This window comes from Excalfactoria chinensis, chromosome 9 (assembly GCF_039878825.1).
Source record: "Excalfactoria chinensis isolate bCotChi1 chromosome 9, bCotChi1.hap2, whole genome shotgun sequence".
Classification (NCBI taxonomy): domain Eukaryota; kingdom Metazoa; phylum Chordata; class Aves; order Galliformes; family Phasianidae; genus Excalfactoria; species Excalfactoria chinensis.
Genome location: NC_092833.1, coordinates 1352122 through 1563977, shown reverse-complemented (window position 1 = coordinate 1563977; position 211856 = coordinate 1352122). Strand labels below are relative to the sequence as shown.

The window sequence follows — 211856 nt, the reverse complement described above, 5'->3', positions numbered from 1 at the left end:
ACGTTCCACTGAACTGACCCAGAGCAGATACTGAGGTTCCTCCCAAGCCATCTGTGAGTCCATGTTCTTACAGATTCATACACCATTTGAAATAACATCTTCTGATGCCACCTACATCCCCTGGGTTGTAGGTATCAATCATTGACATGGATGTTAGTGGTAGGAGGTATTATTTTTCTGACACTCATTTTCCCTTTTACTTGTACTGTCCCGATCCCCTCAGCCCCTTTCATTTGACATCAAACAGAATTTCTCCTTCTTCCCCAGATAACAAATTATGCAAATAATAAACCAAGCCGCCCTCAGTGGCTTTTGTTCTCTGCTGGCTTTTCCTGCTTTGGTTTTCCCTTTTGTATGGTGGTTCTTCTGCAGAGCGAATGCATGGTAGGAAGACCTTAGTGAAACAGCAGTAATAACACTGCTGTGCTCCGTAGCTGGTATTTATTCACTGCTTCTTCATAGCTTGATACCTACTGTAGTTTGCCTTGTTAACAAACTGTATCTTTGCTCTCTCTTACATTAACATCCTAAATATGGTGGGGTTTCTTTTGGAGTTTGAGCTTCCTTCATACAGCCTTTGCAGGAAAAAAACCCACTCTTCCCTTCCTGACAAGCAGTGGCTGTGGCTCTCATTTGGTACTGCTGCTGTTGCACAACTGGCTGATCAGACACCACTGAGCAGCGATGGTGCTGTGGTGTGCAGTGGAACACACGGACAGGTGCCAGCAGGGGAAGCAGGTGCCAGACTACATTAACTGAAGCTAATGAACCTGTTGATCAAAGCTTTCTTGCGAGCCTCTTTATGTACAGGCTTTGGAAATGGAAGGTGACTCAGCGTAACCTACGTCCCAATTCCTTGGTCACAATGATTTCCTTTCTTAAAATATGGAAGGGTTTGTCTTGCATTTTGTCAACTATGACCTCTTGCTCCTTTGAACCCTCTCAGTGCTGAGATATTTCCCCAAATTTGGAAGTTCGTTCCCAATCTCCCATTTACAGCACAACTGCAGCAGAGAACCAGATTTTCCTGTTACCGACGCTCCTGTCAGCACTTTGTGCAGCTACCAGCCCTTGCTGATCAAGCACTTGCACAGAATCCTACAGCAAGCTGCCAGGACCAGAATCTGGCAAGGACAGTGTTCATGACGTGCTGCAGCCCTCTGCTCTGCCCCCTCCCTCTGCAGCAAATAAAGGAGAATCAGAGGATTGTTCATCAACTACCCTCTTCCCACATACACACTGTATTTATTTACATCCTACTACCCGTGAACATTTCCAAAGTAAAGGTTATCTTGCTAACAGACCACAGCATAATCTTGTCTCCTCTCCCCCTGCCCCAGTCCTGTATGCCACTTATCCCCTAACGCAGCGTTAGCACAACCCTTTAAGGACCTGTTTAACGTCTTGCTCAGGGAGCGCAGGGATATGCTGTCTTTAGCCATCGTCCTGGAGAAAAGAAGTCAAGCAGTGGTGGGCTCCAGTCCTCTGCTGAGGCAGCAACACCACGGATGGGGGCTCTGACTCCTGCAGGAGGGTGATTGCAGCGGGCTTTTAATAGACCGTACATCCAAATATAGCTGACAGATGCACAGACACATGCTCCCAAATGTACCACACATCAAATTACACAACTGGACCTCTGCTTCTGACACACTGGTCTCATCTGCTTTCAGACATAAAGGGAATAATGAGAAGGGGAAATCTAGTCTGCCTGTTTGCTGCTCAGGTTTACTTATCTATATTGCCTTCAAGCTCATCTGGACCTGGGTCTCCTGCTTTTAAGGGCTGTACAGATCATTGCTGGGTTGTTCTTTTGATGAAAAGCCGGATTTGAATGAGAACAACTTGTACATGGCTGTAGGGAGCTGCTTCTGAGGGTGAATAGCCACTGAAATCACACCCATAAAGGGTGCAAATATTTGCAGGAGTTGGCTGTGCAAAATCCAAACAGCTCCACTGTTTTTAATGGAAAAAAGAAGCATAAAGGCAAGTAAGGTGCATTTGGCAACACCACAGCCAATGTAACAAGGCAGCACATCACACAAGGAGGTCTGCAGCCAGCAGAAGGCTCCGAGTCTTTGCCTGTGAAAACTTCAGGACAAGCTGAAGAAGAAGAAATGAAAGGTTTTTCTCTTCTTATTTATTTGTCCGTTCCATGGGAAGTCTGGTAGCAATCAAACATCGTTTCTAGCACCTTCAGCATCCTCCCACCATTCAACTTGCAAACTAAGAGATGTTTCTAACAAGCCGTAACCGCCAAGTTTGGCTTGCAGTGTTTTCAGCAGCTTTGGGAAGGCCATGGAAATACTGAGGTTAGGCAGAACAGTGCATTTGTCCCTTTGTATTTACCCCGATGGCCTATAAATACACTTCTTGACAAAATTTTGCACAGCACCTACGTTAGGCAAGATTAGAATGAATATAAACACATGGGAGCAGTGAGAGTGCATTTATTAAGACAAACAGAATAGCAATTTTTCTCTCTGAGAAAAACAACTAAATGCAGACGACAGCTGACCCAGCAGACAGATGCCAACATTTTCCCCATCTTCTTTACTTACTGCTGACAGTGGCTACTAATTCGATTGCTTGCTAGTCAGTTAAGGCTTCTGTAGTCTTATATGCAAAGTAATGAAAACCATATTTCCAAGAGATCCAGCTCAAGTTGGCTGCAGCACAATTTAATAGGGAAAGTAGAACAAAGCACTGAAGTTGTTTGAAGCAGAAGGAACTCAGTTACATCTCTGCTACTGGGCAGCATCCTCATTTAGCGTAGTGGATTTCCCTGTTAAATTCCTGCAGCTTCAGTTCATGACAGTTATGAACTAATGGCCAGCCTACAAGAACAGCTGCAGTGAGCACCAGCAGCTGCTGAAGGTGTAACACCAGGCCAATGTAACACCAGCTGTAACACCAGGCCAATGTAACACCAGCTGTAACACCAGGCCAATGGCATCGTGAGCATCTGTGCGAGAGCACAGCGAATCCCTGAACATTCCCGAGAACGCAGGAGGCCTCGTTGTTCATTTCACTGTCAACAGATTTAACTGGAGTCACATTTCGAATGCAGAGAAATGATTCTTCCCCAGTTTTCTGTTTCAGTGCTTAAGACTCTGGCAGCGGATAAACAGATATCGAGCTACTCTGATCAGCAACTAATACTCTCCTGGAGCCTTTGATCTCTGTGCACGTGATCCAGTTCACCTTTTCTCCATGCTCGATGGTTAGCTTTGGTAGAATTGCAGCACGTTCACTTGAAGCCACTTTGTTGAGCTTCCCATCTTTTCTGGCGGTGGCAGCTGCTTGGCCCTTCCTTTTATGGACTGACTTTGCTGGACTTTTCTGCTGCTTTCCAACGTCGCTGCCGACATCCCAGAGCAACACCTTCCCATCGTTTCCCCCAGTCAACAACCAGTACGACTCTGGCATGAAGAGGACCTGTGATACTCCCAAACTGTGACCTTTAAACTCCAGCTCACGTTCAAATTTGAGACCGGTGACTCGGAATATTCTCACTTTACCATCTTGAGCTCCGCAGCCAAAGACGTTGCCGCACGATGCGACAGACAGGGAATGTGCAAGTGGAGGGTTAAAGAGCTGGCCGGCTGACTGCAGACCGTCTTCCTCTGTTCCACACTCCTGCAGGTTTACGGTCCACAGGGGACGAGCCTTCTGCAGGTTCCACAGCATAACCTTGGAAAAGATCAAAGCAATCCGTCAGTTACCCATCTGACTTCAAAGAACACCAGCTGGAGCGTCTGGTTCTTAAGTAGAACTGGTTCCTTTTACTAACAAAAGTTAAAATAAAGCTTTTTGCTCGGGCAGAGCAGGACTACGGATGAGCAGAAGTGCAACAGACTTAAACTGCACCCTGAAAATAATTCTCTCAACTCTTTCACAGTACGAATAATGACACCTCTGAGATGGAGCTTCTCAAAGGACTTCATTTCAAATCCTGTCTCTGCCTTTACATCAATGGCAACAAAAGCCTGGCAAAGTCAGAACTGGGGAAAGAAGCCTCCACCAATGGACCTTAACCTGAATAAACTGACTGCTGGAATTTTGACAAACGGTGGCTTTAGAATAGAATATAATGGTTTTTAAGAAGACAGTGAAACTGTTTGATGCTGTCAGAGGAAAGTTCCCCTAACAACGCCCGAACCACGGAGACCTTTGTACAAGTGACGGTTTGCATCTCGGGCTAAAACAGGAACGTGGTCAGACCTCAACCACTAAAAGGGAAAGGAAGTGCTGGGTGTGCTCGGCCCGGAGCACAGGAGCTGAGCGGAGGCCTCGCGGCAGCTGCAGCTCCTGGCAGGGAGCAGATGGGCAGCGCTGAGCTCAGCTCTGTGTGACAGCGACAGGGCTGGAGGGAATGGAGCACAGCATGGAGCTGTGCTGGGAGGGGGCAGGGAGAGGTTGTGCCCCCACAGGGCACGGCACAGCTCCGTGGCGGCGGGCACGGCCGGGTTTGGGTGGCGCTGCATGGGGCTGGGGGTTGGTCTCTGTGATCCATGTGAGTCCCTTCCAACTTGGGATGCTCAGTGATTCTGTGGCATGCAAAGTATCAAGGTTCCCCTTGACAAGGCAGAGATGTGTAAAAGGCAAAGAACATTCAACAAGGAATTCCGCAGGGGGCAAACTCAGTAAGATCCTCAGAGCATCCAGCTAGTTCTGTCTCTGCTCTAAGCACTCTGGCTGCTATCTGCTCTGCCTCGGGCACTTTGTTTTCCTAAGGCAGCGCTCTGCCCGCAGCCACCTGCTCAGGGTAACTGCAGGTTCCACACGGTGGGACAGAACTGATGCGGGCACGGCTGCTCCGTGCCGCCCCTCCATTTCCCAGTGCCGACCACATCCACGCTGCAGCTATGAACGAAGCTCGGGGCACGACACCGCACTGCACTGCAGAGAGGCCCCGCGGCCCGGCTCCGGGCGGAGATGCGGCACCCCGGTGCGAGCTGCCCGCGGTACCAAGTCACCTGCATGTCCAGTCCGCACGAGACGAGGCTCCGCGGCCTCTGCGGCCGGAAGGCGACGGAGGAGCAGATGTTGGCGTGCCTCAGGTTGCGGACCACCTTCTTGCTCTCCAGATCCACCACCTTGACGGCCCCGGAGTCGTCCGCCGCGGCCAGGAGGGTCCCGTCGTCGCTGACGGCCAGGCAGTCGATCTCCTCCTCGTTAAAGCGGAGACGCTCCGCGGGCTCCCGCAGCGCCCGCACGTCCAGCAGCGCCACGGCCGCCCCGTGCGCGGCGTACAGGAGGTGCGGGCGGCGCGGGGAGAACGCCAGCGCCGTCACGTCGTCCTCGGCGGGGCTCATCCGCAGCAGCCCCGCGGGGACGCCGTCCCGCCCCCACAGCGCCAGCTCGCCGCGCTCGGCCCCCGAGGCCACGGGCCCGTCGCGGCCGGCGCCGAGGCACAGCACGGAGGCGGAGTGGCCGCCCTCCCACCTGACCGCCATGGCCGTCGGCGCGGGGCCGCTCCTCTCGGCGCGGACGCCCGACTCGGCGCATGCGCGGCGGGCGGCTCGGGGCGGGCGGTGATGGCGGCGCGCGCCCCCTCGCCTTGAGGCCTCGGCCGGGCGGGCGGAGCGCTGGGCCCGGGCCCGCCGCCGCCGCCCGCTGAAGGGAAGGCCGCTCGGGCAACCGCGGCCGCTTCCCGAGGCGCCTTCCTTCCCCCTCCCCCCCGCCCCCCCAGTCCCCTGCGCGGGGGGGGGGGCGATGGCGGCGGGGCCCGGCGGCGGGGCGGCGGGGGGAGCGGGGTGGCGGCTGCCGGGCCGGGTGCTGGAGCTGGTGTTCTCCTACCTGGAGCTGCGCGAGCTGCGGAGCTGCGCGCTGGTGTGCAAGCTGTGGCACCACGTCCTGCACGGCGACGAGAACAGCGAGGTGTGGCGCAGCCTGGCCGCGCGCTGCCTGGCCGAGGAGGCGCTGCGCACCGACATCCTCTGCAACGTGCCCACCTACAAGGGCAAGGTGAGCCCGCCGCGACACCCCCCCCCCCCCCCCGACCCCGCTCGGCGGTGACGCCCCCCGCGGCCTGACCCCCCTCTTGGCCGCCCGCCGTAGGTCCGTGCCTTCCACCACGCCTTCAGCACCAACGACTGCTCCCGGAACGTCTACATCAAGAAGAACGGCTTCACGCTGCACCGCAACCCCATCGCCCAGAGCACCGACGGCGCCAGGACCAAGATCGGCTTCAGCGAGGGCCGCCACGCCTGGGAGGTGTGGTGGGAAGGGCCGCTGGGCACCGTGGCCGTCATCGGCATCGCCACGAAGCGGGCGGCCATGCAGTGCCAGGGCTACGTGGCCCTGCTGGGCAGCGACGACCAGAGCTGGGGCTGGAACCTGGTGGACAATAACTTGCTGCACAACGGGGAGGTCAACGGCAGCTTCCCGCAGTGCAACAACGCGCCCAAGTACCAGGTGAGCGGGCGGCGGGCCTTCCCTGCGCTCCTCCGGTGCCGGCCGGCATCTCCTCGCAGTGGGGAGCAGCTTTATCTTAGCAGGTTTCACGGCCGTTCCGCACAACCCCTGTGCGGTTGGGTCGGAAGGCACAGTACAGCCCACCCGCTCCCACCCCCTGCCGTGGGCTGGCTGCCTCCAGGGTGCAGGAGGATGGGGCGCCCGCACTGTGCATGTTTCCTTTGTTTCTGCCTTCTTTCTCAAATACCGAGTGGCTGTTCATTGGAACACCGCATCCCCCTCTGGAACAAAAGCTGGCACCGCTCTCAGGAGCATTAATGGGCCCGGCAGTGCCTGTTGTCAGTGGGTGTTTCACCCCTGTGCTGTACGCACTGTGGTTGGAGGCCATGCTGACGTAGGGCCTTCCTGTGCCAGGCTCTCTGGGCTCCTTCCCACAGGTGACATCCTTTGGCTGGGCCCTGCCGTGTGGGTGATTTGGGGTTATCAAAGCACAGGTGCTGCTCCGCTGTTCTGTCTCGCTGCGAGTGTTTATCTTTGTTCTCCTGGCCGCCTTTTGACTGATGGTTTTCCTCACGTTGCATCTTCAGCTGTGCTGCAGCACAATCCCCATCTCACGGCGTCGCGGTTTGGGATGAATAATGCCTTGTGCTTCAGCTGCTCGTGAAGATCTTGGCGTTAACTCAAGGCTGATATTTCTACATCCCATATAAAAGCTCACTGCCGAGCACTCGGCTCAGTCTGGAAATGATAACCTGCCATTTTTGCAATTCAGAAGTCAAAGTGGATCAAAGAGAATTGGCTCTTTCCAGCCCTGCCCATTGGCAGCCCCTTCCTGCTGCCCCTGTCTGGGCCTTTCTGTGCAGCAGGATGAAGGGAGGTTTTAAAGGCAGGAGAGCTCCCATGGGGACTGCAGGCTGAGCCGTGCTTGCAGTCAGTGCTTCCTTCTTAAGAATTGGTGAGGGCTTGAATCAGCAATCCTTCAATGCATTTTGGGTGTGCTAAGACGTAGAATCACAGAGCTGTACACATACGGTCACCTGCTCATAGGAAACACAATGAAGGGAAACACTTCAGCACTTGTTAGCATTGGTTAGAAGCAAAATATGTTGGCTGGAAGGAATCCTGGCGCTGCGGTTGTCTGGTGGAGGACCAGAAGTTTGTGCTATCTCATGCTGCATTTGCTGCTGGTGCCTCTCGCTTCTGTTGATATTTGAAAGCAGCAAGCACAGGATAAACGTGGGGAGCATCCCATACACCCTGCCCCAAACCTGCTGCATTTGGTGTTGGTTTTACCCGCACGTGTGTGTCTGTACTGTATGTTTTGTGCACCCATCTTGCCAAAGCTTTGCTCTGAATTCTTTCTACACCTTGCTAAGGGAGCACCCCCATCAGTGACAGAGCTTGTGCCATCAGAAGTGTGTGCTGGGAATATTCCACACCTGGCTTTTCCCTTTCTAAAACAACTCGTCTAACGTTGCTCTTTGTAGGCTCTATTGGTCACTGCTGGCAACAGAGCCCCGCTAACTTGGGCCTATTGGAAATGTTCAGGCTGCTGCTGTGTTCTGGAGCTGAGCTCTTGCTTGTGCTGCTGCTGCAAGATCCACTTTGAAGGGCTGTGTTTGGTGCTGGGAGGGTGCTTAGGCCTGGGCTGCCCGCAGGAGCAGGCAGCAGATGTACTGGGTCCGTACGAGAGGAACGGAGACATCTCTGTTGTGAAAGCACCGAGGAAAGCCTCGCTTTAATCTGATCTGCTGTGTTATCCACGGATTTTGCTTTGTTTTTGGGTTGTTTTTTGTTGGTGGTGTTTCCATCTGAATATATTGACTCTTTCTCCCTTCTTTGTTTCTTCTGCCTCCTCTTCCCATCTCTGTTTCCAGATAGGTGAAAGGATTCGAGTTATCCTGGACATGGAAGACAAAACGTTAGCGTTTGAGAGGGGCTATGAGTTCTTGGGAGTTGCCTTCAGAGGACTGCCCAAAGTTTGCCTGTATCCGGCAGTGTCCGCCGTGTACGGTAACACAGAAGTGACTTTGGTCTACCTGGGAAAACCTTTGGATGGATGACGGATGGTTCCGTTGGGACGTGACGACGCGGATGAGCGGGAGGAGAAACCTGCATGTTGGTTAGAGGGAAAGGTGTATTAGAGAACAAAACTAAGTGTGGGTTTGTGTCTAAGAACCATCGAGGAAAGCAGGCAGCATTCTGACACGGAGGAGCAGCCATACTTCAGGAATTAGCGCATTTCCTCTTTCTACCAGGCCAGAACAAAAAATCCTCAGGGTCGCAGTTGGTTGAGTGGGATGCTGACGCATGCATGTTGCAACAGATTTTCATTGCTAGGATGGCAGCGCCTGACCTCACGTATTTAAAGGAAGGAGTTGATATAAAAACTGCTTGAGGAAATTAAACCCGAGGTTTGTAAGTAGTGTGTTTTGTGAAAGACTCCCGTTTTAAAACTGCTTGTTCCTCCCCTCCCCTCCTCGGGGCCGACGTAGGTACCGGGGAGAGCCGAGCCTGGTTGGGTTTTAGTTACACTTTTTAACATACCAAGAAGAGCGGCCTGACCGGGCTGCCCTCCTCTGGTATAACGATATCAAATGTGTGCAGCTATTTTTAAGTGTATTTTAAGAATTGTATATATGGAACGCGTCGAAAAGAACAGTTACATCAAAAGGAAGGGTTTGCTTTATTCTAACTGGGCTGTGATTTCTTGAAGGGGCTTCAACTCCGAATAACGTTCATGTAAGCGTACTTCTGTTGTGTTGTAGAGCGTTTGGAAGTGCCCTTGTGGAGCACGGTGCTGCGTGGATTCGTTTGCTGTGTAGTCTTTGCATTGCTTTTTTACACAGCAAATAACCAAGTTCTGCACCGGAACAAAGTATGTGCATTATTGCCATTTAAAAGGATTGAAAGCATTTCTTTGTTTGACGTGTTGCTCAGTGCTTCCAGGCGGTCTGGGTATGGAGCTCGGTTTCTCTTGGCTGTGTTAAAGAGACAAAGGATACGGTGAGAGATGATGTACTGATACACTGATCAGTACTGACACTGATACTGAGAGATAATGGTACTGGGAGCAACCGGCTGATGAAGTGGAACCAGCACCAAGTGAGTACCTTGATGGCAAACCAGTTTGGATTGGTTTGATTGAACTGCAGGGCTCGTGTGCGCCTGGCACAATGCATGGCGTGAGGAGGGGAGTGTGGGGAAACAAAATCCTGTCCTGTTTCACAGCGTTGAGGTCTTTGCTGAGGTGTGGGTGTGTTCTCTGTAAGACGTGGCTGCTGTGCTGGGTCGGGAATCCAATTAGATGTAAGTAAACCCTGGGAACTTGGGAGGAGTTTGGTTCACAAACGAAGATTGATTTCCATCCTTCAGACTGCGTCTTACCCTATAAATTATTTCCCTCTCAATTAGGTGTGGTGAAAGCTGAACATTCCTTAAGGGTGGGTTTGGGGGGGGGAGCTCACGTAAAACTATAACTTATTCCTGGAGACCAATGCTGGCTGTACAAAGTATTACAATAAACTCTGCTATAATTCAGAAGGACTCATCTGTGTGTTGTTGCAACCAGAAGGAAGAAACAGAGCAGCGGTTTGGTGTGGCAGAGCAAAACTTCTTATCGTGAGGAGGATGGTGGTGCTGGGGCTGCCTGATTTGCTGTGTGACTGTTCAGGAAGGGAGGACCTGGGGGGTGGTGACGGGGAGCTCCATCGCTGTGCTGGTTCAAATTACACCCTTTTACAGCTGGAGGTCTTCTAGCTTGAACTGCTGGGCAGCAGAGGGGGTGCTGTGCTCAGTGCTGCAGCTGGTGCCTTGGAAGGTGCTTGTTGACTTGTTCACCATCCTTGAAAATTACACAGAGGAGGTAGCAGACCCAGGGATAAGCAATGAGCTCTGGGCACGGGAGGGGACAAGGCAGTGAGGTCTGGCAGGACCTTATCTTGCAGGAGCACAGGGAACGTGGGAGGCAGCTCTCCTCTCCCCTGCACACTGCACCCAGTGCTCTCCTCCCTGCAGCTTTCCTAAGCCTGTCCCCATTCTAGGACTCTTGGTGTGATGAGGATCCAGCAGGCGTAAGATTGAATATGTGTAGTCAGACCCAATGCTGAGGTATTCCTGCTTACCTTTTTTCCTTCTTCCTGTGCAGCTTTCTCAGCCTTAGCTGTAAGGATCGCTGACCCTAAAGCAGGCAGTGCCTCCTGGGATCCGTGTGGTGCTCACACAGATGCTGTGTTGGGTTCTGCTTCGGGCTGTGCTGTTTTGTTCTGGGTAAGTTCTTGGAATGGGCACCCAGTGCATTTCTGCTGCTGCTCTGAGCAGAGTGGTTTCTGTGTGCTGGTTATGGTGGTCTTGCTTTTCATTCCCACCTCCGTACAGAGCAACATGCTCTGCTGTGTGACATGATTTAAATGCACACGGAGCCTGTGTACTTGCTAGGGGACGATGGAAGAGCAATCAAGCCATGCAAATACCCCTTTTCTGCTCTCAGTTCCAATGGCAAGCTTCCTGCCTTTTCCAGGCTCAGCAAAGAGGAATTCCATCTTGCGAGAGGCCTGCAGACCATGCTCTGTAGACATGAACTTCACTCTTGTGATACCAAGTTCTTGCTTTGCCAGAGCGGATCGGTGGCAAATGTAATGTCTGGGCTCCGTGCAGTCTGCGTGTAGCTCACACAAGGAGCGTGTTTTCAGGAGATGGGAGGCAGCAAGCAGAGCTCAGATGTGCTCAGATGTGCATTGTAACTCACAGAGCTTTCCAAGTGATCCATTCCCAAATGCACGGGTATGGCTGAGGTCCAAGCAGAAGAAGTAACTGAAGCTGTGTCAACAGGCTGGGGCAGGATCTCCAACCCAACCGCATATGGCAGATCATGTACAAACTACTACAAGGGGATTGAAACGCTGTGCAAGTCAGAGCAGCTGTGATCAATAACCAGAGGAGGCTGCGTTGTGGCCGGGAGCTCTGCAGCACCTTGCAGAATCACTGAGAATTTGCTTTGAAGTGCTGAGCTTTTGGCCAGTGCCTCCATGAGGGCGTTCAGAAGAGAAGAGCTCTGATGTTGGTTAGCTGAAAATGTGCTGGAAAAAAGAGGTTCTGTGAGTTACTTTGGAGTCAATTGAACAACGGTCTGGAGTATTTTCCCTTCCCCAGTGTGTGACCTGACTGCTTTGGTCAAGAGAAGCATCAGCTGCCCATAGCTGATCAGTCAGCTTACATCCATCAGTCGTGCATAGGCTTCCCTCGTCCTTTAGGCTATCTGCTATTCCTTCATCAGTGGGGAAACAACAACTAGCTCTGATGGGGAGATTTCTCTTACAGCCTATTTTTCCTGCTTCAAATGCAGCGGTGCGTGCTTTTCTGGGAGTCCTGTAGGAGCCTGCAAATGCCTTTTGGTGCTGTAACTTTTGGCCTCGTTTCAGGTGACTAAAGGGGAGCAGATGGCTGTGATCTGGTGGGCTGCGTCCATGTGTCCGTGCACAGGCTGGGCTCCTGTTGCTGCGGATGTAGCCGTGTTCTTCTGCCTCCGAGTCCCGCAGCCAACTGGAACACGTTAGCTTTTCTCTCCCTGTACTGCTGAGCTGCACTTCTGAATTTCCTTGTAACGCGGATGTGTTTCCCAGATGGCTCCCTCTATTTTTTGCTCCTCCACTGTCACAGCGATGGTGACAGCAGCCATGAATTAAAATAACATTCGTCCTGGGAAGAGCTGGGTTGTACCTGGAGAAAAGAGCAGCTGGGTGAGAGGCAGCCAGCCCTCAGCACCTCCTGAGCCCTCACGTTTCCACACTGATGTCTCAGTTTGGGCCAAGTCCTGCTGATCTGACCGCCTCCAAGTCCCGTGTTCCCCTATTCCACAAGGCTGCCATGTTCTAAACAGCCCTGCACATGGTCTGGGCATGGTGGGAACTCAGGGCGAATTCTCACAGCTCCCAGCAGAGGGCGAACAGAGCTGCGGGGGCACCTACTGGGACGGCTGACTGTGTAACGTTAATGCTGCATGCAGAACCTCTGCTGGTAGTCGGTATCCCCTCCTCCTTTTGTTTTGTATCGCTTCTGGTTAGGGTGAAGGTTATGGGGTGAGCTGGGAGCCCGAGGTCGCCTGCAGAGGTAGGGGAGGTTTGGGTGCTGCTGCACAGTGCGGGCATTCCTCCAGTCAGGCCCATACTGCTCTGCTTTGTCCCACACTGCTGTACATCCCTACAGGTGTCTGTCACCGGTCACCCAAAGCAAAGCCATCAATGGAATGTGTTCTATCCAACAGCAGCTGCTGAAAGAGGATTTCCAAATAGGGCTCGCTGTATGTTGTTACCAGCGTTGCTTGTTCTTCTGCAGTTTTGGAAGCCACAAGAACAAGGTGCCTTTCCTGCCATGCCGGTGCTTGCAGATCTGTTGCAAGCGAGCTGGCTTTGTTTTATGTTTGCTTGATTTATTTTGACTTTGAATCCAGCCTGTTCTCCTATTGTGAAAGGCTCTTTGGTTCTGCTTTTACCTGCAGGCAGTGTTTGATTGGAGGAAGGTCCCGAGGTGTAACTCTGTCTGCTCTTGTCTTTTGTGTGATGCTCCTGATCTTCCTGCCAGCTCCCGGCTTCCACAGCTCAGCTTCACCTCGCTTCATCCTGACTGCAGCACTGATGGTGTGTAAGGACCGGCTGCGATGGGACCTCCATGTGCCTGCAGCATTTTGCTGCTCCGTACCTGTGCTGTGTCCCCAGGTGCTTCGCTGTGTGTTTGGCAAAGTGATCTGTTATTTTCTTAATCCTTCCTTGAACTTATGATTTCAGGTCGTGAACCTGTTTCACTGGAGTCTTCACATCCTTAGAGGCGTGTGTTAAAGCTGGAGGCAGATGTGGAAACTTCAGTATCATTCCCTTGCACACAGTCACATTCAGTTAAGGACCTGCAGCAAGGCACGCTGCCAGCCCCAGCACCTGCTATGTCTGTTTGGATCAGCCCATCGGCTCCAGTTTGCAGCTGGTGAGCTGAGAATGGAGGCAAGATAAAGGCTGAGTGGTTTTCTCTGCATCCCATGTGAGATGGGCACCTCAGCCCTTATGGAGGGTCTGCAGAGTAAACAGAGAGATTCATAACTGGGAAATGGACCAACTCACGGTGGAGCATAGGAAAGCAGGGTCTGCTGCGTTCATTGATGCCTCTCCCTGAGCTTCTCCCCCCTTGTGTTCCTGTGCTGAGTCTCTGTGCCTGGAGGAGGAGACAATCTCAAACTGAGACCTGAAAGCCCACCTTGAGCCTTTCCCATCTGTGGCTGCAGGGATGAACCCTGAGGTACGACGGTGTCACTTCAGGTTGGACTTTGTTAAAAGAGCACAGGAGCTCCGACCTGGCAGCTTGCTCTGTTTTCTTACACAAGGAATGTGCCCCAAGGACAAGAGGGTGCTGCAGCCCTGCCACCCCACAGGCTTTGTCCTAAAAGGGCCCTTGGCTCTGTGACCAGCAGGGAGGGGAAATGCTCAGACAAGAGCTGAGATAATTTCACTTCCCTTTGCTTTAATGACACCATTTCTCACTTCTCTTCAGCGGAACAGCAGCTGGAAAGGACTGTGGAGGGGAGCTGGGGTCGTGCCAGTGTGTGCTGCTGGGTGATGTCATGGGGTGCCTCATCGGTACCTCCTCCTTTGGGTCAATTCAGAGCTTCTGGTCATGACAGGTTTATACCAGAACCGTGGGTAAACGTGCTGGGGGAGCGTCACAGAGAGCAGATACAGAGCTGAGATCGGTGTGTCCACATCATGCAGCCCTATGAGGAAGCGTGGGCAACGTGCAAGCAAAGAGCAAACCGTGGGTGTAAGCAGCTCGCTCACAAGGCCTGCAGCTCCTGCAGAGGTCAGGGAGGAAGGGTCAGCAGTTCTGCCTTCTCACTGCTCCTACAGGTGCGTCGCGAGCAGTTCTGCACAGCATCCACACCTCCAGCACTCGGGTTTGCAGTGCTGAGCCCTCGTGCTGACCACTGAGGGAGCATGGGGGAAACGAGGTGGCTTCTGTGGCTCCCTGCTCCCTGTCCCGCTTCCTCCTTGCTTACGTTGATGGAGGTGGGAGGCGGAAGGGCGCAGACCGCAGTGCTGGAGCTGCTCCAGAGATGGGTGTGGGAGCCTGGGAAGTGGATGTGGCCAGGCTGCTGACCAGCACCCCTCTTCCCTTCCTGCCCCCACGCTCCCAGAAATGGCCTTTTGCTTTCTGCTCAGACCTATTTCTGCCTTCCCTCTGGGCCCTGGGTTAAATGAGGGATCCTCTTTCACAGTCACTCTGGATTGGAGGCCACGTCCTCAGCCAAACTGCCTTTGTTTCCCAACCTGAAGGTGTTGTGCTCGCAGCTGCTCACGCTGGCGGCTCACCTGGTTCCCTTTGAGCTGCCGTTTGCTCTGCTGGGCTATTTCCTTCCACCTCCCCGAGGTGGCTGCAGCTGTTGGTGTGAGACTCAATGAAGGCAAATGAGCCAGCAAGGTCCATCCTCCACTCAGAGCAGTCCACCCTGCAACGCAATACTCAGCATTATATGCTTCCCCAGATCCCCTCTTTCCAATGATGGTGCGTATCAAGGACGCTGTGGGACCTCCCAGCCCTGGGGTCACCCCCTGCCTGCCAGCTCCTGCCCTTCTGCAGCTCAGTCGGTGTCCTTGTGTTGGGGTGCAGGAGGGGTGTGCAGCTGCTGGTGACCTTGAGTAACACCCTGGGAATTTTGCCCCGCTGCGGAGTTTCTGCCATCTGCTCTGGTTCGCTTGAACGCCGAGTGCTTCTCTCTTTTCCTTCTTGATTTTTAGACTTCAAACTTCCTTGAAAATGCAGGAAATGAAACCGCGGGGCCTTTTTTTGTGAGCGCTGTGGGAGCTCTGAGCCTCTGAGCAGAGAAGAAATGAAATTCAGGGTAAAAAGCAAAAAAGTAAAAACCTCGCAGGCCGTGTAGACCGGCTGCAGGAGCGGGGGGGGCTGCTGTGAGCAGATGGACACTGGGTTGGGGGCACTCAGACAGCAGGTGGGCAAGAAGGCCAAGGGCATTCTGGCTTGTATCAGAAACAGTGATGCCAGCAGGAGCAGGGCAGTGATTGTCCCCCTGTACTGGGCACTGGTGAGGCTGCACCTTGAGTACTGTGTCCAGTTTTGGGCCCCTCACTGCAAGAAGGACATTGAGGCCCTGGAAGGTGTTCAAAGAAGGGCAACAAAGCTGGTGAGGGGTGTGGAGCACAGGGCTGATGAGGAGAGGCTGAAGGAGCTGGGAATGTTCAGCCTGGAGAAGAGGAGGCTCAGGGGAGACCTCATTGCTGACTATAACTTCCTGAAGGGAGGTTGTTTGAGCTGGTGGTCGACCTCTTCTCTCGTGTAACTGGAGATAGGACCAGAGGGAATGGCTCCAAGCTGTGCCAGGGGAGGTTCAGGCAGGACGTTAGGAAATACTGCTCTGGAAGAGTGGTCAGGCAGTGCAATGGGCTGCCCAGGGAGGTGGTGGAGTCACCAACCCTGGGGGTGTTCAAGGAACATTTGGACACTGTGCTGAGGGATGTGGTTTAGTGAGAACTATTGGTGATGGGTGGATGGTTGGACAGGATGATCTCGTAGGTCTTTTCCAACCTTAGTGATTCTGGGCACAGCGTCAGCCTGGGCCTGGGATGATGCTGAGAAAGACATCGGTCCCTTTCTTCTTCTTCCCCTACAGGAAACGCGTTGAGGTTGAACCCAACCACCACAAGCAGCCTCAGGCTGGTCCCGCTGCACCCTGGGGCCCTGCCCACAGCCCCCACCCCGCGGTTCCTCCTTGCAGCCTGTGGGTGCACGACCTGGGGTGTGAACGCCTCGCCGCGCTCTCTGCCTCCATGTGACTGCAGTTTCCGTTCGCTTCTTCCGCAAAGCCCAAAGCCCATCTCAGCGCTCGGCAGAAAGAGGGTGGGAGAACACCTCGGCCGTTGGCATCCGGCCCCACAGAACCCCCCATCCCCCCCCAGCACAGTGCAGGGGCTGCAGGATGAGCTGCTGCAGGCCCCACGCGCTGCCACGGGTGGTGAGTACCTGCCCCCCAAAAACGTGGGAGGATGGAGAGGGGAGGCCAAAGCTGGACAGCAACGAGGCGGCGGTGGGGGAAAAGAAAAGGGGTTTGGGTGCTGCTGCCAAGCTGGAGCCAAAACCTTCGTGTTTCTAGGGAGCTGTGCTACGGTGGGGGCACCACAAGGGCCTGGCATGGAGACTGAAGGCTCAGAGGGATGCTAGCTTTCACCTAGAGAAAGGGGTCTTCCTCCGGTCCCCCCTGGATTCGGTATCAGCTTCCTTCTTTTGGCTGTCCCAAGGACAGACGTGACCCAGGAGGTGTCCCCAGTTTACCCCCAGCCGTGAGGCTCTGGCTCCCCAGGCTGCCAAAAATAACCTCTGATCGCTTCTTCAAGCACCAGCTCTGAGAAGTCAAAGCCCTCGCTGCTCATTTGCCTGAGCTTCAGCTTTCTCCCCAGATGCAAATACTGGCAGCTCCTGACCCACAAAATAAGCAACAGGGGGCCCTTGTGCTTCCCCAGATAGTGCTGGGGTTGGAGTGTTGGCACTGGGGAGGAGGCTGCAAGCTCCAGGAAGGCTGGCTGTGCTTGGGTGATGTCTGTCCTGTAGAGCAGTGTTGTGTGTGCTGCTCTGCCCCTTGCTTTCTCCTGTCCCATGGGGATCCCTGTGCTGTGGCTGTTAGCTGGGCAGCTTGTGGTGGCTGAGTGCTGCGGGCAGGAAGGTGTGCAAGAGTGACCACTGCTGCCCTGTGTTCCCTGGGGATGCTGTTGAGCTGACTGTGCTGCAGCTCCTGACCTCTCTGTCCCCACAGGATTGCTGCTGCTGAGATGGAGGCCCTGCTGCCTGTTTTCTCCCTGCTCCTGGTCCTTCTGGCAGTAGGATGGGGAGATGGGGCGGGCGCAGCGTGGGCAGTGTCTCCTGGTGGTTGCGAGCACGTAAGTCCTCTCTCTTGCAAATCCTTGCCCTTCCAACCCCTTGATTCTCCCCTACAAGCCCCAGGCACCTCAGCTTCTCCAGGCTTTCCCCTCCCAGCTGCTGGCCTAGCACTGGAGCTAAGGTTTGGAGTGGGACAGTGAGGCTTTACCTGAGGAATCACCTCTGTCTCACTTTTATCCCCAGGCTTATCTTCTCCCCCATCTCATGCCTTGCAGTGAGGTGTTGCATGTCCCCTTCTTGCTGTAGGTGCAGAGCACTGCAGACTGCAGGAGGAAATGGTTGAGCTCTGTCCCTGGGAATCTGCAAGGTGACATTGAAGTGCTGTTGCTGGATGACAACACTATCCGGGTCCTGGGCTGTGCCTCTCTGCTCTCATACCACCAGCTGAAGCATCTCAGCCTGACCAAAAACCGGATGGAGCTCATCAAACCTGGTGCCTTCCTAGGCAGCCAGGGCCTCCACGCTCTGTCCTTGGCAGACAACCTCCTCTTCACCAACTACTCACTGACAGCAGCTGCTCTTTCTGCTTTGCCAGCCTTAAGGACGCTCGATCTAGCTGGAAACCAGCTCACTGAGGACATGGCGTCTGTTTTGCTCAGCAACCTGTCTTCCTTGGAGTCCTTGTCCATGGCTAGGAATGTCATCATGAGACTGGACTCTTCCGTCTTCACCAACCTGACGCAGCTCTTGGAGCTGAACCTGGAGAGGAACTACATCTTTGAGATTGACCAAGCTTTTGAAGGGCTGCAGAGGCTGCAGAGGCTCAACATAGCTTACAACTACATGACGTGCATTGTGGACTTCAACCTGACCCAGCTCCGGGTGCTCAATGTCAGCTACAATATCATCGAGTGGTTTCTGGCCCTGGAAAGCGATGACCTCTTTGAGCTGGAGGTGCTGGACCTGTCCCACAACCAGCTCCTTTTCTTCCCCGTGCTGCCCCGGCAGAGCAAGCTGCACTCTTTGCTGCTGAAGGACAACGAGATGAGCTTTTACCAGCTGCTCCCCAACGGCACGTCCCTGGAGAACGTCACCGTGCAGTTCCTGCTCATCGATGGCAACTCCACCAACGTCACGACGGTCAGGCTGTGGGACGAGGTCTGCTACAGCAACCTCTCCTCCCTGCGCCTCCTGGACATGAGTCAGAACCAGTTCTGGTACCTGCCGGAGGGTTTTCTGGCTAAGATGCCCTCTCTGACCCACCTGAAGCTCAACCAGAACTGCCTGGAGACCTTCCACCTGTCGCAGCGGGACCCCTTGGCCATGCTGACGGAGCTGGACCTCAGCCAGAACCTGCTGACGGAGCTGTGGGAGGACGCGGGCGCCGGGCCTGCCCTGCCCAGCCTGCAGCTCTTCAACCTCAGCACCAACATGCTGCGGGCGCTTCCTGCCGGCATCTTCACTCACACCAAGCAGATCACTACAGTTGACCTCAGCTACAACCGCCTCGACCTGTGTCCCCAGACGGTCGTTTTGGGCCGGAGTGCCCGCTGTGTGGACATCAGGGGCCTCGCCACCCTGACCCGCCTCTCCTTGGCCGGCTGTGGTCTGCGGGACCTGGGCGGACGCCCCTTCCGAGGGACGGCCCTGACTCACCTGGACCTCTCCGACAACCGGCAGGCGCTGTCGGGGGACCTGGGGTGGCTGCGGGACCTGGCTGCGACGCTGCAGGTGCTGTCCCTCCGCAACACCAACCTCTCCTCCACCTCGGTGGACTTCTCTGCCTTCCAGAGCCTGGTGGGCCTGGACCTGTCGGGGAACACCCTGACCGCCCTCCCCGCCTCACTGGGCGCGCTGAAGCTGCTCAACCTCGACCTGCGGGACAACTGCCTGACGGCTCTGCCCGCGGACGTGGCGTGGAGGCCGCTGGGGAGGAGCCTGCAGGAGCTCTACCTCAGCCGTAACCCCTACAACTGCTGCACACTGGGCTGGTGGCAGGCCCTGCATCGCGTGGAGCAGCTGCGTGTCCCCGACGAGCGCGAGGTGACCTGCAACTACGACTCACAGCGGCTGAACGCTTGGGTGCTGCCCGAGCCCGTCCTGCGGGACTGCCGCTGGAGGACGGCCGACATGGCCCTGCTCTACCTGGTGCTCGCACTGCCCACCTGCCTGACGCTGCTGGTGGCCTTCACTGTGCTCTTCCTCGTGCTGAAGCCAAAGCTGCTGAAAATGGTGAAGAGGAGGTATGGGGTGTCCAGCCCGTACTGATGGCTGAGGAGGAGGAAGGGCCCTCTTGGGAGTGGAGGTGAGCGTGCAGGTGGGGGGATTGAGAACTTGCATCCACCTGGTGGCACAGAGCTGGTGTTTTGGGCTGCCTGGGTGCTTGCTTTTATTTATTCACACTGCTGTGGTCACCCTCCATATGTGACCACAGGGACATGCCCAGAGGCCAACACGAAACCGATGCAGGTGTGAACCTCCATGGTGAACGTTTCACATCTGCGTGTTTTGGAGGGTGAGAGCTGCAATCCACACGTGGAAAGGTAAAGTGGAAGAGTGGCAGATCTATTTCTCTCTGGATCTATCAGTGAAGCTTCAGCCTTAGGGTAAACCACTAAAGAACAGAAGGACTGGGACGCTGACCATTCCCCAGCAGCACGGTCCCCGTCCCACACTGCACTGGTGGTGGCACCACTGCTGGCAGTGCCCGCTGTGCCAGTGAGACAGAACCTCAGACCTCAGTGATGTACAATAATGGCCGAAAGAATAAATTATATTTCTGGTAATGTTGTTTCATCTGTTTCTCTCTCCTGGTTGCTGCATGCTTTGTGGGCAATGCGGTGAGCTCCGAGCGTGGCACTGCAGGAGGGGATGCTGCAGAAACAAAGCCAGGCACAGCTATGGAAAGAATTGGAGAAGGTCATCACATCCACCCTTGCACGTGGCCATTTTTTGGCCCTATTTCAGATAGAAATAGCCAAAAGCTATCTACTATCTACCCAGGTGCCCGCTGGGGGATCCTTCAGCCTATTTCAGCTACTCTTCTGCCTGTGAGCAGCTCATGCAAGGGACAGTGGAGACCCACATGACAGCCCTGGGATGTCCTCTGGTTCCAGGCACTACAACCACATTTTGGTGCCTCTCTGCCAGCTCTGGCCTTGTTATGTGGATGCAGATGTGTGCTGTCCTCACCTGTATTCTTGCAGGCAGGCGAGGCTGTCATGGTTTGGATAGTGGGCAAGCAGGACATAAAACAGTGGGATGAGTAGGCACAGAGGGTAGCTGAGATTTGGCAATACTGACACAAAAAGCCACAGCAAAATCTGGTTTTAACAAATCAGCATCCTCGGGACGTGGGAGAAGCCTGCATTGCTCTAGATACAAAACACGGAGGGTTGAGAACATGGGCTTTGCAGCCTTAATAAATGAGTATGCTGGAGGAAGTGTGCGCAGCGAGAGATGGTGTCAGACCATTTGTTTTACCCTAATACCACTCCTAGGCTTGGTGATGTTCTGCTGTACTCTTTATTTATATATATGTTTTAATATATATTTTTATAAATATAAACTCATTTTCTCAGGGCTGAACACCATCCTTGGCAGCGTAAGGAAGGAAAACGTTGCCTTTTGTCCCTTGGAATTCACTGCATCTCCAAAGTGCTTCCAAAACTAACTTGTTTTTGGAATGCTCAGGTTTCTTAATGAAGGATTTAACCTGTGCAACCTGAAATGGCAAACGTGGCCTCTACTGAGGGAAGGCGAGAGTAAGATCCTCAATGAGACACTGATTTATCCAAGCGTATATTTCACATTCCAACAGAGGTGGTGATAAACGCCGCAGGCACCCAATAAAATGTACGACTGCTTCCAAGATGTAAATATTTAACACTTCATTTTCAGACAAAGCTGAAGAGAAATCACAGGAAAACACGGTGAGGTTTTCAGCCAGATTCTCTGTGGCCAGTTTTGAGTGTGTCACCCGCACAGACAGGAGATGCTGCAGCGCAGGAGGCAGGATGACGCTGTTCTCTCCTAGGAACATGGGAGCTGTTTCTGCCCATCCAGCTCCTCTCGGTCCAGAATCAGCCTTCTTCACACGACTCCACATCCCAGCCGCACGACTCCAGCTGCTCATCCTGGGCAAACTCCACCTCGATATCATAGACAAAATCCGGGTCGTCCTTTTTCTTCCTGTTCTTTTCGAAGAGCTCGTCCATGATGCTCTTCCTTCGGGCTAACTCCTGGTCGTCCAGTTTGTTCATGTCCTCCTCGGGGTCGATGGTCTCTTCCTGCTCCATCTCTTCCAGGCTCTCAGCCAGACTCTGTCCCCTCAGGTGAGCTCTCAGCAGGCCGTGCAGCTTCCTGAGCTGCCGCAGCGGGACTCCCTCCAGGTAGGCTTTGTGCCGAGGGTTGTTCTTCAGCTGCTCGGCAGCCATGGCACAATCTAGAAACAAACCCACCCTGAGGAGTCACAAGGGCAGGCGAATCTCTTTAGGTAGAGATATCTCTGCCCGGCCGGTGCATGGCCCCGTGCATGGAGAGGAATGGGGGAACGCTGCAGGGAAACGACAACACACCTGAGAACTGGGAGAAGTTCCGGACGGGCATGACGCGCCGGCGAGTCTTGTCCTTCTCCTTGTAGATCAGGATCACGGATGGAGGCTGGAAGCGGATGCCGCACTTCTGTGCCACACAAGCCATAGCAGCTCTTGCTGCCGGCTCACCATGGCGACACCTCCTCCAGGCAGGGCGGCCTCAGCCGTTGCCGTGGGAACCGAGGGGTCCTCCTGCCAAGCCCTCCTTCGGGCTGCCCGCACTAAGTGCCTGCGGAACGCCACACAAAATGGCCGCCCGAAGCCTCCGATTGAATCAGGCGGTGCTGCGGCGGGGCCGCGCGCGGGGGCTCCAAGATGGCGGCCGTGCGATGGCGGGCGGTGTTGGTCGTGTTGCTCCGCGCCTTCCGTAAGTGCCCGGCGTAGCGCCCGCCTCGCTGCCAGCAGCCGCCTGGTGCTCCCGGTGCCGCCGCTCACCCGTTCTGTGCCGTTTCAGATGCTCAGGCCGCCTGCCTCGGCAGCGCCGTCTCTCAGGAGCTGCTGAAGGAAGGTTTCCACAGGTGAGGCCGCCGGGCGGCGCTGGGGGCTGCGCTGAATGACGGAGCGCTGTGTGGGGCGGGGGAACCTGCAGCCCCAACCCCGGCCCGGGCTGCCTGCCCCACCGTAACAGGATGCGCAGGGCCCCGTCCGAGCCCTCTCGGCTCCTGCAGGGCTGGGGCACCAGCGTGTCTGCGTGCGGTTAAAGTTTGCCTGTTACATGGGGTCATAGAATGGCCTGGGTTGAAAAGGACCGCAATGATCGTCTAGTTCCAACCCCGCTGCTGCGTGCAGGGTCACCAACCAGCAGAGCAGGCTGCCCAGAGCCACATCCAGCCTGGGATCTATCATTTCTCAGACGTGTTTGGGATCTATTGCTTCTTGCTCTGCCTGGACTGCAGTTGCACTGTGCTTTCTGAGGCTGTCAGCAGCACAGAGCAGCTGGCAAAGCCCAGCTCCACTCTTGGGATGGCCTGTGTTGTCCTTGCAGGGCTGCGCTCTCAGTTTGTGGCACATGACACCTGACGTGTTACTCCCATCTCTGAGCATTTGACAGCGTGACACTTGGAGGTTTTTCTGCTGTCTCTCAACACGCAGGTTTCAGCATTGTGCCCCCATGGTTTGCTTTAAGGGAGCTGCTGGTGAAGGCGGAGCTGGGTGGGACGGGGCAGTGGACAGAAGGATGCACGGTGGCTGCTAGAACTCAGCTGCCAACAGGAGTCTACGTGGATCCCGATGAGCTGGCGTCACTGCAGCAGCACAACATAACCAAGGTAAGGAGGCAGGAGCTCAGCCAGCTGGGGGGCTTCTCACATAAAGGCTGAGCCTGTGAGCTGAAGCAGCCAGCAGCTGAAGAACACATTGCTCAGAGAAGTTTTGTATCTGTAGGTTGTGCACGTGTGGTAGGAAACAACCCTAAAACTATACACAGGCGATGGGGCTCCATTCATAGCAGGAGACTTTTGTAATGTAAAACAGTTAATACCAAATGCTAGTTCAAACTTACTTGCAGCATAACTTTGGACTGGGCTTCAGCTTGCTTTATTGTAGATGTTTGTCTTTTAGGTGTATATTAAGTGCAGTTTATTTACAACCAGCTAGAAAGACAGCCATCTCTAGAGCGTGCTTTATCCTGTCCTGAATGTGATGTCTTGGGTGACCACAAGGACATCTTCACTCATTAGAGGGGTTTGTGTGACTGAGCTTTTACGGATGTCTGCTGTGGAGGTCTAAAGTAAGCTCACGTGAAACCCTCCCCATACATGCAGAATAAGCTCCAACAGTAGACTTTCCCTGGTACTCTGAAGGGCATTGTGTCAGTGCAGGGGTTGCGGTTGTCCCTTCTGATGCTGTAGTAGATTACAACAGCAGACTGTGACCTCCTTAATCTCAGACTCATACACAAAACGTTCATACGTTTTGTTTTCCTTGTATCCTTCTGTGTTGATTCCAGTAGCAGCCGTATTTGTTCCTTTATTCCCTTGCAGGCTGTGGTCATTCCTGACGTTGTTGATGTGGAGGCTCCTGAGTACTCAGCTACAGCCCTCACTGTTGTGCTGTACCTGCAGCCCGACCCTCACTGCTGGCACTGTTTCAGAGCAGCACTGCCTGTGCATGGGCGGTACCACCGGCCAGCAGAACACAGTGAGGATGCGTTGGTTGCTCTGAAGAGTCCAGAAATACTGGTCTGCTGCTGTGACGGTGAGCTCCTGCTTTGTTAAAGGTTGACTGCTGGGTCCGTGTGTTCGCACTGTATTTCCCTTGACAGCTGAAGCCACGCAGGGTGCATTTAAGATTATCCACTGTCAGGTACTTGGTCAGATGTTTAATCAAAGTATTCCAAGTGGTTTCCAAGCCTTTCCTCTCGCATTTGAACGGGGCAGAAAAGGGAGAAAGCACGTTTCCTGCTGGTTGTAGTTCTCAGATCTTCTGAAACAAGAAGCTGGTATCCACGGACAATGAGTATCGTATGGGAACTATTGTATCCTCCATTTCCCCCCCAAACTATGTTTGCTTTTGTGAAATCATTCTTGCTGGCTCCCAAGTCAAATGTGCTCGTGAGTTTCAGCTTCTTCATCTTCATTTGGGTGTTATTTGAGCAATGATTTTCTGGGATAAACCTACTTGGTTAGAGGAAGGGAGCGTGGAATCTTTTCATTCTGCTGTATTTAATACTGATGAATAGGAAAACGTTTATTACTGATATCAAAGCACTTAGGGTATCGGAGGGAAATTCTTGTGTGCGACAGCAGGAGATCAACAGGAAGACATGGAACAGTGACTCCTGTGGTCGTGGGGAATCTAGAAGTTGTAACCGCATGGCTAGAGCTGAGGGATCTGCAGGACAACCGTGGATTCTTTATCCTGTTAAAGACAGCCCTTGGGTGAGATTCATCCTTAGTTCTCTACCGTACCTGTCTCCCACAGAGCGCCTGTCACCAGATTGCTGGCAGCCTGCTGAAGTGGAAGCTCCCTGCTCAGGGAATAAGGGCCGCCTCTGTCAGTGGTACGGAGCGACGCACCGACCTGTGAGTTGCTATTTCAGAAGGAAGTTCTTGCCTCTTGCTTCACAACCATTGCCTTTTTCTGAGATAAGCAGCTTCCAGATCACGGGACCTACCTGATAAAAGCCTCATGGTGTGACTTCTTATAGAGGCTCCTTTTGTTTTCTGATCTGGTTTTAATGAGTTGGAATCCTAGAATTGACAGCGCTGTGATTGGCACGACTTGAATTAAGAAAGGCCTCTGCAGTGAAGGTTTCTTCAGATGAGTTGCAAAGTGGGAGAACTCGGCTGCAGTCTGATAGGCAAAAAAAGACATAAAAGGCCAAAAGTTGAAGGAATAGCATCTTAAAAAAGGCCATTGCTGTTTGCCATTGGATGGCTAAGTGTCAGGGTGAACCAAAGCCAGGTAGATTTTTGGTACGGCCAACAGCTGCCTTTGAAACTTGAACAGTTTGTGACAGTACAGAGATTCAGAAACAGGACTAATTCATTTCATAGCAAATCTGTTGTTTCCGTAACGCGTGCTCCTTGCTATTTGTAAGATCCCTTCAGAATACATATAGCTGTCATCCAAAAGTGCTTTGCAGCTTTCTGTGTCACGGAGTTGACGCAGAAAGTTGTTTTGGAGCAAAGGGGCTTGTCAGTGATCTGCAGGATGCTCACTGTGAGAGATCTCTGCTGGTAAACCTGGAGGAAGAGCAAAGCCACGGAACGTACAGATGCCTGCCATTTAAAATGGAGCGGATACGTTTATTGAGCTGTGTACAACAAGAGCAGCTGGCTCTCTGTAAGGGCAGTTAACTGAAAGGCTGTGTCCCATCTCAGCTTTCTGTTGGGATTCAAGATCAAGCCTTAGCAAAGGGCAAGTTAAATAGCAGTCTAGTTACCCATCCCCTGAGTTGCAGATAAAGAAACAACAACAGAAGCTGGTTAAGTGTGTATAACCAATTTACTTTTCCTTGTAGGAGAGTGAAGAACTGATTCTGCAGGTCCCAGTGGGGCTCACACAACACAGTGTCTTAGTGTGTGTCGTGACTCTTCTTGCCACCGTGCTCTGTTCCAGCCTGATTCTTACTGCTGTTTGCAGATACGGAGACTTCTCACTGGTGACCTGCTTGGAATAAAGAAACGCAAAATGACTGAGCTTCGTCCAGCAAAACGTTACTGTTATTCACATCTTGGCAATGCGTGAGGGTGCCCTAATGGGCTGTCGTTCTCTTGTACAAAGGCAGCAGCAGTCAGGAGCAGAATCTGACTCCTATTCCTTACCCTAAGCCTCAGCCTGCTTTGGCTTTGGGCTTTGGCTACAGTGCTTCTCCTCACAGAGGTGTTTGTACTGCTTGAATTTAAATGAACAGACTTGAGAAGTGGGTGTTAAGGGTATGAAAAACATCCTTCAAGCTCCTGAATTGGAGGCTCGTTTATGCTGCCCAGATGGGTTATGGGATTTAGGAAGAGGCATTCTTTGCTTACTTGTCACAGTAGAAGGCTTAAAAACCAATGGGTACGGTCCTGTACTAAGTGGGGGGGATTAGCTGCTCTCGCTTTGAACCGAGTGATTTGAGAGCTAAGAAGATCTGAAGGAGATTTCACCCTAGATGTGAAGCTGAAATAACCCTTGGAAGATGAAAGCTGGTGAAAAGATACAAACTAGAAGCAAATATTTAAAAGGCTTGAGTTCAGCGGTTGGTAAAGACAAGGAAATATGGAGAGGAAATTACTTCATGGAAAAACTGAGTTGCTCTAGATTAACAGCCGCCGTTTTCAGTCGTCAGTAGGTGGCATTGTGACCTTACAGGAGCTCAGGGACTGCCGATGGAGAACACGACATTCCCTATAGGCTCAGTTAGTTAAAAGCGGGTGGTTTGCAGGGTGTGTGTGTGTGAAACGTTGTGCTTTTCCTAATCCTATCTTCCTTTCTACTCATCCAAGGCTGTTCCCCAGCAGAATCAGCCTTTCATCGCTGTCCAGCTGTAGCTTCGGGATCCTCTGGGCATCCTTCCTCTGCTTCTGGGATTCAATACAGCTCGTCTTGTGACTGTGCCCGCCGCAGGTTGGCGAGTGCTCTGACAGCGGGCTCTTGTTTTCCCCTGGCTGTGCTGAATGCTGGTGGCTGCGCCAGAGCTTCATCCACGGCCTCCGAGGCGTCACGCTCTGCATCTGTGTGGGGGAAGGGAGGTATTAAAGAGAACAACCGCAGGGAGCTCCTTAACCTTATGGGTGCCGCAGGGCTGAGGCGCGGTGGATGGGCGCTGTACCACTTGTCTCTCGGTGGCGCTTGTAGCTCTTTACCGTCAGATGGTTGCAGCTGAGCAGCACAGTGTAGCTAGAGCTGCCCGGTGGAAGGAGCCTCGTTTCTCTGGCACAGCCGAGCGCTGTCCGTTCCTTAGGCCGCCTTCCCGCCCGGCGCTGCGCACTGCGCTTCCCGTCGTTCCCCGCGCCGCCGGGCGCTGCTGGGAGCCGTAGTCCCGGCGGCGGCGCCCCGCCCTCGCGGGCTGTGGCCACGCGCGGCGGTTCCGCTTCCCCCTCCGGCTCCTGCCGCCGCCGCCTCGGTGGGTGCCGCCGCCGCCATTGCAGAGGCGCCGTGTGGCGGCCGCGCCCCAGCTGCACGTTCGGCCCGTCCCGGAGGCGGCCGGCGCCGCCCCAGCCCCGGTGAGTGCGCGGTCGCGGCCCGCTCCCACCTGCCGCCCTTTGTGGGCCCTCCCGACCGGGCCTGCGGCGGAGGCGGCGGCCGGGCGGCGCCTGGCGGGGCGGCCCCGAGGGAACGGCGCCGCGGGGAGGGCCGGGGGGGGAGCGGGGCCGCGGCGGGAGGGGCCGGGCCGCTTCGGGGCCGGGCGGGGGCACGGCGGGCGGCAGCGACGCGGAGAGTCGGCCCGGGGTGGGGCGGCTGTGCGGGAAGGCTGCGGGATGCGCCGCGCCCGCTGAGATCGAGCCGTGAGCCCGCAGCCGTGAGCCCGCAGCCGGGCGGCCTTCGAAAACGGGAAGCGTTCCGACGTGCGCTTCCTTTATGGTGCGGGTGGAGGTGGCCCGGCGCTGCGCGGTGAGGGCTGGCCGTGTCGGTGTGACGGTCTGGTAGGCGGAAACGGGCACGGGAGCTAAAAACGCGAAGCCTTTGTGGGCTTTCAAGTGCTCCTGTCGTCCCACTTAAAGAAAAAAGTCAGCGAGAAACGTTTTAGAGGAAGAAGGAGCTTTGATGCGGAGCTCGGTGCTGCAGTGCGTGAAGCCCGGACCCAAGAAGTACTGGGTTAACAGTCGTATCCTCTGTGTGTATAGAATTAGGGCGTGCAAGTGTGGCGATGAAAAACGTTGGGCTACAAAATGGACAAGTAAAGAAACGTCCGAGGCGGGCTTTGAACTGTTCATAGCACGGTGAGGTGGGGGCTGGAGGCTCACGCTGCTCCGGGCCGCTCTGCCGGGCTGGGGTTGGGCTCAGTGCTCACCCAGTGCTCAGCCCATGTGGGCACAGACACCTGCTGTGTGTCCTCCGGGATGGTGCTGTGAATGCTTTGACCATGTATGGCCGGTCTCATCTTGGGCATCTTTTAAAATGTGGCCCTTTAAAAACGCCCGTGTGCTCATTGCATTTAAGCCTTTCAGTTAGGTTGAAAAGAGAAAAGTGTTCCAGCCCGTTTGGTTTCTAAATGATGCTAGGAGAAGTGTTAAGGGTAGCGATGCTTCTGTCTTTGTGCTGATAGGAGAGCTGCAGGGATCAGGAAGAAGGTCAAAGTGTTTTACTACCAAGACTGCTTCTGCTTTAGTGTTCTTGTACCAGTCTTGTACGTTTCACCTTATATCTGTGTTCTGCATTAGGAGGTTTCTGAGGCTCCACGAGACTGTGGCAGCGTTTCCTGTAGCAGTCCCCCTTACTGACATGCCTGTGCGTAGCCACAACAGAGCAAAAGTTACATTGTTTTGAAAACAGGCTGCTTAGGGAGATGCTGCTTTAACTGGCTGGGCCTGGTGGGAAACATAAGCAGCATTAAGGCTCTGGGGGCCAGCAGGTTCAAGTGAGTTGCCTATAGGAGGCGGTGGGAAAGCTTTATCTTCTCTTCTAGAAACTGAGCTACAGGGACCAGCTCTTTACCAAAGCAGAGGCTCTGTCTTGGAGTCTGAAGGGAGATCCAGAAAGATTCAGGAAGATTGGACCTGCTTAACTTATAGTTCCTCAAGGGGGTGTGTTCTTCCTCAGTCTAAATCGAGTTTGGCCCAAAGTTTCAAGAGTTCTGTAGCTCCACAGTATCATCTTGGAGTGACTTCTGTACTTGCTGTAGTAGTTGAACATACATTTGCAGTTAGGTTTTTATGTTGCAGATGCAGGCTTTGTACTGCTCTTTGCCCTGCAAAGTGCAGCGCCGTTACCAAGGGCTGATCAGCTGAGTACCTGCACACCAGGCTGGGTCTCAGAAAGGATGAAGTCCTCTTCATGCAGCTCCTGGCCCAGGGCTGGATTGATTGTGCATCCCAGCAAGGTCAGCCTGAGGGGAAAAAGGTGGTTTCATGTCAATTCGTGCTGTGGTCTAATGGGAAATTAGATGCTTTATTTCTTGCATTCCTATTGACTAGAGGACAGGAGCGTTGCTTTTGTTGTTTGGATCAATTTGGGACGATTGGAGTTGGTATCTGTGAACTAACCAAAGGAATTCCTCACGTGTTTGAGGCATCGATGTTGTGGGATATCAAACAGCTGCAGAAACTGGTGAGGTTTTTTGTTGGTCGAGCAAGACAAACGGATCTTGAAACTCTCAATGAATCAAACTTGTGTTCTTGAATGTTGGAGCGCTTCAGAAAGTTTCTGCTTCAGCTTCTGACGATGTACTGCTGCTCAGAACATGTTCTTTGATGAACACACATTACCAGGGATCACAGTGTGAACCAGCAGCAGGACAGCTGGCAGGTGGGTTAAGGGCTGGGGATACACTGGCAAGTCTTTCCAATTCAGTTTCTACCTTTTTTCCTTGCTGCTTGTTTTGGTGCTGGTGCCAGGTATTTGTTTGACTCATCGTGTGCTCCCAGGAGTTTACAACTGTCAGCATACAAAGACTTTCCATAGCTTCTTTCATGAGTAAAGTCAAAGCTTTGCCCGGTCCTGTGAGGTTTGTTTTGGAAATAAATGTGATGCTTTCTACTCTTAAGTTATGCTCACTGTTCATTTACAGTCTTCGCAGAAGTGCTTTGATCAACAGGGTTATCTTCCAAACAAGAGAGAGAAAAGACTGTTTCTGGCAGATGCTTTATAAATGACTTTACTGTTGAAGCTCCTGCTTCCTGGGGAGGTTTCGGATAGAGTAAGAGCCTGGATGAATGGGAGTGAGAGTATCTTTCATGTAAGCCCATCTCCTGCAAAATGCCATCCTCTCTTCTCACTGAGGATGCTGGAGGAGAAGAGTGAGCACAGTCAGTCAGTCTGTAAGAAATCCCAGCTATGTGTCTGTAAGCTTTTAAGCTGATTCACACACAAACAAGGCAGCTTTCCCACTCGGGTACCGCTATGCTGTGAGTGTGCAGAGATGCTGCTTAGCTCAGCCACAGTGGCACAGAAGAGGTTTGTTTGTTCTTTTAGTTCTGCAGCTCACGTGGTTTTGGAATAGAGAACATAGCAGTAGGGTTAGCTGTCAGACCGGGCAGCCTTGTAACCTTTGCATCTGAGTTCAGCCTTATTCCAAACCTGACTTCCTCAATGATTCAGGATGGCTTTTACAGCGTTTGTTGCTTTTGAGCTAATGCTGATTGCAGTTGATGAAATACCGGTGTTTCATTCTGGTGTTTGGAATTTTTACTAGACCGTTCACTGATTTAGGTGAGGAATGTGCAGATGTAATGGTGATTTCATACCTAGGTCAGTATGGGAAGCAGCTGTTTGGGTTGGAAGGAGGAAGGAGAGGGCCTTGCTTTCTGCTTGCCCCACACGAACTGTTCCTCCCCCCTCCTGCAGGCTGCTCTGTCACTTCCCTCCTTGCATCAGGGAACTAAATCTTTGAAAAAGGAATTGCTGATTTTAGATGTAGCTTGGAAAAGTTGCTCCTTGATCTGACGCAAACAGCCCAGTTCATAAGGGTTAAAAAGGTGTGTGTTGAGCTTTTGGGTCCTTTCAGCTGCTTTCACGGGTGGTTCTGAGCTTCTGGGGGTGTCACATCAGCCACCTGACCTTGGTTTTTAGAGTTGGAAGGTTACCACCAAGTGTGAAATACACTGAGTGAAATCCCTCTGCTCACCCCCTTGCTTTTTTTTCCATTCAAGAGTGCAAGTTAAGCTTGGGATTTGCAAAGATACTTCACAACAAGAGCAGTTAATCCAGTGCTAAGGTGCTGAGGCTCTTTGATGCTGAGGCTCTTTGACACTGATGCCCAGGCTGAGCACCGAGGAGCACAAGTAATTCCATAGGCTCAAGAGTCTGGGATTTGATGTAAGTAGTTCAGTAGTGCTCTGTTTTGTTTTCTCCTTTATTAAGAAGATCAGAGCTGAGATTTTTAGATGCAGGACAGTTAGTGCAGGTAGCTGGTGGAAATGGAAGGCCGACATTCCAACCAGTTTGGTGCGGTTTGCTTTCTTCACATGCCACGCATTTGGGGTGTCTTTCATTTTCTTCTTTAATAACCATTCCACTGTCAAAGACATTTGTGAAGAGCAGCTCTCGCTCTCCTTGGCGTGCTGTACACATGCTGGAAAGCATCGTGTTCTTTTTGCAGCACAAGGAAAAGTCCCGTTGCTTGGTGGAACTTGGGTGAGTGCTGCTCATGTGGAAGTAGTTAAGACATCTGGTAAAGCTGTACGATAGCACTTCCACAGCAGTGTTATTGGAGCTTGGAGCAGCCAGAGTAATAATGCTTTGGTATCTGTAAGGGGAGGACACAAAGAGGGCAATAAACACAAAGCATGGCGAGAAGCAAAAATCATTTACTTTGGGGATTTTTTTCTTTATGAATTTACTTTGATCTCCTGTAGAGATACTTCCCTGATGCTCCCTCCATCCTCTGTGACATAGGGCTCCATTCGTGCTGGGGACTGAGGTGATGCTGTACCACAGGTTTCCAGTCCTTGCGCTGACAGCACAGCACAAGAGATGTCCTTTTGGCTTTTGATAGATTGTTATGCTGTTTCCCTTGCGGTGGCCTTTACATAGGTGGGATAGCACCTTCCTATAGGAGCAAATGTCTTTAATCTCTTCAGTTGGGGTGGGCCATGTGTGTATGGAAAGGTGCATCCCTGTAATAGCAGAAATTGATGATCTCAGGGCTGAGCTCAGTCATCTCATCACAGACATCTCCAGCTGCTTTAGAACTACACAACTGCTGCTGGAGTCAAGATGAAGAGGCAAAATGAGAGTTGAGAACGTTCTCCTTTTCATCCATTAACCCCACAGCTTTTCAAATAGACTAAAAACTGTGAACATTGAGAGGCCTTAATCTGTAAACATGTCAGCAAAACCTTGTTGTTATAAGAATGTAATTCCTTCTTTACTGAGCAGGTATGTAATGATAGAGCTGGTAACTACTTCTAAACTTATCCAAGTCCTGTTATATATTTTAATTTCATACCATTTAGCCTAACAGTGGTTCCCATTGTTCACCTGCCTTTGGCTGTGCTCTTTTCAAGCCTCTTTTCAAATGGACTGCTTCCAACAGAGACACAGGGATCCTTTCGTTCTCGAACGCACGAGGAGTTGTTATAAAACATTTCTTGGTGTAGGTTTGCTCCTCCCTCTAGTTCAGGATAAAAAAGCAAGAATCTCCCAACCCTGATGAGTTTGAGCCTTAGAGCTTAGCTGCCACCTGGGACGTTCGTAGTGCTCTGTACCCCTAGAGAGCACTTGGAATGCTGGGTTGGATAGGGTGATGTTTACCATAGCTTAATGTTAGGCAGCTTGATGCCTAGGTGCCCAAGGTGACCTGTCACCAGCAGCGGGTACCTCACACATGCTATTTATGCCCTCTCTTTTTGATTTGTTTCCTTTTTTAACACAACTTTACCCCTGTTTCTAATATGTTGCTTCTGTGTTAAGCGCTGGGTTCTGTTGTGATCTGCCCAGCGATACGAGTCATTTTTTTGAAGTCTTTTGCAGCTTCCTAAGTTCAGTGTTCTATTTTGTCAACTGTTTAAATATTATTTTAACTTGGCTGCTTCCCTTGGAAACTCTCCTGCTTCACAGCATGCCGGTTATCCTGTTTGGTTGTCTCTTACATGGGACTTTTATCTGGTTGGTTGGTATCTGTGTTCTTCATTTTGTGCTTTTAAAAGATGCTTCATTCTGCATCTGTTTCTGTGGTGCCGGTGCTGCCGTGTCCTATGCAGACAGCTGTAGATGTTGACAGGTAATGGGCTGGTGCTCCCTCAGAAAAACAGGGCAATTGCTGCTGAAGTCCTTGTACGTTTATTTGCATGAGTACGTACTTGCATTTTATTATCAGAAGCACATGTAGTAGTAATAAACACAGAGCAAGGCAGAAGCCAGACTGGGGATGGCTGATGCCATCCTGCAGTGTGGAGCTGCTGCAATAGAAAAAGACCGGGGCAACCCTTCCTGTTTTGCTTTCTTGGGGATTTTTTTTTTGCTAAATTCACAGCCTCGCTCCTAACTCAAGATCTGCATTGGAGCATTGCTAGCTGTTAGCAGGGAAACTCATCTGCTGTTGTTTCCTGTGTGTGCCCACAGCCAGAAACACGCTGTCTACCTTCCTGTTACCAAAGCAGCTCGGTGAGGTGGGCATGGTGCAGCTCTGCTGCTGTGGGCAGCCCTGCCTGGGGCTGAGGCACAGAAACCTTAGCAAGCTGCTGATGGCCGCAGGCTCAGCTGTGACCTTCGATGGGGGGTATTTTGGCACCAATGAAGTCTAGAAGCTGCATGGACAGGTTGTTGCCTCACCCACCTAATGCACGTGACAGCCAGCTTTCCCACCTTGTGGTAAGTGACCTTCCCCCAGTACAGAGGCAGGATGCTTCAGGAAGTGCTTCTTCAGCAGGAGTTTGGCTGCTGGGAGAAGTCGCTGCATCCATCTGTGCTGTAGAGTATGCTCAGAAAATGGGCCGTGTCCACCCAAGGCATCTCTGTTTTGGGATTTAAGGCTGTGTGTAGGTGCTTTTTGTATTTACAGACGTTGCATTCGATGTCTTTGTAGTTGATGCTGTTTCTGGGCGAACGTGTGATCTGTGTTGGTATGAAGAAGGATCCTGGGCTGGGGCCGTCCAGCGGGCTGCTCCATGCAGCTGTAACTGTCTGGGTGTCCCCTGGTGTGCACTGCGGTGGGGAATGGCACTTGGGGAGAGGGGCAGGATTTCCTGCGGGGCATTCTGTGCCAGGCCAGCACCGCTTTCTAGCACTACAAGAAGAGCTGAGGGCTTGGCCATGGGGCTGTTGAACTGAAGTTCCCATTATCTGCTGGCTGTAGCTGTGGTTAAAGTGAGCCTTGTCCAGCTGCTAGACAGAAACAAAAGCTCGATTCTTTGTGTGTGCAAGATGCTATTTCTCTCTCTCTTTTTTTTTTCCCCTTTGTCTTTTCCCTCTTTTGTTCTTTTCCCTTTAGCTGCCATTTGACAGCTCCATCAGCACGGTGGGAGAGTGATGGATCCCTAATGGCTGGATGCTTCTTTGCTTTGCCGTAGTGGCACAACCTGCATGTTCACTATACTGGGGGTTAGAGCCCATTTTGCTTTCTACCAGAGTTGCTGCTGATCTCAGTCCTGACTCTGCTGGGAGGTGTCAGACCAGGTTACAGCAGCTTTGCATGCCATTAGAAATACGAACACAAGCTGAGCTGTATAAATGCCTTGCTCAGGTAACAAACCCTTTATTCAAATAACTTTTGCTCTGGAATGCGCTCCCTGCTTCTAATGCCAGGTTTAATTAAGAGAGGATCTCAGGGATGAGGTACAGACTTCATTTTTCACTTCTTGTCAACTTTCCCTCCTTGCCTTTTTCCCCATTCTCCTTTGATCTTCAGAAAATCTCAGCTCGTGAAAATAAAGGCTCCACAGAGTCTTCAAGGTAAAGGAATATGAGTAAGCACAAGCACAGATTTGCATGCACTGTGCTTGCTGCAGGCTGTCTTTCTTCAGTTGACTCAGGTTTTCACCTCGGTAGAGCAGGGGTGAGGAATTTCCTTGTTGAGCACTGAATAGGCTTTTCAAACACCTTTCAGCCCGCTCTGTCATTATGCAGCCTTGCACAATGGTTCGTTGAAGCCAAACCCTGGCTGTGGGCTGCATGAAACCGAGTATCATGGCCTAAGCTCAGCGGGTGGGTGGCAGCTGGGCCTGCAGCGGGGTGCTGGAACCCCTCCCTTTGGGCTCCTGCTCCGCACGCCTGCAGGGCTTTCTGTGCTAAGGTGGAAATGGGCACCTGCAGATCCATCCTGTTCCTGTTCTCTGCTGTCATCAGCTCGCAGCGATGATGTTGTGGCCTCACCTTGGGAGTCCTCCTGCCGTGCTTGGGGAAGTGGAAGCAAGAAGCAACTCGTCAGCTGCCTTTGGGGCCTGTCAGGTGCTGCTGTCACAGTGCTGGAGACGAAGAAGTAAGAGAAGCAGTTTCTGATTGATTTATGCCAAAATACGCTGCTGCGGTTCAGCAGTGCTGTGTTTCTGCTGTGAGGAGGAAGTGAGAATTCAGGTGGGAGTCAGCTGCTGGTTGTGGCTTACAGAGATGGATCACAAGGCTTACAGATGGCTGCAGCACGCAGGAAAGCGAAGTATTGTTGTTCATTGGCTGAAATTTTCTGTGTGCTGATGGACCTTCAGTGGGATTCCGGCACATCCTGTCTCCGTTCTGTGCCTCTGAATGTTTCCTCACTGATATCTGTTTCAATCACAGAGCAGAGCTGATAGGTCTGAAACCATCTCCCTCCTCCCAGTTCATAAAGTAAAACTTCAGCAGAAAGCATCTATCCTTACCAAAGCTTCTGCTTATCACCGTGTCTTCAGCTCTCTAGGCACAGCATGAACCTGGGCTGGGAGGCTGCCAGGGTTGGAAAAGCAGAGACTGTTTTGCTTACCTTTATGAAGGGGTATCTGGAAGCTGTACAGTCCTGTGCCCGTGCTGAGGGCTGGCTGTGTGTCTGTGGCATTCTCTGCAGGACAGGAGATCTGCCCCCTGAGAAAATGGGTCTGCTTTGATTTCTAAAGTGATGCTCTGGAGTGTGCTCAGAGCAGGGCTTTGTGCACCTGCGGAGTTCCATGTGGGATCACTAGTTGAATTGCTCTGGGTTGTAGCATTCTTTGGCTTAGAAGGATGTTCTCTGGACCCTTAGTGACCCTTTCAAACTATCTCCTTCACTTAGTAGTTATATGGCAGCCATTTCTCTCTGGGCTGTTTTCCCTTCTATGTTTGGGTGAGTCAGCAAAAAACAAAAGGGAATCAAAGAGTCGGAAAAAGATAAAATGGAAAGAATTGAGCTGGTTGTGTTGCAGTGTGGGTGTCATCCCATCTGATCTGCAGGAGGCTGAGGGTCTCCTGTGTTGTTGGTAGAGTGGCAACGTGATGCGTTGCCTCCGTTGCGTGCAGCTGTAAGGGAAGTCAGCAGGAAAAGGCTGTTCATAACGTTCATGGTTGCCTCTTTGGCAGCTAAACTGCTGCACGTGGCAGTTGATATTGCAGAAATGACTGGCGATGTATTAGCACCTTCAGTGCCTTGCCAGGCAGCATGTCATACAGTATGTCCTTGCGTGAATTTTAATGAAGAGTTCATGCTGAATATGCTCAGATAATATATATATGTGTGTGTGTGTGTATATATATATATATATATATGTATATATATATATATATATTAGCAGCTCTCAATTGCATCATCTGAAAGGGTATCTTGCTTGCTTATGCTTGTAATTTAGTGCTTGGCTGGAATATTTCATTTTAGCCTAGTTTCCTCTTCCCTCCCCATAAAGGAAAGTTAAATAAAAATAACTGTTAGCTTTCGCGGGTGTGTGGTTTGGCATAGACCAAATGCTTATTTTATCGGAGGCCTCTGAAGGTGGAAGGAGATGTTTCGACAGGTCCCATGGAGGCTGGCAGAGGTGAAGGGCTGGATTGCTGCGTGCCGTTAGCACATCTGCATGGAGCGTAGGTGGAAGCCATCACCCTGCTGTCTCTCACCGGCCGCTATCAGGGCCGCCCTTGGTCTTACTTTTGCACAAGTCCTCTTTTGGCAAGCAGAAGATCTGAGGCTGCGTTTGCCAAGTGAGTGAGAAAGTAATTCTTGGCCTGCCTCAACTTTTAATACAACTTTTTGAGTTGAGGCGGAGAGAGAAGGATTTTCAGTCACCGAAGGTACTTTATGCTGTTGGAGAAGCTCCTTCTTAGGTCAGATTGAAGAAATCTTTCGCTGTTGGAAAGCAAAACCATGGGGAAGATGGTCTGAGATTTGCTGGTTGTGTGGATTTTTCTGCAGCGCTGCAATCATTTGGGATGGGTGAGCTGCTGAGTGCTGGGGCAGGAAGTGAGCTGCGGCTAAGGTAGCACCGTCTGAATGCACACTTGTCAGAAAGCTGCTTTCAGCTAATCCCTGGGAGGAAGTGAGCTATAATCAGTACTCTGTGAGCTAATCACAGGAAATCTATTGCTCAACAGGAGCCTCGAGGGGGGAAGGGGGGTGTAGAAGGGGGGGAAAAAAAGAGAGGAGTGTTAGAAAAATACCCGTGCAGACATTGCATTCTGCTGTTGTATTCAACAACTCTGTTTGGCCCGAGAAAATGGAATATCTGCTGAAAAGACCAACCCTCCAAAGTGCATTGAAGAGCTGCACAATGCGTCTATCTGTTTTCTTGGAAGGTCTGTTTGCTCCCTTGCTTGGAATAAAGAAGCATCGAGGCTCATCTGCTCCAGGAAGGTGTTCTGCTCAGGAGTGGTGGTGCTGGGAAGGCTGAAGACAAGCTAACAAATTGGGTCAGTGTGCTGGGAATGTCTCTGAACATTTCCACGGGGATTTTCGTATTGCAAACCAGGAGTGAAACGCGGCTCTCAGTCTCCCTCCTCAAATCAGTCTCTTCTTGGAATTAGCACAAATGAGTTCTTTTATTGTGTTTTATTTATTTCTTTGTTTATTTCCACTCAACATCTGCCTTGGAGGTTAAGTTTGTGAGGCATCTACTCTGTTCTTTTCCTCTGTGCTGGACCTGCCTGTCCCGGATGCAGCTCTCTATGCATGACAAGTGTTGCCAGCAGCACCCTATAAGGCTCTACAGGAAGAGAGTAGATGACAGCGCTGCCGTCACTCCGATTGCTGTAAGGATAACTGGCCTTTCTCAGATCTCGTGTCCTGAGCCAGAGCAGGGCTGCAGAGATGCCCTTTTTTCACTCTTTGTGTCTCTTTTCTTTTGCTATTCCCCTTGGATATCTCATGGTTGTGTTGTATTGATTTCAGGTGTTGTGCATGCACCCGTGCCCAAGTGCTCTGCACTTCTTGCAGCAGCCCAGGTGCTGTCCCAGTGGGATTCTGCAGCCACATCAGGCTGTGATTTCAAAAGCAAAATGGTTATGTTTCTTAATGTGATGCTAGACTGAAATGGGTCACTTCTGCTTTTTGGTCAGCCCTTCAGAATAGTCTTGCATTTGATGTTTGTGTTGCTTCTTCGGTGTTACCTTGATGATAGATAAATAAGTTGAGTGATTTTTACCTGTGCAAAGCAAGGCTGAGTTCATTTTGCAGCTCAGTGAGCTTCCCATCAAGGTGCATGCATTGCTGGGGTTAGTTGTGGCTGCTGAGAGGGGCAGCGTAAAGTGAGGCTGTGCTGTGGCAGGGGTAGGCATTCACATCTGTGCTGTCAAACAGCTCCAAGCTCAATATTACATTTTCCAAGCCTTAGGCAGGTTTCTTTTTGCATCACATCCTCAGCATTGAAATACAGGTGAAGTTTGGAGGACACTAATATATTAATTTGAACACTTTACAAAGAAACTCCGACTTCTTGTGGGTGTTACGGATCCCCAAGATTTTTCTCTCTCTTCCTCCCCTGCTCAGGGCTTTGCAGTGAAAACACAGTGGAGTGAGGATGAGGTATGGACGCACATTTGTCCTTTCTTAGTACTGCAAAGAGCTGAAGAGCAGCCCTGGGGCTGAGCATGTTGCCCTGCTGCCCAGTGCAGGACGAGTTCTGATGCTTCCCCAGCAGCAGGGAGGGTGCATTTGCTCTTCTGCTTCTGCAGCTCAATTATGAGGGCACTGAGGACTGCAGAGGATGAGGAGAGTATATCTTTGTCCACAGGGAGTATTGTCATGTGCACACCAAGAATCAGAGCTGTGCGGTCACAAACTGGCCCCTGTGATTATGTTTTGTGGAATAAGTAGCAGAGCTGTTGGGAGGGAAGGTTTCAGCGCTGTGCCTTTTTTTGTGAGTGCGGTGGGTTGCAGTGCTGTTCTGTGGTGGGACCGAATCTGGCTGAAGTCTGTAGTTAAGTGTGGTTTGCAGCCTCACAGCTTGTCTGTGGTTCTTTCCATCGCTTTCTAGGTCTTGTAATTAAATATAGTGCCACTGCTGACCGTGAGGAATGCACGAATCCATCATTATTAGCAGTATTACCTTCACTGGCTAAGGTGAATCTGTTTTCCCAGGTAACATCCTTTTTGCTCTGTTATTTGTACTTGGTTGTTGATGGGACGAGCGGTTGCCCCCTACCTGGTGTCTTTTCCTGTGAGAGAGCAAGAAAGAAGCTCCTGGATGTGTTTGCACTCCTCTTTTTATTTTATTTCTCTATATTTTACCTCTTCCAATCATGGCAACTGAGGCCAAACCTCTACAGCCATTTCAAAAGTGCTTCCCAGGCTGTGGAGGTTTCCCCTGCATGATGGAGATGGGCTTAAGGACAGAGGAGGAGGAAAGTGCTCCTTCTGCTGCTTCAAGCTTTAATGAGCTTGAAAGATTTTAACTGCAAATGTGACAAACATGATTCTTTGGGTATGAAGCTGATCCAGAGCATTCTGCCACTGCCAGTCTGTGCCTTCAGCCCCACAGCTTCTCTACCTGATGGTTCCTGCAGCCCCACGTGGACTTGTTTTCCTCTCTCCTTTTCCTCAGCTCCACTTCACGTAGAGCCAGGGAAGTTCCTGATCACTTTGAACACAAACCAGCCAGTCAGAGTTGCAGCTTGGAGGGTTCAATGCAGATGATGTTACACCAGTGCTTTGAAGTGCCTCGTTTTCTGGCAGAATAGATGGATTTGAAGTTTCCATATACTTGCTTCCAACCTGTTGCTTAACAGTTTTTGTCTCTTGACCATACAGAGTGCTAAGGAGTAGTTGTCTTCAGATCAAGAAGCAGTGATGGTGGACGTGTGATGGTGGATGTGTGGTGAACTTCTTTGTGCTGCTCATATCGCTGAAAATTCAGGATTTTCACTTCAGTGTGAGTTCCGTTTTGGAAACATGTAAAGAAAAGTGGAAAAGTTGGCAACCTGAATCCCATGTTATGGTGTTATTAGGTGTGACTGGGCTATCGATGAAGGGCTGCAGGGACTTAGCTTGGAGGACCAGTCCATTTCAGACACAGACTGGTTGGCTGCCTTTACATTCTGCTATTGCTTATATCAAGCAGCTCAAAGAAATGCATGGATAGATGAGTTTAACCCCCTTGTACTCTGAGTGTGATTTGAGAGCTGTGTTCCAGCTGACGCAGGCCCTCCTTGTTGTACTATCCTACCTCTGCACTCCTATAAGCTGATTATATAGAGCAGGACTCTTCAACTGTGTTTGGTGATTCGTACAAGAAGATTATACGTCTCAAATTGGTGGCACGTGCTTTTGTGAAAGCAATGCTTATTGTTAGGAAAGAGATTGGAATTAGAATCCCTGCGGGTAGGCTGCTCATTCCTGATGCTAAATTCCAGGGTTCTTTTTTCTCATATTGCAGGGTAGGTACTGGAAGATTGAGAATATCCTGCAGGTAACTTGCACCATCTGAAAGAGCAATCAGTAAGCAAAAATGGAAGGCTAGGATCTGATCTATGGCTGCGTCCCCACCAGCTGAGTCCAGTGTTGCAGGCCTATTTATCACTCTGTCGTCAGGAAGAGGGCTTGAAGGCAGACTTGTCTAGGTGGATGTTGCACAGCTTTGACAGCTGTTTCCCATCAATCTGTAAGTCCATGGGGCAACCCACACGTGGTCAGTTCTCACTTAGGCTGCCAGAACTTTGGTTCATGCTGTTTGTGCCTCTGAAGGTATTTGTACAGAAATGATGTGCTTTCATGGGCATTCATGGCAGTAATGCATTTCAATCTCTTTTGAGCTTCACGATGTAAGAAAGCTTGCTGTTGTGCTGCTTGGATTTGGGTTGCTGGCTCGCTTTGCTTTTCCTCGATGGGATTTGGCAGCGTTCTTCTATCCGGTGTATAACAGTGAGGAAGGACAGCCCTCCTATTTGCAGTTCTGTGACAGCCACGCACACAGTGTGCAGTGCAGTGTTTATACTTGGTAAGTAGGGCTGGATAGAGATAGCAGGTTGTACTCACCGTCACAGCCTGGCTCTGAATGGCACTGACAACATCATGAGAAATAGAGGGGGGTGCAGTCTTCTCTTTCAGGGGGCTAGCTCATCTTTTGGGCACATTGAGCAATGAGGGGCTTGTTTATTATTCAACTGTCACAGAGCGATGGTTTCTGTATATCTTCCTGTGTGCTATTTGCAGCAGAGAGGTGATCAGCAAAAACAAATCCACTGTATTATGGGGAGGGAGGGAGGAGGTTTTGCTGTGAGTGAATGTGGAGCACCTCCTGCAGATGCTTTGTTGTGCTGTGTGTTGGCACTGGTAGCTGTTTCTTTGTGCTCTCTCTTGCGTTAAGAACTTGGTTGGATTATGGTGGCAGTGTGTGTATGTAGGTGTCTTTCTCACAAGTGAAGGAAGTGTGGGACAGAGGGGTAAAGCTGTGCATGTCCTTGCTCAGAAGTGGAATACATCTAGTCGATTCTGTATCCGTGCTCTTTTATTTAAGCTGGGCTAGAGAGATTCTTTATTCTGCTTAATGGGGGCGGTGTGTTATGGCTCTAAACATAAGCTGTTCTGCTCTCCACAAGATAAATGATGAGAAAGGACTCTGTAACATGAAGCTCTGAGCTAGAACCGCCCTTAAGTTATGCTGGTGTCCTTATGCGCTTTATCACCTTCTTGTATGTAGCCTTGATGTGAATGGATAGCAAACTAGACTGGGGGATCGATGCACGTTATAACTGTCTCCTCTTTCTGACTGGATCAGTATTATCGCTGGAGAAGCCTGTCACTGTGCCCCATAAGTGCTGCCGCCTGGTGAAGGAATGGCCCAGGCTGGGAGTGGGGATCCAGAAGGGAAGAGGAAAGGTGCTCTTCCTTGGGGGATGTCAGTGCAGAGCAATTCAGTGCTCACTGTACTCTTCAGAGATGAATTTGTACCTCCTTTCCCTGCTGGCCAACCAAAGAAATGCTCAATTTCTGTTTTCCATGCTTGCTTCCTATGGTTTAACTAATATTTCTGTTTCAGAGCTCTCACTAGCCATTCAGAACCATGTCTGACAACGGAGAACTGGAAGACAAGCCACCAGCTCCTCCTGTGCGGATGAGCAGTTATGGGGGAAAGGACCCACTGTCTGCCAACCACAGCTTGAAACCTCTGCCCTCTGTACCGGAAGAGAAGAAACCTAGGAATAAAATCATCTCCATATTCTCTAGCACTGAAAAAGGTAAGATGCCTCAATTCTCTATCTCTGTTTGTTTATATTCTTCTTCCTAGGTTTTGTAGCGTGGTATGCATTTGAGTCCATAATCTGCACCTGAGACTGTGGGATTTCTTTACTGCAGCCTGCCTGAGTGTTAGAGAAAATGCAGGAAGTTTGGTCTGTGTGTTCAGTGAGCTGTTCTTTCCCTTTGCCCTGGGTTGCTTGAAGATGAAGTGCTCAGGAAGAGAAACTGAATGACTCCTCGAGGAAAACCTCGACCTACTACTTGGCATGTTTGCTGTCTGCTTTAAAGGAATGCATTTTTCATCAACCCTAATAAATGTTTCTGATTCCTGCATACCATGTTCCCCGCCATTTGGCCTTGCTAAGCACAGATTTTTAGTTTAAACTGAGCATCCATCAGTTTTGGAAGCTAGTTGAAGTTAATGACCATTAAGGTGGTACTTTTGAGGTAAGAAGTGGGAAAGCACGGGGTGTGTGAAGGAGAACAGGGAAAAATGAAGTCCTTCTACAGAGATCAGATCTGTGTAACTGACTCAGAAGCTGCCAGTTGAGCACACCCTGTCCTGCATTTTGGGTCCAGTTGGGCTGTGTATCTGTTTACAAACACTGGGGAATGGATTACAGCAATGTGGCATGTACTCCCTATGGCGGAGCACATATTTAGGCAGAGGAATGTATTTTATTGTTCTGTCAGTGTAAGGAAAGAGGTTGCTCATTACTGTCTTGGCACAGGGAAGACCTTGATGCTCTCAGTGCTTTCCAGTTCCGCTCTTGGCTTCCTGCATGGGGTTGTCACTGATGTGATAGGTAGGCCTGGTTCAGACCTGCTGACACAGGTTTGACTGCTTAAAGAGACTTTGCTCCTCTGGTAGCTCATTCACTCCACTGAGAGTTTCCCCCAGTGCTGCTGTGTGAGCAGTCCCTCAGCTGCCATGCCTCACCCCGGAAGCAAATGGAAACAAATGCTCACAGCAGGCTTCCTGCTCTCAGCAGATAGCTTGCCACAGTCTGGCAGCAGTGCTGCTGGGGATGGTGGGTGTGTTTTCCTTTACAGAGGATGGAAAGATTTGTCTACTGTGGCTTTTGGAAGCAGAATAGTTATTTCACAACTGACTGTGGCTGTATGACAGTAGTAGAGGTGCTGGTCTTTTAATGTGGTACAGGTAAAAGCCTCAAAGAGGCAAGCCTGTAAAGCATATGTGAGAAGGAAGTGCAGGCTGGTAGCAACACCTTGAGAGCAAGACTTGGGTCTGGGAAGGAAGGGGCTCTGAATTAACTGCTCCGAATTAATAACACTGAGTAAGACTTGAACTACTAATGCAAGCAGGCGCAGTGTGGCTGGAGAGGTTTGTAATGTGTTACAGTGCCTTTACTTCTCCTCAGACATTTCCTCTTTCCATCTTGATGGTGGGTTCATTCATTGCTGGAACGACCATGAGGGAGGCTGTGGCCTTGTCTAAGGCTGTATAGACTCACTTGAAATTGCTTTAAAATGCAAATGCTTCAACTTGTTCTGTAAATACCAATATACCAAATTCTGTGTGCTTGTTTGGCACGTGTGTGGATCTCCTGCCCCAGCTCTGAGCTAGTTCTGTGCTGAAATAATTAGCAAAAGGGGTTATTTAATCACCTCGTCAGGGAGCTTTCCTCCCCCCCCCGCTTCCATTGTTCCAAATAAGTGATGAGATAGTCATCTTTTTTACTAGAGTACTTAATTGCCATGAATTTCCTTAGCCAAGCTTCTGAAGTCAAATGAACCTGTGTGCATTTTTGGAAAGCTTCGAAGCAGTCTCCTCAAGCCAGAAATGTTTATTCTGGAGCAGAACTTACTGAAGGAGTGCTGCAGGGAACAGCCCAGGCCCTGGGATCGTGCATGCAACGTGCTCGGACGGCAGATTCAGAGCAGAGCCCCGTGTTTTCAGCTGTGCTTTGGGGACTTGAAGTTTGCCAGTGCCTCCTGGGCTGCTGAGACCCTGCTGCAGTGCAAGGCCTTGCACGGGGGTCCCTCGTGTTGAGGTTGGTTTGTGTTGCAGGAGGAGCGCATGGCTAATGCATATCAAAGGGCTGAGGCTTCATATGGGGAAAATCTGAAGTTCACTTGTGCTTCAAAATGAGCGTTGCCCTTTATTAAAGGGATTCCCATTTAAACTGAGAGCTGTGGTGTGCAAACATAATTGGAGGTTTAAAAATAGCCTGGCCTCACAGTGGCCTTGTTAACAGACTCAAGTACATCTTGCCAAAGCATGGCTCGCTGGACTTGCCTCTTGACTGGAGTTTGCTGCTTGCGTTTGTTTAAAGTGCCTCTGATCTGCTGTTCCTGCGGGCAGAGCAGTGTTTCGGCTCCAGCCTGGTGTACTCAGGAGTTGTGTATTTGTGGGAGGATGGGGTTTATTTGTGCAGCACATTCTGGACGATGTGAGCACCAACCCACGGTCCCTAGCTGTTAAGTGCCCTGGTACAGTAATCTTCCTGAGGAATATAGCTCTTCTTCCTCCTGCTTTCACGTCAACAACCGCAAGAGGTTGGGTAGGAACATGGCTTTCCTTAAAGATTTTAAATGAGAACATTTGACAGTCTGTTTGCTTTTTGGCTCCGACCTGTGCAGCCATATTAAAGATATCCTGTTTATAATAGCTGTGTCTTTCCACTGCATTGTTCAGCTCACAGCAGCCCACATGGCTTTTCGTTTGTAAGCATTGTCCTGGGTTCCCGTCCTTCCTTTCCTGCCAGCAAGAGGGGATTTCAGACAGTCCCTGGCTCTGGGTGCTGTGACGTCAGCTTGCCCCATCACTTGCCCCAGCAGCATTTAACCACAGAGTCACCAAGCAAGTGCTATTCTATCTGTGCTTTATTCTGTAACAAATCTTCATGGTTTTTCACTTCCTAAAGCAAAACAGTTTTTGTTTGTTTGTTTCATAAATGCTACAAGAAATGCAGCTGATTCAGCTCTGCTCCGTGAGCCTGTGGGCATTCCCAGGAGTAAACATGCTGCTTTCTCAGGATCGAATGGGACACGCTCCACTGCTCACTGCCAGGGCTCTGCCTTGCAGTGTGAAGCCTCAAATGTCAGGTCTCCTGCAGAGCAAACAGCAGCTCCTCTGCCTGGGGGAAGCAAGCAGGGCTCGGCCTTTGTTTCCTGAAGCTTTGCAACTTTGAACCTTTTCTCTATGTAAAGAGAACGTAGTGGTGCCTAACTGGGTTTTGTATTTAGAGTTCAACAGAAACGGAAGACAATTTGCAGGGAATGGGAATGGGGAAAAAAATATCCCCAAACCAAACCTCGTGCATTATAAAATATCTGAATGTAATTCTGTGTGGGTTGGATTGTGCATCTGGTCCCTCTCATTAGCTGCTTCTGCTTCTGGTGTTTCTTCGATTTGCTTTCTTGTCATTGGTCGGTCTGAGGCCATCGGTTTTTATCTTCATTGAGGAAGGTGTAGTTTGCATTAATTACCTTGAATTGCAGCAATGAGACAACCAAGTTTTTAACTGTCTTTCGGGTGAACTTGAGATTGCAGTTTCCTTCAGTGCTGTTTTAAATCCGTGTGAAAATGGTGTTTGTTTCCCTTGTGAATGTTTCACATGTTCCAGAGCTCCTTGTGCTCTGGGGCTCTTAATCCTGCCACAGCACAGTGATTTGACTGAAAGGAGTTGGTGGTTGTTACACGAAGTCTATGCTTGAATATATCAGAGTCCTGTGCTGTGTGTGTAAACTTTGCCATCCAGCAAAAAGAATAACGGTTGCATTCGTCCCAATCGTTTTACTTGGATTTCTTACGTGAAATGGTGACGGTGGGACTTTAAATCATTACTCAATAGATCTCTCCTTGCATTTTCAGGAAGCAAAAAGAAGGAAAAGGAACGACCAGAAATCTCCCCGCCGTCAGACTTTGAGCATACTATCCACGTTGGCTTTGATGCTGTCACTGGAGAGTTCACTGTAAGTCGCTGGGAAAACAACTGTGGGTCAGTGCTCCAGAGAACACAGTGGTATTTTAGAATGAAGAGTTAATCTCTTTGTTCTCATCAAAGAAATAATTACACTGTGTATTTATAAAGCACACAGAATAATGAGACTGTGACCTGTTAGTGTCTCTGCAATGTCAGGATCACATCCAGTGCTTTGTCACCTGGGAGAGCCTTCCTAAGGAAATGCTGCAAGGAGGGAAACCTCCCTCTTCAGCTCACTTTCAATAGTTTGTAGTGCTGGTGCTGTTGAGTGCTTCTGTCTTCCCATTCCTCCTTACAGACTGAATATGTCTGAAAGGCGCAGTGTTAGAAAAGGCACCATGGGCTGGAGCCCCTGAGTGCTTGGGATACTGAGACATCTGGGGGTGCTTCATCTGTGACTCTGTTTCACCACCTTTATAAGTCTCTATCACCCATTTTGGTGTGCTTAAGGCCATACATGTTATGCTTTGCTTAGGGGAAAGAACATAGTTCTGCTTTTTAAATGGCTTTTCATTTCAGGGAATGCCGGAGCAATGGGCTCGGTTGCTACAGACCTCAAATATCACCAAGTTAGAACAGAAGAAAAACCCTCAGGCGGTACTAGATGTGCTGAAATTCTACGACTCCAAAGACACAGCAAAACAGAAATATCTGAGCTTTTCTGCTCCAGGTGAGATGCGAGTGTGCACAAAGCATACTGAAAGGGGAATTGGGTCTTCCTCTTTGTGAACTGAAAGTGAGGTTGAAATGCTGAAAGAGCATCCTACTTTTCAATAAAGAACAAACATTTGAAGATGGATTTAAAACTTACTGGAATCTCTCTTGGTCCAGTAAATTTCCCACTTTAAGTGGAAAGGGAAAGAAATGGAACTGGATAATTCAACATAACAGCCAAAAATAAGCACAGCCCATTAAAAAAGCTGGTGATATGTGACTGATCAGCTGGTTTCATAGTGGAGAACTTGCTCCTCCAGTCTGTGATTGAACTGTGTGTCTAGATCTGTGAACTTGCCTGTTTCTTTTACCCACATGATGACACCAACGATGCAAAATAAGTCATTGCTCTAGGACAGGAGCCACGTGATGGGGCTGGGAGAGCGACTGCCCTACAAATGCACACAGTTCCTTTTATGCAGTTCCCTTCCAAATGACTCGCAGTCTGAAAATAGCTTAGTAATAAAGCTTTGTACTGTCCTCATCCTTGTCTCAAAATACAGCTCATGGAACACATGTATCCATTGAATCATTAATTCACATCTCAGTAAAACAAGGGTGGCGTGAGTGTGATGGGCAGTACTGAGTTTGGAAAGCTGTGCAGGTGAGGTAAAGAGCAAGTGGGGAAACAAACAGTGCTGTCTACTTTGAAAACTTCCTTCTGCATGGAGATAGGGTGCAGCACTGGTTTCTTTCATTTGTTACTGTCTGATTTCTGAGAGATGAGGAAATCTGTGGAGCGATCCCTATTATTTGTGCAGTTTACTTTCTATTATAATAATTTTTTTCTCAGGATTTTGTCTTTTTCATTCTTTTATATTTAGAAAAAGATGGTTTCCCTTCAGGAACACCAACGGTGAGTGAGTTTACTTTACCTCTTTACTTACCTCTTACCTCTTTACTTTACGCTCTTCTTGACCATGTATTATTGCAGGTCACCTGTATTTGCTAAATATCAAATCTTAAATAAATTACAATAGGTTGCTTTTACCAATCAACCTATGCTTTTCTTTTGACATGAGTAAGAATAGTCTTATATTTTTATAGGAGAACAAACAAAATAAAGAAACCCAAACAAAATACAAATATTTAACACTGCAGGGCAAACAATTTTGTTTATATTTGTGTTTTCTTAAACTTTGGGAAAAAAACGTAGACCAATGCCAAAGGTTCAGAGCCATCAACAGCTGTGGCAGATGATGATGACGATGATGAAGAAGCACCTCCTCCTATTATTGCTCCGCGGCCAGATCACACAAAATCGGTGAGAAGCTATAAAGTTTATGGTGTTTAACTTCATATCACAGAACTTTTGTTTTCTTTGGAGTATCTTGAGCCACCTAGCTTGATAAGTCTCAGGATTCCCTGATTCATTTGACCACGGTGGATATACATACAGTTGCTCTGCTGTCTGCTTATTTTCACTCCAGGAGCACAGAAATGTGAATTATCTCTCCTCATCAATTGATACTGATTCTGCTTCACACAGACTGAAGTGACATTTCTAAACTTCCACTATGAGATAAGGCTGCAGTTTGGTAATGCTGCAGTAGTTGTTTGCAGCAGTGAACTTGCGTTGTTTTTCAAATGCTATTGAACAGCTCAGAAGAAAACAGAATAAAGCTCTAAGAAAATCCCTGGGACTGGGGACAACTGAGAAATTCCCAGGCATTAATGATGCTTTTCATGGTGAAGCACAAATCTTTTTTTGTTTTTTTAGGGGTAGTTGTCCTCGCTGTGCAATACTGATTCCTATTCTATCAAAAGTGAAAATTGCAGCAATGAAGTAAAAGGAAGGGCCCTTTCAGCTATTTATCTAGCATGGGTTACAAAGAATAAGCAAGTAGAAAACCTAGAAAATATCTGCCTGTGGCAGTTTATCTCCAAGCATCCGTTCTGGGCAGAAAGAGTTTGCCTCTTTCTTTCAGAGGCCAGTTAGGCTCGTCAGCATCTTGTATTACTGGAATGTAATGCCTAATTTCTGCCTCCAAGCTGTTAGGTAAAAGTGGTGCTTAAAGATCTTAATAAATGTGTGATTGTTTTCTACTGAAGGTCTGTGATTGTAAATGAGATGCGCAATTTCTCTCCTAAAAACAGATTTATACACGGTCTGTAATTGACCCCATCCCTGCACCAGCTGGTGACGCTTCTGTTGATGGTGGGACAAAGTCAAGTGATAAGCAGAAAAAGAAGACCAAAATGTCAGACGAGGAGATCATGGAAAAACTACGTACGTGTTTTTCATTTCAGAAGAGCAAAGACTTCAGGGCTGCTGGGACAGTGGTCATTAAGCTCTTTTCCTGGACCCTTATGTCTATGTAGGGTTGTGTGAAAACTGTGCTTGATTCGTGTTCTGTCAGACAGTAGCTGAGAGGAGCTGCATGCAGAAGTTTTGCTAGTTTCCATGCTTTGGAGCCCTGTTGGGTAAAAAAAAAGATTGTAGAACTTTAAAGGTTGGTCGTAATACTGCTATCAGTGTGTATAATGTATCCATAATACCTCAAAATATTCTTGTTTCTGTTGTAGCTTGTTCCATAATCTTCTTGAAGATAATTTTTAACCACAGTAATGTTCCTGTGCTTTAGTCAGGAACTGACTGGTTTCTGGAGCAAGCTAACCTAGTGGATTTGTCATAATCTCATGTGGGGTTTTGCTATGTAGAAGACTATTATTAACTTGAGATAATGGGAAATGGCATGATCTGTCTTGTTAAGAGTAAGACCTAGCAGAATGATTGTCTGAAGCTGGGCCTTTTGTGACTGGAACTGAACCAGGAGCCTTTGGCTGTTCTGTACTATTAGTGCTGCTCCACTCTTGGAGGTCTCTTGGCCAAGCCAGTCTTGCTAAAGGGGAACAGTGGGATTGATGTGTTTTTTTTTTTATCATGAGCTGGCAGAAACTGGCCGTGCTGTAATAGCAGAGAGTGTTTCCAAAACCCATGGTAAGGTTCTGTGAGGCAACGTTTTTCTTTTCTTTTTTTCAGGTACTATTGTGAGCATAGGTGATCCCAAGAAAAAATACACCAGATATGAAAAAATTGGGCAGGGGTAAGTGTGGGTCCCAACTTTAATTCCCTGTGAGTTGGTCCTAAAGGCAGTGTGCACCGGTCTGTCTGCTGCTGTCAGGTAGTCACCACTTACTGAAGCCCAGCAGAAGTGTTGGCTGTATTAGGCATTGATAAAGAGACGATGAATGCTTTACAATGGTGGAAGTTCTGAATAAGGAAAGTGTAGCCCTGTGACACCTCTCTGGGTATATTTAGTCCTCTTCCAGTAAGGTGCATTCAACCATTATGTAATATGACTACTGAATATCTTGAGGGTACTTCAGAAGGCTTTCTTTGTGCTAAGCTAACAATGTTACCTTGACTGATTTACTGCTCCAGTGTTCCTATGAGTTCTTCTGAGCAAAAAATGTACTGAACTCTAGCTTATCCAGCTTTCATTATACGTAGCTGACTCATGCTGTATGCTTTCTGAGTATCTTTGTGTTTGTGGAAGGGTTTCCCCTGGAGGAAGATGAAAAGTAATACGTGCTACCGAAAGGGTTTCTCAGCTTTTCCACTTGCAGTGAGCAGCACAGATTGTAGGGCCTTAGCCGAGCTCAGGAGGCACAGATTGTCTCATTCACGAGCATACTTCTGATGAATTTGCACCAGCTAACTGACACTTCTGTTATATTGTTTATTTTTAACACCTTTTTTTATGAAGCTCTTAAAACTTGGAAGACTGACACGACTTTGTGTTTGTGAGCATCTGTTCAGGTGCATGCAACGCTTTTGTTTCTCTTCACAGGGCTTCAGGTACAGTTTTTACAGCTATCGATGTGGCTACTGGGCAGGAGGTAAGATTCCTGTGCTTACTGCATTGAAAGTACTTTTCCCATAAATCTGTTGTTTAGTGGCCAAAATAATCTGACTAGATTTCTTTCAGTGGCTCCAATCTCTGTTATTACCTCCCAAAAGAATGTTTGTCATGGTCATTTGTAACAGTGTGTGCCTTGTTCTGTAGCAATCAGATGATGAGAGCTAAAAATAGAGGGTTTTCTTTTCTTTCCAGTGTAGAACAGAGGGAGTGAGGTGTTCACATACGGGCTTTGAAAACAGCTCATCCTTCACATACCAGGGGCAGTAATAATACTCTAGATTTTCAGAAAGAAAGCATCTTGTCTTTCTGTACTTCTTCTCTAGTCCTGTTTTGGTAGAGGTGATTCGATACACCTTATCTGTATGGAAATAGCTTGTTCCCATATTTTTTCTTTCAATGTCCTCTCTTCATTCTGCTCTGTTTTCACTACTTGATGCCTCCAAACTCATCTAGTAAAGCTGATATCAACAGAATTCTGCATCCTTGTCATTCAGGTATCATCTCTATTTTCCCCGGGACTGAAACACTAGGAATTCAGTGCTTTAGTTTTTCCTTAATCTTCCTTGGAAAGTCTGAAAATAACCATTTGTTTTGTTGCTGGTACGTGATTGCCCTTTCATCAGGAACCACATCTACCAGTACTGGGGTGGAATATTACATTGTAATAAATGCATGCCTCTCAGTTGTCTTGGTATGTTGTCTCTTAATGCTTCCTATACCCTGCAGCACTTCATGTCCTCTTAATACAGAGAAAAGGTTTGACCTTACTTCATTTCTTAGAGCTTCTCTGTGTTATTAGGCAGATGGTTTAAGAACTGATTGCTTGTGTTCTCTGTCTTCATGTGTTAAACTGGTGCTGTAGTCTGACTTCCTCAGTGCATAAAGTCTGCGGATGAGAAGGAAGCTCTGAGAGTTCTGTCCGGTGGTGAGAAACTCAAAGAAGGATTTCATTGCTGTTTTCAGTTCCCAAGCAAAGAAAGGTGTAGAAAGTAGAGAGATAGATTTGTCTTAGAGATGCACAGTGACAAGACAAAAGGGAACATGTGCGCTACCTTGAAGAATATTAAAGTTAGGTATTAGAAATTTTTCTTTCTCATGGTCAGTGACCAGACATAGGACAGGGGCCCAAAGAAGTGATGGAATCCTTGCTCACTGAGATCTCCATTCAAAACTCAGTTGGGCAAGGCCCCTCAGCAAGCTGCTCACAGTCAGCCACTACGGGCAGAGAGGTGGTCCTGAAGTCTCTTCCAGTCCCTCTTAGTTTGTGATTCTATGCCACGTGTTCTCATGTTTTGCTGCCCTTAGCTGTGTGCCAGGGGTCATTTCTGCAAGATTGTGTCAGTTCTTGGGTTAACAATTCTTTTAATTCTTGGGTGTTTTTTTTAAGAGTCTGGAATACATAACCTAATGAGCTTATTTCTTGGACAAGGACGTTCTTCTCTTTCTGGAATAGGTTGTTGTCTTAATTGCCTTGGGAGATGTTTCTGGGCTTTCTTTCTTCGTAGAGTGTTATGTCTCATGGCAGCATTTTCCCTATGACAGTCACTACAGACAACTGATGTTTCTTCTTCTCCTACCTTGACTACCCCAGTACCTGCTTACAGCTTCTCGGCAGGTCATTTCAGTTCTGAGTTCTCTCTCAGACTTAAGCTAATTCCTTTGCTTGTACAGTGAGAAACTATTCCTTATCTTGCTGTATATTTGAACATTCTCACTTCCCTGTTTGATAGTTTGCTGTGTCTTGTTTTTCAGTGCTTTCTCTGTTGAATTGTTCTATTGATCTTTTCAGTCCTTGATGATTTTTGCAGCTCCTTTTGACTTCCAGCATTCTCAGACCCAAACACTAAGCTATTCAGAAGAAGATGGAAAAAAGAAATTGCTTGCCTTGCCTTGGATGGCAGCTTTAAGTAGCTACAAGCATCTGTTCTGCTTTAGGCCTGTTATGAATTTAGGCAACTGTCTTTTTATCTCCTGAAAGTTTCCTTTGCTATCTGTTTTGGCTTTTGCTAGATTGAGGGTTTTGGATCATTCCAGCTGCTGGAATATGATGTTGGCTATCAGCTTGAGTTGTATGCTAATAAAGCTGTACTCTTTCAAGTTTTATGCTAATAAGGACACAGCTTGCCAGCTGCCAAACAAGCTGTGCCAAACTCCCTAATTCTGTTGTGGAATCTCTCACCTCTTCTAAGCTTCTGCTGTATTAAGAATGACTGCAAGGTTTTGATACTTGAGTGACTGCCATTTCATTTTGTCCTCATCAGGTTGCTATCAAACAGATAAACTTGCAGAAACAGCCCAAGAAGGAGCTGATTATTAATGAGATCTTGGTAATGAAGGAGCTGAAGAACCCCAACATAGTCAACTTCCTGGACAGGTAAATGAAGACAGCTGGCTCATTCCTTCATTCCTAGGGGTTTCGGAAGTTTTAATTAGATATTCTAGTTCTAGGCCCAGACTTCCTGTTTATCGGGGTCTTAAAAACAAAAGAGTCTATATTTGGACTGTCATCTTTTTTTTTAATTTAATTTTTTTAAATCATCTGTTATAAGGAATGGTCTTAACGATTCAGTATGAAGCTTTCTGTCCCGAACACAGTGCTGCTGTGGATCAGTGGTGGACAAGAGTACAGCAGGAAAATGCTGTGATGTAGGGTGTTATCCTGCCCATTTAGAAAGCAGAGCTGTTTTATTGCCAACATTTACATTTCAAGCTACCTGCCAGAGATCAGCTTTCTTCACATATCCTCTCAAAGTGTTTGTGGATCATTTCCTTGACCAGAAGTCACAGTGCTCTTAGCAGTCATTTCTCAGTTCTCAGTCTCTCCTGATGGCACGTGGGCATGCTTTTCATTCTGTGTTTGCAGTTACCTCGTAGGAGATGAACTGTTTGTGGTGATGGAGTATCTAGCTGGAGGCTCACTAACAGATGTGGTCACGGAAACATGTATGGATGAAGCACAAATTGCTGCTGTTTGCAGAGAGGTGAGCATTGAAATTGATGAGCGGAGGAATGCAAGCGCGTTCTACTCAGAGGTTTTATGGTGCACATATATCACAAGTAATTGCAGCAGTTGCTATTGGAACCATTCAGTTGGGAAGAATGAATGATACTAAAAGCACAATTCAATATTAAAAACAGAGAGGTGCGTGGAAAATAACAAAGTGAGTCCAACTCATTAAGTTGAGTTTGCAACCTGGAACACAGAAGAGTGGTGCCAGTTTTGAGCCGGGTGTTTGGCAGTGTTAAATGTTGGGGGAAAATAAAGATAAACTTGATGCAGACAACAGAAGTAACTGTTTTCATTGTGTGGTGAATCTGTAGTTCTGCTTTCTTCATGGATTTCCTAGGAAAATAATTCTTCAGAGAATTCTAACTGGGAACAATTTTAAATATGATTTTGAGAGTTAAAAATATGTGATGTTGGAAAAGTTATCAGGGATTTCTGACCTAGGTCAGAGTGCCAACATCTAGCTCAGGCTTGATTTATTATGGCAAAGGAAGAAGTAATTGTATTATCTGCTATGCAGAAGAAGCTTAGGCTTTCAGAGCCCCACTTGGCTACATGAACGTGACATCTGCTTTTGATGATTCATCCAAAGGGAGGGGATGGAGAACAAACTTGTACTTTAACTTGTATGGACAGGTAACGATTTCCTGAGAAAGCAGAGCAGGAAACAGAGAAAGACTATTTACAGTAATCTTTTCAGAGGTAAAAGTTGAAATATTGAGCTGTTGTACTTTATGAGAACCCTGCTGCCCAGAATGCCAGATACCTGTCATCCTGTACATCAGTATTGCTTTGTTAAGGCAAGCAAAGGTACAAGCTACCTGCTGGGGATTACAGCCATGCCAAGTGGCAAATGCCAGATCTTTTGCTTATGTTAAAACAGAATATCTTACACTTTTTTTTTTGGCCTTTTTTCAAACTGCAAAAGTCAATTTCATTTCATTTCTAAGAAGAATTTTTACGTGAAAGATTTTAACCTAGAAATAAGCAAAACCAGTTTTGATGGCATTCATAGTGAAGATGTCCCACAGACTTCACTGTCATAGAGATTACTTTCACGTTGAGAATGAAGCATTCTCATGCCAAAGGGCTCATTCAGTCTCTTACAGTTCATCTCCTCCATCTGTGGAAACGTCATGTACCAAAATGAACATCTTTGATGATGATGAGTTGGATTTCTGGGTTTGTTAAGATAGCAGAGAAGCTGTAGTTCAGTTACCTTTGACCTCCAGAGATCTGAAGAATATTTAATTAATTTATGAATTTATTTAGCACAAGAGCTTCCTCTGCTGGTTGTTTGAAATAATAACCAATAGCGTTTTTTCCTCCATGCGTGTTATGGGTTAAAGCAATGTTTTGGGACTAATGTTGAGATTCAGAAACTGTATTTCCATATGCTGATTTTATTAACATTATTATTTTTTATTTCTTTTTTTCCCATCCAGTGCTTGCAAGCACTTGAGTTCCTCCATGCCAACCAGGTCATCCACAGAGATATAAAGAGCGATAATGTGCTGCTAGGAATGGATGGATCAGTTAAACTAAGTGAGTACCAGACAGTTGTTTCAGTGCTTTCACTTTGCTGATAAACTTTGCATTAATGAGCCTACATTGGTAGGAGGAGAGCTGACAGGGAAACCTGAGGGGATTTCTTTTATTGCAGATGAATGATAGAAATTAATTCCTTGATATAAAGTGTATAACTTGCAGGTAGCTGGCATGTGGAAGTGATGAGGGCCCTAATGCTTAAGATTCTGACAGAGTTATTCCAGAAGGGTGCTGAAGCAAGCCTGTTGTCGTGTGAGTGCTTTGGTCAATGAAGTAACTGGCAGCATGCAGTGATGCAAAGATGGAAATGATTGCAAGAGAAGAGTTGCAACAAACTGCAGTTACTGTGTTGGTCTTTTCAGATTGTCATGACTTGCCTTTAATGTTTTGCCCTTTTCATTAGAAGGTCACTAACAAGGAAATTGGATATTATCAGCAGTTTATATTGCAGTTCAGTCTTACACTGCACCTGTACTGGGTCTCCTTTTCTTGGTCTGAAAGTATAATACAGTCTAATTAATAAAATCATGAAATGACTAAAGAAACTGCTTACTTTTCAGGTAATTGTTATGCATGTGTGAGCTTGTCTTTAGTAAGTCAGTTTGTGGTGTGTGTAAATGCAGCAGAAAAAAGAACACTGAAAGTACACGAAGTAGCTGACAGGAATGCTGAGAGGTGCATGATCTGACTTCTTGCTGTACAGGAATATACACAGCATTAAACAACTGACAACTTAAGGGATGGATGTGAGTAAGAATTTGACATGCCATGAAAACACATCACAGCAGTATTCCTTATCTCAGCAGTATTCCTTACTCAGAGGGTTTGCAGTCTCGTGTTGGTCATGAGCTGGAGCGTGAAGGAAGATTACGAGCAGCCTGGCTTGCTTAGCAGTGTTGTTGGATGCTCTGTTCTCTTGTGTAGGAGTTTGTTTGTTTAAAGGAGTTGTGTGTTTGTGAACAAACAGAATGGATTCAGAAACCAAAGTGAATGATCACAGTAGAGTCACCTGGGGAAGGCTCGAAAATAAGAGCTGTCAATTTAAAGGAGTGTGGTGCAAGGGCAGGGCAGCAGCCTGTGGGGGAAAGCACTGCCCCTGGGAGGCTGTGCAAAGATGATGGGGAGAGAGACTGGAGAAAGCAGGAGTTAGCTCTGCAGACGTGCTGTGTGAAGGGGAGGTATGGTACTTGTGCTAAGGCGAGCCCTCTGGCTGTGTTTGTAGAGCTTCTACCAGCTGTTTAGATCGAGGGTGGAAATTGCACCTACTTCAAGCTCTTCCCTTTCTGGAGGAATCTGTAGCAGGAAGAGACAGCAGTCTGCCTGCCTGCCTGCTGCCTGAGCCCTGGAAGGGGTGTCAGCATTTAGGTGATGATGAGATAACATCTTGTGGAAGGAGGCAGCAGCTAGCAGGAGCTTTAAAAGCACACGTCCTGCCCAGAAAAGTGGTAACTGTAAAGCTGCCCTCACTACTAATGCCTGCATACTTACTGGCTAAACTGGGATCTACACCTTGCCTGTCTTTCCTATCCTGGCTGGTTGGGATGGTGCTGAAGGCCCTGCTGATTGCAGAAGGCATAAATTGCTGCTGCTTCTCTGGTGTGTTTGTTGAAATAGGCTGTGTGTTGAATTGGGTACGATAGCTGCCAAGAGGCCTGACTGAAGAAATGCTGGTGAGGAACTCGGTAGCTTCTGTAGCGTTGTTTTTTTTTAGTTTTTTGTGCTTTTTGTGATGTTTTTTTTTCCTCCTTTTTCGGGCAGCACTTTGACGGTGGGTGTGGGATAGTTTGCAATTAACCCATCACAGAATCACAGAATGACCTCTTAGTACAGCTTAGCATTGTCAGAACTGTGGCTCTTTTGTTGGTACTGCTTGGCTTAACACTTCAAAACTGATTCGAAACTTAAAATTCTCTCTCTCTCTTTCTCTTTCTCTCTCTTAAACTTAGTGTCAATAATAAAGTAAAATCTTCTTCCTGCCTTAACTGTGTTCTTATTGATGCTTTACATGCCTGGGAAGTGGGAGTGCTGCAGCTGGATAAAGTAACATGATGGAACATGCATTGCTGCTGCACCTGAAGGCTATAGGAATAGGTGACTTTTCTTGTTTTCTTGAGTGTGGTTGTTCTCTTCAAGTAGTTACCTTGTGGAGAGGTTTGCTTGTCCAGGCTCCTTCCTCTGAGTTTCCATATCTCTGTCAGCTGTAGTACCTGTATTTGTTGACCAAATTGCTGTGAAGCGCTGAACTCAATGGCTGCAGAAACGACATCTGTTGAGCAGAGCAGAATCCATGATTTGTAGATGGTCCTTTTTTAGCTCAGGCAGTACATACCATGCACACAACAGTTGCCTTTGCTGTTCTGCTTCATTTGTTTTTGGGCTGGTACCAGTCTAGGAATATTGAAGGAAGCACTGGGCAAAATACCACTCCTGTACAGGGTAATACTTATGTCCCTCTTTGAGAGGACAGAAAGCCTTACCTTTCCCACATAAGCCTGCCCTGCTTAAACATCTTAAGGTTTTATGCGTGTTTTGCACATTGTAGTTTGTAATATGGAGAATATGGTGGGGAGAGGAAATGTTCCCCTTCCATCAGAAGCCCCTCGAGTGTGGAGGAGTAACGTATGTGTGTAGTAATAGAGAAGACTAAGAAGTCCACTTCCATGGGATGCACCAAGGTAACTTCTTTAAATTCTGTTATCCTACAGCCGACTTTGGTTTCTGTGCTCAGATCACCCCAGAGCAGAGCAAGCGCAGCACTATGGTTGGAACTCCTTACTGGATGGCTCCCGAAGTCGTCACACGGAAAGCCTATGGCCCTAAAGTGGATATCTGGTCTCTAGGCATCATGGCTATTGAGATGGTGGAAGGAGAACCCCCGTACCTCAATGAAAACCCCCTGAGGGTAAGAAATGCAGATATAACCGTTTGTGGGTGTTTATCAGGTGAATGTTCTCAGTGGGTTCAGTGTGATTCTTGATAGCATCTACCTTACAAAGAAAGCCCACAGACAACAAGCTTCAGTAGTGCAAGGAAATGCCATCCAAAAGGATGACAGCTGTCTTGAATTTGCACTCTGTTCAGAATATATGTGCAAATTGTACCTTCATGAAACCTTAGACTTTGAATTCCGTCTTCTACCTTAGTTTAGGAAAGGTAAATCCAGCAGGTTATGAAACATGCTGCTTTGTCAGTCTGGTACTTTCTTTTGGATGCATCTCTTGAGTAACTGTTGCCAAAAGATTTAGAAGGTTATTTTACTAGCAGCAAGAATAAATTGCAACTTCCTTTAAGTGGCATTCTTAGCATTTTTCATCTCATCAAGGAGAAGCAAGGTAGACTGCGGGCTCTTACTCATCTAGACTGAGATATTGTCTCTAGGCCAGTCCGTTGTCATCTTTTAAAGGCTTGATCTGGTTGTACAACATTCCCGTTTTACAGGCGTTATATTTGATAGCAACTAACGGCACACCAGAGCTTCAGAACCCCGAGAAACTATCCCCAATATTCCGGGATTTCTTAAACCGATGTTTGGAGATGGATGTTGAGAAAAGAGGATCAGCCAAAGAATTGCTACAGGTAAGAGTCAGCTTCTCTCAGAGTCTGAGATACAGAGGCCACTTCTAAGGTAAGCGTGTTTTAAAAGGCACTGCAGACTAACACACCCTTCTGTTCTGTGTTTTCCTCTGAGTAAAGGGGAAAGGACTTCAGGGGAGAGTAAGTTGGGAGGAAACACAGTCATCAAGGGTTGTACTGGATGTTCCGAAGTCCTGCTGGCAGTAATCTGCGCCATCATTCTGCCACGTTATCTAACGAGTGGTGATTTACTGTAATAGAGCCTTTAAAGTGAGCAGAATAGGACTGAGAGAAGCCATTTGAGCAGGAAACCTCTTACTGAAAAGCAAAAGGCTGATACTGTTTTGGGAAGAGGAGGGTTGATGAGCAGGCTGTGAGTGCTATGAGCCACTCAGTCTGTTCCTTCAGAAGCACTGATAATATTTGCACTACTTTCTGTATCTCAGGATGGGAAGAGCTGTATGAACATGTGCCTTACACTGGCTTTTTTAAACTGTCTTTCACTAATTTACTGTGTTTCTCTCTTCCTGGCAGCATCCCTTCTTGAAACTGGCCAAACCTTTGTCTAGCTTGACGCCACTGATCCTGGCAGCCAAAGAAGCAATGAAGAGTAACCGCTAACATTAATGCCACGGCCTACATTTGTTTTTGTTATTATTATTATTATTTTTTTTTTTTTACAAATCTTTTTAATATATGAAACTGTTACACTTCTGGTGGGAGGGAAGAGATTTGGGGGCGGGGTGGGGGGAACATCTGCAAAAGGGAAGCAGCTCTCATCCAGAAGACACCTGACATAAATTGTGGCGGATCTAATGATCCCTTTCTGGGGTCCAGAAGGAATTGAGGACTGAAATACTGGCTTTTTTTTCCTTTTTTTTTTCCTATATATATTTTTTTTTCTTCCTCCAGACAGCCCAGAAATGCCACTTAGCATGCCCAGGGTTTTTAAGGGCTTTATTGACTTTACTGTTACAACTCCCATTCACTGTACCCTTGTGGGTGCTTTTAGTACTTGAATGACCGATTCAAGCTTTCAGAGAGCAGCACTAATTTTACCAGCTGATCTCTTTCATTCTCCTCTTCCTCTGTCTGTAAACTGCTCTAGTAAGCTCCCAAATGACAAGATTCATGGCAAGTGTGACAAATGTGAAGGTACATCTTGCCCTTTCTTCCTTATACAGATTAGCTGTCACTCAACTGTTTAATTACCAACGTGGCTACTTAAGAAATCACAATGCGAGAGATTTATTTTGCTTTTTAAGTCATGTATGGAGAGAGGGGGAAGAGAAGTATTCAGATGCTTTTCATATGCCTGTGCTCTGTGGACTATTAATCAAAGATGTGGCTACTCTATAGAAACCTCATCATTGGTCAAGTCTTTGGATGTCAGTGTATGGATATGTAGGTAAGGGTCAGATAGTTTATTTATGATCAAATGATCAGCTATAGTCAGGGCAAGAAAACGATTCCAGCTGTCTTCCTGTGTCTTCTTTTTCCCATTAGACTTGCTGGCCAGAAGCTTAAAGGGGTATTTTGCTTGGTGTGGTGGGTGGTTCAAAAACATGTATTGTATCTGTGCTCTGACTTGGGCTTTGGAAGTTATGCTGGTGCCTTTGACTTTTTATTTTACATTTCCTTTCTTGTATCAAATACGTTTTTTGTATATGTTGTAATTTTTTTTTCCCCAAGCAAGTAATGCATCAACTTATGGAGTTGTCGGAATTTAAGTATTAGAGCTATTTTGTTTTTCCAGTTTTGTATGTGCTCCGTTTGTATTAATGAAACCGAAACAAGTCATCAGATCTGAGGACACTGCAGACGCAGGATTTCTCGAACAGAGGATTATAAACACCTGGATACGCCAGAGTGCTGTTCTGAGAAGAAGGAGGAGGCTGAGAATGGAGAACAGTGCCTTCAGACATCCACGGGGCTTATTTCACTGGCTGGTTGGAAGCTGAAGAGACTTGATGCATCATCACACTGACCCTTTCTCACTGCAGACAACACCAGCCAGAACGGCTGAAGTTGAACATTCAATGCAAGAAAAAGTGCCTCCCTCTGAGGGACAGTGAGCGCCTTCAGCAAATCATTTCTTGGTGTGTTAATGGGGCAAGCGTAAAAGACCCTGTGCCCCGGGCTTCTTTTAGTGCTACAGTCTATGCATTTCAACTTCCCAAACAGTTTAATGAAGAACTAACTGTAGTTACAATGTGCCAAATGATTCTGTGAATGAATAACTGTTACTTTACTGGGGTTTGATCACTTTTGCAGTGGGCAGGACCTGGGATGGATAGGGTTATTGCTGGGTATTAACGGAGGACACACCTTTCCAAGCATTGCTGGCAGAAGATAGAAGTCATTTTCAGCTAATTTGTACAGCGATAGAAAAAATTAAGTCTTGGGGACTGGAAGCCAAGCTATGACAAAACTCAGAGCTGAGAGCAGCCGGCCAGGACTGCTGAGCCTGTGTCAGTTGGTGAGGGAAGGTGAGCAGGTCTGCGATCCCAAAAGGTTGGCTGGGACTCGTCAGCTTTGTGCCAACCAGGTGCCTTACTGTGCAGGGATCTGTAGCGCTGCCGCCACTCGGTTTGTGTTCTGCTCTTGTGTGGTAGGAACCCAAGTACAGTATGTTAACTGCACCATCTGAGGGCAAAACCTCTCTAGCTGTATGTGTGAGAATAGCTGTGGCTTTAAGTTCAAGATAGTGTCTCATTCCAGGCAAATAAATCCAGATGCACTTCCCAGGCAAAGTGTATTGCAGGCCATGGACTCTGTAAACACTAGAATGGCATTGCTCTTGGTTTGAATGTGTCTGGCTTCCTGATCAGTGTGAAGTAGCAAGGAAGCTTGGCTGAGGAAAAAAAACCTGTCTTATTGATGATTCCCTCTTTGTCCATTGCTGGCAATGGACTTTGTGAAACTCCTTGTGCCAGAGTTAAGGTGGGAGCTTTTCTTTTCTTCCTTTTTTTGTTTTCTTTTTTAATCTTTCTTTTATTTGTTTTGATGGCACAGTCTAGACAGTAAGATAAGTATAACTTGTGATAAATTTAGAAGTTTTTAATAGAAAAGAAAAAAAGCAAACCATGAAATCATAAGTAATTTTAACTTATTAGTTCACTTTTATTGATTATGAGAACGGTTTTAAACTTGTTATTATGAAATTGGTCCAATTTAGTCTACTTAGGAGGTGGTTTCCAAGCTTACAGTCATCCTAGCAAACAAGACTTAGCCCCGGAGTTACAAAACATATCTTGATGCTTGCTGGAATGGTGTTAGCTCTGAGTTGAGGAGTGCTGCGAGGTGGGGTCAGAGATGAGCTGGGAGCAGCTGAGCTGGCAGAAGTGGGGAGCCATGAGGGGGTTGCTGTACTCTGTGTCTCTGGGGGTTTCTCTGCCAATGTCAGCTGCATGTCTGCGAAACAAAGATGTGAGCCATGGGTTTGTTTGGTTTTTATCCCTGAATGGAGATGTGCATGTTTAAGACTTGCTGCTGCTCAACTTGGCTAAGGCAGACAAACAGAACGGCCCGAGTTTGGGTAGATGCTGAAAAGGAAGAGTTTGCTTTGGAAAGTGCTGGGCTTCCCACACGTCTCGCTCTCTTGGGTGCCAGTTTAGGATCCCAGATTGGCTCGTCATCCAATCTGCGTGTGATGCGTGTGGGATGCCATGTATATTGGAGTGACTGGCTGGGCGTACAGAGCTGGGCAGCTCGTGGCTGGGATGCACGTGTGCAGGAGATGTGCAACTCTCGGGATCTCTGTTACAGTCGAACAAAGCGGGTTGCTGGTGGGAAGCAGCCATGGTGCTGGGAGCGTGCGCTTTGAACTAAGGCAGCTCCTGTGCTGGAGGGTGGCTGGGGGACCCAGAAAGCTGAGCAAGTCTCTCCAGCTGGATTTGTGTCTCTGGTCCGTTTTCCCTCTGTCCCTCACGCTATCAGTGGAAATGGAAGTGAGTGCAAGCTTTCTCTTTTATTTTTTTAACCGTCTTCAGATTTTAATGTCGCCTTTTGTGTAATTTAATCCCATTATGTTATTTAATTGTTACTGCAATATTAACTACTGTATTTGTTGACTTTGTTTAATAACTGTTCTTTCAGGGCTAGAAATAAACTTCTAAAAAACAAAACAACAGCCATCTTTTTCCTCCCCTTCCCCTTGTCTTCTAACACAAGAATAGCTGGGAGGAGTAAATGTTTGGAGGTCTTAATGAGATGAGCAGAACGTGTTGGTTTGTAACTGAGCTTTAATGGTGGTGGATGTAATTTTATGCTATGCCAGCCTGTTCTGTTTCTTTTTCAATGTTATTACTCACCAGCTTCACATGCACTTGTGTCTGCATGCTGCATGTCTTTGCACCTCCTGCACCATGCTGTGGAGCGGCATATGGGAGCGAGAAGGTCCGGAGCACATGCTTCATCCATCACTGAAGAGAGATCCCGTGCTCTTTTTGCAAGTGGAGCGAAGCAGCGGCTTCTTTCATCATCACTGCATCTTCCACTATTGCAAAGTGCAGTCCGGTTGAAGAAGAGAAGCTCATTTCAATGTCCTCTTGGGTTTAGGATTGGTTCAGTTGAAACCCAGATGATGTTTCTGGCCTGGCTGTGGATCTCAAAGTACCCGTGCTGTGCGTTTCCCGTGTGTTGTTGGGAAATCACCTCCTTCCCTTTCTTGCATGTTATGAACCTTCCTCATACTGTTGACAGAGGAAAGCCAAGAAACAGTGTGACTTTGGAAACGTTTTCAGCCAGACAAAATGTTTTCAGCATAAGAAATGCTCTTAACTGATGTTTGCATGTAACTTATGGTGGAAACAGCTGGCGGGAGGAGAGAGAAGGTGCTTAGTAGAACCAATTCAGCTGGATACGGGCACTGAAGTTGCTTTGAGGTGAGCAGCGCTGGGTTTTGCTGCGATTCATGGGACAAAAGCACAGCGCTCTGCCTGCTCCTGCCTGTCCCAGCGACCTGCACAGCTGCATCTTGTGCAACTTGCACTTTGCTATGGAGATTGTTTGTAGTGGGCATCTCATGCTGTTGTTCCCCCACTGTAGCGGTGGACCAACCAGCCAATGCCTACAGTTACATACTGATGCCGTAGTTACGGACGGTGGATGGGAAATAGGTTTTGAAGCCTTGAGCAGACCTTAAAATGCTAGGATTTTCAGCGAGCCGAGGGGAAAAAAAGTAAGTTTTGAGTCTTTTGAAGCGTGTTTCATCTTCCTGTCTTTGGGCAAGGTGTGTTTGTATTAGGCCAAAGGTGCGCACTTGTCTTCTGTTGGGATAGGTTAAGAGTAGTGAAATGGTGATGGGTTTGGGGGCAGGTTGATCGCAGCCCAGCTGATTTGGTCAGGAGGGTTTGGTGGAGAAGTTGTTGACAGTGGTTTGGGATTGCCGAGGCTCCCAATGCAAGCACCGTGTGCTGCCCTTACCAGGAACCTTCCTAAAACAACCATTGGGTGAGCACCTGGGGGAACAAATGTCCTGAGGAAGGAAAGCAGGGCTGGCTCCCATTGTGTGGGGGATGGTGATCCCTGTGGGATGTGTCAGTGAGGAGTGAGCTGCTGTTCCCACTGTCAGAATGGGAGACGTGGGCAGAACCCAAGAGGTGCTGTCGTTATTTGATGGTGACAGCAGTTCTGCCAGTGCAGCTGGGAGAGATCCCATCCAGCAGAAGGAGCCAAAATGTCCCTGCCACTAAAAACCACACTGTGAGGTCTCACCGGGGACAAGGACAGGGCAGAGTATGCCAGCCAGGCTCCGCTGGAGTGGGAAGCAACAAGTTGGAAGACCAGAGCAGCTCTGGGCAGCATTTGTCCCCGTGTGTCCTGCAGCTCGCATGTGTGGTGTTTCCCAAAGCCTCCTGGCCGCTGGGCAGGTGCCACGTTTGCTTTTGCACAGCCTTATAAAACAGAGGCTTGGAGGCTTTTCTACTCCTCCCCGGGGGCTGAAAGCTGCGTGGCTCTGTCTCTCCCTCGTGCACCTTTTGCCATGTCCGGCCTGAACGTTTCCATCGTCTTTTTCTTCCTGGTGCTTGGCACGTGCGAGGTGTTCAGGCGGCTCTCCAAGAGGCTGCTGGCCCCGGGGCTGCTGCGGTGCCTGGCTGCAGAGCTGGCAGGCTCATTGCAGCTATGCTCTGGCTGTCTGGAGCTGAGGATGCTGCTGGAGATCGGCCCGTGGGGTGGCCTCGGCCCCGATGTGGTCCTGACCCTGTTCTTCCTCCTCTTCGTGGTTCACACCGCCTGCACAAACGGAGCAGCTGCCAACCCCACCATCTCTCTCCAGGAGTTCCTTCTCTTCGAATGTGGCTTCGTGGCCACTGTGGCCAAACTGCTGGTCCAGTGTGTGGGTGCGGGGATGGGCTGGGCCCTCACCAAGCTCTACTGGTCCTGGGAGCTGACGCAGCTCCACCTCATCCAGAACTTGATGGCTTCTGAGTGCAGCTCCTCCATCCGCACGTCCCCCCATCTCGGAGCTCTGGTGGAGGCTGCCTGCTCCTTCTTCTTCCACCTCATCCTCCTCAGGGTGCGCCGCAGCCCTGCTCTGTGCCGGCTGCCTGTCCTGGCAACCACTGTCACCTTCCTGACCTACGTAGGTGAGTGCACCCCTTCCTTCCCCTGCAGCCTGGTTTATGGGGAGGAGCAGCTCCTCTTCCCAGGGCTCCAGCTGAGCGGGGATGACTGCTGCAATGTTTGTTTTCCACTTACCTTGGGGTGGACAGCAGGTAAGGGTGTCTGGGCAGCAGGTGGTGTGTTGGCACAGGGGAGGATGCTGACAGCCCTGTTTTCCTCCCCACGCAGCCACGCCGGCCACAGGAGCCTTCTTCAACCCTGCCCTGGCCACTGCCAGCACCTTCCTGTGCACAGGGAGCAGCCTGCAGGAGTACATCCAGGTGTACTGGTTGGGGCCCCTCGCAGGTGAGCTGTGTAAGGGGCACGTCCCACCATCCAAACGCTTCCCAGCAAAGGGCTGACGGCCCTTCTGGGTCACTGTAAGCCTCGCATAGTGAGGGTGCATGCACACGAGAGAGCACGCTCTTGTTTCAGGTATGCTCGCCGCCCTCTTGCTCTACCAAGGCAACATCCCGAGGTTCTTCCAAAAAAACCTGCTGTACGGCCAGAAGAGCAAATACAAGATTCCCAAGGCCAGGGTGACGCATGTGGAAGATGGAGAGCAGCGGCAGAAGGGGAAAGGGGAGAAGAGCAACCCAGCGCCTCATGCCTGAGCCCCTCTGCTGGGGAGCAGTTCTGGCACGGAGCATTTTGCACGTCCAAGCCTGCAAAGGGGAAACTAATGTGTTTGCAGCAATGACTGGTTGTCTGGCGTACACAGGAAGATTGCAGGAGCTCAGGACCATTGCGTGGGCACGCTTGGGTAACTCCCAGGTGGTTGCATCATGTCATGTTTGAAATCATCTGTCTGTTTCTCTTACAGCCATAAAAACAGTGTAATAAGTCTTGGAGACTTGGGGTGAGGAGGAGGCTATCTGTAAAGTCTGGCATTATTTGAGCTCAGCTGAAGCTTCCAAATCGCACAGCTCAGGGAGAAGGGCACAGCGTGGGCACAGCATGCCCTGCTCCCCCGATGCAGTGCTTAACCTGTGTTTTGCTTGCAGCTGGGGAGCTGCAAGGTGACAATGACGGGTTCATAAAGCACCTTTGATATAATACGTGGCTCTGGTATGCAGTGCAGGTGTTGGGTGGTTGCATGCAGACCCCTGCCAGTCCCAGCCCTGGGCTGCTCTCTGTGACTATGTGAAATGTCCCTGCTAACACAGCGCTCTGATATAAACATTGTTCTGGGTGTGGAATTCCTGGTGTCCTCCATGGGAACCTGAGCATGGCCTGAAGGAGACCAGCTCCTGCCTTCAGCAGCAGGCAGGATCCAGCCCTGATTGGCAGAGTAATGAAGTGGCACCCAACCGCAGTGATGGTGACAGATGTGGGTTTGGTACCCAGGTGTGTGGTGTGCCCTCCCCTCCCCTCCTGGTGGACACAGAGACCCTCAACTCTCCCTTTCCAATGGGTTGTGGGGATCTCAAATCCTCCACTCATGTTTTCTTTTCCCTTTCCTGAATATCTTTTGGGTTGGAAATTGTGCAGAAAATGGGGACATTCGTTCTGGGGTTATTTCAGATCTACACTATGGAGCACAGAGCAAAACCATCAAGGCTCTGGAAAAGCTTTTAGGGTTGGGGTTCATTTCTTGTCCAAACTGCTGTGCTGGTCCTACCTTTTCTTTATGACTGACCTCATCGTGGCTGATGCTTGTATTGTTTTCCCTGGGCAGAGCATGGAACGTTCCCAGAGCTGCTCCAAGCAGAGTGCTGGGATGCCTGGCACAGAGATGCTCAGGAGGTGCCTTTTTGTTGGGCTGCTGAGTTCATCTACCGTAATGAAGGGGAGTTTAATAGGAGTGACGCTGAACACTGTTGGTTTTAATTAAGAGGCTGCTCTCCCAGCACTGAGGCGTTGTGGAGGAGAGAATGCAGCTGGACAGACAGAAGCATTCCTGAGGTGTATATGAAGCCCTGCAGCCCTGATGGACAGCCTGGCCCCTCACCACCTCCAGCTGCAGCCTGTTTTGCCTCCTGGCATCGTGCAGCTTAGTGTCCCGTTCCTGCTGAGTCCTCTCGCTGCGGGACAAGCAGCCCCAGTGCTGCCATCCTCCCCGTCCCCTGCATCCCCTCCTCCTGTGGAGGCTGGGGTTCATCTTTGCTGGCTCAGGAGTGACCCCAGAAGAATCACAGCAAGGTAAGCCCTCAGGGCCCACTGTGGGGCCCGCTCTAAGGGCTCTGGTGGTCAGGGGCGGCAGAGCCTCTGCAGACCTCACATCCCACCCGGGCTGCACCAGGCGAGCAGTGACACCAGACCCTGGGGGTGGGTGGTCGGCTGTCCTCAGCGGAGGGAGCTGGAGAACGAGGCCGGGATGGGGGCTCAGTGCCGGGTGCCCTCCAGCCTGTACCGCAAGGCTTTACTCTTCTGCATGCCCTGCAGTGAGGGAGCGAGCTGAGGGGGCTTTTGGAGGGGCCTCTGGGGGGTGTTCTGTGGGGGGCTCGGGGGGAACTGCTTCTTGTAGAGAGCAGTGCTGTACTGCAGCTCCGGGGTTACCAGGCGCCGGCACATGTGCTCTGTTGCCTCGTCCAAGCCTTGCTTGAGGTTATAGCCCAAGATCCTGGCATTGCCGTACTGCAGCGGCCTCAGGGAGGAGTCCTTGATGTCCTTTGGACTCACGCTGCCCATCCCTTGCAGGCAGGTCCTGGCCAGCTCAGCTTGCCTCTGCCGCAGTGCCCTGACCTCACGCCACATGCGCTCCCTCCCGACGTCCCGCTCGATCCTCTCCCAAAAGGTCCTATTGAAGTGGGTGTAGATTTCCCAGTCTAACCTGTTCCAGGCCTTTATCTTCTCGGCTGTGATGCTGGAGAGTGGGGACCTGGTGCTGCTGTCCCTGCTGTTGAGTGGGAAGGACACAACGCTGTCCAGGTCCCAGCACAGCGTCTCCTTCAGCAGCACCATGGACTCGTCGAAGTACTCTGAGATGAGCAGCAAGTCAAAGGATGCCTCGATGGCCTTCAGCATTAAGTTCACCCTCTTGGCTGTGACCTCCGCGTCGGGATTGAAGCCGAAGTCAAATGTCATGAGGTTCTTGGCGTAATGGCTGTCACCAGCCTTGGGGTTGTAGAAGCGGTAGGGCTGGCTGAGGAACTCCTCCAGGCTGCGGGCGCGGGCGAAGGCCGATGTGCCCTTGTAGTACACGAAGGAGGACTCCATGAGCTGCACAGGGTTCCTCAGGATGGAGAAGTAGACGGCTGTTCTGGGAACCACTTTCTGTACCTGCAGAGGGGAAAAAATGGAGTTTGAAAGGTGAGGCAGGGTGAAGGGACCTGCTTGAGGGAAAAGCAGAAATGGTTTCATCAAGTTTGTCTACAGAAGCCCTTGGGAGATGCACGAGGAGGGCCGTGAAGATGCTCAGAGGGCTGGAGCACCTGTCCTACAAAGACAGGCTGAGGGAGATGCCCTTGTTCAGCCTGGAGAAGAGAAGGCTATAAGGAGACCTCATTATGGCCTTCCATTGTTTAAAGGGAGATTATGAACAGAAGGAAAATCAGCTGTTTGCATGGGTAGATAGTGAAGAATAGGGGGAAATGATTTTTAAACTGAAGGAGGGAAGATTTAGATTAGAGGTCAAGGAGAAGCTGTTAACTGAGAGGGCGGTGAGGCCCTGGCACTGTCTGCCCAGAGGAGCTGTAGATGCCCCATTGCTGTTCAAGACCAGGTTGGATGAGGCCATAAGGAACCTGATCTAGTGCTTGATCTAGCAGTTGATGACTCAGCCCATGGCAGGGGTTGGAACTAGATGATCTCTGAGCCTGACCTAGTGCTTGATCTAGCAGTTGGTGACTCAGCCCATGGCAGGGGTTGGAACTAGATGATCTCTGAGGGTCCCTTCCAACTGAAGCTGTTCTATGACTGTATGATCTTTGAATACCTCCATGCTTTCCTGGTGCCCCCACCTTGCTCCTGCCCCACTCCCAACGCCCAGAGGCCATGCCCCTTACCTCTGGCCTCAGGAAGCGCATGTGGTGGCACAGTATGTTGAACTGAGGAGGCTTCTTGGGGGAGAAGCCCTGCACGAACTTGGCCATGAAGTGGTGCGGGTAGAAGAGCTGGTGGCCGCCCTTGAGCGGGAAGGCGAAGGTGAGGTTGTGCATCTCACCAAAGCGGAAGAGGATGTTCATGACGGTGCTGCTGGCGCTCTTGTGGACCTTCAGGAAAACGATGTTGGTCTTGGGTTTACACGCTTTCTGAAAGAAGACGTCCTCTACCTGCCCGCCATCCCCAGGGGCCGTCTCGTCTGTAGAGATTTCTGTCCAGCTCGGGAGCAGTCCTCTCTCCAGCTCTGTCCTGTAGAAGCCATCTGCCCTCACGACCTGGGCTGTATTGAGCACGGGGTGTTTGACTGAGTCACCCCAAGGTCGGGGTGGCGAACCCATGGCTCGATGCTGAGGTGGGCTCTGCAGTGTCACCTGCTCCATCTGGGGTGACGTTATTTTCTTGTGCTCCTCTGTAACGATGCTGTTTGTGAAGAGGATGCCGTCATCGGTATCTCCCAGAGCTGTGGTGGCACTTTCAGGAATACCTGGAAATATATCCCCTCTGGTTGCTTTTCTGGGTCTGGAGAGCTGGGATTTCAGCTGCGGGGCTGGAAGATGGGCTTCCATCTCATTGCTGCTCTCCACAGGCTGCCAAGCCCAGTGCCCCTCTTGTTTGTCTGGACTGCTCTTTTGTGTTGTCACCTGTCTGTAGTACAGGTGCATCTGGAAACCATCCTGTGTGTTCTCAGCAGGCTCCAGCACAGCCTTCCTTGGCCTGTATGGGTGATCATCCTCCCTTGGCAGGCCGTGGGTCTGGAGGACATAGTCAGGGCTCTCCTGGCTGTGGTCTGTGGTCTGCTGCAGGGCACGCTCCAGCTCACAGCGACAGTTCCTGCAACAGGGTGAAGATGAACAGACAGCAGGAGGTTTGGGATCCCTGCTGGGAGCGCTGAGTGTGCTGTTGGGTTGAGCTGGGGCAATGGCCAGGCTGCTCTAACTGTTTTCTGCTGCCTGGGAATTGCCCTGCCATCCACTGTTCTCCATAAGTGCATGGGGGGGATTCTCCTGCCCGCTGCAGGAAGAACAGCCACCAGTCAAAGGGGCAGGGGAGGGAAGGAGCATGCAAGGAGGGCAGCTCCTCTGCAGCCATCCCCGAGCAGTGCTCCTCTTTCTCTCTATGGGGTGGGCAGCACTGCTGCTGGGTGTAGAGTTGGACCATTAGGTATGACCAGCTTGGCAGGTCGGGTTGGATGCAGGATGGGAAGGACTTTCAACATCAACATTGCCATGCCCTGCTGCAAAGAGGGAAACGAGCAAAGCCTGCATCCTGCAAAGTGCTGAGGCCAGGCAAGACAAAGACTGCAGCAGCCTTGTTTGGCCACAGAAGAGGGCTCAGCTCTGAGCAGGTTGCAGGGGGTGGAGGAGGGTGCCCCAGTGGGGTTGCTTCCCACCCAGATTTTTCTGTGCTCTTGGTTGGGTATGTTTTAACCCCTATCAGCCATCGGTGAAGGGCTGGAGGATGAGTTGCATGTTTGCCCTTCTATCTGGGACATACCTGGTAGGCTGCAGCTTCTCCACCACTTGAAATGAGACCATGAGGAGGATGAGGAGGCTGAAGGAGATCCAGAGCCGACCTGGCTGGCACCTGTATATTGCCTTCAGGTTCCTGCAGGAAACACAGCACTCATTGCAGCATATGGGGGAAGAAATACATTAGGCACAAGGCGGAGGGAAAAGAGACCTCAAGGCTTCCATGCGACACCCACCAGAAATGAGTTGTCTTTTGTTTTCTATTTACTTTTATTGAGCTTTAAGATAAGGTCATTTTTCCGTGGGTGGAAGAGGTGTCGAGACAGCGATAACCGATGAACATCGACAGCTGTGCTTGAGCAGGGGAACCTAGTGGAAATTTCCAGCCAGGATACAGATATCACACCAAAAGGTAAACAGCGATAACCGTAAAGTCGCTTTGCTGCTCGGGGATGCCTTGCCAGCATGATTTTAACAGCGGGAGCAGGCATTGCTCACACTCAGCCCTGCCTGGCTGAGAGGTGTCTGGCCCCTTTCTATAAACAAAGAGGAGAAGCTGTTGCTTCTCTACTGTCTGTTTCTCTCAGCTCCTGCTGAGCTTTACTATGGAGCCACATTGAGCGTGGGCACCTCCAGGTCCTGGAAAACCTTATTTTTTGCTGCTCACAGGGCTTGGTGGAGCTGGATCTCAATGCTAAGCTTACCAATGGGGAATCAGTGGAGCAGCAGGAGGGCTGAGCTTCCCGGAGAAGGAATCGGTTTGCACTGCACTTCTGCTGATGACTACATCTGCTGATGGGAATATGGTGGTGTGTAGTGAGGGCTGGTTTGTGCTGAGGACCTGGTTAAATCCTCTGCTGTGGGTGGGAAAGCTGCTGGAGAGGCGGTGTGCTGCTTTGTGGTCTCTGCTGAGCAGGGAATGGAGGGTTCCAGGGAGGAAAGATGAAGGCAGTCAGAAGTTGCACTCTAATCCTCATTCTTTGACACTGCCCACGTCCTTTATCAGTGGGCAGTTTCAGATGAGGGGCCTGGAACTGCATACAGACCTGCTGGTCCCAGAGCTGCTGGGAGAGGGATGCTGGGTGCCCTCCCTGCCCCAGTGACTGGTGGTGGCAGACACAGAGCCTGAAGTGATCACGTGTATCCCATTGATTTGGGTTTGCCATTAAAACCTGGCTTTATTCCAGAAATATATATATGTACATATACACATATATATATATATGAAGTGTTGTGACTAATTGTAATTTACTTCCAGTGGTTGAGACAAAGGCACGACTTCTGGGATGTTCTCAATATCTAAACATTTAGGACAGTGAAACCTAATAGAAGACACGTGGTTATGAGCCTGGTGAGCAAGCCAGCAGCCACCAACACAGCCTCCCCAGAACCTGGCGACAACCTGCAGGTAGCCATGGCCACCTCATCTGGTGCCACGCAGGAGCCCAGTAAGGGCAGAAACACTTGGCTCAGGTGGTGGGTTTGAGCCCCAGAAATGAAAAGGCAGAAGTCACTGGCCTTGGAATACAGACCAAATCCCAGATGCTTCAACAGGTTTGATGCCATCCGGAACAGCAGGGTTGGTGTTGCTGCAGCAGTGTAGTGCTTCCTTGCAAGCGGTGCTGCTCATGCATGCGTGCTTCATGCAGATTTACTTCTAGGTTTGCTTCCACGGTGCTCCCCAGGTGGTAGCAAACTTTCACCGCAGCTGTGGTCTGGGCCCTGAACCAGCTGCCTTTTTGGAGGTGACTGAGCGAGTGGTCCCAAATGTGCCATGCGTTGTGGCCATTTCCAGTCTGATTGGGCTCGCACAAAGGCAGGGTGCTTCCTCCAGGCTGGCTGCTTGGGATCAAGGAGCGCGCAGTGAGGAAGGAGGAGCTGAGGCAGTGGAGATGCTGAGGAGCTGCACTGAAGGCAGCAAAACCAGGACACGTAGGACTGCAGTGTGTATGTGGTAGGTGCACAGGGAAGGGCTCTCTCTCAGCAGGAGGGCTGCCCATGGGCACTGCATCCAAGTCCAGCCTTATCCAGGCTGCTCCTCACCCATCTCTCCAAAATGGAGCCTCCCCAGGAGCCCACCTTACTCTGGGTGCATCCATTAGGTTTTCTGTTTGCAAACAGCATCACGGGGCCTTCCAGAAGATGCTGCTCCTGCCTAGCACATGGGAGAAATGCTGTGCCTGGGGCTTTGCTGGAAGAGAACGTGTTGTCGCCCCAAACTTCCGCACGTTTAACCATTCCCACCACCACATCCATCTCCAGCCATTCCTCAGCACGGAGGCACCGCAAGGACGTGACCTCTGGGTATAGTACAACCAGTGCCGAAGGAGATAACGCCGTAATTAATAGATAAAATTCCACTTACGTGATCAGGTACCTCCTGAATTTCAGCATGGTGAGCTGCAGCCGTGGCTGAGCAGCGGGTGCTTGCCGTCGGGTTAGCGCGTAGAGTCTGGGAGAGCAAACACGGGGAGCCTGGCTTGTGTGCCTGCATCTGGTGGCCCCTCCCTGGGTGCCGTCCCTCTGGTGCCCTGCTCTGCAGCGCCTGCCCCCAGCTCTGCTCCGGCTGGTGGCAATTTGCTCAGCCAGCCTTGGGGCTGCGGTGACCCTCAGCAATCCTTTGCACCTCGGTGGGCGATGGGCAGGCTGCTTGGGGACGGTAGGGTTGGAGTGGTGGTGCCACCTGTGTTTGTGTCCCTGCTGCCCTCCTTGGTCTCAGCCAGGACCGCTGATGCTCTGTTTTCTCCCATCTCTTTGCAATTGATCTTTGCTCCTTTTTTCCCCATCTCATGTCCTTGCCTTCTTGGCAAAGCTGAGGGCAGACACAGCTTGCTCCTAAGTCCTTGCTGCTGAAAACCGCTGCAGCGATATGATCTCTGTGTCTGTACTGCGGGGAGATCCTGTGCAGACTGGGTTGTGTCTGCATGGCTTGGAGGTCATTCTGCTCATCCCTGCTTCAGCCTGGCCTCCTGTGTTCCTCCTGAGGTCCTTACCCCCCATACCAGGACTGTGCTGTGCCAGAATGACCAACAGCTGAACCCCCCTGCTTGGAAGCCAGTGCTTCCCTGTACCAGTACAGCACTGGGTCAGCTGGCTGGTGAACAATGCAAGACAAAAGAGAACCAGGAGGGTCTCTTCCATGACAAAACTCCAGGTTCTCCTCTCTTTTCAGCAGCTTTTCCTCTGTACCCGTTCCCTTCAAGGCTCACCCTTGTATCCCACACAGCACCAGCAAGGACACGCTGCTTGCATGTGGCCACCCAACACCTGGGGCAGCGGTGGGAGTGGAGAATGTGACATGTGCCACAAGGGCCCTGGTGGTATGTGATATCCCTTCTCCTGTGGCCATACATCTCTGAGAGAGGCAGACAGACCTGAGGTCCCTTCTGACCAACGCCTCGTTCCTTAGGGACAGAGGGGCCCAGCTTGTTCCCTTCCCCCTCCTGTCACCTCTCCCTGGCACAGGCAAGTGCTGCCTCTCCCCATTCACCTCATCGAAACCACAAGTTTGCTGTAGGGCTGCTGCGTTCTCCACCCATCCTGTGCTCCTGCTATCTGACGGCCTGGCAGCTTATCTCAGAGCTTGGGGCCAGGTGAGAGCTGTGCGCTAGCTTGTTGGGTGTGTGGATCAAAGCCTCTACTGCTAATGGGAACCCTGGATAGAGGGATGGAGCTTCTCCCCTCTCCTCATGCGATCTGAGATAGTCGAGCCCATTTAGGGAGCTGTGCTGCTGTAGGGTCTGCAAGCATCCCCAGGCAGGGCTGTGGGAGAGATCTTTTTGCTGCAGGGCATGGGGTACCCGTTCCTGGGAGCACCCATGCAAACACAATGAGAGGAGAAGCTCATGAACATGTGGGTGTCCAGAACTGATCCTGCTCCTGTTGGGGTTTCTTCTTCCTGGATTGTCACTTGTGGGATTTGCTGCTGCTCAGCTTGGCTGTTTCCATAAGGACAAAGCTATCTGTAATGGATGGGGAGTTTCAGTCTGGGGCTGTCATCCTGATCAAGACCTTCTCTATTCCTTTTTGCTGCTGTGCAGCCTCTTTCCTTGTCAAGACTATGCATCTGTGGAACAGAAGCACCAAAGGGAAAGCCATTTGCTCTGCTGGGCTGAGCTACAGGGGATACTGGTGGGTTTCTGCCAGGGTCGTGGGTATGTTGGTATAAAGGGTGTTCAGGCACTGGAATGGACTGCCCAGGGAGGTGGTGGAGTCACCGACCCTGGGGGTGTTCAAGGAAAGACTGGATGTTGTGTTGAGGGACATGGTTTAGTGGGAGCTATTGGTAATAGGTGAACGGTTAGACTGGATGATCTTTTAGGTCTTTTCCAACCTTGGTGATTCTGATTCTATCTTGCACCTTTGTTGGCAAGGCAGGCATCTCTGATAGCCTACACCTGCAGTTTGGGTAAGCAGCATCGTGTGGGAAGGTGACCACTGCTCTGGTGGAGACCAGGGGAGACCCAAGCTGGGATTTCCATCTTATGGAACTGAACCACTCAGCAAGCATTGCAGGACGCTCAGTGAGGGCATCCCCCAAGCCTCCCACCATTCCCTAGAGGGCTGAGGTTCATGACTAATATGTAAGGAGGCCAGACAAGCCTAAGGCACTACTCACATTCTCTTCAAACAAACAGATGAAGTCTGAAAGGACCTTTTCATTTTCCTCAGACCCAGGTTTTATCAAGAGCCGATGACCAATCTTGCTCTCCTTTCCCTTCACAATGAGGCCAATGTGTTCGGAAGGGTGCGGTTTTGAGATACGGTGGAGCAGCTGGCATGGATCTTGCTGCAAAGCTGGAGAGTAAGCAACGGCTTTCCAGGCTCAACAGAAGGAGCAGCAAGGATGGGATGCTGCTGTGGTGCTGTGAAAGCAAGAAGTGGGAGAAAGGCCACCGCTGCTCTCCAGTGCGGTGGTTTTCCTTGTCAGACAAGGACAGGACTGATGTACTTGAATGTGTTGGCAGCAGGGATGGGGATGTAGCCTGGAGAGTGCAGGCAAAAAGGGATGTTGTCTGTAGGAGTAGGCACTGGTGTCCTGGGGCAGATGAGGAAATGTCTTTTGAGACTTTACCTGGTTTCTGGGGGTTCCTGGGGTGGAAGTGGCCCACAGAGTTTTCCTTAGTAGGGAATGGAGAGTGGTGAAGCTCCTGCTGGAAATGGCTTCTTACTTTAAAGTCAAAGCGGAACACATGCAGAATAAATGAAACCTGTTTTTTATTGGAAAGAATTGGTCTGCCCTCTTTAAATGCCCTGAAGAGGGAAAAGCATCATCAGAGGGTCACAGAGAAGCCATGCCCAGGGCCAGACTTCTCTTAGGAAGGGCCAGGAGTAACGTTACTGAAGTGGCTGAAGTTGGAGGTACCTGGCTTGAGGCTGCTGTTCTCTTGCCCCATTCAGGCATTTCAGAGACCTGGAGGTTGCTCCCACAAGGAGGAGTTGCAGAAAACGCATCCGTTATTCAACTGGGACAGCATCTTCACTTGAGATGGCTACACTTGTGCTTCCCATGCTGCGTACCCCAGCAGCCTGTTAGGACAGCCTTAAACTCATTTGTGTCTCTTGGTTTGGGCCATAGTCCTATGGTTTCCAGCTGTTCCGTGCCTCTTCCCACCAGCAAGATGTAACCGAGCTGCGGCATCCTGAAGCTGGTTGGTCTTGGAGGGGGGTACTGGGCAGCACTATGGGTCAGGTGAGCCCCAGAAGCACCACAGAAGGGGGGCACCATGACCTGGGGCTTTCCTAGGTCTGCAATCCATCCTGCAAAAGCCCAGTGGGGGAAACAGCTTTTCCCCGGCCATCTAACAACAAACCCTTTGTGCAACGTTGTTTGCTTTTCAGACCAGTTTCCAGACGGACGTATTCATGAAACAGCTCATGATAATTTTGACGTTACTTTCCTCAGGGAATTCAGTGCGCTGCGTTATCAGCAACGTGTAAGTTTGCTTTCCAAGTCATTTTTAAACCTACCACCCCCAGGGCCTCCCCTTCTGCTTGTGGGCAGCCACCATTAGTGCCTACTTAAGTTAGTATTTATTACATCTGCATCCTTCAGAGTGAGGCACCCTTATTCAATTAGTTCCTATTAACAGCTCTCTTGGGAAAATGGAGTCAGGCCCCTCTGCAGGGAAGTGATCAACACCAGGCACCCCATAAAAGGTACTGAGGGCACCGAAACCAGTGCATCAAGATGGGAAGCCGGGAGCAAAGCGTGGCAATAGCTGTATGGATGCTGGTAGTATGATGGTACAGGGACAGGTTATGCTCTTGTGAGCATCTTCCCAGCTTGCTGTTGGGAAGGACCATGCAGGGGATAAAACAGGGCCTGTGCAACCACCAGCCAGAGCTTCCCTTTGGTGTGATGAAGGAGGCAATGCTGCTGGATGTGCTCAGGTTGTGGTGAGAAGCACGTTCTTGTTCTGGCTTGCACTCTTTGGTTCGCATTAGGACTTTGGCCCTTACCATACACTTATTTGTACTTTAATCTTGGTCACCTTATCAGAAGCCTTTGAACAACAAAATACATCTCTGCTCACCTTGGGAACAGGCTTTGCGATTTCTTTTGGGTTGGTTTTGTTTCCACGCCAGGGACCTCGCAGATAAGTGTGATCCCTCATGAACCCGGACTTTGTCTGGCAGCCTCCCAGGCCTACAGCCTCAGTGGGGTTCCAGCTGTCACTAGGGGTTGGTTTCTGCTTTCCCTGACCAGCTGGGTGCAGCTGGAGGCACAGGGAATGAACTTGCCTTTCCCAGCCCTCTTTGACCATGGAGAGTATGGCAACGTGTCCCTTTTCAGGGCTGGCTGGCTGCATGGGTTCACCTGCCATCTATGATGTGTCCTTGTCATGCTTTTGTCTTGGAAAATATGATTTGTCTTGGAAAGTCGCATTTAACCTGAGAAAGGCCAAAGATGAACAGAGACTGAAAAATGGGTAAAGGAAGGACCAACTGCTGCACGGCAAGGAAAGGGGAACAGAAGAGAGGTAATGCCAGCAAAGCAGGGAAAGCATGGCTCCCCTCTTCATTTGATGTCCTTTCCAAGGCATTCTGAGGTGAAATGTTGGTATTTTTTTGCCTGCTGCCCCAAAATTCTTGTGTGTTTTCAGACATAGGCTGGTCCAGCCTGGCCTGGTGCACGTATCAATATAGTAGAAATGGCTTTCAGATGAAGCTCAGATAAAAGAGCTGCGTTGACTGAGGGAAACCAGGCAGAAGAGGAATTTACACCGAGAATGCCTTAGGAAACAGATCAACGTGCAAACAGGGTGGGGAGCTCATGCTCTGATGTCACCTCCTATTTATTAAAAGCACGAGTGGGAGCCCAGGTAAACACCGGTGTCTCACCTGAGAAAACGAAAACAAAACATCACCGTGTTGAAACGTAGGAGAGAGTGTGTATGACTTCTAGGAAAGCTGCATTGACATGCGGGTGTGAAACGGCTGCCCCACAGGTCCGGGTTTGCACAGTGGTCTGGCATGCGGAGGAGCGGTAGGGACCAGATGCTCACTTTGCTTCCTAAAGCTGCTCCTCCCGACCACGGCTGAGCAGAAAGGCACAGATTGGGAGTGTGGGTCTCAAAAGCAGCGTGTGGGAGAGGTTTCTTGTGGCTGTTTGTATGTTGGTGGGCTCAGACTGCTTGTCTGCAGGTGGCCTTGGGATCAGACAGTGAGCAGGATTGGGAGCACAGGGCTGTGCTGCAAGAATGACATTCAGTTGGGATATTTCACCACCAGGGAGCAGATCGTCCCAGGCTGTGCTTTGTCACCATCATGATATTTAATCACTGTATGTGTGAGTTCAGGCTCTGCTTCCAGCAGGGAGGAGGAGCTGGTTGGCTCGGATAGCTTTTGTAGGCAAGGCACTTAAAGCTTCGCACTGCTTGTCCCTGTAGGGGTCATCGAAGCAGCACAGAAACAGCAGATTGGCTGCCCAGAGAGATCCAGGGGGTGGCTGGGACTGCTTGGAAGCTCCATGCACCAAAGAAGGGCTGTTTCTGCTTTTCCCTTCACCACACTTTCCCCCTTCCCACCCCCAGGTTGATTTCATAGCATCAGCTGGAATGGCTGCAATCAGCAGCACATTCACAAGGAAGGGTTCTTCCTTTTGCCAGCACCTTCAAATTGAAAAGTCTGGGAGTCATCTCCTGCTTTCTTCTTAATAACAAAAGGCCTTTTTTTCCCATTCCAAATGCTTTTTTAAGATGCATTCTCAAAACGTGGGGGTCTGCTGCTTCTCCCTTTGGCCAGAAGGACTCTGGACTTGAAGCTTTCCTATGGGGAGAGCTGCTCCCTCTGAAGTGCCTGCAGAAAAGTCGGTATTTTTTAATGAAGGAATGAATCCATTTTGCTGCTTTTACACAGAATGGTGCTGCTTTGGGCAATCTGTGGCCCATGGTGCAAATGGGGAGTGTCCGCATACAGCAGCAGCTGCAGGTTGACAGTAGGACTGGGTGTTCTTAGAGGCTTTTACCAGCCTTCGTGATTGTGATTCTAGGTCAGGCTCCCGCTGGGCTCCCAGGAGCTCTGTTCAGTTCTGCTGCAGCTCAGCTGGTGGCGGAGCTGCAGGTAAACCTAAATCCCATCACCACTCACGTCCACATTGTTGGTCAGACTAAATGGCATTAGTGGTCTTTTCCTTTTCCAACCTTAATGATTCTGTGACAAGCTGTGGCTAAAGCAGCAGGCCGTGGCGGGCTCGAGGTCATGGCATTTCTTGCAGAGCCATTGTGTTTGAGCACGGGCTGTGCAAACCGCACTACGTGCCGGGCCAAGGCCGCTGCTTCTCACTGGCAGCAGGTCAGGGGTTCAGAGGGACGGGTCTGGGTCCAGAGTCTATGTGTGAGGAGAGCTGGAACCCATGGGACGGGCTGGGAGCTCAAGTGGAGGTGGTGTGGAGGAGTGGGCTGGTGGGCAGCGGGCACACAACACACAGCATTTCCTGCTGTGGCCCCGTGCCATAAATGCGGTCCTACAGATAGCCCAGGAGCTGAGGAAGGTGGGCATGGAGACCCTCGTGTGCTGTGCTTTGGGCACGGATGTTTTCCCTCCTGTTGGGTCCTCTGGTTATGTCTCTTCTGTTGCTGGTTCAACACGGGGGAGGGGGTGATTTGCATGGGAAGGCACCCCAAAGCCACGATTGCTCTTTGCAGATGTTCACACAACCCTCCTCCCGAAGGAGGCAGCTCCAAATAGTTGTCCAGGGTTGGGACAGGTGTGTTTGCTGAGCAAGCACCGCTGTTTGCTCAGAGGGGACCCAAGTTGTGCTGCAGACCTTTGTCCTAAGGTACTACAACCTGCACCCTTCTCCTCTGCTGCCCAGGCTTCAGCTCCTTTCCTCTGCCATGGGCCAAGGGAATGACCTTCCTCTGGGCCATTTATTTTCCTCTCTGTTGCTTTTCAATGGTGTCTGTTGGCAGGGCACCGAGGGATTCCTGGCCCCCTGGGCTCTGTTTGTATTCCCGTGGCCACACTGGGACGAAGGGTTCTGCATTCAGACAAGAAATTGTATAGGGACAATGAGCTTCTTGGTGCCTCTCTATGGGGCTCTGGAGTGCAATGGGCTGCTGAGACAGCTTATTTTGGCTGATGTGCTGAGAAAGCAGGCTGTGCAGAGAGTGACATGGGATCCGAGGAATTTTAGGATGGTTGTGGGCATAGTGCGTTGTGTCTGTGTCAGAAGCACTGTACAGTGTAGCAGGTCAGAGGGATGAGCCATGGGGCAGAGGCAGAAGGGGACTCAGCCCATCAGCTGCTGCCTCACTGCAGTGCAGCAAAAGGCACAGCAAAGGGCAAATTTACCTGCAATTCCCTGGCTCATGTTGCATGCATCTACCCTGGGCAGGACCCTGTATGGTCCTCACATGTAACCCTGTTCAGATCTAAAGACGTGGATGTAAAATGAGGCAGAGAAGATGAGGTAGTGGGGGTGATTTGGGGTCTGGTTTAATAGCTGCATGTCTCCTGAAGACAGTGGGAAAAAAGCAGTGTGAGGTGGAATTCTTCCTTCCCGCAACTCGCATCAAGGAAAAGGAACTGGAAAAGATGGAGAGAAACAAAGCAGGAAGGAACTGCTCGGATTTTGGTGGTGGAAACGCTGATGGCAACCAGAATTCATGGAGCATACTGTGGGTGCCATGCTCCCACAGTGCTGCTCAGTGCATGAGCCAGGCAGGACCCATTGGCAGCCTTGACCTCTCTCCATCAGCATGCCCCAGCAGTGTCCCTCAGGACACGCTTCCTGTACCCTCCAGCCCTGCCTTTCTGCCTCCCCACTTTTATTTTTAAGCGGTCACCTGTGACCAGGAGGAATTACACTGTGGCAGTCGGATCAATGAGCAACCTGTACTTTGGTGCTTGTGAGTACAGTGGACCTAGCCCTGGTTCATGCTGCAATGTGTTAACCTCTGCTGGGTCTGGGCTGAGCTGCTCCTGGTGCCGATGTCTCTCCTTAATACTGGGGCAGCCTGGCTTGTCGTCAGTTAATCCTTTAATTTGGCTTTGATAATGATAAGTGGGAACCACCATGTGCGCCCACCATTGCAGGTTGCTGCAGCAGGCTGGTTGCCCTCTGAAGATAGCCCTTGGATAGCAGAGGAGGGCCAGATCTCACATTAGAGGGCTGAAACTGAGTGAGAGGAACCTGCATTGTTTTGCTTCTCCCCAGATAACACCTTCACATTCTACTGGTCAAATTATTCCATTAAAACAAACCTGATTGCCCTGCCCATGACAGGGAGATTGGAACCAGATGATCTTTGAGGTCCCTTCCAAGCCAAGCCACTCTATGCTTCTATGGAAAAGCCCCACTGCAGTGCCTGCAGCGCTCCTGTTTGTGCTAGCATCCTTTGTATGAGGCAGGAGAAGAGATGGGCTGATGGCTGTGGCTCCCCTGGCATGCACTGCCATTACACAAGCGAGATGTCCTTGATGCAAGGCCAGCCCGGTCTTTTCATGGGGATTTCCCACATCAAGGGGAATGTGCAAGAGGAACAAATGTGTTGTTTGCCATTGGATCTTCACAAAGCTTTTCGTGCTGTTTGTTCATGTTATTTCTCCAAGGCATGTTTATAGCAGGCAGGGTGTTGTCTGCTCAGAGCTGTGAGACTCCTTGAAGAGCCAGCACTCGTTTGGGCTGGTGACAAAATCATCGCTGCCGTGCACAAAACATAACTGCCCAAAATGAAGCAGGCCATAAATGGACCCAGTGTGGTCTCACTGCCCCACTCCAAGGTCAGGACCGCGTTCTCCCTTTTGGTGAGTAACATTTCATGCAGTGCTGCACAGAGAACCACACACACAGCTGCACAGGGAGGTGGGGCAGTCACTGTTCCTGGAGTTGTTCAGAGCCTGGAGATGTGGCACTGAGGGATGTGGGCACGGTGTGATGGGTTGTTGGTGGGTCTGATGATCTTACAAGTCTTTTCCAACCTTAATGATTCTAAGGCTATGGGCACAACCCTTATTTGCTGCCAATTCCCCAAAGGAGTTAATTTTCGTTTCCTTCTGAGATAAGAAGATTGGTGGCATGACGCTATTTCTCCCCATGCAGTGTCCTTTGTCTATAGTATAACCTATCATTAAACTATGGCATGAAACCCCATTACCCAAACCTTACGCAACTTTCAGCAAAGCCACCTCCAGCCACAAGTCTCCTCTTTTCTCCTTCACCGCCATGTCACCAAACTCTGTCCCTGGAGCCACCCCCAGCCAGCCCCCTGCACCTCCCTAGGATTTGTTCTCCTTTATCCCCATAGCTGGAAATGCCCAAGAGGATTAAATTGCCAGGGGAGAAAGGGGGGTGTCTAAATATCTACAGGAGGGGATTTGAAATCTGCTTAGCTTGGCCTTTTGCTTCCCACTCTTTGCTCCTCCCAGGGCTCTTGGTATTTCTAAGAGTTTTATTATTTACCATATTGCAAAACAGCAATTTCTGGAAGGGACAGAGCAGTTTGAGAGCCAGGCGTTGGAACTAGATGATCTTTAAAGATCCCTTCCAACCCAAACCATCCTGTGATCATACGACCGAGGAATGGCATGGTGAGGACGGGAGGAGCTGTTCCCCACATGTGCCAGGGTTTTATCTTGCTGGGAACATCTTGACTGAAGACCAGGAAACTAATTCCTGTGCCACTTGGGAGGGTTGGTTGAAAGGTCAAGCCTGCTTGAGAGCTCCTGAGGCATAATGTGAGTAGGAGAGGTCTTGCTGGTGCTATGGTAGGCATTAGCATTGGTAGGGAAGAGACGTCTTCTCCAGTCCTCTCTGCTGGCTGTGCAAGGAATTCTGGACCCTAACCCATAGTGAGCAGCACACCGTATGAGGTGTTTGCGTGGCTCATGGCTGTTGAATTTCCCTTGCCACGTTCAAGAACCTCAAGCAGAGAGAAAAATTAATTTAACTAGAGGTCGAAAGGTCTCCAATAAAGACTAAGCCTTGCTGTTATTCTGAAGCCCAGTTTCCATTAACTCCTTTCAATGCTGATTTAGAATGACAAAATGGAAGGGAATGCTGGCCAACGTATGTTCTGTTGGTTACAAAATCACTGCTGATCAGCCAGGGGATGGGACTGCCATAAGAGCATTTACTGCTGCCAAGGAAGGTGGCTTTGGCCAGGACACGTGTAATAACGTGTGGTGACGGTGACAGGTTAAAAATGAGCCATTGTGAGGCTTTGCATGAGGATAGGTGTTTGGTATTAATGATTACCGTGAATTAGCTAACTGGAAAGGGGCTGAACAGCTAATGGTAGAGTTCATGCCGACCTATTGGTGACCTGACCCCTTTCCCGCTCACTTGATGCCCAAACCTCGTTTCTGGCTGCAGAGCCATCTTGCAGCTGAACACAATGGGGACTGTGCCAACCCAGCTGGGCTGCCCATGGGCTGTGCAGGGCGATAAGAGACTCAGCTCCTGCTCCTTGGGCCCATTCCAGCAGCGCTGAGCACTGCCAGCCCCGGGATGTCTAAACAGCAGCTGAAGGAGCTCCCAAAACAGAAGACATAGCTGAGTGTCCCCTTGTATAGGTGCTGCACCTTGAGTCTGGCTGTGATGTCCTATGATCCACTCTGCTACCATCTCGCTCCTATCCCCTTCCTGCATGGACGCTGCCAGTGGCCTGGGCTCTGTCACCATGGGGGAATGTCTGTGCTCCTGCTCCTTCTGCCCAGTACCTGGATGTCCTTGTGAGCCCCAGCTCCCCTCTCCACTGCAAACAACGTGGTGTTGGGCACCCTGAGCCGGGTGGCCCTGCTAGAGCAGGGATTGGGCCAGAAAAGCCCAACCACAGCCATTTTGTGCCTCCATGAAATTAGCCACCTTCTCTTGTGTTCTCTTCCTAATTAATATCGATAGTCTTTCTTTCCTGATTATCAATATTTGCTGGTTTGTTCCCATCAATCTTTAGGAAACACCCAGGAAGCAGGCATGAATCCAGCAGCTCCATGAATCCAGCAGGAATCATCAGCCCTCTGTGCCTTCCTGTGCTCCCTTCCCAAAGCCCCCCATGAACATTGCAGTTCCCAGGGCTGCACAGAGCTGCTGGTAACCCTGTTAACCTTTGGGTTAATCAAGCAAACTGGAATCCTTCATTAGAAGGAATGTCACTAATTACATAGCCAAGAGGCTAAGAGAGGTTTGCATTGACCCCTGGCAGCAGAGCACAAATCACTGCTGAGCTCAGCAGTGGGGCTGGGAGATTGCTGGAGGCTTGGTTGAAAGGAGGCAGCTTCTCCATCAGCAAAACCTTTTTTCTCACCAATGCTGGGCATTTGCTGGAAGGAGAGCATGCATAGGGTTGGGGTTAGGGTTATGGGGCTGTGGCACTGTCCTGCAGAGATCCTATGCAAGGCAGAAAGTGTTGAGCTGCTGGGCAGGCCAGCATTAGCACCTAGCCAAAAATGCAAACCTGTAGTGGTATGACATGGTAAGCAGCTCTGGGCAAGAGGCTACAGTCTGCAGCTGGGCTTAGTGCTCTGAGGCATAAAGAACTGCTTAAAATGGACAGAGGGCTCTTTGTTTGCTGTGTGAGGTTTAGAAATTAAGCAATATTTAGAAGTAAATATTGATTCAAGCAACATCTGCTCCTACTCTCCACCGGCCACTTTGGCTCATCCCAGGTAGAAAACAGCATATTGCAACACAGCCCAAACCTGACACCGAGCATTTCTCCTAATCAGTGGGGAAACAGGTTCATGGCATTTCCTGAAAATAAACTAACCACACTGACTCTGGAGCTGAAGCACGGCTTCCAAAGTGGCCTCTGGGTCTAGAGAGGTGTTGGGAACATGCTTCTGGAAAGACTGCAGGATGCTCTTGGGGCATTCGTGAGGCATTGGGATTCCAGGCTGGTCTCAGTCACTGCTGGGCACGGGCACACTGGCAGGGCTGGCACTGCTGCTGGAACACTGTGCTGACTTGGGGGCCAAGCAGGTGCAGTAGGCATGTGTGCCCCATGGGCTACCAGCAGGGAGGGAGGTCTGGAAAAGGAAACAGGAAAGAGGAAAGGAAAGGACTGTGGAGATGTGGCACTGAGGGACGTGGTCAGTGTGTTTGATGGGTTGGTGGTTGGACTTGGGGACCTTAGAGATCTTTTCCAATCGTCTAGAAATTCATTCCCATCAGGCTGCCCTCCTTGCCTTTACCCGCCGTGACATGACCTGCGGACAGCATGGGATGGGAACTGGAGCCCAGCTGTTGGATCTGATCACGTTGGTACCTTTGTCATGGGCAGGTTCCAGCTACAGCTGAGCCATAAACTACATATTCCCGTTTCCAGCGGGAAACAAGCCAAGCCCTACAGATAAACCTGAAGCACTGGTGTATGTTGCCCTCAGCCAATCTCACCGTGCCGGCTCCAGCTTCATCCCAGCCCAGTCACAGCAAGCATTCTTCCTTAGGACGCAGCCAAAACTCCAACCCGGTTTCAACCACAAAATACAGCATATCCATATGGAGTTAGAGGAATAATTCTTTCCACGTGGAGATGTAAAATAAGTGATTTTATTTTGCCATCGTTGTCACCTAGCTTGGGTCCCAGCCCAGCTCTTCTCCTGGAGGTGATGTGTGTTTGTGTATTGCCAGTGGCCTGCAGCTGGCCAGAGGGTGTGTTTGTTGGTATTTCTTCATCCTTCGTGTAATTTTTAGCAGCATCTTCTTACTGAAAACAGAACTGCCAGGATGTGCAGCGTTGCGACAAAACGGATTTGTGATGGGCAATAATATCCCCACGTGTCTCATGAAGACATCCTGGAGAAGACCTGATACTTCCTGAACAACAAGGCTGGAGTCCAAGAAGAAGTGCCTTAGCTCTCCTCCTCCTGATCAAGCAGCTCCTGCTTGCATGAGGCTCAGCACTGACCCCCTACCTTGGAAGACAAGAATTTCCATCGTTAGTAAGGATCAGTTCTTGCTGTTTAATCTCAGCTTAATAGGCCTCGTATGAGACATGGGATGAGCAAGCAGGCAGCAAGGAATGCATATAAGTTTGTCCCTCCTGGAATCCCATGGGAAGGCATTTGGCTCTTTGCATCCTTTGGTGGGAAGTGCTCCTCTGAAAAGGACATCTGAGTCCCTCAAAGACCCCAAAAGGCTGGGAGATGCTGCTTTGTTTCTCTAACCATGAACACAAAGCAAAACGATACAGGCTTCTCCAGCGACTTCTCCTCTGTTGTTTGAAGCGCTCCTTTATGTTTTCCAAGCTTTCCCCTGTGTTGTAACCACTTGGTTTGTGGAATCGAGATCTCCAGCTCAATTGAATAAATAAGGATGGGAGATTCCAGTTTTGAAAAGGGAGGAAGGCTGTTTATGCGTGGCGCTGCCTCGCTGTGGGGGCAAATCTTTTCCCCTCCTGCTTGTGCTGTGTTTGGAGGAGCTCTGGACATGAGAAATGCTGCTCTTCTGGGAAAGCAGGAGATGAAAAGATGCAAAATATGAACCAGCCAGACTGAGAGAACTGCTAAAGATGCTGCTGCCCCAAAGCACCTCCAGCAGCCACAGTGGCATGTAGGGCAGGATCACGGTGCGTGATGGATGGTCATTGACAAAGGTCTACCAGAGCCTTCTTCCCTTCTGGGGACACAGAATCATGCCCTTGACCCAACACTGGGACCAGCTGCCCCAAAGCCACCTGCCCTGCTCCAGTGTGGAGCTGCACCCAGCTCTGTGTGCTGGCAGAATGAGATGGAGAGGGTCTGCAGAAGAAGAGGGCCCTGATCTCAGCATTTCCTTCCAGGTTCATCACGACAGCGTGAGGAAGATGAGATGTAATGGTTCCTGCTGGCTGCAGGCTGCCCTTGAGCTGCCCGGCTGCTCTGCTGGCTTCCTCTGCCTGCACAAGTTGCTCTCCAGCCCATCTGCGAGGGCCATTACTGCCTTTGGACCTCGCTACCATTGCCAAGAGAGTGAAAGGGAGAGCGTGAGCCAAAGGGTGCTGGGCACAGCAGTGAGAGTTACTGGCAAACACGTGAAGCTCAGCTCGGGATTCAGTGGGGACTTTCTGCAATTAGGCTACACGAGGCAGGGGGTGGCCACGACAAAGAAAACAGCCCCTCCCGCAGCACTGCAGCCTGCAGGGGAACTCACATGTCACAGCTTGGGAATTTTCCATTTGAAGCCCCTTGTAAAAACAAAGAGCACCTTGCCTGCCTCCAGCTCCTGGCTGTGAAGGGTTTTGGTGCCAAAGAGTGAAAGGCTTCCTAAAAATGGGCTGAGCCAGGGAGGGGGGCAACTTGGGAGCTATTGAGAAACAAGGAAGGACAAACAGCGTTAGGTCATTGCTTCTGCAAACACGGCCAGGGCTGCTCCTCTATAAAAGGGGAAGAAAGAGGCTCCGGAGCCATCACAGACCCCGAGGGGACGGTCTGTGACCAACACCGCTGCTCCCCCTCCTCAACACCCGCCTCCCTGCCCCAACATGAAGCTCATCCTCTGCACCGTGCTGTCCCTGGGGATAGTGGGTAAGTGCCCATGTAAGGCAGTGCGTGGGGGAATGGAGGGCCTGAGCCTTGCAGGAGGCTCTCCCCTCAGAGCAGCTGCTCTGCAGAGCTGCAGCGTGTGCCAGACCGGGCAGAAGCAATGAGAACCTGCCAGGTGCTTGCATAGGCAGCTCTGGGTATCTGCACATGAGGATGCTGGCCTGAGCCTAAGGAAGCAGCTTGGCAGGGGGTGAGGTGAGCATCTCTGAGTGGGGGGAGAGCCCAGCACAAGACCCCCCCCCTGCCACACCTGCTTGTGAAACCAGGCTCCAGCAGGACCCAGGGCAGCCTCACAAAGCACATTAAGGCAGCTCTGTGCGACCAAAATGTGAAAGCTTGCAGCAGTGGGAATTAGGGCTTAGAATTCCTCTTGTGACCACAGTCAGTGTGGGAGGAAGGGAGGTGTCTGTGGGCAGAATTCTGCTTCCTAAAGCCAGTAATAGAGAATGTTTCAGAGGTGAAAAGGAAAATGCAGACAGCGTGGGTTAATCAGAGGGTGAACAAAATGTGCCAGGAAGTGTCTGGAGAAGGCAAAGTGTGCGTCCAGGAGCTCAGTCAGGAGGGGGCACAGCTGAAGAGAGGCATGCAACACAGGCTACCCACTCTGCTATGAGACCCACTGTGTGTTTTATCTGTGCTTTATCTGCACTTTATCTGCAAGATTCCAGTGTTTCTAGTGCTTGGATTGCTGAAGAAGTCTGCCCTGATGCAGTCTTTCAGAGCAGTTATTACTACTTGGGGGGGCTCTTAGGAGAAGAGTTTGGATGGAGTGAAGGGCATACAGTACTGCTGCCATTGGGTGTGCTGATGGGGATGAGAAGTGCAGAGCTACTGTCTCTCTGGGGCTATCTGCAGACCCACTGCTTCAGTGGGTCTGCCTTTTCTTTCTGCTTTTGCAAGGTGATATCTGCTGGAGCGTGTGGATTTGTCCTCCTGCTCCAGTGGGACTGGATCCCACTGCTGGGACTGCAGTGCTGTGCCACCCGGGGGCAGGGGGTCCTCCTAGGTGCTCCCAAAGGAGCATTCCTTTGGAGGTGTGCAGGGGAGGTCCTGCTGTTCACCCAGGGCCATGACTGCAAGGAGACAGGGATGCAGTTTCTCTTCCCCTTGTGCCTTTCTCCCTCTCTGAGGCTATTTCCTTCTGTTCCTTTTTTTGTTGTTTGTTTGATCGTTTTGGTTTCCCCCACAGCTGTGTGCTTCGCTGCTCCCCCCAAGACAACCATCAGATGGTGCACCATATCGTCTCCAGAAGAGAAGAAATGCAACAACCTCAAGGAGCTCACACAACAAGAGAGGATTACGTTGACCTGTGTGCAGAAAGCAACATATCTTGACTGCATTAAAGCCATTGCGGTGAGTGGGCTGCCAAGACCTCTAAGGTCATCGTGTCCAACCCCAGCCCACCCCATAATGCCCCCTCACTGCCACATCCACAGTTCTTCAGCACCTCCCTGTTCTAATACCTCGCTGCTCTGTCTGAGAAGAAATGTTTCCTAATATCCGACTGATTGAACTCTCTTGTTGTTTAGAATAACGAGGCAGATGCCATTAGCTTGGACGGCGGTCAGGTGTTTGATGCAGGTCTTGCCCCATACAAGCTGAAGCCCATTGCTGCTGAGGTTTACGAACAAACCGAAGGTAGGTTTTCTCATGTGGTTTTTAGGGTTAAATGGTGGTAGCAGGAAATGCACAGGAAGAATATAGAGAGGCATAAAAGTTCTGCCACAAATCTGTCTGGTAAGAATTAGCCCCATTGCTCCATTCCTCCCCTCTCCCTGCACTATTCTTCCTCCCTTCATTGTTTCTCCTGCCAGATGGACACTATTTCTCCATTGCTGCCCTTATTACCTTGAGCAATGCCATGGATCCAGAGCCCCCAATCCCTTTTGACCTCTGTTCTGGAGGTCAGCCTGTTTGTACACAATGCTTGGGATCAAAGCAACACAGCTGAGTCATTCCTGACCATTCCTAAAGCTCAGCCACTTTATTAATGTGTAACGTGATAGAGGCAGTGTCATTTTAAAGGCCAAATATGAAACTTTAGAATCAGCATCGTAGAATCACAGGATGGCCTGGGTTGAAAAGGGCCACAGTGATCATCAGTTCCAACCCCCTGCTGTGTGCAGGGTCACCAACCAGCAGCCCAGGCTGCCCAGAGCCACATCCAGCCTGGCCTTGAATGCCTGCAGGGATGGGGCATCCACAGCCTCCTTGGGCAACCTGTTCCAATGCGTCACCACCCTCTGGGTGAAAAACTTCCTCCTAAGATCCAACTTAAACCTCCCCTGTCTTACTTTAAAACCATCCCCCCTTGTCCTACCACTATAAGGCTTGCATGTTTGCTTTAGTGGGCAGCACTGATTGAGGCAAGACCTACCGAAGAGCTGCCAAAAGAACTGTTGAGGTCTCGCAGCCTAATGTATGTGCAGTGTCACGGCGTTTTGCATGGGACAGCATTTTCAGGCCACTATTTATTACATGTTGCAATATGCAGTGCTGGTTCGATACTGGGATTGCAGCTGGGAACGTGAGCAGACTATGAGCATTACTTGGAAGTGCAGCTCTTAATTCTCTGAACCCAGGGCTTTGCCAGGACTTGAAACGTTCCAAATTCTTGCTTTTTTATCCTTTTCTTCTTGCTTCCTCCCCTGCAGGCTCCACAACCAGCTATTATGCTGTGGCCGTTGTGAAAAAAGGAACCGAATTCACCATAAACGACTTGCAGGGCAAGACCTCCTGCCACACGGGGATGGGCAAGTCTGCAGGCTGGAACATCCCCATCGGGACCCTCATCCGCAGGGGGGACATTGAGTGGGAAGGCATAGACTCAGGCTCGGTGGAGCAAGGTAAAGCAAGAGAAATGGGCTGATGTTGGCCTAGGGGGGGTGGTAAACTGAAAGCAGTGTTGCTGAATCTCCTGCAGAAGTTCAGAGGCAGCTCGCAGAGCAGCCAAGCCATTTATTGGGTGTCTTCCCAACCCAGGTCATTGTGGACGTGAGTTTTAAGATAATTCTTGTGTGTTTCTCATCCACAGCGGTGGCCAAGTTTTTCTCTGCCAGCTGCGTGCCCGGTGCCACCACTGAGCAAAAACTGTGCCGTCAGTGCAAAGGGGACCCCAAAACCAAGTGTGCCCGCAATGCACCTTATTCTGGATATTCTGGAGCTTTCCAGTGAGTGAAGGGGTTGTGTTTTTTTGCCATGATGACAGGCAATGCTGTGTTGTAACCAGGGGCTGAAAACATCTGGGACTGCTGGTAATTAGCAGTCCAATTAGTAATGACTGGCAGGTGTTATGATGTGAGCTCAGCAGTTCTATTTTGCACTGGCTTGGGAGCATGCAGTAAGTCTTGGGAGCACTGCACTAAGTCTAACTCGGTTTCTTTAGGATCACTTCTGTGCCATTATATTTACTTCTCTGCCAGCATAACATTTTGGGGCAGACTGCTCTATGATTGCAGCTCTGGCCAAAGCAATTTGCTGAAACAGGAGCTAAGGAAGCCACAATGTCTGTTTGTTGTTGGGTTTTTTTAACATCTCCTCTGCTTCCTCCACCCACAGTTGTCTGAAAGACGGAAAAGGAGACGTGGCTTTTGTGAAGCACACAACTGTTGAAGGTAGGCCTGCGGATCACTGGTTTCTCTCCTTTCCTGTCTGACCTCTTGCTGCCCCTCCATCCTGGCATTAGTCTGCATTGTGCAAACCTTAGTTGGTCCAAAACCTCCCACCTGTTCATATTTGACCCACTGGATTTGTTACTGGATGAGCTCATCCTAGTTGCTAAAGAACGTGACTGAGGTGGGGTCCATTTCCTTCTCTGCAGAAGGAAAACCTGCTGGATTTAAATCCGAATGTTACTATTGGTGCCATGTTATAGAGATAGCCATAGCACCACCACTGCAAATGCTCTGGGCTCTGTCAGTCTGGAGAAGTCTGTGCAGCCTCCATCCTTGGAGGTTTTTTGCCATAGCAAAGAGCAATGTGCTGCTTGTCTCCCTTGCCTTCAGCAGGAATAAATTTGTTACGATGCTCCCCCAGGCCGGGTTTTTGTGTGTGTATTTATGTATTTTGGTAGAGATGCAACACATGGTTCTTCCCTCCATCTAGAAAACGCCCCAGATCAGAAGGATGAGTACGAGCTGCTGTGCCTGGATGGCACCCGGCAGCCTGTGGACAACTACAAGACCTGTAACTGGGCCAAAGTGGCTGCTCACGCTGTTGTGGCTCGGGATGACAGCAAGGTTGAAGATATCTGGAACTTCCTCGCCAAAGCACAGGTATCCTCCAGCTCTGCTCTCCTTCCCCTGCCACCAGCCTCCCCTGCCCCTTGGTTTTGCTTGCTCTTTCTCACCTTCCAAGTGCTCTGGAATGCTATTGGCTGATTTCTTTTTCTCCCCTGGCAGAATGACTTTGGCGTGGGCACCAAGAATAACTTCCACCTCTTTGGGCCACCTGGGAAGAAGGACCCAGTCCTCAAAGACTTGCTTTTCAAAGACTCTGCCATAATGCTGAAGCGCATCCCCTCGCTGATGGATACCCAGCTCTACCTGGGCTTTGAATACTACAGTGCTATCCAGAGCATGAGGAAAGGTGGGAATGGCCTTTTTCGAGTCTAGAGAGTGTTCTGCATGAAGTATTTCATGTGAAAGGTATTGGCTTGTGTGGGTGGAAGGGAATTGGCACGCTCAGAACTGCTACTCAGAATAGCTGTTTCTGGGATGCAAGAATACAGGATCAGAAGGAACGTGCCAAGATATCAAGCCTAGAACTGACCATATGAGAACAGCAAGGGTGCATTGCTTCCATCTGGACTCATCACACATTTCCAAGCTGGTTTTTTGAGTCAGAGGTCCAGCAAAGGACCTCCAAAATCCACTTAAAATCCATAGTCTGGCAGAGATTGCTGTTATAGGATCAGCCACTTTGGTGTTTGTGGAAGGAGATGCATGGACTTCACGTAGCATCAGAACAGGCTATTGAAGTGCTGCTTCATAGAAATATAGGCTGTGCTGCTTCTGGTCCCCATCTTGAGGCTCTGAGTTCAGATCCTCTTGTTGATGTGCACAAAGGGTTTCATGGCAGAGCCACGATCACCCCCAAACCTACCTGATCTGTGGTTCTGCAGAGCTCTGGACTTATTATTTCTTCCTGGCTGGCCTTACAGATCAGCTGACCCCCAGCCCCAGAGAAAACAGGATCCAGTGGTGCGCAGTAGGCAAGGATGAGAAGAGCAAGTGTGACCGCTGGAGTGTGGTGAGCAACGGGGACGTGGAGTGCACCGTGGTAGACGAGGCAAAGGACTGCATCATTAAGATCATGGTATGGCTTTTTTCCTTTCCTTCAGCCTGGGTTCCTTTCAGATGGAGAGGAGCGTTGCCTTTTTCAGCCTGGGAATAGATGTGGGGCCAGAGTCTGCAAATGTTGAATACATTGTTGAATTGTTGAATGCATGGGGCTGTGGGATTCCAAGAGGGGAACCTCCTGCAGCTAACATGTCCCTTTCCCAGATGATGCTGCCCAGCAGGGCTCTAATGCCTTGTCTCTGCCAAGTGGAGATATGGTCTGACGGGTTGGACCTGCAAGTCCTCCAAAGTTCTCCCTCTCGCCTCATCAGACAGAACTCATCTGTCTATGCAAAGAATGGCTTCTCAAGCCCCTTGCCCCCAGCCTGTTTTCCTCCCACCAACTACTTATTTTGTGATCCAGTTTCTGAAAAGGGCTGCTCTGGGGAAATGCAGTGTCATTTTGGGGAAATAGTGTCGTTTGTGGGGAAACACGGTGTCATTTTGGGGAAACACAGTGTCATTTGGGGGGAAATACGGTGTCATTTCATCACGGTGCGGTTTTTGTTGCAGAAAGGTGAAGCAGATGCTGTTACCCTTGATGGAGGCCTGGTCTACACTGCTGGTGTCTGTGGCCTGGTGCCAGTGATGGCAGAACGATATGACGGTGAGTGCAGCCCTGCAGGGGGGACAGGGCTGAAGCAAAAGCACTGCTTTTAGTCTGAAATCCATAAGGTGGCCTTGGTGCTGCATCCTAACTGCTCTTCATTTTGTTGACACATTTGATGCTACCTTAAAAAAGCCACCTGAGCAATTAGTGAGCTTGATTCAGTTTGGGATTTTATGTTTCTTTTGCCTAATATCTTCTTTTTCCTTCCCACAGATGAAAGCCAATGCGGCAGAGCAGGACAACCAGGTAATTACTCCCAACAGAGGAGCAGCAAACAGTCCTTTTGGATAGAAATACAAAAATACATGTGCAGTCACGAGTCGAGAATACATGGCCAAGTCTCTACGTGGAGTCTTGTAAGACCCACTGTGTGCAGTGTTGATGTTAAAAATCTGGGCGGTAAATTGAACACTCACATGGAAATTCAGGGTCTGCTGATGAGAGCAAAGCATCTGGTAGCTGCAATTTGTGTGGAGTTGTGGCTCTCTGGAGTCACACCATGACGCAGTCAGGGCTGCAAAAGGGAAAGGGGGTCTGTGCTGAAGCCTTAGGGAATTGCTCTTTATAGAAATAGAAACGAAGAAGAGAGAAGATTTCATCCATTGCTAAAGGGCAGATACGAATTTGAGAGGCATGCATGATATATATCTTGCTACAGCCTTCTTGCAGACCCAAGTGCCAGAGTTTTAGTGGGGGAGAAGTGACAGGGATAATTATTTCCCAGGAGTGCTGTGGAAGTAGATGCATCACATCTGCAAACTATTCTCTTTTTGCTGCGCGGCTAATCCTTAATAAGCACAAACTATTTCTGCTATGCTGCACGTAGATGCCCTCTGCTGACGCTCTGCTAAGGGAGAGCGGTGGAACTCTGGGGTCAGGCCTTAATTCTCCTCCATCTTTCTCCCCAAAGCATCATACTTTGCTGTGGCTGTTGTGAAGAAAGGCAGCGACGTCAACTGGAACAATCTGAAGGGCAAGAAGTCGTGCCACACCGCCGTGGGTAGGACTGCTGGCTGGAACATCCCCATGGGCTTGATTCACAACAGAACAGGGAGCTGCAATTTCGGTGAGTCAGGTCGTGCTTCTGCTCATCTGAGGCAGAAATCCATGAGGAAAAGTGTTTGGCCACACATCCTCTGCCTTTCAGAGCTTCTCGTGCCTCAAAGACTCTCACTTGGAGATGGAAAATGAGTCTGTTACTTAAGACTGTACTGAGCAAAGTTTCAGGCTGCTGGGGACTGCTTGCAAGCAGGATACAGCACATCAGCTGACTTGAGGGAGCTTTGCTTTCTTTTCACATCTCTCCCTTTCCCCTTTTGGCAGCCCAAAAAGTGTTTCCCAAGTGGGAGGACAGGCTGCTCCTTCTGCAAAGCACAGCGTGGGGGTGAAGGGTGGATTTATGAGTCCCAGAAGGGCTGGGAGCAGGGGACAGAGGCTGATTTCAGTTCAGGAGTCTTCAGGGGTCTGATCTGACTCCCTTGAGAACAGCGGGTTAAAAGCCTGCAGCTCAACTTCCAATTGGTGAGAACTACAGTCCAACAAAAATAATGTGAAATTATGTACCGAGGAAAAATAAACATACAGTTATTAATGGGAAATGTAACCTCAGGGACCTGCTGGTGTTACTAAGTTTTACACAGCCTCTCCAACCTCCTTTCTGCTTTTTCTGTGGTCCCCTCCTCCCCCTGAGCTCTCATACTCCTGCCATACACAGTTGTACCTGCCCGTAACGTGTTATGAAAACAGACCCTGATTCTTTAGAGTGGGGAGAGTGAATTTCTCATATTCCTGCCCTCAGATGAATACTTCAGCGAGGGCTGCGCTCCCGGCTCCCCTCCTGACTCCCGCCTCTGCCAGCTGTGTGAAGGCTCAGGGGGAATCCCTCCAGAGAAGTGCGTCGCCAGCAGCCATGAGAAATACTATGGATATACCGGAGCTTTACGGTAGGTGGGAGTGATGCTCAAGTAGCGCTCAGCCCCCTAAAAAGACAAGGGTCCAGACATCAGGCCTGGTTCTGTCTCCCCTCTAGTGACACAGTAACAGCTCAAGTCCAGGTAATTCAAACTGGGCGTGAATTTAGAATGGGAATGAATCTTGGTTCAATTGCATCTAATAGCGGAGAGACCCTGCTGCAGGGCTGGAGTCACTTTGATGCAAGTTTGGCACTTACACGGCTACTGACATGTGCACCTCCTCTCTTTTGTACTCTGCAGGTGTCTGGTTGAGAAGGGTGATGTGGCCTTTATTAAGCATTCCATTGTGGAGGAAAACACTGGTGGTACGTGGTGATCCTATTGCATGGGGCTTGGTGGGCTGCCCCCCCAATCTGCATCCTTCCTGTTCCCAAAGCATTCATTTTGAATATACATCTATTGCAGTGCCTTATTAACCACAGCCGCCTGCCTCAGCACCATTGCAGAGTATTCTAGCTGCTTGCTTGCCTGAAGTGGAAAAGTTCAGGTCCCATTTCTGAAAGCAGTGGCTGAAGTTTTCAAAGCTTGGGGGGGGATGGGGATGGAAATGCATGGAAAAAGACGTAACAACCTGCCTGTCTGCTCTGAGAGTCTGATTCAGCCCATTGACTGCACCTGAGTTTTACTTGCATCCCTTTCAGTACATGCAGAGCATTGGTGCACATCAGTGCAGGGACAAACACTTTGCTGGTTGCTGTCAGCGTGACTGTGCTTCTTCTGCACGAGATCTCTGAAGCTCCAAACCAATTCCCTTCACAGGCAGAAACAAAGCTGAGTGGGCCAAGGATCTGCAACTGGATGACTTCGAGTTGCTGTGTACCGACGGGAGACGGGCAAATATCATGGATTACAGGGAATGCAACCTGGCTGAAGTTCCTACCCATGCTGTGGTTGTGCGCCCAGAGAAAGCAGACAAAATCCGGGAGCTGCTGGAGAGGCAGGAGGTTGGTGGTCCTGACAGTGCAAGGAATGTTCGGGGCTGGTTTTTACATGGTGTATTGTTTTTAGAGCAGCGATGCTCTGCATTTCACCAAGTCAGCAAAACGGGGTAGATTTTGACTTGCTGATACAGGGTCAGAGCCTCATCCCTTAAGCTTCCCCTTCCTCCATCCCTACTGTTGCTACAGGCAGGTAGAGCAGTTCCCTAGGATAGTGAGCTCTTTGTGGTGAAGAACTGCTACTGAGAGGCTTGTACAAGCCGAGTCTTGCTTTCTTTCTACTTTTTACATACATGTACCTCCTTGTGACTTTATTTCAGGAACGGTTTGGAGTAAACGGAAGCGAGAAAACCAAGTTCATGATGTTTGAGTCTCAAACCAAAGACCTTCTGTTTAAAGACTTAACCAAGTGCCTGTTTAAACTCCGCCAAGGAACGACATACAAGGAGTTCCTTGGAGAGAAATACTATGCTGTGACTGCCAGCCTCAATACCTGCAACCCATCAGGTAAATGTAACAGCCTCAAAAAACAATGTCAGTTAATTGCAGTCTCAGAGATACGGACAGTCCTTCCTGTTGCTACCCATTTATTTTCTAGGAGAAAAAAGAGGGTAACTCGTGAAGCTCTCTTTAGAGCTCCCAGAGTTTCTTGAGCAAACTGAAGCTGGATTGGAAATATATTGCTGTGGTGTCAATGAGAATCCCCTTTAGAAAGCAGGCAAACTGAGAAGCAGTACAATAACCCCCTGCGTCCCATTAGTGTGCACTCAGTGTCATCTGTGGTTAAGGCTCACTCCTGCTGGGATGCTGGACGATGTTGTTAAGGCTGAGTGCTGCTGGTGGGACAGGATTGTGTTGCCTTTTCTGTTTCAGTGCAAGGTCTGAACTCCTCCCTGTCCTTTTCCTTTTCAGATCTCCTCCAGGTGTGCACCTTCCTTCAGGACAAGTGATGGGAGGGAAGGGCCCTTTTAGAAGGGGGAGGAAACTTCACGCCATGACTCCTCTGGTGCCCTCCGCGCGGAACACAGCTGTGCAGAGGGCCCTCTGCCATTGCTGCTTCCTCTGCCCTTCCTCGTCACTCTGAACGTGGCTTCTTTGCTCCTGCCACAGCAAGAAATAAAAGCTCAACATCTAAATGTGTCTCCTGAGGTTTCTCAAGAGTCATTAAGCGCGTTCCTTCCCCGGCTCCCTTTGATGCAGACCAGTGTCAGGCAGCAATTTGGCTACTGCCATTCCAGCTTCCTGCTGCCCGCGAGAGAAACCCCATTCAATCTGTTTCGAAGCGAAATGGATTGGATACGCCCTAGATCCTAATTAGCAGCTGTTATTGCCACCAAGCAGCACACTTAAAACGCAGTGTATGTGTTATTGAGGAGAGGTATATATAGGATATCCCAAGTCAGACCCATGAGGATCATCAACCCGCAGCGCCACCCAAACCCAACGTGTCAGAGCGGTGTCCCATTAGGGACATTAGGCCGTGCCCGCCGCCATGGCGCTGTGCCGTGCCCTGTGGGGACACAACCCCCCCCTGCCCCCTCCCAGCACAGCTCCATGATGCTCAGCGACGGGGGGGGGAGGAGAGAGAGACCGGAACCGGAAGCAGCGCAGTGGGGACGTGTGCGTGCGGGCCATCATGGCGGGCGGCGTGCAGCCGTATCTGGACTCGCTGCGGCGGGAGCTGCAGTCTCCGGGCCCTGCCGCCCTCTCGGTCCTTCTGGCGCTGCTCGTCGTCGCTCTCACCCTCCGTGAGTCGCGGCCCGGCCGGGGGAAGGCGGCAACGGGAGGCGGCGGGGGCTCAGGCTCTTTATCCTCTCTCCCGCAGTGCTGTGGAGGCTCGCTCAGGGCGCAAGGAGCAGCCGCAGGGCCGTGCTGCTGCTGGGCCTCTGCGACGCGGGGAAGACGCTGCTGTTCGCACGGGTGAGCGCTCAGATCGGCCCCGGGCGCGGTTCGAGACCCGCCGAGCGCAAACGTCTGGCTTTATTGTGCGTCTTGTTCTCCCCCACGCAGCTGCTGACGGGCCGGTACCGAGATACGCAGACCTCCATCACCGACAGCGCTGCTGTGTACAGAGTGAGCAACGACAAGGTGAGCGGGGGGGGGCTGCGCGGGGTGCACGGCGCTTCACGGGGCGGATGAGCTGGCGTTCTGCACTATGGGTTCCCCAAGCTGCACTCGTGCCTCTTTTGCTTTTGTATTGGTTTTAAATGTACAGATGGAAACAAAATGTACAGAAGGTATATAAGTGAATGAGTAAAGGGAAAACTCACCAACGGTGGTGCCTTGACTGAAGCAGCTGAGGCAGTCCTCCCTGGTGAGCGATCTCCAAGAGATACTGCTCCAGTGGGAGTCAGCCCTTAAATGAGGTCTCAGAGGGGATGGAGTCAAGCTCCACCCCTTCCGGGAGCACAGCTACATCACTCTCACCTGTGCTCCCACAGCTGACCCCATACTTGCCTCAGCTGATTAATCAGAGGTTCAGGCTGTGATTACCAATCTCCCATACAGCTTTGCAGGCCCCCAGCTGGGAAGCAGCCTGTACCTTTGATACAGCTTTCAGTTAGCGCACAGGGAGAATGGCTGAGCTGGAGTAGAAAGTAGGTTTGCAGAGGAAAGAGTCTCCAGCAGAGCTTCCTTTGGTCCCCAGGGGGGGTCGGTTACTTTCAGATCCTGGTTGACTTTTGTTTGGTGGTGATCTTTTTAGTTTCGGCAGCATTTCTGTTTCTTGGTGGGCTCACACGTGGCAGTGAAGCACGAGGTGGCAGCATGGCGTCTGCTGGTGACCTGCAAAAGCAGAGGATGCTTTTCTGCCTTTTCTCTGACCGTCTTTATTAAAGATAGTAAAAACAAGTGATTAACAACAGTCAGAAGGACTGCAGAGTTCTTCTTTAGTGTCTCTGGGACTTAGCAGACAGGAGATATTTTGAAGGAGAGGTGCTGGGATGCTGTGACAGGCTGCTGCTTTTCTGGTTGAAAGTTCTCCCCCTTCTCAGTAACAACAGGAGTTATCATGAGAATGCTGATGTGGCCCTCAGTGGCTACATCTTGATTAGAAGCCTGGGAGAGGTATTTGTTCTCTTTCATGTCACTGCTTTGTCTGTCTAATAGCCCGAGGAAAGAGAAACATTCCTGCTTTTGATTCAAAGAGCATCTTGTAAGGCTGATCTTGTGCTATTCTCAGCGGTGTTTTGAGTATTTAGGTTGACTTGCAGCTTAAATTCACATAAATTCACATTCAGAGATGGTGGGGTTATTATTCTGCACCAAGGATGTGCAGAACAGGAGTTTGTGATTTTGCTGTGCCGAGTTATACTTCTAACAGAGACAGAGTGAATCTGCTGGTGTAATGACCAAAGAACTCACAAAGGTTTGTCACTCACGCTGTGATGTGGTTGGTAGTCAGCTCTGTTGCATGGTTTGCTGGTGTTGGCCGTCCTTACAGAGTCCTGTCCATGAATGTTGTTTCTCAGTGATTTCCTTTGCCTGTCAGAATCTTTGGGGTTGGTGGAGAGATTGCAGCCTGGGGTGGATTACACACTTCTGTCCTGCGTGAGGTTCACTCACGTGCTTCTGCCCTGGCACAAGCTAACTGCAATCTGCTCCCAGATTGGTTTTCTGCGGGGTGTGATTGCCATTATTCCTGGTGTAAGCGCTGCTAGCACTTCCTCTCTTTTGTTCCCAGGGCACTAATGTGACTTTAATCGACCTCCCAGGCCACGAAAGCTTGCGACTTCAGTTCTTGGAGAGGTTCAAGGCTGCAGCCAGGTAACGTGGAGATGGACGGGGTGCTGGTGGGGTCAGCTAATGTTTGTACCAGGGATGAGACATGTGAGGGTGCAGTGAGCCAGGTAGGGGTTGTGCTGTGTGTGCCCTGGGAGTCAGAGCACTGCCTTAGGGTGCTTCAGGAGGTAATGCAGTGGGGAGGCTTAGGCCATGTGGTATGTCTTGGGGACACAGGGGGGCAGGTTTTCTGCTGGATATCAATACGAAACATATTTCACTCCCCATGTGCTAACCTGCTTTTTGCGTTACAGAAGTTCATGTCCTACATGTGTTCTTTTTTCTCAGGGCCATTGTGTTTGTGGTAGATAGCGTAGCCTTCCAGCGGGAGGTGAAGGATGTGGCTGAGTTCCTGTACCAGGTCCTGGTTGACAGCACTGTTCTCAAAAATGCGCCTGCACTGCTGATCGCTTGCAATAAACAAGGTATTGGGTGCTGCCCTGTAGGTGGGAGTGGTGATTCCGTCCTCAAATAATTATTAGAGTTAATGCCCTGTGTAGCAGAAATGCTAAGCCATGGCCTGAAGCAGTGATTGAGCACTTGGTGGAAGGCAGGGCCAACCCAGGGCAGCTCAGGTGTCAGCCAGGATGCACCCCTTTCCAGACTTCATTTAAGGGTTGGCAGTGGAGGGGAGGGTATCTTGCTGGAGTGGAGCTCCCTGCCTACCTGAGGCCTGAAGATAAGCAGCTTTTTTTCCTTTGTTTCTGTGTCTATGTCTGCTGCACTTGGGCTTATCTTCACTTGCTGAAGCCTGGGACTCTGTTACCCCACTGTCATTGCTGTGTTTTCTATCACATTATAGTGCTACACCATGCACGGTGAATTTCTTAGGGGTCAGGGTTTCAGCAAAATGAAGGCAGAAATTTAGTTGTAGGCTTGGACTACTCAGCAAGAATGTTTCTTGCAGCCTTTGGAAGAATTCTTAGGGCAGGTATGTCAAATAGCTTTGCAGAAAAGCACCACTTGAAGAACTAGAGATCGTTAGACAGGCTTAAGTGGTCAATCCGTGCAGCTTTTCCTGCAGAGGTGTGGATCCCTGTAGGACAATTTGAAACTTTCTACCAGTGCCAGGTTTGGTTTTCTAGTTTTTTCTTGCAGTATCATAGGAACATCTTGGGGCCTTCAAGTTCTAGAAGGCACTGTGTGCTGAGCTCTGTAATGCCAGGACAGGTGAGCATCCTTGTTTGAAGTGATTTACTGCCCTGTTTCCAGACTGTGAGAAGAAATTGATCCCCTGCCTTAAATTTGGTTCTGGTTTTGCTCTCATTCATGCCCACAGATCTAAAGCTCTTCTGTACCTTATCCAGGCACTTACACCGTTGCTGTTGTCTCATTAAGTCTTATGACAATAAGACTTAATAATAAGATCAAGCTTTGCTGTACCTTTCGGAGCAGGAAGCTAATCTGGACATAATACCAAAGAGCTAATTATTTCCTTTTCTGCTTTCTCTCTAGATGTCACAATGGCAAAGTCTGCAAAACTCATTCAACAGCAGCTGGAGAAAGAGCTGTAAGTGTGAAACTGGGTCTTAAATTCTCTGGGCTTCTTCTGTGTCTTCTCCTTTCTGTCTTTTCTGCCTGTGTTTAGTGAGTCCTTTAAGCACATCTGTGTTCACTGAATAAAAAGAGAAGTCTGTTTTGTGTAGGTGTAATCAGGATGAGAGAAGCACTAAGATCTGGTAATGTTCCTAGCTTGACAAAAAGAAGATGGGTTGTGTATTGCTTCCTTGAAGCTGTGGTGTGGAAAACCAGTGCTCCATGATTCGTTTGTAGCTCTTTGACGTCCAAATGAGTGCTCCTGGGATGCAGTTGTCACTTGCCTCATTGGCCAGTGGGTGGCAGCAGGGTGATTTGTACTGTTGCATTTTCACTGCTGAGTACCTGACCTTCCCTTCTGCAAGGCAAAGTCCATGGTAGAGATTGCTGTTTGCATCCGTGCCTGGTGCAACTTGACTTCCCTAGCTTGGTTTTTGGAACACTAGAAGCAGTCAAACTGCAGTGCCTCAATGCCTCAATGCTGCTTGTTCCAGTGCTGCCTCTAGTTTGTACTTTGTGGGAGCAGGATGTCTGAGTGTGAGCAGTGAGGTTTTTCCTCCCTCCATATGGGTGGCAGGTTGCTGAGATGCTGCCACAAGATGAAGGGCAGAAACAGCAAGTGTTGCAGCCTGGGGTTCTTGGCCAGGCACTGCTCACTGGAGCACTGGGAAGGCTCAATCTACCTCTCAGTCTCCAAAAGTATTTGGCACATTTAGGTGGCTATGGGGTGAAGATCTGCATGATCCCTGATGTCTTGGGTGCCTCTTTTCTCAGATAACCTGTCAGAACAATGCAGATTTGAGCACTGTAGGCTAAACATCCTTTTAGCTTTAGTCGGACAAGCAGCTCTCACAGTCTGGGTTCATTCCCTACCAATGGAAAAGTGCCTTTGTCTCTTCAGAAGTTCTGCTTCTTTCACCAAACCCATGATCTGTCTTTCTCTTGAACCTCTCTCAGTTGTGCCTTGTATCAGCTGTTTACAAGTGGACAAAGCACCTGTCCCTGCCTGTGCCTTGTGGGGAAGGGACATAGGTATGCCTCTGGGGCCTTCTGTCCCTGGTGTTGCTGATGTCCTGCTGACAGCTGAAACCAAAGCATCTCAGTGCTTACGATGTAGGTGTCATTTTGCTATTTCAGAGTTCCTGATCTTCTTCTCCTTTCTCTTTCTGCAGAAACACCTTACGAGTGACCCGCTCTGCAGCCCCCACCAGTCTGGATGCCTCAGCCACTGGGGGACCTGCTCAGCTGGGGAAGAAGGGCAAGGACTTCGACTTCTCTCAGCTGCCCATGAAGGTGGAGTTTGTGGAGTGTAGTGCTCGTGGCAGCAAGGGAGAGGAGGGAGATGCTGACTTTGAGGACCTTGAGAAATGGCTGGCCAAGATCGCCTGATTGGAGAAGGGCAGGGTGAGAGGGAGAGACCTGAGGACATGGGGGGGGGGCACATCTAGGGAGTGAAAGAAAATAGATGGTTTGAAGTACTCGGATCCTACCAAAGCAGAAAGTGTATGCTGGAAAAGCATTGCATTGTCTTCCTCTGTTTGGGAGCATGTAACATTTACTGGTGTGATTTCCTCTCTGTCTCTGTTACACCACCACCTTTTTTTCCCTCTCTCCTCTATGCTTTTTCCTGCGTTACTGACCCAATAGGCTTCTATGTTTCCTTGAAATCTTTTGTATTTCTTTTGTATTAAGAAGGAACACACTGCCAGGTGAGTATAGAAACTGTAATCTGTCCTTTTCTGCTTTGTTTTAGCATTGTATTGCTGTATCTTCACAGAGTGACTGATCTCCCAGTTCTGACTTACTTCTTTCTGCAGCCTCCAGCTGCTTGGGAATGCTGCCCTGGCAAAGTGCACAGATTCTCCCCATTGGGCAGTCACTGGGCTTGTCCTCTTGTCTTCTATCTCCTGACTATACCTGGCCTGGTGTAGTCCAGTTTTTGTGGACCTGGAGTGACTTGTTAAATTTCAAAGGCAAGCTGGTTGATCTGCCCTTGTCACTGTGCAGCGCCTATGTCTGGCTGTGGTGCCCATGTCTCTGGTTGATTCCTTTTGCTGGACAGTTCTTGGGAGTTGTTCTTTCTGTCAGGGCTATGCCTTGAAAGCTCGTTTCACTCTGTTCTTCTTTCTGTACTTCAGGCTCTTCTCCAACAGACTGTAAACGCACTCTGTGAATGGCAGTTACAGAATGGTCCTAGCTGGAACCAATGGAAGTGACATTCATATCTATGTTAGGAGTTAGATCTTCTGTCTCCTGCCTGTCTCCTATCCAGTGTCTACCATTAGGAGCCCTTTTTGTGTTTTTCATCACAGCAGTTGCAGCAAAATGAAGAGAAAGATGAGCCTGATAGCACGTCAGTGTGAGCGTGATTCTTCCTTACGAGGAAGATGCTCAGTGGAGAAGAACATGAGAGCTTTTCCCAGTATTTGTTTGGGGTGGTTGAAGCCAAAGCTGCTGCTGTGTGTGATCTCATCAGTTAACCTTCAGGGACTGCTGCCTGGTGCTGTAGCTCTTCGGGAGGCTCAGCTGGGCTGCTTTGAGGCTTGTTGAGACAGTAGTTGGGTCTGATTCAGTATGCCTTAGACCTGAACTTTCCAAAAGTTCCTTTGCTTTCCCTTTTCTTTGCTGTAGCCAGGAACATTGGTTGTGTTGAGGGAGAAATTGCAGCAGCATCTGTGAGACTCTGTTTCAGTTTGTCCTTTCTGAACTACAGCCTTAAGACACTTGTCAGTTGCCCTGCCCAGCAGCTTGATGCTGTGGTGTGGGATGCTGGCTCTACACAACATCTCTGTGAGGAGGATTACTCTCCAGGATTCGATGCTGGGAACTACAAGGTCCTACTGCATTAAAGTTTTTTCCTCTAGTTTTATTGGTTTTTGTTTAGTTCTAGGCAAGGAGCAAACTTATGGCTCCTCATGCACCTTTTCTGTCCTTTGTGGGTTTCTCTCTGGTTTAGTCCTTGCTTAATGGCTCATCTGATCTGTTATGTTCCTTTCTGGGCATCGTCTGACTCCTTGTTTTACTGCCAAATGTTAGTAGTGCTGGGGGGAATACAAACAGGCTTCAGCAAAGGCCTGTGCTCACAGTGGAGCTCTAAGGATAAGCTGGGAGCTGTGCTGTCCCAAATAGGAAGGTGAGAGGGATTATATTTAGGAAGTATGTTACATTTTGATACTTGCTGCAGCCAAAGCATTGCTGAAGTGTGTTTGTTGTGCTTGAGCTCCCTTTGCTGCAGAATATTGCTGTTCGCTTGAGTGGTAGTTCTGTTTGCTAAGACCTACCTCCTTTGAAAGCAGAGACGGAGCATCGCCATCGGCTGGAATAAAGTAGTATGAGGAAGGCCCTGTTTGGTTTTAAGTTATTCAGTTTGAAAAATATTTCTGTAATAAAGCATTTGACTAAAAGTCCTGGTTTGCTCATTCTCTCTTGACCTCTGCCTTGGCTCTTCTTAGCAGTGTCAGGGTCTACACTGCTCAGGCTGAGCATCCGCTGCATGGTTCCATTCCTCTCCACTCTATCTTGCTGCAGTTTCCTTCCCTCTCTCCATCTCAACTTCATCACCTAGACCCAGTTCACCACCCTCCAGCCCCAGCTCTGCTTCTCCAACTCAGCTCCATCCCATCATATAGCTCCATCATAAGCCCCTTATCCCCCCTTGCCTGCCTAAAGGGTGGAGGTGATCGATGCACCATGTGGAAAATTGACCTTTATTAAAAAAACCACAACAGTAAAACCCATTCCAAAATGTTCTGTACTAAACCACAAGAGACGACTTTTCATGTCCATGCTGACCTGTGCAAGAGGGATGGGCTGGGGCAGACAGGGAAGCCCCCAGGACTTGGCAGCAACCTTGCTTGCTCCTATCCTGCCTGGAAAAATCACTGGTGAGCAGGACTTGCTTGCATCTGTATGTGGGTCCAACTGGAACACAGCCCCCATCTGCCTCCTGCGAGTGCAAAGTGGGTGAGTCTTGGATGACTCGTGGAGGAGCTGGTCCCTGATGTGTCCAAGCCTGCATCCAAAGATGGGACCAGTGGGGATTGTCCTTTGTTGGGAGCACAGAGATGCCCTCTCCCTGGGCTGGGTTGGCACAAGAGGAGGGAGGAGCTGCTATGTTGAAGTTGCTCCATTACAAAAGAAGGAGAAATCAACCAAATTCCCCAGAAGGCAAAGTGCTGGTGGTGGGAAAAGGAAGTGCAGTCATTCCTTGTGCAGTTACACCAGGCCAGCCGCCTTCTCCTGCACATTGTACTCCTTACTCCTCTTCACCTTCCAGCCAATGAGCGCAAGGAGGATGGTGCCCACCACTATGTATCCCACCTGCAGCCCCAAGTATCTGTAAAGAGAAGAGGAGGGAGATGCCCTATCTGGAGGCGGCCCCAGAGGCCAGCTTTGGGGACTGTCCCCATGGCAGCTCCAGGTGCCACAGCTGGAGACAAAGTACCTGTTACGAAGGAAGTCGTTGTTGTAGTAGGCACAGAAGCGGCGCTGTGAGCACTGTTTCTGCCAGTAAATGCAGGAAGAGTCGATGAGGGCACCAAACATGGCCGGAGCTGGCAGCCAGGCTTTAGAGAAGAGAGGATCATGTCAGGCTCTCTGCCTTCCTTGTGCTTCACCTGCTGCTTCCAAGGAGGTCCCAGTGCCTCCAGCAAGCCTCAGAGTGCCCCGTCACCCCCCAAGCCTCATCAGGAGGCAGTCACTCACCCAGCAGCCTCATCAGCAAGAACTGGACCCCGATGGCAAATGACTTCTCATCCTGGTTCACCACCCTGCAAAGGAGAAGCCAGGTGAGGTCACAGCTGATGGCAGCAGTGTTCTTCTGGTTTCAGTGTCAGGTTCATAGCCACAGACCCAGTTTCTCCCCAGTTCTTCCAGTTTGGAATGGAGAACAGAGGTTGAACAACCCCATGGGGCTTAGGAGGTCTGCACCAGGGAGAGCTGCTGAGATCTGGGGTGAAAGTTTGTGGGTATGCTGTGGCATAGGGTTTTGTTCTTAAGTAAGGCTCTGCTCCATTCTCCCTGACATAAAATGAGGGGAAAACCACTGCTGAAATGGGAAACATTCCGCTGTTTAGGGAATTGCCCCACTTCACAGCCAGGCGTGTGGAGGAAGGGGTTGCTTTTCTGCAAGAACACTCAAAGCATTAAAAGAGGGGGGTTCCTTCTTCCCTCCTGTTTCTGATGAAGGAGAAACCTGCAAAGCTTGGTCACTTAGTGAATGACCGTCTGCCTTCTCACATCTTTAATGCAGCTCAAACATGTTGCCCCACAAGCCCCCCTGCCCCACTGCTCACCTTAACACCATCATGTAGAGAGGGTTGTGACACAGGCAGGCCACCAGGGCAGCAAAGGAGATGAGGAAGATGGTGGGGAGGAGCATGTGGGAGCAGCTGAGGGGACAGGAGCCCATCTTGGCAGAGGACAGCCCATTGCCAGCAGAGATCTGGGAACAGTTCCTGTAGATCTATTGGAAACATTTGAAAACAAACAAACATTCAAAGCTCCCCTTGTCATGTTGTGAGAGGGGTGGGATATGACAGAGGCTCCCAAGGGGGTGGTAGAGTCATCATCCCTGGAGGTGTTCAAGCAAAAGGCAGATGTCACACTGAGGGGCACAGTCTGGGTGGTCACAGGCATGGGTTAGACCTGATGTTCTTAGTGGTCTTTCCAACCTTAATGATTCCGCGATTCTATGTGTCAGACCACATCACTTAAAGGAGTGATGAAAGCATCAGCATCGTTGGCATCATGTTGGGTGCCCCGACCCCCTGCAAGGGGATGTGCCACCATTCCCTACTCATCCCAGGGCTTTCTAGCCCACGGCAGGGCCTGCCTACCCTTAAGGTAGACCCAAGCCTCCCTGCTCAAAAGCAATTCTCCCAGGAGACCTTCCTAACTATAGTTTCCTGAGCTGCCTAAAATCTGCTCTCCCACAACCAGGGTCGAGGTTTTTGTAGCAGTATTCTTCCTAAAAACTGACTACTTCATGGTCACTGTGGCCAAAATGGCCACCAATCACCACCTCATGCACAAGACCTTCTCTTGTTCACAAGTGACAGATCTGGAAGGGTTAACACCTGGCAAGCCCATAGAATCAATGAATGGTTTGTGTTGGAAAGGACCTTACAGCACACCCAGCCCCAACCCCTGCTATGGGCTGGTTGCTCCCCACCAGTTCAGGTTGCCCAGGACCCCATCCAGCTTAGCCCTGAGCACCTCCAGACATGGGGCACCCACACTTCTCTGGGCAGCAGTGCCAGGGCCACACTACTCTGAACAAACAATTTCCTCCTCATATCCAACCTAAATTTACCCTCATTTAGTTTAAAGCCATTATTTCTTGTCCTGTCAAGTTGAAGTCAACAAGGGCAGTTGATCTAGGGGTCTTCCCTTAGATCCTTCAAGAATAGCTCCAATAATCCAAATGGCTCTTACCACACTACTACATCCAAACTCCTACAGCACTGCAATAGTCTCCAATGCAACTGACAAGCAAGGTGCAATCTGCAAAACCTCAAACCTTCTGGAAATGCTTTGGACCTTGGCACGGCCACAACAGCTCAGCTTGGAAGTTTCTCCCACTACTCACCACCTGTCTGGGAGCTGAGGAATCAGTGCTGCTGTTGGTGCAGCCGGCGAAGCAGGGTGAGATGTACTCCACGTTGTTTTCTCCGCACACCGGGTGAAAGACGTGCTCGGAGCAGCGGCACCCACTCGGTGCTTTAATTTCTTGCTGGGAACCCAGCATTCTGCCAATGAAGAGAAGATAAACACAATAATAATAATTAAAAGAAGTAGAAATAGGGCAGAAAGGAAAAAAAAACAGTCCTTCTCCCCAGTCCCCTTCCTAGCTAACCTGTTTCCCTGTTTCTATGCACCCAGGAGCAGGCTGGTCCTGTGCCAGACCCCAACCCCCTGCAGGTACCTCTGCAGTGCATGGGGAACTTAGCAGCCCGTAATTATGTTATGTCTGCAAACCAGCACTCACACACTTTTTCTTTTCTCCCCCCCCCTTCCCACCCCAGCTGAAAACTAATCAGCAAATGCCTGGAGAAATGTTATCTGGGCTCCATCCAAAACCGCGCAAACAGATGTGCGAGGAGCCCCAGCTGGAAACGCCACCCAGACGACAACTGGAAGCAGGCTCGCTTCCAGACAAACCTGATGACAGTGTGTAAGGCAAGAGGATAAGCTGCACGATCTGTTCTGTCTTGCCTCGCTACCCAAGGGAGCTCAGCTGCTGGAGCAGCACCCTCTGCCTGCTGCCCTGGGGTGCATCCTTGTGCTGGTGGGCACGGTCCACCTGGCACTCAAGGGGAATGGTGTTTTCTTGTTTCTGAAGGCTATGGCTCATGGCTCAGAGATGAGAAAGAAGGGTCTGTTTGGATGTGACATCCAAGGGGACAGTCCCTTGGGTGGGTTAGGCAATGCTGTCATGTTCCTGCTCCTCTCCAGCCAGCACAAGGCAGCTGCTCCAAGTGGGAGCACTGACAACTCCAGCATGTGCCTTTCCCAAACAGTCCCATCCCTCTCATGGACTCATGTCCCAGCATGCAGACAGCAGTAGCTCTGTGGGCTCCTGAGCTGCTAGAGGTTGAAACATCTACCAAGCTCCCCTGACCTTACAGCTCCACATGGCCCACCTCACATGCTACACTGAACTGCAGAAAAGCTGAAGGTGAGGTAAGGACAGTGGCTGCAAACATGAAATGAATCTCTGCCTTCCTCCAGCCTCCTTTTTGTCATGCAAGTCCACCTACCAGCTTCCCATTCCACCAGCAAAACCCATCAAGTCCACTGAGTCCCAGGACTAATGCAACCAGCAAGAGGTCAGCACCATGAGGCCAAGGTGCCTTCCAAAGTGTAGCACGTGGCATCTAAGCTTGAGCAGAGGGCACAGAGTCTTGCTCTCAAGCAAAGAGTCAATGGGGATGCCAACAGGGATGACAACTGGACTATTGTATGATCCTGAATTAATATTATGTGCCATACAGACCTTATAACAAAATACTAAAATGCTGTCCAGGCATGAGCTTGTTGTTTTGTCTTATTTAACTGGGCATGAAGAGCCCTGTCCCTCACTGTACCATGGGATGGGAGCTTCAGCACTGGCAAAGGGAGATGTTTACGAAGGTGCCTTACAGATATGCTGATGGTGCATATAATCTGTGCGTTATGCACTTGACAGCAAGCCTGGGGTGGAGTCTGAATGTCACTTCAATAACTAAAAAGAAAATCATAGGGTAATAGTCAAAGGTTTCTACCCAGGTGAGCAGAAAGCTGTTGTCCAGCTGGAACAGGAGCAGCACATTCCACATGGACATAGGTACTGACACTACTACTTTCCCCCTAGAAATCTAGGGCTAGAGAGAAAAATACACCCTGAGAAATCAGGAATAAATGTCCTTTCAAGCTTTCTGTGCTGCGTAGTTCTTATCTCTCCTCCAGGACTGACCCCATGGATAATCAAGTCAAGAGTTGGAGAGGGTAGGAACACAAAGCTGGGAACAACCCAAGTGCCTGCGTTACCTGGAGGGGTAGATCCCATCGATGAGCCCTGTGGAGCAGCCCATGAAGAAAATGGGCAAGCAGATGAGGATGGAGAAAACCAGTACCACCACGGAGAACCGGGGGATGGCCCGGAGGGAGAAGGCAAAGCGTTTCATGATGATTCCTCCTAAGAGCATCCCAAGCGCTGCTGCTGGCAGGTTGACGGCTCCTGCAGAGGAACGAAGGCATCAGGCAGGGCTCCTGCCTGCCAGGCACCTTGCTGCTGGCTGGAGGTCGGGGACCTCAGTGTGGCTGGGAGAATCCACAGACTCAAGGCAGAACCAAGACCCAAACAGTTGGCACCTATGAGAACTCTCAGCCGCAGGAGCTTCACTTGGAGATGTAGAAGCAAGCCTTGGTGCGTAACCACTTGTTTTGGCCAACTTCTTTCAGCATCAGAGCTATGCAGACCTGCTTCACCCACGTGCATTTCCAACAAGAGCTGCTCTGGCCCCCAAGAGCAAGTGAACAGATGTGGTCATCCCCAGCTCACCGATGAGAAAGTTGGCATAAGAGGGAGTAGCGCCGTACTGCTTCTCCAGGAACTTGTTGAGGAAGGTGGCAAGACCCGCAATGACAGAGGAGAAGCTGCATTGAGCAAGCACCAGAAGGATAAACAGGGGGTTGAGGAGCAGCTTGAGGAAGATCTTTGGGAATCCTGTGAGGAAACAACAGGAAAAACAAATTTTAGCTACAAGGTCGCGACATGGCTCCCGTGGCTGAGGAAGACAGCATGGTTTCCTGATAGGACATTGATAGCTCCCCTGCCTGGCCAGGACATCCTGGTCTTGAAACTCAGGCAGACTGACTCCAGGCCTCTCAGAAGCAGGTCTGTTTATTTGGCCTCTAATTAGCTTTCCTCTTTCAGTTGAGTGCCAGCATCCATCAAAGTTCAGTGAGATAGAGAAGAAGGGGCTGATGGCCACAGGATGTGACTGCAGTGGATGGGGAGGGAGTGACTTCAACTGGAAGCAAGTCATTATGAGCCTAAGAAAGGTCATCACATGGTCCCTTTCACCAGTGAAATCCCAACAGCTACTCATAAACAAGATGGTGAGCCGAGGTGCAGTGACCTCTAGGCAGTAGCTGGTGGCACCAGCAGCCCCATGGCTTCCTATAGAGTCTCAAAAGTACCATCAGAAACAATTCAAACCTCAGTGCTGGTGACTAAGAGCAGGGGGGAAGCAGCGTCCCTCCTTCAGCAGTCATAGAATCATTTCCAGCCTTAAGCTGGAAAAGACCACTGAAATCATCCAGTTCAACCACCACCTACCCCCAATACTGCCCACTAAGTTCCTCAGTACCATATGTCCACGGTTCTTGAGCACTTCCAGAGATGTTAACTCCACCATTTCCCTGGGCAGCCCATCCCAGTGCATCACCACTCTTTTGGAGAAGTTCCCCCTAATACTGAACCTGGCACAACTTGAGGCCATTCTCTCTCATCCTAATTGTTCTTAAGGAAGGATGGTGCTCACGTGCTATAGCCTTGGAGGGGCCTGACTGGCATCTCCACCCAACGCAGTTGAGGTCAACTTGTAAATGCTGATGTTGTAGAGTCTGCCCAGCCCAGTCTAACACAGGATACAGCACACACCACCTCCCTGCCCTCCTCTCCCCCCATTCACCCTGTAAATGTCAGTTCTTTACTTTTGATAAATTCCAACAGGGAGGTTTCTTCAAATTCCCTCTTCTCCATCTTCCTCAGCATGCTGTCCTCTGAGCTTGGGTCCTGGGGAGGGAGAGAAGATCATCCTGCCATGAGAGGAGTGATGGTGCCTGTTTGGTGCTGTCCTGGGACTCAGTGAGGCCAGGGAGCAGCAGAGCCCATCATGGGCATCTTCAACCCTTGAGTAGAGCCACAAGACTCAATTTAGAGAGGTTTTAAGAGCTTGGAAAGCTTTGAACTTTGACCAAAAGGAAGATATTGCTTAAATTCTGGAAATAAAAAAGGGGAAGTGGAAGTTGGAGACCGCCCAGCTCCAGTCTGGTGGGTCCTTAAACTATAATCCTGAAATATCTAGGGTTTGATTTTGACCTCTAAAGAAGCAACGGTTAAACAAGACCAAAACTCCCCCAAACCTTATTTTTCTTGAAACAAAACCAATGAGGCTTGGCTTTGAAAACACTGACGTGGAATGTTTTGATAGTTCTATGTCTTTTTTTTATTTTTTTATTATTATTTTTTTATTTTTTTAATTTGTTTTAATGGGAAACTTGCCTTGTTTCTTCCCTATTTTTTTTTTCCCAAACAAAAAGCCCATTTTCCACACAGTGACTGTAACCTCATAAAAAGCATTGTGGTAGGGTGTTGAGATACGGTCATTACCATTGACAGGGAATTGGACACTGGCAGGGTGAAGTCACCAAGGAAAGACCTCTACCAAAGAGGAACCCCAAGAAGACCTGCAGCCACCACCCTACCCCGGTAAGGCCTTCCTGAGGAGGAGTCTCACCTTTCCTTTCATCATGTACCGAGGGAAGAAGAAGTAAGGAATGGATGTGAGCACCAAGCAGCCGGAGGAGATCAGCAGCCCCAGCCACCAGGCTCCGATCCACCGCTGGTCCTGCGCGGTCAGGGTCACTGTTGCTGCAAGACACAAAGACCCACCATCAGAGCTCTGCCTCTACAAGTCCAGTGGTAGAAAGGGAAAATATCCACATAAACATGGACAAAGTGGTGTGAGCACGGTCTATGGGTCTCTATGCTGGTGTGGCAAAAGAAGGGAGGTGAGAGCTCCCACCCAGCTTGTATCAAGATGAGCCCTGGCTTCTGGGTATCAGTGAGTTCCTCTGCCCATATATGTGTGTGTGGCTGAACTTTCCTCACTCGTCCCCACCCAAACTGCTGTGAGCCTCAGCAGTACCCATGGGACACATATAATCAATATCACAGCACACTGATAGCATGGGTTGGGTTGTGACCATGCTGTCTTCCCAAGCTGCCCAAGTGAGATGGGGACTGGGAAAAGGCATGGCCACTTTCCTGGAAATGTCTCTTCTCCCACTGATTCCAGGCTGGACAACTCAGCCTCGTGCTGGCAGAAGAACACTTCTAATGAGAATGTCTTCCGAATGGACAAAACTCCGGGTGCTCACACCCTTTGTCCGGAAAAAGGAGGAGAGACAAGCACTGCTCCATCCCAACGTGGACATCCTCCGGCTGCTCACTGGAGGTCAAAGGCTCGCTTGGCTTGGCACAAGTAGCGCATCTCCCCACTGCAGGGAAATTTTGGGTCGGCTTCCTGCCCAGGACATAGAAGCAGTGGCCCCCTCCCCTCTGAACAATCGCCTCACTGCCCCGAAAGCACCGATCCACTGCGGATGTGGACGTCATCATGGAGCGACTGGGCAGGAGATGCTATATCTGTCTGCTGCCACAGGGTGCGAGCCAAGGCTTTTTGCTGTTTCCTGTCTTGGGTTCATTTATTATTCTTATCAGGCACGGGACAAATATGTCATGCAGGCTCTGATCTCTCAAAGGAAACACAGGAAAAGCCACATTATTGATGAAGCCAGGGAGAATTCTTTAGTGATTAAGTTACCGGGAATAATAAGCACACACTGTGGATAGAGGAAACGAGACCTATGGTGGTGCCAGGTTGGTTCCATCCCTGCAGATGCTGGTGAAGGGTGGTGGGAGGGAGGCTGAGTGGAATCAGAAGATCAATAAAGTTGGAAAAGACCTCTAAGGTCATCTAGTCTAAAATTCGCCTATCACCAATATTGCTCACTAAACCACATTCCTCATCAGACAATGATTCCACCTGGGCAGCCTGTTCTAGTGTCTGACCACTGTTTAGGAGAAGATTTTCCTCACATGCAACCTGAATCAAGACTTCCCATGGACATGCAGGACAATGGCTGCCCCGTGGCTGTCTTCTCCCTTCTGGATGCTTTAGGTGACCTCGATCCTCCCTGGCACTGCGCGGTATGGCACCTCCTCAGCATGGGAGCAGCAGGCAGCAATGTCCACCATGCTTGGTGGGACAATGAGATGTCCCTGCTGCAGGGCACTGCTTCCATGGTGACCTCAGGTCCACCTATAGCCTTCCTTGTGGGGAGATGATGGAGAAGTGACCCTGTGATGCTATCCCAGGCCCATTTATTTGGGTCACAAAAGCAAGGTGTGCATTCTACCTTCAGCCCTCTCAGAGCAACCTGCTGATTCACAGAGGGCTTTTAGGAAGCCCACCCCAACTTGGGAAATACTCACCCATGTCAACTCTGCCAATGTCCACGAAGAGCCGCAGCACCACAGAACCCAGCAGGTACCCAAAGGCAGGGCCAAACACCGCGATGGCAAAGAGGATGGCTGGGAAAAGGAGCAGAGTGTGAGTAGGTCACAGCTTCATTCAGACATGGCTTTTGTCTTCCCACATGGAGAAAAAATGATGCTACAGCATGTAAAGGAGAAAAATCATAGGATCATAGAATTGTGTTGGAAGAGACGTTAAAGTTCATTGAGCTACACCTTCACTCCCATCAGCTCAGGCTGCCTAGGGCCCCATCCATCCTGGTCTTGCGCACCTTCATATGTGGGGCACTAACAGTTCTCTGAGCAGCAGTGCCAGGGCATCACCACTCTCTGAGTAAAGAATTTCTTCCTCACATCCAACCTAAGTTTCCCCTCTTTTAGTTTAAAGCCATCCCCCCTTGTTGTCTTTCCTTGTTGTCCTGTGAATGTGCTATACTGACAGCGTTGGTGGTTCTCTGTTACCAAGCAGGGAGCTGCAGGTAGGTAATGAGGTGGCTCTGGGGCTCCTGTGGTGATTGAGACTGTAACCCTCACACAGAAGGCAAAAACAAACAAACAAACACAAAAACAAAACCATCACCTCACTCTTTTAGAGACGAGCAAAAATTGCTTGTTCAAAACATCAGCAGAAATGAAACACGTTCACTCAGGGAGAGCAGAAAGGGCAGCAAATCACCCTTGGTTCTTCTGACCTATTCCTGCCCCAAAAGCAGATAACTCAGACCAAACCCATGAGGTCAAAATGTTTCCTTTTGAATTCCTTGGAATGAGAGGATCTGATTTCTTCCTTGAAGAAACTCCTTTTTTACCCAAAATAGAACAAGACTCAGGCACCAGTGGTATTTATGCTGTATTAAGGCAACCTAGATGCACAGTAGCCATTCCCCTCCTCCAAGACATTCCCATGGCCCTAAAATAACCACCTATGCAGTCAGGAACAGACCAGCCCTCTATAGGAGATGCCAGGTGAGTCTGCAGACCTTACCAAGTCCTCAGGGCTTGTCCAATGTCTATCCTTAGGAGCCCAAGCCCAAAGGCTTCCCCTTCTCCTTAAGTGCCTCTCTTATTTTGGAACATCTGCTTTTATTTCCTAAATCACGCTGACGCCATTGGCTGCTTTGAATACATTGTTTGTCACTCAGGGGGAATCAGGTTTTCAAATAACTTCCAGTATCAGGTTTTCAAATAACCAAACTCGAAGCTCATGCTGGGCTTTGCCATTCACATGGAAAAAGAGCAGTGTAATACAGATGCCAGCTCCTATCCCTTTGAGCTCAGAAGAAGGACTTCCCAAGCCTGGGAGCAAGCACCAGGCAGGGTCAGATAGCCAATTCCATGGCAAAATTGCCAGCTTAGCTGCAAAACCTGCATTAACCAGCTCCTGTAGGTCAACGTACCTCTGGTTAAAGCCCAACCAACTGATGCTCTGTAAGAACAGACAATGACCTCAGGGAAGGCTCCCTTACTACTTCTGCCCACAGATAGTGGAACATCCTCCCAGACATTAACACAAGTGAGAAGCTCCATCTCAGCCATCTCATCCCCTTGCCCTGGTTCTTTAGCTTCCCAACACCCACACCATAAACAAAACCCTACAGAGAACAGCTGTCTAACAGGGGATGGGGCACTGCTATGGAGCTGACCTCACCTGAGTCCCTCTGCATGCTCACCCTATGTCCTGGAGGCCAGGAGCCCCTCTCCAGCTCAGCTAGAACATCTGAAGGAAAAAAAGCGACATAAAGCAATGCTCTTCCCACTCACCAACATACAATGGAGAATTGTTTGCTTCTGCAAAGTCATCCACGTAGGAAATCCCAAAGGGCTGGATGGGAACTGTCCCGATTCCAGCCAACAGCTGAGCGATGACCATAATTGCCCATATACTGCTGGCCTCCTTCTGGGGGTCCTGGGTGGCATTTGGACACATAAACTTGTTCTCTGCATAGCAGAGCTCAGCCTGGACCTGGCTTTTGTTACCTGCAATAGAAAAGAAGAGGCATTACAGAGCTGAGCACACTCCTACCTGCTACCTCAATACTGCCGGGGCATGTAGTGATAAATTGGCTCAGGCTGAACCTAATTCTCACCTCCCAGCTCAGGCTGACCTTAATTCCCACCTCTCCCCTGCACAGCTGCACTAAATCTGCAAACATTAGGTGTCTTCCAAGTCTGTTCCTAGGTGCATGCTGTTGCAGTTGGGATGAATTGTTTGTTTTGTTTAGCACTCCTTATCACCTTTACCCCCCCCCGGGGTACCTCACTCAGCTCAGGGTAGCAAACAGCCCAGCTGTGGGTTTTATCACATTAAAGAAGAAGGAAGCAAAGTAATTTCTGCAACTGCAGAGGAGAAAGGTCAGCCCCGCAGCCCCATTCCACTGAGTCACATTCAGGCTGTCAGCAGAGAATAAAAAGCTCTTCACTGTGGCTGCAGCACTGCTGGGCTCAGCCAAATGACAACAGCCCTTGGACAGACGGTGTCCGAGCCGGTGGGAAAGTGTAAATATTCAGCAAAGGAAGGAAAAACCCGTTTTTCCTGCAAAATGACTGTGTTACTGAGCAAACAAAGTAAGCTCTGGTTTTCTCCTGTCAGCTCTTCCCCTTCTGGCTTTTTTGTTATTATTGCTGTTTGTAATTTTTTGTCGACATTTCGATCGCACCTTCCTCACTCGAATACTAACTGTGGCTTTTCTATGCCTCTGAGCAGACAGAAATGAGAGATCCAAATGCTCGCCTGGTGATTAGGAGCTCTCGTTGGCAGATTGTGGTGGTACATTCCTAATAGTCACCACAAAATTCCTGATGCAAGCTCAGTTTGCACGGCCAGGAGGGTCTGTGCTGCCAGACAGAAGGAGCCTCCTCGGCTAATAAAGGTTTTATGGCAGCAGCAGTGAGAGCCACAGAGGTTAAACAAGGACAATCTAACCCAGGGCAGTTTTTCCTGTACCAACGGTCTTTGTTCACTGGTGAGACCAGGAGCTGGCCCCAGTTGAATGCATCAGCCTTCCCACACCTGGCAGAGCAGAGCTCCTCTGGTCAGGGGGAGCAGGGATGGGAGGAATGTGTGAGCAGAACTCCTTGTGCTTTACTCCCTGCACATGCTTGGAGTCCCATTGTGCCGAGCAGACAGAGCATGAACACCTCCTGAGGTGGCAAACTTACAGCCAAAGACCCATCAGCTCCCTGACAAAGCCACTGCTCCTTCAGCATGGACTTCAAGCCTTTCCAGGAGAAAGCACCTCCTAACCAGAGGTGTGGGGTGACCTCTGCCATCCCCTTGGTGGCACAGCATGGGGACTGCAGCTTGGCTAAGTACTGTGCTCTGAAACAAGAGCTGGCTTCATGCACACCAGTTGGTTCCCAAAGCCTAACCAGTTAAACCAGAATTCCCTTTTTAGGGAAGTACGGTCACCTCTTTGCTGATGGCCTTTCTTTGACTTTTTCAGGCAGGAACAGGTTGAAAGTGGTGTCACCACCCAGAACCGTACAATGGGTTGCTACATCCTGTATTTGTGCTTCGTGCTTGTAGTTTTGCTCTTGTGGGGTGGCTGGCCCTCAACCAATTGTGTGCGCTCTTTCAGATGTCCTACATGACCCTAAAGCATTTTGGGAGGACACAAGGAGGAGAAGACCAGGACATCTGAGTGTCCATAGAGGATGAACTGAGGTTGTTCATCCCTGTGCCAAAACAAGACCTGGTGGAGCACAACACTGATGTGTCCATGGAGGATGAATTCAAGATGCACATATCTACATCAAGAGCCAAGAGTGATGTTAGCCCTTAGCCCTTGGTTTGCTCTTCTCCTGTGCATGGCCACTACACGTGGTCACAACAAGAGACCTTGGGGAAGATCCCTGGCTGTTTTCTCCCACTATCCCCTCCTCAAGAAGGATGTGGGCACTTACCAGCACTCAGTGTGGTGTATTCGTAGGGGTCTGAGAGGAAGTGGGGCAGGGTCACCAGGAAGGCTCCCAGTGCCAGCAGCAGCCCCCCAGCTCCAATCACCCGCGGGCGGTGCACTCGGCTGCCAAAGTAGCTGACAAAGATGATGAGGACCACATTGCCAATCTGGAAAGAGCAAAGTGAAACAGGGAGGACATCAGGAGATGTAACAGAGGAGTCAGGTCCCCCGTGAACATGTCCAAATGAGTAGAGAGCTTGCTTAGTCACTCATGGTTGTTTGACCCTCCTAAGAGCTGGAACAAGACAACCCTCAGCTTCACCCCATGGATTCATAGTAATCACTGCTTCCTTCTTATCAAAAGGCAGCAGGCCTTGGCTCCCTGTGTGCATCCCTTGTCATCACAGCCTGCTTCACAACCTGCCTGGGATCTGGCTGGGGCTCCACTCACCACCCACACATGCTTCCCATTCTGTAAGATGTGGCAAAAACCTCAAATCCAGCAAGAAACTTAGTTTATCACCTTCATTCCCATAATTCCAAGCAAACACAACATAAGGTACAAAGTACAGCTCACTGCAAATGTTTGTGAGACCAAATATTAGCAGCTACAGACATAATCAACAGTCTCATCTTCCTTGATCAGCTGAAAGATGTGTAAACATGCAGCCTATTTAGTATACAAACTATACCTTTCAGGCAACAGGATGAGCATACGAAAATTACCATTACATGTTTTTTTTCTCTACCTGGGACAAGCTATACATTTTAACCCTAGCATGTATATATCCTTATTATGCATGTTTATATGGGCTCCCTTGTTTGTCTCTTTGTGGTTTATGTTCTTGGAATTGCTGCTGACTAGATAAGCGAACATTACAGTGCAAGGGATACTGGATTTTGCTTTGGTACTACATGATCCAGAGAATTTATTCCAGAGGAGTAAGTGAGTAATAGCATAGAGCTCAAAGGGCTGCGTATCGACCCATACTTCCAGAACTGCCTAATGATCTTGTCATTAAGTGGCCATTCATGAAGTGTCAGGTTTAAATCAAGGCTGTTTCCACCCTGAAGCTTCTTAAGTAGCAGAGCTGCACTCTGGACACAGTTTGGACTGAGGTCAGCTCAGTAACTTGGCATCATTGACAGACAGTGCTTTGCCACAGGGCCATCAGGAGCTGGGAGAGATGGGAGAGGGACTGAATCCTGGTGAGACTGCTGGCCAGGGTCTGCTTCTAGAGAACATTTGGACTGATTCAGGCCAGGGCATTCCTCAAGCTGACAGGAAATCCTATGAGAATAGGTATTTTACTGAGAGCAGTTTAGAGAGCTGTAGTCGTATGCGTACTATTCACCATGAAATGCTCTTCCTAGAGCTGTGTGATCAAGGCAGAAGCACACTGAATGCTTTCTGCCTCACAGTCATATCTCTGTTGTATGGCATCCTAGGGTGGGTTGCCTCCTCCAAATCCTCCTGCTTGCTGCTGTCCCCCATAGCCACATCCTCACCCTACAACCCTACCTCAGACTTCCTGTCATGCTCTACAGCAGAAGCAAAGAGGTATCCAGGTGTTGAGTATATGTAGGCATGGCCAAGGAAACACTGGATGGGAACAACCCCAAGACTCTACTTGGGGAAGCTCCCCCTGTTCTGGACGCCCCTTGTGGCCACACACAAGCCATTCACCCAATTACCTCGTGTAAGCTGGAGATGAAACCCGAGGAGAGACTGGAGAGCCCGAAGCGCTTCTCGATGGTGGTGAGGCTGCTCTTGAAGTTGGCGCTGTAGAGGAGCTGGGACAGCTGGAGGAGGCCATGGCACAGCACAAACACCTGTGGGCAATAAAGTGTCATCCAAGTCAGTACCATTGGCTGCCCTGCCAACAGGTAGCTGTTGGGCACCATGCCCTGTGTGAGGGGCTTGAGATATGTATGCACAGGGTCTTGAGGTGGTCAACATGGCTGCACTGCTTTCCATTCCCTGAGACCCACTCCTTCCCACTGGTCCCTTGGGTTCCCTTGGCTGTAAGGCAGATTGGCTGGGGTGCTGGAGGAAAGCATTTTTAAAAGCCTTAAACACCCCAAAGGGAAAGAACAAAACATGCCTAATGCCTTCTTGCTGCTGGAAGACCTCTGTGCTGTTCTAAAAACAGCATCTTTCCTCAGGCTGGTTTTGGAGCCAGGTCAGCAACCCAACCAAATGGACACGGAGCATCCCTGGAGCAGAGGAGGGAATATAGGAGTTGATGGGTCAGGGCAGGAGCACGGTGGGAAGAGTCAGGGTGGCCGGCAAGAGGGAAGCATTCCTGGCTGGGGACGTGGAGGCAGCTCACCAGCATCTTTTGATCTATATTTAGCCAGAACAGTTTTCCTTTATTTTCTTTGGAATGGAATGTGTCCCGTCTGGTGCCAGAAGTATTTTAAAATCAGTTTGTTTTTTGTTTTTTTTTTTTTAAAAAAAAAAGGGGAAAAGGCCTTTTTATTTAAATTCACAGGAAATCAAATATTTGCTGAACACCGGAAGCGTGTCCCATGGAGATAACAGCAGGAAGGCCAGGATGATGGATGGGGGGATCAAAGGTACTGAAGTGCTGACAAATTCCTTATGTCCTGGACAGAGGAACAGCGACGCGCTCCTCAAAGCTATTTATTTGATATGATGTTGGCACCCAGCAGCCTGGGCTCCTTGCATGAAGCCTGGCATGGAAGAAGAATGAAATCAACCTTGTCCTTATGCACAAGGGGGCGGCTTCTTGGGATGCTTCTCCCAGAAGGGAAGATGGCACCAGGCAGTTGGCAGAGCTGAGCATCCAAAAGGGTAACAACCAGAAAGGGAGATGAGAGCAGAGATAATAACCTAGAGACCACAGGGAAATAGAAGATGGATTCAGGAAGAGGAATGAGGGGTCAAAGCAATGACCACGAGCTCCCCATTGGCAGGGTGTGAGCAGACACACGGACACATCATGTGCAGATACATAGAAACACGGACACACCACATGCACAGCTGATACTCTGTCAGCTGAGCAGGTGAGGGCAAGGTCCCAGGCTGGGCCATTACCATAACGAAACGTTCCCGTGACAATGTGGGATGTGACTTGGGAAACGCTGCTGGGTAGGTGACAGAATGGAAAAGAAACAGCTAAACCAGACAGCTCTCTACTCCTGCACCCAAAAACACCTCCAGGCACGCGTCCTTCTGCTGACAGCTGGACCTGCCACCTTTGCTTTCCCAAATCTTGGCTTGGGCTCGTGCGTAATTAATGAACCCAAGTGAGCTGGCCTGATGCAGAGAGGTGACCCTGAGGATGAGAAATGGAGAGGGGATCTTGCTGCCAGAGAACATTAATTTCTGTTCCTGCAGCTCTGGCCAGACCTTACTGAAGTTATTCGAACAAGGAAGCATAAGGGAAAAGGAGGAGAGCTGGGACTGCCCGAGACGTGGAGCAGCTGTGGGAGAGCTCTCCCACCACAGGCATGAGTGGGGTGCTCAGAAGGGAGGAGGGAGGGCCAGGGCAGCTGGGTTCAGCTCAGCAGTGCCAGCCTGCTCTGAGGAGGAGAATTGCAGGGGGTGGCAGAGGAGAGGTTAGAGGGAGGGGGTGAGCCCATCCTTTGGGTGGGCATTTGGGGACTGGAGCAGGCTGTGGCTCCTGGGGCTGGATGTGTGCCCTGGGGCAGCACTGCCCCACACCACCTTTTGCATCTGCCAAGCTGTGCTCACACATCTCCTGCTGCTCTCTCTCCATTATTGCTTACGTAAGATAACACGCTGTCACCACAGTCATTGGTCTTAACTGACAGCTAACTAAAAGTATGCTGAGACTGGACTTTAAAACAGGCTGTAATGAAAAACGAGCTGTTTCGTAAGAGGCTTTTGGGGTTGGCATCATAAATGCAGCCAATAAAATGCTCGGGAAGTTGGGTGAAATGAGAAAAGAACACGAACCTGACATTCGCGTGCTGACATGGGTCAGAGTGAAAGCAAGGTAACGAGATTCAGATCTCTTGTTATTTCAAAGAATGAAGTGTTTCTCTGGATGGGAGCCCAGCACACCTCTGCAGGGACCAAGGCTCAGGAAGATGGTGGCTCAATGATCAGTAGAGTCTTTAAACTTATGGTTGGACATGAAGATCTTAAGGGTTATTTCATAGAATCATTTAGGTTGGAAAAGACCCCTGAGATCCCCAGGTCCAACTGCAGCCAACCCCACCATGCCACTGCCCACATCCCTCAGTGCCAGCATCTCCACGGCTCTAAACACCTCCAGGGATGGTGACTCCACCGTCTCCCTTGGCAGCCCATTCCAGAGCAGCACCACTCTTTCCAAGAAGAATTTTTTCTCAGTAATGAGTCTGACATGATCCTTGAATTCCAAGGTGCTGCCAAGTGCAGCACGGCCACTACCCCTTCCTCTCTACTGCCTGGAGCAGTGAGCCAAGGATCCATTCTTTTCTCTGTTTCCACAACTTCATGCCCTGATAGCAGCACTCCTTTCCAAAGTCATTCCTCACCTCCTTCCTCAGTGTCTTCACCCTGGCAGCTCTGCCTGAAGGGAACATGCTGGAGAAGCAAACAAATGCCAAAGGAAGGGCTTTTCCTTCCAGATGGTGGAATAATTTGGGTAGAAAAAACACAACAAACAGCATTGTTTTGGAATCCACTGCTCCCACTACACCAACTGAGCTACTTTTTACTGCTCTTAAGATGCCTAGAACTGACTGAACCCCCACACTTGTGGACATTAGTGGTTGCCCTTGGAGGCCCTCTGAAGCTGCAGCTCCACGTTCCAGTCTGTGCCACCTCCTTGCCCTGACTCTACTGTGCTCATATCAGTGCTAATGTGGGAGCAGCCCGGTTGCTAATGACTTGGATGGAAAGAGCCAGAGCCTAATTTATTAGATGGACACGACAGCTGCTTGGGGATCTGTAAAAAGAAGCGGAGATCCTTGCATAGCCCATCAAACTGCTCTCTGCTGATTAATGACACCGAGGCATGACGCGGCCAAGAGCAGGGAGACGCACAATGAATCTGGCTGGAGTAAATATTTGGAAAGGACGAGGAGTAAGGACACTCTGTGAGCTCTTTCTGTCCACACAGTACTATTTGGAGGTGTATTTTGGGCTTCTGAGCACCAAACCAAAGCCTTCTGACTTCATTGGTAAGGGTCATCCATTACTGGAGACCAACATGCTTTGGCTGAGTCTGGGAATGTTGGGTCATGAGTTTGCCCTCACTGTACTGAGATTCACCCCCTTCTTCCATTTGGAGGGTTGGAGAAGCTCTGAATTCATCACCCAAAGCAGGAGGCCCCAACCTGCCCATTTCATCTGGGTATACACAGGCACACGGGGGGAGATACCCATCTACAGGCAATGCCTACAGCTCTGTAGAAGAAGAATAAGACAAGCACAAAAAAACCCCACAGTTTCTATGGAGGGAACCAAATACCCTGTCACCGTGTCCCTCAGCACAACGCCTCAGAGCCAGGAGTGTGGTCCAGTGGTAATGCTGGCTCCTAAATCTTATTTCTCTTGCAAAAAATTAAACAAATAAACAAATAAAACAGCTGGGGATTGTCTACAGCATGAGTCTGCCCTGGTCATTAGTTGCAATAACGTCTACTGCCAAGTAATCCAAGCTTTACAACCACCAATTGTCAAGTGCAAAGACAATATTTGCTCTTCTCTCAGCTCAGGCACACGTGGGATTTGCCGAATCCTGAGCTCTGTGCAAACCCTGCCTTGCTCAGCTGCACAGAGAGAGGCTCCAGGGGAAGGCACGTGGCTGCCATGCGGTGCAGGTGCACTGCAGGATGACGGAGGAGTTTGGGTGGGCGTCAGACCACTTCTGCTTGCAATATCTAGTGCGTGCTGCAAGCAGCCATCCTACTCCTGCAGGCAGACAGGCTGCACGGTTGGGTCTTCTCTTTCACTTTCTCTGTGCTCTCCATGAGGCTCTGACCATGATCTCTCAGAGGCAGCTTCAGATTCATTCTGTCTTCCCAGCCCCACAAACATGTGCAAACACTCCTCCCACACACCCACAGCTCCCTATCAGCGACACTCCTCTCCTATTTTTCTTGTGATAATCTTATCTCCTCTGACCACTCCTTCACTGTGTTTGGGCACAGAACCACCTCACCCCTCATAAAATCGACTCATTTTGTGTCTCCTAGACCTTGATCCCACTGAACTTTCCAACCTGTTTTACCCTCTGGCTCTTCCCCGTCTTGCTGCTGATGTTATTCCAGACGCTTCTTCCACATTAGAAGGCAATCCCACCAAACCCAGGTACAACACAGCGTTGGATGCACCAAAGCCCGGAACCACCAGCAGCACCACCATGAGTACTGAGGACCCCACTTGCTCCAGGTGATTCTCCCCACTTGCCCTTCATCCTAGTGCTCCTTTGCCACATACCTCTCCAAGGCACCACCCCACCTTACACAGCACCCACTATTGGAAACACCCCCTGATTTTCTTGGTTGGTCTGGTGGCCCTGACACACCATGACTGCTCAACGCTTCGCTCTCCAGTCTCAAGCCATTCTTCAGGATGAATGCCAATGACTCGATGCACCTTCTATTCCGGCTAACATTTCAAAAGAGACTCCTAATCTCTTCCAACAGGATGCAGGAGCTCAACAACTCCTCTATCTCCAGCCTTCTGAAGTGCACTCCCCTCAACCAATTCCTTCAGTTCCTTTGAAGAACAGGACAACACTTACCCTGGCACTGCTGGGACCTCAGACCCCAAGGCAAGGCTTTATTCCTCTCCTGCAGAAGACCCCCTGGCAGTATAGAGAGGAGAGATCTACCTGCCCTCGGCTTCTTTCAGCTGATACTGCTGACAATAACCCTCTGTTGTCCTCCTGGCTTCTCTCCCACTCAATGCAGGGTCAATGTCTCCTGCTGCTTGCCCCCCAGCTGAAACCAGCACAGCTCATCTAAAGAACAGGATATTCAGGGAGCTCTCCTTCTTGTCGTGCTCCTGGGGACCCAGGACAAGCAATTAGCTGCCAATTAGATTAGTGCAAAACCTCACAAAAGACAACTAGGGCAAAGACCTTGAACCATTTGTAGATGGAAGCAGGCACTGCAAATAGACAGCTCCTCGGAAAGAACCCTAATTTGGGGTGAGGTGGTTGGCATGTTGTTGGAAGGCATTTCACATCCTGTAATCTTTCTTTGAGACGATATGAAGCCAAACTCTAGAGGGCTTCAAGCACCCCCATGTTCTACACAGAGAAACAGGAGCAGAGACCAGGTTGCTTCAGTGAGGGGATACAAAGCAGACACTCCATATGCTGCACCAAGTGATGCTGCTCAATATCAGAGCAGACAGCCGCAGTGCTATTGCAGTCCGGTCAATGATTCCCATGCACAAGACAAAGTAACTTTCACAGTCCCCACGGAGCACTGCGCTCAGCTGGGATTGTGTGCCACAACCCACAGAGCATCTCCATCTGCATCCCAGCAGGGCTCTCACAGAGCTGCCACCCCATCGTGCCCACTGTCTGCTCAAACCCACTGCTTTCCACCAGCATCATTCCCTCTGCATTGACCACAGTGCTGGGAAGTAGCAGGAGGGACCTTGCTGGGACACCCCATGCTTCTGCCCTCCTACACAATCCAGACACAAGCTTTCCCAGCACAATGCCCACAGCACACCAATTATTGTACAGATAGGACATTTATGGCACACTTTGTCCTTCGTTTCAAAACGGCTTCCCAGATCTGAAAGTTCCATTCTGATGCTTTCATTTTCTATCCCTTCTTGGGGAGCTGAGAGCACTGACAGCCTCCACTGGCTTTACTGCCTTGAAGCAGGGTTTGTTTTGTTTTTAAGGCATGCATATTTTTAAAACAAACCTTGCAGTGCAGGAAGAGCGAGCAGCTCAGGAAAGGCATCACCTGTCACTTTGTACACATTTGATCTCAAAAGCAGGAGCCTTTCCCCCAGCGGATGGCTCCATCCAGACCGTGCACATCACCCCTCTGATGAGCAGTGACAAACCCCTGCATGCTAATGGTATGGGAATGCTTTGCAGCTTTACCCACTGGGGCAGCCTGAGGGACATTTGGAAACTTTCTGTCCCCCGTCCCATCACACGTCAGCAGTTCTTCTCTATATTCACTTACATGGATCTTCCTGGCCAGCAAGGGCAATTGTGTCACGTGCTTGGACAGCAGCAGGGACTTAGGGACGCAGGACTGGAAGGATCAGCTCCCTGTGTGCTGCTGGCATGCTTACCTGTGACCCCAAAACATCAGCACCTGACAGCAAACCAAACTCCTCCCCACCCCAGACCTCATGCCTTGGCTTACTGAAGCCACCCTGAGCTGGGAAGTACTGCAGACGTGTGCTCAGTGATGCTGCTGGGGAAGCACACCCCGGGCTGGGTCCCCCACCAGGACCCCAACATTACACCCCGCTTCCTTAAGCACTGCGAAGCAAAATGAGAGAACCCCAACAGCCACCTCCACCACTCTCAAAGCTGCTCCTCTCCCCATTGGGAAAGGATACAGTCCCAGAGCAGAGTTTTGCTTTTGTACCAGGATGTGGTTAATCATTCCCCTGCAGCAGCACACCGTGTACCGGACGCAGCACATCGTGTCGCTTGCATCAAGCCCCGGTGCTCCACAACTTCATCTGGGGCCGGGGTGCAGGATTTGCTCTCTGCCCCTTTTTATCAGCCTCGGTTTCAGCACTGGTACGCACTGGGACTGCATCGGTGCCAGCCTCCTCCTCCCGCATCGCCACTCCTTACCTTGATGTTGCAGAAGATACCACGGGAGCAGGTGCTGGAGCTTTTGGGGACATCCACTGGGGACTTGGCGGCTTCGGGATGGACCCCCATGGTGCACCCCAGCAGATGGGCTGTGTGAGGGCTCTGGCCCGTCCTGCTCCGAAAACGGTGAGCTGATGAGTGAGCCAGGCAGCGTGAGCGCAAAGTTTTTATAAGTCCACGCTCGGGAACGATGATGAAACCCTTTCTCCTCCCTCTTTTCCTTTGGGTGTAGAGGGAACTTTAAAGCTGCAGGAAGCCAGTGCAGGCGTGCGGCGAGCCAGTGGGATCCCATCGGGTCCGGGTGTTTTGGGGATGGGGACTGCAACAAAGATCCCTCCCCTCTGGCAAGGAGTGGCAGAGTGAAAAATAACCCAACCTCCTCCCGCCTTTCTTGAGTGGAAAAATGGTGTTTGTGTGATTCCTGGGCGCTGTTTTAAGGACTACATCTCCAGGGCTTTGTTTATGTGGAGCACTGATTTATTGTCACAAAGGAGAAAAAGTGGCAGAGGGAGAAGGGCCGGGGGAGGGGGGGGGGAAAGCTGGCTTCAGGCAATTCATCAGAATTATTTTCCCTATGTAAAGCAAGGAGAGAGGGAAACAGGTGGGTTGTCCTGAGCCTGGAGACCCCAAATCCCAGCTCCTAGAACAGTGTTGGGGGGGCACGGTGAGTCCTGAGGAGGGGGAGCTCCTGCCCAAGCATGTGTCAATGGCAGAGCAGTGCTAGGGTGGCTGTGACATCTCCACATGGGTACAGGTTCCCCAGACCGGGGCGTTCCTGGCAAAGGAGGGCAGAGAAGGTTGGAGGAGACCCAGAGGCACCCAGTGCCACCCACAGGTGCCCGCTGGCCACGAGAGGGGGCCTGACACCATGGGAGAGGGACCTGCAGGCTGCCCTCAGCTGCGGAGCATCGCTGTGGGGAAATCAGCATTGATAGAACTCTGCAGGGTGCTGCCTTCCCTGTGCCCTGCCAGCACTTATATGCAAGGACACAGGGGTACTTCCAGTCTGCAGCACAACAAGCATCTTGCTTCCCCACCTTGTTTTCTCCCCCCACTGCCACCATTTCCAGACTTACTGGTTCTAAACTCAGCCCCTTTATCCACCTTTTTCCCCCCTCCCCCCAGGCGATGTGATGGCTGTGAAGTTTCAGTATCACAGCAAGGAAAGCCCAGCTCTGTGACCCTCGCAGCCCCCCACTCACCTCCTCATCACCCCACGTGCTGCCATGCCCATTTTCCAAGGGATGCCTCATCTGTTGGCAAACAATTCCAGCACTTCAGTTTGTCCTGCACAGATACGTGATGCTCACTTGACTATAACAACCTCATTTACCATACAGCTGCCACATCCATCTCATGCACATTCCCCTCCAAGCAGAGAGATACTGTCATGTTCATCCCCCTATGATGCCCCCTACGAGCATAGGATGTGGGCTCAGCCCTTGCCCAGCCCACCCAGCACCAAAAGGCACCATCACAGCTCCCAGCCTCTAACCCACTGGAAGGGAAACTCCAGCTGTGATCCCCTTTTAGCTTCCTCTTAGGAGGAAACAGGGCTCGTGCCTCTCTTTGGGGATTCTGCACTGCATTTTATCTCTTCCAGTGTTACAAGCTTTGGCTGCTGCTGAGTGCACAGAAGGACCGTGATTTACGGCGCTGAGAAAGGGAGGGAGCTTGGCTCCAGATACTCATCTTGGTGCTTCATTAGGAGATACTACTGATGTTCAGGGCCTGGCAAAAGCCCTGTGCTAGCAGATTCAGTCCATTTTATGCAGCTCCCAGGGTCAATTTTCTTCCTTGGCCTTTGGGATGGGTTCCCAGGGACAGAGGAGTGCCTGGCCGAGGCATCAACTAGGAGGAAACCTTGTTGCCACTGTGAGGCTTTCATCATTCCCCCTCTCCCCCCATCCCCATGTACACTGTCCACTGGGGGATGCTTGCATCAGAGCCTCCAGAGCTGTGTCCTCTCTGCAGGGAAGATTAGGTTGAACCCTTTCAAACTGACCATGGCTTTTCTCTTTCCCTGCATCAGCCAGCTGATTTCCCTCTATCGAGTGCGGGGTGATGCTTTCATGCAAAGCTCAGAATATCTCTGCTTTTCTACCTGTGTTCCATTTGATATGGACTGACAGCCACACCCCAGTGCTCCCCCATCTATCTACAGCCCATTCTTCTCCATTCGCCCACTGGGCTTTAGGAGGCAGCAGTGCCTTCACACACCAACACATACCTGCCAACACTCAACTTCACAGCTCATCCTGACCCAAAGGGAAACTTGTACTGAAAGCAGAGGTGCTGCTCTTTGTTCAGGTCAGTGGTGCAAGGGGAATATGAGGACAGAGACACTTTGAAAGACGTGCTGTGATGGGATGCCCTTGGAAGGCTCTGCAAGAGAGAGAAGGGAGAAAAGCCCGTGTCCTCCCAGCCATACCTGAGGTTTCACTGGAAATTACAGACCGTGAGAGGCTGGGTTTAATTTCCCAGCAGGTTGTGTTTGATCTGGAGCAGAAAGACCGGTCAGAGGGATGTTCAGCCCCACCAGGTGAGCAGGCTTGGCCAATTCACAGCCCAACCTGCCCTGGGGCTGACAGCATGCCGGCAGCTCTGGGGACAAGGGATGGCCTGGTCCCAGTGCAGGAGGTGACGTTGCACAGCTCACAGCCACCACCCGGGGATTAGGAGTGAGGTCAGGGCTGGGTGAAAGCAGTGATGGAGCCTGCAGGTGCCAGCAGAAGTGTGTGTCAGCACCAAACCAGCCCTCCCGTGGCTGACTCGAAGCAAGCAGATGGCATTTGAATGAATAACGCACATTTAGCAACTCTCTTAGCCCTGCTCTCCATCCTGCACAGCTGGATGTTCCACCTCCCCCTTTGGGGATGCCATCCTTTAGGTGTCATGTTCAGGACACCTTTTTGCTATTTGCTCAGCACATTTCAGAGAAGAAGTATTGATGAGGGACAGACTCTTGTGATAGGGTAAGTGGAGATGGTTTCAAACTAAAAGAGAGGAGATTCAGACTGGATAGAAGGAGGAAGTTTTTCTACAGTAAGAATAGTGAGGCATTGGGACAGGTTGCCCAGAGAGAAGGCGGATGTCCCATTGCTGAAAACACCCAAGGTCGGGCTTGACAGGGCTCTGAACACCTGATAGAGCTGTAGGTGCTCCTGTTCAGTGCATGGGGTTGGACCAGATGGCCTTTAAGGGTCCCTTCCAACTTAGAAAATTCTATGATTCTACAGCTGGTGAAGGAAAGAGGTGAGAGACTGAAATTAAAATCCCCTCTAGATTCTGAATAAACTCACCTTGAATAAACAGGAACAAGTGCAAGCATTGAAGGTGATGTGCGCTGCTCTGAGCAACATGGATGCTGACAATGGCAGGGGCCAGCATGCAGCAGCAAGATCTCCGTGCCCTTGGTTCCCTGCTGGTGCTCTTGAAGTGTGGTTCTTGAAATACCCAGGTGTTTGTAGTTGGGCCAGAGCCTTTGCTGCAGGATGTGTTCTGCAAGCCCAGAACAAAGAGTCCCTGCCACAAAGGATTCACAATCTGAAGCATCAGTATCCTGTAGTAAGAGCAATTAGAGGAGGCAGACAAGGATCTGATGGTGCCATTCAAAGAAGGGCTGTATTTACTTGAAACTGCTTCAAGAGAGCATGATGAGACAGTAATTTAGCTCTGCCTGCTGCCAATGAACTTCACAGTCACTAAAAAGTCGGGAACAGTGCCCCTAAGCAAGGCTAATAAAGGTAGAGAGCCTCATATTTTCATAGCTTTGATAAACCTTGCTTCATCCACAAACCCGCAGACCCAGGGCAACAAGACGCCTGGGTAGGAACGGGCTCAGGAGCCCTCAGCTGCGTCCTGGGAATATTTCAGGCTGTAGAGGAAAGGCACTGAGAAACAGCATCCCAAAGACCTCGGAGAGGAGGATTTTCCTTCATCCTGATGAGAGCCACACGCCCACCCCACCAGGTCCCACTGCAAATCTTAACCTTCTTGAAAGGCCGTTGGGTACATTGACTTGTTACCTTGGGAATGATTCTAATTAGCTGCTCTGCCCCCTCCGAAAGACCTCAGTGCACTCACACAGCCAGCACCATCTGAATGAACATTAATACAAATGCAATGAAAGCTGCAGTGAAAATTTATCCCGTTACCTGAAAGGAGCCATCCAAGCGCTGTGCAACGGCCAGGGCTCTGCTCTGATCCCTCCTGAAGCCGTGGGAAGGACAGTTAAACCACCGATGTTTGTCTGCTTCCCTCTGGATGGGGCTGTATTTAATAAAAAGAGGATAAAGGAGGGTGAATTCCACGCATCCCATTCCTAATATCATACTGATGCTCATACCACTGCGAGTCCTGAAGCTCTTGGCACTGTTAACTACAGAGTCACGTATCAAAGAAATTGCAAACGGTTCAATCCCCACTAATTTACAGCAAAATATTTTCATTACACTACATACCAACTTTTTCTCAATAGCAATGGCAGCCAAGCCAACCGAGTTACATAATCGTCCAACTTTTGCTTTCAGCTACACGGACGTTTCATAAAACCTCCTTGTTTGGTTCAGAACTTTCTGAGCTTCCCTCTGCCAGAGCAATGCTGAGTGAGTGTGCACGCGTTGTTTGGCTGTCACAGTGCTGGGGCCGGTTCGCTGAATAAACCAGCTTGAGTTCCAATAAGCAGCAAACCAAAACAAGGCCAGAAAGACCCCATCCCAAATAAGGCTGCTCAATCCACCCATCACAGTGGCTTTCCTAGGACCAACCACTGCCACCTACCCTTCTCATTCCCAAGGGAAGCATCACACAGGGCTTCTTTTTGCAGCTAAAAGCCCCAGATGACGAGGAATGCTCAGCCACATGTAATGCTGGACACCGGGAGGGCTGGCAGCTCTCAAGCTGGGAATAGGATATGGATGTCATAGAAGCAGGATGAGATCTGCCACGCCTGTGGTACAGAAAGTGCTGTTCAGAGGGGCTGGAATAAAAACAAGAGTGTTTTCCATCACAACAAGGTCCTCTCCTAATGCTGAAGGTGTAGCAGACAGGGCTTTGGTTTGAGTTGGCCATCTCAATGTGAGACATCGCAAGTCAAAGTCTATTTGTTTTCCTTGGAACGTACAAGTCAAACTGGAACAATGGCTGGAACTGACATTTTGCAAGGGAAGATTTTGTTTCATCATGAAAGTCTGAAGCACCTTGAAATACTTTCCGATGGAAACAACGTTTTGTTTCTGCTGAAGCACATCGGAATCACTCTGTCACTGTTTCCATCCTTTCCCAGCTGCTCCCGCTTGGGCAGGGGGGACCTGAGGAGCCCACAGACACCAGCACAGCATGGGGAACGAGGGAACTGTCCCACAGTCATGCCTAGGGTGAGAGTGAGCCGTCCATGCTGGCACCATGGGGATAGAGCATAAAAGCACCTTTTTAGATGGGCAAAACCTAGTAGGTCCCCAGCCCATGGTAGGGGTTGGGATTGGATGGACTGTGAGGTGTCTTCCAACCCAACCATTCTATGACTGCTCAAGGAGCAAGCCACCTGTTGTCCTTCAGAGCAAAAGGGAAGATCTGGGAGATACTGTTGTTCTTCCACGGAGAACCACTGCCATCACAGGGGTGGAACGGCAGAAGTCAAGGCCCTCACAAGGAAGGCTTGGTCAGCATTTTGGATTGTGAATTCTTGCAGTTCCCTTCTTTCTTCAGCTCTCCTCAAGGACCTGGTGCTAAGGAAGAGCAGACTCATCTGACAGGGTTGGTCAGTGCCCAGGAAATCTCTGATAAGGATGATGAAAACCTGCATGGATCATTTAGCACATTTTGAGATCTGGTGTGGAGCCGTCCACAAACTGCTGGTGGCAATTGTGTCAGTGGGGGATGCCAAGTCAACCCTTCTGGAGAGCTGTCCCTCCAACAAGGGTCCTCCTCCATGCAGATCCACTCCTCCAGGACACCAGAGGGATGAGCAGAAGCCCTGCACCCTGGTGCTGTCCTAAGCACAGTGAAAGGAAAAGCTCTGACTCATGCTGAGTGGCACATTACCCTTATCCTTGCAAGGACACTAACTTCAGCCAGGGATCATTTCCTCAGTGCCTGTTCCTGTTGTCTGAACCCCAGCTTTGCTTTTGGTTCAGGTCACACTAATAAGAAACACTAGGCTGCTTCTGGGAACCGCTTCCTGAAGCGAGTCCCTCTGCATTGCCTGCAAGTCAGCACTGTGCTGAGAGGGTGTCCTGACTGGAAACACTCCCTGCAGCTAAATGGGAAGAGGAACAAGTCATGGCTCCTGTGCCATCCCTCTCCTTTGGGAAACCACTGCAGGAGACAAAGCCATCATCCCAACACGGCACCACATAACAGACAACACCTTTCCTCACCCGCCTCCGTGGCTACTTGCTCCTACTTTAAAATAGGACACAATGAGCCAGCAAAGACAAAAATAGCGAGTTAAATTTAGGTGGGATAGACTGAAAGGCACCATGGACACTTTGGCGTCCAGCGGCAGAGCACTGCAGCTGGGAGGAAACAAACAAAGCAGGGAAGCAGCAGCCAGGCCAGATGCGGGATGCAGTTGCTGAGATGGCAGCCAAGGAGAGAAGCTGTTATGATGTCTATCCCTTGGAGACTCTTTGGACAATGACTGACTCACAGCTTATAGGCGGTATCTCTGGGCTTCAAGCATCTCCCCTGCTAGAGTGAGTGCTGAGCAGTGCTAACATAGTTGGGCTAGGTGGAGCCCAGTAACAGTTCCTTTCCATCATGACTCAGACTACAAGGCTATCTCCTCCCATCCCCAGAGCCCTTGTGTTTGGGGTCTTCCAAGGACCCAAGATGCTCTCTTTGGCATTTACAAATGCCAGCAGAGCCATAAGGCACTGGGAAACCCCTCTCCTTTCCTGGGCTTACTAGGAGGTTTGGTGTCCCATGAGCAGCACAGCCTGGATGCAAAGGGAGCAGCAGCAGTAGGAGGGGAAGATAAAGATGCTGTGAGAAGTTGGACTGAGCAATCCCCATCTGCTTCCACAACAGCAGCACGCATCTCACTTGGCCCCTCCAGGTAGCAGGAAGGAAGGGGTTCCTAACTCACCTGGAGAATTAATTCCTGCAGAGGTTGCTGGGGGACAGACGAGGTCACCTCAATGCCCTCCTCCCTGTTTCAGCAGAAACATCAGCTCCTGCAGGTCTGTGGCCTGTCAGATGCTCTCTGTGATTCTCAGGACAGTGCTGGAGCCAAATGGTCAGCGCTGACCCTGACTCACTGCTGGCTTGCTGCACGTCCCACGCCTCTCACACAAACACAGTTCGGCCCTGCAACGCTCTGCATGTATGGCTGAGCCCAGCACAGCCCCCAGTGCTGCCCAGCTGAGCTTTGGGGCTGGTGGGACCCAGGACAAAGAACTGCCTGCAAAGAGCTGCTGGACACGGATGGACAAAGACTGACCTGCCCTGGGAACCATTATTGGTTAGGATTCAGCTGGACTGACACCGCTGCTGTCCCTAAAAGGTATTTTGGGAAGACTCAAGAGCAGCCACATCAGTCAGCCTGTTAATGGCTTTCCTTTTCAGACAGGTAAACTCTCAAGAGAAGATGGAAAGACTTTGCCCCCTGCAACACCAGACCCATTGTTAGTCCTGAGCAGCACTGCCTGGTCCTGCTGCCTGCTCCTTTCTTCCTCCTCTTGCAGAAGACATTACTCCCCAGGCACCTACCCCACAGCCTTTCCCTGCCTCCTCCAACCTGCCCCCAAACCAGCCCTCATCGTATCAGCACAGGCTTGGTTCAGCCAGGATATTTCACAAGAGAGTTCAGCAGCACCGAAAACACAAGAAATCATTCCATAAACAGCTTGCTGTTTTCATACTCAGCTGGAAGTTGGCCCAGGACACCTCGTTCCAAAGTGCAGCCCTCCATCACCCAAGATAAGAGGCAATGCCACTCACCACGTTGCATGCAGCATCTTCCCCAGAGGAATCAGCCATGGGAACCCCATCTTCAGAAGAGAAGAGTTTGGCACAGACACAGCATCACTAGGGTTGCTGCAGAATCCCACGTGTCATTTCCCAGCTCAAGCTTGTAAGTGCTGCTGGGGATAACACAGCAATGCTGCGGGTGTAAGGTGTGGAGACTTCTCTGTGGTCTGCTTTGCTCAAAGCTTGTATGAGATAATGCCCTCGTAAAATGCAATTTCCCATTCACTGAAAAACTCTGGCAAACCCAGTCCTTTTCCATCTCCTTACCCCACTGTTCTGGAGCAGAAGGTATTCCCATTGGGTCTTCCAAGCCACCATTTTCTGCAGCACTTCCATTAGATGCAACACTGATGGAGGGGGCACCTTCTCATGACAAGAGGAAAGCACAGGTCTGAAGAGGAATCCCCTGCCCATGGTTTTATTCCCCAGTTAAATAGGGATGTGATGGGCTCCAATACAACAGGGAAGTGCAGACATCTAAACACAAAGGCAGAACTTAAAGAAACAAATGCAAGCCTGAAGTCTGGAAAGAAGTGCCCTAGTTTCAGTGAGGGAAAGAATGAAACATAAACCAATAGCCCAGAGTTAGAAGAAGTGAGGAATCAGAATTTGCCACCGTGGTTGTGTTCACACTGACTGGGACCTCTGATGACTTCCACAGCCAAAGGGACACCTTGATCCTGGGTAGGTGGAGGTACCTGCCACACCAGCACTTCCTGCTCCTGCTTCCCAGCACTGGCTCCAGCTGGGAACGTGACTCTGGACCCGGTCCGGCCTGGTGCTGCCATACCCTACTCAGCTGGTCCGCGGAGGCGTTCACTCCTGATGGGAGATGGAGCGATAGGGACGTCGCTGTGTGTTTTGGCTGCCTCGCACACCAGGCAATCACACCCCACTGCTCGTTGAGGTTTGCCCAATTTCTGCTTCTGGAAGGAAAATCCTCTAACACCAGGCTGCTCTCTGCACTGTGGGTGGATCACCTCCCCATCCTTCCCCCCCACCCACCAAGCACGCTGGGGCCAGGAGGACACATAGGAACAAGAAACACCCATGTGGTTTCAGTAGGCTCTGGACTCACCTCTACCACCACCAGTGATCACAGTGGCCATAGGCTACATTTGCATCCCGAAGAGCCACCACAGCAAGCGAAGGACTGGAAGCAATCCCAGCCTTCTATTTTTTTTACTTCTACTTATTAACTGAGGGAAAATTGACACGCATCACGGAGACAGATTATTTTAAACACACTGCAGCCTGCCATGCCAAGACAGGAAAGTCACAGCACAGCCCATGCAGTCTGGTGGTCCCTTTCTATTCTGTAGCGGATGGAAGCGAGCATGGTGCCAGTAGGATATTTTCCCTGCCTCATTGTTTTCAAGCTTCTTCAGAAGTTAAGTGAGTTTCCATGCAGCTAATAAAGGGGCAGGTTGGCATCACCTTAATGAAAACTAATTAAATGTAATTTAGCCTGACGAAAATATTTGTGCTCCACAGGGAACACCCTGTAGCTGGCTACTAAGAGGCAGGAAGAAAGTGCTGCTTACAGTAACAGGCTTTCGCATTGGTTACTCCAGAGCTACAGCTTCCCATCAAGGCTTGCCATGGCAAAGAGCCTGCTTAACCAATCTGAACCTTGAATTCCCCCCACCAAGTTTCATGGGCTTTGGAAAGAGGTGTGAGGACACTGGCAAACAAGGAGTGCAGCCTCCATCCGTCCCCCAGGGCTTCAGTGGTGCTGTGTGTTTCCTGACACGTGAGCACCAGGGGATGGGCAGTCAAGTGGAAAGCCAGAGAGGTTATCAGATCCTGGTAGGAAATGCTTCCATGGGGATGAATCCTCTTTAAACAGACAAAACTCAGATAGAAACGTAACGTTTTTCCCGCTCCTGCTTCATCTTCACCTTTTGTTTTGTTCCTGAAAGCTGCTGGATTTGGGGAAGTGTTTTAAGAACAGGGTAATTTGTCCCCAAAAGATGACCCGTGTTTAAAAAGCACTCCAAAAGCATGCAGATGTGCAAACAAGCCACGGTGGAGTCATTTGACTGAATTAATAAGACTAATCAGATGATCTCAGCTTACAGGGAAGGCCATTTCTAAGAAGCAAACTGCCTGCCTGGTGTTAGGAGGGTTAAGCAGCCCTTGGATCCGTATGTTTGTGTATGTTACTCTCCTCCTCTGCTGTCCCCAGCACTGCCCTTGTCTCCCCATTATGCCCAGTAGTGGGGCCAAGCTGGTGCTCCGGGCAGCAAATGGGGCAGATCCTGCTCACCCCACTCTTCTCTATTTGCTTCTTGACCTTGAGTTGGAGCTGAACCATTCCTGAGCTATTCGCAATGCTGTTAAGGGAATCACTGGGGAGGTGGATGGGCTTTTACAGGAAGAATGAAGAGTTTTGATGTCTCATAGCATGAAGTACCAAAGAAATATGAAGGAAAAATGAGGATGCACGTGGCCTTAGGCTGTTTCCCCACAGTCTCCCCCATGATGGCATCTGTATACATGCTAAACCTTGTCTTTCTCAACTGCTGCTTGAAGCAAGAGAAAAACACGCCCCTCTTTTCCTCCTCTTCTTCCTCTCACTAATTACTGCTCCCAGGTCTTTCAAGCTTATTAACATCCGTGCTTATTGACTGCTGGATAAGCTTCTGCAAAACCTTGGAGTTGGCTTGCGACCATGCATTGGGGCTGGAGGTAATACTGAAGGAGGTACCCCCGGGGTGGAAGCAATTTGCATTGCTGAAGGATGAGATGGTCTCCTCCTTGCAAGGCACGTGGCCAGGACCCCCTTGAAGGCACTGTGTGCCCTCCAACCCCCATCACATCACCACTGGATGCAGAAACTACACAGCAGAGTGCCAACCGCTGGGGCACTAATCCAAATGGGGCCCTATCAGGAGGCCATAGCCTCAAAAGGCAAGGGAGTTCTTAAGCTGACACTGAGTTCCTCATTGAGCAAAGAGGAGCTCAGCGCTACCAGCCCCTGGTCACTAGGGAGATGGTGCCTGCCAGCAAAACTCTGAGAGAAAGCCAAGTCCTGCTAAGATCACACTGCTCGATGCCCACTGCTGTAGCCATCTCCAGAATGAGACTGCTCAGCTCAAACCCAGGCTAGGGGGTATTTTGGAGAGGGGATGGCACAGGATCTCCCCAGCCCTGGGGAGCTCCCAGCCATTCAGACCCTACAAGGCAGTATCAGATGACACAAGTAAACAGTCCAAAGATCCCACTTCTTAATGGGATGGAAGGACAACAGAGTTGACAGACCTTCAAGAGGAGACAAGTTAACAGAATAGGACACAAAGACTAAATAAACCAAACCAGAGCAACTGAGTACTAGAGCTGGGGAGAGAACAGGGAGCAGTGCTGCGGCCTCTGGCTTCTTGGGAAGAGCACATTGGAAAGGAGTATAGGACAAGCAGGAGGACCTGGGCTGATCTTTTATGGTTCCCTGCTGGCAGCTTTGTGGTCCCATGAAACTACAGTCAGGAAAAGAGTAGTTTTTCCATCATCACTGTGCCAAGACAACATTTACAGATACCACAAACACGGCCTGAAAATCCAAGAAGAGAGATTAAAACAAACAAACAACCAGACCAACCAATTCTTCACCTGCATGGTTTTGAACCCATCTACCTCACCCTTTCCTGACACCGCACTCCTGTGCCACGATGCTGGCCGTATCTTTTGGATACGGTTGTTCATTTTCCCACACCAACTTTTGCTGACTCTCAGATGAGAGCAAGATTTATCATCTTCCTGCTATCTCACACCAGTTACCAAAACCGCTGTCACTGCAGCACTGAGGTCAGGTCTGCAGAAGAAGGGAACGTTTTTCATTGGCCTTTAGGAAGAAAACATCACCTCTGCTCCAAATCTCTTAACCAACATTAGCAGGCCGGCGTGGTGCTGAAGATGAATAACTGCCAAAGCAATCCTTCCGTTGCAATTTTTGGGAGAGCTTCTGACACACTGACAGTAATTTCCTCTAATCTGCTAATTGGGCTGAAAAGATTCCGAGAAATGTTTTCTGAACAGTCAGAATGGGGGTGGTGGGGTTGGTCAGCTGGAGCGCATCCTACGCACAGCGCTCATCCTCCCCAGCACATGTGGGATCCTGGCACGGGCACAATGGCCGTAGCATGGTTTGGAAGTGGTTGGTTGTGGGCAGGGAATGGGAGAAGTGAAATTCTGACGAATATTAGCTAGGAAATGCTGCTTTTTTGCCACTGACCCCATGAGCGAGAGTCAAGGCATGGGCAAGATGATATCGCAACAACAAGAGGATGCTGTGGGTTCATGTAGCCTTTCCCAGGGTTAGAGACTTAGCACGCTATTCTTTTCTATAATACTAAGAAACAAGTTCAAAGGGCCAAGGCACTTCATTAATGATCAACGCACTTTCTACACCCATGAACAAAAACTGGCATCACAGCTCAAGCCCTCCAGATCAGGATTTCAGGTGAGAGGAACTCCCTGCATGCTTCTGGATGCCTCATCTGTTGGGGGAGGGCTGACGCACGGCCTTTGATTGCACAGAGGAATCCAGCTGTCTCCAGAAAACTCACTGAGGCACAACCTCTCCTGTTTCCCCTCCTCCGAACCAAGAAATAGCTGAAGACTCAAATTCTGTGCTAAAACTCTTCTCCAGGGGACACCATCCAACTTTCAATTTCCAAGACCTCAAAAATATGTGGTCAGGAAGGAACACGGACCAATGCCAGTGGTGCTAACATAACACAGAGGCAACCCATAAAGACATAAAGGAATTTGCTCAAATGGCTACTTGTGTCCCTTCACACAATCGAGGGGTGGAGGCAAAAGAAAAGAAAATTACTCATTTTGTGATTCCACTTCTCTGAACCCTTTTGACCCTCTTTGGCTGTGGGGCTACAGCTCTACACATGGAGCCAAAACAGCTTTAAGGGTTTCCACTTCCTAGGTATGACAAAGGCTGGGCTTTGGGACAGGTTCAGCCAAGCAGCTCATTGAGCCAGGAAAGGAAAAAATTCCCTTCAAAGCTACTTACGGCGGCTCCTAGGTGCCTCCTCCTCTGTCTGCTCGTGGTGTCATGGTTTTGCATTTTTTTTGAATGAGAAATACTGAAGGCCACTAGAGATGGTTGTGCTGAGAATTCACACCCAGGGAGTGAAGTGGATGGTGTCAAAGGAGTCCTTCTGGCCGGCAGCACGAGCAGCCCCTGGTTGGCTGCTGCTGAGCAGAGGGCGAGTGTCATTTCCCTTGCGGGAAACCTCAACTGCGTTGACCAAAGACTGCAAGCCACTTGGGAGCTGAAGTCCCACAGCACAGCAGACAGGATTTCCAGCTCAGGAGAACAATTACCATCAGGATGTGGTTTTTAAGGTCACAAGTCTGTAAGAAGAACCAGTGGCTCAGCCTGGAAGCAGTGATCTCCATGCCAAGAGTCCCCAGAGAGCCCTTTGCAGGCTCCAAAGTCAAGTGGTGCCGCTTCGTGAGATGGACAGAGGAGCTGGACCATTCCTGCATGAAGGACGCCCTGCTTTCTTTGGAGCAGTGTTGGCATTGCAGATCACCATTCACATCCTTTGATGCATGGAAGAGGGGTCAGCCTGCAGGATGGCCAGGGTGGTGCTCCTGTGGCTTGCAGAGCTCATTCTGTGGGAGCAAAGCAGCAGAGCTGGGCACACACTGGCCAACACCAACAGTAACCTGGGCATGGCTTCTAGGGAACATCCTGAACCAGTCCCACGAGGCAGGACAGTGACGTACAGGGCTGGTTCAACCCCCTCTGAGAACAACATTTTCTTTAATAATAAAGGAAGGGATAAAACCGCACCTCTGTCCTGGGCCTCCGGATGTGAACAAGAGGGTAGCATCGAGCTCCCCAAATCAGCAGCCTCAGCTGGTTGGAAGAGACAGAGAGGGAACAGAAAGGCAGGTGAGATGCTGATAGGACACACACACTGACCCTTAGCATAGGCAGAAGGCACCAAGCAGCACTTCCCAGCAAGCCGGAGGTGTACACTGGCATTCTCCATCCCATCAGGGATGCCACCCAGCAGGGTAGGCTTGGCTGTGAGTCAGCCAGCAGCTCACAGGGCAGGGCCCTGCTGTACAGGAGCAGCCCTCGTGCTGCACTCCCCTCTTTGTGTCGTCTTCTTCTTTACCTCCCTCTCCCTCTGTGGTTTCGGTGCTGTTTTTCTGGTATGTCTGCAAGCACGCGTATGCGGAGACTTGCCCATTCCTCCCCAAAAAGCCCCCTGAGCCATGAGATTGACGTCAGCAGCACGCCAGCTGTCAAACAATGGAGATTAAGGCTTGGCAGGCTGTGCAAAGCCATGCGAGTGCCTGTGCCTCCCCAGGCAGGTGAGCAACATTCCCCTCTGAGCAGGAACAGGCACATTGCAGCAACCGGGCCGCCTGCACCTGGACACAAGACCTAACCTGATCCTCTGCAGCGGCCAAGTCATGCCCAGGTGCAGACAGCGGGGCCCTGCGGTCCCTGCACGCACATCCCTGCACGGTGAGGACACTCCAGCCCCCTGCAATGGCAGGTAGGGGCAGAGCAGAGTCCTGGTGCTGGTTGAGTGCAGCTCCAGCCTGTGTGCCAAGAGGTGATTGGTGCTGAGAACAAGCCCAGGGCACCATGCAGAGTGGGACCACAGGATGGGCAAGCATGTGAAGCTTCCCATTCCTGCCAATGGTGTCCTGCTGCCAGGACCTCTCTTTTCCCAAAAAAAACAAAGAGACAGCAAAGCCACAGAGGCAACCCAGCACAGCCTCTGCTAACACCTCACCATAGCCAGGTGCACCCAGCTCCCAAGCTGGGTTTGAATTGCTCCTACCCAGGGCTGGCAGCCCTCAGTCACAGAGGCATGCAGCAATAGCCCCAGAACCAAAGCTGAACCCAAAATAAGAGCAGAGAACCACCGTTTCTCTTGACCGTAGCTCCTACCCAAACAAGAAAACACACAAGGGCACCTGAGGTCATGGAAGAAACATGATCCACTACGCCCAGATATATAACACAAGGATTTGACAGCTCCAGCACAAACTACAAGTCCTGCTGGGCTCATGCCCTTGCTGAACTGGGAAGATCTTTCTGTATCAGGTATCTGCTGCACAGCAGGGATGTCTGTAGGAAAGCACCTGGCTCCTCAGAGACAAACACCCAGCCAGGAGCAAGGGCCCCTCCCAGGCACGCTCTGCCCAGCTCCAGAGATCAAAATGGCTGTGGAGATTCCAGGTCATGGCCGTGTCTGCTGAGCCCCACACTACAGCCCAGTCAGGGTGGGCTTCAGTAGTCCAAGCTGCCCAGGGACAGCAGGCTGGGAGGGTAGCAACTGCCCATGGATTGCACTGACTTCTACACCCTGAGACCAGTCCATGAGCTGATGGGATTTGCAAAGCCCCAACCCAGCCCTCAGCAGCCAAACCTCCTGGCACGCATTGCCCTCACCCAACCTTATCGCAGGGCCTGGCCCAACACAGCCGGATGGGAGGGGAGCAGATGGCCCGATCGAGTCCTTCCCATTTGTTCTCCCTCAAGACACTTTCAAAGGAAAACTCTTGAGGTCATTGTTCTATTTTCAACAAGCAAGGGGACCCACAGCACGACGTGCATTCGGAGGGGGCTGCGCTGGAGGCAGCCACTCAAGGAGAAAGATCTGACCAGTGATGCTTAGATGGAACAAGTCAGCTAAAGATCCCAATAGTGACAGCTCACCTGCTGAAGCACAGTGATGGCAGTTTCAGTTTCGCATTAGGCTTTGTACTCAAGATGCTCCCAAACTGAGCTGAGAAGTTCCTGCTGATGTTTGCTAAGGCATCCAAGTTGAAATAGTCACACTGACTCCCCGTTTTTTGCTCCTTTTGCATTGAGATGCTTCCAGGCTCTCCTAGAATGGAGAATGGGAATATCCAGGGCCACCACCACACTAAAGAGGTGTCCCAATAGCAGGAGGATGAAGCTGCCTACACAGCCATAGCTGCTAGCTCCTCCAGAGATGATGCAAAGAAGCACTATACATCTTGGGTGCTGGCTCACCAGCTGCAGGAGCACACCTACAGGGGGCAGGGAATAGGGACACTATGAACGGTGAGATGTTCAGATTCCAGGGTGGGCTGTGAGAAGTGAGAAAATTCAATGGGGCCATTAGTAAGGGTCCAAGAACAGAGTGGTACTGGACAAAACACGTGGTGGTACCAGCAGGCCAGGACACCTGTAGCTCAGGGAACAGCAGCTGTCACGGGAAGGCCAGGATGAGATATTTCTATCTCATGCAGTGTATGTGCTGACCCACCACCATGGCACAGCTGCAAGTGGGACCTGCTGTAGCTGCAGAGCCCCATGCCAAGCCCAGCTCTGCCCTCCCAGGCTGCAGCCATCTGTGTGCGGTGACTGCAGGGAGGAATGGGGTGAGCCATCCCGACAGTCTCATCCTGTGCTTTGGCAAACACAACGCTCCATCCCAGTGCTGCCAGCTTGGGGTGCGGCGTGGGCAGGTGGCAGATGGTCGCCGAAAGCCCGATGCCATGTCAGCTGCTCCCCAGCCCTCTCCATGCCCTCTGTGCTGTGGTTTCACCCATTGCCCAGCTCCGCACTTCCCACGCAGGTTTCTATCTTGTAAAGACAGACTAACAAAGTGATTGTTGCTTGACTTTCCCTCCATCCCGCTCCTAAGGCTGCAGTTTGCCTGCTGGCCCCAGGAGATGGAGCAGCTCCTGCTCTTGCTCCTATCACCTCCTCCTCCCCCAAAAGAGCCCAAACCTTTGCTGCGTTCGCTGTCCTTCAAGTGCGCAGCTTTCCTGGAAAGAGCTCAGACAAAAGTAACCGCAACACCAACCTCAGCCAGCAAAACAAATCAGCATTTCCCCTGAATGGCGTGGATGAGGATGAAGAAAAGAGGAAGAAATGGAGTTTGTTTTCATGTGTCGGGGCGTTGTGCAACAGTCCAACGTCCCCTGGGCAATTGTAAAAAGCCCACGTGCCCCACGCTGCTGAGCTCACGCCAGACTTATCTCTGTCAGCAAATAAAGCAAAATAGTCACCCGACAATTTAACTGGGAGGACTTTCTGCTGCTCTGCCTTATCTCCGCACGCAGAGTGAAACCATCCCGCTGACGTGAGCCCCGTCTTCCTCAAGGGAGCCGGCACGCAGTGTGCGATGCGTGGTACGGATCTGCCTGAGACCACACTGTTGTGACGCACAAGGGGAGGCCTCCTCAGCCCAGGTTTGCCACCTGGTTGATGTTTACTAGCTGATCATCCCTTGGGCTGCAGCATCCCTCTGCCAGTAGTGAGCCAAGCTCACAACAGCAGTAGGAGCTCACCAGTTGGGTGCCTCATGCTTTGTGTGATCAGGGCACATGGCACCTTACTGTGAGCATGCCAGCTCCTATCTCTCTGCTTACACAAAGGGCATTAAAAAGGCACACATCCCTGCGGGGCCATCAAGCCCTTGGTGGAGGGACCAGAACGCAGCCCCAGGGAGAACAAGGACATAAGCCTGACATAACCCATGAGTCGTAAAGGAGTTTACCTTGAAGATACACTCTGATAATCTCAGGGTGATGGTGGGGGCTGCCCAGAGCCAAGTCCTGCAGGAGGTCCACGTGGTCCTTGAGGAGATGGCACTCGGTGCCCCTCCACCAGCCAGCAGGGTATGTGCCTGGGGCCACGTGCAGCTCCTCACTGTGCTGCCAGTGTCACTGAGCCCCCCCATGGGCACAACCCCAGGACAAGCACCCTGCTGCCTATGCACCCTGGGCAGCATAGGGACTGCTGGGGGGTTCTGCAGCCACCAGAGTGAAGTGAGGGGACAGAGACAGAATGAAAACCTGAGGTTGGGGAATGAAAATGCTCGAGCATATATATAAGCAATTAATCAACGTTTAAAACCCGCTTCCTCCCCCCAAATGGTTTCAAAAGATACGGTATTTTTGTAGCCGAATGCTGAGCAGCAACAATTTCCTGAGTTCCTGTGCTCGCGCCGTCCAAACGACCTGGGCACTGCTGGAGGATTTACGTCTTACTGGTATCTGCTCCTCGCACAACTGAAAAACAGTTTTCTCCTCCAAGAGAATGATCCTTTTTGTTGTTGCTTTGTTTTTTCCCCCCTATACAGAGAATATGGAGTGGATGTAGAAGTGAGACATCTCCAGCACCAAGCATGGCCGTGCGCTGCCCCAAGGGATGCTCACAGCCAGGTTCCTGCCCACCCACTCGCTCCCCACTGAAGTAAATTGGTCCAGGGCCAGAACCTTGGGGGTTCTTGGGTAAGATTCACATCCTGATGTGATTACGAGGCATGGGGGAGTTCTAAGAAAGCAGATGAAGAAAAAAAACGCTACAATGCATCGTTCCTGGAGGTGTTCCAGAGACGTGGCTAGGAGGGATGCGGTCGGTGGGCATGGTGGGATGGGCTGGGGTTGGACTTAATGACTTCAGGGGGTCTTTTCCTACCATAATGGTTTGTCAGTTTGACGAAGGCAGAGTAAAGGGGGAACGTTTGTGCTCCGTGGAGCGAGAGGAAGGCACAAGGCTCGTGCCAATTAATCTCAGATGAACTTTGCCAGAACACAGGAACAAGATAAAAAGAAGTGGCAGCACTTGAGGCTCCCTGGGACTACAGAGCATCTCATCAAGGGCTGCAGAAAGGAAACGCAGCTGTGGGAGGGAAGGCAGCTCAATGCGCTCTCCCACCCACCCCTCCTTCCTATGGCTCCAAATCTGCCTCCTGGGACTCAGCCTCTATTGAGCAGAGACGCTGAAAAATAAGATATTATCCACTAAAAGCTAAATGCTAGCATTCAAACTGCCCCGGTCCGACTCTAGCAGAGATTTAAGGATAATAGCACAAGATTCCTGCAGTGGTCACTGCCCTGGGATGGGAGCCAGGAGAATCTGATGGAAATTTCGCTGTCCTGGAGCCAGCTGCACAGTCTGGTACCACAATAGGAAGGAATATGTGCAAAGAAATGTTTTAATTAACTTGTTTTTTTTTTTTTTTCCTTAAAGCTCATAGATTTCAAGATTAGAGAAACACACCCGGAATGGTTCTCACTATCCAAAGGAACAAAGGAAGTTTGGAAGTGATGTATTTTTATGGAGACTCAGACAATATCCACAAGTCCCTTCTTGTAATGAAACTTGGAGCCTCTCATGCACAGCTACGGTCATTAAGTTTTCTTTAATAATAATAATAAAGAGCGTTTTTAGCTTGTTTGGGAGTCATGTTCAGAGCTGTGGAGATGTGGCACTGAGAGATGTCGGCAGTGGGCAGGGTGGGGAGGGCTGGGATTGGAGCTGGGCATCTCAGGGGGCTTTTCCTACCTCGGTGAGTCCATGAGTCCTTATGTATCTTGCTAGTGCTGTATGGTTTGATGGCTGAAGTAATAAAAACAAGTAATAAAAGGAAGATACTTTAGAATCAAAGGATCTGAGGAGGTGAACTGGGAGCCACTGCAAGGGTGGGAGACACAAAGTCCTAACAGCACTGCTGCTGGACAGAAACCCATCCTCATGCAGCAGGTGCATCAAACAGCTCCAGAGATGGTACACACTTAAACAGGCAAATGTGGAAGACCCAAAACACGTTAACACAAGGGCAGTTTGTTCTGACCCAAAGTCCTCTTACTTCTAGGAAAGAAGCTGCTCCCAAGTGTTCCAGTTGTTCTCCTTTCTGGCTCAGAACTTGCAGAAATTGCAATGAAGAGTCAAGGCTGGAGCTACGAGCGTGGTCAGATGTTGTGCAAAAGTTGGCACCAAGAGAGGAGATTGGGTAAGGGCCAACTCCAACCTGAACTATGCCGGTACACAAGGAGCAGGAGCACACATCATGCAAGATTCCCTGAGGCACAAGAACTCCCTACAGAAACACAACATGACTGTACGTCAGAGCCAGTCTTGTTTTCTCCAAATACTGAGTGGAGTTGGAACTCACAGCTTCTTCCCAGAACTCACATTCTCTGCTATATCCCAACGTGGACGCTGCCAAAACAAAGCCTTTGCAGATAGGGCTGAGACATCCCAACTTAAAATAACATGGAAAGAGAAGGTGACTGACCTGAAGTGGCCTTAGGTTTAACTTAATCCCACAATGAGGGCTGCCTGACAGTGACCATGTTTGGACCCTTCAGCATCCCATTCCTGCCAGTAATCCCTCTCTGCACGCTTATTTCCCCTATGCTATTACCAACTCACTGGCAATACTGCAACACAGGCAGCAGCTTGCCCATCAGCTGCACTCTGTTCTTACTCAAAATCCTCCTCTTCAAAGCAAAACATTTTAAACACAAGCAGGAGCAGAACTGACGCTACTGAACCTGCCCGAGACCCTTCCTCCAGCCCTACAAAGCAGGTGGCACCAGTCTGAGCACGATGAAGAGCACAAAGCACGTTTTGCAAGAGCTGGGCTGACAAACAGGCTGCTGCACAGTTGCAGCACAGTTTGGTCACTGGTACAAAGCAGCTGTTCAGCTTACAAATTGCTCTTCAGCAATTTTATGGCTGGCCCATTACACTGCTCGGGATGAGCAGAACTGATTTTCTGTCCTTGTGCAGGGTCCTGCATCAAAAAAAAACAAACTCTGGACAGTGTTGTGCCGCGACATTTGCCCAATATAGGAGATTGAAGCCTCCTGTCAGGTAACATTCCCGTCACCACCTGCTATTTGCCTATCTCACTGCTTCTGCTGCATTTATCATCATCATACACCCATCAAATCAATACTCGCATTCACAGGTTTCTGCCTCCCCTCCTCTGAGACTTCCAACATTTGTGCAAGGACAAGTTTAGTCAGTCCACTTCCCTGTTCTTTCAAGCCCTGTCTCAGTCAAATACTATTATTCAGTCTGATTTACAGCATTTCCTAGGAAGGTGTTGCCAGCTTCTGTGCCATTTGCATCACCGAGGACAGAAAATTTGTTTGTTTTCCTTCTAGAGCATGAATCATCCCCAGCTTCACTTTCCCATATCTGCAGGTTTCTCTTAGCTCAAAACCAAGGGTTGGAGGACAGAGCTTTACTTTAAGTCTCACCAGCTTAACTCCCTTTTGGTTTAGGGGAAGGGCACCTCCGGAACCAATCTGCTTCCTGGAAGGCAAAGGTATGGGCAAGGGGTTCAGACAATCACAAAGTGCTCACAGCGGTGACAGCAGCACAAGACTGAGAGTGTACGGACAGGGGTGAGAGGTGGAGATGCGTAGCAGGACAGTGCAGCAGGCAGGGCAGCCCCAGACGATCAAGTAAATGCAAAGACAACTAGTAGACAATACATCTGCACAGGGGATTGCATGTCAAGCATCCACAGAAGAGATTCCTACTTGCTTACACCTAAGCTTCACTGCAGAAAAGCAGTTAGCACACAGACCTTCAGCTTCCAGCCTTCCCTAAGCTTATTCCAGAGAAAGAAGCAGGACAAATGTACTGCAACCACTGCCTCATCTTTAATCCCTACTCATTATCCTTAGGGATCAGCTTCTGTCAAGCAAGCAAGCCCAGGATCTGCACAAAACTTGGCTGAAGAAAAAAATAAAAAGACACCACCACCGCCAACACAAAACAAAAACACACCCCTCAAAATCCACTCCAGAATCAAAACCATTGAAAATGCCTTTTTTTCTGTGGCATTGTTGGACAGCTCCACAAGGGCAGCCTCATGCAGACGACCTGGAGCAGATAACCCAGGTCCCTCCTCCTGTTCATCCAGATCACAGCATGCCCCTGTCCCAAGGGGCTGCCAAAATCTAATGAGGCTTCCACTGTACCCTAGAGAAGGGTTCCGAGGTGCAAGGGGAGTTGAGATAAACAACACTGATGGCCTCCACCCACTTGCTAACCAGACAGGATGGAGCCCATAACAGCTCAGCTCAAATACAGCCTGTAGAAGAAGCCTCACCAAGCATGGAGGCCACAAAGTGTTTGCCTTTTGGTCCAAGTCATTTTAATTGCCACTTGCAAGGCAGTCTATCTTGTTTGAGCATGAGGAAGATGTGGAAGCAGAGATTACAGATGAGCCTTCTGAGCTGAAAAGGAGGCTGGGGGGCAGGAGAGGAAAGGACAGGGTTATTTGATGCACCCAGCCTCTCCTACCCCAGGAATGCATGGAAGCAAGATAGCTGAATCAGAAATACACTTGGGGTAGTTGTGAGGTTTAACTTTGCATTTTTCCTGGGTTTCTCAGTGGAAAATGTTTTGGAGCTTTTATAAGCCTGACATGCCCAATTGCTTCAGCAGCCATGCAGCCCTAAAAAGGGTACTTGCTATCTGGAGCAGACTTGGAAGGAGACCTAGCTTAGCGTTAACGAGTCCAAGCTCATTTAGTTACGCAAGAGGGGACAGTTTCTTTGCCATGAAAGGAAGAAGACAGAACTAACATTACTGCCATTTTCAGCTCAGACACTGAACCAAGAGCAAGCAAAAGAGTATCCAACTGGTGCAGCCCTGGTGGGACTATACGCCAGCAGCATCAGACAGCATGTGAGAACACATACCGAGCTCTGCCAGGTCCTAAGCCTAGTATACTCAATGTCAATAAGGCAAAAACTGACCAATAGACCCACTGAGTCTTACAATTAAACCTTGCCTTCTACTTTAGGGCTTGTATTACCATGCAGTAGCTCTTCCATTCCAACAGGCAACATTCAGTAAATGCTTAGCAGTGTTGGACACAAGATACTGTTAATGGCAGGATACAGTTACAGGTATCTTACAGGTATAAGCAAGGTCTGCTCCATGCAGGAACAAAGCTACAATATAGAAGACAGATGAGCCATCAGAAATAAAGTACAGTCCCTCCACCCCCAGAATATATTCTCCCTGCAAGGCCATTTCATTCTGCTATTTGCATGGAAGCACTGCAGAGAGAAGATATGGTTCTCCACATCTTTACCAGGGAGGAGGCAGAAATTACCAAGAGCATCACCACATGAAACACACAAATGGCTGGAGGAATGTCCTTATCTGGTTCTAACTACCTGGACACGCAAGTGTATAGGAGTCTCACTCCCTTAACAGCCACGCTGCAGATTTTTGTTGCCAGATCACTCCTTATCAGATGCTCCGTGGTTCAGGTGAACTATTTGTGCTAAACCTCAATCGCATCAGTTCTCACGTCAAGTGAGAGTTTTAAAGTCAGCACTGGTATTTCTGTGTGGCATGACTTGCCTGCTTTAGCATTCCAGCATGCAGATTTACCTGCAAGGAGCACAAGTAGTACAGATGGCTGCACTCACACCATTCTTCCCATGGCACTTTTCCAATTCCCCCTTTATATTCCTGCTTTCCCCCCTCCCCAGAGTGATTCATACCTGTCAGCTGCTGCAAAAGACCCACAAAACTCATCACCCTTACACAGATTCCACGGTCCCAGCAGTTTTTCTACTTTCTTCTGGAAAGCACAAGCTGACTCAAGCCCTTTCCCATGCACGCAAGTTTAGAGTACACCATGTACATCTTTCCCAGCAAAAGAGCTGAAAACCTATTCACAAATCCTAGGACAAAGGCTGACAGACAAACACGTTGGGGTGGAGTGCTGATGCCCAGTGCCAAATTCAAGAAGAAAATGAAATAAATTTCAATAAAACAAGGTCACATCCAGTAGAAACAAGTGGCAACACCTTCACATGCTCTGTTTGTTTGCCATGTCAGCCTCACCCTTCCCTGAAAACCCAGAAACAGTTGTGGTGGGACCAGAGGACAACGTGAACATGAAGGCTGGCCAAGACAGGTAAGAAGAGCGCTTTGATCCTCTGAGGTCTCTCTTGGTCGAGTTGAGTTGCATGGAAAAACTGTTCATGGAGCAGCCATTCCCTTGGCATTGCTTTCCAGGTCTCTCTCATGTATCACGTACCCTTTTTATGTATCATCTCCATAGCTCTCAACCCACCACTGCTGACAAACTGAATTCTCCTAAGCTTCTCCTTCAGCTTTTTACAAGATAGGAACACTACGGCTTCCAAAACCAATTCATACCACTTAAGTTTACTCATTTGTCCCTAAGGAGCCTCCCCAGCCCTCTGTGTAACACCTCCCATACAATTTCAACACTAACATTTCATTTCAAATGGCTTTTGCAGGCCTCCTGCGATATTGTTTTACAGAAAATCCACATCAAGCAGCTGCTGTGCTCCACAGAGGTGAGCAGAGAGAAACTCTCACAGCCCATCCTGCCTTTCTCTAGAAATCTGATAAGTGTTTTCTCAACTGTTTCCTTCAGCTCCCATCTCCTAGCCCTCCCTCCCACACATCTTTACACTTCTCGTCTAAAGAAGCAGCAGCTCCTAACAATATTCTCCATCCAAAACGCCAGTATTTTCAGTCTTCAACCTAAACAACCTCCTCTTCAGAGTTTCCCTAAAACATCATGGAGCTAAGATTTAACACGTGCAGCAGTGAAGGAAAAATGTTGCTATGAAAGCTATCTGTAATCTTAGTGCTTGCACAACACCTCCTCAAGTCAGTAAAATGCATACCTTAGCTTCAACTCTTGCAGGAGAAGCACATTTGGATGGAAGTTGAGGTTGTTTTGGCAACTCTACGTCATACCAAACACTTCTTTGTCTCTACTGATGTCCACACTCACTTGAGAGAAGAAACTGCCTGCTGACGTAGTTTACCATACCCCCAGCTAGCGCTGAGCAAGTGGAGGAGCTCGAAGTGCAGATCATCCATAACCCATCTTAAGACCACAGCAGTTAATTGTCAGTTCAGGTGCCTATCAGAGGTGAATTCATCTTGCAAGATACACATCTTGCATGTGACCACTGCAGTGCAGTCGGTGAAGCACACGCTGTCCTGCGTAATGCAAACCATCTTCACTTTGAGCTGTTTTCTAATCTCAGGTAAACTTTAGATCCCATCATACCAAAGACCTGGATTCAAATAACTGATAGCTTTAACAACAAAGTCATCATAAGCAAGTACTGACACCGTGACACCGGGGTAGTTTTCCTAGGCCAGAAAGGAGAAAGACCACAGAAGTCCACAAAAACAAACCCTTACGGCTGCCCTCCAAGGCAATGATTCCAAAGCCAACCAAATAAAAGCAGGTACAGTTCACTCAGGTAAACACAGCCACTCACAACACGCCCAAACTCGAGCTACACTAGAGCCAGCAGGAAAACTTCCTTCTAGGATAAAGCAAGACTTGGATCAGTAGGACAAATAGCACCAGATAGGAAAGCTCCTGCATTCTGAAGGACGCTTTAGTTCAGCGAGACAAAAGCCTGTGAGAATGAGAACAGTCTGCGATACTAATTAGAAAGAACTAATTGCCTTCAACTAGGTTCAGCAGTGGGATGGTATATAAAGTCTTAGGAAGTGGTTCTGCAGGGAGAAAGGCAACTCACCTTGTCTTCATGCCAACTTTACCCCAGCACCAACCACCAACCTGCATGCTCAAGAGACAGGGCAATGCAAGGGACCAAGCTTTCACATTAGATGTAATAGAAAAACATTCTTTACTCTGCAAGTGTCTTTACAAATATATATTTATATATTTAAGCCCGTTTCAGGCCATAAAAGCCCATAAAAAACAACCAGTACCTTTTCAACAAGAGAAACTGTGATCCAGAAGTCTGAGGTGAAAGACTCCCAACACAAGGGCTGCTTTGGCACTTCTCTGAAGGCCTCTATTTAGCACATAAAACCATCTTAAAAATGACATCAGCCTTTAATCTGCAAAGGAGGGGCACCATTTTTAACCCCTCCCCCCTCCCCCTTTACTACTCTCTGAATGAGGTAAACTGGAATCACTTTTACATCACCCCTTATTGCCTTAAAAAGGGGATATTGCATCCTGAAGACCAGCTTTATCAAAAAACATTCATGAATGGGTTTGAAAAAACAAAACACAACAAAAAGATGCCGCTTGTGGATCCAACCACAATGTGCTGTTGTCTCAAAGTAGAAGTAGTTGATACTAAAAAGCTATTCCAGATACATACAAAGTACAAACACTAGAGCTGGTCGGAAAGATTCAGTTTCAACATCTTTGAAAAGCAGGGAATTTTTCTTTGTAGTGTTGGGTTGTTTTTTTTTGCATTAGTTCTCCCAGCCTCACTTTTCTACCAGTTTCATATACCCTTCAAAAAGAAAATCACGTGTCTGTCGTAAGAGTGCAAAGTTCATCCAAACCTTGTGTTCAAGTTCACTATCACTACACTTTAAAAATCCTGCTGGCAAATAAAAAGGTCTCGATTTAACTTAGCAAAAGTGATATCTAGAAAATATTCAACATCAAGAGGTCTTACAAAAAAACTTCAGACTACTAAAGCATCCTAAGGCACGGTGTTTTGGAAGAAGTGCTTTCTCCCTTTAGTGTTGCTTTATACACATCACGTGTGTGAGTCCGAGTTGATGCATGGAGCTGCAAATGTATGCCATGCCTTCTTCCCAATTGGTGAGCTGAATCTTTTCCTGCAGTTTCAGACATAGGCTCCCAATGCTGCGTGAAATTCAGTTAGACATTGCACCAGCTGCTGAAACTTGGGTCTTTCTTCAGGATCTAGGGCCCAACAGCAGGCCATCACAGCAAATCTGAAAGACAGAGGTAAAACGGAAGACATGAGTACGTAACTCCTGGCAAACAGTCCCAAGCCTGGAAACTAAAAATGCCGTTTGGCACCAGCAAGCCTGCAGATCAGAAAAAGAATTCTGCCTCTTCTGATATGCTACGCTGACTCACTCCTGCAGAAGACAGACACCATGAACGATCAATAAAAGTACTATGACTGGAGGTATTGGTTTGATTTAGGATACAAGTCAGAGGCAATTCAGGAGGAAGCAATACATAATTCATTGGAAATTGATAAAAGATTGTAGAAACATAGCTCAAAGCATTTCTGTGGTAGGTTTACAGGAAGGGGATTTGGAAGAACATGAGAGGCAGGAGGTGGTGCCTGTGTTCTTGCCTTCCTCCATTACATTAAGATCACGATTAAACATTGCAAGTGTTGCTGTTTGAGCTCCACTACACAGAGCATTTCTCTCTCCAGTCTTGCCAAGAGAAGTGAAACTTCCTTTGCCTATAAAACCAGTGGTTTCTCATTGCAGCCCCCAAAAAAACTAAGCAGAAAGCCTCTAGCCTCTTTACCTCCCTCCTCTCATCTTGCTGATTAACACCATCTCATCAGCATGGCAGAATAAGGAAGAGAGCTGGGTGGGGATTAAGTGAAACTCAACAACAAAAAATTTGAATTTGCATTCCTCAAGGCAGGTCACTGTAGAGCTACACAAATACACAAGGGTCAGCATAAAGTCAGATAAACAGGCAAGGAGGAGGAAGACCCGGTTGCTTCATTGGTAAGGTTGGCTTAAGATGCTGGTTCCAACAGGGACATTTTACCCTCTCTCCAAAGATGTGCACTTACAGTTCATCAGGACAGTTGATTGGCTGAGCTATTCTATAGCCATCCTTTAAATATGCAGCCATCTCAAAGGGGTCGATATCGACATATGGAGTCTGTCCCAGAGTCATCAGTTCCCACAGTGTTACTCCAAAGGCCCACTGAAAAGAGAGCATGCAGAACACTTAACAAATCTAAGGAACATTATCAGTATATTTTGAGCACAGGCTCAGAAGTACAACTCCCGAGAAAAACAAAGATTTTGTTTATCTAAGCAAACTTGGCACCCGGATCAGCATTCAACACACCATTCAGCCTCTCCTACTAAGAGGGGCTTATGAGATAATATGATCAATACAAATAACAGTCAAAACAAATAACAGTATAAGTAAAATGGTTTACAACTTGGTATCCAGAGACCAAATAAAAACAGAATGAAGACTCATAGCTGCACACTGAAGATTCATAGCTGAGATTACAAGTGCCAAGACCACCATGATCTACTTTAAAAGAGGCAGAACTGCCTTTTCTCCCAGTCTTCATTTTAATGAAAAGGATGGCTTCAGTCAGGGGATTTCTAAATTGAGGGATGATGCCAGTGGACACTGATAAGAAGCACTGTGCTAGAGAATGGCAAGTGCACAGATCTGGCCTGGCTCTAAACAGCTATCTATTAGCTGTGGAGGAAGGCATGGGAGGATGCCTCTATTGGCAGTTAAGAAAACTGACAAGCAACAAGTAATGCCGCACCGAGAATCAAAAGGCATCCAAGCAAAACTATGTTGAGAATATAGCTACTTCTCAATCTATAAAGGAAGCACACATGAATGACAACAAAAAGTCAGAGTTTCACGTTTACTAGAGAGAGAAGATTAAAATTCAACAGGAATTCTATTTTGTTTGTATATGCTTTGGCTGACTAGTACGACTGCTGGCACAGGAAGAATGCATTAGAAAGGTTTCAAGCCAGGAGAACTCTTTTAAAGAAATGCATCCAAAAAAGCAAGCCCAGAACACACACTAACTACATCTTAACAGACAACACCTAAAATTGTTTCCAACATCACCAATAAAGTCATGTGAAGTTGATATTTAGAGCTGTTCCAAGTGAGAGGACAAAAAACATCCTATTTTTGAATGTACCTGGATACTTCTACACTCAGAAGAAAAAGTCTGATTTCCCATGCTGTAAAATTCACTAGCTGTGTATGTAAAGCACAAAACCACATATCAGAAGCCAATCTGCCTTTATCTCTGTGTGATACAAATGGGAGCTTTGCGTTAAGATACCGCAGAACACATGCTGAATTGCACTAATTCTTCTGAAGCAGTTATAAGACTGAGATGCCTACTTCCTAGCAAGATTGTACTGGCAGTGCTACACAGACTTATTCCCAAGCCCATTCTTCATGGACAGCAAATGCTTTCAGCGTTCCAGATTTTAAGAAGTGAGTAAGAAGAAATCAATGTTTTTACTGATCTCATTTAGTATTATAAAAGCACGCACTTGTGAGCAATTGCCATTTCCTGGTTTGTTTGGTGTAACAAAACTCCATGAGTACAATGAGTTCACAAGTATTTCTGGAGCACAGCTGACTCCTTTTTCTTTTTCTTTTGTTTGTTTGTAAGGCTTGAGGACAGAGAGAGTGACAAAGAGGAAAAACACAACCATAGCTATGCGGAAGTTTCCTAACCTAGCCGGTTTTAAGTAGATCACAGTCTCTGGATGTAGCCACTGTAAGAAGAGCATCCTTACCAAAGGAAACATCCCCTTAGAAGCAGTTCAGACAATTACTACTCAAATCAACACAGTATGACGATCTTCAAGATGCCTTCTGTGAGCAGAACTGTCTATTCTGACGTGCAGAATGCTGAGCAAGTATAGTACAAGACCTCCATGGATGCAGGGGCAAAGTTCAGGTGCTAAGGAAGGGAAGGAAGGAAAGAGGAGGTAGATGCAAGACAAGGCTGCCTGAGAAATATAGTGAGAATGCCTGGGTATGCAGGGATGGAGTCTGGAAAACCAAAGCTCATAAAATGCATCAACACAAGGCCACTGATTCAGGTGGTCTCATTGTTGCTGAAAGGCCACAAGAGCTGTCGAAGATTGCTGATCACTGGACAAAAGGCAACTTCTTCAGGAGTTAAGGCACTGGGAACTACATGCCAGGCTGTTGAACACCTGCATCTGTGATGGGCAGAGCACAATATGCTGGACACCATTGCACAGGAAGCTTAAAGGCGACTGGGAACAGTCATATGCATTTAGCAAGGGTAAACTGCTAGGTCAAGCTGACTGCTACACAGCTAAAAGCAAAGTAAACATAGGGAGTGAGATGCATGTTCACCTTAACTTCAGCAAGGCCTCTGAAACCATCTTCCACAGCATCTTAAAGATAAATAAAGGAGTTGCACTCATTATTGCGGCTGCACTTCTGGACTCATTTTGCTGTGATTAGTACTAGTCCAACTAGCAGCTGATTAGAAGAATCACTGCTCAGGAATCAATACTATCTCATCTCCATTAACAAGCTGTACTCTCAGGATGTTTGTAGACGATATCGAACTGGGCAGAGTAGCTGAGAGGTTGGAGGTCAAGCCTTCTGCAAAAGAACCTCAAGGAACTGGAGAAACTGACTGAATCACAAGGTTCAAGAAAAGCAAATGCAAAATCTGACTTCTGAGATGAAAAAAACACATGCACCAGGACATGCTTGAAGCTGACTACATGGAAAGTAGCTTTGTAGAAGGTAGTCCTAATAAGTAAGTTGAATGTATCAGCAGTGTGTTCTTGAAGCAAAAAGATACCCAAATTCAAAGTTCTGTTAGCACAAGAGTAATCAGTGGGTCAAGGGAAATTATTTTCCCCATCTTTTCCCTACCTGCCAAGTACTTCATTCAACTTGGCGCTTCCCCAGTGCTAGAGAAAACATTGACAACTTCATCTGTTGATCATAATTTCAAAGCCAGCCTTCCAGAGGGGGAAAGCTTTCAAGAAACAGTTCCTTCAGCCTTCAGCAGACTGTCAATTGTAGCAGACATGAGCCAATACAATTCAATTCTCACTGAATTTAATACTCTTTTCTGCTAACACTTTCAAGTAGGACAGGGTGCAACAGAATTTTTCCATGCAAGAAGCATCTGCTTGGCCTTCAAATGACCTATCCTACACAGCAAATGGAAGAAGCAGGAAAACAGCTGCTGTTCTGGATAAGCCAATGCTATCTTTTCTGATTCTCCAACTGCTGAAAGAAGCTTTACAGGGAAAAACTGTCAAAATAAATATACACATCTAATTCACACACCAAACAAACTCACCACATCACTGGCACTGGAAAATTCATTGTTAACCAGGCTTTCAAGAGCCATCCACCGAACTGGTCTGTTCTCATTATCTCCCAGGCAATGGTAGTCCATAGGAAATAGGTCTCGAGATAGCGCATTGTCCGTGATCTTCACCTGAAGTGCATCATCAATGCTAATTTAAAAGAACAGAAGTATTTAAGCAAACTTGGCACTACAGTTCACAGAAAATACTTATGCCCTACCTTAATTTCACTGAGGAATACTGATCACACTCAATACTGCAGAGAGTAAGTGTTCTTCTGGACTCAGACACATTTACTTTGTGGTTATCAAATGTTACTTAAGGAAGTGTTTATTCTATGCCAGCGGGTAAGCACCAGAAGTTTTAGATTAAATAAAATCAAACATTTACAAATGCAGAAATGTACAGCTAAAGCAAACAAACAACTCCCAGAATTATTACTGCTCCTTTGGAGACCCACAATAGAATTAAATTATTTTAGGTATGATACCTCTGTACAGACGATGAACTAAAGACTCTGGTTAAACAAGATCTAGCAGTATCCCGTCAAAGCAACCACTATCATTTGTGGCCTAAAGTCTTGTCCCTAATCAAGTGATTATTTGCTCTAATAAAATATTTATTCCCACAAACGCTGCCTCAGCAAAAGATATGACTGTTGTCAGAAGCTGAACACTGACTAAGCAAGACTCGTTTGTAATCAACAAGAGATGTCTTAATTAGCACAGAGGAGCCTTTAGCAGGTTTTTAATGGAGTAAAGTTGCCTACCTACTTTTCTGCCCCCCAGGGATGTTAAGAGTGTGAATTAAGCTTTAACAAAAGTCAAAGCTCAGTGTGCTCAAACACCTGTCTTCAGAATACAGGCAAGACATTAATTCTGACATCTTGTGACAAAGTATGAATAATATTGCAGTTATTTTTTATATTTAAACTAGTTTTTATCATCCTTCCGCTTTGGTCTGATATTATTTCCATAAAAAAAAAAATAAATATAAATGCTCATTTTGTGTGTTTGCTGCTTCAGTGTCCCAGGTTCCTTCTTATTTATCTTATATTTATGCACTTTCAGGTCTGCTTGTTGGCTTCAAAATTTACAGACTAGGAAATTTCCATATGTAATCACTCCTAAGAGGTGCAGATGAAGTTCAGAGAAATTCCTAGAAGATCTGCCTATAAACAAGTACAAAGGATACCTTTCCAGTGACTGCTGAGCTCTGACTTGTGTAATCTGTACGTCCATTCCAATTGGGCCCAAGACACTTGAGAAGGAAAGTATTTCACCCCTTCACAAACCAGCCAAGAGCACTGCAATCTTGGCTCCCTTCCCGATATTAGCACAGACACACAGACCCAATACACTTCATACCAACTCCTCCCAGCTTTTTCCCACATGGAGGTACTCTCAGGAATAAACCTTGGAAAGAAAGGAGTGGCACATGACCAAAGCCCTTCATGTAATCCTGGCCACTTGCAATCTCTTTTTCTATGTAAAAGAAACTAAAACTAGTCCAAATGTTCTTGCACTACACAACAGGTCAGTAGCTCAGTTCCTGCCTGCATTTGCCATGGAGAAGGAGTGCCAGATGTACTATGAGTTGAATTATATTGACATCATTCAGGATCACACATATGGCAACTAAAACAAAGCTGAACTTTGCCCTATAAGGGCAGGGAGTAAAGTTGTCAGAATGCTCAACTTTGCCCAGGAAGGGCACAAGTAAATTCATTTGCTGCATTGAAATAAGAGGCTGTCGCAAGGCAGCTTCCCTGGAGCACTGCTTGTGATCTTTGCCTTTGGTGGTATTACTTCTTTAATTCATTCACCACAGAGAAAAAGCAACAAGAACAGATAAAAAGAACCTTCAAGAAACTCTATCAAACGGAGCATCCTTACACACTGCAAGAGCCATAAAGGATTTTGCTAAATGGGCTCAGTGTCATCAATTCAAAAGCACAAGGGATGGCTACAGGGTAGGTTCTTCTGCTTCCTCTGTCATGGTGCAAAATCCGTCCATTAGCAAATTGCCAAAGAAGCTGCAAGTTACCATCGAAGCTTAAAGGAAGACACTTAGGTTAGGTGAGCATTTGCAAAAAATAAGGGAAATCAAAATCTAATACAAATCTTTCAGAATAGAATGTTCTGCACTCTTAAAAACCAAGCATTCTGTTCCACCATACACCTAGAAGAAAATTACACTAAAGGAGCCACTTACACAAAACATAAGGGGGGAAAAAAGGTGGTACTGGTTTTGAAGCAGAGATCAGGTTGGTTAAAGGAAATCCATCTTAGCCTCAGTTATTGACATAACACTGTTTGCACAATGACTCTGTCTTGTTTGGTACTTACACACAGTTTCTAGCAGCAAGGTCTTTGTGAATGACCTCCCGTCTGGCCAAATAACTCATTCCACAGGCAATCTGGATAGCCATATGTACAAGATCCTGCTGGGAAATTGCCTGCAAGAGTACAGAACAACAATCAATATAGAACAGGCTAATTTTTCATTTGTAGCCTATCGGCCCTTCCCTCTCTCTTAACCTTTAGTAGCCGGTGATTTTCTAGCAGCTGAAAATACACTACCATCTTCTGAAAACTTATGGAGATTCCTTATTCTAACTTTTTAGCCTTTTTTTCCTAGTTGACATGGCAGGGGCAGGTATTTGCATTTGCACAGTTTTCTCACTGCTACGTAGCTTTCCCTTGGATTGGCAATGAATGCAGGCAAAAAACAGTCGCTTGTACCTGCTCACCACACTCTCACTTCCTGTTGTTTGGAAACCAGTGTCACAGATACATAAAACTCTTGCCTTACATCTATATCCTGGTTTCTCTCTTCCATTTCTACAGTATATCTGAAGCTTCAGTGTGTAGGTAGATACAACAGGTGCAAGACTGGGGAACAAAATAAAGCAAACACTAAGCTAAATTAAGCCGGCATATTATTGTTAACAGCTTTTTAATAAGAACAATGTATTATCTCAGAGAACTCAAAAGTTTGGTTTTGGTACTTCCATTAATGTTCACCTTCAAATAAGTACAACATCAAACATTCCAGTCTTTGGTACAGTAGGAAGCATGGTGATACCACTGAGAGGCAACTCCTATTTGATGTAACACAGATTACAAATGCCATTTCTGAATTCTTCGAAAATGATATTGGTGTGCTGAATAGAGATTTATAACCCAGATCAAGTAGCAAAGCAGACAAATCAATGTTGGAAGATCCTAGAAGCTTATCATAGTTTATTGACTTTGTAAATTAACAGAGGTAGGTAACCCTGAGAGTTTCAAATTTGGCACATGATGGGCAAATGCTGACCTCAGCAAACCAGAATTCATTTTGAATTTAATTTGAAGACAAGTGACAAACCAAGGTGAAGCTGAAGAGAAGGAAAGATGAGGCAATCCCAGCAAGAAGGATGGTTTTAAAATACAGACAAATCCATGGCCGAATATTTGTCAGATTTCCTTCCAGCTTTCTCCTATTTGTTAACACCATTTTTGCTCTAAGGGCATATTTAAAACTTTATGCTCATCTAAGAATTTTATTCCTTTTCACTTCTTGTGAAACACGTGAAGTTCTATGGAAAACACAGTAAAGAGTTATAAAACCTGAAGAGCACCAACAGCAGGAAAACAAACCAATTCTCAGAAACCAATTCCATCATCAAGGTAAATAAATACAGTTTTACTGTAAAGCAAATCTACAGCAGCACGTCATATATTTAACAGAACTGCTTTATGCTTATTACAAAACAACAAACTACCACGCACTAAGAGATCGTCTACTCTGCAAAAGCATTTCATTTAATCTGACTTCTTTCTGTACAACTTTTCCCCGTGTACTATAACTTGAATCCACTATCATATATCATTTCTTCTGCTTTTTTAGATGTACCAATATATACCAGCTGCTATCCTGACTGAGAGTTTAACTTAGCTGTACGGCCTCTCAACAGAGATGATAAAGGCAGCCAAGAATGTTTTCCTTGTATGAATCAAAATTACTACATCCTAAGGACCTGCTTGTCAGTTCTCTCATTGTCACAGGACAGGATGAATAGTGCAGCTACTCCTTTTAAGGTACACATACAGATGACAAACCGGGGCTTCTGAGTAAAAGCTGAATAGGCAGGAAGTGACAGATTTCAGAGCTTACCTGAGGATTGTTGGCCTCTACCAGCTTGCACTGTCGCAAGAATAGTTTAAGGTTCCCCCAGTTCATATACGGCAGCAGCACCATTGGTTTCTCTCCTTCTTCTATACAAACATGAGTGATAGGCAGCAGATTCCTGGAAGGCAGGGACAGAAATCTCTTGTTTTACGAAGTTGTAATTTGACCAAAATACCTAAACACACTAACTGAAAGTAATTCAACATCAAGTGAAAGCATTAGCTTTGTGTTACACATTGCAGCGCACAAAGACTCCAAGTAGCTGAGGAGATACTGAGGAGGATTTAAGAGGGGAAAAAAAAAGCAGAAGGCGTTATTGTGGCGGCAGTGGCAGGAGGTTTAGGGGCGTACCATTAACGCTGAAATAATTCAGTTCTATCAGGGTATTTCCTCTCCTCCTTCCAGATTGCATAACCTCCCCCTGCACTGTTTATAAACTGTTTACCTTCCTGTAGTGTCAACATAAAAAAACCCCACAGAAACTTGAAACAAACTTTATATGGTTTAAAATTCCCATGAAACATTTTTAAGAAACTGCATTTTCTAGTGAAAGCATAGTTGGAAGTTTTTAGTGAGTTCTGTTGTTGTTTGGAACTTGGAAATTCCACATTTCCATAAGTCTGATAGTCAGGCATTACATCCATAAACTCTATATACCCATTTAGCTTCATCTTCAGTAAGAGATGATAACAACTTTTCTGCAGGATGTTTACCAAGGTGGGACATTTGAGGATGTTTACTTGTAAAAGGATAACAGTCAATTTTGAATGATGGGAGAGGGGTTATTTCACCTTGTTTTCATCTTAAAATATGTTTCCCTGAGACGCTGCTACTCCTTTTAATACAATTCTGTCTTTTAGGCAAGGTCTTAACTATAATAATTCCTAGAGAAGCAGCTTCTAAATCCAGTGTAGCATTAACAGTTCTCTTTTAACTACTTTCACTTCCTTCACAAACTACTACTAGCCACGAGACCTGATGGTGAATGAGGGTTTCTTCTGTCCTGCATCCTTGCCAGCATAAAAATTCTTCAAGGCCAATTTCAGCCTACTGAGCCGTGTAGAAAATTACAAATAATACAAGCCAGAATTAGCAAAATCAACCTGCATGTATACTTACTCTCCTCTTTATCATTGATACATCACATTTAGCAGCCAGCCTGTGCAAAAAGAGCAGTGAGAGCCACTACATTTCTGCAGTAACTGAAAACGAAAGGAATACCTAACCACACGTCATGGCTCAGCCTGGCACACCAAACCAATACAGCTTTAAAAACAGGTACTGTCAGCTCACACAGATGCAGTTTGACTTCCGGACACAGCTTGGCTTACCTGTGATGAAGTCCTCTGAGTTTGCAACTTTCAGTCAGCATCATTGTCACCTGCACCTCTGAGGCTTGATCTAATGAAAGACAAAAAATAAGAACCACAGATGTAGCTTTGGAAACAAACCAATCTATTATCTGAAATGTGGTCCAGATTTATAAGTCAGCTAAGGTCATTTGTGCACTAACACATTTTGTTTACTTACTTCTTTTTTTTAAAGTGGAGTTTAAAAACCCACATAAGCAAGCCAAGTTCTAGGGCATATTTCTGCTTAAACAAATGGGGTGAAGCTGAAAAGGAAAAAAACACTCCAGGTGCTGACAGAATGTACTCTTGCTGCTTCCTGACAGCTTTTGGGCACGCATCAAATGCCTGCACTGGCAGCATAAGCAAAATCCTGCACCCAGGGCCTACACTGCTGAAAGGGGGGGAACACAACAGGCACTTCACAAAAGCACACGAGACACCAATTTGCTACTGAATCACAACATGGGCTTCTGCAGTTTACTTCCATCCACACGGATGGAGACCATTTATTCCTAGAGTCATTCACTCAGTGCTCTCTCTACTTGAAACACTTGACTCTTGGTAACCTTAGAAATGTTTGCAGTTCTCTTCTAGACCTTTCAAAAGAACAACAACAACAACAAAAAATCACTGCTGCCAGTTGGAACCCAAACATCTCTCATAACTCCAACAACCAGAACATCAACTAGACAGCAGCACTGACTGCATCCCCCTTCCCACAAACATCCTGGGGTCTACTTTTCTTTTCTGCTGGCAAGGAGCAGCAGGGAAACCTAAAGCAATGCAAATCAGGGCTCTCACAAACCCACCCCCCCTATATCTGGGTGCACTCTTCTGTCCCTCCTTCATGTTAGAACTAGCATTTGTGTGCCCAGGCAGCAAGCTGGCACAGGAGAAAGCCCAGTGAAAGCCAGTCAGCTCTCTGCCACATTAGGATGAATTTACATATCTCAGATGAGTCAAACCAACATTTTACAGTCCTGAAGTCCTGAGAAAGAGAATAGAGAGGAAGAGAGGGAAGAAGGAACTCATCTACCCTTTTTGGTCTTACCTCCTTCCTCACAACCAGCTCTAACACCTCACTGGACCCTTTCCTAATTGAACTGTAACCCTGCAAAGAACAATGCGACTCTTGTCTGAATGAGGACAAATGGTGCATGCAGGCAGCATAGATGAGCACAAGGTAGAAAAAGAAAGCACAAGGTCTAAGGAGAGTGTGGCCTCCCTGTCAAGAGGATGGCAACCTACTAGATGGACTCTAACTGCAATAAAAAAAAACCAACTTTCCAGATCTGTTGGAAGTGCAGCTTTGGGCACAACACAGCCCTCCTGATGAACCTAGGAAGGGCTCATCAGAAGAGAAATTGTGCAACATGTAAGCTGCAAAATATCAACTGGATTGGGATACTTTGCCTAAGCCAGGGAAAGAAAGGGTATCTTGAGGCAAGACTACGACAAAGCCTTTTCATTGTCTTAGCTCGGGAGGAAATAAAAAGAAGGCATGCCTTCCTAGAAGCACTCCTTCAGTATCTCTGGTCTGAAACCCCTCAACGGTGTGACAAAGAGAAGGCCCTACCTACTGCACAGCAACAGGACTCAACTGAAATTGGTGTTTTATGTGTGACGAATTTCATATGAAGAAGACAGACTTCTGTCCAAGGTTTGTAAACAACTGAGAAAAAAAGCAAGATGCACATTACAATGAGGTTATATAGGCTTGAATGGCTGAACCATCCAGGCATTATAATGGACAAGAAGAACTAAAAATAAAGGCGCATTACAAGAATCTGGAGGAACTGGCAGCAGGCTACTTGGATAAAGCTTTCATTTTAAATGCATGAACCACTCACTTAAAAAGAACATAGCCTCTTCAACTGAGTGTATAATGAAGGGTTGAAAGTGATTAATAGGTGTGAGTTTAGGTTGATGAACATGCTCATATGTTCTATGGCTCAGTGCTTGCTTAACTGGTTTACTTTTAATTGCAAGATCTACCATGTAATAATTTCAAGAGCTAAATCGGAGATTACTTAAAACTGGCTTGGAAAAAAATCTACAGAACAAGTTAATCTGGTTCAGACAACACACCTATTCACCTCTTCACGCTAATGCTGTTACAGGCAATGCTGTCCTATTGATGCCTTTCCCTTTCTATCACCAGGGTGTTATTCAGCAGGTCACTACTAGGCTTCATTGGTGTTTTTCAGCTCAGAGAAACTACGCTAGGGCTGCTGAGCACCCAAAAGATGACTGACTCCAGTTCAAGTACATATGGAAATCTAAATCTTATCTCGTGGAACAGTCCCAGAATCAGCATTGTGTTTTCTTATCAATACTATTTCCTTGTTTTCTGTATGGAAAAAAACTTCCACAACACCAACCAAACCAACACACAAAGAACAAACAATAGCAGTAGAACACGAATCCTTCACTAACTTAGATCCATGCCAATATAGAAGAACCACACAGTTTTATTATTGTGGCTTCATTAGATATAATTCAAAACAGAACATAAATCATCACTTTGAACAGTTCTTTCAGTGGTTCAGTCAAAAGGGGTCAAAAATAGAAAAAAATCAAAGTAATGCTATTCCAACAGTCCGTATAGCAATGAAAATCAGTTTTATGGCCATTTTCTTGGGTTACACAACACAAAGTGCATTTAAACTCTTATTAGATTACACCACTTCAGAACATCCAGCAGACAGGTCTACATAGATTACAAAGGTGAACGCGCTAATAAAACATTTAGCTGTAGAGGTACTGATTGCCTGGGGAGTTTGACCACCCCAGACTGAAAAGCCACACAAGCAATTCAGACAATCAGAGCAATTCTGGCTCTGATATGGGAAACATGCAGTGCCAGGGCAGCATCGATGACAGCCCTGACCTAACGATTCCAGCTAAGTGAGGTGCAAATTTGCTAAGGCAAATTCCACAGATCTCCTTTTCCTGCCTAGGCCAAACTCTACTGAAAGCATCCCTCAAATACATACGCATTACATGTAAGCAGGCATATTTTAGTACTTTACTGTTTGCGTAGCCACACAAAACAAGACCTGTGGAACAATCTCATCAAATGCACAAGAACGCCCTCAGGCTTTTGCGGCTTGTTTTCTTCCTGCATGGGATCTGCAAGGTGACTTGACCTGAACACAGCCACACACAGAACCAAACAGGAGGAGAGCTGGAGAAAAGGAAGGGAAACTTCCCTTGCTGCACTTCAAAGCCTTAGAAAAGCTAAACTATCCTTTGGGATGTTACTGCTACTTGGGATTAGAAATACCTCAGTACTCAGCAGTTCATGCAGCTGCAACCTGCCTAGTTGAATTGCTGCTGCTCAACCCTGACAAATCATCATCTATTCTCCTCCAAGCTGTTACACACCAATAGCTGAGTAATTGAAGAGCAAAACTGTGAGAAGACATGAATTAGAGCACAGATTTAAGAGCCAGGAGCAATGCAGAACTTGAGTTAAGACCAAGAGGGCTCAATTTTTGGAAGGTGCTTAACAGCAAGACTGCAAACTTCAAGACAGATGTAGGAAGATGCTTTTACCCTCCCTGTTACACGACAATGATTCTGACAGTCTACCTTGGGGCACAGAGCAAGAACAGGCTTGGATTTCTGGAAGCTTTGATACGGCTGCAAGTTTATCTCATTATATTATGTTATTTGTAGATAGCCAGGCACAATGGGGCTCTTAGCATTACCACTGCTATCTATGAGGCTAATCTCTGGCAAGTGTTACTTGGATCTGCTGAGGCCCTTCCTGGTTCAAGGCCAGAGAGCAACCATTACCCACTTACAGAAGTTCATCTACTGTGTTTTAAATCCTCATTTACCAGCACTCTTAAGTCATGTGAACCACCGTGACACTCACAAAAACACCTGACGTGTTCAAGAGGAGCTCTGAGATGACACAAAATTGCACTAACTTGCTCATTACGAGACCAGGCACTCTATCAATTGCTGAGCATCATACCCTACATTCACTGGGTGGTAGTACATCAGGAAAGAGTCGTTCCACACCTCAAATTACCTACCAGAGATGAAAAAGCAGCAATTACTTGAATACTGCAGTGGTTATCTGATTAGCTGGATGACTTACAAGAACAACATTATAGGTCAGATCTTCCAGAATCACAAATTAGCAAACGCTGTATTATGACTTCAGGCTTTAAATCGTAGCTTGGTCATTAAAATAGATTACTTTAAAGAGCAAGAAAATAAAGCAGAATCTTAAAGGCAACACAGCCAAAGGTTTCAAAATTCAAGCAAGTTATTCCAGAGCCTCTCTACAGCCTGCTATGGGCAGTTTCTGTCAGCACTGCTATAAGTCGTATCCGCACAAATCACTGCAGCCAGGAAATCCAGGCTTCTGATGAACACGTCTCTTGACAACAATATCAAAACAGACATTTTAAGCCACATAAAAAAGCAGACAAGCATGATTTGGGGATGATGGTTTTTTTTTCCTATTAACAAGAGAGGAACTTAGAGTTGCAGCAAACAGCAACAAATTGATGGCTCTTTGCTCAGTGATCTACTGCAAATAAATGTGAAAGTAAAAATAAACATGAAATAGAACAGGAGAAGTAAGAGAACTGATTTATGTTTCAGTGTCTAATGAGTTCAGTTACTGCTGAGGGCAGCAGGTAACAAAACTGAAATACAAGTAATGGTTTTAACTGAATATAAAAAGGAGGGCAGACGCTGGAATGTGAGTTTTTCTCCCCTGTAGAAGCATAAAATAGCAGATATTTAAATTATGAAATCGAAGTAGAACTTCAGGCATCTCCTACTACTCTTTTTTAAGTGTAGATCTTCGTAGATAAGGTTTCTCAGCATACTTTCTAATGAACTGAGCCTAAATTGACACTGTGCATTTTTATATAAAATTACAGGAATTTGCTATTTTTCTTTAAATTCAAGCATCCTTCCTTTATGAAAAAAAAAGAAAACCCAGAATACAAGCAGAATTTTTCTTAACCTTTTTGTTATAATATTTTCTTCTGAAGATATAGGATCCTGCACTCTGATTTTAGGAGGTCAAATACCTGTTATTTTAAGAAGGTGTTTGTGTGTGTGTGTGTGTGTTTAACGTGTTTATGGCATGACCTTGCAAATTTTAACAGTGAACTGTTTATAAATGTAAAGAAAATGCAGTTTAAAAATGGCACCTTGGGAACCACTGTGTGTGCTCAAGGTTGTGGTACACAGTATGCGTAACGGAAATAAGAAATCCTTCAATTTATTAATGCAAAGCTTATTAAACATACATCTCATCCAACTCTACCTTTTGTTGTCCCACTTTGCACGGTCTACGTTCTCAGAAACTTTCTCAAATTTCCTAAGGGTAATGAAGAAGCCCCTAAGATCACCAACTTGTACACAGGTCACAGACAGGCCAAAACGGACATCAAGTGAATAAGAGCAGAAAAAGATCTGTAAGCTATGGACAGTTCAGTCAGCATGACTTCAACATACAGTTTAACATCCACTGGGTTTCCTCATGCCTGCAACACAGCACAGGCTTGCACTGACGTTCTGTTTTAATTCATACTAGAGAAGCCTTGCATAGTACAAATGCTCTGAAGGCAGCTGTGGTCCTGAGATGTAGCAGGTGAATTCACTAAGCTCCTCCAAAGCTTCCACTATGACCTATGCTGAGTATGTGGGGTGTTCTTTGAGCAGCCCCTTTGAGCTAGATTGACAAGAAATAAAAACAAAAGCCAACTAACTAACAGTGTAATGCTATCATTAGCCAGTGCTGCTGAGAAGAGTCCTTTAGCAACCTCTGATGACGTGAACTAAACTAAAAGTTTTGTTAAAGTTAGTGAAAAGAGGAGTCCTAAGAGTTAATCTTCACCTACACCATGTCTTTGTTTCCAGGGCTTTTCATGGGTGGATTGTTTTCAAAAATTCCACTCTTGTACAGAAGAAAAATGTCAAGTGGTTAGAAAATGAAATGGAAGTAGGCAGGTTATCTTCAACAGCAAGATCGGTTGTTTTTATTAAAAATGTACCTTGGCCAGAATATGAGTCAGGGTTCTGTATAGCTCAAATTCACCTCATGTATTCCTGGAATAATACAATTCCATTTGTTCTCCAAAGATTTTTCTCCTTTGCAGGAAAAGCGCCATTAAACAATGTATTCCTTAAGTCAAAAATGCGTAACAGTGTTCCTTCTTTTCTGAGGAACAAAACTCTAAAGAGTCTATTTCATATCACTGTAAAAGCACAAGAGATCTGACAATTACAGGCAAGAAACGTAATTCCAGCACTGATAAACAGCCCACCCAAGACACTTCCTAAAGTTTAGAGTGGTTGGAAAACATCCATCAGAAAAGAAACTGAAGCATTACTACTACGTAAAACAATTCTATTGCAAGGCAAGAAACAGAGTGAGAAGTCAGATAGATGGTAGTTATGTCTCTCACGTTCCTCACAAAGAACCCATTCAAGTCATGTTGATCCATGGATTCTGACACCCCAAAAATAGTACAGACATATATCCTTGTTCTTACTGATAATGACGTACATCCTTTATCTTCATTAAAGTCAATTATAGAAAGAAAAAAGAAAGGGAAGCAAATTATCCCAAAATAAGTCTGAATGTGAAAAAAGCTGAAGCTTTCATAATGACGACTAGGAAATTAAAACACACAGTGAAACTCCAAACTGTAAGTAGAAAACTGCATGACCTACGTGAAGGATCTAGAGAAGGCATATAAAAAAAGACACCTTTTTCCCTGGGCGGTGCAGCCTTCATACTCCCAAAGTTATTAAAGCTTCCAGAAAGTCGCTTCTAATTTTGCCAACCGATACCTCTCTTTTTTTTGCTGTTGTTCCTCTTAAGCTTTTTTCTTTTTGGCACAGAGCATTCTGCATAAGGAAGGATTCATGTACCCAGACATGCTCTCAAAAGATAGATGATATACCATCAGGAAAAGAAAAATAAAAAAGGACATAAATTACTGTATTTCATGAACATGCAGGTAGAAGGTCTGTCACTATCTTGGGCATGTTACAACTTTACTTTGGAACATACTACAGTTAGATGAGAGAAAAAACATTTTCTAAGGGATCTTGAATGAACTTCTAGCACTCAAGGATTAACTTTACCTTCACTCTGTATCCTTACAACAGCTATAACAAAAGAAGTGTTTCCAAATTGCAGTCCTACCACCTTACAAGCCATGTACGCAATAAGAAATCACTGAATTGGTCCAAGAGCACTTTGGTGGCTTCATTAATTGCTTGGACAAAAGTCCCAAGATGATAAAGAGTTCAGTCTCAGTAACAAATTCTCTGATGTCTCTCAAAAGGAACTAGAAGCAACAGTCTTGACAGCAATTTAATGATCCCCTTAGTACAACAGAGGTCTTTTAAAAGCCAACACATGAGCTGCCCGTGGCTCAAAGAGGCCTTCCAGACACCAGAGTACTGTTTGTAAGACATTCTTGGACATATTTGGAGGATAATCACTTACTCACTACAGTTTTCTCACTTTGCATTGTAAGTTGCTATGTTTAATATGGCTTCTATTGGTAACACCCAGTCACAAAACCACTTGTGTGCCAGTACACTGGTATACTGGGGCTGACAGGATATATATCCAGTGACACAGTTGACAGCTACACCAACTAAGAACGTCTCTAGCCAAAGCTTAAATACAGTAAAGGTTTTCCTGTATATTAGACAGTCTAATTGTTTCTAATGCTCCTGTACAGGCATTAGATGTATCAGTAAGGCAATTTTTAAGCCTTTTCTTGCTGACAGCATCAACTAATTCAGTATATAAATGAGAAGACAAAGCTCTATTCATCTTAGAAATTGTTTCTCATGGAGAATATTGTAAGAATATTGTAGACAGCAGCCTAGCCCCATTAATAAAATCTTTTCTACTTTATTACTGGAAGCTTGTTCTTAGAGAAAATAAATGAGAGAAATTCTAGTTTGGAAACAAACGTACTGATTCTTTTTGACCTGTCCAGGTACTGTCCTTCCAAAGGGTTTCTTCTATTAGCAATTCCAGATTTAAAGCTGCAGCAACTACTCTAACAATAGGCTGGTCAATGCAATGCCTTAAGCTCTGATCCTGATAAGAAAGAGATCTTTTCTCCCAGGAAGGCTATTGGATCATTTACTCTTTCTACCCCGTATAACACCTGTTGAAAAAGTTTCAGTTCCCACTTCTCAGAAAGTCTGAACCCCTTCATTAATTGTTGTTTATTTTTTTGCAACTGAGATTATCATTGGACTCTACCAACATCAGAGCACACTGTGGGGGAAAAAAAAAATAACATACAGTGTATGCTTTTCTGGGGTAACTTAACTAGAAAGACTTTTTTCCCTTATTTTCCATGACCTTTTTTTTTTTGCCTCCAGCAACAGAAATACTTGTGCTAGTGCAGAAGTTCTTACACTCATTTTCTCTTCTGCAGTTTGACCCTACTCTGTGTTTGTGCCAAAATAGGAGAGCGTGTGTGGCCACAGGACAAAGTAGATCAAGGAAAATTCAGGTTAAGAGCATTTTCACGCTCTATTTTTTTCCAAGCAGATCAAATTCCTAACTTAGTACATGACCCAGCTGCACATGCAGCCATCATAGCCAAGGCAAAGAGGAAAATGCTTAATATTGGCTCTACAAATACACTCCTGTAAGGAGAAGAGGGGATGTTTATTAGTTATTCTCCTAGCAACGTTCTTGCTGCCCAAGCCCGTATTACTTCACAGACAATTATCAACAGAATCTATTATCTACGCAGAGAATGAGTTTATACTTATTAAAGCTAAGAAATTCTCTAGTAACAACAATTATACAAATGCCATTGCTCTGTAAAGACTATCGTGCAATATGGAACTGCAGCTAGCAAATCTTTCAGCACAAAGCAAAACATCAGGAGAAAGAAGGACATGGACTGCATCAAAGACAGACTGTATCTAAGCTATTTCAAGGGAAAAATGTTTCTTTAAGAGCAGACTGGAAAGCTCATGCTCAGAAAAGCAGTGCTGGGAAGCAGCTCAACTAAGACATGTTTTTGCAGATGTTGTCTTATTTCTATGCTATCAAGTAAGCATACAGATGTCAAAGTGCCTGAGATCACAACAGTTTTAGATGTTACAGGATTACTCCTGTGTCTGTTGATTCTGCATCAGTGCAGAGAACCAAACAACGCAGCAAAAGGGATCACAAGTTAAGGTAACTGGTGAATGAAGCAGCAACTTTTAGAGCTTTGTAGAACACAAGAGGAACACCAGGCTCACATAACACGGGATAAAACTTTTGCCAGCTACATGAAATAAAATGAAACCCCAAACTGTCTGGTAGGGAAAAACAGAAGAGCTGAAAATAGGAAAACTCCACCAGATACTGGAAAGAAGCAGAATTTTCTTTAACTGAGGATGCTTGATTTTTAAGTAGTTCTCTTTAGTATGTTTCAAAAGGCTTTTGCTTAATTGCCTTTAAAGACAGATTTGATACACTCAGCATGCAACACAGACCAAACAACTGGACAAAATGGAGCTCTTCAGGTAAACGTACCTTTAACAGTTTTCACAAAAACTTGTTTTTCTTTACTGGGATCTTTTTCCTCTATTAGAATTCCGTGGAAAATGCGCCCAAATGTGCCTACAAAGAGAACATAAGATCAGTAAGCATGATGTGCTTAAAACACACTGACAAAGCTAACAGAATTAAATGCCCATTAAAACCCCACTACCTTAAAATGTATCTGCCACAGCAGAAAGTTACAAGTAATGGAAGGTAAAGCTTAAGCCTTGAATGCCCCGGTGAATCAACAAGAGTACTGACAACACATAACCACCCCTCCATCAACAGGAGTTGGATTCAGAGCGATACATAGCAAGGACCGAAAGCTTACATGGTAGTTTGTGAATACAGTTATCACATTATCAAAATGTGATACTCTTTCTTCAAAGGTTATTTTGGTTTCACTTTGTTTTCTGGCTTTCTTTTTCAACCCCAGTCTTCAAAATTTTTCCACTAACATATTTTAACAAAATTATTCCAAGAAAAAGAACTATACTGAACAGCTGTACATATCCCAGCATAAAGTTCATCTCTTATCTGATTCCTCGGTACTTAGCAGGATGAGTGCAATACTTTTTTTTATCACCTACCATGAGATTGCATGTAAACTCCGTGAGATAGCTATGATCCCATTTGCAGTCATCAGATGGATCTGAACATTACAGCCACGGGCAAGAGAGGATAAACAAGAACAGCCTTCAACACCTTTATCAATGACCTCCTGGATAATGGGACTGAACGCACTCTCAGCAAGTTTGCTGATGACACCAAGATGAGTGATGCAGATGATACAACAGAAGGATGGGATGCCATCCAAAGGGATCTGGATGGGCTTGAACATTTGGACCACAGGAACGTAATGAGGTTGAACAAGGCCAAACAAGGTGCTGCAATTCGTTTGGAGCAACCTCAGACACAGGAAAAAGGCAATACAGCACCCATTTTTAAGAAGGGTAGAAAGGATGACTCAGGGAACTAAAGACCCCTTAGTCTCACCTCTGTGTCAGAGAAGGTCATGAAACAGACACTCCTGGAAGCTTTGCTAAGACATATACAAGAGAAGGAGATGATACAGAACAACCAGCATGGCCTCAACAGGGATAGATCTTACCTGACCAACCTTGTCACTTTTTATGATTGCATAACTGTATCTGTGGACACGTAAAGATCCACTGACATCATCTATCTGGACTTCTATAACACCTTTGACACAGTCCCCATAACATCCTTCTCTCTGAACTGGAAAGATATGGATTGATGGATAGACTGTTTGATGTACAAGAGACTGGTTACAAGATCATGCCCAGAGAGTGGTGGACAATGGCTCAGTGTTTGGATGGAGATCAGGGACAAGTGGTGTCCCTTAGGAGTCAACACTGGGAGTGGTGCTCTTTAACATCTCCATCAGTGTCATCAACAGTGGGATCGAGAGCATCCTTAGCAGTATGTGGATGATGCCAAGCAGCATGATGTGGTCAGTGTGCCTGAGGGATGGGACACCATTCAGAGAGACCCAGACAGGCTGAGCAGTGGGCCCAGGTGAACCTCATTAGTTTCAGTAAATCCAAGCACAAGATCTGCATCTGCATCGTAGCAATTTCTGCAACCAGTACAAGGTGGGAGATGTAAGAATGGAGCACAGGCCTTCTGAAAAGTACATGGGGTTAAAGAAAAAAAAAAAAAAGGGGGGGGGGGGGAAAGGAGGTTTAATATGGACATAAGGAGAATTTTTTATTTTTTTATAAGGGTGATGAGGCACTGAAACAAGTTGCCTAAAGAGGTAGTGGATGTCCCAGCCTTGAAGACATTCAGGGTCAAGCTGAATGGGGCTCTGAGCAAGCTGATATAGCTGAAGGTGTCCCTGTTCATTGCAGGGGAGCTGAGCTAGATGACCTCTAAAGGAAGGATGCAGACCATAGGAACAGATCCAGAGGAAGGCCATGAGGATGATCAGAAAGCTGAATGCACCACTCCCATGAAGAAAGGTTGAGAGAGCTAGGGGCATTCAGCTTGGAGAAGAGAATGCTCTGTGAAGATCTCATTGCAGCCACATCCCTCAACCTGTTCAAGGCCTGGTTGGTGGGGGCCCTAGGCAACACAATGTGGTGGGCAGCACCCCTGCCCATGGCAAGGGTTTGGAACTGTAGGGCTCCTTCCAATCAAAACCATTCTGCAATTCTATGATCCAAAACACATCTTCCACGTGTAAGAAGATTTCTGCATAGCCACTGGACTGAAGAACAAAGCTATCAGCTTAAAGATTAAACCCATACATTAAATCAGAATGTTTGGCAACCTCTCGTTGTTTTTCAGATGGGTATGTAAAACATTTAGCAGTTCTGCCTCTAAAGGATAACCACCTTAAATCTCTAGCTTTGGGAATTTGGTTTCTTATTCTGGCTATGGGGATGCAGACTTAAAGTTATAGTACTAATCATTAGTGAGGAAAATCTAGATGTAAGTCTATGTTCTAAATTCAATATCAAGTAAAAACAATTATTATGTTGTAAGTGAACACTTCTGAAATGAAAATTAAGCGACAAAAGAAACTGTAGTCTGACTTTTTCATAGCAGAACTGTCAATTCTGCATCTGTAAAGATTTCCATGTTAGCTATTAAATGGAGACTGGCTGAGTTTAGATGACAGAGGCACTTTCCCCCCCTCTTAAGTGAAGTTCGCCTGCAATAACTTTGCAGTTGAATTACTTAACCACTTACAGCCTCAGCTGATTACCTCACTCCTTAGCCATCTCACCCTTTCATTTATTTTTCTTTTTAAACGACCAGATTATTAACACAGACAATTATTTACTTTGCATAATTAGTCGCTCCCATGTTCTAATACATTTTAGAAGCCGCTTCCCCACACCTCCCCCGCACCCTAAATGCAAACATCATCCATCATTCTTTACTTCCACAAAAGTTATAAAGATCACCAACATCACGCATGATTAATTTCAGAAAAATCTTGCAAAAAGAATACTACATACATATATATATGTATATATAACACCATATTGTAACCAATAAGCATCCCAAGCGCTGTAAATACCTTCTTGGAGCACATCTTTTAGAGTTATCCTCTCCCTGGAGATGGCTATATCCTTCACTTTAGCTTTTGCTTCCATTAGAGTGACACTTTTAAGATCATTCTTCTCTATCCGTAACGTAGGATAACCTGAGGAGCCAGCAGAGCCAAACAAACCAATATAAATACCCTTATAATAAGACCACAAGTATATTGCTTCACCTCAGCACCACCTACAGGTACAAAGACATGCAAGCAGTGTGTACTTAGGAAGATTATGTATAGTATATTAAACAACAACAAAAAAATGCACAAGAGAAGCCAAACCTAGTAATCACACACACATATATATAATGTTCTACAACTGAGACTCATTATTAACACCAACTAAATGAAGCTCCTTCTCACATAGTGAAGCGGATTAACATGACACTGCGCTTCCCTCTCAACAGGGAAATAAAGACTGAGGTTAGAAACTGCTGCAGACTTGCTGGAATCAGGAAAACGCCTTACCCGGTACTGCATCAGGAGCACAACCAGAATCATCAGTGCCCTCTTCTGGGCATGAGACACATCTAGCTAGATACACCAACATACCCAAAAAGGCCTGAGTGTTTTTGTAGCAAGACCTTGAATTACTAGAGAAAGTTTGAGAGTCACTTATATGATAAATATTAAGGGTCACTGAAAACAAGGTTAATACGATTGCGATAGGCCTAATAGTGTTCTTTCCTCTTTATTTTCTGCATCCAAACTTTTTTCTTCTTATGCTCAGTTGCACTGTTCCCCATGTTACTGGTGGTATGCAGCCCTCGTCCCCAAAAAAGGCATTGTGGAACAATACAGACTGAGCACAGCAAGTTAAATGAGTGCCATTGAAGTACAGCTGCTTCCATGCTCATCTCAGTAAACAGCTTGATTGCCACTAAGGACAGGGACACCTGAATGACAAGTCTTTGGCAAGAGGCTCTTTAACAAATATCCAGGGATCACACTAACTAGATGACACTGCTTAGAGAGCCAAGCTAAAAAGGCTGGCAGCACATCAACACCACACTGTGCTTTGGGATAAGAAGTGGTACGCAAAAAGGCTAGTGGGTGAAAAGGTGGGACAGTAACCAGGAAAACCAGCTTAAAAATTATTTGCACGCTATGGCCTCTTCCAAACTCTGGGGAAAATAAGTTTTTAATAGATGTATTTGTCTTAATGCTTCTACCATATAAAGTTTCCAGGCAGATGTTTCCAAAACAGATGAACTCAGATGAGAAAAATCTCTTTTGTTTCAGGAGATATTAATTCAATTTAGAAGAAAGCCAAGACTTTCCCAAAGCTGCAGGAGTTCCACTCTTGGTAAACACCTGCTCCCACACCTGGGGAGGAAACTGGGACGGACACTGAGGCTGAACGGTAGTTACAATACTCATGCAGTGCTCCACTGTTGACTGGGATGGTTACCATCAGTGCTGAGTGCAGCCAGGAGAAAACAGAAGAGATTTTTGGGTCTTACAGCTTGTTTAAAAGAAAAAGTCATTAATCATTATTTAGCTAGTTCTAGAGGACAAATATTGCACTGTATAAAGGATAGACACTGATATTTCTACTTATTAGATTGCTGAAAAAGTCTCTTCGGGTTATTAATACAAAAAAACTTTTGTGTTACAGAATAAAGAATCATTGGCAGCAGATGACAAAAGGAGACGCTTGAAAAGCTTGGCAATTCCTACTCTATTCAGAAAAACAACTAATTGAGATTAACAAAGAGAGTGTTCATTCCCCTGCCAGGCTCCCCCTATTATTCCCTCACTTTTTAACATACACTCTTACCTTACTTTAGATCTTTTGGAGCAGGCTTTAGCAGTACTTTGAGCCAATTCTGTCTGGGCTAAGTCCTGCTTTCTTTCAACATCCAGCCACATAGATCCATACCCCACCTTAAGCACCAAAACTAGTGGTGTTCATTTCACTAGTCTGCGCACCAATTCAGAGATCCAAGCCAACCAAATAACAAACCACTACAGAAGAAAATCAGTGTTTGGCTGGCTCCGCTCCCTATCTGGTTAGCAGTCTAGCTGCCTAAGTGCCAGCACAAGGGAAAAGGCAAATGCTCACAGTCAGTCCAGCCTTCAATGAGACTGAATTGCCAGGGAATCACGTTATTGTCTTCAAACCCTGAACGTAGGAAAGGTCCCTTTAATAGCATTACACTGTACAAGATATCCTGCCACTAAAGCTGATGAACAGTAATTGCAGGAGTAAATACGCTCTGCAGATAACAAATACCTTCAAGAATTACAGAATTAACACAGAATGTAGCTTAGTAACAGTTCCCAGACTGATCTATTAGAAAGCACATAAAGCACTGTCACTTCACCCTTTCACTCTTGTTACAGTATCACACTCCTGAGATGACTCCAGCATTCCAGACCATATGTAGATCTCAATCTTGAATATGAATGACAAGGGTGGATAAAACCATACATCATGTAACTCTGAAGAGAAAGTTACAGAGCCAGGAGACTATTCCTGCTTTTCTGTCTTCCTTAATAAAGAAGAAGTGAGACCCATATACTCCAGCAATGTCCAAGGCAGTCTGTGGATTAGATTGGTCTGTAATTAGATTAACACTTACTGGTTACTGGTGTTGCATTGTTGGGTGTATCAGCTCTCAAGTACTGTGTCGTCTGTGTGGAAGGCTGGGATAAACCTTGCGAGCTACTGCTGTCACTAATGCTGTTTTAAAAACAAAATTGGACATAAACATGATTGTGTGCTACTGCATTCAATTCAAAATTCATCTATTAAAGTTAAATACAGAAGATTTTCCAGATTGAACTTTGAGTAACTAAAAAACCTCAGCACTTCTGTCCTTTGACAGCGAATGACTTTTTCCTTATTTTCGTGCAGACAGTCTATTTTTTTGGTTTGCTTTCCCCATCTTTGAAAAATCAGAGATACAAAATTGACAAAACACTTATTGCAAAAGACATCCTCCCATGCCAGAAACAGCAAAACCATTATATTCCAAAGAAGCGTGTCTTTACTTCTTGGTGTCAACATCTCACCCTACACCAATTATACACCAATTTATCCACCTCTCTTTTGCAGAACAAAACGTTAAGCTGCCTTGCCATTTTTCACTGATCGTCCTTCTCTTCCCACAAGCCCTATGATGTATTTTCTTAGCAATGGAAGGCCCACACCCTCACACAGTGTTCAATTTAAAGCATAGTAGGATGTTTCCTGTGTTATCCACAGGACAAAATACTGTCAAAGACAGCTGGAACAGCCTCTCCTGCAGAATAATTAACATTTGCACTTGGGACTGCTACCAAGCACTGAGTTAGCAGCGCTAGCTTTTCCTGTAGGATTTCCTGGACATATTTGCTGATGCCCTCAGGGATGTCATGTTTGTGAAGCAGGGCTCCCTCTTTCTTCTAGGACAAGACAGGTAAGAAGTAGGGTTTTTTTAACCATAACCACAGAGGTACCTACTAATGTATTTCTTTTTTCCCCTCACCTGTTTCCTAACAGAAACTAATACTCAATAGAAAATATCAGGCTTACTGTGATCAACAAAGACCTGTAGCTGATGTGGTTTTTTCCCCTCTTATGTTACTCCAACACTTGTTGACTTCTAGCTACAGAGTTCCAGCACATGTTGTTTCTGCACAGACTCAAAAGCCATAGCTCACAGTCTAGCTACTCCCCCTCAACTTCCTCCAGAGTCTTTCAAAGACTATTCTCTGGTGCTAGCAAAAAAAATGAATGATAGTAAGTTGCTATTTGAACTTTGTCTTCAAAGCTCCCCACAGCGATTCACTCTCCAGCAAGTCCCCCAGGAAGCAGTGTTCTGACACAGCCATCACAGTCAGCGACCATACAGCTTTGTTTTCTCTTATGGCTTTACCTTCCCTGAAAAATCCTTTTGTAACCTGATCACCTACCAGCCGGACAGATTTCTCTGGCTGGCTTCTTGCTGCTGGCAAGACTGAAAAAAGAACTGTTTTGTGCCTGTGGCAAGTTGGAGAAACATCTTTTTTGGTTGACTTTATTGTATTTTTAGGTTCAGCTTGTCTGGATTTATTATCCTTGTCTTCTCACTCGCATGCAATCAGCTTTTTAAGGACTAATTCTTGCTTTTAACTACGCCCATTATCCTACTGTTAAGCCACGCCAACTTTCTTTGGCACTTTAAGTGCCTTTGATAGACGTATGTAAGCATTTGTTCTGAACTTTCAATACAATGTTCTCAAATAGCCCACATGCAACCCATAAATTCAGCTGTCCATTTTTAACTTGTATTTAACAATCTCATTTTTATTTGCTCTGCCTTTTGAAATTAAGGGCAACAGCAGCAGGTTTTTTTCTTTTACCCCTCTTCCTCGTGGGTGGCTGTTAACCCTCACAACATTATCATCTTTGATTCAGATTCCCTCTGCAGAAACATTCTGAGCTTCTTACTCAAAACCAAATCAAAAGTTGTTTCTTCTCCCATGCATTCCTGGGCTCGTTGCTCCACCAGGCAGTCACTGATCATATATATTATTAGTGTGTAACACTGAGTTTAAATTAAAACACTGAAGCAGTTTCTCAGCCAAGCACTGAAATACTGCTTTGCAGGGAATTTGCTGGCTCTTATTCACACTGCAAAAATCAAGTCTAATACAGTGGAACAAAAGGCAATTTGATCACGTTGCTAGAATGAGGCACAGATTCTCAAAACCTCTTGGAAGAATATATTTACATATACTAAATTTAATGCTTTTCCTTAATGAAGCAAACAAAGCTGTGCATCTTTCAACATTCTCTCTTACTTAAAAACCTTAAGTAGACAATTTAGGAACAAATGAATAGAGGAAAACTGACAGGTCACTTGGTTAGATGGCCTCGCACCGAGTACAACTCTTCAGGTAATACTGCTATTTAGTATAGCTAATACCCCAGAATCCCAGTGATCTGGGAACACTGAAGTAGCAGAGGGCTGAAAGAAAAGAAGGGAGGCATCTGTTCAAGGCAGAGGACAGCTACCCTGAGAGGCTGCATGCAGGAACAAAATCTGCTGGAGACATCCTTACAAAGAGGGAAATCACCTACACACCCAACTGCATTTCCAACGTATTCAGCTTCAAAACTCCCTGCTCCTGCACAGTTGTACCTGATGCAGCTTGTTCAAATAGCCTACAGGAGAGCCACAGTATGCTTCTTGTTTATTCCCCGCTCAGCAAAAATCACACTCAACACGTTAAAAAGGAGACGATGTGTGTCAAATGTATTATCCAAGAGTTTGCATTACGAGGTCTTCTCTCCTATGTGCCAATTGGGTTTAATGGAATCGAAAAATACATCCGGGAAAGAGAGATTTTCAGCTTTGTAACCAAACACTTGTAATTCCCAGACTTTACACCAAGACCAAAGTGAACCACAACCCTCCACACTATCACCTGCAACTGCTGCCTTACTGCAGTACAGCACTTAGCATAACTACATACTAGTTGCTGCTGCAGCTTAGCACAAATTGCATGCTACTATAGAAAGCTTATATCTGAGACCAGAAATCCCCAAAGCCTGCATACATTCATCCCCCAAAAAGCCCTTGAAAACTCTGATCACGTACCTGTCATCCAGCTCTATCCTCTTCATACTGTGGAGATGCAAGACAGCTAGTATTATTGCCACCAGGAATATAACAGCACAGCACACGCCTACGCTGATATAAAACACACGGGTAGAAGTGGTGGGAGCTGCATTTACAGGATCAACTGAAACACAAAGGCAGAAAGCTTCTGAATAGGTCTCAAAACAACAACACCACCACAGATATTCTGGTATTCCCCACCAAGCTGACACAGCAGGATGACAGAACTGCTCCAAGACTCATCCCAAACATCACCACTGCCAGTGTCCGGCAGTTGAAGGGATGGCACAGAGGCAGACAAGGGTGTCCCCCTCAACTATGGGACACTATGGTTCCCTCCATGCTGAGTAGGGACATAAGCCCAAGGGCTGAATGCAGAAGGCACATTTTATGAGTAGGGCTCCTGAGTAACCCTAGCCACTACTAATTTATAATCATGTATTGTGGATAACAATGGCCCTGGAAGGGACTGTGAATAGAGAAAGGAAAATTGAGCAACTATCCAATGCTTTCCAAAGCATTTTGGCAGAAGTGTTTGTGTTTCAGGTGCCACAGAATGAGCACAGTCAGTCAATTATAGTTCCGAGCAGTAGGGGAATGAGAGTAAAGGAAACTAATTATCAGAAACGAATGAACAGAAGGTAAAACTGCAAACCACACCGGTCCTTAAGTCAAGAGACTGATTAGAGTAATATGCAGCAAAACAGACCCCCAAAGACATGATTTAGAAAAAAGCTGTTGTGAGAGTAGGCGTAGTTTTCTGCCTCTTCACTAGAACATATTCCCAGATAAAACCATCACCAAAAACCCCACTAAAATACTGGGTTTAGTAGAAACAACTTGAGGGGTTGTTTTCATAGGAAAGCTGCAAAAACAAAGAATATCCCCAGGTTTTATTTTGTTTACACTTGGAGTAAGTGGTACATTTAAGATTACTTACAGATAGCCTTGCTGCTATTTTTGTCAGATGTTGGAGATTTGACTTCTGGTTCAAGCTCTAAACAGATGAGAGAAAGCCATTAAGCTGAGTGAACACGTATTACTGCAGTCCTTCCAAGGAAATCAATCGCCTCACTTCATGAAAAACAAATGTTTTTCCAAACAGATGAGCTGACCTTATGACTACAGTTATTTCTACATTTCCATTTTAAAATGCCTAACCACTATACAGTAGTAATTAAAATAATAATAATAATAATAATCACAGTGCTTTGAGACACACGGGTCAGGTATTTCACCACTAACATGTATGTCCATTGAGGCTATGTTCGAACCCACTGGATCTACTTACCCTTCTACTTGTCCAAGAAAGTGCAAAGCAGCAGAGAGTAGAAAAGACAGGAACAGAGTGACTGTATGTATGTACACTAAACAAAAGCCCTACAGAATCAGCTCCTACAGGATAACAATGGCTTTATTAATTGAACGTTCAGTCAATATTACTCAGATTCTAACAACTTCTCTATGAAGAAGTTAAGGGGTGCAGCCCTGGGCACCTTGCCTTCAGCTAATGCTGCAATCATGAGTGTTTTAAAATTGAAGGATGACAAAGGAAATGTCTATTTAAATATTTATTGGGAAGAAAAAAAGAACAAAAGCCACATGGACGTGCTTGGCTTCTTGTGTGAAAACGGTCTTTTGGAAAGGGGATAAGTCTTTGTTAAGCTTATTATTGGTCACTTTAATTACAGAAGTGCAAATCAAAGGAAAGCAGGCTGCAGAGATCACTTCAATCAAACTCACTGAGGTTCCACATACACCTGAGGCAAAGTAATGGATTTCTGTGAGTGCAAAGACCCAGACCCACATCCTCATTCCTGCTCCCAGCTGCAAACAGCCACCTCCTCCCCAGCGCAGCACCTACTGACTCCTTATGGAGATACTTCAGTCTGATCGACTTTGCAAAAAGGAAAGCCAGAAAAAGAATATATATATATATATATATATATATATATAAAAGAAAGATCTGACAATTTTGCTTCTTTTTTGAACCTTCCAAGGACTTATTAGGAACGCCTTGAGCAAAACCACTAGCAAGTTCCCACACAGTGCTACCTTACGCACTAAATTAAATTAGAAATCCCCAGATGCTCTACACCACTCAATGCTCAACCTTCAAAAAAAGCTACTGACATGATTATGAACCCACAGAAACGTGATCTTTTTAAGAATTACTTCTGAGTAACTTAGGATGTGGCTCTACTTCACACACCCTGATAACCATGTAATGCTTATGGAAACCCCCTCAGCTCATTCAGCAGCTAAGAAAGGTATGAATGCAAAGCAGTCTAAGCTTCCCCCACTTAAAACACCTGAAAAAGCACCTAAGAAATCACAAAGTGAAGAAAATTCTATCCTTAAAATATTATCAGAAAGACCTCCACTTACACTAGAAAGAGATACATACTGAATTAAGAATAATTTTCTCACAACATGAATGCCAAGGAGCATGAGAATCAGTGTGAAGTGCTAAAAAGCCACACCTTCATGCACATTTTTATGTCCTTGGACATTTAATGGACTCAATGCAACATAATACTTGAGGAATTCATTCTTTCATCACCTTATGCTTCTTCCAACAATCCACATTTTTTGTCTGGAAGCCAAATTATTACTATTCCCTCCATAATTCACTCTCGTGGATTGCTACTCGTGTCCTTAGTCCTTCCCACTCCCTTCATCTACCCTGCATGAATGCTAAAAACTGCCGAGTATTTGAAACAGTGCCTTACTTTTGTAGCACATTTTCCTTCGTTTGAAATTTAAAACTGTGATGTTTTTGGATGAGTTTATTGTCAAGTTGAGCTGCATTAATATTGTGACCTCAGAGTCGAGTCTGCCAGTGCAGGAGAGTTCAACACGAAACACTGCAAACAGACAACAGACAGTACAGTCACATTCGAGCACATCTCAGACATCATGTGACAGTCACAAAAGCATGAAGGGTGTATTTTTCAAGAAACTTAATTATGTGTCATATTACAGCTCACGGTTTTCACTTGTGGGCAGATGACCACCAACCATCCACTAAATCCAGAGCTGAAACTCTTTCACAACAGAAAACTCTCATCACCCAAAACCAGAAAATTCCATTCTCCTCGTTGCTTTTTCAGACACTATGTAAGTTAGCTTCTTGCACAATAGTTAAGTTTAAATATTTCAGCCTGTGCAAGTCTGACTGCAATCAGAGCTTGAACTAATCTGACAGCATTTATTTCCCAGCTTACATACCAGAATTATTGATGCCAGCAGAGCAGACACAACAAGTCTGATTCTCTGGTCTCTGCCTCCACAAAGAAGTGGTACAAAGCCAACATCAAAATAAATACTTTATCCCCACGGAGCACAAAGCAATGAGGAACTGTCACTGAATCAGCACGGAACCGTGATCATCTGCCCACTTCCTGAAACACTTTCTATGAGAAATTCTACAGAAGACCTAGTACATACTCAAAATAGTTTTCTCAATTTTAAACTTACCATAAACACTTCCACGTGTTAACAGGCCCCATACATCTCGACATTATGTTATCTGTAGGCTAGCAAAATTCAAAGGCATGGACTTTAAAGCCCATGCAACTGCTAATTACTATTGTTGAAAGAGGATAGGAAGCTTATGTGTGTCAATAAACACATGCAATGTCGTGTTTCCTTAGCAGATCCCTATCCTCCCCTAAACAAAGGAAAACTTTACTCTCACACTAGTAACCACAATGTATAAAACTCTTTCAGCAATGTTGTAACTGTTGCAGAAGACTTGTAAGCATAAAACATTTGACAGAGGAGGGTTAGAAAGCTGTACTGTCAGTACTAGCCGTACTGTTTACCTGAGAGGGTGCGAGGAACTTCTCCTTGTAAAGAAATGTTGGCCTGGGGCATAGCCATAGCCATGGGATTATCTACCTGAAATCCCAGTTTATACTCAACCTGTAACAACAGTTGGGAGATTGGAAACATGTAAGAAAACTTCAAAGCAGTAAAAAGGCATTCTATATACTGTTTGATACTTTTTCTCAATGTAAGAATAAATAAAATCCCATATCCCGCTTTTGGGGAGGAGAAAGGAAGGGCAGTGCAACAACCCCAAGCACCAGAGAATTCTGGGGACACCCAGCTGGGAAGCAGCCTGGAATTAAAGGGCCTAAGAGTCCCTGTAGACACCAAGATGAACATCAATCAGCGATGTGCTAGCAATGTTGATTGGTATTCTTGGCTGCGTTAGGCAAAGTATTAACAGTAGGTTAAAAAAAGTGATCTTTCCACACTGCCCAGCACTGGTGAGACTGCACCTGGAATACCACATCTTAGAATCATAGAATTACCCAGGTTGGAAAAGACCTTGAAGATCATCAAGTCCAACAAATCTTGTTCTGAGCCTCCCAGTACAAGAGACTTGGACACAGTGGAAAAAGCCCAACACAGGGCCACTCAGCTGCTGAAAGGCCTGGAGCACCTCTTCTGTGAGCAAAGACTGAGGGAGCTGAGATTCCTCAGCCTAGAGAAGAGGCTCAGAGGGATCTCATCTATGTCAATAAATTCCTGCAGGGAGGATACAATGAGAATGGAGGTAGGCTCTCCTCAGCAGTGTCCACTGACAGCACAAAAGGCACAGAGCACAAACTGGAACACCAGGAAACAATTCTGTGCTACATGGTGATCTAGCACAGGATGCCCAGAGAGGTGGGAGGGAGAATCTCTTACTTGACATTCAAAAGCTTCTGAACGTGGTCCTGGGTACCTTGCTCTGGGTGGCCCTGACTGAGCAGAGGTGGAACTGAAGGACCTCCAGAGGTTCCTTCCAACATCAACTAGTCTGCAATTCAGTTAAAAAAAATAATCCTATTCCAAATTGACAGGCAGTGACAAGGAGGCTCAGGGCAAGGACAGTAAAGCACGTAGCTCCTAGCTGAAGTTGTAACAGTGAGGAAACTTCCTCAAAGGTCCTGTTCAAGTGGCAAGTGACTGAACTGCCTGTGAAAATGGAACATGGTATGAAGCACAAGGGTATGCAATAGCTTTTGTGGGTCTGAAATCACATCCTGTAAGAAGCTACACCTCAGAAAGAAGAATGCTGGCAGATGGAATGGTTAGAAATTGCACTGGTGAAGTTATAAAAACAGTAATGTTTGATTTCAGTCATTCCTGTTTAAGAACAGAAGAATAACCATTGCTCAGACTTATAAAAAAAAAAGTCTGGCAGAGACTAAACAGATCATTTCACCTACAAAAATAAATTAAGTAACTGGAAAGCCTTCAAAATGTAAAAGCATACGAGATCTTTATGACAGCTGTTGCTGTGCACTCCAGCTGCAGTAATTAACTGAAATAAAAAGCCCCTTCCATTTACTTGAGGCTCAGTAATAACATACTGGATGCTAATTTTATAGAATACTCCTCATCTCCAGGAATCTGTTTCTAGCAAACTCTAAAGTACAATTGTTCTACATTTGATTTCCAAAGGCTGAAGCCTTGTTTCATGGCTGCTGCTTCTTGTGTGTTCAGTTCACCACCAGCAGAGATTACACAGGAAGCAGCTTTATTTGTTCTGGCAAAAGAAATACAGATTGCTTCAGAAGATTTTAACCTTCCTAAAACAAGAAAGGGGCAGTTTTGATACATAATTTATTTTCTGCAATCAAATAAAAAAGTAGCTAAAACAATGCATAATATTTTTTGCACCTACCATATATTATTTTTCACAAAGAAAAAAAACCAGTCATAACAGCAGGTGATATAACAGATGATCAATAAGCAACATAGAGCGTGCACTAAGAACTGGAATGCAGAAGCTTTGCCTGCTTACCTTGGATTTAGCATGCCAACTGAAGTGAAGATTGTTGGTCTCGCTGGGAATTAAGAGATTGAAGGACAACGCGTAATGATTAACAACATCATTCCTCACGTAAGACAACTCTGCATCTAGACCTGTAATAAGAACAGGAGGAGAACAAGTAAGACAGAGGAGAGAACCAGCAGTAACACACCAGAACAGAGCAACTCTCAGCACCACCAGCTCCGCTTCTTATTTGAACCTTTAAGCAAATACTTCCTCATGTCCATAAATTCAATTGCAGGTTCAGAAATCAGTGCTCACGCATTAACAAGAGTGCTCCAAGCTCCTGGCTAAGCAACAATTTCACACCCTAGTAAACAGATAGAAGTTGGAATGTCATGGAAGAAAACAAGACTCTTCATGGGGTTCATTATTCCAAAAGAATTGTTACAGACTCTTACAAGCAAAGCTGTCTATCACTGGGAATCACACATCCAACTGTCTCTTATTTACAGCTGTGTACCCTCAAAGTATTGATATATGCTGATATATGGATTTTATCAGCTCTTTAATTGCAGTCAGTTCCTCCTGGAACAGCTCATTTCTTGATTGCTCTCCAAACCACTCGGGCCAAGACACATATGCACTACAGAATCAAGTTCAAGGCAATCAGATCAGAACACAAGGCACATAATGAGAGAAGTTACATTTGTACACAAATAAATACAACCATTTAGTATTTACAATTTGCTTTCTCAACTTTTCAGTCCACCTTGAAAGCTAAAAGGCCCACAGAACTACTTACTGAAGAGCAATGAGGTATTTTCCTTAAGATGCACACTCTGATATTACCACTACTTAAGCTGTTATTACCATTTGCTGCACAAGGATGCAGTGAATACAAGACAGGACTCAACAGCTTGCCCTGGATACTATCAGCAATCTGTCGTAAAACAGTCACTACATATTAACTCCACTCCCTGCCACTGTAAAATTACTTTCAGCTCTGTATACTCAGGATGAAACTATACTGCATTTGTAATCGATGCCATTTTGTCTCAATTTATACGCTGCTTTCACTAAACACTAACCAGCACAGGATACCTGACACAGCAGGAGAGCAGTGGGCAAACCAGACACAGGTGCAGGCTTCAGCCATCAGCCACACAGCAGGAAGAGTTCAACTGAAGTATCAACGGTGCAATTGAGAACATAAATAATGGAGCTGTTTTTACTGAGGTTACATAAACAAGAAAATAGGGAAAGGCTACATAGATATGCTGCATTTGAAGAGAGATGCTTCGTGCAATAACAAGATGCATGTCAGTGTGAAGTGTTAAGTGCTCTCTCATTCCAACACTTGGTTTAATCCACCTCGCTTTCACAAGACATCGAACTACAGCCAAGATATTCTTCTTTTTATTCCCTGCTGGCTCGTTAATGTCCTGAAACATAAGCAACCCAAGAGTATACAATCACAAATACAGGGGGGAGGAAGGGCTGAGAACCCTAGAGAATAGATGTACAGAATGCATCGACAGAACAGGGCAAGCCCAGGGACACATGTGCTGAAACAAAACCTTGAACAGGAAAGGATGCATGTGGTTCCTTAAGCGCTGACTCTAGTCAGACTGTGCTGGTATTAAAAATATATATAAATCAAGGTTACACTTCTCCTGTGTGTCCATTTTTTCCACTGAAGAATGAATGGGAAGAAATAAGAGCAGGGTGAACAAACACATAAACACACACTGAATCAACATACAAACTCTGACAGCGTCAAAAAAGACAGCTTTCAAAACAACTTGCCCAGGTAATTATTATGTGAGCAATTACTACTACGTGCTAATTATTACCATGTACTAAAACTGCATCAGACATGGACACATGGAAAGGGGTGTGCAGAAGGGCTCACAGGTAACAGACACTTGCCATTTGATCTGAACAAGATAGGAAAACATACAGGCATCAACAAAGCTGTCTCTGTAACAAGCTCAGTATGCACAAGCTATTGGAATAACTTATAGGACAGAAGGATGAGCAGGTGAAACAATGAAAGTGGAACAATAAAACTGCTTTGGGAATTAAACCACCTTCTCTTGCTTGATGAAGGGTCTCATCAATGCCAACGATCAGAGGTTCGAACTTCCAACAGCGTGAGATTTTCAAGGGGACAGCCCTGGATTTAGTATAACTTTTGTAGAGAAACCACTCATAGAAGATGAGCGACACACAGCAATAAAATTGCCATTAGGACAAAAGGCTGGAGGTATTTCTGCTTGGCAGTTTCATGTGCAGTCGTATCTGAAGGCATACAGAAATAAATTACCCTAGAGAAGATCAATCAAATCGTTAAGCTTTAATAGAAGCAGCATGCTACAATACTGAGTAATTTGATTACACAGACCACCAGTATTTTAATGCCTGAACTTCCATAAAGATCTAGATAGAAACAAGTGATGTTAATTACATGATTCTGAACAGCATTACGGAAGGGCAGCATGAGAATGTCAGGTTTTATTGCTTCAAAAAAATTACACTTCAATTAAAATCCCGGCATATAAAAATAATTTAAGAGCTTTTCCAGTACAGCTCTTAGCTCCTAAAAAAGAAAGAAAACCAACAGAAATCTACTTGGCTCAGCACCCTGCCTTTATCAGGAGCTAAATGAAGATGCCCAGGAAAGAATTTAAGACCAAAGCAAACACGTTGTGGCATTTTACAGTAGATCCTCCTAGCTTCTGATGTTTGCAGATCATAAATTCCCCCAGCTAAGATAACAGACAGCATCTTTCAACAGCTCCCACAGGATATTTCTTGTCTGTGAACACAGATAAATGCACTCCCAAACTCTGAAACCCACAGTTGCAATCTGGGAAATGTCAGTGCTTCAGTTCTCTGTGCTGCTTTTCCCCCCTCACTGTACCAGCAACTGAAACATTTTCTGGTAGCACACCTTCCCCATCACCCAACCAGCACCTCTCTTGGAACAGGTTGCCCAAGGAGGCTGTGGATGCCCCATCCCTGGAGGCATTCAAGGCCAGGCTGGATGTGGCTCTGGGCAGCCTGGTCTGGTTGTTGGTGACCCTGCACACAGCCAGGGGGGTTAAAAGTAAATGGCTGCTGTGCTCCTTTTCAATCCAGGCCATTCTATGATTTGATGATTCTCTTCCCACAGATTCCAAATAAGAGGACAACAATCAGCCTCAAGGAGTCAAACAGGTTCATGTGTATGGAGTACTGGGAACTGCTCCCCATCTGGAGTTTTGTTCCTCTTAGCTACATACCCTTTTCCACAGAAAGAAACTGCACTGGCCTCACTACTTACATTTCCAGACTGATTATGTGATACCATTAAGTCTGTCCAGAGCCAACATTAAATTGATTCCGAGTCTGCAGGAAACACTCTAGGCTCCATTACCGTGACATTTAAAGTCTAATTACAGAATGAAGGCAACTCTGAACTACTTCACTTTTTCTTCAGATGCTCATATTCACTTCTGCTTTGCAAAGTTACTTATTCAAACTTTCAGCAAGCCAAGAGGAGGGAGTAAAGCTGGCAAAAAGCTAATGCAGAATAAATAAATAAATGAATAAAAAGAATGTGGAGGAATACCTCTCAGTCTATTTAACCCCTTGAATTAGTGAAGGTGCTCAGGAGCATCCCAAATGGAAAGCAAGACTGCAGCAGCACTTAGTGCTTATGCCAAAATGCTACTGTGACCTTATCCAGATAGCACAGGGTTTGTTTTTGTCCCCTAGACCATACTTTGGGCAGAGGTAGCCTCATCTGACAGCATCAAATACAGCAAGTCAGAGTCAGTGCAGAGCCTAAGCTCCAACATACTAAAAACAAAGTTACATCTCTCAAATACAAAAGCAACCTAAGGCATAATCAGCCCAAGTAGCAGAAGACAGAAACAAGATCAGTTTCCCAAGCACCTCAGAGCTCATGAACACATCATGCTCCCTGCAATCATACTGACTGGTACCACGTGGAAAAAATAAGTGTTGTTCTGCAAGGTGTCTGGGGCAGAGCACACAGAAACTCCTGGAATAAGTATGTAATATTTTATGTCATATAGAGAGAGATACATGGAGAAAACAGCTGCAGGAGGAGTAAACAGATGCATTACAAAGTGATGAAGAAATTGGGAAGTTCTTCAGTAATGATTTTCCAGTCCAAGTAGTAAAACATAAAGGAGAAGAATCTTAAAGAAACAGCAAAAAATATTATGTTACAAACTGCAGAGCAAACGCTTTCTTTGCGTTATTGGTTTAAGCAGAATATTGGCAATCAATGAACAACTGTGAAACATCAGCTACAGAGAGCTTCACCAAGCAGCCTTAAATAAGCCCATCTGTAGAGTGAACAAAGGGATCCAGCTTCTGATTACTCAGACTTGATGAACCTACACCAACTCCCGTGAACTGTAAGGCCAATACCTTGCTTTCATTTCGAGGCAAAACAGACTGTCTTTTGGCCAGGCAACCCATACATCTCCTTATTAACTTCCACATCTTCCACAAGCTTGAAAGAAAATACTAAAGTTGAGAATGAGATAAAAGAGGCTTGCCAACAAGGCGCCCTTGCAGACAAGTTGTGCAGAGCCTTGCTAAATCCCCTCCACTTGTACTTACTTTGTAAACTCCCACCATATCAGGCTTCAGCTACAAAGGTCAGCAGACAACTTGAACTTATAAACTTTGGGCTCACCATGCAGGCTTAATAGGCTAATTAATATTAGGCCTGGGTGGCATAAAGTTGGAGTTAATTGCACATGTGTTGCATGATGCAAAGGGAGGTTGCACATGTGTTAGATTGCCAGCAAGTACTTTGGAACAGGGAGAAAACAGGACAAATGGGCAGGAGATAGGAATGAACTGAGAGATCTTGCATGGAAATGCCCCTGAAGACTCCTTTTATTTGAATAAAGATGAAGACTCTCCTCTGTCTCTCAATCAAGCCTATGTGAGAGAAAATTTTCCCAACAAGCACAAACAAAAAGGTGAATTTAAGCAGCACCACAGAGAAAGTGTCATTCTTTGCACTGTTTAACATAACAAAACGTCTGAAGAAGCTCAGAAAGGAAGGGGAGAGGCCGATTTTCCTTCCCAAATGCAAAAGATGCTGGGCAGCCCTTGTGTTCTGACAAAATTGGATCATGTCAGTGTAGAAGCCGAACAAAACACTTCTTTTCAAGTGCCCTTGTGCAAAAGCAGTCTAGCTTCCAGTCTCTTCCCTCCCCCCCCCTTTTTTAAAGCACAGCATACAAAAGAAGTTTGCCTCTGTCAGCATGGGAAAAAGCAGAGTTTATTCTTACAAAGCAAAGCTGTCCTACAACACGCACTAGTAGAAGCATGCGTTTCTCAGAGACAGCTTTTAAGATAAAACCCCAAACAGCAGACTTTAAATCATCACAATTCTGACACATCCTGCCTACAACATAAGGGGTTTAAAGTGAGCACACAATGCAAGAGTTAGGTGAGACTGCAACGAGATCAGCACTCATACTGCAACAAGTAGTATTTCCCTAAGAGCAATCTGGGTAAGTGCAGCTGACATCAGCGGCCCTCCCACCTGCTTGCCTCTTAGATTGCTGTCTGTGTATACAAGTGACTGAAATGAATGCCAGTTGTCTTACATGATAGTCTGTAATTTTTAGGAGTATATAAACAGCTGAGAAACCTCTGCAGAGTGATGTCAAACCTCCAGAGCCATCACAAAGCGAGCTGCTCCCGCTCCTGACTCACAGCCACTGAAATAAATTAATTGAAGAGGGATACATGCTTAAACAGCTTACTAGTTCTGTATAAACACTGCATTTGTTCTGAGCTTTATGGGTTTCAGGGAACGATGCCTCCATTCTTGAGCATCTCCACTGGGTTACGCCTCTGGCAATAGCAGAGGCTGACACCCCGAGACCCACATCCACACAACTAACAGGCTTTGACATCCCTTCATCACCATCCACTACCCTGGTCTGAGCAACAAACCCCTCAAAAACAAAGGCTTATCCCAACAGTGAACAATTTACTTCATCAAGGAAGGAATGTGAGCTTTCATCCTCTCTTCCTATTTCCTCCTTATGAAAAATGTACCAGAAATCTGAAATATCAACATTATGATCAAAGCTTTGCCAGGGACTTCCTTCATTTGCAAGGGGTTCAACAAGTAGGTGCTCAAGGTCTTGTGACACTTCAAAACATCATGATAAGCACAAGAAAAAGTGGTTGAAGAACTGCAATCAGCTTTTGGTTACAGAAGCCTCTTTAGTGGGGAAAGAAAATGTTTTCCCAGAGCAGCTATTTCTAATTTGAATGGATTTAATTAGTTCCATTCAGCAATCAGCATAAACAAGACTGAAAACACAACTGGGAGATTTAAATAAAGAGAAAATCAAATACAAACTCCACACGTGTGATTTCATTTAGAAAACAGAACATTTCTTTAAATTTAACACCAAGTATCTGAAAACACAAATGTTTCTAACATCCTATTTATACAGATCCAATATACACAACAAAGAAAGCAGGCTTTCCTTTACTAGAACAAGTAATAGATGAAGATCCCCTATTGCATTTGTATTTCTCCACAGTGTTATAGCCTGCCAGATATGGATGCCCATTGGGAATTCAGGCCAAAATGTTTGTTTTTAAGCATCTTGCAGGTCATGAGTCTCCAGAAAAGATGAACAACAGAAAGAAGGGAAGAGTAAAGTCTTAAGTAATGTGGAAACGAGGTAAGAAATGGCCTTTCATATTCATCACCCAGATGCTAAAGGAAGTCAAGAGACCCTGTGCAGTCAAGCTTGAAAGACAAATCATCAGGCAGGCTCCATCAGCACTCATTAATACACTTCCTACCCTTGCTTAGGAGCTTTCCTTCCCTGACTGTCACAGCCCTCCTCCTAAGACACAGCACTTGGGGGATGCTCCTCCGTACACCAACCTGCCAATATCATGCTTGATTTGTAAGCTCACCCCACTCTGGCAGCCACAGAACACACAGACTCTGCTTATTCACACCGAGGGTTGCTACACCTATTCAGAGTTCACTTTTCACCAGCAGGAGATGGAACACAATATGCAAGGCTTTCAATTTGAGGAAATACTCAACATAACTTCAAGGCAACGACTGCATTCTTGCAAACCAACCAAGATTCCATATCAGGCAATCTTAAGAGGAAGCAGCTAACAAACGGGAAGAGATGCTCCCAGCTGAGAGCTCTCATTAAATCTCCACAACTCTTCACTGACAATCACCCATGGCGTACCTTACTTATGCCAGTTTCACCTTCACTGATGCAATTCACTTTAACGATGCTGAATTTGCAAGTTCAACATTGCTGGCACACAAGGTTTTTCTCACTGCAAGGCATCTGCGGAAGTCCCAGGGCAGGCACCTGGCAGGAAGCAAACACCACCTCCTTGGGGGGGCTGAGGTGAGAGCGAACGGGACTGAATGACATGCAAAGGTCCCTTCCAACCCCAACTATCCTATGATTCACAACAAAGTTGTTAATTTTTAACCATCCGTGCCAAAAGGCATTAATTGCCAGTGCCACAATGAGCAGGCAAGGGCAAGCGGGATGGCTGAGCATAGAGATGGTGCAGATACAGGGCTGGTGGTGACAGAAAGGGAGCTCTGGTCTGTTCACTGAAGTTGGTGTTTTTAATCAATACACAGCTTTATTTTCAGCACACGGTAGAGTCTGGTATATTTATCTAATAAGAATAACTCGTGAGTAATGGTAAAGGTCCCAGATATCATTTTGTAACATCAAGTTCCTCGCATTTAAATTGCTCCTTTTGGATTAGAAGAAAAGTAAACATTCAGACTGGAGCACAACAAGGAAAGCCTCATCCACACAAATTGCTGTTGTGTAATGGAGCACACCCCGAAACGACCACTTCAGATAAAAGGTTCCCTACTATTGCACATCTCTGTGGACTGAATTGCTGTAATACTCCCATCCAAAGCACAATCACCTGGCCAAAGTATGCCAGAAGTCACCTGGACTGAAGCACAGCGTATACCTGCAATGTTTCAGCATCCTCTACCCACGGAAGTCGTGCCATTTGCAACTCCTATTTTAGTCACAGCAATCAACCCGTGCACTGACCCAGTTACCTCTGCAGGAAAAGCAGGGCAGCCAAGCAGTGTGAGCCACCTGCTGAGCAGTGGCCCTGCCAGCAGCCACAGGCACGATAACTTCAGGAACAATTACCCACTAATGCTGCTTTCATTCTACTAGGAGTTACTCTACCGGCCACCAATTAACTTCATAAAGGCCACATCAGATTCCAGAGGATATTTTTGTGCTTATCAGCCTGCTCAGCCTCACCATCGGTCCTGCTGGCGTTATGTGTGCTGGGTGGCTGCAGCTTTTCAAGCCAGCTAACAGCAGCTCCAGCACTTACATTGCTGCTCTGATCTTTCCCAAGCAGAGCAGTGAAATCAATATACTGGTTAATTTAATTACGGCTATTCAGCACTCAGTTAAGTGGCAGTGAAATTCTAAAGCATCGCATTAGTTTCATGCTGTTGCTTCTGCTCCCAGATCTCCAAAGCAGTCAGTGCAAATATGTGAGTTATCCGCTTGAAAGAAAGACAAAGGCAGAGATGGAAGAGAAATAATGCGTTTGAAGCCTCTGCCATTGCGCCCTTTGTACTGCCACAAGGCTTTTGCAGAGAGTGTCAGCATTCATTCTTACATGGGATCTGCTGGTACTGCAACCATTCAGGAAAGCATGGAAAAAAAACAACACGATTCATGAGGCACATCTGATAAAAAGCACTTCAGCCTCTGCAGCCGGGACCTGAAGTACAGCTTCAGCCGTGCACGCTAACTCACTAAAGGAACAGTCTCTAACTAAAGGCACTCTGCTGCAGGAACGGTGGTAACCCCTGTGATGCTTCAGGAGGATGTTTGGGTAGAAATTAGTCATCAAGAAATCCTCTCTTATTAGAGCTCTGTGGAATTAACCACTGATTCAGCTTCTCCGGTATCAAAACACGACTCCGAGCAGCAGAAAAGGGGAAGAAAAATAAATAAAACAGCAAATCCCACACATCACTTTTCTAAATAGCTGATCTTTTAAGGTACCCACATCAGTGAGCACAGCACAGCCATCTCCGCAGCTCTCACTCACAGCACAATGCCATCCAGGGACTTTTCACATCTGTATGCATGCTCCTTACCTCCTATATTCCCCCCTTTCCCAGCTGGTGTTTAACAGCAGCTTCAGCCCTTGCCTTGCTCCCAACACTGTAAGCCCTTTTAGCTGGCTTTTTTCACGCACGCAGGGAGCTCTGCCTTCACTTCCTCTTCCTTGTTCCCATTCTGTCAGTGAACCAGAGGGAGAGCATGTGCTCAAGGAGGCCAAACAATCATTGACGATGAATAAGATGCTGCCAAACAGAATGCGTGCACAAAACCACATCAGTGAGAAACGCAGCTCTGGCATTTTGTTCTCCTGGGAGGCCAGCCTTCATTCTCAGAGAGGTCAGACTGTTTCCAAGTGCCTGACGTGAAAGTTTCAGGAACCACAGACACATACACACACATCACTAGGCAGATCTTGACCTTGCAGGAGCCAAAATGGCTGCTTCCTCCCAGGGCTGAGCACAGGTAGCCACGTGGGGAAGCCAAGCCCCAGCTGCCAGTAGCATCCCTCCGCATGGAGCAGTCATCAGAAGTAAATGCCTCCTCTATTGGGAAGGATCTGAACCGAGCCCCCAGCATTTTTACATTCCATCACGCAAGCTGGCGTGACACACTTGGCCTCAGAAATCTGCTCTCCACCTCAGCACTGCTGTACAGATCAACTGCAAAGAACTCCAAGGTTTCCTGGACCTCTTTCATCACAGCAACCCCATGGAAAAGAAAAGATTTCAAAGCAATCCTCAGCCAGGTCAGAGGCTGCCTCCACAGGCTACTGGAAGCTCCTGGAAGCAGATTCTTCTGCCGGTTTGTAAACATTACAAGTAGGGGTTTATATGAGCGCACACATCTCTGAAGCTCTCCATACGCAATTTGAAGTGTGTAAATTAAAAGCGAGGTAACGAAATGGAAAAAGGCAGAGGAACTCCAAAATGCAGCTTGTTCTCATAAACCTCAAAACAATATTGACATGAACTGTGGTACTCAGTAAATCAGATGGACAAGCAACCAGGCACACTGGAAAGCTCCAAACCGAAAACAGATTGCTCAACTTCGTGATGCAAGCAACTTGTCACAACCTGCTGCAGCCTGCAAGAGACCAGATGGTGCTGCATGCATCCTCACAAAGCCCTGCCTGCCTCAATCCCTCTGTTCCACCTACAACACTAAAAAACCATCTCAGAAGCACCCATCGCAGACTGTCATTAGATAGAGGGGCTGTACAGGGAGAGGTAATAAAACAACTGGCCTGAAAGCAGCACACCCAATTAACTGGAATATATGTGAATATTCTGAGGCCAGCAGCAACAGCTCGGTTCTATTCAAGTGCACAGCAATGCCAAGGTTAGAAGCTTGCTGCCCATCCAGCAGTGTGCACCTACAGTAATTATTAAGCTCCTTTCTAATGATACACTGAAGCATAATTGTATGGCTTTATACTAGGTGTTACTAACAAGGCTCATTCATAGCATGAATGCTATGCAGTGGTGGCGCTGCGGGCTGTGAAGCTGTGACAGACAGGTGTGAACAGGCTTTGGATGAGACTCTGAAGCAACTCAAGAATCACAGGAAAAAGTACTTTGACCTTTCACTAATATTAACATCCAGTATTTCATAGCACACTGAACTCCAGGTCCCTTTCACGACAACTAAGCAGGTAATGGACAGAAATCAGAGGTTCTCCAGTCACTACAACTGCAGTGCAAATGCCATGAAGCACTTTGGCAACATATTCTGCAAAACAGTAATGTTAAGCAAGCTGTTCTGCATCAGAAAGCAAAGCTACCTGAGAGAGTTCAGCAAAGGGGAGATGCTGAAGGGCCTGCAGCAGCTCTCCTGTAAGCAGAGGCCAAGAGAGCTGGGTCTGCTCAGCCTGGAGAGAGGCTCAGTGGGAACACACCCATGGCCATCAGTCCCAGCAGGGAGGTGCAAGGAGGACAGAGCCAGGCTCTGCTCAGCAGTGCCCAACACAGAACACAAGGGAGCGGGCACAAACCCAAATGCAGGAGGTTCCCTCTGGACTTCAGAAAGCATTTCTGGACTGTGCAGGTGGTGGAGAACTGGTACAGGTCACACAGAAGTTGTGGAGTCCCCTCCTTGGAGATGGTCAGAAGTTTCTGGACATGAAGCCAGGTACCAGTTCTGTCTGCTGAGCAGTGGGCAAGACCAGGAAACATCCAGAGGTTCCTTCCAACCTCAGCCACTGAGTTGGTAAAAAACAGAGCTAAATGGCTGGAACACAGCAGCATGACTAAGAAATGAGCAAACAACCCTCTGCTACAGCAGCTCCTGCGTCACTTTTGCACCTCACTTAACTAGACAACTCATTTTAGCAAGCTGCACGCTGGTTTCAAATGAACTTTTACAGCACATAAGAGAAGGCCAACACTAGTTGAACTCCGTAATTAAGCAAAAGTAGATACAAAACCAAACAGAACACTACAGTATGGATAACCTAGAAGAAACTAGGCCAAAGAATACTAACTTCACAAGCTTAATGCAAGTGTTGTAGGATGTGGGACTCTGAGATTCTCCTGCATTCTCAAGGTAGCTTTACATGACACCATGGTATTTTCCCCCACAGGACTTCAGTCTCATTAATGCTCAGGCTAAGAAGCTGTGTGATGAGGAAGACTGCCCACAAGATCAATGCTGAAAAGAGCACAGTCAATAAAACAAACATAATAAGGACAATTTTCAGGGCCAGAAAGGGGATGTCCTCACAGCTGGAGCACCCCTGAGGTCTTCTGCAAGCCTGAATTGCAGAACTGCCAGGCCTCATAGCCAAAACTCGAGTTCAAGAAAGATGCACCTATTAAACAACGCTGTCTGTGTACTTTAAAAGATCAGATCAATTTCATAATAAAGCTGGACAGCTATCATTAATGCATATTTTTGACCCCATCTTCTGTATCTTAGTTTGCTACTTGCAAAACAGGGATCCAAGTGCCTTTAGATCACAGGATCCTGCAAACAGCAGATGATGGAACGTTGCAACAGATGAACATCGCACTCTGATTTCACAAGAAAAACTGAATGAAAGCCACTAAATAAAACACAGACCTTCTACTGAGTAACTCATCACTGATTTAACACCATCTGTCCTGAGCGTTTAACATCACAGATAGACACTGGAGAAATGTGATACAATCACACAGTGTTACCATGAACATGGAGCTGCACGTGTCTGCACGGAGATCTGTGACAAGGGGTGTCCCTCAGGGGTCAGAGCTCTGTAGCATCTTCATCAATGCCATCAACAGGCTCACAGTTTGGATGGCTGAGAATGCTGTTCCATGGGAATAGCAAGGGATGCTTCTGACAGAGAGACCATCTGTCTGCCATACAGCAAGCGGTGCCTTCGGGTCCTGAGAATGATGTAGCTTTTCAAAATAACAACGTATCACACACAAAAAAGCAAGCCAGTTTTCTCCAGTTCTCCTCTATGTAAAGCTTTAAAGATTTCAAAACAGCTAATCCTAAAGCAGACATATGGTCAGAATCACGCACATTACCAATGGAAATCATAAGCATAAACACAGAGGGAAGTAGCAGGCAGTTTTCACTACAAACCACACTATCTGCCCTGCCTCTACTCCACAGAAAAGAACAGCCACGAATAACATGAAGCCAATACTTCTTCACCTTGCATGCAGAGCACTGCAGTGCCTCCCTGAGCTGATGATACAACCTGGCTGGCAGCAAGGCCACACGTGGGTACATCCCTGCAGAACTCACAGCAGACCCCAAGGATGCTCCAGCATCGTATCACTGGGTACAGTCAATCCAACAGATACATGGCTGCATGCTTACATTGGTTCCACATCAACATTCTGACCTAAAGATGTACAGTAGCAATCTTAAGAAGCTGGAAAACACACCACAGGCTGTAACAAGACTGTAACACTTGGGTTTATTAACACTTCAGAGAGCTTTCCCTTTAACCACAGCAACAGAGTAGCAGAGATGGAGTTTGTTTACAAACAACAGGTAAAACAATGTAGTTTGCATGTTTATACTGCAGCTTCATTGAAGCTAACAGTTCACTTGCACAAGCAGTGCAGTTTTCCTGCCTACAGCATCCACCAGCCCACTGCTTCCCTAAAAGAAGCTACAGAAACCAGAGAACCTCTCTTCTTTTTGGAATCCTACACGTTGATGCAAACGTTTTTAACAATAAACTTGCTTTTACGTAAGCACATTTCAGATGCTACAAAATTGAACCTGTACGTTGTGCAAAGAGCTGGAACAAATGCATCCGTGTCCCTTCAGACTTTACTCTTAGAAAGGCATACAAACAGGTACCAGCTGTGTCGAGATGCCTTGTTAGACCACACCTTATATCCACAACAGCCAGCTTGCAGAACAGAATACACCTAAGATGAAATCCTTCTATGCCAACAACATGAGATAAACTGAACTTCAAGGCGTTGCAAGCAGCCACTTCTTTTAGATGATTAGAAATCTTATTTCCATACAAGTTCCCAATGTACCCAAGCCTTTGGGGTCATGGAGGAGACCATTATGTGTCAGATACTTTAAACAACATAAACCAGGTACAGACAACCTGAGGAGCAAGTGGCTTTAGCCACATTAGCAATGCATGCCCACAAGGAAGATTATGGGCTGCAATTTAGCTTAAAAAAAAAACAAGAAGTCTTCCTCGTGTTATACTTAATGACAAATAATTACACTGGCAGACCAACGGAAGCCTGAGCAAGCCCAACTAATACACATTTCAGGCTAGAAACAGATAGCTCAGATCTCACAGAGTTTCAAGATTAATTACTTGTTTGGAGACTCAGCTAAACAGCAAGGCTGACTTCTTTATCCCCTGTCCGCAGCAGAGCATCTGGCAGCAAGCACTTGTGATGTAAAAACGATGACAGCAGAAACAAAATGTTTACCACACCATTCACTCCGAGTCCCCAACTGCAATCAGTGACGTGCAAATTAACTGGAGGTATTTTGCTTATTTGATGCAATGGAAGCCTTACGCTGATAGAAGATTTTGCCTTTGAGCTTACGGAGCCACAGGGCACCTCCTGAAAAACAAACTGCTGTGGATACCGACATCCTTGTTTAGAGTTGATGGACGGAGTCTCAAAACAAGAGTCCCCGTGAGCCAAAGCCTATAGAAAACAAATCTTTGTTTAAATCAGAGCCTTCTCCAAGCACAGAACTGCTCTGAAAGCCTTTTGCAGCGGGCCAGATGGGGGACTTCACCAACCGCCTCCAAGAACCGGGGCAGCAATTGTCAGCCTGCCTGGAAATTAAGATTCCTTTCACACACGCACCCAATTATCGCCAGGTCTCCTCTCTGCCCTCCGAACGTCGCTCACCTCGCTAATTAAATCACAGCCTCAGCTCATCCCTCCCACGGCCCTCCATCCCCGGCAGCTGCGGCCGAGGGGACACAGCGGAGCGGCCCAGGCTGCTTTTCCTCCCTTAAAGCCCCACCACACGGGCACGAGGCCACACCGACGTTCCTTTCGCATCCCCGGATCGCTCCTCCATCCCTCAGAACCCGCTCTCACAGCTCCATCCCCACCGCCCTCAGCCCCATCCTGACCCCAAACCTACACCCCCACCCCGGCCCCATATCCCGGCCCGCCCCCCCGCCGGGCCTAGCGCTCACCGATCAGCCGCCGCACCTCCTCCTCGCTCAGGTACAAGCTCAGGCTGGGCCCGGGTCCGGCGGGAGGCCAGTCCGGAGGTCCGGAGCCGAACGCGGAGCCGGCCCGAGCGGCGGCGGGCAGCAGCAGCAGGAGGAGCGGCGGCAGGAGGCGGAGGAGATGGCGGCGCGGGCCCCGCCGGCACGACCCCGCGCCCTCCTCCCCCGGAGCCGAGATGGGCCGGCCTCGCCGCCGCCGCCACCCCCCGCCGCGTTCCGGGCCCCGGAGCCCCGGCACCATCTCCGCGGGGAGGGAGGCGGCCCCGCCGACCCCTCCTCACACGCCGCGGCCGCCACCCCCCGCCCCGCCGCTCATGGCTGCGGCCGCCCGCCCCGCGCACGCGCGTCACGCCCCCCCGCGGCCGTTGGGAGCCCCGCGCCGCCGCCTCAGGGCCGGCCCGGTCCCGCCCTCAGCCCTCACACAAGCGGTGGGACGGACTGAGAGGGGGACGTGGGGTCCCATTGTGTGGAGGGGCTGGTATTCATTTCTGGAAGGAAAACAAACCTGGGGATAGCTGGTCAGTAACGGCACCGATGGGAGCTTGGATTTAGACACGGGATAGAAGGTAGCACTGTATGCATGGGTGCTACATCCAGCCTGGCCCATCCGTTCTTGTCTTCAAATGGTTTCTCCTCTTCAAAGCGCTGTGATGGTGCCCAACAGAGCTGCTCTTTGGTTGCTCAGCCCAAGCAGCAGCGACCCCCTATGTGACCCAATCCAGATTTGCCTTTGAAATCCAACGTTTTATTAAAGTAAGATGGACCTGGTTGGGTCCAAGTTCGAGTCAGGCTCAGAAGGAAGCACACAGCACAGCAAAGCAGCTGCGCTGAGGAGGTTGTGATCTTCACCTCAGCCCTGAACAAAGCCCTCTTCCAGCCACACTTCTGCACTGCAACACTGTGGGGCTTCGGTGTCATCCTTGGGAAGCCATTCGAAATGGGTAGACAGGATTTCAGGGTTGGAATTGCTGGGGGAAGATGGCAGAGTGAAGCCCGTGTAGGCAAGAGACGTCCTCAGCTTGTTAGCGTTTATCTTCCCAAATGGCTTCTAAAGGGCTCTGCAAGGCGTGAGTGCCATCATGCTGCCAACAGATAGCAGCTGTACAGCAAGGCTGAGGCGCTGTTGCATTCAGTTCTGTGTGCAGAGCTCATCCCCCCCCCCCAGTGCCTTCCCCTCTTCCCGTGGGAAGTCAGCAGAGCAGCAGCTCTAGAATCCTGCACTCACATCTTCCAGATCACTTCAGTAAGTCTTGCCCTCCGTTCTGGCAGCTCGAGCTGTTTTATGGCTTAGCAGGCTTTGTCAGAGCCCACACAGAGATGGGAATGAAGGCAATTAGTCGTAAGAGTTACTGTAACCCATCCTTCTTTTAGGCAATTGGAGCATTTACCCAGGAAGTGAAAAACACCGCTTGGACTTCCTTTCTGCAATAGCCCTGAGCCCCATTATTACAGGGACAGAGTTAACCAGGAGCTCTGGCTGACTCAGCCGCTCTCACTAACTCCCAGCCCTGGACCCATGGAAGCAGGACGTGCAGCAGAGATGCCTCTCAGTCTCCTCTCAGTGCTCGTTTGACTGCAGAAACCGAACCTCCCCAAGCACGGTGAGTGCTGGATGACACCAAGGAGCTCATGACGGGCAACAGGAACCTTCCTGTAGCTTCTGGTGGCCTTTGGAGCAGAGCAGAAGGTGCCACATGGGAGGAAGGGGAGCGATGGTATCCATTCCCTTGGCTGGACTCGGTACTATAATGTGGCCCAACATTATCTGCCTCCTCTCCCAGCACTGAGCAATACAACTACACCATAAGCTCAGCTGGATGTCTTTTATTGAAAGCATTTATTTTACCTCTTACAAACAAATTCCTGTCAATGAGAAGCTTTCTAGGTAAAACTAGACCTGGATTGGTTTTAATTGTGCTTACGCTGCATGTCCTGTAAGCCAACTATTTTAATGGCTTCATTCTGAGTCCTCCTCTTAGGGCTTGGAACGTGCTCAAAACCAATAAACCGAAAGACTTAGCAGGATGTTTCCCCTTGTTAAAATGCTTTGTGCTTTTGTCAATCCCATTCTTTGGATGCTGTGTTTTCAGAGATCCTCGTCTTGAAAATGAAGGAAGGGTGAGGGGAATGCAGGGGGCAGCCAGCCTTCCTCCTCCCATGCTGCTGTTCTGGGTGTCCCTGCTGGATCACTCCCTCACTCTGCAGTGATTCCCAGCACGGGCAGTGATGGATGCCCACCGTTTGAATGGCTCAGGAGCAACTTCATGCTTTGGAGAAGTGAAAATGACTGTAGCAAGCTCTGGGGATTTGCTGTTCCATTTACATGTGTTATCTTTCTGTGCTCCCAGCCCTGCCTGCTATCCCAAATGTCCCGGAGCAGCATCCTTCACTCCTCCTCGTGTTGCATTTTCCTTGCATGGAACCAAGAAGCTCAGGAGTGGCAGATAGCAGCATCCCACCGCTCTGTCCTTGCCCACAGGGATCCCACCTGCAGAGCAGCCTGTGCCATCACCTCAATCCTCCTCTGCTTAAAGCTTCTTTGCTGCCTCGGAGCTGCCCTGGTTCCCAGGCCAGGCGTTATCCAGGCTGCTGACCCAGCAGCGAGTCACCTAATGGCAGCGAGAGCGCAGGGCGTTCCTGTGCCGGATGCCAGCACCCTCCCTGCTCCTGACCTGAGTGGCTTCAGCAGCTCCTTATCTCGGCATTTCCCATCTCTTGAGCTTCCGTCCTTGTGCTGGTCGCACCCATAGGCTCCATGTCCTGTGGGTTGTGCCCCACTGTGTCCCTCCTCTGTGAGTCGGGGTGGCAGCAGGCGATGCTGCAGATGTGCTGTCACCCTTCTCCCCAGCACCCCTGTATCCCAACCTGGGTTTGGTGTTGCAAATACCAAACATTGCAAAGAACCTACAGGCAGCTGTGCTCAGCAAGCCTACAGCCATGCCTTTTGCTTTGCAAATTGCCTTCATTTTGGGTAATAGGGCGTCTCACAGCTCGCGTTACGCACAACGAAACCAGACAGCGTCTCCCACTCCGTATTGCATCAGGCAAACCCCCCCACACACACCGTGGAAACCCTCGCTGCCGAGCTGAGCCATCGCTGAGCCATCGCTCCTCGAGTTCCCCGCTCCGGAGCACAGCGATGTGACAGAGCGGGCCGCTAGGTGGCACTGCCCGCCCGGCATGGGACGGTGCGCCGTTGGGGACGCGGCGGTGACAGCAGTGGGTGCGCTTTGGGGGTCCGGCACACAAACAGCCCCGGGGGGTTGTGAGCACCGCACAGCAGAGCCTGGCTGCGTCCTTCTTACACCTCCCTGCAGGGACTGATGGATGGATGGGATCCCCCCGAGCCACCTCCATCACTCGGGTGGCTGCTGAAGGAGGACTGTGCTTCCAACCCCAGCCCACCCCACCGTGCCCACGTCCCTCAGTGCCACATCTCCGCGGCTCTGAACACCTCCAGTGGACGGTAGCTGCCCCAGCTCCCTGTGCAGCTGTGCAGTGCCTCGCTGCTCTGAGATTCCTCCTAACACCCAACCTGATCCTCCCCTTCACACCATTACTCCTCACCCTGTGCATCTGGCACTCCCTGGGGGCACCCCATGAAGGACGGACCCCTCCACCCCTTCTCTCTTCACCCCAGGTTCCCCCCCACCCCTCCCAGCTTCTCCCCCAGCCCAGCTCCCTCTTTTCACAGCACTCAGCGCTGCGAGGCCCAGCTGCTGCCAGGAGCCACGGTTTAAATAACACACGATAAATATTAGAGTAGCCTGAGCTACAGAGAACTCCTCAGACACCAGTTTCTAAGGATGACCTCATGCATTTCTTGGCCTCGCTGGTTCTTCTCATTACTCTTCTGCATTTTTTCGACCCGCTATTTTTCTTCCCTCCCAATAAAATGTTTTGCTTTTCTTCTCCCCCCCCTTTGCTTGCTTCTCTGAAATATGCAGCCATGGCAACCGGCCTCGAGAGCAAATTCCCCGCATCCTCCCTCCTGTCCCTGGGGCCTGAATTCCTGCCGACCCCCCCAGAGCAGGCACACGCGGGCTGAGCCCTGCCTGGCCCTGCCGTGTACCCACAAACACCCAAGCAGACCCAGCAGGAACCCCAAGGCTCCTCCCGGACCAAACAGCGCCGTTTGCTGCTGGCATTTTTGGGAGCAGCATCGGGGTGGAATGCGGCCCTTGGCGTCGGGACAGGAGTTGACATTCCCAGCTCGGGCTGAAGAATGTGGACATGGTGTTCACTCCAAGCCCTGGAGTTCATTCACCCACGTGAGGGGAACACCAGGACCTCAGTGGCCGGGAGCTCCCTTCCCAATGCAGCAAACATGGGCTCTGCTATCCCCACCACCTTTAGCACACCTAACGGAGGGCTGCAGCTGCTATTGACACGCTTCAGAACGTCACACACCGCCTGGCATCCCGTTTGTTCGGAGCAGGGTCTCACCAACCAGAATAGTTTTCCATCCCTGCTGTTCACTTCGTGGGGCTGAAATCAGACACGGCGCCGTTACTCACCGTTTACTAACACTGGGTTGCACGGGGCTCTGCCACTTAACATAGCAAAACTTCATCAAGGGCAGTGATACGACACGGCGAAGGCAGAAAGATCCCCACTGATTCACCACCCCATTACATCAGTGCAACGGCGTCGGGAAATGCTTCATCCCACAGCTTGGAAAGGCTGCGGGAGCCCTGAGATGGCAGGGAAAGCTGGGGAGTTTTGGAAGGATGTGAGGGATTCTCCATTTGAATCATAGAATCCTTATGGTTTGAAAGATCCCCCAAGTCCAACCCCAGCCCACCCCACCGTGCCCACTGCGCTCCTATCAGTGAGCTGCAGAGCAGTGAGGGCTCCCCTCAGCCTCCTCCAGAAGAACCCACCCCAGTTCCCTCAGCTGCTCCCCATCACACTTTGTGCCCCAGAGCCCTCACAGCTCCTCTGGACACACACCAGAGCATCAGTGTTGTTCAATATATCAGTGTCATCCAATGGATCAGTGTCACCCAATGGATCAGTGTCACCCAATGGATCAGTGTCACCCAATGGATCAGTGTCATTCAATGTCTTCCAGCTTCTTGAGCCGCCGTTTGATGAACTTCCCCTCTGGGGAATGGGGCTTCAGGACGAGGTGTGTAGGACGGCAGTGGGCATCAGCTCAAGGCTGTGTGCCTAGGGAGGTGGTGACGCTGCCCCTCCGCACTGCTCTGCAGCCCAGCACAACTCCTGGCAAAGCTCTGGGTGTTGTGCAAGGAGCGGGAGGCCATGCAGGAGCTGGAGCAGGCAGCAGGGCCGCTTGCCTTGACACGTTGCATCAAGCCAGCACTTCCTAGTCACACTCTGACAGCGCAGCGTTCCCCGGGCTAGAGACATTGAAAGACATCACTGCTCCCTGCAGCTCCCTGCAAGGGGGGTGCACCGAGTGCCCAGCACACAAGCTCAGCAGCCCTTTGGGCACCAGAGTGTACCCAGAGCACACAAGGAGATGGCCACGTCCATGGGGTTCCCGGACAACCCCAAATTACTGCTGTCCCAAAATCATGCCTGCAAGGAAAAGAAGAGCTTGGAGAGCAGCCCAGCCCTGCTGCTGCTGAAAGAACAGAGCTCATTTCAGGGAAGGGTCACCCTGGATGCCTGGGGATGTAAAAGTGGCTGCAGCCGATGCTCCGGTCCTCCCTTAAAAACGCAGACAGGCATCTCAGCTGTGGGGCCATCACCTGAAATAGCGCCGGGCCAGCAGCTCGGGGCCGCTCTATTTGGGGACAGCACGGCTGCTGAGCCCGGCCATGGGCTCCTGCCCTGCTCCGAGCTGTGTGTGCTGGGAGAAACCCTCCTGGAGGAGGAAGCCGGGCCAGTTTTCCAGATTATTTCATTTTCTTAGAATTTCCTCCATCGGTTCCGTTTTATTATTATTAATTACTAATTATTCTCCTTCTTCCACTTTCTTGTTGGGTTTCTTCTTTGGACAGCTGGACAAAACAACATTTGGGTCACCACGGCAACGTGCTCTGAAACTTCGGTTTGCATTGGGATGCACCAGGTTCTGCGTGGGGCTCCGCGTTGCTCCCCACTGCCTGCAGCCCACGACCCCCTCACACACACCATGGGATCCCAAGGGCAGCCCTGCGTTGCTTCACACTGGATCCGACGCAAAACAAACAAACAAACAAACCTCGTGGCGCTTTCAGGGTGTAAAAAAATGTGGGTGGGAATATTTTCCAGCTCTCGTCATTTTCCGCCGAGGCCAAACGCTGCTTTCTGCCGCTCGCTGTTCGTGTGCCTGAAAGCTGCTTTCTCACTGCTGTACCACAGCCCTGTTCTGTTGCATCCCTTCCCGTTGCTGCTCCAAAGGCAGGCCCTGCTCCCTGCCCACCCATTGTGGTGTAAGGTTGACAAAGAGCCAACACAGCTCCTCGGAGTTGGGGAAACCAATTAGGTGCCAAATCAAAACCCCCACAACTGCAGCCCCGTTGGCCACTGTCACTCTTTGGTGTGCGCCAAAAGGTGTTGGGGAGAGCGGGCCCTGTGCCCCCAGGCTCTTTGCCATGAGGCTGTGGGTGCCCCATCCTGGAGGTGCTTGAGAGGAGGTTGGCTGTGGCTCTGAGCAGCCCGATGTGGTGGAGGTACCCACGGACACCTGGCTGCAGCTGGCTGGTCCTTAGGGTCCCTTCCAACCCAAACCATTCCATGGTGCCATGTTTCCAGCTGGTGCTCACCTACGGGCTCACCTGAGCTGACTCTGCTCAGTCACATGAGCATGACCAAGGTTTAGGGGGGTTTTGGAGCCCCTGCTGCACAGCTGGAGGTGCTGGAGGTGATGTGGGACTCCAGGGCCGGCTTGCCAAGGAATGGACTGCAGCTTCATCACAGAGCTAGAGAATTCAAGGGCAGCAGCCCCCAACATCCCCCCCACACACACACCACAAAGGGCTTCAAGGAGACCTGATCCACTGACGGCTGTGCCATCTCAGGTAGCAGTAGCTGAAACTTCCCGTCCCTTCCCTCTGCCCGAATCCATTTGTTTTCCCTAAATTTGATGAAAAATATCTCTGTAAATTCCTGAAGCATGAGAGCAGCGAAAGACGCGCGCTTTCTCTTGGATCAGCAAACAAAAATCCTCACACATTTGTGGGTTTGGAGAGTTTCAGCTCTGAAGTGGAAAGGAAAGCGACACTGCATAGGGGTAAAACAATGCTGCATGGGGATAAAGCACTCCCTAAAGCAAAGCCCATGGGAAGTGCAGCCCCGCTATGGGGCAGAAGGGCCCCACTGACTCCCAGGCTGAGCTCTGGGTGATGGATGGTGTTGGAAGGATGGGTGATGGAGCAGGGTTATCCATGGCGTTGTACATCTGGCTTTGGGGTTGCCTTGCGTTGTTTTCTAGCCTGGGAGATGCAACCAGGGCTGCGTCAGCTCTTTGCCTTTCAATTTCCACGTGAATATTTCCAAAGGCACGTTGGAAAAAGGAGAGCTTCACAAAGCAACCCGACCTCTGCAACCCAACAGTCACCTGAAAGAGCATCCATTGACCTCCAAGCCTTTCCCTCACCTCTCCCCATCGCTCTGCGCTGAGCGTGAGCCGTGTATAAGTGGGAGAGGTGCCCCAAGGCCACCCCATCCCAACAGCTCCATCCCAACATCCACCCTCAGATCCAAGCACAAATGGATCACAGGATGGTTGGAATGGAGCGGAGCTCTTGGCCGTGCCTGGAAGGTTGGGATAGAAAACCCATGGGCTGCCCAGGTCCCTGTTCATAGAGCCCCAGAGCAGGGCAGGGAGCTCACTGTGGGTTTGTTGGGGTCATGGAGGTGGTGGGAAGGAAAGGGAAGGGAGAGAGAGGGAAGGAGAAGAGAGGGGGAAAAAAAAAGACAACTTGACTCAGAAACCGCAGGGAATTTTTTGCCTTTTTAGAATACTGGGAAGAGAAAAAATAGCCACAGTTATTCAAAGCATCCCGGATAATAACAGCCTGTTTACTGTTTGCATGCAAAGATGGCAGGCAGGCAGCGCGGCGAGGGGAACAGGAATGAGGAATTCGCCCGGCGCGCTCCAGCCGAGGAGGAGGAGGAGGAGGAGGAGGAGAAGGAGGAGGAGGAGGAGGAGGAGGAGGAGGAGGAGGAGGGCCAGGGCTGAGGAAGGAGCAGCCCTGCAGTGCAGAGAGCCGGCACGGCGGGCAGAGCCTCATTCCTGCACCCAGAGCAAGCCGGGACGTGAGGCTGCACGCTCTGCCCAACTGGTTTGCTGTGCCCCACAGCTCGCCCCTGTACGGGTCCCTCCTCCATCAGACAAAGAGTGGGAGAAATCCCCCTTCTGCCCAATCCTGATGCAAGGTGGGGATTTGGGGGCTTTTTAAAGCGGTGTTTTCCATCTCAAGGAGGTTGTGATGATCCCCTTTCCCTTTCCAGACACAGCATGTGGCTGTGGCACAGAGGCAGGAGGCTGAGGAGGCCCAGCCCCAGGGATGCTCTGAGGACCCAGTTCCATTCTCAGTTGGGATGCAGGGATGATGGATATAGATACAGGGATGTACATATACCTGGGGATTGAAACCACAGGAGTGCAGGGATGAAAGACTGAGGACACGGGGACACAAAGACACGGGGACCCAGGGACACAAGGATCAGGAGCAGCTCCAGCTCCTTCTCAGTGTTTCAGTTGAGAAAGCAAATAGATCCCCGGTGACCCCGTGGTAGGGACAGGGACGTGCCCTCACCTGAGCAGGACCCGGTGTGGGATGAAGGACAGCGGGTGCGAGTGGGGCTGTTGATGGCACAACCCTGAGGAGACAGCGTGGGTGGAGACCATACCACGAAGACAGAGACGGCAGATTTGGAGGCTGCCCACACAGCGCCTCCTCAGCTCTGGGCAGGACGAAGGGAGCGTTTCTCACTGCTGGATGCTGCTGCAGCACCGTGGGCACCTCAGC

General features: G+C 48.4%; 11 protein-coding genes across 13 annotated transcripts; 6 read left to right on the top strand and 5 right to left on the bottom strand.

Annotated features, from left to right (window-relative positions):
* Positions 1-2435: 2435 nt before the first annotated feature.
* Positions 2436-5544, bottom strand: WDR53 (WD repeat domain 53). Its single transcript, XM_072344554.1, has 2 exons — positions 4980-5544; positions 2436-3693 (listed from the first exon to the last, which is right to left on the bottom strand). Exons 1-2 carry the CDS (start codon positions 5457-5459, stop codon positions 3106-3108), a joined length of 1068 nt encoding a protein of 355 aa, XP_072200655.1. The 5' UTR covers positions 5460-5544; the 3' UTR covers positions 2436-3105.
* A 24-nt stretch (positions 5545-5568) lies between these two features.
* Positions 5569-9961, top strand: FBXO45 (F-box protein 45). Its single transcript, XM_072344555.1, has 3 exons — positions 5569-5970; positions 6064-6420; positions 8298-9961. Exons 1-3 carry the CDS (start codon positions 5719-5721, stop codon positions 8481-8483), a joined length of 795 nt encoding a protein of 264 aa, XP_072200656.1. The 5' UTR covers positions 5569-5718; the 3' UTR covers positions 8484-9961.
* Positions 9962-16190: 6229 nt separating this feature from the next.
* NRROS (negative regulator of reactive oxygen species) lies at positions 16191-20032 on the top strand. The gene is made up of 3 exons (XM_072344632.1): positions 16191-16429; positions 17225-17348; positions 17596-20032. The coding sequence occupies exons 2-3, from the start codon at positions 17241-17243 to the stop codon at positions 19555-19557; spliced, it is 2070 nt and encodes a 689-aa protein (XP_072200733.1). The 5' UTR covers positions 16191-16429; positions 17225-17240; the 3' UTR covers positions 19558-20032.
* Positions 20033-20796: 764 nt separating this feature from the next.
* On the bottom strand, positions 20797-22119 carry CEP19 (centrosomal protein 19). The gene is made up of 2 exons (XM_072344910.1): positions 21867-22119; positions 20797-21733 (listed from the first exon to the last, which is right to left on the bottom strand). Exons 1-2 carry the CDS (start codon positions 21988-21990, stop codon positions 21372-21374), a joined length of 486 nt encoding a protein of 161 aa, XP_072201011.1. The 5' UTR covers positions 21991-22119; the 3' UTR covers positions 20797-21371.
* On the top strand, positions 22060-26090 carry PIGX (phosphatidylinositol glycan anchor biosynthesis class X). 2 transcript variants are annotated; one of them, XR_011904702.1, is made up of 7 exons: positions 22060-22251; positions 22339-22402; positions 23011-23152; positions 23867-24080; positions 24807-24907; positions 25517-25745; positions 25849-26025. XR_011904702.1 is itself a non-coding variant. In XM_072344909.1 (6 exons), exons 1-6 carry the CDS (start codon positions 22200-22202, stop codon positions 26005-26007), a joined length of 732 nt encoding a protein of 243 aa, XP_072201010.1. In that variant the 5' UTR covers positions 22060-22199; the 3' UTR covers positions 26008-26090. The 2 variants fall into 2 exon arrangements, 1 of the variants encoding a protein (XP_072201010.1); XM_072344909.1 differs by lacking the exon at positions 25517-25745 and having other exon boundaries at positions 25849-26090.
* Positions 26091-27364: 1274 nt separating this feature from the next.
* On the top strand, positions 27365-63283 carry PAK2 (p21 (RAC1) activated kinase 2). Its single transcript, XM_072344385.1, has 15 exons — positions 27365-27535; positions 42314-42512; positions 46352-46452; positions 46983-47133; positions 48002-48033; positions 48334-48441; positions 49275-49407; positions 50161-50224; positions 50972-51020; positions 53305-53417; positions 53907-54024; positions 55496-55595; positions 58304-58500; positions 59037-59174; positions 59706-63283. The coding sequence occupies exons 2-15, from the start codon at positions 42338-42340 to the stop codon at positions 59790-59792; spliced, it is 1566 nt and encodes a 521-aa protein (XP_072200486.1). The 5' UTR covers positions 27365-27535; positions 42314-42337; the 3' UTR covers positions 59793-63283.
* Positions 63284-65157: 1874 nt separating this feature from the next.
* SRPRB (SRP receptor subunit beta) lies at positions 65158-105840 on the top strand. The gene is made up of 8 exons (XM_072344459.1): positions 65158-65525; positions 98748-98866; positions 98944-99038; positions 99129-99206; positions 100801-100883; positions 101187-101323; positions 102354-102408; positions 103607-105840. The coding sequence occupies exons 1-8, from the start codon at positions 65158-65160 to the stop codon at positions 103821-103823; spliced, it is 1152 nt and encodes a 383-aa protein (XP_072200560.1). The 3' UTR covers positions 103824-105840.
* LOC140255993 (galactose-3-O-sulfotransferase 2-like) lies at positions 68103-82963 on the bottom strand. Its single transcript, XM_072344104.1, has 5 exons — positions 82905-82963; positions 73656-73742; positions 71316-71426; positions 69725-70652; positions 68103-68999 (listed from the first exon to the last, which is right to left on the bottom strand). The coding sequence occupies exons 1-5, from the start codon at positions 82961-82963 to the stop codon at positions 68103-68105; spliced, it is 2082 nt and encodes a 693-aa protein (XP_072200205.1).
* TF (transferrin) lies at positions 87924-98256 on the top strand. Its single transcript, XM_072344131.1, has 17 exons — positions 87924-88240; positions 89448-89611; positions 89788-89896; positions 90913-91104; positions 91293-91428; positions 91817-91872; positions 92363-92532; positions 92659-92845; positions 93420-93574; positions 94111-94204; positions 94421-94453; positions 95118-95273; positions 96006-96150; positions 96421-96485; positions 96940-97124; positions 97439-97625; positions 98031-98256. Exons 1-17 carry the CDS (start codon positions 88198-88200, stop codon positions 98066-98068), a joined length of 2115 nt encoding a protein of 704 aa, XP_072200232.1. The 5' UTR covers positions 87924-88197; the 3' UTR covers positions 98069-98256.
* Positions 105841-106121: 281 nt separating the features above from the next.
* SLCO2A1 (solute carrier organic anion transporter family member 2A1) lies at positions 106122-128241 on the bottom strand. The gene is made up of 14 exons (XM_072344458.1): positions 127913-128241; positions 120837-120974; positions 119146-119308; positions 117004-117219; positions 115201-115299; positions 113441-113574; positions 112635-112716; positions 111478-111642; positions 110964-111153; positions 109024-109183; positions 107729-107898; positions 107139-107203; positions 106879-106999; positions 106122-106770 (listed from the first exon to the last, which is right to left on the bottom strand). Exons 1-14 carry the CDS (start codon positions 128000-128002, stop codon positions 106650-106652), a joined length of 1914 nt encoding a protein of 637 aa, XP_072200559.1. The 5' UTR covers positions 128003-128241; the 3' UTR covers positions 106122-106649.
* A 25072-nt stretch (positions 128242-153313) lies between these two features.
* On the bottom strand, positions 153314-203256 carry RYK (receptor like tyrosine kinase). 2 transcript variants are annotated; one of them, XM_072344906.1, is made up of 15 exons: positions 202894-203256; positions 188119-188240; positions 186143-186242; positions 185048-185182; positions 183256-183312; positions 182295-182439; positions 179310-179410; positions 176704-176829; positions 173643-173729; positions 164072-164141; positions 162726-162858; positions 160913-161022; positions 158555-158714; positions 155261-155397; positions 153314-154427 (listed from the first exon to the last, which is right to left on the bottom strand). In XM_072344906.1, the coding sequence occupies exons 1-15, from the start codon at positions 203168-203170 to the stop codon at positions 154316-154318; spliced, it is 1872 nt and encodes a 623-aa protein (XP_072201007.1). In that variant the 5' UTR covers positions 203171-203256; the 3' UTR covers positions 153314-154315. The 2 variants fall into 2 exon arrangements, with proteins under 2 accessions (XP_072201007.1, XP_072201006.1); XM_072344905.1 differs by having other exon boundaries at positions 153328-154427; positions 176704-176838.
* Between the last annotated feature and the right edge of the window lie 8600 nt (positions 203257-211856).

Bases quoted from the DNA above. Each gene is read 5' to 3' on its own strand.
- WDR53 (XM_072344554.1), bottom strand. From the start codon at position 5,459: ATGGCGGTCAGGTGGGAGGGCGGCCACTCCGCCTCCGTGCTGTGCCTC. The intron at 3,694-4,979 runs GTGACTTGGTAC...ATCTTTTCCAAG, and splicing joins CGTGCGGACTGGACATGCAG to GTTATGCTGTGGAACCTGCA.
- FBXO45 (XM_072344555.1), top strand. From the start codon at position 5,719: ATGGCGGCGGGGCCCGGCGGCGGGGCGGCGGGGGGAGCGGGGTGGCGG. The intron at 5,971-6,063 runs GTGAGCCCGCCG...CGCCCGCCGTAG, and splicing joins TGCCCACCTACAAGGGCAAG to GTCCGTGCCTTCCACCACGC. The intron at 6,421-8,297 runs GTGAGCGGGCGG...CTCTGTTTCCAG, and splicing joins ACAACGCGCCCAAGTACCAG to ATAGGTGAAAGGATTCGAGT.
- NRROS (XM_072344632.1), top strand. From the start codon at position 17,241: ATGGAGGCCCTGCTGCCTGTTTTCTCCCTGCTCCTGGTCCTTCTGGCA. The intron at 17,349-17,595 runs GTAAGTCCTCTC...TTCTTGCTGTAG, and splicing joins CTCCTGGTGGTTGCGAGCAC to GTGCAGAGCACTGCAGACTG.
- CEP19 (XM_072344910.1), bottom strand. From the start codon at position 21,990: ATGGCTTGTGTGGCACAGAAGTGCGGCATCCGCTTCCAGCCTCCATCC. The intron at 21,734-21,866 runs GTGTGTTGTCGT...GTTTGTTTCTAG, and splicing joins GAACTTCTCCCAGTTCTCAG to ATTGTGCCATGGCTGCCGAG.
- PIGX (XM_072344909.1), top strand. From the start codon at position 22,200: ATGGCGGCCGTGCGATGGCGGGCGGTGTTGGTCGTGTTGCTCCGCGCC. The intron at 22,252-22,338 runs GTAAGTGCCCGG...GTGCCGTTTCAG, and splicing joins CGTGTTGCTCCGCGCCTTCC to ATGCTCAGGCCGCCTGCCTC. The intron at 22,403-23,010 runs GTGAGGCCGCCG...GTTTGCTTTAAG, and splicing joins CTGAAGGAAGGTTTCCACAG to GGAGCTGCTGGTGAAGGCGG.
- PAK2 (XM_072344385.1), top strand. From the start codon at position 42,338: ATGTCTGACAACGGAGAACTGGAAGACAAGCCACCAGCTCCTCCTGTG. The intron at 48,034-48,333 runs GTGAGTGAGTTT...AAAAAAACGTAG, and splicing joins TCCCTTCAGGAACACCAACG to ACCAATGCCAAAGGTTCAGA. The intron at 58,501-59,036 runs GTAAGAAATGCA...CCCGTTTTACAG, and splicing joins TCAATGAAAACCCCCTGAGG to GCGTTATATTTGATAGCAAC.
- SRPRB (XM_072344459.1), top strand. From the start codon at position 65,158: ATGTCCGGCCTGAACGTTTCCATCGTCTTTTTCTTCCTGGTGCTTGGC. The intron at 99,207-100,800 runs GTGAGCGGGGGG...TTTTGTTCCCAG, and splicing joins ACAGAGTGAGCAACGACAAG to GGCACTAATGTGACTTTAAT. The intron at 101,324-102,353 runs GTATTGGGTGCT...CTTTCTCTCTAG, and splicing joins GATCGCTTGCAATAAACAAG to ATGTCACAATGGCAAAGTCT.
- LOC140255993 (XM_072344104.1), bottom strand. From the start codon at position 82,963: ATGGCGGTGAAGGAGAAAAGAGGAGACTTGTGGCTGGAGGTGGCTTTG. The intron at 71,427-73,655 runs GTAAGTGGAATT...TGTTTCCTGCAG, and splicing joins TTCAGGAGGTACCTGATCAC to GAACCTGAAGGCAATATACA. The intron at 70,653-71,315 runs GTATGTCCCAGA...ACCCTGTTGCAG, and splicing joins GAGAAGCTGCAGCCTACCAG to GAACTGTCGCTGTGAGCTGG.
- TF (XM_072344131.1), top strand. From the start codon at position 88,198: ATGAAGCTCATCCTCTGCACCGTGCTGTCCCTGGGGATAGTGG. The intron at 91,105-91,292 runs GTAAAGCAAGAG...TCTCATCCACAG, and splicing joins CTCAGGCTCGGTGGAGCAAG to CGGTGGCCAAGTTTTTCTCT. The intron at 97,125-97,438 runs GTTGGTGGTCCT...ACTTTATTTCAG, and splicing joins AGCTGCTGGAGAGGCAGGAG to GAACGGTTTGGAGTAAACGG.
- SLCO2A1 (XM_072344458.1), bottom strand. From the start codon at position 128,002: ATGGGGGTCCATCCCGAAGCCGCCAAGTCCCCAGTGGATGTCCCCAAA. The intron at 111,154-111,477 runs GTGAGCTGGGGA...GTTCCTCTGCAG, and splicing joins TTATGCCAACTTTCTCATCG to GAGCCGTCAACCTGCCAGCA. The intron at 107,204-107,728 runs GTGAGCAGTGGG...TCTCCTTTGCAG, and splicing joins CTCTACATGATGGTGTTAAG to GGTGGTGAACCAGGATGAGA.
- RYK (XM_072344905.1), bottom strand. From the start codon at position 203,170: ATGGTGCCGGGGCTCCGGGGCCCGGAACGCGGCGGGGGGTGGCGGCGG. The intron at 182,440-183,255 runs GTAAGTAATCTT...TTTGTGTTTCAG, and splicing joins AAATAGCAGCAAGGCTATCT to TTGATCCTGTAAATGCAGCT. The intron at 173,730-176,703 runs GTATTTACAGCG...TTCTCTTTGTAG, and splicing joins AAAAGATGTGCTCCAAGAAG to GCACATTTGGGCGCATTTTC.